The sequence below is a fragment of the Lynx canadensis genome, chromosome B1, assembly GCF_007474595.2.
Source record: "Lynx canadensis isolate LIC74 chromosome B1, mLynCan4.pri.v2, whole genome shotgun sequence".
NCBI lineage: Eukaryota > Metazoa > Chordata > Mammalia > Carnivora > Felidae > Lynx > Lynx canadensis.
In genome coordinates, this window is record NC_044306.2 from 167,082,053 (window position 1) to 167,370,410 (window position 288,358).

Consider the following 288,358-nt stretch of genomic DNA (forward strand, 5'->3'; position numbering starts at 1 on the left):
GTGACCCTCAGGTGCCTCTTAAAGTGGTAGCCCTCACTGAAGGACACCAGGACTTGAGCAGATTTGTTCATAAACCAATGTCTCTTTTTCCTGCGGTGGTGGTGGTGGTGGTCGGGTCTCAAAATTAAATGGAGAAAATAACAAGTGTTAGGACTGAATCATATTGTTCTGCAAATTCATATGCTGAAGTCCTAACCCCCCCGACCCCAGAACACTTCAAGATGTGACTGTGCTTAGAGATAGCAATTAGGTTACATTAAATCACAAGGCGGGGCCCTACTCCAATAAGACGTGTGTCCTTATAAGAGGAAGAGACACAAGGGATGGACACGCACAGAGAAAGGCCATGTGAGGACACAGCAAGAAGGTGCTGTCTGCAAGCCAGGAAGCGATGCTTCAGGAGAAACCAAAGCTCCTGACACCTTGATCTTGGACTTCCAACTCCAGAGTTCTGAAAAAAATAAATTTCTGTTGCTTAAGCCACCCAGTCTGATGGCTGCTATTTTGTTGAAACAGCCGTAGCAAATGAACACAGATTTTGGTATTGAGGAGTGGGATGCTGCTGTAACCAATACCTACAAATGTGGAAGTGGGATGGGAGAGGCAGGAAGAGTTTTAAGGTGAACGTAGAAAAGACTGGATTGCCTTGATGGGACTGTTGGTAGAAGTCTGAACATTTAAAGATGATGCTCATGAGCTCCCAGATGCAAATGAGGAATGTTAATCGGAAGCTGGAGGTAAGGCAATCTATGTTATAAAGTGGCAAAGCACTTGGCTGAATTGCGCTTACTGTTTTGTGGGAAGTGGAACTTGTTTGTGGTGAACTTAGATATTTATCTGAGGAGGTTTCTAAGAAAGAAAAAATGTGGAATCTAAGACACAAAACAAACAAAAAACAAACGAGCTCCTAAATACAGAGAATAAACGGGTGGTTGCCACAGGGGAGGTGGGTGAGAGTATGGGCAAAACAGATAAAGGGGATTAAGAAGCACAAGCTTTCAGTTACAAAATAAATAAGTCACAGAGATTGAAAATACAGCGTAGGGAACATAGTTAATAATAACATTGTATGGTGATAGATTGTGGCTATGCTTATTGTGGTGAGCAATATGTACAGAATTATCAAATCGTTCTATTGTACACCTGAAACTAATATAACATTGTATGTTAATTTCACTTCAATAAAGAGTTTAATGAATTTTTAAATGTTTTAAAAATAAATAAAATTAAATTAAAAGAATAATACTAGTTCCAGGGGTGACTGAGATGTTAAAGGGACATTTTTCAGCATGAGAGTTTGTGTCCACAAACGTGACGTGGAAAGGCTTGATCTTGTGTTTTTTGGAGTGAGTTGAGCAGTAACTTACATTTGCTAGAAAGAGAGGAGGCTCCCCACATCCCATCGTCAATATTTCACAAGGCTTTTAATATACAGGTGCTAAGCATCATTGGAAAATGCTGCAGATCTCTGAAATTAATTGAAAACTGAGAGGAAATTTTTTTTTGTCCATAGTAAGCTCATTGGCAGCTTCTAAGGAAGACATTTATTTCAGTCGGATAATAAGAAAGTTCCAGCTTAATGGAGCTATGCATTAAAAGATGGTGTACTCTTGTCAGATATTCTTTGTTTTTTTTTGAGATTTTCTGTTCTGGATTTTTATGTAAAATTGCCATTTTTAAACATCAGGAAGTAATTAGAATTAGGTATGGCGAAAGCAAAGGACAGTGTCTATGCCTATGTCTATGTCTATGTAATCTCTGGCTTGCAAAAAGTGATGGAAATGAAAAGAATAAGCAAGTCTCATAGACCAGGTAAGGTTGTATAGCATAGCAAAAATGTGTAGTGCAGCCTTTAAGCTTGGCCATAGTTAGCAGTATGGGGTTGGAGCAAAGGAAATGGATGGCTCTACCTAACATAGAGGTTTTGTTATGAGGCACCTGGGTGACTCTGTCGGTTAAGCAGCCGACTCTTGATTTCGGCTCAGGTTAAGATCTCACAGTTCCTGAGTTTGAGCCCTGTGTCAGGCTCTATACTGACAGCGTGAAGCCTGCTTGGGATTCTACCTCTCTCTCTGCCCCTCCCCTGCTCATTTGTGCTCTGTCTCTCTGAAAATAAATAAATAAACTTAAAAAAAATATCTCTTAAGAAGTTCTGGTTTGTGGGTCTGGCAGGTGGTTGAGAGACGGAATGGAATCTGTGTATGAAGGGAGGGGCATTCATGAAGCCCATGGTTGGCAAGCTAAAACAGCCTGGAAATGCACTCTTTTCTCTTTCAAGGATGAACTTATAGAAAGGATAAATAATAGATAAACTTTCAGAGCCACAGAATGAGACACGCGAGGCCCCTAGAATACAAAGTTTAAGGAGGCACTTACTCGCAGGGTCATGAAGGTTGAGGGTCAGGGTTTGCACAAACCTAGGAGTGAATGCCTGCTCACATTGTGTTCCCTGGACGCCATCAGTTGCCTCGCCTTAGACCAGTTCTGGTGCTTACATTATGTTAAAAACATATTTAATAACTCTTTTCTCATATGATACGGCCATGTTTCAGGTTTGGGAATAGCACATCTCAATGCAGAGTAGTAATAAAAGAGTACCAAAAAGGAAAAAAAAAAATCAGGACACTAATGGCCCATTTTGTGATGACAAATTTGCAATGATTTGTCCCGGCAAATCAATGTTTATTTTGTACTTATAGATTTTTAATTATGCCTCCAAACTGTATTATAATTTCACTTTCCTGGTTTATATATTTATTCATTCAAAGGTGTTTATTGAGTGCCTACCTAATATGCCCGTCCTTGTGCCTAGCGGTGATTATGCATTGGTGAATAAAACGGAAAGGTGACCTCCCCTTTGGAGTGGATAAATGAGAGAAAAGGAGGCATTTAACATGTATATAAGTAAAATAACATGTGCTTATCACTGTGGTAAGGACAATAAAAGAAAAAAGATGCAGGAGTATCTACTGTTATTGGTTCATATTACATAAAACTGTTAAGGATCACCTCCAAGACCTAAATAGTGAGGGAGATCAGCCATATACAAAAAGTTTGGGAGTGTGGTGTGGTTGAAGAGAATTCCTGCTGGAAGTCCTGGGACCTTTGAGAAAGTAAACCATATAACATCTTTTCTTTAAATATTAAATTTTTAATGTTTATTTTTGAGAGAGAGAGGCAGAAAGACACAGAGAGAGACAGAGAGAGAGAGACAGAGCATGAGTGGGGAAGGGCAGAGAGAGAGAGGGGGAGGCACAGAATCCCAAGCAGGCTCCAGGCTCTGAGCTGTCAGCACAGACCCTAACAGGGGGCTCTTGAATGCATAAACTGCAAGATCATGACCTGAACTGAAGTCAGACGCTTAACGACTGAGCCACCTGGGCGCCCCCTTTTCTTTAAATATTAAAAATAAAATTGCAATAATTCACACATGCTTTAAAAGATAGGAAGATATTTTTTCAAGTATGTAGAATAAAAACAAAACACATATGGTCATATCAGGAAGATACTACTATTAAAGTTAGTTTTTGTTTCTTTCTCGTTTTGTCCCATGCCACACTTCAGTAAAATTCATATTATTCCTTGAATATTCTTCTGCTCTTCTCTCTTCTTTCACTTCCTTCTCCTATTCTTCCTTTTTATACTTACACATTAAGGACTGATATAATTTTAATTTTAGTTTCTTCTCACTTAAAGCTACTCTTGAACGGGGCGCCTGGGTGGCTCAGTCGGTTAAACATCTGACTCTTGATTTTGGCCCAGGTCATGATCTCACGGTTCATGAGTTGTGGCCCCACATGGGGCTCTGTGCTGACAGCTCAGAGCCTGGAGCCTGCCTAAGATTCTCTCTCCCTCTCTCTCTCTGCCCCTCCCCCACTCATGCTCTTTTGCTCTCTCTCTCTCTCTCAAAATAAATAAAAAACATACAAAATTAAAAAATAAATAAATAAAGCTCCTCTTAAAAATTTAAATTTCATTACTGTTGTGAATGAGGTCTGGTCTCTATATTTTCTTTTCCTAGTTTTCATAATCTACACAGTCTAAATGTTTCACTGTAGAGAAAATTTTAAAATAGAGAAAATTCTAATGCAGAAAGAAAAATCACCCACAGTATGTTATCTGGTTAATGTTTGCAGCATAATCTTCAGGGCGTATGTTTACATTTATAAAATAGAACATCTTTGTCGGTCATGGGTAATGATTATATTTTGTAACTATTATTTACTTATATAAAAGAAAGTATTCAATTTTTCTATATGTTGCTTGCATATGCCATTATCCCATTGTGCCTAATCACTAATCAAGTGCATTATCTTCATCTATTGAAGTAATCATTTTTTTAAATATTTTACCAATCGATGAATAACAGATTAAATTTATAGATTTTTTGGAACAGTAACGACCTTGCATTCCTGGGACAGAATGATCTATCCATCGTATGTTATTTCTATTTACTTTGTGTAAATTTATATAGATTACAAAACTTACTACAATTGCAAATTCCACATGCATTATATATCAAAACTGTTCCTCTTTACTTATAAGAGAATCTTCTAGTAGAACCTAATACTTCCTCCATGTTCACCACTTTTCCTTCAAAGGCTAATATTTCTTTGGCCTTTCCATATCTTACTCTAAAGTCCACTTATCTGACATCAAAAATGTAATTTTATATTTTTAGCCATTTTAATAGTGGAATTGTACAGAATTCATTATTACAAATAGTGGTGTGCTGGAAAATGTTTCTCTTCAGAAAAAAAAGTCATAATTTATAACATTTGTTACCATGGTGTGAATACTCCCACCATGGCTTTTTTTCAAGCTACCAGTGTGACCTCACTGAACACAGATTTGAGACTTTCAGCAACTTGTAGAATCCAGCTCTAGCACACTGCTGAAGCTGATGGTGAAATAATTAGCCATTGAGATGGCTGAATATAAGCGAAATCTTAACAGTCCTAATATCTCTAAATGGAAATGGCCTTATGCAGTAAGATAGGATTGTCCATATTTTATATAAATAATTCAAGAAGCTTTTGAAGGCTTGCTCATTCAACATATTGCAGCAAAAAAAGGAGACAGGAACAGAACACCTAGACATCAGTTTGAACTTAACTACTGACTAGTATTACCTAAGCAAGCAACAAAAATTTTCTAATCTACTTATGAGAGAGAGAAAGAGAGAGAGATTGTGTGTGTGTGAGTATATATATTAAATATATGTAGATATATAAGTATGTATATTAAATCTATTTAACTCCAAGTCTTTGTGAGTGAGACATACTCATATTCATTCTTTCATAAGCTGTACAAATTGACTATTTTCCAGTTATTATAGGAATTACAACTACCGGGTGGCACCTGGGTGGCTCAGTCAGTTGAGTGTCCGACTTCGGCTCAGGTCATGATCTCAACAGTCCGTGGGTTTGAGCCTTGTGTTGGGCTCTGTGTTGACAGCTCAGAGCCTGGAGTCTGTTTGGGATTCTGTGTCTCCTTCTCTCTGCCTCTACCCCACTTGCACTCTGTTGCTCTCTTTCTCTCAAAAATGAATAAGTATTTAAAAAAAGAAAAAGAAAAAAGAAACTACAACTACCTTTCAAGATTATACTCAGGTTCCTAAGTCCTTTATCAAGCCTTTCTTGAATATATAAAATCTTCCTTTTTATTCATTTTGTTCTTTTTAATTCTTACGTTCATTTTCCCTATTACACAATGCAACATGTATATATGTATCATTTACATTATTCACAGCTTCATACATCCTGATCTTTCCATTTCAGATAGATTTAAATCCCTTAATGTTTGGAATCATAAAGCTCCTAATATTTATTATGTTGCAACACATGTAGCAGTTGTCCAATTAATAACTGTAAACTAAACATGAAAATAGAATGTAACCCTACACTTGAAAGAGCAAGAAAATAAAAAATTCTTATGCAAAGAAATTTAGACCTGTGTTAGTTTTTGAACTTGAATTATGGTTGTGTTTTTGTTGATTGCTTAATGTAACAGTGTCTGACAAATTATTATACTTATCATTTACTAAAGGCTTCCTACATTGCCAAGAACCCTACTAGGAGCTTTTATTATCTTCTTCATCCTTACATTAACTCCAATAAGATAGGTTGTTTCATTCCTTATTTTTGAAACAAGGAAATTGTGCCTTAGAGATATTAACATGTTCAAGGTTATAAAGCTTAAGTGATAGATCCAGGAATCAAATCCAGGTGTGTCTGACTACAAAGCCCATGTCTTAAAGTACTGTATCAGAAGAAGTGCCAAAAGTATATATCAGAAGCTGACACTGAAATTAAGAATATATTCAAACTTATGTAAAAGAGAAATAAAATGCTCTGGGTCTAAATAATACTAATGGTTGACCATATAGGAAATCATAAGAGAGCTACTTGAATTTAACCTTACCCTAGAAAGAACTCTAATTCTAGCCAGCAAAATTGAATCAGCCATTAATAATGCAAGGTGACGTGCAGAGAAAGACTCTTAGCCCATAAAAGTGATTCATGCACCCTCTTTCCGGAAACAACATTCCACTGGGGCAAATCAAAGCCATAAGCTGCTACTGAGGACACTATCTACATGAGCCAAAAATCATTGAAGTTCACTTTTATTTTTTGATTGCGATTCTAAAAGGTACTTGGCAAATGTTGCAGGATGTTCTGTACAAGAAGGCAAATGGTAATAATTGGGGAAAATTGGGCATTGCACATGAATGGACTTCTGAAGGATCTCTGGCATTAATTTTCCTTTTATTCTCTTTTATAAGTTTTAATTGAGGGTTATCAATAAAACAATTGTATGGAAAAAAGGTTGTGTTGCTTTAAATTCTAACCAAAAATACCTGGAAGAAAGATAAAATACATATTGTAATAAGATGCATATGCAAAACAAATCTTCAAACTCTAGGATTATATTAATGTTTATTTCCTTTTCATAAACAAAGATTTCTATTACACATAAAATTAGCATTGAGGTTTATTGGTTTCCAATTTTTGATACTTTGGCCTAAAAGAAAAGATGGAGCTAAGTTCACATTTGTAAGTTGCTCAACTTGCCTACACACAGCTATTCAAGAAGTGTTTGTTAAATGAATAAAAAAACCTCTGCCTATGAATACATGCATGTGTGTACATATATACCTATTTCATGCATATGTATGTACATATATACCTGTTTCTAGGTTTTTGCACAGGAAGAGTTATAAACACATATTTATAGTCACATATATTCACATATAACATGTATATTCAGTGTATATATATGTGTGTGTGTGTGTGTGTGTGTGTGTGTGTGTGTGTGTGTTATTGAAATATAAGACCTGAGTAAGAAAAATACTAGATCCCTGGCCATCATGTAGTCTGTGCTATAGGGGAATAATAGATATTAGAGAAACACACTTGGCTTTGAACCCTGATTTGACCATTAACCACCACTCTCTAACCTTGAGCAATCTATGTAATGTTTCTAGGTCCCACTTGTAACTGTCAGTTCACAATAATGCTACTTTTTCAGACTTTTCAGATTTGGGGGATAAGGATTTCAAATAGGAAGTGTAAAAGAATCCAGGTGACCCCAACATTTTAATGTTATGTGGTCTTAAGTTTTCAGATTTGATTGTGAAATATTTCAGAATTTCAGCATAGCCATGTAAGGCTTCAGTTCCCAAGTATGCTGCATCTTTCAAGGATATGACGTTTGTGATTCCTTCTATAATTTTTAATGCAATAGATGTATGATTATGAGAAGAAAAAGGCAAATACTGAAACTGTAGATCAATATAGCTGAAATATTACCTTCACTTCAGATTTTCAAAATAGGTTATTATCTTATGGGTTTGGATGTATACAGTTTGTGTTGAAATACATAAGCTCACCTGCTTGGTTCTTAGGTTAGCATACAACCTAGTAAGTTCAGATACAATTTCCTTTTTTAATATTCATGGACTAATTAAGTTGTTTTCCTGCTAGAGTTTAGGCTACCTTTATTTTATTTTATAATAGAGTGTGATTCCAGACATTCTATCAAATTAAGTAGACTTGGAGAGAAACCAAATGTATAATTCAATGAGAAAACAAATCTTTAAAAAAATCGAATGAGCTCTTAGAATTTTACAAATAAGTAGCAGAAGTTTGAAACCAATAAGCATATACCATGATTCTGCATTTATAGAAAACTGGAAATAATATGATTGAAAACTGACTCACCATATAAGTGGATAATAACTTTAATTTTTAATTAGATAATTTACATTGGGCAGTGCTTTTCTTAATCTTTTAATTTGAATAAAAGTAGCATTGATAAAGCTCTGGTTATCATCACATTTAATGAATCATTTCTAGGTGTATGTGTACTTTTCTTAAGATTTCTAATTCCAAAATAGTACACTACATTCATACTTCATTTCTTCTATATCTGTCAAACTCAGAAACAATAGAACCATTATCAAAAGAAATAAGTACATATCATGCCGGAAAGTAAGAAAGGGAACTATCAATAAACAAGAACTGAAATGAATTCCCCACCAAAATAAGGAAAGTAGAAGGGAACTTGCATCTACAATTCATGACTATCATTAGAAATAGAACTAACACAGGTATTTGAGGTCAGTCACCCCATGAGGCCCATGGCTGTTTTAGAAAGGTGCAGTTAAAAAAATGTGGAAAGTGTTGCAAATATGTGTTACAATAAATTTCATCACCAGGGGCATCTGGGTGGCTCAGTCAGTTTAGCAACCGACTCTTGATTTCAGTTCTGGTCATGATCTCACATTTCCTGAGTTCAAGTCCCGCATAGGGTTCTGTGCTGACATCATGGAGCCTGCTTGGGATTCTCTTTCTCCCTCTCTCTGCCCCTCCCCTGCTCATGTTCTCTCTCTCTTTCTAAATAAATAAATAAATAAATAAATACTTAAACATTAAAAATAAATAAAATAAACTCAATCATCAAATATTTAAGAAAATCCAAGCTTAGAAAAGACTACCAAACTCAACAATTAGGATTTGCACTCAAAGAAATAGTTAAGAGAATAATTAGATGCTGCCTAGCCAGTAAACATATTTAGTGTGTCAGATAAATGAAGCAAGGACTTACACCCTTGGGAATAAAAAATAGGAGATTGTAAAACATAGAGAAGTGACGCTGGTAAAGAAGTCAATTCAATGTATGTGTATAATTGTTGAAATGTATTTTTATTTGTTTTGAAGGTAATATCAGAGAAAATGGTAGTCACTGGGCTTCATTCTTTTCTTCCTTCTTTTCTTTCTCCTTCCTTTCTTTTATAAATTCCAAGATCCTTTTGTTTGTCATTTTTGGTGTAGTTTATTATTATTTTTTTGCCTGAGAATGAAATCCTCTTTATTCATTCATTAGGAGATTCCATGAATTTGCACGTTAACTTTGCCTCTGTGAGTTATATAGATTTTGGCTCTGTTATCTTATATTCTGAGTATATAAATAAACAAAGGCTAAGTATAGCAACTTACATCCAGATGCTTCAGGTTGAACCTTCTTCTACTTCCTATGACTGCAGTACAATCATCTCTTTGATGCCAGCCTCAATTTTAAGTAGGTATTACATTTCCCTATTTCCTCCAACTTGCTCTCTGGTAGACACTGCTTCCTCTGCCATCCCCTTTGGGATGTAATTGACAAAACACAGACTCCAGACTAATTCTCACCTATGAGCTTGTGAAATGCCTTTTTATTTTTCCAGCTCTACAGCGCTCCAGGCTTCCCTCTGAATAGCATTAGCTCATCTTATGAAATCCACATTAGTGAAGACTTCCATTCCTGGTCCACAGACTCCTCCAATCCTGCTGCATCTCACTGAAAGTAACATCTTCTCCAGCATCACTCATCCATCTAATCTCACCCTCTGCAGTCACCCTAACTCCCCCATTTCCATTTGAAACATTCCATCCTCCAACCCCAACATACTACCTTCCAGAATGCTTGTATAATCATTTATTTTCTTTCTTTGGCCTTATTGAGGTTTTCAACTCACTGATATCTCTTTTTTCTCATTACCCATCACTACCACCTTTCTTTACCTCCTTCTCTCTTCAGATTAGATTACATATTCCCTTGTTTCAGTCACTCCTTCAAACCTGAAACTCTTTGCCTCTATTCCAATGAGCCCGCCTGTTCTCTCTATCTCCGCCTGGGCGAGTGATCATTGCTGAAGGCAATCACACAACCAGATTGGAATAAGATCATCCACAATTTTGGTTCACTAGTATAAACACTGCTTAAATTTTAAATGACGTTTCCCTATTTGGCTAATTGTCCTACTTTCCATAATAACAATTTCAGTTCTATCCATTCTATCCAGACTCCCAGCCTCTCCTACTTCACCATACTAAGCAGTTTCAGAAATCTCTTACTTCCTGTAGAAAGTAAAAGCCAGCATTCTGGAACTCCTTCAACCTCCCACCACTAAACATAAATACCTCTCTGAATCCTCAGCCATCCTCCTTTTTCCCATGTTTAAAATAGAGAAAACATTCTTTCTCAGGAGCTGCCTAGAACTTCCATTTTCTTTACATTTCTGCACTCTTTAACCCACTCCAATCCAATTTATTGATTTGAACATGGCGGATCCACTTCAATAAAACTATAGAATCTTAATTTAATGTTACTTAATTTTTCAACAGTATGATCCTTTGTTCCATAATACACTCCTCTTGGTTTTCTTCTCACCATTTCTTTACTATTCAGCCTAGTCTCTTGGCTGTTTTTTTTAAATTTTTTTAATGTTTATTTATTTTTGAGAGAGAGACAGACAGACAGAGCATGAGCAGGGGAAGGGCAGAGAGAGGGAGACACAGAAACCGAAGCAGGCTCCAGGCTCCGAGCCATCAGCACAGAGCCCAACGTGGGGCTCGAACTCACAAATTGTGAGATCATGACCTGAGCCGAAGTTGGACACTCAACTGACTGAGCCACCCGGGCACCCCTATCTCTTGGCTGTTTTTATCTACAAGATCTTTAAATATCATAGTTCCTAAGTATTTTCCTACTTTCTTCTCTTAGCATAACCTCCCCACACACATCCATTTCCAGAACTTCAATCAATATCTATAAACTGAATGTTTTCATATTTATATATTGAGTCAAGACTTTTTTTCTGAGTTATAGATCTATATAACTATTTGCCTCCTTGACATTTACACTTGGATTTTTCAGAAGCATTTCAAATTTTACAATGCTAAAACTGAACTCATGATTCCTTATTTCCCTGAAACTTCTTGCTCTCCATAATCTCCCATACAGGAGGACTCCAAACAAGTCCTCAATAAGAAATATGGAAATCCTTCTTGACATTAATTCACCAAACAATGTTATTATATCTTATCTATTTTATCTACTTTTATCTTATTTATTTCTTATCACTGGAAGTCATCATTTCTCCCCACCTCTACCCTACTCATCTATCTCCTAAACTACTACAATAATCTTCCAAATAGTCTACTTTTATTCAAATATTTGTTCCATCAATGACATAATAATTGAAGGAATGAATGAGTTATTCCAATTATCACTGTTGGAACAGCTTACATCCTACCTAGAAATTAATTAATCCTCTAAGATCTGGGACAAATTTGTTTCTTTGTACTCTTAACAGATAGTGTGGCTTTAGCCCCTCATTTTCTTGATATTATGTAACTCTAGGGACTCCTATTAAATTAATTCATGAAGTTATTCCCTCTTGTCTCTTTGCACACTGTATAGTGTGAGAGATAGACCTGGACATCTATGTGGTACTAGGATGCGGACATTTAGCATTTGCCAAGGTCCATTGCTCTAAGCTTTAGGATAACGTCTTTTTCCATTAGAGAAATCAGAGTTCTAAGACCAAGATTAGTGAAGAAGCCTAGTAGAATTGTGCAGGTAGAACACATAATATCCTTTCACATAAGTTCTGGCTCTGCTCCCATGGTCAGGGTTTCCATGGAGGTATACGGAACTGACAGGTACTTGTCCTTTCTATAGAGATCCTAATATGCTCATCTACAGCAAGATTCAGCAGTTTGATGATTTGGGATTTGGGATTTGGCTATCTCTAGCTTGCTATCTTGAGATAATTCCTGAGATAATGGCTCTGTTTGACCTGGTCCTCACTTCCCCTGAGAAATGGAGATATCTCTGAAACCCATGGTTGGTGCTTGTGTCCTTGATTCCTGCTGATACTTTTGGTACTAAGTTCCAGCTAGGTTGGTTTTATATCCCATGGTACTACCTGGTTTCTCTGCCTTTATTTATTGCTGGAAGCTTTCTCAAAACTTTTTCTGATCTTGGATATGTTAGCTGTACTGATTTCGTCATGAAGGCTATGTTCCAACATGCAGGACCCATGGAATTTTGTGTCTGTTTATTTTGATCTGATTGAGATGATACTTACCCAATATAAAAAATTTGGAAGGTCTAGTAAAGCATTCAGTCACAATCACCCAACACAAATAAACATATATACTCATAGTCACTTAGAGGATTAGTGCTGAATTAATGTCAAAATGTTAAATTCTTGGATTTTAGGAAGATTTTGAAATCACTTGATGCTTTGATAACTGAATATACTGACACAAAATCTGACACAAAACATTATTACTGCTACTTATTGACCAAACGAAATGAATATGGAAGTAATGGAAGTAATTTAATCAGCTGAGGGGAAAAAGACTCACTTGGTGACCCAATTAATATGGGTTTTAAAATTATTAAAAATATTGCTCATATTTTATCCAAATAGTTTTTACAATTATATATGTATTTTTATTTATTTTTATTTTATTCTTTGATTTAAATTCCAGTTATTTAACATAATATTATTTCCAGGTATAGAATTTAGTGATTCAACACTTCCATACAATAAAGTCCTGTGCTCATCACAAGTGCCCTCCTTGTTCCCCATCACCTATTTAACTCATCCCCCTACCCACTCCCTTCTGGTAACCACCAGTTTGTTCTTTAAAATTAACAGTCTATTTTTTGGTTTTCTTTATTTTCTTTTTGATGGAATATAAACAGTCTACACATTAAAAAGATGGGTTCTCTACAATAGAATCTAAAATTTAAAATACATATAACAGGGAATAATAAAATCCAAGCGAAATAACTTAAGCTCATGCATAAAAAACAAATTCAAATAATACAAAAGGATGTGAAAGAATCTAGTCAACAAATTGATAGTTTTGTTATTTAAAGAATGAAAGAATATTTTAATTGAATCTTATAGTGGTATTTTAGGAGGAACTTCAGGTTAAAATGGAATATTTGTTATTTGGAGAACTCCAAAGGCCAAGATTTATTTATTGAAAGAAGGTTGATCCTCCTGTCAAATACTGTCACATTCCTTAATTGACATGGCATAAAACTACAGGGTTTATTTCATGCATTTTCTTAGAGAATAGAAAGTACCTTTTTTTTTTCCCCCACAAGCTTAGATCCTAAGCAGGTATCAGAATCCAAGCAACGAAGTAAGTTGGCTTCTGATGGAATTAGCACATATTTTAGCCATCTTCTTCTATTATATTTTTCTTCCAAGATCTGCTCCTTTAATATATTTTCTGGAACACTTTACTATATATCTGCTTTGCTAAAAAATGACTCACCTATTTCTTGAGGTAAATTATGTTGCCTCTCCTACTTTGCAGCTGAGATGAACTGCACAGTAAGTAAAATATCTGAAATGGAGCTTTCAACTTGAACATTGCTTTGGAATTATGCCAGCTTTTCCTGGGTATTAACCACTCTACTAATGGTTGTCTAATTCTTCAAGAAGCAGTTTGAATTACAGCCATTTAAGACCTACAGATAGAAAAATTCAGATGTTTCACAGGGATTTGGAGAATTAATTTTCCAAGCCAATAAGATTTACTATGTCCTAGAAGAGGAAATAAGTTAAATATTTTGTATAGTTTAATAAGACTTAAAGAAGGGAAATGGGGTCAATATCTATATTTTCATAGAAATATCTTTATAATAGTCTTAAAAATTATAGTTTGATTTCTAATTTTACCAATAGTTTAATTTGCTTTATCTTCCTTCTGCTTACCAAAAAAAAAAAAAACAAAAAAAAGCACTATCTAATCCATTCATTGGACTTTGTCTTTGGGTCCAGTGATAGGGAGAAAAGACTAGCCTTGTCATCTTCCTTGTGATACTCAGTGCAGCTTCATTGGAATTCAGTGATGGTTCCAAGTTCATTTTACTTCTTTAAGGCACAAAGTAGGATATAAAATGGGGCCATGCCTTCCTCTCAATGGAATTTTTAATGAATAGTTTAAATACCACACTAATTTGTGTTTTCTTTCTGCCCTTGGAGCAATGACCTAAGAACAGGGAAGAATCTGTTACTTGATCTCATTAAACCCTGGAGAAGAGGCTCATCATTGATCTCATCTTTCTTTTTTTGTTGTTATTTGTTTGTTTGTTTTTAGCTCTCTGTTGATGCTCTGTGGGATAGAAATAGAGAGGTGCCACACTAAAATATGGTTTTAGACTTCATTTTCACTAATGGCTTAATTTTTCTATTTAAGAAAGTAACTAAGTTGCTAAAAAACAAAACAAAAAGTGCTGACCAAGATTTATAGCATGTTCAGCAAACTTTTAATTGATGTCTGATAGTCTATTAAAGATGCTGAGTACATAACCTTGAATATTTCCTTTTTTGTAACTATAAGATTAAACTTCAGACTGACACAGCATTCTCCTCCAAGAGAACTCAGCATGAACCTCACCCTTTCCTAGTAACTCCATAGGGATAAAGTTGTTCTACCTGTATCTGTCAGGATACGTACTTAAGTAGGGTGACCATGTGATCATTGCTCGCATAAAGACACTTTAGAGAGGAAAACAGGATGCTATTAATAATTAAGTCAGGCATAAATAGATATGTTCCAAGAAAATGAAGACATAAAGTGACAGTAGAAATCAGAATAAAGTAGGTCAAATAAGTCACTGAATTTGAATTCCAACTTGAATTGAAACCCGAGTTTCATGATCACCAACCAGATCTCTCTATAGATCCTACATATATATATATATATATATATATATATATATATATATATATTTCAGAATTACTTAAAGCCCCAGTTTACTAGTCCATACTTCCAACAATGAAAAATATTCTCTAATGTTGTCAATGAACATACTAAGCTTTTGCTTGACTCTCATGGGTTTCTCCTTGCTCTTTTCCAATAAGATTCTCTGTTTTATTGGCTTGTGTTAAATCAAGATCATGGGGGTATACATATAGTAAAATACACTCTTTAGATATACAGTTACAGGACTATTCCCACCACATCATCAAGCTATGGCATATATCTATCACAATACACAGTTTCCTTAGGCTCTTGAACAAGTCACTTTCCTCTGCCCCAAGTCAGAAACTGGCAACTACTTACCTATACCTTTTCTAGAGTGTCATATAAATGAAATTGTATAGTATGCAACTTTTAGAGTCTAGCTTCTTTCACTTTGCATAATGCATTTGAGATTTGCCCATGCTATTGCATGGATCAGTAGTTTGTTACTTTTATTGACCTTTTTGCTAAGTGTCATTCCACTGTATAGTGGCACCACAGTTTACCCATTCACCAGTTGAAGGGCATTTGTGTTTTGGGTAATTGTGATTACAACCACTATAACTCTCGCACACAGATCTTTGAGTGAACGTTGCTTTTATTATTTCAGAGAAATACTTCCGGACAGGATCTTTGAGTTGGATGGTAAATGTATGCTTAATTTTACAAGATATTGCCAATTTGCTTTCCACTGTGACTATTCTGCATTCCCACAAGCAATGTATGGGAATTGCTGGTGTTTTGCACTCTCACCAGCAACTGATATTGCCATTGCATTGTTTTTTTATCCATTCTTATAGATGTGTGCTGGTATCTTATGATAGGTCTAATGGGCATTTCCCTATTGGTAGTAATGTTGAACATCTTTGCGTGTGCTTATGTATCATCCATATATCTTCTTTTGTGAAGCAGCTGTCCAAACCTTTTACCTATTTTACTCATTATCATGAAGTATGATTTACCTGTAGTTTTTGTTGTTGTTGTTTTGGTTTGGTTCAGTTTGGCTTTGATTTTATAGATGCTCATTATCAGTTTGAAAAAGTTTCCTTCTAGTCTTAGCTTGTGAAGATATTTTTGTCATCAATTAATTGTTGAATTGTATCACAGATATTATCTGTTTCTATTGAGGTGGCTATATGTTTTTCTTCTTCAGTTTATTAAATGTAAAATTAAATTGATTCATTTTCATATGTGAAAATGCATTCCTGCATTCTTGACATAATGCCCACTTGTCATGATGTTTTATGCCTTTCTGGATTTAGATTTATAGTATTGTTTGAGGCTTTTTTTGTCTATATTCATGAGGGATGTTGGTATGTATTTTCTTTTCTTGTAATATCTTTATCTGGTTTCTGTATCAGTGTAATAGTGGTCTTGTAAAATGTATTGGGAGTGTTCTTTACCCTCTGTTTTATGGAGGCTTGTATACTGATGTTATCTTCCTTAAATGTTTGATAAAATTCACTACTGACCTATCTGGGCCTTGAATTGTTTTTGTGGCTTGTTTTTGTTTTTGTGGTAGTTGGTGGTGGAAAATTATTAACTTATGATTAAATTTCCTAAATAAATATAGAATTATTCTGGAAATACAGGATTCTAGTAATATATGCATTCTTGAATAATCTTTGGTATTGTGTCATTCAAGAAATTTGTCTATTTTATCTAAAGTTCAGAATTTATTAACATCAAATTGCTTATAATACTCCCTGATTAATCTATTAATATTATGGTGACCTGCTGGTGTGTCCCCTTCTTTATTGCTAATATTATTTATTTTTACATTCTTTTCTCCCTAAGCAATACTGCTAAGGTTTAATGATTATACTGATATTTTTTAATAATCACAATTTGGTTTCATTTATTTTATTGTTTTTTTTATGTTATTGTTTCCACTTTTTTCTTAATTATTATCTTCCTTTTGTGTGACTTGAGTTGCATTTGCTCTTCTCATTCTAGTTTCTTAAGATGAAAGTTAATGACATTGTTTTGAAACTTATTTTCTAATATCAGCATTTGACAGTATTATTTTCCTATTCATTAGCCACATCACACAAATTTTGATATATTATTTTAATTTTCAATAAAATAATAAATCTATTTTCTAATTCTCCTTGTGACTCCTACTTCAACCCATGGGTTATTTAGAAGTGTGCTGTTTAGTTTCAGGTCTACTGAGGAGCCGAGGGCAGATACTCTGGTTCTTTGTTATCAGGTTTTTGTATTTCTTTAATTTTCACTTGATTCCTCTCTATCATTTCTAATGTTCTGAAAAAATCCTCATTTGTTCATTCTTGATATCCATTTCTCTCATGAAAACCTTTAACATATTAATCATCATTATTTTGAATTCTCTACCTGATAGTTCCAACATCTGGCCATCTTTGAGTCCTTTCCTATTGATTGATTTGTCTCTTGACAATGTTTTGTGTTTTTTTTGTGTGTGTGTGTCTTGTAATTTTTTTACATGGAACACAATATCTTTTGTAGAACAGGTGATGATGTGGTAAATATTAACAGCTGGAAAGGACATAACTTTCCTCAAGAAGTTTATATGGATGATGGACTCAATCTAATTATGAACGAAGCTTTATTGTTGTTGTGGTCATCTTCAGAGCACTACAGACTCCAAATTCCTGTGACATGATGATGTCAGCAAAAATGGCATAATAAAGAACTCCAAAAGTTTGTACTAACATAAAAACAATGGGGAAAAAAACTGGCAAAGTCAAATTTTTCAGACTTCTGCAAATTAATCGAAGCCAATAGGACCCTGTGAGATATTTAATCAAAAAAACCCAACTGAATCTCAGTGAAAACAGTGAGCTTTGTGGTTTCTAACACACTCTGGCCCCATCTACTGCTTTCTAATTCATAAGTGGCCCTAAAGAAAACAGCGTATGGGTACAGGAAGAAGTAAAATAAACCTCATGGGCCAAGAAATGTAGTTAGGTTTTTGTTGCTGTTGTTTTTGTTTGTTTGTTTTTACCTCTCTGGTGGCTTCCTGAAGGACCATTGCAAAGGGCTTGCTCACCCTACTCACAATTCCTGTAGTATCAGGCAGCTACTCAGGGGACATATGTTCAAAACTTTTACAGGCAATTATGTTACTGCCTGTTGCCTTGGGAACTAGATAAAAGTTGGAGTAATCAATAGACTAACCTAAAGTTTGGAAGGAAAAGCTGGGTATGGAGATGCTTTGGGTCATAAGGCCATGATAAGCTCTGATACGTTCCTGGCAATCTAAAAGGCTGTGCACCTACCAAGGCAATGCTATTATTCTATGATTGGAGTGACAGTTGTTCACTGGTGGAGGGTTTCTCTCAAAGTTTGTGTTCCACTCTCAGTTTCAGCCATCTTGTATGCCTGTGTTACAGTGGTGTTCTCTCACACCACTCATTTCTCCTCCAAGGTTAGACTCTTGCTTGTACTTGGTGCTTGCTCTTGTGTGACATAGTTCACCTTCAAGTCTTAGATAAGCTCTGTGTGGCCTCAGAAGTAGGTTTCTTTCAATGTTCCTGCTCATCCTTCCCATAGTAGGTAGCCAACCTGTGACTTGTGTCTGTGGTAGGTATTAAGCAGCAGAAAGTTTTGTGCTTTTCCCCAGATGTAGAAAACCTCTATTAGTATTGGTGTAAGATAATGTTCTCAGAGATATTAGCTGAGTCTTCCCCTGGGGTTAAGGGCTTTTTCCCATGCCTGGTAGTGACAGAGTTGGCTGTCCCTTCTTCAGAGATTTAAGTTTTTTGAGAGAAAGTTATGGGGTTTTGTGACTTTCCTAAGGGAAAGTTCCTGCATGCCTTCAATTAAAAAGGAGACCCATTCCACCTGTCCTCAGTCTTTCTTCTGAGTACCCAAAGGCAGTCCATGGATGGATACAGGTCTACCTATGGGTTCAAAGTCCCTTGTTTTCACAGTTCTAGGAGTTCTACATAGTCATATTAATCTATACCAAGCCTTCATACATTTATAAAAAGTTAGCTGATTTCTCCCTACTTGCTTGTGTAGTGACACTACCTGTTCTCATAGTCCATTGGTCTGTGATAAGCCAGTCTTGTTTTTATCTTGGCAGAACCTGTCTCTTCTTGGATTTCAGGCTTCTTGTGTGATTTGGGAATTCAGCTCCCTGATGTGCTAAGGAAAATTTATTTTGTGGTTTATCTATCTGGTTGTTTCTTGTTGCTATCCAGGTAGTGGCAACACTTTCTCCAGAACTCCACATTCTAGGTATAAAGGGAACCTCCAGTGAATTTTTTAATATTAAAAACATATGAAACTATTAAACAAAGGTATGGAGAAACTAACTCCTCTACATTATAGTTGCTGTTTCTCAACTGTGGAAATTTATGGAGAAGGTGTCTTCATGCCTTAATGATATATTTTTCTAGAATATTCCTCATGGACAAGACATCTGTGACACAGTAATTTCTTTCATGTGTCTTAAGTCACTGCTAAATTTATCTAAATTTAGTTACTCTTTACCACAGGGTATTTTTATTTTTATGATTCTATCAAATCATACTTCTTGCCTTAAGAACTGCTCTTAATTTTTTTTTATTTTTTAACATTTATTTATTTTTGAAAGAGAGAGAGAGATAGAGAGCAGGGGAGGAGGAGAGACAGGGAGACACAGAATCCGAAGCAGGCTCCAGGCTACGAGCTGTCAACACAGAGCCCGACATGGGCCTCAAACCCACAAACCATAAGATCATGACCTGAGCCAAAGTCAGATGCTCAACTGACAGAACCACCCAGGTGCCTCTGTTCTTAAAATGTTTGTTATGCTTACAAAAGACATTTGGAGAGTAGAGGGAGGATCTGTGTGTCCGCATGCATTTTTAAATTAATGTAAAAAGCCTGGGTGGCTCAGTTGGTTGAGTATCTGACTCTTGGTTTTCAGCTTAGGTCATGGTTGCAGGGTTGTGGGATTGGACCCCACATCAAGCTCCATGCTTTCACTCTCACCCTCTTCCCCCCCCCCCCCATTTGCGATCTCTGTCTCTAAAAAATAAAATATATATATATTTTTTTAAATACTAAAATTTCAAAATAACAGACTTTCACACATTGAATTGACTTGTTCACATTCTTCTCACTTGATGGTGTTGGACAATTTTCACCTCCAACAAAATAGAAACATTTTTATAGTGAAGCAGCAAGGCTTTTTAAAATTATATGCCAGACTATCTGCACATAAAACTCAGATCATCACCCTCAATTATTTTCCTTATTATTATGTTACCATTTGTTGAATTATTTCTTGATTCATGTCCTTTACTGTATCTAAGCATGTGTTTGAATATTCACCTTTACAGAAGGCTATTCCTGTCTTATACAATCTAAAATAATAGCCATTCTTCTAAATATCATCTATTCTGCTACATAGTCCTCCCATTTTCCTCAGAATATTACAACATGACATTATGTATTTTTCCCCCAAGATATGGAAACTTTATGTTTACATAATTACTGTATGTCAGAAGTATGCAAGTGATCTTTCTTATAAATGGAAATGATTACCAGAAGAAACAATGGCAAAAACAACTGATACTTTATGTGAACCCATAGGAGCTTAAGTTTCAACCCCAGCCAAAAAGTTTGTTATAATGTCTTTCAGTTTTGCCTCTAACGGTTCTGAGATCTTTCCTTTAGTCCTGAAGTTGCCCAGCGAGCTTGGTGTTGGCCGACAGCATGAGCTAAGAGAGCATTCTCAAACATCATTATTTTGCCAGACACCAATTTATCAAGATACCTGTTTACACCAGCACAGATGACAGCCACTTGTTCTTGGCCAGCCATGAGAGAACACTGTGCCTTTTTCAAGAGCTCAGTCACACACACACTATGAATCAAGAATGGTGAGTAGCAGCGTCAAGATCAGAACTGAACTGGGCAAAAGTAGTGACCGCATGATGATGAAGCAATTCGTCATAACTGCTACCTGGTTCCTAACCCTGGCTTGGGCAGCAGACCCAATGCAGAGAATAGACTCACCGACATTAACGGAAGGTGGATACATTTGAAGAACAATTCTGTCTCACAAGAATGAAAGTACAAGAGAGTTGGGATGTGTTGTGAACATTGACATATCTTGATGTTGCAAGAGTGCCTGGTAGACAGGCACATGTTTTGAGCAGATGCTTAAAAAGTATTCATTGGATGAATGAGTGAAATAATGTACAAATTCTTAGCAAAACTCATTTTTGTCTGTGTATCTTGATATGAAAATGGCTGAGAAGCATCACTCATTCTACATTTCCAGCACATTTTTAAGGTGAGTATAAGGCACTGGAGAAGCAAAATCTGGCTACAGAGTACATACTAATAGATAAGAAGAGAAGAGATAGGTTGCAGGCATAACATAATTAGAGCAAGTATATATTTCAGAGATGCAAAGAAGGTAGATGTCAGAGAGCAACAAATATACACAGTGAGCAGAGGTCTGGAATGAAGAGGAAGTGAGAAATCTGGGACAAACATTTATTTAAGGATCTGGTAACAATAATAGTGTTTGGGGCAGGGATATTTTAGCTAACCTGTAACTGACATCAGGATCCCTAATTTCTATGTGCACATTACTATTTTAAGTGTTAAACATATGCATTAACACCTTTTTACACTATTAATTTGCCTTGCAGCATTTCCACCATATATGTATACAATAGAAAACATTGTTATTACATATTTCAGATGATGATGTCACAAATGAAGGAATGAAAGGAAATATTAATTTTTCTAATGAAAAGCTACTCTTTCCATATCAGTTCAGGCCTCCTTATCATACTCTGGCCTCCAGCGATACAGAGAAGACAGTCTCTAGGGAATTTTATAGTATAGTCTTTGTACTATTAACAATTCTTTTTTTCCCTTTTCAGTTTTTTTCTTTAAATTCTAGTTAGTTAACATACAGTGCAATATTGGTTTCCAGAGTAGAATTCAGTGATTCATCACTTACATACATCACTCAGTGCTCATCACAACAAGTGCCCTCCTTAATATCCGTCACCCATCTAGCCCATCTCCTACCCACCTCCCTTCCATCAACCCTCAGTTTGTTCTCTATCTTTAAGAGTCTCTCATGGTTTGTTGTCTTCTCTCTCTCTCTCTCTCTCTCTCTTTTATTCCCCCCCCCATATGTTCATCTGTTTTGTTGCTTAAGTTCCACATATGAATGAAATCATTTGGTATTCATCTTTCTCTGACTGACTTATCTTGCTTTGCATGATACACTCCAGCTGCATCCATGTTGTTACAAATGTCAAGATTTCATTCTTTAAAAAAAAATTTTTTTTAATGTTTTTATTTTTGAGAGACAGAGAGACATAGCATGAGTGGGGGAGGGGCAAAGAGAGAGGGAGACACAGAATCCGAAGCAGGCTCCAGGCTCTGAGCTGTCAGCACAGAGCCCAATGAGGGGCTTGAACCCACAAACTGTGAAATCATGACCTGAGCTGAAGTCAGACCGTTAACCGACTGAGTCACCCATGCGCCCCAAGATTCCATTCTTTTTGATTGCTGAGTAACATTCCAGTGTGTGTGTGTGTGTGTGTGTGTGTGTCCCATCTTCTTTATCCATTCATCAATTGATGCACATTTGGACTCTCTCCATAGTTTGGCTATTGTTGATACATTAACAGTTCTTAATGTCTATCTCACGGCATTGTGTGGGGAAGCAGTTTTCTATGCTACATAAATGGCAAGAAGTATTGTTGGTGGTATTCTTGAAGGGGTCATAAATGGCTCATTGTCCAAAATCATCTCTATCACCAACACAACCAAACATAATTGCTTCTACATTATTCTCTCTTTTCTAACTTCATATAAATGCATTGGGAGACCAAAGAATATAAAAGCACATTTGCTTACTTCACAGCTTTATCTAGGCCTGACTTTAATAATCACAATGAAATGTTCTTTATTCAGAGAGTAAAGGACTCAAAACAGTCGATTATGTGATCTTAGGTAGTCTCATGACACTTTGGGAATAGTAAAAGGCAGAGTATAATTTCCCCAATCTACAAATGGAGCCCTGGATAAAGTTATTAGTTTTCAAAGTCACAATATAGGGTGAGGGCCAGGTAGGTACTAGGACAACTGTCTCCTAGTGTTTTACTGACTGTTCCTAGGACTTTCCTGTACCAGTAATGTCTCCATAACAAAAACATAAACAAAACCCAGGCCTATAAAAGGTACATGAAATCAGGAGAATCATGGTCAAGTGGTCACATCTGCTCATAAAAAACTGAGCACCAACCTATTATAAGTACCCTTGCATCCTTTCTTACATACGTAATTCTTATAAAGTTGTTACTTTTGAAACTCCTTTTGGTGAACCAACTTATCCTTAGGAAGGTTCAGCCTGAAACAAATGGTTTTGTATTTTTACTGTATTTTTTTTCAACATCATCAGCCTTTATTATTTTTTTTATATATATGAAATTTATTGACAAATTGGTTTCCATACAACACCCAGTGCTCATCCCAAAAGGTGCCCTCCTCAATACCCATCACCCACCCTCTCCTCCCTCCCACCCCCCATCAACCCTCAGTTTGTTCTCAGTTTTTAACAGTCTCTTGTGCTTTGGCTCTCTCCCACTCTAACCTCTTTACTGTATTTTTTAATGTTTATTTATTTTTGACAGAGAGAGGGGAGAGGGATAAAGACAGAGGGAGACACAGAATCCGAAGCAGGCTTCAGGCTCTGAGCTGTCAGCACAGAGCCTGAGGCAGGACTCAAACTCCTTAGACGGGAGATCATGGCCTGAGCCGAAGCTGGATGCTTAACCAATTGAGCCACCCAGGCGCCCCTACTGTACTTTTAGTAATTTGTTCTAAAAGCTATTACATGCACAATAATGCATTGGCAACACTGATAAGATTCAGTCTCACTAAATTAAGGGATTACAAGTTGTTTGGAGAGATCATATTAATATATATGAAATAAGATCAGAATGTTTAAAATAAACATACAAAATGTGATAACACTTACTAGTACTCCATGAATTCATAAAAGAAGTAAATCAGTGTGCCCTGGAAAAGACAGTGAACAGTGCACCAGGGAGCTGCTTTGAAGGAGTAGACCCAGGGTCTGATTCAGATCTCAATTCCTCTCCATGGTAGCATGCCTCACAACTTCCCTGTAGCAACTTTTGAACATTGCTGTTGACCAATCCCTGTCATATGCTGCTTCTTTTTTCCTTTCTAAATTTGAATACTTACTAGTATTTTTATGTCCCCCTACTACCATAGGGTATGTTGTGGGCATATTTTAGTTCATAAATATATAAATCAAGAGGAACCATATCTTGACCTGATGTAGATACAGAATATCGTAAGATTAGAGTGTTGATCTTGTGGGTTGAATGTTGAATTACCATTCTTGAAGAGGAAGTAAGTATATTTTGTGGGCAGACAAAAGTAAATATTTGTGACAAAGAGAGTAAACTGTAATAGACTTGATACATTTTCAAAATACTAGCTGCTCCTCTTTATGGAAGTATTATACATCCCAGTTCTGTTGACACCAGGCTTAGCCATGGGATTTTCTGTGCCTCTTCATGTGAAAAGGCATCCTTTTCATGTTGTAATATGCACACATCAAAACTCTTCAGTTGTAGTCCAGATTACTGACATCCTATGGATACCAAGCTTCACCAAATGACTTACTTTGTCCAGAGAAATGTGAACGGATATAAAATGTTACAGTTTGAGCAAAAGCTTTAATAACCCATGTTGCTTTTTGTACCCTCTGCAAGAAGAATGTCATTGTCCCACATGAGACTGCTCTGTCAGGTTGAGACTAGCATAGAGATTATGTAGAGAGAATCTCAGAGCAATTGAGATTAGCACAGCATGCGTGAGAAATAAACTTTTGTTTTTGTAAACCACTAAGAACTAGGAACTGTGTATTACAATAGTATAACTTACACAAGCTGACACTACCACAAGAGTGGTAGAGTTTGCCCTGGTGGAAAGAAAGATACATTCTCATATAACAATAGCTGATATGGTTAAAGAATGCAGCAAAATGTTTTTGAGGAGAAATGAAGAGGTAAGCCTGGGTAGAACAGAAGTGTTACAAAGAAGTGAGGTATGAACACATGTATACAGGTCTTCTTTAGGCAGTGGGGAATCTGAAAACCAGGCACAGGAGTTTAGACTTGAAATAGTAACACTGATGGACATTTAGGCTTTCAGTCAGGGGCTCACAAGATGAAAACCCATGTAATGATAACTAATTTGGCTGTTAATTATAAAAACCGGGTGACAAAGCAACGGAAATTCTGGAAAAGCTAAAGAAAGAGCTGTAATTATCATTTGATTATGAGTAAAATGTGGCCCATAACAGTGGAAATAGGAAGAAGGTGAAGACCAAAATAATTCTCTATCAGTAAAACTATGGATTTCTCTATCTTTACAGAATATAAAGAATAGAGATAAGGAGTGAGTCAAAGATAACTTTATAGTTTCAAATCTAAGGAGCCGGGACAATGAAACGCCAGGAATAGGGACAGGTAGATTGGAAGACAAGGCTAATTTTGAGTGAAAACTTTGTGTTTGGAGTAAATATGTTATTTTTATTTATTATTTGAGATAAACCCTTCAGTGGAAAGTTGAGGAGCCTACTGCCTGGAATGGAGATAGGGTCCCATGATAGAAATATGATATGTGAGTCATCTTCATAGGGATTATCACTAAAGCCAAGAAAATGAATGAGTTACCTTGAATAAAAGAGTACAAAAATAAAAGAAGTTTAAGAGAGAAGTTACAGTTAGGGGGGGTGGAAGGAGGCAGAGAAGTTACAGAAGCATGAAATTAGATACGCATGTATCTGACATACATGTATTAACTAATCACACAGAATTAACTTTTCCCCCAAAGATAGTTTAATTAGAATTATCCAAGCCATGATAGAGAACAATAGAGAGGATAGAAAAAAAATTCATTAGAAGTATCAATTCTCAGAGTCTATTGAAAGAGTCATTTAGTAATGAAGAATTGAGAACCTCATGAGGTTTAAAGATAGCAAGCATACAATAAGCATTGAAAATAAAAGGTTCTCAGAAAAGAGAAAAGGAGAGAAGCATAGGAAGAAGCAGGGTCTTTTTTTTAAATTTTTTTCAACGTTTTTTATTTATTTTTGGGACAGAGAGACAGAGCATGAACGGGGGAGGGACAGAGAGAGAGGGAGACACAGAATCGGAAACAGGCTCCAGGCTCCGAGCCATCAGCCCAGAGCCTGACGCGGGGCTCGAACTCACGGAGCGCGAGATCGTGACCTGGCTGAAGTCGGACGCTTAACCGACTGCGCCATCCAGGCGCCCCATAAGCAGAGTCTTTTAAGAATGAGACATGGATGGGCTGGGGGACACAGGTGGGAGGATCAAGTTGCCTTTAGGTGGGATAAGTGTTTTTACTTTATTTGACTATGTCATCTGGTGTGCAAATAATGAAAATAGCCAACATGTATTGGTCCCAACACGTATGTGTGAAGCGTTGTACTGAGAACTTGACATATATTATGTCATTGAATCCTCTAAATAACCTTATTGGTTAAGTAGTGTTATTACTATCCCCATTTATAGAGAAGAAACGTAAGGCAGTGAAAAGTAAAATGAATTAACATAGGTCACTACTAAGTGGCAGAAGTGAGAGTCCAACTCATGAGTTTGAATTCAGAACCAGTACCCTAAACCACTATATTTAGAATGGAAGTGATAAATGTTGAATTCAAAACAAGGAAAAAGGGAGGTGTGGCCATTATAAGAAGCAAATTGAGGGGTAGCATTTTAAACAAAATGTCACTAAATATATATATATACACACATATATATATGTGTGTGTATATATATATATATATATATATATATATATATATATCTTTTCTAGTTCCTACCATTTCAAATACTGGAACGTCTCACAATAAAATAAATACTTCCAAAAATCCAGTAAGTGATTCAGCATAACTCTTCATCATTTATGATTCATCTATAGTATTTCATATGATTCTTACAGCAAAACTATGTAAAAAGTAATATTGGCTTTTTTTCCCCCCACAAATGAGATAAACTGAAGAGGAGAGGGGGAAGAGTTAATTTTGTCAAAGTTGCAGTAATAGAATGTGGCATAGCCCAAGCTCAAACCAGATCAATTCTTTTACTCCGAACTTGGTGTTCTTTCCACTTTGTTAACTGATTTTCTACCAAGCATCCATTCTTTTGAAAATAACAGCATATATACATTCTCACCATTTTCTAAGTCCTCTAAGTTTCTCTAATTATTCCTGAAGAAAGCATAATGTAAGAATCAGAGAAATCTAACTCTTCAAGAGATAACTTCCACTCTGGACTGACTTCCTGACTTCCCCATTCTCTGCACAAAGTCCACTTACTATATTGAACAGAAGCACTGATCGTTTGTTCACAGGGAATGCTTCAGACTTATTTCTCTATTACTTTTGAGAACCAGTTCCCTGAGACATTAACAAAGCTCCTGTGCAGCCCTTTCTTCACCCGATCCAAAATATAAAGTATCTTGTAGCTTTGAAATTGAGCATCACTAGGGCTGGAAAGGCATAATTTATCCCATGTTCCTATGAGTCACATATTTTAACAAAGCTCGACTTGTAATCTTTTGTCACAATGTTGTAAAAGCTTTTCTCCAGTGTTATTCCTGTTCTTGCTTAAGTTATTAGGAATAATTTAAGCTATAATTAAAAATAACATTTTAGCTTCCATTCTTCCAGTAGGCCTTTGCAAATTATTTTTGTTTACTTCAATCCAGCACTGTGAAATTACCAGCAAATGTTTGGATTTTGGTGAAAACATAATACATTATTTATTAGGTACAAAATAAAGAAACATGAAATTTATTGCCGTTGTTCTTAGTTGTTTTCTTTTCCCCAAGATTGCCTAAATAATTTAGCTTCATAAACTATCACACTTCACTTTGGAAAAGCAGACCTAAAGAGTTTGTTTGTTTAACTGAACCTAGAAATTAGGTTTCCTGATTAACAATACATGAAAGTGAACATACATAAGCAGACGTTGCTTCATATCTTGTGCAGGGGTCTTCTGTGTTGCTGGTCCAGTTCTCCCGACTCTAGCTGACCCCAAAGGAGATGCCAAATGAAACTCCAGCAATTTCCTATTGACACAGCTGATTGGAACCCCAAACACTCCATACATGCATAGCATAACCCCTGGGAGAATAAAATAATCTAGGAAGAGCTGAATTTAAGAAGAGCTTACAAAGCCTGGAATTATCTCAGTATGTTTAGAGCCAGCTTTGATAAGAAAATGTGGTGTGTGTGGTTCTTAGGCTTCTGGATCAATAACTGGGGAGTACGGAGGAAGATGAGCCATTTCATTTCTTCTGCACGGTAGGAGATATCTCTATCCCCAAAATAGCTCCTTTCACTTAAATGGCAAAGTCATACCAACTGAAACTCCTCTTCCAGCTTCATTTGGATCAGTAGGTCATCTTTTAAAATGCAGATATCCTGAACCAATTAAGGAGTTAATACATTAGTGGAAAAATCCTTCAGATCACTTTTTTCTCCCTAACATTGAAAAAAAAAAAAATCCATCCACTCTGAAGGACAGTTAAAAACCAAATTTCTGAGGATCTTGAAAGTCAAGAATCCTTTGTCTGAGTTGTGTTAGGCAATGCTGCACTTTCTTATACTTCTGCAAGAGTGAAGACATACTGTTTAAGCAAAATTAGTCAATAAGATGTTTGGGTATGGGTTAGATAATTACAAAATAATAGACAAGCATAATTTCAGACCCATGAGTCCATGGACTTTCCCTATTCTCTGCTCTGTAACAAACCTACTATGTGATCATCAACAATCCATCTTATGTTTCTTAGTTTCAGTTTTATCACTTCTAAAAAGAGAGTGTTACAAAAAAAAGCAGACACCAACCCATAAATATAGAGAACAAATTGATGGTTGTCAACTGGTAAGGAAGGTGGAGGGATGGGTGAAATGGGTGAAGGGGAGTGGGAGGTACAGGCTTCCAAGTATAGAATGAATTAAGTCATGGGGAGGAAAGACTCAGCATAGGGAATATAGTTAATAGTATCGTAATAGCATTGTACGGTGACAGATGCTGACTATACTTGTGGGGAGCATAGCATCGAGTATAGAATTGTCAAATCACTATGTTGTATGCCCGAAAGTAATGTACCATTGTGTGTCAACTATACTTCAATAAAAAAATAATAATCCTATCGATTCCCTGAAATTACTGATTGAATTGCCTTTCACAAGAAAAAAAATTTTAAATAAAATGAGGGTGTTTTTTATGTTTGTATCTATGCATTGATTATTTTACAGAGATTAACCTTCCTAAGGTCACTTAGCTAGTGAGCAGGGATTCACACTCAGAAAGGCATAACCCTAGAGCTCCAATGGTCAGCCATGGAGCTATATCTACATTGTTAACTAGAGTCACAATAATTATTACCTATAGTCACCATGCTCCCCACAATGAGATACCACCTCATACCTGTTAGAATGGCTATTGTAAAAAAAAAAAAAAAAAAAGACAAGAAATAACTAGTGTTGAAAGGATGCGGAAAAAAGTTAGATTATTTTAAGATTCCTTCTGGCCCAGATTAAAAATGAAAGCGATCATCACAGTAGAATCATAAAGCCATGGGCACTTAAAGTTAGAACATGCCTCAGCAATCTCTTTACCTCCTATACAATTCATTTAGCAGATGGGTGGGAGAGGTCCATGGTTGACAGTTGGTTAACCTCTGTAAGCCTCAATGTTATCATTTATTTAAAAAGATGATATTATTACTATCATTAGTATTACTATTATTGACAAAGACTCTCTCTTTGATTAAATTTTAGTTAGGCTTCTTTGAGCCCTCTTCTCAACTAGGTTTCTTGTCCATCTGTGCTAAGTCCAGTTGCAGCAAGAATTCTGTCAAGTCAGTTTATCGAGAATTCCCGACCCTTGGTAAACGTCACCCTGATAGCTGACGAAATCCCTCATCCCCACCCTTTATATCTAATCCCTCTGGTCCGCCTTCTGTAAGAATCCTATTAAGTAAGTTTAATAAGCATGTCTCCTCTTAGCAGTTTTCCAAATACTGACCCCCTCACTCTTCTTTTTGGTTATAAACCCCCAAGTGTCTTTGTTGTATTTGGAGTTGAGCCTAATCTCTCTCCCCTGTTCAATTCCTGCTTTGCAGTAGTCTTGACAGAAGTCTTCCTTACCATTTTAACAAGTGCCAAGATAATTTTTCTTTAACATTATATCCAATTATCAGAAAGTTCTCCTTCATGTTGAGCTGAGAACTTATCTATTATCACTTCCTCCCCACTGGTCCTAGCACTTTCCTTTCAGAAACATAAATAACATTTCTATTCCTTCTTTCACATGAACATCCTTCAAATACATGAAGGAAGAGATCACATGTAGCAAATCTTCTTTATTTTGGGTTAAATATGTCTACTTTCTTCAGAGTTCCAGATCATTACCATTTTGGTCCTTCTTCTATGAATATGTTTGAATTGTGACAGTCATAATACTTCAAAAGTGAGCATAGAATCTGAGGACACAATGACACCATTATCTTTCTTGGTCTAAGCCCTACAATTCTATGAAGTTGACCTGAGATGTAGCTCAGAGACTCATTAAATGCTGGCAGCTGCGTCACACCTTGGCACACAGAAACTGATATGAATCTGGGTTTTCTCTAACCTTGACTTTTTTTTTAAACTAAGTATTGGATTTAAAAATAGGATGGAATTATTCAGGATAGGCTTCCCAAAAAAGGCATTTCTATTCATCTGATGACACAATGATGGACATGTGTCTTGTGAACTGAGGCTTGAAAAAGATGATGGACAGTAATGATGAAGTGTGAATATTTTCTAATAGTAGGGTACAATACAGAAAGGCATGGAGAAGGAAATTAAAGAAGGTAACATCTCAGTTAAAGCTGATTTATCATGATTCACTGCTTTGCTTTCTTCTTACCCTTCTTAGCCATTGGCTAATTCCTATCTCCATGCCTTTCACCCCTTTCTTCAATAGGGGGGAATTTGTCTCCAAAACACCTTAGACTCTGATTATGCCAGTTTTAAAACTGTGGTTTTTCAATATGTACTACTGTTTTTCTGGAACAAAAAAGCAATTTAGTAGAGAAAATTTGGAAGTATAGAAAAACATCTTTGATATGAATTACAAATATAGCCTTATATATATGTGTGTGTGTGTGTGTGTGTGTGTCACTAAATTACATATAAAGACATACATATATATATATTTATTTTACTATCTCTCTATATATAGAGATGATAGATATAGATATGGAAATAGATATAGATAGATAAGTTATCTATCTATCTATCTATAATATATGCCTTACAGATTCCACTTCTCAGAGATAGCTATTGTGATTTACTTATCTGGGTCCATCCTCCTTTTAAGCTCTTAATTCCTTAAATATGTAAACTGAATTCAAGGTTGTTAAACCCAGGATCAAAGATAAAGTCTTTATGAAGATGAGATATATTAAGTAGTAACTCCTCTTAGGCAAAATTTCAATATGCAATCAGTACTGCATATTACACATTATATGGAAGTAATACATAAGGGAGAGAAGGAGAATTCTCTACCTTATAACACAATTACCAGGTAAGTGAGAATATATTTTTACTTGAAAAAAACTTGGCACAAGCTAAGCATTCTTGATACCATTTCAACTTTGAAAAATTACTCTGGGAAAAGAGCTTAAGTTGCACCCTGGTAGAGGAATTTTGCCTGAAGACACAGTGTTGTTACCCTTTTGTGCATCTCAGCAGCATGCAACCGCACTAAAAATGAGAATTGGATTTAACTATAGCAACAAACATTGTCACATAGGGTAGACAGAACAAAAGTAACCAGGAGAACAAGCGTTAGAGATGATGAAAGCTCAGTATCTTGGCAACCTTTTGTGTTGCGTTATTTTTAAAAAATGGGTAATATTGTGCTCTATTTCTAATTTATTCAGCCACTTGCTGAGTGATAGGAACGTTATAATTACAGAAACTGTATGTCATCTTGACATTATAAGTCTTTCTTAAATACAGTAATGCTTGTTTTATTTGTTCTTGTTTAGTTTTGCTTTGGTGGGAAGAAATCTTTAAAGTAGCACTTAACTTGATTAACTCAATGATGCTGCCTGACAAGTCACTATTTTGTCCAATTTTTTTTTAATTTTGGGAAATATTTCTTAATGTTTCCATTGGAGAAAGATCGGAGAAAATAGAACTTCAGCTTCCTCTTGTTAGCTAGAAATATGTTCCCAGAGTGTTCTGGGATTTAATTTATTAGCCTAGGCATACCCGTGAAAAACGTTTACAAAGTGTATGGTGTAAAAGCATAAGTAAACAGGGTCACTGAAAGACAAACAAGTACTCAAGTTCAACAAATACTAAATGCCATGTCTGTGCAGGGCACTGTGCTGGGAGCTAGCTGTATAGGTACAGATAAATATGAAAAAGCCTGGCCCTTGCGTAGTTCATGGACCAGTAGCAAATAATAATCTCTTATAATTTAGATCTTTCAAAGATCTCTTATATCTACCGTGGGTGAATAGTTTCAAGTTTATTTATGCGTGATTCATACCTAGCTGACCTCTTAGACGTTGTTTGGAAGCAGCGCTAACCATCGTTACATTCATACATTTCTGCTCCTTCTCTTCCATCAAAGCTATGAACTCTGGATGTTCAAAGCAGCTCAAAGGCAAACCAAAAACCTCTGTGAAGCATGCCTCCCTCTCTATTCCCCAAGTGCGAGTTGCAGGTTGAGTCAGACCAACTAAAATATTCTCTCAAATTTGTGAAAATCAGACCAGGGATTTCACACGAGGCTGTCATATATGTAGTGCCCTAAATTTCTTCTTCCTTCCTTTCTTTTTTTTATAAAGGCATGAACACCTTTTCATTTTTTAAAGTAAATTCTACACCCAGCGTGGGGCTCAAAACTCAAGACCCTGAGACCAAAAGTTGCATGCTCTACGGACTGAGGCCACCAGGCGCCCTGTAAATTTCTTGATGAAGATTCTTATCCTCCTAAAATCGGCATCTCATGTATCATGATTTAATTAATGCGAACAAATGTGTGTGTGCTCTTAATCTCCTTTTTGAATGTAATTTCTTTTCTCAGTTATTTCTTTTAACTATTTCACCATGGTTAGCACAGTAAATATTTGTCAAATCTATAAGTGAATGAATGAACGCACGAATGAAGGAATGAATAATAATTTTTTCTTTCTGCTCTTTGCTATTCTCTTTGAATATTGCCCCCATCAACACTGTAGTTGCCATTGAGAGTTTCCACTCCCTCAGCCTCCCCCTGCCCAACCACCCCTGCTTAAAGGAGTGTCTCCAAAAGCCTTCTTATGTTGTTGCATTGTCTCCTCACGTTTCTCATGCTTGGGAGGTGTTTCTGTGTTTTTTGTTTTTGTTTTATGCAAAACATTCCACATCACCATGATTTCCAGGACTACCTAAAAACATTTCTAAACCTCTCAACATTTAATTCTTCAATTTGTTTTATTATTTCAATGCTGTCTTCCCACACAACCCCCCTTTCTGAGTCTTCAGATTTTCAAATTCGACCTCTCTGAAAATCCACTGACATATTTGAGCACTTTGCACATATTACCTCATTTAATGCTCACCGTAACTTCAGGATGCAGACACACTAGAGCGGTGAGTTAAGTGGCCCAGCCCTGCAGCTGAGATCGTAAAACCTGACGTCAAAGGTGCTTTGCGCCTGACAAAGCGGGTGCTTTCCCACTGTGCTGTGCATCATCATCTGGCCCACTTTTTGCCACCTTCTGCCTTCACGTATTTGAAAGACAAAAACACGGACTGATAAAACACTTTGACATTGATCATCTTCTCATGAGACATACAAAACCTCCTGTTAAGTTTTCTTGCCCCTGTTGTGCTATGAGAACCGTAAATGATGGGCACTGAGGAGGGCACCTGTGGGGATGAGCACTGGGTGTTGTATGGAAACCAATTTGACAATAAATTTCATATTTAAAAAATTAAACAAATAAATAAAAATAACTAAAATGACTGTTTAATGAAGGAGCTGCACACAGTGGTGGGAACAGTGATGTGGAAACACGAATTGGCACTTGGCAGTGCTTAATTATATGTATCCGGCTTCCAAATAACGTTCAAATCCCCTGTTTATTTTCATCGTCTGTTCTCTTATTTTCATTGCACTAATGCCAGTTTGCGTCTTTTCCCTCTCCAAAGCAAGTCACGAATTGCCAGTGGCCCAGCCTGCACTCTGAGGTTTTCAGTATCATCTCCCTCTGTCTCATTTGATAGCACTGTGCCTCTTGCCCCAGCTCTCCTGGGCTTTATCGATTTTAAATATTCACGTCTCGGGTTTGTCTGCTATTGTCAAAATGATATTATCTGCATAAGGCACCTAGGCTTATTAACTAACCTCTGATAGCATCTCTTTTTTTAATCATTCCCATTTGTCTTCTCTCAGATTTGTTATTTATTTTCTTTTGAGAGGGTCTGCAAAACACACATGAAAAGAAAGGTCTGTGTGGGTAGACTTGCCTCACTCTCTTTGGCACATTAATTTATTTCTTCCTCCACCCATTGAGCATTAGAATGTGGGTCACTTTGATATATAACATCCTTGCTTATTTTAGCAGCTTATCTGGCAAACACTATTTTGGTTTGGGATTTAAGGGAAGAATTATTATAGTTAATCATCAAAGCCATATTTTTGAATAAGCTAATTAATAACTTTTCCCACCTCCCTATTTTGTCCTGTTTCAGATCTCCTCTGAAATTCACAATGAGCTATTTTTGGATCTCTGTGGCACATCATTTGCCCCGTGTGTCATGCCTTCTGCCGAGCCAACCTTTGCAATGAGATGTCTACATAAGTCTTGTGACCAGTGTTCATTCAGTTATGTTAGTGGTCTCCAGGTTCTAATGTTTCTACCCTCTCTTTCATAAGTATTATTGGTAATTTTCCTGTACTGACCTTTTATTAATATACCTTTAATCCAAAGGTTTTTTAGAACACCTTTTGTTTAAAGAGCTGAAAGACTCAGCAGAGAACCCAAGAGAAACAAATATCAAATATCAAACCCAGGAGAAACACCAAACTCTACCTTAATCATTCTGTGCAATTTTTAAGTTGATATGTTTGCTGTAGAATAATTTTTGACTTCTTGATTAATTCCTTGGCATTGGCACACGTTGCTTTTCTTTCTTAAGGATCATTTCCTTCATTTCTGATCTCTCTTTCTCTTCCATCTTATTGTCCATTTTTTAATATGTTAAAACTAATTCTAACTTTCTCTTCTTTGCCTATTCTGTGTTTTCTGTCTGATATTTTATTCTTGTCTGACATTTTCTTTGTACTTTCTACCTTAATGATATAGACAAATTCTCTGACCTGAATTTAGATTTTTGCTATTTTATGTTGAACTGATTTTCTCTCCTTTTGCTGTTCTGTTATTACTCTCTCCATCAAATGCTTCTGCAGTCTTAGAGAATATTGACTTTCTTCTTGAAAGCCTTTCCTTTACTCAGCTCCTTTTAAAATCATTCCTCATATCACTTTTAACTTTTTCACTCACTCTGACATCTAAAAAGGGCATCCAAACTCCACTCTCTTAATCAATCCTCCTAGAAGTTCTTCCTGTTCTAGCCCCGAATGGTTCTGCTTGGCAGGGTAGTGGCCCATTGAAATATGCATGTGCTTTTTATTACAAGTGGAGCTCTGGAGGGCGAGTCAGACATCACCTCTTTGGACAGACCTGTAAGAGAAGAATTGGGTCTGCAGCTCTAGCATCCTGACTTTGTTTTCTTAAATCTTTGGGCTCATCCTCATCATCTCTCCCCTTCAGGTCCAATCAACTTTACTTCATTTCTCAAACGGACCAGATCTTATTCCCCCTTACCTTGGGGACTTTGTGTTGTTTCTTCTTCCTGGAACATTTTGGCTTCCCATCCTGACATCCAATTATTATACTTCATACATCAGGCTTCAGTTTAGATAGGCTCTTTTCTGTTCTCATTCTTTAGGTTGGATACTTAGTATATGTGTTCTCATAATACTTTAAATATACCCCAACATAGTTTTTGTCATGTTTTATTGTAACTATTTGGTTCCTTGTGCCTGTCTATAAGTTTTCTGAGAGCATATATATGCTCATCAGAGGCATCTTCAACATGGTGGCTAGAGGTATAGACTAGAGTTATGCTACCTATGACATCTACTGGCTTATGGACTTGGGGGAGTTACCTCTCTGTGACTCATTTCTTCACCTATAAATCAGGGATATTATCATACTTGTCTTGACATTTTTTGTTTATGATAATCAAATGCTTAGAAAAATTCCCAACAGGACTCATAGTAAGTGCTCTGTAAAGTTTCTATAAAGTTTACCATAATAATAATTATTATTACATATAATTATATATTGTTATACATTATTGTATATGGTATATATTATATGATGTTATTATTATTATTATTTATCACAGACACATTCTCAGGATATCTAGCACAATATTTGCCATAGAATAGTGATAAATCAATACTTATTGAATAAATAAACTATTGAAAGAATGAAGGATATTAAAAATAATGCATTCAGATAAACAACCTGGCAACACAAGAGAATGTATATAACCTAGAATATGTAAGGGAGCAGACCTTCCAGGGGAAACTTCACCTAAAAATAGCTGGGCATTGATAATTAGTATGTGCTTTAGTGATATCCTTTGTTATCTCAAGAAACTTCCTTTCTGGCCTCTTTCCAAATAACACTTCTGCCAAATTTCTCAGCTTATGGGAAATTTCTGCTCTTCCTATGGCATTGTAAGAAAAGGGAACTTCTTTTATATTTTACAAGCTAAATTCCTTCTTACACACTAATCCTATCAACTCTGTCACATACCCCTTCTTATTGACTTTGTTACAGAGGGTTAGCATTGGCATGAAAATAAACATCCTACAATCCCATGTTCTTTCAAGTTTCTAGATAATTTTTGTATAGACTATTAGTTGTTGCTATTATTGTTTTCATTCCTATTGCCTTTATGAATAAGCAACCAAAATCTTCCCAGTTGGTTGTATGCATAAAAAAGCAGGGTGCTAGGGCACCTGGGTGGCTCAGTTGGTTGAGTGTCCAACTCTTGATTTCGGCTCAGGTCATGATCTCACTGTTCATGAGTTTGAGCCCCATGTTGGGCTCTGTGCAGACAGTGCTGGGCCTGGTTAGAATTCTCTCTTTCCCTTTTTCTCTCTGCCCCTCACACACTCATGCTCCCTCTTAAAGAAATAAACTTTTTAAAAAGCAGGGTGCTTATATATTCCTCATTCTTCCTGTTTTTTTTTTTAAATACATGTACATTCACACGTCCAATCACACATCAAATTTTCCCTGAAATTACTGTGTCCAAATCTCAATTTTCCACAATGCACTTTTCCATTTTGCATTCATTGACTTGATATCTGTTGAAAACTTACCATGTAGTATAAGGAAGGTATAAAAGAAGTGTATTGTCTTTTGTAATGTTAATTTTATGGTGCTTTGCATATATAATAATAAATGATAATAGTAATAAACATTCTAGTAAAAAATAATATTTATTTAGCCTTTTCTTGTGCCAAGCATTGTTCCAAGAATTTTACATACATAAACTCTGTTTTCACAAAAGGCTGTAAGTACTATATTTATTCCACTTTATAAATGAGGAAACTGAGTAGCAGACCCTAACAATTGCTTGTTATTATACATACATTGAATAAAAATATGTAAAAAATAAATATTAAGGGGTACCTGGGTGGCTCAGTTGGTTGAGCATCCAACTTCAACTCAGGTCATGATCTCACGGTCCATGGGTTCAAGCCCCACACCGACCTCCACACTGACAGCTTAGATTCTGGAGCCTAAATACTTAGGAAAAATAGGCATAAAAACAAAATTGTCATAGTACTTTCTTGAACATTTGGGATTTAAGATACTTTTTAGTTTTTAATACTTGCTTCTATTTTCTAAAATTTCCACAATGAATAGATATTATGGCCATGTTTGGGGAAAATTGGAAAAATTAATAAAAATAAAAGTAACTCATATGTACAATTGCTAAGAATATTCTTACATGAGTAGTTGCAAATAGCTGCCTTCTCTCTGGAGGCCTCCAGCCTAGCACAAGAGATGAGAGAATCATCACTAAGATAGGGCCCTGGCTTCCTTTCCAATCTCCTCGCCCAGCCCTCTCCCCCTTGTTCAGGTTTCTAGCCACACTCCCCTTCTCTCCTTGCAAATAAACCAAACTCATTCTGTCATCATGGCCTCTACATTTGCTTCTCCCTAGAGAGCCCCTCCTCCAGATTCTCACACGGCTGACAACTTTGTCATTCAGATCTTAGCACAAATGTCACCTCATGAGAGATCTCTTCTGACTCCTCTGTGTAATGTTGTACACTATCACAGTCAGTCTCTATAACATTTTTCCTGTTTTCTTTTCTCTTTGCACATACCACTATCTGCTTTATTTCATCTATTTATATTCTTATTGTCTGTGAGAACTAAAAATCCATGAATGCAGACTACTTATCAGTCTTCTATCACTGCTCTATCCTGGAACATTAGAATGAATAACAAAGGATATATATAGAATGAAGTGTGTATATATGTGTGTGTGTATATGTGTATGTGTGTGTATATATATATACACACACATACACATACACACACACACACACACACACACACACACTAAATGAATAATAATTGTTTCAATTATAACATCAATGTGTAATGTTATGTCCACATTGACACCTTGAAGAATCCCAATAAAAAACCAATTCCTTCTGGAAAAAGCCTCTTTAGTTAGCAAAATCCCTAACGTTGTGTTATCTACTGACAATTGAATTTTAAATTTAACTGTGCCAGTGATGGAGAAAGTCCATTATATCTGACATATCAATATTGCCTGTGAAAGCAAAATATGCAACTCTAAGCAAATTTAGTGCAAATAATTAAGAAGAATTTCTTTGAAAAATCATAAACAGTGATTTCATTGTTCACTAACAATGTTCTAATTTTCTGACCACATGCTGATGATTGGACAAAATGTACGAATGTGTACCTAAGCAACATCAACAACATACATTTATTAGATATCTGATTTGTGAAAAGATACATGAGAAATGTTGCCATTTTCAAGAACAAAGAAAATGAGGGAGAGAGATCTGTGTAATCAGGTTGTAAAGATGAAATATAAAAACAAAATGCATTGCCAATATAAATGTAATATACTATAATAGCCAAATTTATGTTATGAGAATCATATCCCCAAGTCTTAACTGCTAATGGGAGAAAGCTAAATATTCTTGAAAATCAAAATGAAACTAAGTTTTCGCAACTTAATCTTTTGCCTATGGAATCTGAACTTTGCTGTTAGAGGAGGACAGATAAGTGTCATAGATTCTGGGTCTGGAGTTCTCTCTTGTCCAGCAAGTGAGTGGGATGCAGGACTGAAAATACGAGAGAGGCTAATGTCCAGGAAGAGACAAGAGCCACGAGTAAGGGTCCTTGCTCCTTTTTTATTAGGATCAGAAGGCTTACAAGCATGATGGGTGTGCACAGAGAGACAATGAAACTGTGAACATTAACTCATGGGTGGGGAAAAGTGGGTTTTGGAGATATGTGGTTTTAGCGGTTTGGATCAATACAAAACAAGATTCTGGTGCTGGGTGGAAGGTTGTTTACAGCAAACATGAGGCCCCACCTCTGTTTACCTAAACCGGCCTAAGGGACAAGAAAGATAGAGCAAGCCACCTCATGGTCAACAAGGCATCTTTCTTTTGCTAATTAGCTTTCCTCTGGGCAACTTCGCCCAGCTGAGGCCTGTAGCCCTATTTACCTGTTTACCTAAATTGGTCCTTCCTTCCTGTGAAAGCAGATTTCTGCTGTTGTCCTATACTATACTGGGGGCCTTTGCCCCATTTACCTGATCTTATTTACCTAATCTTTATCCAAACTCGAGTGTGTACATCCTATGGCTTTCTAATTTTTCATGCCTTGTTAACCCATTGGTGCCAGCTCAGGGAATTCCAAAACTTATTCCCCACAGATAAGTTTCCATGGCTTAACCACAAAGAAAGTTTCTTACAATCTATTATTCTTAAGGACTAAGACCTGATTCTCTTCTTCAAGTTATAGTCTTGGGAATGTTTTCTCTGATTCCTCCTTTTTTTTTTTTTTTTTTTTTTGTATAATCGATGTTCATATAATATCATTTAAAATACATAAAACCAGCTATTGTCAAAATTAATTTACTGGATTTAAGGCATTCAAAAAACTAAAAATGTACAGGAAGAAGCAAATTTCATAGATTTAGGGCAGCTATAGAATTTTACCCTTTTTCTAAAAGTCTTTATCTGTTACATGCCCTTCCGTTTCTTTCAACTCTTCACAGATCTTTTTTTTTTTTTTTTTTTTTTTTTTTGCATACATCCACTTAGATTCAATATCAATCTCCTTTTTGAAGGGTCCATTCTTAAGGATTAAAAGTTAGGATTAGTGTTATTTAAATGAAATTCCCATGAAATGAAATGGGTGGAGGAGCAGTGCACTCCATGTCCAGAAGCAGGAAATACCTCATTTGGGGAGAAGTGGCAACTGTGACCTGCCTTCCTTGGAAAATGTTTAGATGCTTAATGCAATGCAAACGACCTCCGTGTGTTATGTAGAAAAAGATAAATCTCACAAACTGTTATCTACCACTCAAAGATATATTAACACCCAACTTTGTGGTCCCAGAAGGTTATTTACAGTCCTATCATTACTACTTAGATGTTTCTGTATATACTTTTGGTAATGTCTCTCAAAAACAGCATTCACAATACAATTTACTGTAAGGATTCTCTTTTAATTTTTAAAATCGTTTTTGTTTTGGAGAGAAAGAGAGAGAGTACACACGGGAAAGGGGGGGGGGAGAGATTGAAAATCTTAAGTAGCTTTCACACTTAGTGAATTTCTAGAAACCAAATGCTACATTTTCTCTTCCAACACTGCCACAAAGTCAGTTATGCCCATTAAAATCTGTTTCTGGGGCACCTGGGTGGCTTAGTTGCTTAAGCGTCCAACTCTTGATTTCGGCTTAGGTCATGATCTCACAGTTGTGAGATCAAACCCCATGCTGGGCTAAGTGTGAAGCCTTCTTGGGATTCTTCTCTCTCTGTCTCTGCTCCTCCCCCGCTCATGCTCTCTCTCTCTCATTCTCTCTCTCTCTCTCAAAATAAAATAAACATTAAAACTTTTTAAAAAATTAAAAAAAAATAAAATCTATTTCCAATCCTTCCTTTGGATAAAATGAACAACGCTACTGTATTCCCTGTCCCCCCTGTAGTCATCTGGAGCTGTGTGACCTATCAATGTCAGGTGAATGAAAATTATGTGTACCTCTTCAAGGCCTGGACCATAAGCACTTTTACCCTTCCGAATGCCAACTGAATGTCGACCCAGGCTGCAGAAGGTTGCTATTTTCAATGCATTGCTCCCAAACTACCCAGTCCGTGCATGAGATGTGAAGCAAAGGAACCCCCAATCCTCCCACTGCCTATAAATTCACCCAACTGTGAATATTAAAGGAATATTACTATTCCTTTAAGCCACCGAAATTTCATGGATTGTGTTTTATCTTTGTGACTAATGATAGTAAATAATACGTAAGTCTACAACAATATGTCTAACAGTATTGATCGCCAGCTTTTCTTCATGGCCATCATTAACTCTCTTACATTCTTTAGCCATTTGCCCAAATGAATTTGGAGCGGTGTAACAGAGAAGAAAGAAGATCCGTTCATCTCTTCAGTAAATACTCATTGGCTATCTCCCTCATGCTAAGCATTGCGTCTCCCGGACACACGAAGATGAACTACATAGTGCTGGTGCCTATTGTAGCCGAGGCTGCGTGGTTCTGGGCCACTAATTGTGATATCAGTTTGCTGACTCCATGGGCAGCACTCGTATGATGTCACAGCAGCAGCAGCAGCAGCAACTTTGGCTTCTATTTCTGTAGCATCTTTGGGAATTGTTCTTACTGAGATATAGTTCTTTTGACCTCCCAGTGACTTTGAACATTTAATAATTCTCTGTACTAAATTGTTTTCTGCTTAAACTAGCTTCAGTGGCTTCTATTCTCTGCAACTGAAACCTGCACCCCAAGTATTCAGCATTCCAAGAACGCATTTTCAGATGCCTCAGTCTCTGAACTCCAGTTTGAGAAGCATTGAAATTAATGTTAAATGCCATTATTTTAGAGTTTCACTTGGTAAAGGACATGTTATTGTAAATCCCAATTCCAAAGCAGGAATGAAAACTTTTCAGCATTCAATTATAAGATGATCATTCAGATAATTCAGAATAAGTTCATGTTTTGTACTAATAACATGAAATAGAAAATTAAAAAAAAAAAAAAAGTAACGTGTAAATTTGCATACACCTGGGGGGCTCCTGATCCAAGATGGAAAAATCCAGGTTGAAAGCATATAGCTCTGTGGTGCTTGGCACATTCAGGAGAAAGCACTCAGTCGGTTGTTCACAATTTTAAACATGATGTTATTGCTAAATACCAAATGCGATAATAATGTAGAAGTACTTTGTAAGGCAGTAAAGTGCTGTACCCATTGTTGAGAGTATCATCTACATAAATGTTTCACATTTCCTTAGTGCCATAGTGACAATCGTCCAGTGTCCCGTTATTGTAACTGAAGGATAATACACTGTATATTTTATCTATTGAAGGCATGGATAGAAATTACATAAAGGACCCTTTGCTCTACAGACAAGATTGAAGTTAAGGAGCATTAGTATAAACAAAAGAGGAATTCAATAACTGAATGACCACAGCGATTCTCTAGGTCAAGATAGAGGCCTACGTGGAGAACAGTTTAAATTACTGCTTCTCATGTTCTACTTTACCTTGGGGATCTCAAGCTGCCATTATCACACCTTTCACCAGACTGAACTTGCAATTGAAAATAAATCAATCTTGAGGTGACTGAAATTACTATTGCCTGACTTGTCTTACTTTGTCATTCCACAGGAAGCCAGTATCGGCAGTGGATAGAGAATGAACTGACATTTTTGTTGCATCACAGGCTTCAGGAAAAATTAATCAAAATGTTATTTTTTCTATGACCACTAATACATGAATTACAAATTTTAGTATATGTTTCCCATCTTTATTTTAAATGTATTTTCCTCAGTAAATGTTCTCTGAACTCAGTATTAAAATCTCCTTTGTGGGGTGCCTGGGTGCTTCATCGATTAAGTGTCCAACTCTTGATTTTAGCTCAGGTCCTGATCTCAAGGTCATTGAACCCACATCGGGCTCTGTGCTCACAGCAAGGAGCGTGCTTGGGATTCTGTCTCTACTTCTTCTCTGTCTCTCATTCTGCACCTTTCTCACTCCCATGCACTCCCTCTCACTCAAAAATAAACAAAATAAACATTTAAAATCTCCTTGAGTTCCAGACTTTACAACTCAGAAACAAAAAAACCTGACATAATATTTATATGTATGTACCAATATATAACATTGATAGCGTAGATTTATATATATGTAAATAGTGCAAATATATAAATATTAATATCACGGGTGACCTAAATTTCATAGATTATTTTCTTGATTAATGTACTAGTTAACTATCTTCCATTTTCTTTGAATTCCTTAATCCTACTTTTATTCTGCATAGAATCTACACATTCACCATAGAACTTCGTTTTTGTCCTCACTGACTTCTTTAAGCCCTTTTCTGCCTTTTTAAAGCTTATATATATATGTACTTATTTTTACAGTTTGTTTATTTATCTTTGAGAGAGAAAGAGAGAGCAGGGGAGGGGTTGACAGTGCAAAGCCGGATGCAGGGCTGGGACCCAGGAACCTGGAGATCATGACTGAGCCAGTCAAGAGTCAGACACTTAACTGCCTGGGCCACCCAGGTGCCCTGAGCTCTTTCTGCTTTTTAAAGACAATAAAGAGAAAAAAGCTAGTTAAGTGGCTTTCACTAACTCATAGCTGTTTTTGTCCCTCCCTTTTGTTTGTTCCTTTATATCCAAGCAACCAATATGTTATTTTCATTTGCTTCATTGTCTCAATGCTTCATTGTCTCTCAGACTGCACCCCTTCTTATTTCCTCTGTGCCATGCAGGTCTCATCCTTGCTACCTGACACCTGCAGGAGGGATTTAGCCACCTTGCCAATTTTCTGACATGATTCTCGCTTCCCCTCTCCACCTCCATAGATTTCTTTCACCAGGTTCCAGCCTTCCCTCCCAAAGATGATGTTTACCAGGTTGCAAAATTGTTCAAGAATCCGTACTCATTCTCACTATCTCTTGCAAATGTTACCAAACCCTAAAATGGTTACTCTTATGAAAAAGAGCTCAGGGACTAAAGTGAACAAATGTAAAGATGTTTTTTTGCTAATCAACGGGCAGAGGAACTAAGATATGCTAATACTTGTTGTAAATTGCCAGGAAGGTATAGAGTAGGTAGCAGTTCCCAAATAGAATATATTATTTTGGAGGGGAAGTGAGATAGCATTAATATCTAACAGAACGCCAATGTGTTTCAAATCACCACGAGGGTAACTGGGTGGCTCGGTCGGTTGAACGTCTGGGTCCTGATTTCAGCTCAGGGCATGATCTCACCGTTAGTGGGATTGAGTCCCACTGTACTGACAGCATGGAGCCTATTTGGAATTTTCTCTCTTCCTTTCTCTCTGGGACCTCCCCCCAACACTCCATCCCTCTCTCTCTCTCTTTCACTCTCTCTCTCAAAATAAATGAACATTTAAAAAAAAAACCCACCATGAAAGGAAAGCTAAACTTTGAAAATCATTTTGAAAAAGCCTACTGTTTAAATCTATCAGCTCCCCCATTTTTAAAATCTCAACAAGTGTCATGAGCCATAGTCTAGGTGGTCCTGTGAGATGGTCTACACAAGGCTTATTCACTTCCATTTCTGCGACTTTGTGCATGAATCGTTTCCAGAAAAGGTCATCTTCCTTTTCCCCTCCCCTAATTATTGCCAGGATTGCTACGATTTAGGTCAAAATCCCCCTGTCCCCAAAGGCCTTTTTTGATGATCTCCATTTTAGGCTATTATGCTTTATTTTAGAGCCGTAGTAGTTATGCAAGTTTTTACTCTTCCGTCTGAGATTTATATCTTTTTATATATCAATATTTCTGTTTGCAATGTATGCTCCTTTTTGAAGGATGAAATTTCTAACTCTTTTTGTCTTAATCCTTACTGTTGATTCATGCTTCTAAAATGAGTGCAGTCATAATTTTTTATGTGATATTTTCCTCTTATATTATTTGTTTGTATCTACCAATGTAAAATATCCTTCTAGCTGCTATACGGAGTAAGCACCCTGTCAATACCGCTGGATGCATTTCAAAGGGATTGACGGTAGCAGCATGGTAAGCTAACAGCTGACAGTGACAGGATGGCAACAGACATTCAGTACTTTCATGTAAGTGAACATTAGTCCTGACAGCTTATGCATGATGCAAGAAAACAACTTGCAATATGCTATAAAAGAAGGGGCTAAATGGTTTTCAACAGGGACTTCATCAATGTTTTATAAGCTAAGGCACAATATATGCACATATCATATGTACAATATATATGTATAGTATGTATGTATCATATGTATAAATTATGTGAATTAAGTGTGAATGGATTAATGCATTTAAGAATGAAATATATTACAATTGTAACATTTGTTCATTCTGAGTGATAGATATATGAAGGAGTATTGTGTTCTTTGTAAGTTTCCATACATTTATATCCATCAAAATGAAAACCATTCTGCACAATTAACAAGTTGTGTGTGTGTGTGTGTGTGTGTGTGTGAAATCAATACCAATGTATAACTTGATGCTATTTTATTTGAATTCTATAGATCATTTTGTTTTGAGACTATTTTTCAGGCAGCTTTCTGATTCTGTCTCCCTTAGTGATCTAAATGTACTTCTTTGCATGAGTTATAGTTTTCCTTTTAATTAACACTTTAGCATTTTGTTACATACAGTTGAACGTGATGATTAAGGGTGCTAACCCTTACTGACCCAGGTGGTTGAAATCTGCATATAACTCTTGACTCCCCCAAAACTTTACTACTAATTGCCTACTGTTGACCAGAAGCCTTACTGATAGCATAAAGAGTTGATTAGCACATATTTTATATGTTATACATATGTATAATATGCTATACTCTTCCAATAAAGTATGGTAAAAATGTTATTAAGAAAATCATAAGAAAGTGAAATACATTTACAGTACTGGACTGTATTGAAAAGAGTCTGCACATGAGTGGACCCACAGAATTCAAACTTGTATTGTTTGTTCAAGGGTCAACTATACATTTCTCTCTGTGCACATGAGTCTGCTCCAGACAGAGAAATCCATTCTTGACGTACTTAAAATTTTTCCAGCTTTGTGAGTCTGTAAGGATGTGAGTCAGACTCTTTAGCAGTGTTTCTCAAAGTTTGGTCAAGGACAACCTACAGCAGAATCAACAGGGCAAGGGTCTGGCTTTTAGGTCTGGTAAGTGGGAGTATTCACGCGTGAATTCCAGGCATCTCTGTCCATATTCTCACTCATGTGTGAAGTAACATTGTCCCTAGACCACTGAGTAAAGGCCCCTTGTAAGTCTTCTTACTGTAAGGATAAGGCTTCTCTTGGTAACACTTCAATCTTAGCAAATTATTTTTTATTGCAACTACATTAAAACTTTCTACTCCATGGACACATTGATGCAAAATTTCCTGTACAACTCTTATTATCAAATATTAAAAATAGAAAACTCTTCTATTAAGAGCAGAATTCTGTAATTATAAATCATTATTTTACACGAAAAACATCATTCTTTATTATTATACTTGTGGTATCATAATTTCTTTATAATTTTTAAGCTTAAGCAAATTACCATATTCACTGTACAAAATTTTTCTATATTAGTATGTCAGCTCACTAAAATTTTACGAAGGCACAGTTAACATTTTTTTTTAAAGGAGACAATAACAGTAATACAATTACCTAAGGATTAAAACATATATAACTTTATTTCAGTGCCTTGGACTTCATGTATTTATTCAGACATTAGTTTAAATTTGACTCTTCCCTGAAAATGCATTGGCACAGTGTAAAATTGTATGATTTAAAAAATATTTTCAAGGCATATCATTCAAGGTATGTTCTGAAAGAACAAAGGTACACTCTGAAAGAGGATATTTAAGATTTCATTTTGACTAACATGTGAGAACCAATTAGCATTGCTCTGTGTTCTAAGTGTCTTGTCTCTTAGAGGCTCCGTGCTAAAAGAGCAGCATAGAAAAAGCTACAATGGAAACTTTTCTCAGGAATAGTCTACTATTGTTCCTGTATATATAGTCCTTTTCTGCTGAAGGGCAAATCTTAAATAATTTTAAGTACAGTAGAAATCTAGAAAGTTTATTTTTATAAAGGTAATAAATGAGGTATGTTTTATCAATATGAGAATGTAGATCATAGATGTTTGGCTTTAAAAATTTCCTCATAAGGGAGCCTGAGTGGCTCAGTCGGTTAAGCATCCAACTCTTGGTTTCAGCTCAGGTCATGGTCTCCTGGTCGTGGGATGGAGCCCCATGTCGAGCTCCATGCGGGGTGTGGAGCCTACTTGGGAATCTCTCTATCCCTCTGCCCCATGCACTCTCACTCTCTTGTTTCTCTCTTTCTCAAAATAAAGAAATACACTTAAAAACATCTCCTCATAAAGATACGCAATACCATCATTATTATATTTTACATAAAATGCATTCTTTTTTTGGTTCAAAATCATTTTAGCTCAGTGTCCACACCACTCTGATGGCCTGATATCTTGCTTTCTCCATGATAAGGAAATTTCACTGAGAATTTTGAGTTAAGTCTTCAAAGGAAAATACTTCCAGTCTTAAAGTCACGTTAGGATTTTAAAATATTTTATGTAAGTATCAATTCTCTTTTGTGATGAAATCTATTACATTTCATTCTGAAGCTTCAAGTCCATCTTTAGAGGACATCATTTTTTTTTTTTCCTCAATAACATTGATGTACATATTTCGAGGAGGCTGAGGTAAGGCTTGCAAGTCTGTCTTTCCCTTTGTGGGGAAAGGGGGAAGGGAAATGTCAAGCCGGAAGCACCCGTGCAAATTAAAGAAGATCATGATGTGAATGTCATGAATCACTCACCCCCAGCCATGGCATGAACCACTAGATAGGGAGCTGGGTGATTAGGTAGCTAACTACTCTGATACCTAGACAGCTAGACAGCTAGCTAGCCAGTTAGTTAGATAAATAGCAGAGAGACTATATAAACACTATAAACACATGGACTTACTATCTTTACTCACATTGGGATATATAACGTTTGTTTATTATTCTTCGCGCCTGCCAACGAAATGAATGCATTGTTGGTTTTTGTTGTTGTTTGTTGCTTTTCCCTTTCCCTCCCCAGTTTCTTAGGAGCAGAGGTTAATTTAATCCTAAGGCCTAGGTGCACTGTTGTTGTAGGTCGGTACAAGGTCCCTCTCCTGTTTGCCACCCCCTCCATCCCAGCTCCTCATCTACGTCCTTCTCTTTCTTTCCAGAGTACCTTCTACAATGCATTTGATATATTTTCCCAAATATATCAGGTGAAGAAAATTTATTTTCATGTTTTAAAGTCTAATTTTATTTTTTTAATCATTCTTTTTTTATTTTTTTTTTTAAAAATTTTTTTTTTTCAACGTTTATTTATTTTTGGCACAGAGAGAGACAGAGCATGAACGGGGGAGGGGCAGAGAGAGAGGGAGACACAGAATCGGAAACAGGCTCCAGGCTCTGAGCCATCAGCCCAGAGCCCGACGCGGGGCTCGAACTCACGGACCGCGAGATCGTGACCTGGCTGAAGTCGGACGCTTAACCGACTGCGCCACCCAGGCGCCCCTAATCATTCTTTTTTTAATGTGTGTGTGTGTGTGACAGAGAGAGAGAGAAAAACATAGTGTGAGTGGGGAAGGGGCAGAGAGAGAGAAATACAGAATCTGAAGCAGGCTCCAGGCTGCCCTGTCTGTCAGCACAGAGCCTGACGCAGGGCTCGAACTCACCAACTGTGAGATCATGCCCTGAGCCGAAGTCAGATACCTAACTGACTGAGCCATCCAGGAGCCCCTAAAGTCTAATTTTATTAAGGACTTAAAGAAGTGAATGGTTACATCTAAACAGATAATTTCTTTGACCAGTTTGATGGAACTAATCAGTTGTTAACATTCGGTTCAGCATTTACCCAGGTCTTAACCCAAGGAAATGCAGGAAGGCCTATGTGCTGAGAATCTTCCAGGCTGTGTTTTAGGCCTCTTCCAGAAATTTTTTCATTTAATTTTCGCCGTAGTTATAATTCACTTTGCTAGGCCACATATTAGACATGAGAAAACTAAAGCTTGGGGTAGCTAAGTGACTTTTTCTAATTTCAAGTAGGAAAAAGCTGTGGTAGTTTCATGGTAATAAATCCTTTTTGAATGAATGAAATAATGCCCGCATGCACAAGTAAGTGAATTAATATGAAACATCCTGCCTGTAATGAGCTTATATTTACCATCTGGGGAATATTTACTATCTGAGGAAAGAAAAGCAATTGGGATACAATTGGGAAATTCAAATCTGACTGATAGTAAAGACCAAATGTATTATTTAGATTAAATGGGTTATATGAAATCGGGGGAGGTGAGATCAATGTGAGGCATTTTGCAAGTCACAAACATATGCACAGTTGTGGATTTGTGAATGAAGCCTTTAAGGCGAGGTTGGGAGAGCACAAAAAGTATTAAGGAAAAGTAATGTTATTTTCTTGTTTGCTTTTTGCTTTGTTCAACGTGCACAAAGCAAATATCTGCTGATTGAAGCTCACTTATGCCTAAGTCAATAAAATGGATGGCAGGACAGCAAGCAAAGCCTTTATGGTTCACGATGCCAATTTCATAATCAATAGCAGCAGCGAAAGCTGCAGTGACTGGTATTGACTATTAAGATGCACAGAAATGACCCATGTGTGTTATTTTCCATACTTAATCTTATTTTCCCTCCCTCACATAAATATGTCCTCATGAAGTGGGTTCATTTACTATGAGTCTGGCTGGGCCTTAACCTTTATTAACCACCCAATTTTCAAAAATTTCTATGAAGTGATTTACAGAGACTAAACTCTGTGCACTCAGTTCTGTTATAGATAAAATTTAGTCCATTTATAAACTTTCCAACAACAAGCTTCCTACACAACTTCTGTACATTACTATGTTTGTATGAGCCTTTGTGTAAAAAATAAAATCATAATATTGGTTTTGCTACATTCGAATTGAGTGAATCATTTGGACAATTTATATACAGTAGGAATATGCAGTGATTAAACTAATATTATATAAATACATGATTGTTTATAGATGAACCTTCACATACATGTTTGAACCACTGTAGACAGGACATGTTTTTATATCATTCCTCTCACCTATATTTTAATTGTTATTAATGACCCTGTTGAGAGGGGAAATTTTTTTCTCTGCCCTTAAAGATTCTTCTGGCTGATATAAGACTCAAATTGACACGAGACAGATTAACAGAAGAAAATCAAATTTAATTACATTATATCTGCACAGGGAATGCATATAAACATGTGAGCTTCTGAAAACAGTCAGGCAAAATGAGGTTATATGTCCTCCTGAACCAAGGAGAAGAGGTAGGGGTCTGAGACTTCAAAGGGAAGGAAAACAACTTATAGGAAGATGAAAAAGAGGAAACACTTGGTAAACATATGTTTGCTGTATCATACAGAAATAATGGGACACAGAGAGGAATTTTAACAAACTAACTGTGCTAAGTTCCTCACTGTCGACCATTCCTGGCTCATATTGTACTATAGCTATCTCTGGTGATAGCTTCTGTCCTGGAGCAGGTGCTCTATCTAAATTCTTTTAGGTAGTTGGGGGAAAGTTCAAAGCATCTTCCTGAGTTTTTCAGACCTTGATTGTTTTCAGCTTGAAAAATCTGTATGCCAAAATGGAACATCTTGGGGTCACTGCTTTTGTATGCCTACAGACCTACAACCTTTGTTAAACTGAAATAATTCTTTCTTAGACATGCTGAATAGTACAATAGGTCAGAGAAGAAATCTGGCATCAGACAAACCTGGAACTGAATCTTGACAATGTTATTTATTAGCTTTGTGCAATACACTATACTATTTTTTTTTCACCTGAAACAAACAAACAAAAAAGAAGAAGATAATAAGAAGTTCATATATGTTTCTTTTAGGTTCAAAAGAGTTAATGCATGTAGTCACTTACCAAAGTACCTGGCATAAGGAAACACTCAAAAGTTATAGCTTTAGAGCTGTCTGTATTATTTTTCTTATTTACTAGAACCTGTCTCATTCACAACTAATAATCAAGTCACAATTTATAAAAAGATGTTTGAAATTGAAACAAACTATCTGGACAATTCAGATTTTACAATTTGGATATGAAATACAATGAAATTGAAGTACTGACAAAAAAAACCAATTACCTATTTAAATTCTGGCTGAGACATGACCTAACTTTGTTAAAATGCAGTCAGACAGACAGACAAAATATGTGCATTTATAGAACTGTTATCACTTTGGTGTTGCATTATTCATTCTCCCTCATTTGTTCTCTAGCACTTGACAAGCTTTTAATGCATTTTTAGTTTGGGCATTTTATTAATTGAAATTTCAATTAATCTAAAGTTATCCAGGAAGATTGGAAGCTGCCAAATTTGTTTTTTTTCTTTGAAAACTTCATTGTGCAGTAATATTCATAGCTACACCCACTCTCCAGCAATTTTGAGTTGTGTGGAATGAGTCATGCAGACATATGCATGTGTATTTTTATCTGGCTAGAAAATGTCATGCCCACCGAATTCTCAGTCTTCCAAATACATGCACTTCTGGGCTTCAATTCTCTTTCTCACATGCATGGAATGCAAGATAGGGAATGCTGTTCTATAATGTATGTAAGTTATTTTTTAAGTCACCCAATGGAAACTATTTGGTGCTTTGAAATGTTCTTTTAATGAGAACTACCATTGTGTTTATAATTTTTTAATAAATATTTTTTTAAAAACTAAGAGAAAACTACATGCAGGTCATTATTTGCGAGGCTGCCTAATAATTAATATAACTTACTATTTTTATTTGATTTCACATACTGCATAAAACAACAGAAAATGTGCAAAGATGGACATTTTACGTTTGGATATTTCTAAGAAAGTTGAATGAAGACATGATCAAATTGATCAAAAGCATTTTTGAATGATAAGAATTTTTAAGTTAAATTTCTACACTGATTAATGAAATATCTGCTATTATTTACTATCATAGTATATATCCTATAACAGGTTGGTTTGGCTATCTTATTTCATCAAAACAACGACTTCTATTTATTACTTTCACCTTTTGAAAGTAATTAAATTTTTTTCCCTAAGTTTTATTTATTTACTTTGAGAAAGAGAAAGCACAAGTGGGGTACAGGCAGAGAGAGAGGGAGAGAGAATTCCAAGCAGTCTCCACACTGTCAGTGCAGAACTCCATGTGGGGCTACAACTCACCAACCATGAGATCACGACCTCATCTGAGATCAAGAGTCAGATGCTCAACCAACTGAGCCACCCAGGTGCCCCCAAAATAATTTTATATTATTAGCTTTGCTTAAAGGTCTTTGACATTTCCCTCACCCTGACACTTCTTAAAATCTTGAGAAAATCAAAAACCTTGGTTCAAGATTATCTTACAGTCCACATTAACCATTTAGTTATTTGAAGCAACCTAATCTCGCTGATTTTACATTCTAATTTCTTTAATCATGCTCATACAAACCAAAAATAAAGATAGCTTGTTTTTTAGACACAAACTATCAAAACATTGCAAAAAATAGAGACTTTTCCCCCCAACACATACAGAGCCCACCTAGGCACCCCCACCTCTACCAAAAGTCAAACTGATTTGACTCCAGGCCAGAAGTTAAACTTACTCTCATGAGACTCAAATTTTTCTGCATTCTGGCCACAATCACCTTTCTAGCTTAGCAGGTAGCCCTCCCCTGTCCTCAAACACTCGACACTTCCCAGCTTCTGTACATGCATAGTCTTCAGAGGAAATGCGACATTGTAAATTGACTGGAGTACTGGTTATATGCCTCGAAATGGGGGGAGATAGCACTGGAGAGGTGAATTGGATCCAAAGTGTGAAAGGTTTAGCTATATATTTTGAGTTGCTTTTATTAAGCAGTGGAAATATTTATGACCTTATAGTAAGAAAGTGCTGGAGAAAGGTAGCTAGACAGCAGTCTACCAAAAGTTTAAAAGGCCCAAAAAAGTGATAAAATCCTGAATGAGGAGAATGCATCTCTATAGAAAGGAGATGGACTACAGCATATTGGTAGGAGCATAAATTCATATTCTTGTTGCACTCCTTACCAGCAGCATTGATTTGTAGAAGTTACTCAGTTGCTCTAGTCTTTACCTCATTTTACAAATGAGAATAATATAGCCACTACATATGGATTTGTATGAGGATGGGGATTGAATGAAAAATACAAAGCGTTTAGCACAGAGTCTAGCTCACAGTAGGTCCTCAAGAAATATTGCCTATTTCATTATTGTTATTGTAAAGTCAAATGAGTTTGATATCATATTGGCTATGAATACCAAGACAAAAGAACGAATAGAAAATCATTCTAAAATTTCTAGCTTGAGTGCCTGGAATAAGAATGACGTCAACAGAATTTGAGAATGCAGGAGGCAAAAGAGCTATAGAAGAGAAGATAATAACCACATTTTTTGTTAGATCTTTTCTTTGAAAGGGTTGGTGGGATGTCCAGATAGGACTTATTCAGTAGGCAGTTAGAACTAATGGCCCTAATAGTTAGGAATGAGCTGCCAACTCACCATGTTGTAAGAAGTTAGGCTATGACAAGATCCAAACAGATAACTATATTTTTAATTGTGCCTTTGATTTTTATCCAGTGAATTAGTTTTTATTAAGCTGATCATCACAATCATGCAGGAATCAAACTCTGTCTGGAATGAAATCTAAGCAAAGAGATAAACTCTTTCACAATCAAGCCTTATAGTCTCATGGATACAGACTTTGAGTCATTTCCTACACTTACATAATCGCATTGTATGTTTTTATTTTCAGAAGAAGAATGCAGGCATAATTTTGGACACTTTCATCTACAAAAAAAATGTTTCTATTACCTCAGGAACAGTAAAGATGACTCAGGGAATCTCCCCATAATCAATTCAGGGAATTTTCTCAATGTTGATGACTCCAAGAATTGAGCTGTGCTGTTTGGCTCTAGCTGGGTTCTCAATGAAAATAACATTATTCATATCTTGATGGTTTGCCAACACATTCACTGTAACAATTATTCTAAAATATCCCTTCCTTCTTTCACCTCTCCATTCCATTCCTTTACCTGTCCCTTTCAGATTATCACATTTCCTTCTTCCTTTGAAAATGAAGTTTGATGTCTCAATATTGTCTATTTTATGTAGAAAAATTGGTATGATCTCTGTCATCTCCAATCTCTACCTCGCTTTAAGATTCTCACGTTATGATTTTTCTCTTCTGACCATTTATAAGGTACATGTTTTGAAAATGTGACCTTTCAGAACAACTCCAAGATCTGGCCCCCTAGTGATTTGTTTCATTTTAGCACCTTCAATCTCACTGCCTCTGCCCTTAAACATATCTGGTCTATAGTTTCTGAATCATTGCTCAATGCATATGTATCTCATAACAGGAACAGCAAAAACCACTTCCCCCAAAGATTGGAATGCCCAGGATAACTTTAATAATGAAGAAGTGCAAATATGAAGTTATTCATATTAACTTTCATCCCCACTCATAGAAAAAAAAAAGTGTTTCTTCTCCCCACTAAGCGTTTTTAGTTCCTTTTGTGCATACCTTGTAAGATGCTGGTCCTACAATGCCTTGTGTTGGACTTATTTCTATGTTGTCTTGCTACATAGCAAGCACCTTGAAACCTGACTAAATTTGCTACATATCCTTGTATAAGTATTGATCATAATATAATGATTGAAGATGATTTATTTGAAGCAGGTTGCATTACCATCCTTATTTTTAAGAGAAAGCTTTTAAAAGCGAAGGTTATATACATAGGGGGTAATAGCTTGTCTTTTATGTGAACAAAGAACACAGTAACTCCTATCATCACGATATTTTCAGGCATGCTGGGGAAGGGAAAAGGAAATAACTATATTGTCTTCATTATTCTTTTTGAGTCCTATCACCTGATTATACTTGCCATCTGATTTAGTCATTTCATAAACACATTAAGATGGGGCTGAGAAGTTGTCCTTCCTTCCTATCTCCTTCATAGACTGACTTTTTGTCATTAAAAATAATTTCTTTCTGAGGGTATAGGAAGATGAGGGGACTGCTGTGAAATGGGTACAGAGCTTCCCCAGATGGAAACATTCTAGAGACTGGTGTATGACACTAGGCTTATACTTAACAATACTGGACTCTGCACTTAAACGTTTGTTAAGAGAGTAGAGTTCCTGTTACATGTTCTTTACCAGAATAAAGAAAAATAATTTCTCTGAAATTATTTAAGGCCTTTCAGTCTTCACCAACTCACGTATAAAATGCAAATGTCTCTAGAAAATCATATATTCCATCTCCAGTGGTCTATAATAGTGCTGCACAAAGTGTGGACCAATTAACTGGTGCTGGTCTGTGAACTAATGTTACTGATATGTAATTAGTACAAAAAATTGAGAGCATGCACTTAGAAATTTGTACACAAGTTTGACATTGCTGCATTTCAAAATTTTATTTTTCGACTGTGTCTCTTTACAACAGACCAGGGAGAAATAGGAGGAGTAAGTCTTTCTTCACAGATAATTTGCTTCTCACTGGGGACTTGTTCCCAAGATCCTATAAAACTAGAACTTATGGGATATAGCTTGATGCTTGAAGGATTTTTAGCACAAGAAAATGGAAATAATTACTTTCTATAATGGACAGTAGCCTTGTGGAATTCAATGCCCAGAATATACCATAAGCTAAAAACCTAAGTAAGTGTAATAGATATGTAAATAAATTTAAAGTTGGTGAAAAATTATGCTATATCCACAGTTGTGGTAAAGGATGGCTCAGAATTATGATTAATTTTTAAAGCAAATTTGGGGCCTCATAGACCCCTTTGAGACTCTGATGAAAAACATTGTTCTTAAGGAAAAATAAAGTTTAGAAGGTACATATGAACAGACATTTGCATATCATTTTGGGATATTTGCAGTTGGGTTGGAACTAGTATAAGTATTATACATATACTAGGAGAGTAGATCTTAAAAGTTCTCATCACAAGGAAAGAAACTGTAACTCTGTATGGTGATAGATGTTAACTAGAATTATTGTGGTGATCATTTCTCAATATTACAACCATTATGTTGTACACCTGAAACTAATAATGTTATATGTCACTTATACCTCAATAATAAAAAAAAGAAATACATAGGAAGACTTTGGGCATTCAGGTGTCTACCCAATGGGAGTTTGGTTTAACTTTGAACAGGAATTGCTTTCTCACCACACAGTGAATATGGCAAATCATGCTTTAGGTGCCACAGCATGGCACAGAAATTGGTGCTTGGGGATTAGGAAACACTAAGATAAGGCAGAGGAAGCAACAGGCTTCAAATTGAGAGAAAATACTGCTGCAGCAAAAATTCATTAGTAACAGATGTCGTTGAAAGAACTGTCTTCCATAAGCTCTGCTCTTAATTTCCCCCATCCTTACCCATGAATTAGACCCTCTCTTTCACCCTCCCCTCCTTACTGCTTCAGTTCTTTGATGACCCTTACTCATGTTCATGACTCGGAATAAGAATGATGGTAATGATACTATAGTAATAACAATGATGATAATTGATAACATTCATTGAGTGGTTTATTAGGTAAAGGTCATTATATACACACACACATCACAGGTATATGAAATTTGCTCTTTATAATAGCCCCATAAAGGAGGTACCATTTTATAGATAAAGAAAGTGATACACAGAGGGAACAATTAATTAATTGTTCAAGATAACATAGCTATTAAGCGACAGAAATAGAATAGAGATATCATTTTTGCTGGGAACATTTCTGAGATAGGCTTATTCCCTTTCCTGTGTGCTGTCAGGTAGCCTGTGTTGATTGCATTATAAACCTTATCACTGTTACAGTTTATGATAGCCTCAAGTTCATGGGATACCTCCCTAACTAGACTATGAATTCCAGAGGGGAAAGAGGGTATCTTGTTTATGTTTTAAGTACCTCCAGTAATGAGCACAGAAAAGCTAGCACAGAAGAGGCAATCAATAAATATTTGTTGAAATAAGTATGAATGAATGGAATAAGTTCTTGGATGAATGAATAAATGCTTGGATGAATAAGTGAACCTAATAATTAAAGACTGTATAATCAGAGACTGAATAAATGAATCTCATAATTAAGGACTGTAAGTAGTAACAAAAATCCTGTTAGGAAGAAGTGACATCTTTGTTTTCCAACTTGGTTAATGAAGGTTATTTCTGTTGTTTATGGAACAATGGAGCTGCATTTCCCTTGACTACTCTGGGCAGATCCTACAACCACAAATTAACAGCAACAATGGAATGAAGGACCAAATGCCATTGATCTGCATTTCTCTTTCTGTATCAACTGGAGACTCCCATACTGAACAAGAAGCTCTGTTACAATAATGGTAATTTTCCAGAGAGAAAAATCAATCAATATATTGCTTATTAATCAACATGATATCAAATACCTTGCACTTGGTTTTCTTCTTTTACTGAATTGTCAATCTCCTTCAAGTCAATTTAGTTCTATTTAGTGACAACCTTGCTTAATGAGGTGAATTATGAGCTTAGCTTTTGCTCAAGAGAACAGATTTTTGCAACAGCTTATTCACTGCACCCTGCTTCCAATTCTTCCCTTCCAATCTTTCACACAGACATCAGATTTTTCTTTCAGGTAGATTGTTTTCAGTATTGTATTTCCCTGTTCAAAATCTCCAATTACTTTTTCACCTATAGGATCAGGGTCAGACTTCTTGCTCTGATGTCCAAGGGTTCCAGAATTAATCTACACTTGTGTGCTTCTCTTATTTCTGACTCCTTTCTTATATCATCCTTGTTTTATGTTCTTGTGAACATACCTGGTACAGTTGCTGATAAACTGGGGAGACCCTGGATCCTGGGATCTCGACACAGCCAGAAGGTGTCACTGAAAGTTTGATCTTGTCACTAGAATTTAAGGACAGAAACACTGCACAGTGGATGAGTAACACAAGTGGGAAGTTTATTGAAGGGAAAAGTACACTCCAGAGATACGAGAGAAGGTGAGCTCAAGAGAGAGAGCTGTGCGCCCTGGGGGTTGGGTTTCTATCCTGTCCTAGTTGTTAACCGGGAGTTGGGAGTATTTACTACTGGGGGCAGAGTTGAGGGTTTTGTACTTTTTTCTTGCTAATTTGGTCAGGGGTTTTCTGTCAAGGCATCTGCCATCTGGGGCTGTCTGGTTTCATCCAGCTGCTTGTGGAGTACGGCCAGGACAGGCCTCTGATCTTCCTGATAGCTGGCCATGCTTTTTCAGTGCTGGCCTCCAGGTAGCCTATTAGAACCTAACTACCTGCCTCCTCTAACAGTTCCATGCAGAGTTAAAGAATAACACTGAAAAATCTTTTCTCTTCCTTTCTGAATCTGCCTATTCTACTTGTCTAATAGGCCTACTATAAACTCCATCATCGCTGAGTGCGCTAGATTATATATTTTTTCTCTTTTCAGTTTGTAGGATATATTTCTGACACCATTTATTTAGCACTTGGTTTTATGCCATCTATGATATTCTTTTCATGTATATATGAAATTTATTTTTTTATGCTTTCTTCTCTTAACTTGATGGTCAGCATCATAAGGGCAGAGATCATGTTTTAGACTTATGCTATATTCTGTATGATTCCTAGTTTCTTTTTTTTAATGTCTTTATTTACTTTTGAGAGAGAGAGAGAGAGAGAGAGAGAGCAAGCAGCGAAGAGGCAGAGCGAGAGGGAGACACGGAATCCAAAGCAGGCACCAGGTTCCAGGCTGTCAGCACAGCCCGATGCGGGGCTCGAACTAACGAACCATGAGATGGTGACCTGAGCTGAAGTCAGACGCCCAACCAAACTGAGCCACCCAGGTGCCCCGATTCCTAGCTTTAAGAATGAGTGTCTAATAAATATCTGCTGAATGCATGTACTTATGCTCCTGGGATAAATGTTTGATGAGTGGTGCTCAGAGCAGCCCATAGTTCCAGACAGGAAACTTGCCAGGCTGAGTCATTCGGTAAGCTGCAAACATGTTTGCAATCTATTTCCTTATCTGGGTATGAGAATTAGGAATAAAGGAACCTCAGTTTGAAGTGTAGTGAATAAACGTGCATTTTGTGGCTTCTTGTAATTTAATTATGCATCTTAAAAATTATTTCTATTTATGATTCTTCCCTTTGATTTTCTATAAAGGAGTTTGGCTGCAAGTAAACAAAATAGCATCAATAATGAGGAAAGAATCACACCCAAAAGAAAAAAAAAAACAAAGAAAAAGTTCAAGATAGAATGGTTTCAGATTTGGTTAATTTTGTAAACCGTGATGTCATCTGGGCAAGGTTTTTTCCATCTTTCTGTTCTCATGCCTCCTACTAGTGTAGTACCCCCGGGCTGAGTCTCTTTTTAATTGCAAAATGGCTGTTACAGATTCATCGCTTTGTTGAAAATGTCACAGTGTTTAGTGGGAGAAACAGAATCATTTCTTCTTTGGTGACTCTATTTAGGCGTGAAGAAGCATGTTCCAGGAGCCCCTAGGAGACTTCCTATGTCTTATTAGTTGAAACTGGATCATGCGCTTGCCTCTACACCAATAGATGGAAGTATGAATACTACTACTATGTTTCTTAGTTCTGGACGAATTCTGGTCACATGGGGTGAGCAGATGGATATTAGGACAAAACCGAAGCTTTTCAGTGTGTTAGAAATGTCTACTAGTAAAGCAGCCAACAGTGGGGCTCAGATTCAAGCATTACTGGCCCTTCTCAAAACCAATGGCCCTTCTCAAAAAGATGAATAGTGTTCTTCCTTCTCAAGTTGGTTTTCAGAGGATTGCGGAGGCCAATGCATATCCTGAGTCAGGGGGATACTATCCAGATGATCAGTGGCTGGAATCCTCTGCCAGAACATTTTAATTGTCTTAATGACCATACATTACATATATTGTTTGCATTAAAATATTGGCTATGACTAAGCTTAAAGTTCTCTAAGTCACCTTTTTAAGTAATAAATTTTAGACTAGATAACTTCCTAAGCCAATTTGTAAATTAGGGAGATCTTACACTCAGTTATCCTCACCTCTCTGTTTCTTTCACTTAACCTTCTTAATCTGTCTTCTATCCTTCCTCCAAAGGCCCAAAGCTATGTCAGAATCTGTTTATTGGAAATTTTCTGTTGCCAGTCAGTTATGCTGGAGGGTGAATTTGAACATGTGTGCCTCCATCTGAATTATGTGATTTAAAATTTTATCTTTATGTGATTTAAAAATTTAATTAATCCTAAAAAGGATGTTTTGTTTTTATGTGCCAAAAATTGTAGATAGTAGCTAAGAGTGGGTACAATAATTTAAGAGAATTTAGGAGTTTTCTGGCACCCCAAGCGACTCATTGTAAGTTAAAACTTGTTGAAAACCTATTTCAATTAACCAGGTAAAATCTGTGTGTTTGCGTGCATGCACACGTGCACGTGTATGTGTGTGTTGGAAATAGAATGGAGGAAACAATGTTGAGATGCATGTTTTATATTGTGATCCTAATTAGTTTCATATATGCTATTTCCATCAGTTTATAGAAATTTTACTTTAAATGCATAGACAAAGTAATTAAGCTGAATATATAGGAAAAAATATATATAGTATAGTATATATAGTATGGTGTTTTTAAGCCACTTGGAAATAATTTTGTTTCTTGTCAACTGCTTCTAGAAAATACTTCTCAAGGAATATAAAAAAGCAATGTCATTAAAATATTTCCCCTCTTCATTTCTTTCTTTTTAAAGTCTGTTTCAACCTATATCATCTGCTTAGTTGAGCTGAATGCTACACATAAAACAGCCAAAGTCACCAAAGTGTTCAGATTTGCCTAGTGAATTTTGTGTAAACATTAAAAAAAGAACAAAAACTGAAACTCTGGTAATGTAAGATATCTGACATGTATTCTGCCTCACTAACTACATTATATTTTTTCTACATTTCCTTTGGATAGACTGATAAGAAAACTACTTGTCTCTAATCTTTCGAGAAGGAATACTAAGTTGAATGAAGTTTCCAACAGAATAAATTATAATTTCTGAGAATAAATTATGATTTCTTTATCAAGCCAATTTATAAGAAGTTAAAAGACATACATTATATACAGAATTTTAGCTAAAAGATTAATTTGGCACATGAATCCTTTGTGAAGTCTTCTGCAACTCAGCTCCATCGAGCATAGTATGAGCCCTTCCCGATTTGGGTTCCACGAAATACATACAGGGTTCATACATCTATTTTACTTACCACAGTGCACTATATTTATTTCAGTGTTTGCCTCCACTTCAAACCTTTGAAACTCAAGGAGTGTTTCTTTTTTTCTTTTTTCTTGCTTTCTTGCTTTCTTAGAGTGAGAGAGAGAGAGCAGGAGAGGAGGCAGAGGGAGAGAGATAATCTTAAGCAGTCTCCACAGGTGACCCAGGGACCATCTCTAAATCATCTCTGAGTGTTTAATACTCAGCCAAGTACCCAGCTTACACTAGGTGCTCAATTCCCATTAAAAATGCATCACTTAGGGCACCTGGGTGGCTCAGTCGGTTAAGTGTCCAACCCTTGGTTTCTGCTGGGGTCATAAATCCAGAGTGGTGGGGTCATAAATCCATACTTGGCATGGAGCCTGTTTGGGATTCTCTCTCTCCCTCTGTTTCTCTCCCCTGCGCATGCTCTCTCAATCTCTCTTTCTAAAAATAAAAATTAAATTAAATTAAATTATTAAATTAAATTAAAAATTTTAAAAAAAGAGATGCCTCACTCATGTTTGGCTCCTTACTTTGTTTTTTTATATATATAATTTATTGTCAAGCTAATATATAGTGTACAGTGTGCTCTTGGCTTGGGGAGTAGATTCCCGTGATACATCACTTACATACAATACCCACTCCTCATCCCAACAAGTGCCTTTCTCATTGCCCATCACACATTTTCCCCACTCCCTTTCCCCTCTACCTCCATCAACCCTCAGTTTGTTCTCTGTATTTAAGAGTCTCTTATGGTTTGCCTCCCTCTCTGTTTTTAGCTACTTTTTTTTTCCCTTCCCTTCCCCCCATGGTCTTCTGTTAAGTTTCTCAAATTCCACATATGAGTGAAAACATATGATATCTGTCTTTCTCTGACTGACTTATTTCATGTAGCAGAATACCTCCAGTTCCATCCACATTGTTGCAAATGGCAGGATTCCATTCTTTCTCATTGCTGAGGAGTATTCCATTGTATACATACACACACACACACACACATACATATATGTATATATATGTATGTATATGTGTATATATATGTATACACATATATATATATACCACATCTTCTTTATCCATTCATCAGTGGGCATTTGGGCTCTTTCCACAATTTGGCTATTGTTGATAGTGCTGCTATAAACATTGGGGTGCCCCTATGAATCAGCACTCCTGTATTCTCTGATAAATTCCTAGTAGTGCTATTGCTGGTTGTAGGGTAACCTATTTTTAATTTTTTGAGGAAGCTCCACACTGTTTTCCAGAGCGGCTGTACCAGGTTGCATTCCCACCAACAGTGCAGGAGGGTTCCCATTTCTCCACATCTTCGCCAACATCTGTTGTTTCCTGAGTTGTTCATTTTAGCCACTCTGACTGGTTTGAGGTGGTATCTCAATGTGGTTTTGATGTGTATTTCCCTTATGATGAGAAATATTGAACATCTTTTCATGTGTCTGTTAGCCATTTTCATGTCTTCTTTGGAAAAGTGTCTATTCATGTCTTCTGCTCATTTCTTCACTGGATTATTTATTTTTTCGGTTTTGAGTTTGGTAAGTTCTTTATAGAGTTGGATAGTAAACCTTTATCTGATATGTCATTTACAAACATATTCTCCCATTCAATCGGTTGCCTTTTAGTCTTGTTGATTGTTTCCTTTCTTATGCAGAAGCTTTTGTCTTGATGAGGTCCCAATGGTTCATTTTTGCTCTTATTTCCCTTGCCTCTGGAGACATGTCAAGTAAGAAGTTGCTGTGGCCAAGGTCAAAGAGGTTACTTCCTGTTTTCTCCTGGAGGATTTTGATGGTTTCCTATCTCACGTTTAGGTCTTTCCTCCATTTTGAGTTTATTTTTGTCTATGTTGTAAGAAAGTGGTCCAGTTTCATTCTTCTGCATGTTGCTGTCCAGTTTTCCCAGCACCATTTGCTGAAGAGACTGCCTTTTTTCCATTGGATACTCTTTCCTGCTTTGTTGAAGATTAGTTGGCCATAAACCATAAAAGACTTTTAAATACAGAGAACAAACTGAGGGTTGCTGGAGGGGAATGGGGGTGGGGATGGTTTAAATGGGTGATGGGCATTTAAGAATGGCACTTTTCAGGATGAGCACTGGGTGTCATACGTAAGAGATGAATCACTGGGTTCTACTCCTAAAGCCAAGACTACACTGTATATTAACTAACTTGAATTTAAATTGAAAAAAAAAATGCACTGACTAATAACAATAGTTGCCAATTGCTCCCACACATAGGCTTCTCTCTACAATGTCTGTGCTCTTCTACTCCCTCTAAGATTAGGATGTTTCTCAAGACTGTCTTTGTTCCCAATCCGTATCTGCCAATTGTACTTATCAAGGCAATACTTAACTTGATGAGATATTCATAAACTGATATTACATGAAAACAATGTAGTGCACTGTTAAGTGTGGATGACTAAGGGTTGCTAAAATAAGTCTGAGGATTTGGTGTTGGAGAGATAACTAAAAACTAGGATGGAATTATAAAGATTAATGAAGGATTATAACCAAGTCCTGAGTTGTAATCAAGTTTGGAATCCAGATTGTTTCACCTGACTTTTCAAGCTCTCATTAAACTGGAAAGAGTGGAGGGAGGAGGTCCAAAAGGAGGAATGGAAGGTTGCAAACAGAAATCTGTGAAGAAAGTGAAAAAAAAAAAAAAGAAAGAAAGAAAAAAACAAAAAAAGAAGCAAATTGGAACTAAAAATGATGTATTTGGGATGTGATTCATGTAAGAGAGACAATGTAAAACTTTAATTAAATCCAGAGAAAACGCCATATTTCTGCATCTCTATATCAAATATTCACCAATAAATGCACATGTATGTTTTCAAAGTTAAAACTAAAATGTTTAAGAATTGTCTGTATCATTTTTATTGGATGCACTGTAAAACTAACTTTTATACCTACCACTGATTTTCTTATTGTATTCGTATTTATGTGTATGTATTTATTTCTGGCTTAGAATGACTGATTAGTGTTTTTTCAGTAGGCTCCACACTCAATGTGGGGCTCAAACTCACAACTCTGAGAATAAGGGTCTCAGGCTTTTTCTACTGAGCCAGCCAGGCACCCTAATAACAGATTAGTTTTATTTTAAAGGGTCCAATGTTGCTGCAAAACAACTCAGGCAAAAATAGTTTATGATGAAAGAATTTAAGAATCAGTTGACCTGCGCCTTAGAACCTTTCATCCTATTCTTTTCATTGCATATGCATTTATTCTTGTCATTATATATTCATGTAAATAAAGTTTAAATTTAAATTTGAAATATGTGAGGTACTCTTTACAAATTTGGCTTTAACAGTATAAAATCATCAAGATTTATCAGTTTCGTATTTGTTAATTTTGAAAAACATTACATAAATAATATAATTGAAAATGCTTATTTGGAAAACATGTAGTAAAACAGCTGAGTCTTCCAAAAAATAAAAGGCGAGAAAATTGATTCAGAAGAAGAAATGGAAGAACTACAAAGAAAACATGCTTCCTGTGTCATTTTCGAATTCTCAGAGTAGAATGCATTTGTGTCTAGTTGGGTAGAGAATTGTGCAGACTTTCATGATTTTTTCTAATTTGCAAATCTGTGTTAACCAACTTTATGTGATTTAGTAAAGAAAGAATAGCCCAGTTCCAAGCTTAGTTTTATTGTGAGTCCCCTTTGAGATAGCTCCCATTTTTGAGTATTTACTTTAAGTCAGGCACTATAAGTAACCCATTTAATCCTTCTAACAATCCTTCCAGATAAATATTGTCATCATTTTCTACATGCACTCTAAGTCAGGCACTATAAGTAACCCATTTAATCCTTCTAACAATCCTTCCAGATAAATATTGTCATCATTTTCTACATGAGAATTAGAGGCTTGGAAAGAGGCAAAACACACAATCAATGGCCGAATAGGGGTGTGAGCTAACCTCTGCCTGATAACAAAGCCTGCCTATTTCGCCATACCCCGAACTGTCTCATTTCATCTGTTCAGGTCTCAATATCATCTTCTATAAATTTGTGGGTAAAATCATCTGCCTTCCCCAGAGTAGGTCAAATGAAATGAAAGATGAAAAAAAAAAATTCTTGGTGTTTTGCAAATGTCAGGTAATGTGTATTATGATTATGATCTCTCAAAGAAAGCTGGAAAACAGTTGGAGAAAACAGAGTGGAGGGGCTTGTCTTAGCGTGTTTAGCTCTCAGTCTTGGCTAGTGCTTCCAATCTGCCCTGGCTTGTCACCCCTATGCTCCCAGCAAGGGCTCTGTTGGGCTGGACCCTGCATTTTTTCTGCTACCTATCAATGGCTCAGGGAGTTGTCAGATTAACTCCCCCAACAACTTCCTTTCATAACAAGGAAGAACTGGAGGTTGTGTAAGTCCCAGTTTCCTTTTTTTTTTTTTAAGTTTATTTATTTATTTTGAGAGAGAGAGAGAGAGAGAGTGCTCAAGCAAGCATGAGTGGGGGAGGGGTGGAGAGAGACAGAAAGAGAATCTCAAGCAGACTCCACATTACCTGCACAGAGTCCAATGTGGGGCTCAATCTCATGAACCACGAGACCATGCTCTGAGCTGAAACCAAGAATCTGATGCTTAAACAACTGAGTCACCCAGGCACCGCCCCCTCCCCAAGTTCCCTTTTTAACAGGAGTCAGTGACCAGCTTTCAGCAAGGGTGGCTGCTCCCGATGAAAAGAAATGATAAAATGAACACTGCAGAGAGTTATTTTACTGTCTGTTGAGTAAAAGTTATGAATACTAATTTTAGAATACATTTGAACACATGCCTAGCTTTATTAAAATGTGCCCTCAATGATGACATCTTTGTAATCTTCCTAAAAACACAAGCAAAAACAAAAATTCCCCCTTGAATTACTTAGGAAACAAAAAATCCTGAGAGATGACAAAAATTTAGTGTATTTTTCAATGTAGTTTAATAAATCAGTTTTTAAAAATTTGTCACTGAAATAAATGGTTCTTGATTATATCAGCAGAAAAAAAAACGTAACAAAGCAAACAAACAAACAAACAAACAAACAAAAACCATCCAGGGATTACAAGTTAAAATGAATGGCCAGATAGAAGTGGCGTGGGGGTAATTATAATTGAGATTTTACTGAACAGGGTTTAAGACGATGTACCCCAGGAGTGAGTTTTAGGGCAGACAGTGTGAACAATATAGTGTTTAGGTGATAGTATTATGTAAAGTATTTTCAGTAGCATGTCCTTTCAGAAACTCTTCATTATTTTTTTGAACATAATGTGTTAGTTTTGACTTGACACCTCAGGAAGCAGAGGGGCTAGAAGGCGGCGAAGGGAGGGTTAAGATATATATTAAATAAATAATAAAAAACAGAAAAGAGAACTGTTCAAATTCCCATCCTTGGGGGCCTGATTTCACGGTATCAACAGATGGTGTCTCTTCTAGTTTCCCACCGTGTCCTAAATGGGAAAGTTTTCAAAATACTTAGCTGAAAAAAAAATCGGAGTTTTCCATCTGAAATTCAAGTCAAATCACCAAAGAAAATAGAAACAATGTTTACAGGTGAACTTTTTTTATGTGCTTGACACATGAGGACTGTGATACGATTGTGAAAGAAAATGCTCTACTTGTCAAATTCTCAAATGGCAATGTTCTGTCAGATTTTAGTGGGAGCACATGTCAGTGATCAGATACGCTTAGGAATTTGTATTTTTGTTTTATTTTGGTGATTCACAGTGCATGAGAAGTTGTGCTGTAAGGAAATCAGTCTAGCTTTGTTAGTACCGCTATTTTCTATTTTATTTCCCTATAGTACACTTTAAAAAAAAAATTCTAAATAAAACACTAAATAACAGCTTCCTGATTACCTACAGATATGGTTGTCATGCATTGGAACTCATTCATCGTATCTCTCCCTGCATTCTTCCCTGTAGATGCTGTATGGCAAGGAATGCCTTCTATCTCCTCATATATGTTTACCACCTAGTACAGTGCCTAGCATATAATAGATGCTCAAGGAATATCTGTTGAATTGACTTGAACAAGGCAGGGTATTCCTTGATTGATATTTAGTCAGGCATGTGGTCCTAATAATGAAATATTCACACTTCACGCACACGCACATGCATACTCACACATGGAGCTCATATTTTAATCACAGGTTGGAGTTTACACAATAGTTTAAGGTGTATTATCAGCTTTTATGTCCATAAACATCTGTGAAAGAATGCAGAGAAGATGGCTAGCTGCCCACGAAATTTCTATTTCTTCATCTGTAACATAAAGTAGTTGCTGAAAAGTGACTATCTACACAGGACCCCCTTCGCTCTCATTTGGCTGGGACTATTTTTCAATAGTTACCCTGACGAAATAAAAACAGCTATTTCTACTCTAGTATGTTATAGAAGGTGAAATGTGGAAAAGTTAAATGACTTAATTAAAGTCAATTCATGAAAAACCCGTTTCCAACCCAGGTCTTTTCAATACAAAGGCTGTGCTCCTTTGAATAGTCTATGCTGCCTCCCAGCTAAACAGCTAACTGGTGTTGGCTAGGCAGGGTTACTGGTAGAGGAGCCCCTTCTTTCTGACGTCTTGAACTTAGTATCTTGCATTCATGAAGTTGATTTGACAACTCAACATGAGAATGGTAATTTTAATAATGATAATAATAAAGGGGCGCCTGGGTGGCTCAGTCAGTTAAGTGTCTGACTTTGGCTCAGGTCATGATCTCACAGTTTGTGGGTCTGAGCCCCGTGTCAGGCTCTGTGCTGACAGCTCAGAGCCTGGAGCCTGCTTGGGATTCTGTGGCTCCCTCTCTCTCTGCCCCTCCCCCACTTGAGCGCGCATGCGTGAGCATGCTCTCTCTCTCTCTCTCTCTCTCTCTCTCTCTCAAAAATAAGTAAATAAACATTAAAAAATAATAATACCATCATGTATTTTTAGTGGTTTATAGTCGATCAGGTGTTTTCTTATATTTAAGCTTCATAATAACTATACATGGTATATAGAAGATTTTTCCTATCTCTGTGTTATATGTAATCAAATGAATCTTAACTAAATATTTTTGTTGCAAATTTTATTATTCAGTTTAGGAGAATGACGACTCCAGCAAGAAGGTCCTTACGAGGGAAAGGAAGAAGTAAAGACAGAGTCTCAGTAGAATACCTGACATCATTGAGTGTTTGAGGCAACATTTGAGGATATAGCCAGCAAAGTGAAAAATAATTAAAACTTTAGGGAAAAAGAAAATACTGTGAAAGAAAGAAAATGGAATAAGAATTACCCTACTTGGCTCTCTAGAGCAAAATATTTACCTAGCCATAATCGTGTATGTACTATTTATTCATTCAACTAGATATAGTGATAAAACCAAATAGGGCCTGTGAGATAGAAAGGTGAGGCTGAGTTGTAAGAAGTCTAAATCTTCCCAGCAGGAACTCTGTGGATAATGTTGGAAATCAAACAATCAGAAAACATCAGTCTGTGCATGTTGCTTGTATGAAGAGAAACAGCTGCCAGAGGAAACCAGTGGGAAGGGTTAAACCTTGTTGCCTCTGACGTGGTGCAACTTATGAGTGGGAAGCAGGGTTTAGATTCTCAGTATACATCTCTGTAATACTGGAAGTTTTAATCACGCATATATATCACTCGAATTAGAAATAACATTTATTTTAAGTGATTTAAGAAATGAGAAATACTTAATACTAGTCAGAATGATACATATTTATAGATCTGGCATCCACTTCTTCTCCCAGGAGGACAGGTGGTACAGTTGGCTTCGATCCCATGGCTGGGGCTAGAAGTGGTGAAAGCACTTCTTATACAGAAATGCAGACATATAGGGACTAGGCTGTAGGGAGGCATGAAGAGATGCTGAGAGAACATTCAGCAGTGACTTTCATAGTCTAAGCAACAGAGCTTAAGCCTCGACTAAACAATAGAATCAGTGAGCATGGGAAGGAGTCTAGTTTCAAAGGCAGAAACAACAGACTTGCAGATGGACTGGATATTGACTCTGAGAAAAAGAGGGGAATCAACAAGGACTTTACAGTTTGGATCTGTACAACATAAATAATTTAATTGCCATTTATGGAGAAGACTGTATGAGGAACATATCTGGGGGATTAAAACCAGCGGTTCTGCATTGGACATGAGAAACGTGCTGGACCTACCAAACATCTCAGCGGAAATGTCAAGTAAGTCTTCAGACATAGGAGTCTGGAATTTGGGAATAGTTCTAAGATAGAGATACAGACTGGAGAGTCAGTGTATAGATGGTATTTAAAGCCATGAATGAATGAGGTCACCTAAGGAGTGAGCATAGAGAGTAAAGATATACTGTCTGAGGGTGGAGTCTTAGTTAGTCTGAAGTTTAGAGGTAGGGATGGTGAAAAGGATCTAGCACAGGAGACAAAGTAATGGCTTAGTGGTACATGGGACATAACAGAAAAAAGGGCCCCAGTTTCTGAGGACTACAGGCAGTTTAGCCCTCCGTGGATAGACAGATTTCAGACTGCCTCCCAAGAAAAAGAGTGCCAATTTATCCTAGTTTCTAATTTTTAAAAAGTGTGCTATACTATATATATATATCTCTTGTAGAAATAAGGACTTGTAATATTTTCTAATAATGTAAAGTAGACAAAGTGTAACTTATATGTGTATCTTTACGCCTTTGTTCTCTGTTATTTTACAAGAATAAAAGGAAAACAAAACAGGTTTCAAGAAACATTAATATATTACGCACACCATTACTTGACTGTCAGGCTACTTTCTTTGAATTTTGTTAACTTATATCTTCTACGTTAGCTCAAGTTTAAATATTCTTTTTGTCACTTAATTATTCGCCACTCAGCACTTTGCAAACGACTTCAGCGTATTTTGTTAGCAATAACTGCCTTTGGCTCCTTTGCCAAGTAGTTGATATCCAGATGCTCGTAAGCACAATGATGTGTTGGCATAAACTAATTATCTGCCATGTGCAACTATTTATATATCCTCACTACATTGGTAAGATATGAAAGCGATTTACAATTCACTTTAAATAGCCACATGCACCTGCAGGCAGTTCAATAATACAGAAATGAATGATAAAGATAGGTTAGGCGTCTTTGTTCTTTATGGCTTTAAGAGTTCAAACGATTATGAACAAAACATTTCCTTTCACTTTGCAGCACTGCAAACACTGTGACAACTTTCTTTGTAAATTCTTGAATTAATTCTGGAGTGTTGTTCTTTGGAAGCAAAGAAACCAGAGTACTACCTCTCATAAAATTCAGGCAGATGAGTTTGTTACACTATTATTATTTTTTAATTTGGGAGAAGTGGGAAAAAATGTGAGATTGGTGATTTGATGGTCAAACTGAGAAAAGTAAGTGGAAGAACATGGCTTCTGAATTCACTTCATAGGACTGAGTTTGAATCCTGTGGCTGTATGGCCAGCATACCTCTGAGGCATTGTAGGCATGGTACTTGGACCCATGCTTTTTTTAATTTTTTTTTTTATTTTTAGTGATTCACAAAATATTTTGATTTTAGTTTCTCTTAAAAATATTTTTAATGTTTATTTATTTTTGAGAGACAGAGAGAGGCAGAGCACAAGCAGGGGAGGGGCAGAGAGAGAGAGGGAGACACAGAATCCGAGGCAGGCTCCAGGCTTCGAGCTGTCAGCACAGAGCCCGATGCAAGGCTCAAACCCACAAATTGTGAGATCATGACCTGAGCCAAAGTCGAATGCTTAACAGACTGAGTCACCCAGGCACCCCGATTTTAGTTTTTCTTAAAAACAGAAATAAAAGCAGACCTAGCCTGGATAATAAGTCTTTATACTTAGGCAATTAACAAAATATTGCTTTTATTTTATATCTATCTATCTATCTATCTATCTATCTATCTATCATTTATTTACAGAGGAAGGGGTCCACAAAGGTAAAACAGCCTGGGGCTTATGAAGTTATAATATGTATCTGAGTGGCTCTATCACCATGAATGAATAGCTTAACCAGGTTGAACCTTATTCTCCTAATCTTTAAGGCAGAGCTAACATCTGAGAGGGCTATTACAAGAAACTGGTGAGATGCTATATATAAAGTTCTTCGTATAGTGTCATTCACAGTGTTGATGCTCAGTTAAGTGTGAAATAGTATTGTTTTAGTAAAAACGGGGCATTTGCCTCCATAGTAAAATGGCTAAAGAGCTCCATTTCTCTGTCTCCATTTCTTCCTTTTAACACTACATTGCTGCTGGATGAAGCTGATTGAGAGGGTAAGTAAACTCAATTAGAAGAGTTCTTTATAAAGATAACTGATGGCATTAAACTGAAATGTCTTGTGCTACACAATCAGGTTCCTTAGCTTATACGAAGCCCATGTACTTTATGAACTGTGTGTCAATTTACATTAATTTTTTATTTTGATGATTGATAAATGAGTGAAAAACTAAATTTTCGACCAAATTCCTAAAAAAGTGACTACAGACAATTTATTTTAATTTGAAAAAGGATTGTGTATAAACCTTACATCTACCATATGAAGTATGCTAGAATTCTTGTGAAAAGGAATTGAAGAAAATAAAATCATAGTATATCTTTCCTTCCCTGGCAGCCAGAGTTTTGGCCAAATAGAAAAAAACTGAAACATTCCTAATTTTATTTGCTGCTTTTTTGATAAAAAGATGATGGAAAGTGAAGGGAAAGAGTGACCTGAACATTAATCTTCTCCAAATAGACTCTGATATAAATGTCAATCTGCACATGGGGACAATGTAGACCTTCTCAAGGTCAGATGGTTTAAGACTCTGTGTAGTTTTCTGTTCCTGCAATTTCTGTTCCTGTTTCTAACCTTCCCAATTCTGGTTACTAACTCATTAATCATGCCCTCCCCCAAGTAGAGAATCTAATACTAATAGTATCAAATGGTTTCTTGGCCAGCAGCTTAGACTTACTAACTTTTCATCGTTTTCTTGAGCTCTGATTTGTGGCTATAAATCTGTTATCTTTCGATTTCAATCCTACTCATGCTAGCATGTGCCATGGTGAGGCTTCTTTGGGGAAAGATACTAAGACTTAAAATATCTTTGGCTCTGACTTACGTACCAACCACCATGTTCAAGAGTTGCTTTCCATATTATCTGCAAGTGTTCTAGAAATAAAACACCTTTTCTGCCCCAAACTCTCCTACTTATGTTGTAAGTTTCTTTCCCCAGGGAAGCCCTGTCCAAATTTAAGAGCCTCGGCTCAGATGTGAGTAAGCCTTCCCTTTCTGTACCCACTCCAGCCAACTTGTGTCACTATTGCTACCTTTAGCCCTATGCCAACTATAAAGCCCTGGCAACATTTTCTTAAACACCAGCTGCTCACTCCTTGTTTTCTCATTTTCAAACTCTACAGTTCCTTTGAACAGTTCCAAATTACTCAAGTGTGCCAAAACCAATTCAGTCCTTCAGTGAATGTCAGGTTTTCTAGGTAAACATCAGTAACCACCTCTGGTTAGAGGCAATCCCCACCCTGCAACCTCTCTGGCAGATGTTAGTCACAGTGAAAACAAATCTTAGGCCAAAATCTGCCTGCCCTATAAAAGACATTCATTAACAAGCAGACATAATCACAGAACTTTTTAAGCTTAATTAAGAAAGGTTTGTTCTTTTGCCCCCTCAGGTTCACAGATGAGCATCGTCCATGAAAAACACTCACTCTGAGTAAGGCACAAGAGGTTCTAATGGCAGGATATGCAGGCTTTGTAACTGGAACCAGTGGCAAAACGTCTCTGGGTAAAACATCCTAAAGACGGAGTGTTGCACTCTGGGTGTTGATTGTTATTGAGCTCAGTTTTCTCATACTTTATTCATGCAAGGATCTTAAACTCCTCTTTACTTTTCATATATACCAAATCCCATTACTATTACCAACAAAAGGTTATTTCCTATAGGTCTCATGTAAATTAATTAACCCAAAGGGGTTGATTGATAGTGAGACATTTCTTAGGCTAATTAACTCTCTCTAGAGTGTTAGTTAAATTTAATTTGTCCATACACATATGTCATACTACTTATACTGAAATATTTAAAGTTAATCACACCCAGAAAATAAAGCGAACAAACTAGCTGGTGAGAGGATTCTTCAGTAATGTCCTCCATGACTTAATAAATAAAGTCAATGGAATTTGAGGTTATTCAGCTTTATAGATCAGACATACTGCTAGATAGAAGAGGTTAGTAGAATAGGTATAGGTTTCTTGCAACACTTAAGTCTATGATTCTCTAAAGTCAGTGTTTTTCTTTATCCATTAGGCTTTGTCAGCCTTTTCTAGGATTGTGCTATTTTATGGGCCAGACCCTTTTTCACTGTTACATAAAACCCTAAGAAAAGGCAAAGGAACAGAATAAACAACAATAAAAAAAATAGGAACAGAGCTAGGGAGACACACAGTTCAAGACTGTGATTTGAGCTCCCAGAGGACAAAAAAGAACAAAATGGTAACTGATTCTTTAAAGAGAGGGGATATTAAAGAAGGATCCAAAGCCAGAGTCAGGTGTGAAGTAATAAAGTGGGATCCTGCTTACCAGAACCAAGTATTAGTTGGGAATTAATCTCAACCGAAGAACTCTATTACTTACTACAACTATAAGGACAGATCAGAATGGAACCCCAAGTAGGTTGACTTGAGGTCTGGTCATCAAATTCTAGTTCCAGGATATTCTACATTATTTTCCTCTAGTTATTTTCTGAGCCTAGGGTGGGATCCATCCTTGGGAGCAGTTAAATGACCTACAAAAATTTTACAGGAACAAAATAGCACCTCCTTGCTTTCCCCCCAAAGTTCTGTCTATTCTTAACTTTGTCTACGTTAAGAATAGTTAGGTCATTACATTAATATTTTCATGTAGTCATTCAATGTTCCTACTGTATATTTGAAGGAAATCTCTCTCTCTATTGCTGCCTCCATGTTTTATTTAGATATCCATAACTTCCACCAAATAATGGTAGAAAAGTCAAAGCTCAAGACTTCATATTCATCTGTAGAGAGACCAGCATACTAGAATTTGATTTTGAAAAGAATCAGTTGTTTGACAATTGGCAGGAAATGATACCTGAATAAAGAATTCAATCTGCTCTTGTTTAATTCAATTTAGTTTTATCTCTGCTTTCAGGTACTTTGGTAAAACTTCAGTCCATGTGAATGATGGTTGTTGTTCTGTTGACTGCATTTGGTAAGTTAAATAGTAGAAATGTTTTAGGACAATTCTGTGACAAAAGAAAAACTGTGCTAAAACACCAGGAAATTGCTACATTGAGTGTAGGTAACAATGCACAGGTGACATCAACACAAGTATTTATAGAATTATCAGGTAGGAAGATGTTTATCTGTACAAAACATATTTTTCCACCTCTTCAGGCCAACTTGTTTCAGGATATGACTGACGGCTGGTATAATCATACAGAATATCAATGTTCATTTGACCTAGTCATCCATCCATATACCCATTTATCCATTTTTTCAACAAATTTTTATTGAGAACTCATTACTATGCTGTACAGAAGGGGACACAGAATTAAATCATTCCACTTGGGGAGATGGGTGAACATGTTTTGCCAATGTAGTGTGATGATTTGAGCAGAGGGTGGTATGGACACAAAGGGAAGGGCATGCACCAATATGGAGGATGTATACAGACCTTTTATTTTAGTTTTTTGGTACAAAACACACATTCTTTCATCAAACTGTTTGTTGAAGAGGTGGTGACTGTTTTTTTTCTGTTTTTAATTTAAAATAAGGCCTACCATAGTGCTTTACATTTTGTAAATTATACACAAAAATATTTTTCAATTCTTCTTTTGAAAAACAAAAAGATAACTACTTAATTATCCAAATCATTTTTTTGATACTGATTGAACAATATTTCCATAGGAGCTAGCTAGAAGAAGCCTTTTAAATAGTAATTGTCAAAGGAAGATATAAAAGAACCATCTTGTTATGCAGTTCAATGTACAACTCTTTCACTTAGTTCACTTAGTTCAGAGGCTGGAAAATTTTTTGTCTTAAAGGATCAGATAGAAATGTTTTAGGCTTTGTGGGCACATGGATTCTATTGCAACTACTGGGTTCTGCCATTATAGCACAAAGGAGCTATTAGATAATACATAAATAAATGCGCATGGCTATGACCCAGTAAACTTTCATACACAAAAGCAGGTGGCAGAACATATTTGTGCAACAGCTATTTACTGGCTCCTGTCTTAACTAACTAGTACTATGGTAATTACTATAGTACTTATCATGCTATAAATGTGTGCATATACAGATATATAAATATTCCTTTAGTTATATATTTAAGTAGAAAACATTTCTCTGAACATACACTTGGATTTATAGGGATAAAGAACAGATGAACAGTTCATTTGACTCAAGACCTTAAGATATAGCAAGAAGTGATTCGAAAGGATAATTATCATTTGTAATAAAATTCCTAAGAAAATTAGTCTCTTAGCAGATAAGGAGAATTTTTATAAAATAAGAATATGTAAGTGATAAAAGGCATCTTATAGTTCATGCACTGCAACTCCTTCATGACAAAGATCTTATAGAATAATTGTTGATTTTGCATCCACATGGTTCAGCTATAGGGCAGCTAATTAGTCCTATATCCCAGCTAAATAAGAATGCATCATCCCATTCTAGGCAGAGAATACTAAGGCAAGGTTTATTGGAATTCTCTATTCTTGAACACTGGAAAATACATGTATATGGTCTTATCCTTTGAAGTTGAGAATCCATTGACCTCTATAATTACCAAACACCACTGGATAAGCAGAAACAGCCTTCTGTGTTGTGAATCAATACATTGTTAACTTTCTTATCATTTTCTTTTGCTGGTCTACCTAGATCAAACTACTTTCCAGCACCTTGCTATCAATAACATGTACTTTCTTCTCATTTCTCATGACATGTCTTCAGCCATTAATTCTCCATAGGCTCTATGAATGTGGCAACAATCCAAGTGACTGAACTGCAGTATTTATTTTCAGGGATATGAAAATTTTTTAAATGTTTTTATTTATTTTTGAAGGAGAAAGAGAGAGAGAGAGAGAGAGAGAGAGAGAGAGAGAGAGACAGCATGAGCGGGGGAGGAGCAGAGAGAGAGGGAGACACAGGATTCGAAGCAGGCTCCAGGCTCTGAGCTGTCAGCACAGAGCCTCATGCAGGGCTCGAACTACTGAACTGTGAGATCATGACCTGAGCCGAAGTCGGACGCTTAACCGACTGAACCACCCAGGCACCCCTGAAATGTTTTAAAAGTAACATTACACATTTAAGCCTATGTGTGCTATACATTCATTTATTCCTTCATTTTTTTTTCACAACAGCTATTTATTGAGTGCTTACTCTAAGTCAGGCAGCGCACTAATTGCAGGGGATACAATGTTAAGTAAAAATAAGCATGGTCTCTGAACTCCTGTAACATATAGCATAGTTGGTTAACAGATGTTAATAATCACACACAATGATAAACAGAGACATGAAAGACAGAGACAAATCCCCAACAGAAAGTACATATAATAAAAGAATCTAATGGGGACTGGTGGGTAGAGGATATGTCAGGGAGACTTCTTGAGTAAGTGCTTCCTAATTTTTTATATGAAGGATGAACAGGTGTGTAGATGGGCCAGGAGCTTTCCAGCAGAGAGAACTTGTGCTACAATGCCTTATGGCAGGAGAATAAATGACAGTAGGAAGCCAAGTACATTCCAGGAACTGAAAGGCTGGTGTTTATGGAGCAAAGAAAACAACGGTTCAAGGCCAGTCAGGAGTCAAGGCATCCAGGACAAAGGCCATGATAAGGATCTTCATCTTGACCTTACAAGAAATAGGAAATACCTGAAGGATTTTAAGTTTTGCAGTGATATGAACAGGTCTGTATTTTGGAAAGATCACTCAGACCACTGCATGGAGGCCAGCCTGGAACATCAACATGAATAAGGGGAGAACAGGAGCTACAGTGAACATTTATGAACTCTTTGACACATACTTGCAGTAATTTATTAATTTATTCAATTATTTATCCATTCATTTATTCTTCTATTAACACTTACTGAACCCCTACAATATGAGAAGCGTGGTAAGGGATAGAAAAAAAAAAAGAGACAAATCATAGTCCCATCTCTAGTCCCTCAAGAGCTTATTAAAAACTTATATAGTTTTCTTCTCACAATGTGAATGTTAAATTGTTATAGTGGTTTGTATTTGAATGATGTTGATGGACTATCTAAAAGCAGTTTGAACCTAGAAATTTTTGGTCCAGTGAGTTGTGTAATGACAATAGCATAATTCGTATTAAAATCCATGACTAACTAGCCTTTCCTACCTTGTTGAAAAAATCTTTGAAAATGGCTTTGAAATTTGTGCACTCTATATTTAGGTCAGAGTCAATTTCTTTTGTTTTTCGTTATGAAATAGAGATAGGGAAATATATTCCTAACATGAATTTCTGTTCAGAACCAGTCTTCTTACCCATCTCTCTTCAACTTGAACATCTAGCACTTGCTGGGCCAGTTAGATGTCTTTTTTCACCCCTTCTCTTTTTATCATTTTCCATTCCATTTATAGGACCTGTTGGATGTTTGGCAATGTGAGTTCCTGTTGGAATTTAATGAATACTACCACCCCTTTCTCCTGCCACCACCCCTCTCCCCACAAAGTCCCATTGCCACCACTTTCAATGTCTGGCCACCATGGGGATAATGAACTATTTTGAACTATTTGTCAAAAATAACCTCAGACTTTGTCTCAATCCCTCTGAGTGCTTAGATACAGAAAGACAGCAAAGGACCATTAAGAGACGGAAACAAATCACAGATATTACCAAAGATCAATCGGTTCAGACTTAAGCAAGTGACCATTTATATGCTGTGATTTCAAGATCTTTAAGAAAGTCTCCTCTGCCTGAAAATATTTTATGTGCCACTCCATCATTCCATAGTTGGTATTTTAAAAAGATACATAGGGGCACCTAAGTTGCTCAGTTCGTTAAGCATCCAACTCATGGTTTAGAATCAGGTCATGATCTCATGGTTTGTGGGATCAAGCCCCACATCAGGCTCTGCACTGACAGCATGAAGTCTGCTTGGGATTCTCTCTCTCTCTCTCTCTCTCTCTCTCTCTCTCTGCTCTTCCTCTGCTTGCTCTCTCTCTCTCTCAAAATAAATAAATGGACAATTCAAAAAGAAGAAGTAAAAAGACACACAACGAAATTTCCTTTTCATCTTTCAAAAGCCAGACCAAGTTATTGTGTGATTATATATCACCCCAAATTTTAGAGACTTAAAACAAATGTTTATTTGTAGTTCACGCTATAATCCAATGCAGGTCAGCTAGGCCTCTGATCTTTGTTGTCCTCACTCAAGGTCCCACTGAGTGACCGACATACAGAGTTCTCACTGGCCACAAGCAGACAGTAGGGCAAGAGGCAGCACGGTGAATCTGACACTGGCTCATTCAGCCTCCATCTAGAAATGCCCCATGTCTCTTGCTTTTCATTGATTAGAGAAGCAAGTTCCATTGCCACCTGTAATTTCAAGGAGAGTGAAGTAATTCAATCTGTTCATACACCTAGGCTGCAAAATGGCACTGTTTGCTAGGTGGCACTAATGTCTGTCGTAAGTCTCTTTGAAAATATCTCTCTTCAAAAGGAAATCATTTTAAGTATTAATTTGTTATCTCCTAACTCATAATGCCGAGTTCCTTTATTTCTTGCTTCCAAATGAGTAGCATAAGGATACAGACACCGAGAAGTTACACATACACAAAAAGGAAGAGCAGCTTGTAACCATATTTTAATCGAGGGTATGACTAGGACGATAGCAGGAAGCTTCTATGTTGATTACTGACTATGGCTCTCTGCATATTACAGATATGGATCTCTTTTAAACTGAAGATTCAACATATAGCAATTTCTTTGTTGCAGGCAAACCAGGAGCCAATTCAAAAGAGAAAGTCACCTGACTTTTCTATTCAATTCATACAGCAAATCAATAAAATACACTTGAGCAGATTTGATACATGACTTACACAGAGACCTACACACCAAAACACAGACAGGGATGCCCATGCCTTGGCAGGGCCGGCATTCACATTTCTATGCCTAAAGAGACACCTCCTTATCCATATCTATTCTTCTAACACACCTTCTTCCATATGCCAAAAGACAAGTGTACACGCAAATGCAGACGTATGCTGTGCATGAATCTTACTGAGAAACGGAGAGGAAAGGGAACGATAGAGAACTAATAAAAGAGGGACGTGCAGGCCAAGCTGGAATGAAAAGGAGGGCATGGTATACTAAAAAGAGGATGAGGAAAAAAGCGCAGGGAAAAAAAAGAGAGAGAGAGAATGAGGGAAATAATGCATTCATGAGAAAATAAAAGACACCATAAGAGAATGTGGGGAGATGAGGGTTTTGACTGACTGCTCTGCAAAGGTGGGCACGTGAATGTCACTGGGAAAGAGCGGACGGGAACAGATGGAAAAAGATGAGTCAGAAGATTCAATAAATTTAATAGCATCTCATCTCATCTACTACATGTCGAGGCAGTGAACTAACAGCTTTCAAATACTTCAGTAACATCAGCAAACACTGTGTAGTATTGTCTATGATCCAGATGCTGTCCTGTGCACAAATATTAACTTGCAGAGTATTCACAAAGATCATGTGAGGTGGACTCACAATTACTCTTACTCTACAGGTAAGAAAACTAAGGCGCAGCAAAGTGAAGGAATTCATCCAAGGTTGCATGGTGGGTAAGTAGTAGAACTAGGATGTGAACTAGGATGTGAACCTCACACCAGAATCAGAATTCTTAACGATAACTGCTTTTTGTAGTGCATCTCATTTCCTTGGAAGAAAGGACCATGGTTCTCATGTCCATATGAAGGCACCGATGCTCACGTAGGCACTTATTTATTCATTCGGTTGTTCACTCATTCATTGATTCCTCAAGAATCTCTTGAGAGATGATATATGCCCAGTTCTGTGCTAGACACTTGGTAGGTAAAGATAATTGAGATGAGTTCATTGCTTTAAAAGGGCTTACAGGCTAATAGGGTAAGATAGAAAAGTTAGTAAATAAGTTCAGTGGGGTGGTCTTTAGGTTTCATGTTAAATGCCTGTACAAAGTCCAGCAGGAGTACAAAGGCTGGGATGGGCAATTTTATCTGGAAGGGTAAGAAGGAGTTTGTAGGGCTGAGGCCTGAAGTGTCACCATGCAGACAGTGGCATATTCCAGTTGAAAGGGGGAATGGGAACCAAGAGCATAGAGGCATGAAATATTTAGTTGTTGAGAGAAACATAGACATTTTCCTTTGCAGGGAGCAAAGAGGACAGAGTGATGTTGAAAAATTAATGCTGGGGTGCCTGGGGGGCTCCGTCGAGTTCCTGGCTTCAGCTCAGGTCACGATCTCGCAGTTTGTGAGTTCGAGTCCCGCATCGGGCTCTGTGTTAACAGCTCAGAGCCTGGAGCCTGCTTGGGATTCCGTGTCTCCCTCTCTCTCTCTCTGTCCCTCCCCTGCTTGCACTCTGTCTTTCTCTCTCAAAAATAATAAGCATTAAAAATTAAAAAAAAAAAAGAAAAAATAATGGTGATTATGGAGGGTGTATGTGTATACACACGTGCACATGTCTGACAAGATGTGTGCAGAAAGAGCAGACTTGAGGCTGGAGATATAAACAGTACACTGGTGATATGCAAAGGAGCTCACACCTTATACTTTTATCAAGAAAGGATTTTAGATGATCAGATGACACTATCAAATTGGTTTAGGAAGACTCATGTTGGCCCTATAGAAAGCCAATTAGAGAAAGCAGAGATTGGAGGAGAGAAACTAGTTAGCAAGCTACTGCTTACTTGTAATGCAGTAGTTCAAGCAAGGAAGGGGCTAAGGCTATGGAATTGGTAATAAAGGGAATGGATCAGAGACAATGGATAGATAGGAGGCATTTTCTCAGCAACAGCAAATGAGTGGTGGTGGTGGTGGCTCTGTGTGTGTGTGTGTGTGTGTGTGTGTGTGTGTGTGTCTGTCGACAAAAAAGAGTCTAGAATGACTCTCAGTTTTCAGGATTTTGGTGGCAGGATGGTGCTAAGATAGAGAACACCAGTGGAGATTCTTTTTGAGAAAAAAAATGTCTATTGGTGATGCATAGTGAGCTTTTAGAGATAGACACCTTTGAGACTTTTCAGTAGATATTATAGCCGAGGCTACCCAAGGTCATGCCTCTGGTACCAAGACTCCCAATTTGTATTCTAAAGTGCTTAACTCTACAAAGAAATCAGCAATTATTTATTGTGCATCTATGAGCAAGTCCCTTTGGCAAATACAAAGAGGTTTGTAGCAAGGAGAAATGATCTCCATATTATTATTTAAAATCACTTGATATCCATAATTAATTTGCCACGGCATTATTCACTTTTTCTTAGAAGTAACTGGTTTCTATTTTCTCTTTCATGTCTTTTTAACTGACCACTAAATTCTCATAGCCTGATTATATTTTTAATTTATTTCTTTGCAATTCATATACTCTCTCTTCCTCTCAAGATGGAATACTTTTGATGCTAAAAATAATGATATTGAAATAATCCTTCATTTGGGACCAATCTTAGCCCACTTGAAATGTATGTAAATGGGCTCAAATAGGGTCCTGGATTCCTTCTATCCTCTGATTTTGTTGTTTTTGTTATTAGCTTCTTCTGCATAATTTTGGCTGATGAGGTATTATTCAGAAAATATCCATATCATACAGGGGCCCTTGGTTGGCTCAGTCAGTTGAGCTTCTGACTTTGGCTCAGGTCATGAACTTGTGGTTTGTCACTTTGAGACCAGTTCTATGCTGACAGCTCTGAGCCTGGAGCCTACTTTGGGTTCTGTGTCTCCCTCTCTCTCTGTTCTTCCCCCTCTCACACTCTGTCTCTCTCTCTCAAAAATAAAGATTAAAAAACTAAAAGAAAAGAAAAGAAAAGAAAAGAAAAGAAAAGAAAAGAAAAGAAAAGATCCATATAAAACGGGAATTGTTTTCATTCTGGACATGAACTTTCCCAGTCCTGGGAGTTCTTAAGTGTCCTAGAAAATGCTTACTTATGTTCTTAGTAATCATCCATTTATTAATTATTATATGGGAACAACTAAATTTGTAAATCATTAATTAAATATAAAGCTTCCAGTCTCGCATTCTTTTTCTTAAGCTGCATGTTACTCCTTAGTGAAGACAGTGTGAGTTTTTAGAGTATATGTAGAAGCCTTGGTCTTATGTTACTTCATGCTTTTCAATTTGCTGTAAGCTCTCTGAGGGTAGAGACCATGCCTTAATCATTATTATATCCAGAGTGGTACAGAATAGAGTGTCTGGTAAATTGCAGATACTCAGCAAGAATTGTTGAATGAATATGTGGCTATTATTCACAGACTTACACTGTCTTCATAACACCACCATGTTAACAGTTAAATATCTTGCCCAAAGCTTCAATGGTATGGTAGTTAAGCATGGAGACTATGGAGCCCTATTACTGGACTCTACCAGGAGGAGACTTTCAGCCAGATTAAGCTTTCTGTGCCTCAATTTTTCATCAGTGAAATGGGAATAATAAAAACCTAATCCTTACTTGTTAAGATTAAATAAGTAAATACACGCAAAATATTTGGAATGGGATCTATTTATTATACAAGTGAAGATATTTTAAGTTTATTTTTATTATTCATTACTGTAATTTTATAAAACATGCCTCAGAGGGAAAAGCTGCCAATCACATAGCTTCATGAAAGGCACAGTAAATTTTTGTTTTGCATTACTGGAATGTTATCTTTGTTTTAGGAAGTAGTTGAATAACTTGAGAATAAATTTTATCTATAATTTCACAAAATGAAGGTAAAAGGATTTCCTTACAAATTACTCTTTATAAGTGTTTGATGTAAATAGTTTTCAAAGTCTCAGAAACCACCAGGATGTCCTGAATGCATTATAGACTTGATTTGCAACTTAGGTAAGGATCTGCAAACTTACTTTATTAACAGAGTTACTCTGTTTGAAGAAGGTGATATGCATACTATATCCAAGCTAGTATACATGATATATTTAGTTCGAATGAAATGTGATCTAAATGCATTGGTGTAAGAGAGTAGTTTTGGAATTATTTGTTTATAAGGCTGGTTACTCCCCCTTTCCAGCTGTTTCTTCTTTCAGAAGCTTGGAGTCTAGTGCACACATTAGAACCGTTCATCTAAATTCAACTTACAGGGAAAAAATGGAGCTTGACCAAACCACAGTTTTGACCTAAGAATTACCAAATTGGTATTCGCTCTAGCTTTTGTTTGTTTGTCTGCTTGTTTTGTTTTTAATGATAATGTGGCCAATATATGAGAACAGACTAGTACTCCAAGCAAACTTTGAAATTAGTAAAGCATTCTGGGGAAAAGTACAGGATAGTATTTAATTCTGTGAAAACAGGAAAATTTATGCTTTAGTTCTTAATTTTTCACAAATTTATATTCTCATTCAAATGGATGACACAGATGGGAAGGTGTAGTTAAAGTGTACATAAATTTATTAGAATACATGCTTAGAATAGAATAAATTTATTGTGGAATACATGCTTATATTTTAAAATTTGTAAACATAGTGAGAGGCTATTCTTGCTGAATTCTGGTACTTCTTTTCAAAGTATGTAAAAATCACCCTGATTAAGTTATGTTAGTGAGACTAAATGCATTTTGTAGAAATGCATTATATAAATGCTATTCTCATTAAAATGCTTATGCCTATTTTTATGAGTTTAGATACCTATCTTCCTACAGATAAATATCTGTATATCTGTATGCATGTATTTGTGTATATTACATATATGTGTGTGTGCATTATATATAATATACACATATTACCTTATGGAACTTAAAGATTTATGAGGTCGCCTAGGGTATAGAGAGTGGTAGTTCCCTGGAACAGTAGTGCAAAGTCTATATAGCTGGGCCCTAAAAGGGAAAACTCTACAAAATGTCTGTTCAAGAGCACAAACGGTTTTATAATGAATTTTAAAACTGTACAATATCGTAAGATATCAGGAAAGAAAAATCAAACAAAACCAAGATCTCGCTAATTCCTTGCCTTTCTTTTATTCTTGTTCCTCATGTGGAAATCCTCTTTCAGATTTGGGAGTTAAAGATGAGGAATATCTAAGAAGTGACCCATACCTCCCAATCTAATCTGTAGGAGGGTAATTCAAACAAATTCAAACAGGAGGTTTTGCACTGCCCTAGCCTGGGCAGGAACAAATTTAGATTTACTGGCAACCAATTAGTTGTCAATTCTTCTACAGGATTGGTTGCCTTAAGACATGCTCCAGAAGGAGTGGGTAGGAAGAGCTTAGTCACGACCTACCCAGGCTGGCTCTCAAATCACAGTTCACTGTGCTCCATCACAGAGAGGAGAAAAAAATCAGACTGGATTTATTAGATATTTGTGGGACAATCCTAGAAGATACTCAGTTGGACTAGCAACACAGTGAAATACCAGTAAAGATACAGCAGTAAAAGTAGAGGTCCACTGCCTACAATCAGCTTTTCTGATTTTCATGTCCTTTAAGGTGCTTTGAAGTTTAAATCACAGCTACCCAACTTCAGTAAAACTGCAAAGCACTTTGTGGGGAAGAACTAAAAATTATGGTTTATTTTGTATTTTAATTTTTAAAATATTTATTTACTTTTGAAAGAGAGAGAGAGAGAGAGAGAGAGAGAGAGAGAGAGAGAGGGCCAGAGGGGTAGGGGCAGACAGAGAGGGAGACACAGAATCCCAAGCAGGCTCCAGGCTCTGAGCTGTCAGCACAGAGCCTGGGCTGGAACCCATGAACCACGAGATCACAACCTGGGCCGAAGTCAGATGCTTAACCGACTGAGCCACCTAGGCGTCCCTAAAAATTACGGTTTATAATGAAATTTTGGAATTAGTTTTTACTGAGTCTGTCTCAAGTAAGTGCATACTCAAATCTATAGCCAGTTCTAACATACAGTTAAAAAAGTAAACAAATGGTGAAAATCATCCCAAATAGCACGAACTTTGTCAAGTTCCATGTAAATGGGTCATATGGCAATGAGATTACAAATTTATTAAGGGCGCTAAAGGGAAAGCCTAATTTTTTAGGACAAATCATTCAAATAGATACAGATTTTGAGACAAAACAAACCTAAGTACTGTAACTCAGCATTATAATCCGGGGGTTGGGGGGGAATACTACAGTGGTAAATATGAAAATAATCTACGAAGATGTTTATAAAAATTGTGACATTGATAAAAGAGAAGTTTTGTTGGAGCATAGCAATTAAGGTCAGGAAGAAACCACAAGCTGTTCAACTTCCATTATCAAAATATAAACAATTTAGTAGTAATGTAAATGGCAGAGTGATAGAGATCTTAATGAAGACTGACTTATAGAAATGGAAAATGGGAAAATACAGCAGGAAGTAAAGTGTTCACACCAAGTAGATGTTTAGATTCCCTAGTTGCAAGGTTTTAAATGGCAAGCTTTTTATCTTTGTGAATTTCAATTAGATTCTGCAACGGGCAAGTCAGGAAGGGAATATTAATGATGGAGGAAAAAGCTGGGTGGTGTTCCATTCTTCACAGAGCCAGCTACATAAGAGAGCAAATGTTTGTTTAGGCAGTAGCATATTCAATGCTCATTCAGAAAGTGGTGATTAATAGGTTAAAGAGAACAGCTTGAAATATTTACAAGGTAAAGGTTTTACTCTCCTCACATATCTTCAAGGCAAAGCTAAAATTGACTGTAGATTAGCAGTGCCCGTTGTTATGAAAACTGCACCATCTAGGAAAAACGTCTGAATTTCTGGTTCATAACTAACGAAATTGAAGTGTTTGGCACATATTGACTCCAAATGTAATATGAGAAAAACGTATCAGCATACTTCTCTTTTCTCCCCTTTTAAAGTGTCTAACGTTTATAACAACTTCTTGAAGAGATAAACACCCGCTCTGTTTTGCCTTAGTATGATACAAGCATAACATTGTTATGTGCAGTACAAAAAGGAAAATGTCTTTCTCTCTCTCTCTTTTTTTTCTTTTTTTTTTTTTTTTTTTTTGGTTTTTGGTTCAAGTTGCACGTTTGGATTTTATCGCCTCAGATAAAACAGAAGAGAAAGGAGACAGATCAAACACAACGCTCAAAGTGCACTGTAGGACTGGAATTACAACAGGTCCCTCCACCACCAAAAAGCCCTACAGGGGGAAAAACTCAAACCCCACTACACTACATCTCCTTCCCGCCCCCTTACCCCTCCCCCCCCCCAAAGAATTGCAGACGTAGGAGAAGCACAACAGGTACCTTTTTGCTTGGGGTGGTGGTGGTGCGGGGTTGCAGAATGTAAACTTTTTTAGAGCTGTGGATTGAATTTGATCACCACGAAGGGAGGACGCCTGTGAATAGACGTTGGGGAAAAGAATGGTTGAGAGTGAGCGGGAGGTTTCCCCAGGTGCATAATCTGCAGACGGACTTTCCCGACCGGCTGGAGGGAGGTCTCCAGCCCTCAGGGCTTTGTAGGGAAACTGGTCCTGACTGCAGAAGTGTGAAGGAATGAGTGGTGTATCAAGACGGCTCAGGAAATCAAAGAAACTTCCTGCTGTCTGATTCCACGCAACATGCGTTGAACTTGCTCCTGCGTGGATGCGCTGATGACTAAGTACAGGCTGATTAGAGTCCCCTCGCCCTCCAGCGGGAGTGGTATCTCTTTACCTCTCCTCAGCAGCCACGTCGCTCCAGAGCCAGGGGATGTTGGGGGGCGGGCGGCAGGGCGAGGCCCCGGGGATCTAGGGCCGCGCAGACACATTGCGTTCCCGACTCTGCACCAACACCCACCGGCAGCCCCCCCCCAGGAACCCCGGGGCCTCGGGGGGAGCCCCAGCGGGCTGCCGCCGGGAGCAGTCCCGGGTGGAGCGTGGGCTCCGTTCCTCCGGCGCGGCGTGGGCGCGGGCAGCAGCGCTCGGGGCGCACCGGGGAGCTCGCCGCCGCCCCGGGTTGTGCCGCTGCAGGTGCCCGGCGGGCGACGGGGCGGTTACCTTGGACTGTGGCGGGGGTGTGGGGGGGGGGGGGGTCCCTGCGTTCCCGGGAACCTCGCTAGCCCTCCTCCCGGGCCTGGCTCCTCCTCCTCCAGGCGTGGGGCTCGTGCCCGCCACTGCCGGCGCGCACCGCGCCTGGGCTCGCGTCCCCCCCCCCCCCCGCCCGCTCCTGCCAACGCTTCCCCTCCTCCTCTTCCTCCTCCTCCGCCCATCACCGCCACTACGGACGCCTTCGCCTCCATCTACTCCCCGCGCCGCGGCCGTCGCTCTCCGCGCTCGCTCCAGCTTCCACCAGCCCATCGCTGCCCGCTCGCTCGGCTGCTGCAGTTGCTCTCTCTTCTCTCTCTCTCACTCGCGCTCTCTGTCGCTCTCCCTCAAGTTTCCCGTCTCCTCAGATCAGGGCAAAGGGAGGAAAACACCCGATTCTGCCTGCTGTCTCAGGTAAGGTCGCGCACGTTGGCCCCAGCAGGGACCCCTTGGCGCCTGCCTTTGCCTCGCGTGCCTGCCTCGTCTCCCCCACCCCACTCTCCGATGCTCCCTGCAACCCGAGGCGGTTCAGCTCGCCTCCTCCTCCCCAACACGTTTAAAACATAATTTCGATACTCATCACCAGAAGCGCATCTGCAACTACAATAAGATCCTAGACGCCGGCCCGCCCGCCCGGCAGGCAGAGCGTTAGCCTGGCTCTTTTATAGTCTGCAACTTTGCACACTGTGATTGCCGCTGCCTGCCTGCCGGTGCTGGATCCGGGAGCCTCACGCTCCTGCTCCGATTGTGGTCTCGGCTCCGGAACAGCTGTCCAACGCGTCGTTTCGCAGCAGTTGAGCCGAACCCGGCTGCCTCCGAGACGTGGTCTCGGGCAACTGTGCACGGGCGGGGAGGGAGCTTCTTTTATTTTATTTTCTATTATTTTAGAGGGAGCGAAGAAGTGAAGACGCGAGGGCTGCAGTTCCCTGTAACGAAAAGAATAATAATCGAAAAAAGTGGGCTGCCTGCCCCTTGCTTTTCCCGTTGGGTTTGCGGGGGTGGTCTTGGCTGAGGGGGCTGTGGCACGGGGGACCCATCTCTCCTCCCCCTTTTCACTCCCCACCCCCCTCCGGACCCGTTCTCTTCTCTAGCTCCTATGTCAGTCAGTTCAGGGTCCCGTGTGTTGTTGTTACGTGTGTCTGTGTGTGTGTGTGTGTGTGTGTGTGTGCACAAAACAGTGTTTGCTGACGATGGGGCTGGGGGAAGTTCCTGGCAGAGCAGTCTGATTATTTGGTCATCTTACTGCCAAGATAAAAAAAAAAAAAAGAAAGAAAGAAAGAAAGAAAAGAGTCTCCCCCCACCCCCCTAACCCATTCATCACACCCCACACTGCTCCAGTGGAATAATTCAATAGCTTTAACTCCAGTTCTCACACCAATTGACATTCTTTTGGGCTTTCTGGGACTGAATGTAATTTTAAGTGTATTTTTTTTTCCATGGCTTTCCAAAGAGCGACAATGAAGACGAAATTAAACACCTACAACATGCATTTGCTTCTTCTTGTTTTCTTGCTGTGGGACCCAGCCAGGTGAGACATTTATTTATTGTATTTGACTTTTTAGATTCAGGGTAAAGGTGTGTTTCTTGAATGTCATCAATGCAGGGCTGGCCTTTGAGAAGCCGAAGTATTTTGAAGAATCAATTCTAATGAAGGGGAGAAAAAAAAAAAAAGCTTGTATGAAGAAATTGAACTATGAAGTGGGAGAGACTAGCAAAAGTTCACTGCTTCTGGGTTTTAGTGATAAAATATGCAAGTGATCAGGAACATTTTCTTACAAAAAGAAAAGAAAATCACCAAAGAAAAGAGTATCTTTTGGATGGCATATTCTTGCAAGTTTTGAAGTGGTTAAGTTGTATGCGTTTATAATGACACCAACATTCAGTAAAGAAGCCAGCAGTGTTTCTTTAAGCCAAACAGAAGAGCAGAAACTAAAATGGTTTGGTTGTTAAGTTGATTTTTTTTTCCTTCCTTCCTTCCTTCCTTCCTTCCTTCCTTCCTTCCTTCCTTCTTTCCTTCCTTCCTTTTTTTCTTTTCTTTCTTCCTTCTTCTTCTTTTTTTTTTTTTTTTAGTGGTCTATGCTCTTTAGTCAACATAGAAAACCCAAAGGATGTGTGAGTCTTTAACCTCTAGGTAGAGGTAGTATACAACTTCACAATTACAAACAATAAAACAAAGCTTGATTTATTCATCAACTTTTCATATTACTGATTTAGAGATCTTTTGTTGCTAAAGTGGTCACTGTCATAAACAGTACTTATTTTAAACATGTAACTAATTTTGCTTTGCCTGTGTTCTACAAACATAAAATTAATTCTTATTGCTTTCCATAACATCATCTTAGTTGTAGTCTTTTCTGATTTTGTATTATCAATGGGCATTTTTTATTTTGTCTAAACTTAGGATATGATTTTCAAAATATTAGAGGGCTTGAAATGTAAATGATAAGAATGTTCATCTAATCATTCCTTTTAAAAAATAATATCTTTATTATATCTTTATTTGCCTTTTAATTTTTCATTTTCCTGTCAAGTAATTGTCAAAGAATGAAAATATTTTGTGGAATTGAGAAGAAATCTCTTCATAAAGGCTTATTTTTAGTTTGAAAGTAGCTCCTCATTTAACATCTTAATACTGAATTTAGAAAAAGAATTTGACATATGATTAAATACCACTTTTCAGTGAAAACCTCTGTGTGGAACTTTACAATTATTGTAGTGATTGGTTTTAGAATTAGCTTAAGGTAACATAGAAACTTTTGATGCTGGAGTTTTGATAAACTCGTTTGCTGACATAATTTTTAAATGTTTACCTGTATATCAGTGTTTCAGTATTTTCTGTGCTCTCAAGACAATATTTGTTTGAAGTTGGTTACCAATTTCTTAATGTGTTATGACTGTTTCTAGCTGTGTAATCATTTAAATGCAGATTGACTCTGTCAATGATACTTTACACGGTACACCTTGATCAGACAGCTCTCACATATAGTCTTTGATTTTAAAGGAGTGAACCTACCATGGTCGATTAGTAATCACTGAAGGTCCTCAGTGCTTAACCATTATTTCCCTCTACTAGTTTTCTGTTCTATATTTGACCAGTAATGCTCATGCCAGTATTTTATTCTATTATATAAATGATTCTTTTTTGGGGCCAGTAATTTAAATCTCTGAATCATTCTAGGGGAAAAAAAATGGCAGTGAAAAGGGACATTCTGTTTTATGCGCCAAATTGCTGGATGTCACAAAATCAGGTCTCTGGCTTTCTGATGGAGAAATAATGGAGAAAATCACTGTTTCTAACCCTTTTCTGGTGATATTTTAAGACCATTTGTTTTCTCTGCAAATTTATCACACACACACACACACACGCACACACACAAGTAGCAAGATTTTTAATCTTTAGGTAACCCTTAGCGCTCTCCTCAGAGACCAGTCAAGAGGGGTATGCCTCCAGGGTTGTCTGTACCCCTGTATGTGCCCCTGCTCCTTTCAGAGCCCACTTCCACCACCTGGCTACAGTGGAGCCTGGAACACAGCCAGTGGAGTTTCCCTGATGTCTATATTGCACTTGGCCATTGGGTGGCGGTATACCCAAAGTAAGGAAATAATCTCTGAAAGAGAAAAACCGACATAAAGAAAAAAGGAAAGGCACTTATGAGGAAGATAGAGAAATTTTCTGCCTCCAAGGAGGCAATTTATTCTCCAATTAATATTCAAATCGCTGCAGTAGTATTTCAGGAGTCGTTTTGTTATTGTACCTTTCTTAATGCAGAGTCACATTACTAACAGTGTCAGCATGTGGCCATCTACAATCATAATATATTCTAGGGGACGGATTCTAGAAAATGAATATTCCACACTGGGTGCTAAGTGGCAGAAACCTGAAATAAGTTTGACGTCAATCTTTCTGCTAATCTAGTATTTAGTATCCATTTTCAACAACATATTTATCTTCTCCATAGACATGTTGGTATTTATAGAAGTGACCAAAGAAGGAAAATGGGTGGCCCTAATAGCTTAGAGAGACTTAAAATTCAAATCAAGGAAGTAGAGCATGTTGGTACTGGTACAACACACATACGTATATATATGTATATATATATGTACATATATATATATATCAGCTTCTAAAATTATCTGTTTAGGTTGGTGCTGGCTAACATCCAAGAAGATGAAGCTAAAAATAACATTACCATCTTTACAAGAATTCTAGACAGACTTCTGGATGGTTACGATAATCGGCTTAGACCAGGACTGGGAGGTAAAAGTAGTTTTACTTTTTTTAAACTCTTACAAAATAATGCTTCTAAAAGTTAAGAGTAATATACATATTTTAATACACTCTATATATGAATGCATGTATTAAATAACTGAATAATAGAAAGTAAGGTATATGAAATAAACATTATTTGTGTTTCCTTTTCTACACACACAATGTGTTGAACATATTTTTGTAGAATGCCTGAAGTCATATAGAGCCCAGACTTTCTGCATGAGGTTTTTAAATTAGTTTATATATAATGGCTAAGTTTTTAAAACTTAAAGTATATTAAAATGAAACATTGTCGGGCAGACATGCTCGTGTAGTATCTTCACATTTTACAGACGTTTATTTTCACAGCAGTACAGATATGAAGAAATGAGGCACATAATAAAAAGTATGTTAGGGTTATATTTTAACTAATACACAACTTAGGATTCTATGATGATATTTCTTTATCCATGCTTATGGTATTTCTAAAGTACAGCACAGGTTTGGCGTTCTTGAAACTCTCAAAGACGTTTCAGGTATACTTTGGCTGTAGGCCTAAATTTATTGGACTGGCATAGTTTGATTTCAGATTTAAACATTAACTTTCAATTCAGAAAAACAAATCTGTTTTAATCCATAAAGATAAAGGAAATTAGGCTTGGCTAATATATTAATTTTTTTAAATATGTTAAATTTTAATTAACTTCTATTTATCCTTAGGTGATACTAAGGAAATTAGGTAAAAGTAAAGTAGGTGTGTATTTCTAAAGGATTCTGACTCAAAATATTGTTACTCTTCAATTATACATACACACATTTCACACGTGTATGTTATACTTATTTGGATGTTCAGGTTAACCGTTAATTAAAAATAAAGGAAAATTAGTTAGACAATTGGTACTAATCAAAGATTTATATAGTCCTATAGTTAGCTAGTTTATTATGAGGCTGACAACTTTGTAATATTAAATTGCTTGTAAAGACGCATATTGATTAATGCCTAGGTGTTTATGTAAATACTTTCTTTGAAAAATCTAGGTTGTTGTTAATTCTATATATATTTGCCAGTGTATGGTTTGGATTGTCCAGGGGTCAGAAAAAGTCAGGAAAGACCCAACTTGTTGTTAAATAGTATACTATTTAATGCAGTTAATTTTTCTTGGAATCCCTGAGAGGTACCTCTCATTTTAGGAGAAGTACAGGGAGGAATATTGTTCAGAAATAAGGCCTATTGTATTTTTCAGAGCAAACTCAGTTGTTTATTATACACTTGGTTTTCTAAAAGGAAAAAAAAAACTAAAAGGAAAATAATGCTTCTTTAGTAATTAATATCTCTAATGAGCATGAATATAAGGAATCAGTCTCCATGTTAGCATATGGAAATGAACTATTGCCAAGCGTAAGGGTATCCTAATTCAGGATGGTGGTTTATGAGGAAGATTACACTAAGGCAGACGTTTGTCCTAAATCATAGATTTTATTTTTTAAAATAAATTATGTGCTGTCAAAAATCTCAATATTTGAGCAAGACCTTGAGTTTTGTCTCTGTGAGTTCTTAGGGGAAATATCTACCTTGTGGGTGTGTGGTTGGGGAGTAGAAACTACCTGTTTCAGGACGTGGCTATTGCCGCTTAGCTCTTCATATTTTTTTCTGTAATATCTCTTACATTCTTTTTTACTTCCATTGTCACCACTGAAGCATAGATCCTTGTCACTGTATTATTTGCATTAATGCAATAGACTAAGCGGCTCTTCTTGTCTAGGGTCTTCCTCAATCCTTCTCTGATATTGGGCATATGCTAATATCTCCCATTCAGATAGTTTTCTTTTATTCTTACAATGCTTTCCACATATCCCTCTCTTTTCTTGATCATCTTTTCTTGATCCCCCATGTTTTCTGCACCAGATCAACTGTTTTTCATCTAAAAGGGCCATGACACAGCTACCTTTCTGCCTTACAGGATTGTTGAGAGAATTCTATAAACAAAAAGTACATACAAAGCCGGTGCCCCATAGTAGGAATTCAACAAAGATCTAGTTCGTCCCTCCTCCCTTAGATTCCTAGTTTGCCAAGTAAGGTTTTCTACATTCTACTTCCTGGCTTCGTTTGTATTTTGCCTCCCTTTCATCCTGCACTTCAGATGCATTTGTTCATCTTCTCTTGGTAATCCATTCACATCTGTTCCCTTGGCCTTTGGTCGTATTATTTCCTCTCACTGGAAGTGTTTTTCTCATCATCTTTGATGATCGAAACCCTTTTTCTATAAAGACCACCTCAACACTGGTCCTCTAGTAAAGATCTTTCTTAAGTGAATTGAAACACCCAGATTCAATTTTCTCTCTGTTGAATTTCTTTAGCAGTTGTTGGCTCTATATCTCATCTGGAACTTATTATGTGCTATCTTGGATTATTTATTACCTTTCTGTGTGCCTCTTGTTACCTTAACAAGATTGTAAGCTCGTTGAGGCAAGACATTGTATCATAAATCCTCTATGCTCTCAGCAACTAAATATTGATTTGCATATTGTGGCCATCAAATAAATGTTGATTGCTTGACTAACCTTTCTACGACCAGTTCATCATCTGTAAAATGGGCTTATCCACATTTGGCCGACCTTTTGGTTAGGAATGTTGAGTAATATGTTGGGCAGCATGCTACAGGAAGGTAACGAGGCTTAGTAAAGACCTAGCTTTAGATTTTGGAGATTTAGGTGAAATCCCAGCTCTGGTCCTGAGCGGTCCAATGACCTTTCAATACTTTGCCTCTTTAGGTCCACATCTGTCATCTATAGAGTGTGATTGCTCATACTGTTCTTAGAGCATTTGATGAATATTAAGTACGATGATATATGCTAAGAAGTTAGCACAGTGCCTGGCATATGGTAGAGAATTAATAAATAACAGTACCTAAAAGACTTTCAGAAACTTTCTAAATGTACTGTTGTAAATTTACATCATTATTGTGATTACTTCTGCATCCAAAATTCTTCTCCTGCTTGTCCATATGTCATTTCACATAGAAAGTCCAAGGAAATTACTTGTGTCATTATGTCCCAGAAATTAATAAGAAGGAAAATATGGGTTTGAATCAATTTTAATATATCAAACAGAACATCTCTATTGATGAAAAATTGGATAATTAATTTCAATTATCATTTCTTTCCTTTGTAACTAATACAAATCGCTATATAGGAAAGCACACTCAGTTTTGGACTGCGAGTTAAAAAAAAAATTGTTCCTTTCACTTGGCTCGACCACTTACTAGATTTTACCCTGGCCAAGTTCCTTAGACATTCTGAGCCTTGGGATTTCCCTTGGGAAAATGGAAATAATGGTTTTTTATGCTGAAAGGAGGAAGGTAAATTGAGATTCATATATATGATGAAGATCATACAATCCATTGAGTGAATGAAAGAGGCACCTGGGTGCTTCAGTCGGTTAAGCGTCTGGCTCTTGATTTCGGCTCAGGTCATGCATGATCTGGTGGTTCATGAGATCGAGCCCCACATGGGGCTCTGCACTGACAGAGTGGTGCCTGCTTGGGATTCTCTCTCTGTCTCTCTCCCTCTCTCTCTGTCTCTTCCCTGCTTGTGCTGTCTCTCTCTCTCTCTCTCAAAATAAATAAACATGAAAAAAATTAAAAATACATTGAGTGATAAAATTTTAAGATATTTTATGATTAATAATGGAGTTTCTTTAAAATTTAAGTTGTATCATGCCATTCAACTGCTCAAAATTCTGCAATCGTTTCTACTTCATTCAGAATAAAAATTGGGTTTCTTGTGGTGGTCTCCAAGGCCGTGCATGATGATCTGTCTCCTTATTCTTTCTTTGACCTCACAACAACTCACCTTCTTGCTCATCCTGCTGCAGTCACATTGGCTTCCTTTCTGTTCTTTGAACACACCAGGATACTCTTTGGAGCTTTTCCTCTGACTATTCTCTCTTCCCTGGGTATCCTTTGATCTCTCCTCCTCAATGACGCCTACCCTGACCAAACAAATAAATACTATAACCTGGCTACCTCTTAATAATTCTAATCTCCCTTAACCAGCTTATTTTTCCCCCTTATTTTAATATATAGAATAATTTATTTCTTTATTGCTTTAGTGGCAATTGCTTATTTTTGTCTCTTTTACTAGAATGTAGGCTCATTGAGGTCAGGGATTCTTGTCTATTTTGTTGCTTTATTCACTGGTGCATCATCTGTTCCCAGCATCTAGAATAGGACCTGGCATATAGTAAGCACTGAAATATTTCTTGAAGGATTTTAATTTTATTCATGTATTTTATTATCATTATTATTATCATCATCATCATTATTATTATTATTTACTGTGCTGCCATGAAAAGAATCAACTATAGAACTTACCTTATCCTTAAAATTGGTGGAGCAGTTATCATTTAATTCACACACTGACCTTCCACTATTAGCATCAGCATATTTTGGGATGACATCTTGGTGAATTAGAGCTATTATAACCCCAGTTACTCAAATCCTGACTTATGTTATTTGTGATTCTGCCTTTGAACTGTGTGATTTGGGGTGATTCATTTATCCCATATGTGACTTAATTTACTCATCTATGAAATGGCAAGAGAGGATCCACTTATTCTGTTTATATCTCACAGAAATATGATGTGGTTCAAGTAAATTAAAATTCTTAAGAGAGCGTAATGTGACATACAATTGATAAGTGTTAGTGTTGCTAGGAGTACGAGGAGAACTCTTCAAGAAAAACATCTTAGGAGGTAGTGTTCTTTGAAAACGTGCCAAGGAAATATTGGTAGTTCTTGTACATTTGGTAGGCTTACTTCTTTGTGAGCCTGGAAACCTGAGATGGGTTTGCCTTGATATCTTATCTGTTGAGACCATGCATTTAGAGTAGCTAGAACTAATAACTGAATCAGTTTTTCCTCTTCATTTTAATCATTAGAGCTAACAACTTGGAGTATAACACATATATTTTTATATTCCATAAGAAGCTTTCAAATTGTTAACTAAATAAAAAGCAGCATTTGTGTTTTGGACCAATTTTATGGGGTCATTGGAAAAATGAATGTGTAGACAGGCCTTGGACATTTATGACAGCTGGCATCCACAATGCTCAACAGTGACAACTATTAGAAATGACAAGGCTTGGTATCTAAATTATAGATCCAATCTGGAAAATCTAGATTGAGTACCATGCTTAACTGCATTTTGAAAAGCTCTTTTGAAGAGGTCGTCTAGATAGATTTTTTCTTTCCAGGTTCTTGTTTTATACTCTGAAACTTTGAAGAAACTTTATGCTTAAAGCTATGAAAAATATGATGTCAGATCGTAGGCTTAGGGTCTGAGGGTCGGTTTCCAGCTTTGCTCATGGATATATACTTCAGGCTGTAGACGGATGGATGACAACATGTTTCTATGGATTTTACTACTCTCCAATTTATAAAAAATAAAATATAGGCTATTCAGTGGGAGAAATTAATAAATAAAAATCTGATCTGTCCCAGAACCTAAGAGGGATTCTGTCCTCAAAACAGCATGGTATTACTTTATAAAGTAATGCTTAAGATCAATGCCTCTAGAGACTAACACCTTTGGATTCTGTTGCCACTGTAAAATAACTACAAAACTTTCAGGATGCTACTCAATCTCTCCTTGCTTTGGTTTCTTTATTTGTAAAATAGGAGTAAAAATATGTGACTTTTCGTTTTGTTAGAGACTTTTTTTTTTAACATTTAAATCCTTTGGACAGTATATGGCAAGCAGAGAGCAACTCAATACTTGTAAGTGTTATTGCTGCTGTTGTTATAATAGAATGCGATACAGGGCATCACTCTGTTTCACTTGATCTATAAAAGCTATGGCTTCATAAAAAAATGATAAGTTTGTGGCACACATAACCTAGTTTTAAAGACAGAGGTTGTGGGGCGCCTGGGTGGCGCAGTCGGTTAAGCGTCCGACTTCAGCCAGGTCACGATCTCGCGGTCCGTGAGTTCGAGCCCCGCGTCAGGCTCTGGGCTGATGGCTCAGAGCCTGGAGCCTGTTTCCGATTCTGTGTCTCCCTCTCTCTCTGCCCCTCCCCCGTTCATGCTCTGTCTCTCGCTGTCCCAAAAATAAATAAACGTTGAAAAAAAAAAAAAAAATTTAAAGACAGAGGTTGTATATTTCTTATGTGATTAGTTTCATTTTTGTAGACACACCCTTTGTATATGTACAGAATCTCTGAAAACAAAACCACTCACAGAAGAGGTATGACATATGTATTGCTCTTTATAATTTATTATCATGACATGTAATAATTTGGCATCATCAATTCATGGTGATGAATTTGCCTGTAGGAGAAAAAGATATATTTTACAGAGTAAAACTTTGCTATATAACATTAATGATGATTTTAGGGGCATAAAACTGAAAGCATGTCCATCAATCTAACCTGGGATGTGCTAGGTACTTGGATGGCAATTGCTCTGGAGTGGGTCTTGCAGCCACAGAGTATATGTCTGATGCTTGACACTGTCTTAGGAAGTGACGGGCAGTGGAACCACTGGGACTGAAAGAACGCACGAAGAATAGTCTGAAATCTCTAGGTAGAATTGGAAGTGGGGGAGGGGGAAAGTGGATTGTGAGATGAGCAGGAAAAGAGAGATTGCCTGTTAGGAAGTTCTTGTCTCAGATGGAGACAGAGTAAACGCCATTACTGGGGTCTCTGCTCTCTGTAAAGCTGTGATGTTTGGCATTCTCCTCATTCAGCGGCTGTGGTTGGGACCATCGTTCCCAAAGAGGCCTGAGGCAGCCGGGAATCTTATCTCTCTTCCCTTCTAACTCAGGCTCCTGGGGTTCCCTGCAGTGCTGGAGTAGGATATCCTTCAGAATAAGCTGTAGGCAAAGGAAGATTTCAGTCTTTCAGTGCTCTCGGCTACTGTCTTCTCCACTCACTTAAGTTTGCCTGAAGGTCACAGGGAACAGTGCATTTGATTATTTCATGAATGAGAAAATAGAAATAAGTTGGGGAGATTTCACACAAGTGTGGAAAAGAATTTTTGCTAAAAGTGCAGAGGGCCATTATCAATTGTCATTTCCTGTGTAAAGTTATCGGAGGCACGAAACACAAAAAAGCAGAAAGGTACTCGGCTGCCTGAAGTGGGGTGCTATTGGGAGGCTGGAAACTCTGGGTCTGACTTCCAAAATCAGTTCCTTCAATTTTGTCTGGGGTCTGTTTGTAGTGTTCTCCTTCTGGTGTGGACATAGTATGGGCTTTGCCACAATGCATGCTACCTTAAACTGGAAGCATGGTAATGTTATGTACAGGTTTCTGTATTCTTCTCAGTATTTCGAGGCAAGACCGAGGAACATCTTAGCATTTCTGCACACCCTCCCTAACGCTGTGCTGCTTGTCCACTCCCTGGCAGAGAATGCTACCAAGACAGGCTTCTTCAGAAATGGTTAGATTGAGGTAGTTTTGCAGAACTCTTTCTTGGTCCGTTATTTGAACTAGGTACACAGCTTGTGATTTATTTGATAGGAAAGGCAAACTGGATACACGGCAGCAGAGGTATGCGTTGGATTAGATGGTGGCATTTTCTTCCCAAACAGCATCTCTCCAGCAAAACTCATGGTGACATCACTGAAGTGCATGACCAAGAGAATACTGCTCATGTTTTCGTAAACTAAGGCTTTGTTTTCAACTTAAAACGTACTTGGTTAATAGCAGTTTTTTCTCTCAACCATCACTGCTGGAAAAGCATTGCTCTCAGTCATAATTTTGAGGGACTGTTATTTTTGCTTTTTCAGGCACAAGCATGCCTCTCACTAGCATTTAAGCTCAGGTGCAGTCAGTGTTTCTCTTTGTACTTCCTTAACACAGTGGATAAATTGGACCATAAGCATGACCGATCCATTTGTTTTGGTGTTATTTTTTGATTGCTACAGTTCAATCATATTGTAGAAATCTATATTGGTAGTGGAGGTGGCCAAGTGAACAGCTTGGCCAGTCAGCAAATCATTACTTTTCAGTGTGTTAACATGGAAAGAGTCAAATTAAATTATTCTAGTATTCTGTTTCTTAATCCATGTCTATTGAAGGCTGATGATGTGTCAGACATTCTGCAGAATATAAAGATGTACAGGGTGAGGTATTGGTCTCCGGTGGTTGAAGTCCCTTGGAGGACAGATAAGGTAGATATACTATGATTCTTGAAATAGCTTGAAATAGTACAACATATGTTTCATTATAAGAACATGCTATTGAAATTTAGAGATGTAAGAAATCACTTTTCTTGTACTATAACTGGAGTTGGCCAAGTTCTATGTCTATAACATGATTCATGCATTCAACTATTTCTTGCTAACGGCCAAGTATTTTCTGGGTTTTATTTGAAATGCTGGAAATATTTTGATGAATAAGACCTAGACTTTGCGGAAATTCATTTCACACCATATTTGGGGGCTTTCTGCCTTTCAAGTGTTGTAGACATTGGTTTCTTCTTTCCCTGCCTAATTAAAAATACCGTATAACTACTCTGTGTTTTCTTTATTGGACATTATTGTCTTTTCTCATAGTGGCAAGAGTGATTTGGGGTATATTTACTGTCAGACTGAGAATTTTATCTGTAGAAGAGTATAACATCCAGAGAGCATGTCTTTCTGCGTATGTCGCAGAGGTGTTGAGGGTATCTATGTTAAGAAAAGCTTTCTCAGAGGTAGTAAGATAAGTGTTAATTCCAGCTGAAATTTCTGGACAATTCTCAGTTCTCTCTTTTTTTTTTTTTATTTTTTAATGTCTATTTATTTTTGAGAGAGAGAGAAACAGTACAAGTGGGGGAGAGGCAGAAAGAGAGGGAGACACAGGATCCAAAGCAGTCTCCAGGCTCTGAGCTGTCAGCACAGAGCCTGATGTGGGGTTCGAACCCACGAACTATGAGATAATGAGCTGAGCCGAAGTCGGACGCTTTTAACCAACTGAGCCACCCAGGGGTCCCTTCTCAGTTCTCTTTGTAAAGAAAACTTTTCTTTCTGCCTTATTTTAATTTCTTTTGAGCTAGAGATGAGTTAAATAATAACTAGACATTTCCTGTGAAATAAAAAAATAAATTACATGATGTGTAATGTGATGAGTATTCAGTTTATTTCTTTTGAATTTTTAATGGTCCCGACCCAACACAGAATTCTGAAAACTTGTTTTTAACTTGAAATACCCTCATCCCTTGAGGTACAGAACTTATCATTTAAAAGTAATGTATAAGAATACAATTAATGTTTAAATCTAAAAGTATTTCATATAGAAGCTCGTAAAATTAAGGATATCACTTACCATAAAATGTAGATCTCCCAAATTTCCACTAGTTTATTGCATTTTTAGTAACTTCGATTAAGTAGTAATTTGATATCTTTGTATGTTTTCATTTTACCTTTTTTTTTTTTTTTAATGTTTATTTATTTTGGGGACAGAGAGAGACAGAGCATGAACGGGGGAGGGGCAGAGAGAGAGGGAGACACAGAATCGGAAACAGGCTCCAGGCTCTGAGCCATCAGCCCAGAGCCTGACGCGGGGCTCGAACTCACGGACCGCGAGATCGTGACCTGGCTGAAGTCGGACGCCCAACCGACTGCGCCACCCAGGCGCCCCGTCATTTTACCTTTTTAATAAACTGAAAAACTAGCATGTAGAAAAATATGAGTTCATATGAGGTCTTAACTTGGCCTAAGTTGTGATGTTGGTTTTTATTTTATCCTTTTATGTTCCTTCTTGTTTATTTCAATATTTAAAGTATGTCAAAACAAAAAAAAAAGTTTTCACATAAAATTAAAAAAATAGTGCTCTTATAAAAGCATCATTTTCAAAAGTATCTTTATTAACATTTGGGATCTTAGTTCTTTTTTAGGGGAATGAATGCAAAATGTAGTACAAAGATTGTTCCAGGAACATGTGTGGTGACATTCTTTCTGCATAAAAGTATTTCAGCATTCTTCAAGGATATGTTCAGTTAGGGCATTGTTAATTTGATTTAAAACACAATAAAAGAAAAAGTATGGTTCTTCTTTTGATATAGTAGCCATAGGAAAAATATATGTCAAAAAGAAGATAACTGCTATTTCAACTATTTTGTGGAGGTGGTTAGTAAATTGTAATCGATTTGGGGGATATTTCATGATTATGATATAATGAGTAGTACAATTGAATTTTGTGTCTGAATAGAAGAGTAGAGTTATGTCACAAGGTTAAGGAAGGTTGAAGAAAGGATAAAAATTATAAACGTTGGGGCGCCAGGGTGGCTCAGTCAGTTGAGCATCTGACTCTTGATTTTGGCCTAGGTCATGATCTCAAGGCCATGTTGGGCTCTGCACTGAGTGTAGAGCCTGCTTAAGGTTCTCTGTCTGTCTCCCTCTGTCCCTCTCCTGGCGCATGCTCTCTCACTCTCTCTCTCATAAAATAGTAAATTAAAAAAATATATAAATTTATATATATATACACATATACAGTATCTTTTAATAGCATCCCCAAGCCCATGTTTAGATTATGTTTTTTGGGATGCCTATGGTATTTTAGCAAGTATTTGGGAACCATTTGATTTTCATTAAGAAGGTAAAAGGATCAGGTGGTTTTAGAATGGTATATGTTAAAAAGTTTTCTGGGACCTAAAAGATCTCCAGACTTGAACTGGAGGAGTGGTTTGAAGAGGAAGAGGGTGTGTGTCACTGGGGGGCTTTTAGAAAAAGATGAAAAGTCCATTTTACCTCTAAATCCTCATAAGAAGATTTCAGCATTTGAAGCAAGATGCTGACTTCCTACTCATATATTTGGGTTGGAGAGTCCGAATATATTCAATTATATGAATTCTTTAGAAGCCTTTACAGTGGAAATTAAGCAAATCAGCCATAGTCAGAAAATTAGGGTACATAGAAAAAATTCATTTTTGTTACCAAGATTACATAAACTCTCCAATTTCTCAAGACAGGACAGAGTGGGCTAAAATGCCAACTAGGTTTACAAGGAAGATTAAAGTTTGGATACCAAGAGAGAGGAAGTCTTAATTAAAAGAAAATGGAATCACATGGCTGGTGTTCAGGTCGGGTAGAGGGGAATATGGGAGGGTAGATTTAATTAGTTATCTAGGGCAAGTGAGAAGATAATCATTGAAGCAAAAAATGTGAGGCTGATGATCGTGCTTTGTAGAACAGCAAAAGAATCCGTCCAGCAGATATCAGAAGAAGAGAAACTTTACACTCTTAGGAGAGTAAGTGGGCTGGTTTTAGGTGGTGAAAATGTTATAAAAGAATGGGGGTGAATGTAGACCCATTTAAAAAGAAGTCATCATTAGGGCATTGCTGGGAGAACAGCAAGTCCCTCGATACTAAGAATTAAAACTAAGCTATCCTTTCATCATTTTGAGTAGCTTTTGCCTTAATAAGGATAACAGAATTGTAGGATCAAAGATAACTAACAAGAAAGCTATATTTAGAACCATATGATTAGCAGTGCTTATATTAGAGTATGTCACCCTTTAAAATAGTTTAAATATAAAAAAAAATGGACTCATTATCCTTGAAACAGATAAATTCGAGTAACAGTGTCTGAATTCTTAAAGGAGGGGACCAGGCAGATAAAGGAGTGAGGGGACTGTGGGTGAAGCCGACTTCTTTTCAACTTTCCTTGTTTCAAGGTTCCCAGATAATCTGAAGGGCTCTTGGAGGTATTTTTGGCTGCCACCAAGCTGATGGAATGACTCATAACTCTAGCAGGCAGGGTGGGTCATTTAAGATTTACATTACTCTCCGTGAAATACGGGGGTGATGGCAAGTCCCCTGGGACCCAGCTGCTGACTCAGAAATGCATACATTTCGATGCAGTTCTGTGTGTTACACTGCTGTTGCCCGCCTTTGTCACTCCTCTTTGACTGCTGCTACACCCAATCTAGACCTTGTCATTTTTGGTGACAGCTTCTAATATGGGCATCTTCCTCTCAGACATCTGATTGCCAGCAGGTGCAGAGGGCAGCTGCAATTTCTGCTGCTGTTGCTGTTGCCTTGGACCAGCTGGAAGGTTAAGCAAAGTGGGCAGGTGCGTGTTTAAGTGAGTGGATATGAAAGTTAGTGGAGTGGAAAGCACATGTCTCTTCATCACATCCCTTCCTTCCTTCCTTTTAGGGAACTGTTTTATGGCCTGTCGTTTCTATCATTTCCCCCACCCGGTCAGAGAGGATGGATGACACTTTACGTGCTTCTGCTTGAAGACGTTAGAGGAGGATATAGTAATTCCGAGTGGCTTTTTAGGGTGCAGATTTAATGCCAGTTGGAAATAAAGGAAACCTTGCTTCCTAGTGTTGGAATAAAACAATAAAATATAGGTGAAACAATATTATTATGGCCTTTATCAGTTAGGGATGTGTTTGCCGGAAACTAACAGAAAACTCTATCTATGGTGATTTCAGTGGCAGTTTTTCCTCACAAAGGTCTGTAAGTAGGTGGCTCCAAATGAAGACTGAGTTCTTAAGTGATGGCATCAAGAGCCTCAAGAACCCAGATTGTTTTTATTTTACCACTTCCTCTTCCTTAGGGTTGGCTTCTGTCCTTATGCTGTCACCTCGTGATCCCAAGGTGGCTGCTGCAGCTCCAGCTATCATATCCATGGTAAAGGCTGGAATAAAAGGAGGGGATGGCACTATCTCTGTTAGTTCCTTTCATTAGAAAAGGAAAGCTTCCCAGGTCTTGCAGCTGATTTCCACATTTATCTCATTGCTATTTCAAGCTAGGAGAGCGTCTGGGAAAATTGGAGATTTATTAGAAAGATGTGTTGGATATTCAGTATGTATCTAGCAATGGCTGTCACATCTACTGATGCTAATAGAAAAATTAATCTCTTTGTGCCTCAATTTCCTGCTCTGTAAAATGGAAAACATGAGTTCCAATGAGTTGATTTTCCTGAAGTATTTAAAAACTTTAATTTGCATATGAATAACTTGGATAGTGATTGTTAAACATGCAGCTTTTGATTCCATATGTCCCTGTGGAGCTCAAGATGCTGCATTTCTAACAAGCTCCTAAATGATACCAATCAATGCTGCTGGTCCCTGGGCTGCACTTTGAGTAGCCAGGAGGTACTCATTTATGGCTACCGTGTTGTACAACATTAGGGGCATTCATAAAGAATATAATGCAAGGTGGAGATTCTTTAAGTGCTCATTAAATGTTGTTTTGTTGTTGTTATTATTATTATTACTACTATTACTATTTTCATGCTTCACTCTGACAATTAGAAATTCATAATTTCTGTTTCTAAAGGTTGTGGTGATAAACCTTATTTTTATCAAAAGTATAATCATAGACCGATTTATTCCTTATCATATGCTTTCATAAGATTCCTAGTAAATTATTAGATTGACCACTGATTTCTGTGAATATGCTGCATAATATTAAGTGAAGTTTCTTTATCAGCTATGAGTATACCTTAATTCTACCATAGTCTATAAGTAAGAACGTATCCTTATATTTATTGAAAAATTAACACTAATCTCTGGTAATGCCATGATGATATTTGAACTCTGCTTCATTAAAATGTGTTGGATATTGCCGCACTCACTAGTTGTGGAAAAAATATTATTAACATGAAGGTTGTAAACTAAGGTAGTATAAATAATTGATTATAAAAGAACTAATTTAATCCTTAATATAGAATTGTGGTAAATAAAATTTTACTACGTGTGTAATCTCCAGGGTAAAAATATAATAGAACCCTCTCCTTGTTGTACGTTCTATTTAAGATGCTTCAAAATTTTCTCTTTGGACAGATAAAAAGTGAGATTTCCTTTAAAAAATATTATACATGGTTTGTATTCTAGTGCCTGACAGAGACAAGGTTATAAACCTGGAAGATCCTAAATTCTTAAATAACTGTTTATATTTTAATTTTAAAGACACTGAGAGGGAAAGGGCCTCTGCCTTGATCAGAAGAGGCTGTGATGGCAAAGCAGTGTATAAAAGCATAAAAACCACTATTTGTATACGAAAAGCCCCGTTTTCTAAAATAAAAGCTCTATGACCTTGAGCAAGCCAGTCATCATCTCTGTGTCTCAGTTTCCCCAACATGAAGAGGGAGAGACTGTAGCTGAGAACGGCACTGGCCCCACCATCTGAAATTTCTCTCATCTTTTGTGGCTTGTTTCAAGGCAAATAGAGTAGAAAATAAGGTTCTTGGAACAGAAGTCTAAAACCAATTGTTTTCTTTATTGTAGAGAAATAGAGTACGAGCCCGCATACAAGCTAGCCCAATGAGGCTGCTAAACGGCTCCAGTCTGGCCTGCCAAGGAAAGTACAAAGGCTGTTGGGTTTTCCCACTGCCAGCAATTAGGAGTTTGCACAAAACTAGGTAGTTCCATTGCATGAAAATTTCAATCAAGAGCTTCTCTTAAAGCTGGGTACGGTTTGATGAGGAGGTGACTGCCACAGTGAGGTAGCGATAAGTGTACAAAATTATATTTACCGATACTGGTGTTTACGTTCCTACACATTGCTCTGCACGCTTTGTGTCAGTGATACGAACCGCGGCTCCTTTTCAGAGCTCACCCTCTGTGACTTCTGTGCTCTGCTTGATATCATAGATCTGCCCTCTCTTGAAACTCTTTCCTCTTGGTCTCTTTACCCTTCTGGATCTGTCTCATTCTTTGGTTTCTCTTTATTCTCTTCTTAAATGTGCTCCCCGAGGTTCTTTACTTTCAACACCTACTGATTAGCACTTTAATGATTTTCTCAGAACATTCTCATTAAATTCCATATCCTCAAATATTGACCCATATGTAGATTTTTCTCTGGTTCTGACGCTGTTTTCTGACGTGGATTTGCTTGTCATTGTCCAGATGGACTCCCATCTGTGTCCACCCACCACTTTCAGGAGCAAGTCTAGAGCACGTAGGGTAGTCAGTCCCTCCAGACTCTGGCCTCTGATCACCTTTCTGTCCTCATTTCTCACTACTAATCACTACCTTTCACAAAGTGGTTTAGATTCACTCTCCTTGTTTCAGTTTTTATGTTTTAATACATTTGGCTTTCCTGAGTCTGTGGACCTTTACACAGGCTGTTACTTCTCTTGGGACATACATTTTCCTTTCTTAGGCTCTAACGTAGATGTCACTACTTACATGACTCACCCTGTCATACAACACATATCTATGGGACAAGTCATCCATTACTATATTTGGCACAACATGAATGTACTGTTTTGTAACTCGGTGCCCCACCTATTAGAATCTAAGATCTCTACAGGCAAAGATTTGTGACCCCTTGCCTCTTGTTCTAGCCCCAGTACCACATGTAAAGCTTCGAGGAGGGAGATAGTAATCATAGTACCTGTTGCATAGATGATGAACTAATGAGGAACTGATAAACTGTGTCCTTTTGTATGAATTTCTTAAACTTCCAGAAACGAAATGTGAAATTTTGTCACCTAAAACTGGTTTTCATCCTGTAGTTCTTAATGGAGTCCATATTTGTCAATCTACAAGGGCTAAAAATCCATTGAGAACAATTTTTCAAATTCTCTTGACTTCTTCCCAGTCTCCCGGCTCCAATTCTGCTGTCCCCTAATACATAGATATAAACCCAATTGATTGGCTTATTTTTTTTTGTTTAAAATAAATAATCAACTTAAAGCATTTAGAAATCAGGACATTTCCCATAAAAATGTGGATTTCTGTCTTCTCTTTTAATAATCGCAGAGCTGGTGAGCCCAGGCTGAAATTCCTGATGACAGAAACTGAAATAGAAATTGAATTGATGATAGCAATTGAAACTAAGTAACAGCTTTCCAAATGGAGGAGGTATGTCCTTCACGTTTAGCCAGAGATCTCATTTAGTCCATGTCACTGAGTCAGGTCACCTGCCTGGCCAGTAAATCATGTGCTGTCCCCCCAACCCCAAACACTTGAGTATGTAAACCTAGCCCTAGTCTATCTTCTATATTTCCAGCTTTTTATTTTTTAGTTAAATTTGATTATGGAATTCTTTTGCTCAACATTCTTCAGTGATTTTCCTTTTTCTCATTTTCCAGAATACAATTTCCAATCTATAAACACAGCAGTCAGAAATCAGAATAAAGGGACCAAACTCCATTATTCCCTTGGGCAGGTCAAATAAAAGAATGAGTTGACATTATGAGCCGAGAACTGAGAGAACTGAGGCACGAGCATGTCTTATGCAAAGGTGGCTGAGTTTTACATAAGTGTTTTAGATAAGAGCTGCCGGATATTCTAATTAGTTTTCAAAAGCTGGAAATACCAGTTTTTTGAGAAGTTTCTTAATACTTAAAGGCCAACCAGTTCTAATTCAAATCAAAACAAATAAAATCTTGGTGCATCGCAAACAAAACGCACCTGAGCATTATTAGTTTACAGCCTCTGGCCACACACCAGGATTTTTTATAAAGGTTATGAAGGAATCAGTTGGGGAATTTGTTAAATACCAATTTAGCAAATCCTCAAAGATTTAATCAGCTTTGGCTTGGGTCCAGGAATCTGCATTTCATGAAATGTTCTTGATTCTGACGCAAGTGGTCTGTGTGGACTCACTGGACTGAATCATGCGTCTTCAAGTGTCTGTTTAAAAATGATGGTATCTCTTTCTTTTCTCTCATAGTACTTTTTTGTGCCCTCTTAGTGAAAAGTGAGAAGTCAACGTGTATAGGAGGATCAGTCTGTTACCAGCATTTTCCTCAATAACTTTCAAGAGGGGCTTTTTTGCACGACTGTTCTGAGCCAGCTCTGTTTTATAGGGTCAGAGACGTCCTTTTGTTTCCTAAGTGTATGAGTCTGAATTAACTGGCTTAGGCGTCATTAACAACGCTTAGCTTAAAACATCAGGTGTTATTCCTCTCCCATTTACCTTGCTCAGGACCTACCGCTGTTCACTGAGGGTGGATGGGTCTGTAGGGCCTGAGCCGTCCCAGACATCAGCCTCTTTTTTTTTTTTTTAAGTTTTTTTTTTCAACGTTTTTTATTTATTTTTGGGACAGAGAGAGACAGAGCATGAACGGGGGAGGGGCAGAGAGAGAGGGAGACACAGAATCGGAAACAGGCTCCAGGCTCTGAGCCATCAGCCCAGAGCCTGACGCGGGGCTCGAACTCACGGATCGCGAGATCGTGACCTGGCTGAAGTCGGACGCTTAACCGACTGCGCCACCCAGGCGCCCCAGACATCAGCCTCTTTAAGGTCTCAGGCTGCTGGACTTACGCCACCTAAAATATTGCTGGACGCTGTGTCAGGGAAAGGACGTGTGGTCCATATTGTTACTTAGAGGTTGTGCCCAGATGTGACACTGTGTCACCTCTGCTCAGATCCTTTGCTCAAAGGCAGGCATATAGACATGCTTAACTTCAAGGAGCAGGGGAAGTACAACTCAGAAGTAGAATCGAAGATCCTTGGCAGCTTCATATTTACCATAACTTGCAAGAAATACCCATTTTCTCAGGGCGCAGCTATCTTCAGTCGTGACACACAATACACCATTTGGTGGCACAGGTCATATCTTCTTTCAAGATGTATAATTTATGAACTGTGTTTTGTGTATAACATACACAGTATGTTTATTAGTTAATTGTTAATACTTTTTTGACGTATTGACTTGATATGCCTTCAGGGCCTCTGCCAGATCCCAGGAATAGAGAGTTTTGCCACTTGGGCTGTAAAACCATAACCTGAATTGCAGGTGTTTAAGAGGAGCTAGTCATTGAAGTGTTAGCCTGAATTCTCAAACCTCTGTGACAGTAATTGCCAGGGAGAGTGCAATTAAATGGGCAAGGAGCAGAGGCCATGTCATTCCAGTTCATTACTAGGTCCTCAGGGGCTGGCATAGTACCTAGAATTCATTATTTGCCAATGATTATGTATGGGAATCCAACACTCATATATATAAAAATACATAGACACATCCTTAGGACAGTTACTTATTTTGGGTTCCCATATACATTGTAGGCATTTAACAGTCAGTTTTATCTTTAAATTTTAGTGACTTAGACTTCTGACATCCCTTACAATGAGTCATCTTTCTCAGAAACAATATTGATTGATAAATGGGTTTGGTGGCTATGCCGAACTTTGAATTCAGTAGCACATGAAGTTAGAACCATTAGGATGAGCTTGTACTTAATACGGTAAAGTAGACTAATGTAGTGGCCCTTGCTGTTACTGAATTGGGGACCATATGAGCGATGGTCATGGACAGAAGACGGCGTGGGTTCTGTTTTCTGTAGTGCTTGGGGCGCTGCATTCTAAGTCTGAAACCAGAGCTCTGGAAGAGCCACTAGTTCCATAAGAAAGAAACAGAAACAAAACTGCAGAAATGTATTTCAAAAACCTGGGTAGCCTAAGTCTAAAATGTTTTTTTGTGTTAAGATTATGCAACAACCATTATTAACATTATGCAGTCTATTCAGATTTCTCAATTGTCTTGTGGAGGTTAATTAAATATTATAAAATATTGCTAATCATAATAAGTTACTACTAATATCTAACATGTTTTGGGTAATAGGTAATATGCTAAGCACTTTACCTGTGATTTAATGCTCGTTATTAGTCCCACGAGGTAGGTAATTTGGTGACCCTCACCTTTCTAGTAAGAAAAAGAGAACCAGAGGCCAAGTGTTTGCCCTTTGTCACATAATTATGTTGAGATAGTGTGGACATTCCAATGGATACATCTTTCTCCACAGCCTTTGATAAATCAGAAATCAAGCACTCCCAAATCCTGGGGCGCCTGGGTGGCTCAGTCCGTTAAGCATCCAACTTTGGCCCAGGTCATGATCTCACAGTTTGTGAGTTCAAGCCCTGTGTCGGGCTCTGTGCTGACAGCTCGGAGCCTGGAGCCTACTTCAGATTCTGTGCCTCCCTCTCTCTCTGCTCATCTCCCACTCATGCTCTGTTGCTCTGTCTCTCAAAAATAAATAAATGTTTAAAAAAAAATTAAAAAAAAAGAACTCCCTAATCCAACAAAGGTGCTGAATAGCAATGAGAATATCTCTGCTCTGGAAGTCGGGAGGTCATTGTTTATTACAATCATGTAACCATTAGCTTCTGGATAAGTACCTCTGGAAAGAGAAGGATGGTTTGCAACACTACTCATCTATTTGCTTGGGGGTTCTTATTATCACATTTCTTAGTCGGCCTTGACATTGACATACATCCTGGACTTGGATTTGGCTTTAGATACGAAGAGACAGAAAGAACATTTATTAGTAGAAAATCTCTTAGGGCATTGGTGAATTAAAGCCAGAATCTTTGATTTTCACTCTGCTGCTTTTACCCCTTACTTGATGTGAGTCAGAATTTTTCCTGTTTCTGTGCTCAAGAGTAGCTAATGATGACACGAGAAAAACATGTGGTTTAGGTAGATAATTCAAACGTTATCTGATACATAGTATAGTGGTACTTAGATTATTTGTGCAATTAGTGCAATCATTCATACAAATTTCCACTTTTATTGGCTTATTGTAAGTTAAATTTAAAGAATATGACATGTGAAGAAGGTGTAAGTCTATGAAAGCCAAAGGAATGAAGGATTATTACATGCAAGAAGCCTTTTTCTTAGATGCATTTTCTTTTGCCACTATTTGACTCATGTTAATCTTATGAGGCAGTGCAGCGTACTTTGGAAAGAGATCAGGCTTTGGAGTCTGATAAACCTAGATTTCTATTCTGGCTTTAGAATGTTCTATTTATGTGGTTTTTGTACACATTAGTTACCTTCTCCGAGCCCCAGTTTCTTCATGGGTAAAATAGGTATTAAAATAGGTGCCCTACCATTGGGTGGCTTAGTGATTCAGTCAGTTAAACGTCTGATCTTGAGATCAACTAAGGTCATGATTTCAGTTCATGAGATGGAGCCCCAGGTCCGGCTCTTGCGCTGATCGCGTGGACCGGACACAATCTGCTTGGTATTCTCTCTCTGCCCCTCTCCCACTCGTGCTCTCCCTCTATCTCTCTCTCAAAATAAATCAATTACCTTAAAAAAAAAAAAAAACTACCATTCACAGCAATGTTAAAAGGATTAAATGAAATTATGTATGTAATGTTCCCATAAGAGTGTCTGGTGTGAGGTAGGTAGGTGTTCCTTGGTGGCCAACTTCCCAGTTGCCCTTTGGTTTTTGCTAATATGTCATCCCATGGAGATTTGTTCACAGTTTAGGAAATAACAAATTTAAATGAGAGATCCTTTAAAAATAGGGCATGAGTAGCTATTTTTTAAAGAGAATTCATGGGGCGCCTGGGTGGCGCAGTCGGTTAAGCGTCCGACTTCAGCCAGGTCACGATCTCACGGTCTGTGAGTTCGAGCCCCGCGTCGGGCTCTGGGCTGATGATGGCCCAGAGCCTGGAGCCTGCTTCCGATTCTGTGTCTCCCTCTCTCTCTGACCCTCCCCCGTTCATGCTCTGCCTCCCTCTGTCTCAAAAATAAATAAACGTTAAAAAAAAAAAAATAAAGAGAATTCATGAAGTTGGATGATCTTTAACTAGTTACCCTAGGGTTACTTGTGATTAAACTTTTCCTTTATGGTATACCTTTCCAGTAAAAGTTTGTTACAGAATTAAACTTCAGAAGGTTGTCAGAATCTGTGAATCACATGGTATTTCTTGCCACACATTGGAACCAAATGAGAAGGAATTTCTGGCTTTCAAGATTATGTCTATGGAAGTGTAGAACAAAACAGGCGAAGAAGGTGTTTCTGGGAAAACATGAGCTGGCAGGTAAAAGGTAGTTTCTTCTGGATTTTCTTTAGAAATTCAAACTCCCATAAATATGTTGTATCTCCTGTGTATAAATATACATAAACATTAAATTGGTATGACAACATAAGGGGCTTTATTAGGCTTCTCATCGTAATTACCTGTTTCTTCGAAACTTAAAGAAAGGTAACTTTTTAAAAAGATTGAAAGTGTTATCCAATAGACAGTTATTAGGACTGTTACCACAACTATGGTGGTAGATAGAATTCTAAGGTGTCCCTCATTATTCCTGTAGCATGTTTTACAAGTCCTTTAAAATCCCTGGGACTGTGAACTTATCAGTCTCATGAGTAGACTTTGTTATATGGCACTTTACCTTTAAGAAAAGACAGATTATTCGGGTGGACTTGACCTAATTTTATAAGCCCTTTAAATCAGGTTCTGGAGGCCAGAGGTGGAGAAGTCAGGGAGAATTCAAACTGGATAGGGAGTTAATGTGAAGGAGATCCTCCACTGATGGAGTGGAGCACACAGCAAGGAGCATGGACAGCCACTAGGGGATGAGACATGGCAGCCGGCGAGGATATGGGGACCTTAATTTTACAACTGCAAGGAACTGAATTTGGTGAACAATTTCAATGAGCTTGTAAGCTGATCTGTCTGTCCCCCAACTCCAGAAAGGAACACAGCCCAGCTTGATTTCCGCTCCATACACTGAGCAGGGAACACAATTGCACCAAGCTGGGCTACTGACCTACAGAGCTAAGAAATGTGTGTTGTTTCAAGCTGGAATAATTTGTTATGCAATATAAAATTAATACAATTCCTATTGCTAATTAAAATATACCATTTTTAAGAATTGTTTAAACTGTGCTAGACGGTATACTTTACAAACACCACTTCAGTTAATTCTTATAAAAACACGGTGAGGTTAGCATTCTAAAACCTATCTGTAAGAAAATTGTTAACACGTACAATTTAAGTAATGTGCACAGGTCTACAAAATTATTAGTATATAACTCTGATTTGAACTTAGATTTCTCTGAGTTTTGGGATACTATATGTCCACTTATTGTGTAGGAATGGACATTTCATGGAGGTGGTAACATGCCATGGATAGGATGAGATATGACATTGATGTGATACATGATCTTCAAAATATCTTCTTTATGAAGTCTTGGCAAGAGATAAAGAAATTCCATTTTATTTTTTTATGTGACAAGATTACCAACTGTAGGTGTTGTAGTTTTAAGCCATTATATGTAATGCATTTTTCTCTTAAAATTGTTCTGGAAAAGTTGAATTAGGTTTAATAATGTTTTTTAGATGTCTGTTGTTGCTCAGAATTGACATTCATCTGAATAAAATGACATCTTCTGAAATGACTGAGTTTTAAAGTGCATTATTGATAATTCATAGTAATTATTTTTATTTTTATCACCCTTGCCTATATTGAATAAATGTCTTTGGAAACCATTTTAAGATTGTTAATGGTTTTGCATCTTTATTAAATATTTTATGAAATCTCAGAATATTAATTTTACAGTTGAAAGGCTAAACTAATGCACATTAGAAATTCTATATAATAAAGTGCATTTTTTCTTTAAGCATTCCATTGCTAAATTGATCTTTAAATTAGTTAAAAGTCATTATATATTCTCCAGTAGGCCATTATCTTGTCGTGTTATTATTCGTGCATTTCTTCCTCTTTTCTCTCTGATGACCACTTACTTCTCTTTCTCCTTCCATGCATGTAGATATTTCTTGCTCTCATTTTCATTCTTGATGGTGGTCTCGTCTATTCCCAGGGACTTAGCTGCTCTTGTGTGTTCATGTTTCTAAAGTCTTTTCTTAACTTGGAGGCTTCATGCCTTCTGCACCTCTGCAGGTGTAAACATCTCCTAGCTCTGCCCATTAATGCTTACCTATTAGTTATCTCCACTAATTTTTAACACTCTCCTTGCCACCTGTCTCCTTTCTGGCCTTTCGAAATACTTTATTCTTTAATTCCTTATATTCATTATCCATGCTTTATCACTTATCGTATCAATTGCTGCTTCACCCATTTTCAAAAACACCTGATTATGGATGTGTCTTGCGGTTAGTGCATATATAACTTGTTAGACTAGACGAGCCAAGGATGGCTCAAAGGATTTTGACTTAGGCAAATTTGGTGGAAAAAAACTGCTGACTTTTACTTAAATAGGGAAGATCTGAATTATTGTTATTTTTGTACATGCCTTAGCTTCCTGAGAAGATTATGAATTTCTTGACTGTAGGAGCTAAGTCTTCTTGATTGTTTCATCCTTACAGCACTGAGCACAACACCCTGCACAGAGTGTCACTCAGTAAATGTTTAATAATTGAATAAGCCGGTTTAACTTCATCATCTTTGTCCGTTGGCAAACCATAGCTTTGCTGCATGTGAGTCTGCTAAGACTTGAATTTCTCTCTTCTTAATAATGACCAGCAAGCATATGGTAGATGCTTATAACCAGTCATTAAAACTTTAGAAAGAATCCCAGATCATTTGCTTAGTAGCTTTTTATGGTTTTGTTGTGATGATACCATCTAAAGATTTTTGAATCTAGTTCTGTTTCTAAACTGTGTTTTCTTGTTGGATGGAATATAAGTTAACCTTTACCATACGAAACCTTTTTTATTTTTTAATGAAGTTTCTTTTTTCGAGCTTCAAGGAATGCCATCTTTATTATTTTTGGATTTCCTGAATGTATGACATTCCCAAAGAGCTCTGAGGCACTGTATCTAGTTTCATTGCTCCAGTTTCATTCATTCACAACTGGTAGGACAGGAGAGGGGACTCTTGTTTTCCCCAGTTTTTCTTCTTTCCACCCCTATCTTTTCAGGGATGTGAATGGAGATCCTACTGCCCTTGAGGTCACTTATCGTTGCATTGTAACGTAAAAATAAAAGTCACTATGTGAGGAGTCCTTTCATGCTGAAAGTAATTGCTTAAAAAAAAAAAAAAAAAGAATTCCCAACAGCAGAAAGCTCATCAAATGTTTTCCAAATATTTCTTGGTTTATTAAAAATATATTAGAAACAGGCAACTGTAGATACGTTGTTTAACATATAGAACACATAACCAAGTAGAGGATAGGACACTTATCGGTTATATGTGACAGGACTGCTACTGCCTTTGAGTAGAGGATAGGACACTTATCGGTTATATGTGACAGGACTGCTACTGCCTTTGTTTGGGTCCTACAGAGTTAAGAATAATGAATATCATGAGTGGCCACTATAAAAAGTGGGCTCTAAAGTGTCAGAAATGTTAAGTCCCATTAAGTGGTAGTTTAAGAATATCTCCTTAAATTTGAAGTATAAGTGGAGACAATGTATAAAAGAATGTTAGGTATCATAAGGAATTTGTTCCACAATGTCTTCTTAAATTTTCAGTGAATTATTTTCATTAGATTTTAAAACATGAATGGCCAGCTTTTGACAAAATTCTTCAGACCAGTGTCTGTACTTTGATAGACTTTGGGTCAGGAGGAACATATTTTAGTGAATGTGTCAGCTACTTATTATCTTTATGACCCCATGTACTCTACAATATTCAAGTTCTCCAAGTTTTGATTTCCTGTTTCAAAATGAAGACAAAATTGCAGATCACAACATTTGGAAATAACAACACGAGTCTTGGTGGTTGAACGGATGGATGAAGAAATGAGCTGTGTTTGATAGTTAATCCATTACCTGTGAAAACAATTCATCAGTCCTTCTGTATAGAACATTAGTGTGGCTGATAAATAGATCTGTCACAGATGGTTAAACAGGAATCCAAATGGACGAATTCTAACAAGTAACCAAGCTACTACATAAGATCCTCATAACTGTCATGGCGTGTAGATAAAAGGATTCTGAGAGAAAAGTATGCAGAGAGTTCCATCTGAGACAAATCTAGACCAGTTGCATGGGAGAACATGGCTGTACGTGGACCTAAGGTCAGGAGTGTGTTAGTGTAGCCATTTCTATACCAGAACCAACCCAGCATATATGTAAGTCTGGAATCCCTCACCGGCCAATGTGTGTAACTGAGATAATAATTAGAATACTCTTAAAGAAATGCCAGTTCTGTGTGCAAAAGTGCTGGGCGGGATGGCGGGAGGCCGAGGGGCTGCTGAGCTCTGTGATTGGGATGAAGCTGTGAGAAGGAAGAGGAGAAAATCCATTGAAGCCTAATGACCTGTCTCTGCAATGGCAAAAACAACTTGAATGAGCCAGTAATTGTACAAAGGCCTCTGAGATCTTCACCACCCCCCACCCACCAAACATCTTCCTTCCTTCTCTCTCTCCTTTCCCTTCCCTTCCTCTCCCCTCCTTCTTTCTCTGCACTTCTGCCTGGTTCCTTCGACAGTTAAATAAAATCCTAGATCATGAGTTTAAAAAAAAGAAATGCCAGCTCTGTTTGTCAACATCCGCGTTGACTGCATGGTTGTGTGTTTATTTAGCAGTGCCCTACTGTCCTAAGGAGACTATGAGAGAATAATTTTTTCAATATTGCCACCACAATCCAATTAAAAGTATGATATACAGAGGATGTTTTACTTCAATGTTGCAAAACAAAACACACGCCAAATGAAAGTCCTGTATTTTCAAAGTCAGAAAAATATTTCCCCTGACCCAGCATGCTATATTAATCAACAGTGTCCTCTAAGGAGCCAAGCATAGGGTTTGCAAGTGTAGTTGAGAAATCAGGAGTTAGAAGATATTTTCACCTGAGAAGCATCATTACATCCTGGGGCTCTGAAACTCAGAGATAATCACAGAGAAAGAAGAATGCATTAGTAGCAGGAATTGCTCAGTTAGGGTTGGCATTGCTTCCCTAACTGGAGGAAAGAATATCATCATCATCAAAAAGAATCCCAAGCAGGCTCCACGGGGTCAGTGCAGAGACCAATATGGGGCTCGATCTCACCAGCCATGAGATCATGACCTGAGCCAAAATCCAGAGTCAGAAGCATGACTGACTGAGCCACCCAGGTGCCCCTGTAGGTGCATCTTATATACTAACCCAGTTAATCTTCATACCGACCATAAGTCATACAGCTCTTTCCATTTTACAGAATGAAAGCTCTGTGAATGCAGACATTTTAGTCTGGTTGTTCATTGTTTGTGCTCAGACCCTAAAACCGTGCCTGGCACTTGTTATGTGTTCATTAAATATTAGTTGAATGCACAATTGAGGAAACTGAGGCACTAATTAAGTGAAGTTTCACATTTGGGGTGAAAAGTACGTGTAATTGCTCCTTGCCAGCTGTTGAGGGTTTGTAAGGCCAGTATGAAGACTCTTTTTTTCCCCATCCTAAATCCCAACTCAAAACCGAGACATAAAGAGCACAGAATATCAGTTTTGTTACCGGCAAGTCTAGATTGGAGAATATCGCTTAGGTGTTGGTCATCCTCAGTCTCCCTAATACTCCACCCTAAGGAGTATTTGGGCCTGAGGAGGCACACACATACCCCGGTCACCGTTCCAGGTGTGTAGAACCACCGAAAGTAGAACCGGAAGGGGACACTGTCAGCTGTATCTCTAGATGACAGGCTTATGCCTGATGTATGCTTGTCATGGGAAGAAAAAAAGAACACAGGATGTGGCTGTCCCGGGGCAGGTAGATGGTAAACCAGAGACGGTGGCAGAGCTGATATCTTCAGTTCTTGCTCCCAACCTCACTTGCCATAAAAGTTACTTGTCTCTCAGGGAGGTATGAACACGTAGTGAATGGGGCTGGAAATGTTATTTCCTTCCCCGCCCAGTATGCTTCTTTGGATATCGTCATCATCATCATATTTGAGTATAGTTGACACCCATGTTATATTAGTTTCAGGTATAGAGCATAGTGATTCAGCATCTCTACCCTGCTATCCTCACCAGAAGTGGAGCTAAAAGTGGTTTTTCAATATTACTCCCACTTGGGAGGGGAACGTCCATGAAAATGTGAGGCATGAGAGATAGGGGTTCCGTCTAACACTAGATCAAACCACCGCAGGGCAGCAGTTTTGTCTTGATCCTCCTGCCTCCCTAGGAAATTAGAATATGCTAATTCAGAAACCATTAGATTTGTCCCTGATTGTCCTGTGACAATCTCTGCAGACCCAGGGTTCACGTAAATCTTGGTGATTTGGATATGCAGATTCCAGATCCCTCAAAGGCATACTTACTCTGATACAGCTGCCACCAGCCCCTGTGACTGCCTGATAAACATCAAGGAGAGGAGCTGGTCGATCTCATAAATTTGGGAAGCTGGAAAGCAGTGGCCACTTTCTGCTCAGTGGGTTTGGTCGTATCCCCCAGGTAACTGTGAGGATGCTTTGTACCTGGGCAAGCATGTAAAGAATCTGTAGCAAACAGATTCTTGAATGGGAGATTTCAAGAAAGACACAAAATTGACTAGCTGCCTGGCTTTGGCAGATTCATAGAGAAGGACTGGACAAGATAAAATCAGAAATCAGAGGTCTTGGGAAAAGCGATTACAACTGAGCAAAGGAAAGCAGATTTTGATTTTTAGAGAACTCCAGAATTGTTAACGTTTTGCGAGAAGCATAGTAGAACAGTGGTCGAGGAAATCGATTTTAGGAGCTTAAAAGGTGAATTTGGAAGTAAGTGGTATACTTTCATGAGGATTAATGTGGTCTGGAGCACTGGGAGGTGTGGTCCAGCCAGCAGCGAACAGGGACATGACGTTGGAGATTTACAGGAAGCAAGAGATGTTACATTCGAGCAGTTTCAATGAAGCTGGAGAGAAGTGCTCATGACTCTTGGAATAGACAATGCATCGGTGCCATTATGAGAATAATGGAAGAGCGACGTAAACAAAAGTGTAACCACATTTAGTTCCAAGTGGTCTAATAAGCTGATGAAGCATATATTTAGAAAGAGCCGTAATGAGTCTTACTGTTGAACTGCCATTCTTGATTGACCTAGTTATATTTTAAAGTGATGCAGAAAATTATAAAGAAATGAAAACAAGGCAGAAAACTTGTAGCATATTAGACTGTGATGTAGTTTCTTCCAGTGGTGTTCTGGTAGTGCTGTGCCGAACATAGTCCTGATTGTTGGAGGGCTCTTATGCTCAAGGGGGCATGTTTGGCAGTGGGAAAATCAGGAATCCTGCATATTTAAATGAGCCACCCTGCAGGAAGTGCTGTCGTGAATGCTTTGTACATGTAGCAATTCATCTCTTATTTTCTTTAATTTAATAATAACTTTGATTTAAAAAGAAATTTGAGAATCCATTTAAGAAAAGTTATTTGCAATTAAAGGGTCTACTGGGGAGAAAATGGAGCATAGCCTGACCCCAAAGGATGTATTATCTCTTCACTGAGCTTGCGAAGGAAGGGACAACTGCTGTTTAAGGCACCATTTAGAAAGACAATCTGTTGAAGTATTTTTAAAGCATGATGGATGTTTAATCCTAAAAAAAATATTGTTTAGCGCATTGAAAATAGTAGGAGTCTATTGACTGCCATACATTCCTCCCTGTTTCTACTGTAGGAAGTGAATAATTGCAGTTATAAGGACTATTCAAGTAAAGGAAATACTGGCAAAAAAAAGAAAGCAAGAAATTGGGATTGAAGCATTTAATATAAATTGCCAGCACTGATATGACTCACCAGGCAAATGAGAAAGAAAGTGAAGTGTTGGTGTGGGTGGAGGGTGCCTCTGAAGGGAGTAGACCAGGATATTTTTATCAGAATGCACATATTAAGAATCTGCTCCGTTGATGGCTGCCTGTAAGGGATGTATCAAGTGAGTTAGTGTGCATAATTATAGTTAGGCCTCTCCTCCTCCAAGGAATTTTGGGATCTAAGACACAAGTGGTGCCAGGTCTGGCATGGATGGGGCGAAACTGGATGGCAGATTCAAATCTGAAATGAGATCGTGTGCACAAGAAGAGGGAAGGTATAGATATGGGATTCACTGAAGGTCAAGAGCAGAGGTCAAGCATTAGAGAAAGTTAGGAATAATTCCCAGGAGAAAACTGAGAATCAAGATATAAGGAAATGAATTAAAAGGATAACAAATTAAAAATAATTCATGTTCCCAGTGTTTTTCTTGCCTTTTTCTATGAAACATTGTGAGCCAGTATCTTGTTTTGAAAATTGTTGTAAATTAGGATTAGACTCTGGGAATAACCTATCTCTTGATAATTACTTTCCGCTTCCCAGTCTACAAAGCTTAAATCCTTTCCTAATCTAACAGAGTTTATGATTATGCAGAGCTGAGTAGTGAATCAAGTTGCTATTTTCAGCATGTCACAGTGCTAACATCCAAAGTCTCAGAGTTGGGCATGAGTTTCAATCCCGGCTCTACCGCTTACCTGCTGTGTAACCTTGGACAAGTAACAAACCTTTTTTTTTTTTTTTAATTTTTAAAAAAATGTTTAAAGTTTACTTATTTTTGAGGGAGAGAGAGAGAGTGGGGAGGGGCAGAGAGAGAAGGAGACACAGAATCCGAAGCAAGCTCCGGGCTCTGAGCTGACAGCACAGAGCCTGATGCGGGGCTCAAACCCACAGACCACGAGATCATGACCTGAGGCAAAGTTGGATGCCCAACCAACTGAGCCACCCAGGTGCCCCAAGTAACAGACTTTTCTACATGTCAGTTTCTGCATTTGCCAAGAGGAGGAATAGTACCTACCTCACGGGGTTTTATGAGAGGAGGCAAGATAATGTATGCAAAATACTAAGCAGAGCACTGGCATAGAGTATGCGTTCAGTAAAAGCTATTTTTATTCATTCTTTCATAAATTTAGTCATTCATTTAATAAGTATTTATTGGGTGCCTAGTATTTATTAGCAGCAGTTGTTTTAATCCATTGGCATACATCAGTGGCAAAACAGATTCCTGCGCCTGCTTACATCTTTGTGAATTGAGCAGAAATAAACAAACATAGAAAATAAGTACAATATATAGTCTGGCTATAAGGGATGAATACTATGGAGAAAATTAAAAACGAATACAAAGTAGAGCAGGGACATGAATAGTGAGAAAACTGGGAGTAAGAGAGCGTTTTCCAGTTTATACAGAGTCAATATGGGCCAGATTGAGATACTGACATTTCCATGAGGATATCAAGAAGGTCAAAGAAGTCATCTATGTGTACAGCTGGGAAAAGAGCAACTTTAGGATGGGGAAGGGTGCAGTCAGTTCAAAGCCTGTAAGGTGAAAGTGTGCCTAGAGCAAGGAGGCCAAGGTGATAAAGGGGGAAATTACTAGGAGACAAAGTTAGATATGTAATGGGGAGGATGGCTCACATCACTTAGGGCTTTGTTGGCCATCATATGAGCCTTGGCATTTACTCGAAGTGAAATGGGTAATAAATCTCAGAGTTCCAGGAGAAACATGGCAACATTCCATTTTCTTATGTTTTATAAGATCTACTCAGTGTGATGTGATGAAAGGAGACTCTATGAGGGCAAAGATAGAAGCTGGAGGACCGGTTAAGAGGGCATTATCGTTATCAAGGTGAGAGACAATGATGGGGTGGATCACAGGTGGACAGGTGGTAGGATTTGGGATATATTTTGATGACGGAGCCAACAGATTTCCTCATGGCTGGATGTGGGTATGGAAAATGAAAGTCAAGGATAATTACAAGGTCTTGGCCTAAGCATCTGGAATGGTTACAATAAATACAATGATTATTATTATCTTAAAATTTGTAGCTTCTCGTTTTACACACTTAAAAAACAAACAGTGAACTCACCTGTGCTTCTTTGCATCTTCTTTGCTGCATTTCACAGCACCATGAAAATGATATGCACAAAGTTGGTGCTGAATAATTGTTGAACCCTTGAGATGTATGGGGGCAGCTCTGTTACTCAGAGAAAGCAGTATGCATGAAAAAATAACAAGGCCTTTTGGAGAAAATTTCTTTATAGCTTGATCTAGGTCCAGCCCTGCCTATTCATCCCCCATCAAGTTGTCTGATCCAGGCACTTGCTACAGACATTCTCCAAAATCAATATGGATGCCCACAGCCTTCTTGATTGCAGAAAATAGTCTCCCTTGTTAAGAGCCTTGGTAGTGATCTGGCCTCATTTTTTTATGGCCACACAGAGGCAAGTACTATGCAGTCAATGGAAATGGACAATGGATGAAATTACCTGACTAAATAAATCCTAAAAAAGTCTATCTAAATTTCCTCCTACATGGGCAAAAGGGGACCTTAGCTCTTCTCTTTATGTGGTGATACATCCTTAGGAACTAAAGAGAACTGCCACAATATTTTCTGGAAATGATGTATTTTCTCTCTGCATTGGATTTATATTCTTGTGAATACTTACAGATGGGATACATAAAAACTTTCACACTGAGAGGAGAAGCAAACATTATTTCTGGGAGGACCAAAGGAAAAATAAATTCTGTAGCTCACTTACTATTTCTGTTTTTTCATCGTAATCAGTGAGTCACAAATATAAGCAGAATGTTGAAGCTTAACAGTTGTAAATAGAGTTCAGAGATGTAGTGTCCGTTCCGACCAGGAGAGCTGTGGGTGAAGAAGCATATCAGGGCACAAATGAAATACCTTGATTTAGCTGTAACTGTCCCTGTGAAAATAAACCGGCTGTGTTTTTATTGCATGAGGTGCAAAGGCTCATTTGTCAGTGATTCTCTGCCCTTCCAGCAAAGGGCTGAGAGTCCCACATTCTGAGCTCAGTGAAGGCAAACATGGGGTGAATATCTTTGATCTGTTAGCTGGGGTTGTACCACAGCTGCCTTTTAAAACTGTCTGGAGAGTTGAAACAGCAGTTTAAAAGACTACCAGGAACGACTGGAATAAGTGAGGGGGAACAGGGAGAATGATTTTCTGGGAAAACCCCAAATGTACCAACTGACAAATTTATATAACAAATACTTTTAGTGCTGGAGTCTGACTTTAGGGTGGGGTGGGGATCTCCTGTTGATAACATTGTATCAGAGCACAGAAGGAAAAAGGATAAAATTTAAGTGCAAATACAAAAGGTATAAAGCAACTGGAATATTTACATTGAAATATTTTATGTGAGACATATGATCAGAGCTGAGAAACTAAAAGTATGCTGTAGACTAATAAATCACTATTTTAAAATGTCAGTTTTTCATACATAAGTCTTACGTGTTATTACATATGTATATCTTCCCAAGTATTCTGACTTTAAAAAATTTTGTTTGTAAAAAAAATTCTGGCATCTCCACATTGCAGTTGTCTAAAATAAAAATATTTTGCTTGTTCTGAAAAATACGCAGATGTAATTAGTATTCAGGGATAGATCTAGGACAGATCAAAGTAAAATAGTGTTGCGAGTCACAAAGAATGATGAATTTGGGAGCTTGAATTAAATGAAAAATGAGCATTCCTGACCACATCTAGGTGCAGCATCCAAAACAGTTATAAAGACCACCAGAAAGTTCTAGATCACTTTAATTTCATAGTTAATTTTTAAAAATCCTCCCATTTCTCTCTTGCATCTAGTGAATCATTTGAGCTTCTTCTACTACAGGTTTTTGCACTCATTTTTGAGGCACAAATTCTATAATTCCATAATCTACTTGCCTAATATTTTCTTCCTCGGGAAAAATCCAGGTCTCCTAAAATTTCACCCAAGGGGCCTATCACAAGTATAAATATTTTAGTAAAGGTAATAGGTACCCCTCCCCTTTCTTCTTAGCTTGCAGCTGTGAAGCCCTGTAATCAAATGAGGTGAAGTGATAGAGGAAAAGGCTCTGAGACCAAAAGAAAAAAAAAAATGAGTAAAAAGAAGCATGCTTTGTAGATAGAAGGATGGCTGGGGCGCCTGGGTGGCTCAGTCGGTTAAGCATCGACTTCAGCTCAGATCATGATCTCACTATTCAAAGTTCGAGCCCTTTATCGGGCTCTGTGACAGCTCAGAGCCTGGAGCCTGCTTCCAATTCTGTGTCTCCCTCTCCCTCTGCCCCTCCCCAGCCCCCCCCTCTCAAAAATAAGCATTAAAAAAATTAAAAGATGAAAAAGGATAGCTTAAGAAGCCTCCTCTGACTCCCCAGCTCTGACTGCACTGCGTCCTGTCTCCTCACCATCACGTTTCCCACATCCTCACGCCGCACCTTAGCATGTTTGACCATCTTTACCGTTTGTGCACACTTCATGGACAATAATCTGTTTATTTGATTCTTTTCCCTCCAAGGTCACAGTGGCCACATACTATGTTCTTTGTCTTTTATCTAAGAGAATTACATAGTGTAACAGGCACTCAATTATGTTTTATTTTGAAGGAATAAAAATAGGAAGAAAGAAACAAGGCAAGAAAGAAAATTCATGTATCCATTTCTCTGTGGCTTTCTACATATAGCTGTCTTCAGAAGTTCCAGATTTAAGCTAGAATGATATGTGTTTTGATTTCAATATGGGGGCAGTTCAGCACCAAAAGTTATATATTGGTATGTGTACACACAAAGGTACATATAACACATGTTAATATATATATATGCATATAATTATATATACACCAACATGTATATGTTATATATACCATTATATAACACACGCATATAGCATGTATTGTGTATATACATGATAAGATACATATATGATACATACGATAAGATGAAAAACTTATGTGTGTGTCCCATGCATATCCATATAAACTTTTCATATTGAACTTTAAATGACATTATGTTTTGCATAAAACTAGCACTGATTACTGAACTGGACGGCAGGTTTCTTTACTGTTATTTCTATATTATTGTATCTTTCTATATATGTATTACCCTGAGGCTCATGTTTGACAGATGTGTAGTAAATGTATATGGTTTGATTATACTGGCACTACTCATGATACCAAACAGTCTGAAACTAAAGGAAAAATCTTTGAATTTTTGAATGACATTTTACTATTGAGTAGTTATGAGCATAAGATTTAAGCTAGAGAAAAATGTTTTAGTGCAGCTCTGTGTCTTATTAGCTATTGAATTTAGATGAAGAATAAATTGAATATAATTATGTATAGTTCATAGGGTGATCCTGAAAATAAATTTTAATCAACTATATATAAAAATTTAACCTAGTCCAGGCATACAGTAAATGCTTAATAGACAGTAAGTTCCTTTTATTATCACACAATGAGAATTCAACAGATAGGACAAGTATTTAAGAGTTGCTATGTAAGTTTCTAAAAGTTTCTAATTATAGGTTAAATGTAGAGTAATCATAATATTTTTCAATGCACATGCCATCAGGAAATAGCATCCAGTAATGGGTGATAAAGTTAATTACTTCAAAAGATTTCTTTTTCCTTCCATTCTACTTTAAGCCAAATTTAGTTTTAAGAAGAAAAGTGATACTATCATCAAATTAGAATATCAATAAGCTCTATGTTATAAGTACAGTTTCTTTTGAGGCTGATCCAGGAGATTCAGGGAAAGATAGCAAGGATTTGTAATATTGCCAACAAGGCTCCCCATGCATTTAACTCTGGAATGTTGTAGATGGAAAATGTTGGATTTTTGAATGTGAGAACTGCATTCTACTTGAAAAGAAAAGAAGAAAATGAACTGTTTTTAGCATCTAAATCCAAAAGTTTGCCTTAAAATTTTTTCCAAATATGATTAATGTAATTCAGCAATTTTAGCATCATCATAATACTCCTTCCTATGTGTAATTTATTTCAGAAAAAAGTTATCTAAGTTATAAGATATTACTTGATTTATTTCATATTTAAGTGTGTCAGGATTGGTATTGGCCTTATCCTTGATCATAATCTGCTATCCACTTAGAGTTGAACAGGAAGATCAAAATGAATTTCCTACTTAAGCTGTATCTCTAAAGAAAACGTAAATTGCATGATAGAAAACAGTGAATGATAAATGACTTAAATGACTGTTGTTAGGATGTTGCTTTATATCATTCTATGATTATCTATGACACTCTATGGTACTCCTATAAAACAAAGTTCTGGGAGTTGTAGAGTGGTGAATTAGAGTATGTAACACAGGACGATCTGATAACTTCTCATGCATTAAAGTTGCAAGGTGATTTGATTACTTCATTTGAAGGAGTAAAAACTCCTGGAACCAAGAGAAAGACTAATTAAATACCCCAGGGATGGTAAGGGCAGCTTCACTTGAACTGTTATCTGAGCTCAATTTTTAAGAACAAGCATTAATTGAGAGGACATTTTATATAGAGGAAATTGCAAGTGTAAAAAAAAAAAACAAAGAAAAGAAATGAAGGAGAATGACATGGAGTGTTGTATGGTTAAGGTACTCATTATAGAACAGCAATGGGTGAGAATGGAAATGTGGACAAAGACAGATCATGAATGGTTTTTTGTGCCATGCTATAATCTTCAAACTTGACCCTTAGGTAAAGGAGAGTCATTGAGAAAAAGATTGATCAGATGGTCAGAGAAGAAACATCACAATTTCTACTTGGGTGAGAATACTCTACCAGTATCATGGAGGGTTAATAGGAGTTGGCAAAATGCCCAAGAGGCCATTCCAGAGGTCATTGCCAGTGAGATGTGGATGAAAGGAAAATTCAAGAAATCTGTAAGAAATGTAACTGACAGAGGCTGGCGAATGATGAAGATGTAGAATATGTGTAAGAAGATCAGACTGAGTCTAAGAGAGTGACGATTGACATGGTACCTTTCACCAAGACTGGAAATAGAGGAGGCAGAATTTTGAATATTTGAAAGCCATGTTCAATATAAGCTTTTGAAATTGTTTGGATTGTATTTTTCAACAGTTATACTTGTATTACATTTAAATGCTTCCCTTTGGGGCGCCTGGGTGGCGCAGTCGGTTGGGCGTCCGACTTCAGCCAGGTCGCGATCTCGCAGTCTGTGAGTTCGAGCCCCGCGTCGGGCTCTGGGCTGATGGCTCAGAGCCTGGAGCCTGTTTCCGATTCTGTGTCTCCCTCTCTCTCTGCCCTTCCCCGTTCATGCTCTGTCTCTCTCTGTCCCAAAAATAAATAAACGTTAAATGCTTCCCTTTTACAAAATAGTGAAGAAAGAACAGAAAAGTTGTTTTTCAAGGTGAATGTTATTTTGCTGTTGACAGCAGTATTCTACGGGGATGGTGAAAAGATCATAAAAAAACCCTGTCAGCATGCTTTAACTTATGTACCATTTTATAATAAAGAAAATGAATATAGTAAGATTTTTTCAATTCCATGATGTTAGTAATATATATGAATTATATTTCTTAGTGCATTAAGAATTTTCAATTCATTTTGGCTTATAAAATAATTCACTCTTAAAAAGATAAAAGTTTATCCTTATTGTATATTGGATATGAGAATCCTTATTAATGTGTATTTGGGGAGCAAAGTATAAATTTATATGAGCACAGTTTTTATTTTTAAATTCTCACAGCTTAGTTGTTAATCTCGTTTCTATCAGTACTTAGAAAACAACTAAAAAGCTCCAGGTTACTAACTCAGGAATACTAGATTTGTAACATCCTGTGCCCAGACTCTTTATTTTATGGACTCTTTATTTTATTTCATTTTTTTATTTTACAGAGAGCTGGGAGAGAGAGGGGCAGAAGGAGAGAGAGAAAGAGAGAGAGAGGGGGAGAGAGAGAGAGAGAGAGAGAGAGAGAGAGAGAGAGAGAGAGAGAATGAACCCAAGCAGACTCTGTGGTCAGCAGGGAGCCTGGAATGGGGTTCAATCCCACAACCCTGAGATCATGAGCTGAGCCAAAATCAAGAGTCTGATGCTTAACCGACTGAGCCACCCAGGTGCCCCTGGAATATGGACATCCCATGTGCTGTGTATGTCATCTTTTACAATCTGAAAGAATGGGGGTCACTAGATTTTTTTCACAAGGGAATAAGTGGGAGTAGTAGCAGTGATATTTTGGAGCACATCTTCTGTCTTTTGCTTGTCAGGGTCCCAGCCTGAGAATGAAGCAATTGCTTGATGAAACATTACCTTGAGGAATGTAAATTGCTTCTGGTGCCATATACAACTTCCCTTTGGAAACATTCTCTCCTTGTCTGTCAGGCTGTGGATGTCTCTGAACTGTAGTTAGTAAACCCTTAGTAGCTGTTTGTTAGTTGGACCAAATGGCATCACTAAACTGATGGGAATCAGGTGTCTTCAGTGTCTCCTTCCCTTTCCTATGTGATTTCTTTTAGTAGTACTTTGGGGAGAGAGGTGTGGCTTCAGCTTCCTCACCAGAGTAAGCGGGATCATTAAGTATTAAAGAAAAGACATTTCAAAGAGGGAGAAGGCACTACAAATGTTCTACCTGGCCAGAAGAGTCCCAAACTCTGTTGGGGACAGACCGTACCTACAGGGATCTTAATTCAGGTTCATTTGTAACCCATAATCAGTGACTGTCATGATTGGATGTATTTAGTTTATTTCTTAAGGACTTTTTGTGTCCTCTTCATAAGCATATAGTCATCTTGCTTCTTGTTCAGGACTCTTAAATAGGTAATTTAGAAATTACCTATTAAACTAATGCATTTTCATTAGTAGGAAAAGATCACAGTAAACAAAAGTATAAAAACAAACAGAATATATAAAGAAGCAACAGTTAAAAAGCACCAGAGATCTTAACACTGAGAGGAAATTTTATATATTTAACATATGTTGATAATTTAAAATTTCCAAATCCTCACAAAGAATCAAAGACCAAAATGTAAAGCTATAGTGAAAAATGATTGTATTGAAACAGTACATACTGGTTTTATTATTGTTCTTAATCTTCCTGCTTTTAAAGGCATTTTTGCTGACCATTTAAATGCAGCACTGTACTGGTCATCATTCCTTTTTTAAAAATTTTTTGTTAATTTTGTTAATGTTTATTCATTTCTGAGAGAGAGAGAGAGATAGAGCATGAATGGGGAAGGGGCAGAGAGAGAGGGAAACACGGAATCCAAAGCAGGCCCCAGGCTCTGAGCTGTCAGCACAGAGCCCGACATGGGGCTCAAACTCATGAGCTATGAGATCATGACCTGAGTTGAAGTCAGATACTTAACCAACTGAGCCACCTAGGTGCCCCACTTTTTTTTAATGTTTATTTCTTTATTTTGAGAGAGAGAACAAGCGAGCAGGGGAGGTACAGAGAGAGGGAGAGAGAGAGAGAGAGAGAGAGAGAGAGAGAGAGAGAATCCCAAACAGGTTCCTTGTTTTCAGTGTAGAGCCTGATGCAGGGCTTGAACCCAAAAAACCATGAGATCATGACCTGAGCCAAAACCAAGAGTTGGAGGCTTAACCGAGTGAACCACCCAGGCACCGCATGTACGGGTCATCATTCCTTTTTAAAAAACATGTATTGAGGGGCGCCTGGGTGGCGCAGTCGGTTAAGCGTCCAACTTCAGCCAGGTCACGATCTCATGGTCCGTGAGTTCGAGCCCCGTGTCAGGCTCTGGGCTGATGGCTCAGAGCCTGGAGCCTGTTTCCGATTCTGTGTCTCCCTCTCTCTCTGCCCCTCCCCCGTTCATGCTCTGTCTCTCTCTGTCCCAAAAATAAATAAAAAACGTTGAAAAAAAAATTAAAAAAAAAAAACACATGTATTGAGTGTCTACTGGGAGGAAGATGTTGGACAAGGTGCAAAAGTTCCTTTGTGGTAGAATGGCAACATATTGTATTATCAAAGTTTACAGCTTTTAATAGAGAACACTAAATGCCTTATACCCAAGTCACTTAGTATTTGTTGACTTTAAGCAAATTGAATGATGACAAATGGCACATGTAGGTGTGATGGGAATCATCCCAGGAAGCAAAGTGTCTTTGTTGTTGCTGAGAGAGTTAAAGTAAAACACAGCAGTGGCTAACTTGTTTTAAAATATATGCGTGACATTCTATTTATGATGCATGGTAAGCAAAATTATTAGTATGATCTAATTTCATCCACAGTTTGATTTTTCTGCCAGTATTGTAAGTTCGTGTCCTTATTAATATCACTGTTAATATCCAAACTACAGACGTAAAGACAGTATAGCTTATTGTTTGGATGGTTAGCTCCAATGAATACAATTAATATCTTTCCCATGTCTTTCATTATTATCATTTTTTTCTTCTTAGAATAACTGAATAATTTTGCATTTAGCTTTGGTTTCTCTCAGAAGCAGACTCTCAGATAAGCATTAACTTTGGAATTAGTATCAGGAGGTACTAGAAGAGGAGACAGCTAAGCAACACAGGGAAGAGAAAGGACCCCAAACAGGGTATGCTACTGAGCAGGTTACTGCTGAGGGCAACTGGGGTTTAATTCCCTCTCGCCTGCTGAGTTTTCTAGGAAATGGTGTGGGACAGGACTGAGAGTTGTCTCCAGTGAGGAGGAGTGAAAGCTGCGTTCTATGTCCTCCCACTCCTGTCAATCAGTGATTGATGGTTGTTCCCAACTTCCCTGCAATTCCAGTCTGGCCTGCACAGCCAGGGAGAGCCGTGAGGCAGAGAATCAAAGGTGCCTGCGTCAGAATACCTTAGCTCTTAGGAGAATTGTCATTGTCAAGGGAGTATGGACAAAGAACTGGCAGCAGACATCACTGTGGTCTTCAATGCATAGGTACTGTTTTAAATGTTGTTACTATAATTGCTGAAATATCAAACTTTTTGCTGGAATCTTTATCTATTATACTGAGAATGAGGTACAGATATTTTGCACATAACATTTCTCTTTTCTCCAGTAACTTACTTTACCCTCCTGCCACCAGACCTAAAAACCTACTTCCATTTATTTCCACACTCTGTTCACTCCCAATGTAATCAAGGATATTCCCTCCTCCTCCTTCTTTCTGTGTATGCGTTGTCAGTCTCTTTTAATGCATGCACTGCCTGCTTACTCAGAAATGTTCCTCTATCACTGATCTTTTCTCTCTACCTCAGTCCCTCCATCTGTATTGCCATCTGCTCAAACATCTTCCACCTTAAACAAGCAAACAAGGAACTGTCTCTTCCCCCTGCACCTTTCTCTGTTGCTAGAGTTCTCTTCCCCTTTACAGTCAAACGTCGTAAGAGTTGTTTAAAATCACTCCAGCTTTTTCTTCTTCTCTCCCATTTCTCCTACTCCATGTTGGCCTCTGTGCATATTCTTTCCTCCATGAATGGCCCCCATGTCTCCAAATGCAGTGAAAATTCTAGACCTCAGATTGCTTCGTCTTTCACCAACAGTGACTGTCTATCACTCCCTTCTTCATAGGAGTGTAAATTGCCTAACACTCCTATCTCTAATCTTTCAGACACCATATTCTTCTCTACTTTTGATTCCATTGCTTCTCTGGATTCTCCTTCCTGGCTAATCATTTTCTTTTAGGAGGAGTGTTTTGTTCTTGTTGTTGTGGGATTTTTTTTTTTTTGGTGCCTCTTAATCTCCTTTTTCTATATTGCTTATCCTTCCACCCACCGTTCCCCCAGAAAACTACCAGTTTGTTCTCTGTATTTGAAAGTCTGTTTGTTTTCTCCGTTTGTTCATTTTGTTTTTAGATTCCACATATAAATGAAATCATACGGAATTTGTTTTTTTCCTCTCTGACCTATTTCACTTAGCGTAATACCCTCTAGGTCCATCCATGTTGTTGCAAATGGCAAGATCTTTCTTTTTTATGGATGAGTAATATTCCATTCTTTATATACACCACATCTTCTTTCTCCATTCATCAGTCATTGGGCACTTGGGTTGCTTTCATATCTTGGCTGTTGTAAATAATGCTTCAATGATCTTACAAAAATACTCTAGGGGAATATATTTGTATTGCATTTATAGGACATGAAATTAAATAACCTAGATGAATTGGACAAATTCCTAGAAAGATTCACACTACCAACACTCACTCAAAAAAATTGAAAATCTGAATAGACCTAAATAAAGAAAGAGATAGAATTAATAATAATAATAATAATAATATACAGCTTCTGTCTTAGCAAATTACAGGTTTATATGGCTTCACTGATGAATCTTGCTAAACATTTATAGGAACATTAACACCAATATTTCATAAATTCTCCTTTAAAAATAAGAGAATACTTATCAGCTCATTCTTTTACTCCATTATTACTCTGATACTAAAATAAGACAAAGGCATTACATGAAAAGAAAACTACAGACCAGTATCCATTATGAACATAGACATTGAAATGCTCAACAAAATAGTAGCAAATTAAATCCAGCAACATATAAAAAATTATGCACCCAAACCAAGTGAAACTTATTCCAGGAATGTAGATTTGCTTTAATACATGAGAATAAATTGGTGTAATATGCCATATTAATGGAATAAAAAGGGCAAATAATTTATCTGCATATTCCATAAAAAGTATTTGGCAAAATCCAACACCGTTTCTTCAGTTAAAAAAAAAAAAAAACAACAAAACCTTTCTATGAACTAGGAATAGGAATAGAAGGGATTCTGTTCATATGATATGTCCAGAATAGGCAAATCCATAGAAACTGAAACTGAATTATTAGTTTTGAGAGCCTGGAGGAAGTAGGATAGGGGATGTGTGCAAGGCTTCTTTATGATGATAAAAATGTTCTAAGGTTAAGCATGATCAAAAGATCATGGATTTTCAGACACCAGGTGAATTGGGTATTTCCAGGAGTCTTATATGCTCTTATAGCATATTATCATGTCAATAATTGTATATTTATTTGATTTTGCATAGTATCTCTCCTCAATAGGCTATTGCATTATGATAACAGATGCAATGTCTGCTTTAAATGACTCTGAACTAAGAATGATAATTCATGTATTAATTTATTTGAGAAAAATTTATTAAGAAAATGCACTATGCCAGGGGTTGTTCTGTGCTAGGGCTTTACTTTTCTAAACAAGCAGAAGTCCCTGTCTTCATGGAGTTTAGCTTCTAGTGGGAGGATGTAAACCAGTATTATCTGATAGAACTTCCTGCAACAATAGAAATGTTCATCTAAGCTGTGCAATGTGGTAGCAATAGTTATTAATGGATATAGACAGTAAACAGTGAACATAAGTCGATGAACATGTAAAGCCAGGGAGAAACATTGTGGAGCACTTGCACTTTAAAATAGGATGGTAAGAGGGACCTCATTGAGGATGTAATGATTTCCAGTCCTCTCTCGTTTGTTTTATGCCCTACAATTCTATGGCAACTGCTCATTTTCAGGTTCTACAGGTCCTTTGTACCAAACAAAAGGTCCTATTTCAGCATCTTTTAACAATACTACTGGGGCACCTGGGTGGCTTAGTCGGTGAGCATGTGACTTCTGCTCAGGTCGTGGTCTTGCGGTTCTTGAGTTCTAGCCCCACATCAGGCACAATGCTGTCAGCACAGAGCCTGCTTCAGATCCTCTGTCCCCCTCTCTCTGCCCCTCCCCTGATTGCACTCTCTCAAAAATAAAGATTAAAAAACAACAACAAAAAAAAACAGTACTACTTTACAAAACCCAAACTTTATTCTCTTGATTTCTTCTACACTTTCCTTTTCTCAATGTCATGTTTTGTTTTGCTTTGTTTTGTTTTTTCTTTCTTTAGCTACTGCAACATCTCCCAAACTGGATACATTGTCTTCAATCTCCATTGATTCAGGAGAACCACATTAAAAATGTAACATAACATTTCCAGTATAATAGCCTTGCAACTAACATTCTCCCAGAGTCCTTCAGTGAATTCCCTGCTTCCATATATGTAGAGAGAATATTCTCATCTTTGTGGCACGTTGTATCTCTTTTGATACAACATCTGTCTTTCTTTACAACTGATACCCCACATTCCTACACATGTTAACTGTCTTCAGGAACCAAACTTAGCTATTTGCAAAGGATTTTTAAGAAGTGAGTTTGGTTTTTATTGTATGCTGCATTACTCAATGAAGAACAATTTTATCAATGAATTTAAGCCCTTCTTAAAACTATTGATATGTTCATTTTGGATAGCCTTCAGGGCCATTTTTGCTATTTTTTATGAAGTATTTCAAACATTCAGTAGAGTATAGAGAATAGTATCATTTATTTCATGTCAAGCTTCATCAAATCTTAGAATTTGCCAAAATTAAGATGAATTTTAAAAGAAAGAAAACAACAGAATATATTAGAAACCCCCTCTGTAACCTTGTGCAGATTATCCCCTTCTCTCTCCCCAGTGATAGGTGCCTTTCAAATCCTGAATTTGATGATTGTTCCTAAGGATCACACCTTTGTTAACGTTTACTGCGTGCATTCTTTATTTCTCCTCAAGTACTTAATATTAACCTCGTGTTGTTTTGCCTTTGGAAAAATCTATATAGAAGATCCTCTTTGGCATATTATGCTGTTGGCATTTCTAAAGCCAAGAATTTAGCTTATAAATAATTATTTTGAGGTAACTCATGGTATACATTTCTGTTAAAAGTTGCTTACTGATCAGCAGTTAAGTCTTTGTTTCCACTAAAATAGTGCTTTCTCTAGGTCTATTCTTCCCTTTTCCTAGATTTAAATTTTCTTCACTGGGATGCAATTTCATATGCTTTCAACCTCCCTCTGTCAGTGGATAGTTCGGGCTCTGTCTTCACTAATGACAGTGCCCATTTAGCTATTCATGGCCATTTGTAATGTTGATGAGATATTTGGGAGAAAGGTGTATAATCTACATGAACTATAATTAGAAATTATTTGTTAATTCAAACATAAAGCACCTAATATGTGGCAGGCATTGTGCTAAGCACTGGTGATAGAACAGTGGACAGAAATGACATAGTCCTTGTCTTTTTGTGAATCTGAATTGGGTTGGGGAGATCAACCAACCAACCAAACAAACAAACAAAAACCCTAAAAAAATGAATACAAAAATTAAGGAATAAAAATAATGACAAATTCTAAAATATCTTATGAAAAAATGAAGTGTAAGAGGGAAAAAATGAGGGAAGTAGACTTACCTTATACAGGGGGCAGAGTGGACCTCTCTCGGAGGAGAGAACATTTAAATAGAGACTTAGAGGCAGATAAGCAATCAACTAAGAAGGGAAGAGAAAGAGATAATAGTCAATGTGAAAGCAGTGAGTCAGGAGAGTCAAGGTGGGTCCACTCAATTTGATCAGGACTTGAGAAGGTCTTCATAGTCCTTAAACTGAAGAGACAGGGCTTGCCACCAGATTTTCAGTTCATTTCTTTCCTCTAGTAGACATCTGTCCACGTGAATCAGAATATTATAGCAGGTATTAACCACACAATTCAACCCTGTTCTAAGTCCATATGGGGAAACAAAAATTAACCAGAAGATAGTATGGACCTTGACATATTAGTGTCACAAGATACCAAACTAACTTATACTCACAAAATCTCATTTCTTCGCTCCTCCTCTCCCCTCCCCTTCCTTCCTTTCCCTTCTCTTCTCTTATGGAAAGGCAAATTATAATCAACAACAGCATTTTGAATGTAGAACCTTAGAAAGCTGTGTTAGATGTATTAGATATCTGTAGTCATCACAGCAAAATGTTTTACTGTTTCACGTTTGTTGTTTACAACTCTTTTCCCACAACCAAGAATCACATTCTCGATCTCAGACAGCTCTTGGGTATTCATGGTCCGTGTTTGCCTTGCTGATATTCCTTCTTTTGAAATTCCCTAGCAGGAGAATATTCCCTGCAATGCATACATTCTTTAACTCTGCTTATGAAGTTAATAAACCATGAAATCATTTATTTAAGGTAATTTTGCATATCTGTGTCTTTAGGTGTTGCTCTTACTGCTTAGAGCTTTGAGGGTAATCTTATTTTTCTCTCTTTGGATTCTTAGCTGGCACTTTCCTGCAGCCTCGAGGTACTGATAACACTCTTCTGTACTCTTTCCTTGCCATTTGGCATATAGGGGATATTCCTCATATCCTTAGCATGAATATATTCACACATTTTGTCATCTCTCTTCTCTAACTTTACTACTCCAAACTAAGGAGAGTAATTTCATTTGCCTCTATTTGGCTGAAGACTACCTCAGCATTTACGTTTTTCTTCTCTGGAACATTTTAAATCGATATCTATAGTGACTAAAGTTGTATTCATTTGCTTATTGAATAAATGTGACAGTATTGATTTGGTATGAATAAGAGGAAAAAGCAAAGAAACCTGAGTCTCATTTCCGTAAGTTCTTTCTAATAGCACATATAATTCACGTCTAGGACCAGCTACGTAATTTGTGAGGCCTAGTCCAAGATGAAAATGAAGGGCCCTTTATCCAAAAGATGAGTAAGAAATTTCAGGAGAGCAAAAACAGGACATTAAACCCAAGTGGGTTTTTCTGAGCACAGGGCTGTATGACACTGTAGGAGCTGCATGCCCGTGAACTTGACCCTGTTCAGGTCTTTGGGGTATCTGGCGGCTGAGAATTAACTTTATAAATATATTTGTGTCTCATGTGAGTTTTATGGTAAAATTTCATGAAAACAGTTTTGGGAATCAACTAGGATAGAAAAATAATAAAGCTGAATAAATGCCTTTATTTAGAACACTACATGTTTTTGGTGCAGAGTATTACAACGAACAGAAAGCTAATGAGAAAACATTTTTAGTTTCAAATGTATTATTGACTGTGGTTAGTGCTTTGGTTTATTTACCCTGACGGCTTAGGAGCCTGATTGCTTGGGTTATAAAACCTGGCTGTTTTCCCTCTATCATGTGTGGTCACTGGGCACATTTCCTTACCTTTATGTATGCACATCAGAGTACATGTATAGTGAGATGACAACAGAGATACTACCCCGTAGGTCTGTCATGCAGGTTATTATCTTTCAAGCCTTTTGAAGCATAAACATTCAAAGCCTCCTCTGTTACTTGAAAATCCTTTTTACTATTAATTTTTGCCTCAGTAGAAACAATACCCCAAACTTTGTTTACTCTCTCTTTCATGGTGGTGACTTAGTGTCCAGCATAATATTAAAAATAGTCTGTGATATTGTTTGCGTGGAATTACAGATTTGACAGGAGAGGAGACACTCAATTCATGATAATAAAAATTAGGGATTTATTGTTTTGTTTTTTTTTTTAACATAAGTACCTTGGAAGAATTTTTCTTTTGAAATCTTTTCTTTCAGCCTTTCCCCCATCACCATTTGGCTTATTTAAAACCAAAGATCTAAATCACCTGGTTAAAAGAGCAATCTAGTTAATTGTGTTATAGTTAATAAGTTGCATAACTTTTGAATCTAATTCAATTCAATCTTAGCATTTCATACATTCCTAAGGACATGTAAAGGCAAGTTTGTATGGAAGTAATCCATTGTGATTAATGTGTTATTTGCTTTTATTTTTAAGGCACTGAATAATTATGCTTTTTATATTAATTTGAACTACTTCTAATGATTAATAATCCATTTTTATGCTTTATTGAGAAGATCTACTAGTTTACAATCTACAAACTAAACCTGTACCATCATGAAATACCATCTGAAATATTTACTTTAAAAATAAAATTTAGGACTATATCAAACAGTAACCATACAAACCATGCTTTATTTTTAGCACTGGTAGTAAATTTATTGTAAACTAGTTCATCGAAGATAGATTCTAAGACATTACTAATTCTCAGAACTATGTTCAAAATGAAATGCTCTAAATCCAGTGTAGTTTCCAAGTAAGAATGTCATAATACTTCTAGGCGTTTAGCATTTATGATTGTGAGAACCTATAAAATAATTGAGCAATGTAGAAATGTTTGTTGTTTGTGAAGGTTGAAAAGAAAGTAAAGACCAATATTCCTAAGTATCACACAGCCTTCTAATCATTCCATGTACTTGACCCCTTCTCTTTCCGTGGCTCTCATTATGTATTATCTATGTTTAATCTCTTTTTCTCATGCCAGACAGTATTACTGAAGTCTTCACTAACATCTACGTGACCAGTTTTGGCCCTGTCTCAGATACAGATATGGTGAGTTTTTCATTAAATAGTATTTTTACTTCATAGAAATAGTATTTCTATGTATTTTTATGTACTAGAAATAGTATTTTTACTTCATAGAATGTTCCCGTTATACGGGGGGAAGTTAAAATAAACAGGCAATTTTAGTGTTGTAGAATTATGTGTGTGCCTATTTAGTCTATCCCAATACTTGGAGAATTAAAGATACTTGTTTATATCAATACACTACTCCTGCTTGAGTGTTTATATTAACACTTTGTATTTCATATTCTTTTCATAGCTTGTACCTAGCTACAGTGTGGTAAACAATTAGTTAAATAAAAATAATTATATTACTGAGGACCATTTTCTAGGATTCAAGGACCTGCTTGGAGTTTGATAAGTAAAATCTGGACAGTTTTGTGGACCACTGTCTATTTATTTATTTTTAATGAGATGAGTGTAAGAGGGAAATTGTTAAGTTGGGTTACAAACTGGTGGGCTAGACACATCATAGATAATTATTGATTAAGCATAAATATTTTAGTATTAACTCTTCCATTTCTACTGCTAACTATAGTGCTCAGTTACAGAAATTTTTGTTGAAATACTTTTCATCCACCTTCCTTATGGCCCAGGAAGTGAGAATTAGAGGAAATGCCCTTATCCCTTCTTTGTCTGGTTACCCTCCACCATGTCACCCTTCCCTGACTTCTTTCTCTGATAACCCATGGGGAGGGATGCCAAATGTGGAGGTTTTTCATTGGAATAAACACAAAAACAAAGTTTTCCTTTAATGCGGACAATTATAAACGTTAGCCAATTCGTTGGGACCTCTCTACCTTTCCTTCAGGAAGCAGATACGCTACTTCTGTCCTTTAAGAAATTTGCTTTGTCTTCCACCAGAATCACTTGTTTGACCTCACAGTACTTTTTAAAATTTTTAATGTTTATTTATTTTTGAGAGAGAAAGAGCACGCACTCTCACCCACATGCACTTGGGGGAGGGGCATAGAGAAGATCCAAAGTGGGCTCTACCCTGACAGCAGAGAGCCCTGGGGCTGGAACTCAGGAACTGTGAGATCAAGATCATAACCTGAGCTGAAGTGAGACGCTTAGCCAACTGAGCCACCCAGGTACCCCTCATGGGCCTTTTCATAAGTTGACTTGGACACCTGAAAATGAAAGGTGGCAGAGGGGTAATGATCCCCAGCTTTGGGGTTGGGGTTGATACCGAACACTGGCAAGTCTTTGAAGTTCTTTCATATTATAATGTGCAGATTTAAGTGCTTTTTTCCCTCTTAACTCCAGGCCTTAGCCACAATTGTACAGCAACAGAAAAAAATACTACTCTTCAACATAATCCTCCTCCCTCCCTTGCAGTATCTCTATTGTGATCTGAAATATTAATCTGCCTCTTTCTACAGGTCAATTTTAAGTGTACAAGAACTTGAAAAGATGACAGAGACCTATTTAGCCTGAATACATCTTCCAAACATTACTGGTTGGCTACAAAGACAATATATCTGTACACTTGGTCTCGGTAGATGCTCTCAAATATTAGAAAGAGAGAGAATGAGCACCTGACCTCTATGTGGAATCAGAGTCAGAATTTCGTCAAGCACTACACTGAAAAACTAGCAGGATAGTATATAAATGGAGGTTCTTTTAATGTTACTTTTGATGTCTTATTACCAGCCAAATCAGAAAGGCAAATAAGATAGGACCCCAAATATCAAATTTTTCAATGTTGTGGATTTTTTGTTGTGAATATTGGTGCTGACAGTTACTTTTGATGTTTTTGCTTTTTTGTGTTTTTATTTTTGCAAAGTTTATTATTCTAACTAAAAAAATCAAAAATAGAAAAATATATACTTCTTTTAGACAGATGAAATGTTTATTTTCTGGAGGTTTTATAAATTTTTTTTAATGTTTACTTACTCTTGAGACAGAGACAGAGCGTGAACAGGGGAGGGGCAGAGAGAGAGGGAAGACACAGAATCTGAAACAGGCTCCAGGCTCTGAGCTGTCAGCACAGAGCTCGAAGCGGGGCTTGAACCCACGAACTGTGAGATCATGACCTGAGCCGAAGTCAGACACTTAACCGACTGAGCCACCCCAAGCGCCCCTATTTCCTGGAGGTTTTAGACACACTCACTCATATATTTTTGGCAAAATGTTTAAGTTGACTTTTTTCCAGTGGTGACAATGGATTAGACTAATCCTCCTTCTTTTTCTTCTGACCATACTGTGGGATACATTTAGAAAGCAGGGAGCTTCAACTCAAAATGGATTAAAGACTTGAACAGAACACCTGAAACCATAATGCCCCTAGAAGAAAACATGGGAGAGAAGCCTTTGACATCAGTCTTGGTAATGTTTTTTTGGATCTAACAACAAAAGCAAAACTTAGCAAGTGGGACTACATCAAACTACAAAGTTTCTGCATAGCAAAAGAAGCTGTCGACAGAATGGAAAGGCAGCCTACACAATGGGAGAAAATACCCGCAAATCATATATCTGATAAGGTGTTAATAGCCAAAATAAAGAACTGACACAACTCAATAGAAGACAAACAGTCCAGTTTATACAGGAAGACCGAATAGACATTTTTACAAAGAAGACATACAAATGACCAACTGGTACATGACAAGTGCCCGACATCACTGAGCATCAGGAAAATGCAAATCAATACCACCGTGAGGTATCACCTCACACCTGTTAGTATGGCTGTCATTAAAAAGACAAGAGATAAGGGGTGTTTATGATGTGGAGGAAAGGGAACCCTTGTGCACCGTTGGTGGAAATGTATATCGGTGCAGCCACTGTGGAAAACTGTAAGAGGGTTTCTCAAAATTTGAAAAGAGAACTATTGTATGATTCAGCAATTCCCCCTCTGGGTATATATGCAAAGGTCATGGAAACAGGATTTCAAAGAGATTTCTGCACTCCCATGTTCATTGCAACATTATTCACAAGAGCCAAGATAGGGAAACGTTATATATATTATACACACATATGTAATTCATATAGATTTGTATATGAATAATATTTGGCCATGGGGGAAAAAACAAAAATCTGGATTTGTGGCAACAATCTGGACCTTGAGGGTATTATGCTAAGTGAACTAAGCCAGACAGAAGAAGACCAATACCGCATGCTATCTCTTGTATGTGGAATACATTTAAAAAAAATCTCAGGGGCGCCTGGGTGGCTCAGTCGGTTGAGCGTCCGACTTCGGCTCAGGTCATGATCTCGTGGTTTGCGGGTTCAAGCCCCGCGTCAGGCTCTGTGCTGACAGCTCAGAACCTGGAGTCTGCTTCAAATTCTGTGTCTCCTCTCTCTCTCTGTCCCTCCCCGACTTGTGCTCTGTCTTTCTCTGTCTCTCAAAAGTAAATAAATGTAAAAAAAAATTAAATAAATAAAAATATTTCAACCTCAGAAACAGAGGATAGATAAGTAGTTGCTAGGGGCTAAGGGTGGAGGAAATAGGGAGAGGTTGGCGAAAGAGTACAAATTTTCAGCTACAAGATGAATAAGGTCTGAAGATCCAATGTAAAACATGGTGACTGTAGTTAATAACACTATATTTTATAATTGAAATTAGCTAAGAGAGTAGTGCTTGAATGTTTTCACACACACACACACACACACACACACACAAAGAGAAATAGAAGTTGATAGATGTGTTAATTAACCAAATGGGGGAAGCCTTTCACAATGTATATGTATATCAGTCATTACTTTGTACCCTTAATTATCTTATAATTTTATTGTCAATTATACCTTAGTTAAGCTGAAATTTAGAGGAAAAAAAGAAAAAAGGAAAAGAAACTGTGATCATTTGGTGTTTCACGCAGGAATTCCTTGCAGGCATTTGTTGGGAAATTTATGTTTTTTCTTTTTGTTTTTTTTGTTTTTAATTTTTTTTTAATTTTTTTTAACGTTTATTTATTTTTGAGACAGAGAGAGACAGAGCATGAACGGGGGAGGGTCAGAGAGAGAGGGAGACACAGAATCCGAAACAGGCTCCAGGCTCCGAGCTGTCAGCACAGAGCCCGATGCGGGGCTTGAACTCACGGACCGTGAGATCGTGACCCGAGCCGAAGTCGGCCGCTCAACCGACTAAGCCACCCAGGCGCCCCTGTTTTTAATTTTTAAATGTTTATTCATTTTTGAGAGAGAGAGGGAAGGAGAGAGAGGGAGAGAGGCAGAGCATGCATGAGGGAGGGGCAGAGAGAAGGAGACACAGAATCGGAAGCAGGCTCCAGGCTCTGAGCTGTCAACACAGACCCTGACGCAGAGCTCGAACCCACAAACCGCAGGATCATGACCTGAGCCAAAGCTGGACACTCAACCGACTGAGCCACCCAGGTGCCCTGGGAAATTTATATATATTTTTTTACAAATCCTAAATTCTGGTTCAAGTCAAGTAAGAAAAAAAAATGGAGAAAGCATTACGATTCTCCTGCAAGAATTAAAGCTTAGCATTTGACATAAGGAATCCACGGATGTCAAGTTGAAACCAAGAGCAGGGAGTGCTGACATGTGAAGTTGAAGACTGAAAGGTTAAGGTCAACATGCCCCAGAACTGGGCAGGACCATGTGTGAGTAAAGCAGTCATTATCTGGGAATCATAATCCTAGCAGTTACATGCCTTTGGTTCTGTTTGCTGCGGTCATTCTTAAAAATAAGGTACATATTAACAAGCTGATGCACAAAAGTTAAAAGTAAAAAGCTGGCAGCTGTTGTTAGGTGTGCAGTCATTAGCAACAGAACAAATTTAAGCTCCTTCATCTGAGTTGAATTAAAAATTTTGCCCTCTTCAGTGAATCTAGCTCAGGAACTTTAAAACAATTCTAGCCGGCTCCAAATACGCTTCATGTATGGGGGGCCCTGCCACACTTTGTATTAAACATTAAAATGCACTCAGGATCCATATGATATAGGTTAAATTGAGTTGAGTGGAATTGAAGTTGGCAACATTTAAACAAAATTACTTATTTTGATTTTTTTACTTTCCCTTTTCTATTTTGGAGTGTGTGTACATGTGCACTTTTATATGGAGATATTCCCTAAACTGAAGTACATATTTAACATCTTAGTAGGCTCTTGAGACACTTGAAGGCCCTAGACCTTTTTCCTAATGATACATTTTCTTTGAATTACCTAGCCTATTACGGTCTATAGAATTATTTGGGTTATGTCAGATTTTCTACATTATTTCCATCTTTATTCAGCTTGCTTACTTAATCTTACCAATAGTTGGCTTGGAAGAAGTCTGATGAATTGCAAGACCACTGAGTGGGTACATCCTTATTCTGTCATCAGACCAGTTCAGTCAAACCAAAGGAGCTATAACAGAACTTGAACACACAAAATCTAATAAAATGAATTATTAGCTAGAACAGGTGCTTTAATAATAGAACAGGGTAGGGGTGCCTGGGTGGCTCAGTCGATTGAGCATCCGACTCTTGGTTTTGGCTCAGGTCATGATCTCATGGTTGTGGGATCGAGCTGTGTGTTGGGCTCTGCACTGGGTGTAGATCCTGCTTAAGATTCCCTCTCTCTCTGTCTCAAGAAAAAAAAAATATATATGTGTATATATATATATATATATATATATATATATATATATAATAAAACAGGGTAAAAGAAGACTCTAAGCAACACAGAACTAGTAAATTCAGAAAGCAGCATCTACTTCTAGGGGTGAAGCATCATGAACAGGCAAGGAACACCCCCCCCACACACACACACACGTGCACAGATACACACATACTCTCTCACAAAAAAGGGGAGCCTGGATGGGAGCTGAGAGTTGATACACTGATAATTGGTGTACATAATAATGTGTGATATGGGAAGGATTCTGAGTGAGAGTCAAGAGGTATTTTTGTCAGTCATCAGGTGCTGTTTGATATTAGTTCAAATCTAAAGAAAGAAGGTGGGAAAAATTACAGTTGAGTGACCTCTGTATACATATAACACATGCATGTGCGCGCGCACACACACACACACACACACACACACACACATGCATATTGTAAACCTATTAGGAAAGACAGAATTCAAAAACATATACACATTTTATGAAAAGGAATTATTTGGTCTTCATGATAACCAAATGGAATTATTTTCAGTACTGATATTACTTTTCCTGAGAAGCAATATATAATGAGGAAAAATCTGAATTTGTGTTAGTATAGATCGCCAAGAAATGAAACTTACATGTGACACTCTAAAGAGGAAGACATTTATTATATATGGAAGATGCACTTATATTACTATTACTCATATATACAGGTAGATATGAAGATATTTAACTCATATCTTATAGGAGCAATTTGGTAATGAGAAAAAAAAGTAAAGAATAAGTCTAATTTCACTTATAGTAGCTTAGCTGATACACTCATTTATTTCTGTGCAGTGTGCATAGACCCAAACCCTTAACGTCCTGTTCAGGTCAGTGATGCAGATTTGTTGTGACATTAGCCTGAGAGGAAAAAGCAGCATAGCAAAAAGAATTAAGAACCAAAAGAACAAACACACATGCGCACACACACATACACACATACACACTGCTACTTCAGAATCATTAACTAGTGTAATTGTCCAAAGAAAGTTGCATATCTAAATTATAATTAAAGATTCTAATTACAGTGTCTGCAATTAAGTTTAAAAATCTTTTATTTCAACATTTAAAAAATTCATGAGTAAGAAGGTAATTAAAGTTGGGAATGTACTAGTAGCTGACAGTTGACAAAGTTTGTAGTAGGCATGTGCATTTTAGCAATTTGTAACTCACTCCTCTGTTGTTTTGTTTTTTCTTCTCTTCTTGGTTTCTATATAGGTCTTTTTTCATATTAGTAAACATTTTCGCTATATGTGCATATTCTTCAGGTTGAGCTACCAATTACTGCACTAAAAGCTAGACTAGAACCTCAGCCCAAACGATAATCTCTTGCAGTGCTAAGTGTTAGGGTTAGAAATCGAACAGTACAAACTTTGAAGTCACCTCCAGGTTTCTGAGCCAAAGTTTCCCATTAGGCTGTTAAGCAGCAAGCAGTCAGGTAAGCTTTGACCTTGATTTGTTGATCATTTCAGTCCCTTGGTTGATACTTTTCTGTCTCTATGAAAACAGACTGCATTATCTCTTAGACTCCCCAGAAGCTAGTGAGATATAAAGTATTCTGGTAGTTAACATCATAGGGAGGTTGAGAGTTATTAGATCTTGACATTTGGTCAAAAATTGACACCAGACTTAGGTGATAACCCTTATCAACTTGTTATTTGTCAATGTAGCTAGATAAGGAGACCTGTTATAAACGCGGTGAATTCTGTATACCGTATCACAAGTAAAGTAATCATCTTTACTCACTTCAAAGCTGGCGTGTAGAATTTGGTTACTGGAAGGGTATTGATATTTGGAAGGATAGAAATTAGACTTTGAGAGCATTCATTCAGTCAGTCAATATTTTTCAGTATCGTCTTAAAGGTTTATTTGTGTGATGTTTGTTTTAGAGAGAGAGAGAGTGTGTGTGTGTGTGTGTGTGTGTGTGTGTGTGTGTGACAGAGAGAGCAGGGGAAAGGGGCAGAGGGAGAGGGGCAGCGAGAGAGAGAAAGAGAGAATCTCAAACAGGCTCCAGGCCCAGCACAGAGCCAGACGAAGGGGCTCAATCCCACAACCTTGGGATCATGACCTGAGTCAAAATAGTCAAACGCTCAACCGACTGAGCCACCCAGGTGCCCCTCCTCTTAGAGTTTTTAATAATGTTCCTTAAAATGTTATTCAATAGGCACTTGGATTGGATTGTTTCCTGGGCTCCTTCTACAATCTGTGCGATCATAATTGCTAGTTGTGTGGGATGCCAGTCTGCATTTTAACAGTTTAAGGTATTTCATTTTATGCTGAAGGCAGCAAAAAGCCATTTTTAGGTTGGGGGGGGGTTGGGGTAATACAGAAGGCATGTGATGGAGTCAGATTTTCTTCAGTCCAGTAATTTGTATTAGAGGATAGGGAAAGGAAATGATAGTTTGAAAGCTGTTTTATTCCACTCAAGAATGACTCTGGACTGGGCCAGAATTGTGGTCCCAAAGATGGAAAACCTGAAAAGATTTATCAGATCTCCACATGATAGGATCTGTAAGACTGGGTGATCTGTTGGATGTAGGAGTTGAAGGAAAAGCACAGGATGAAGGCCTGGGGCATTGGGTTGATGGTACCACTCACTGGGATATGACAAACAGCAGGATAAATTTTAGTTTGCTTTTGTTTTGGTGTTTGGGGAATGAGAACTTATGCCTTGGGTCACCGAGTTAGGGTCTCTGTGAGAAATGTAATTGGAGATGTCTAAGTGCAGGCATATATCAAGAGCTCAGAAGAAGGGCTGGAGTGCAGATAGTTTGGGAAGCCATTTGATGGTAATTGAAACCATGGGCGTGCATAACATTGGGCAAGGAAAGAGATTTCAAGTGAAATGGTCATCATGCTTTCACAGAAACTCTAGAATACAAGAATATAAGATTTTTGAGGGGGGGGCAGAGGGAGATGGAGAGAGAGACTCTTAAGCAGATCCCACTTCCGGTGTGGAGTTCGACATGGGAGTCAATCGCACGACGGTGAATCATGATCTGAGCCAAAATCAGGAGGTGGATGCTTAACTGACTGAGCCACCCTGGCACCCCAGAGAATAAAAAAAAAATTAAAGGAGACTGAGAAGCAGCCATGGATATCTGTCAACATGAAGGGGGATTCTCTTCTCTGAAACAGACTATGTTTTGATCCTTAACAGCAGAAGTTAGAAACTACTGCCTTTTATTCCTCCTCAGATGCAGTGATGTGCAATAGTCATATATTTGTATCACTTACAGGCTTCTGTCAAGGTAGGATTCTGTATACTGAAGGTGGTATTGTTTGTTCCGTAATGAGAAGAACCCAAGGGTGTTGCTCAGAGTAAAACCTCGGGGGTGTGGCAAAAGTTTCAGAAAAGAGGGCAAATAAAGACGGTGTGACTAGTTTGACTCCATCCTACCTTCTTGCAAGAGAGGGAGGTTTCAGGAACCAAATACATCAAGTCGCAGGTGTCTTGGCTTCCTAAGTAGAGGGGTATTGCTTAATATTTGCCCATTCCTTTTATAAACCAAATAATAAACAGCTATGATTGCTGAAAATGAGTGATTTTTTTCAATTAAAATCGCTGAGGTCGCGTATTCTTTCGTCAGGTTTCAAGAGTGGAATCTGTCTTTTGGGGAGAGCCACGTAGAACTTGTTTGCCTTGGTCAAGAATAATGGATATTATCTATTGGGGCTACTCCCATACATTTTCCCGGGGTTACCGTTGCATGTAGATTGTTGGCAGACACAGAAGGTCTCGGATCCCATGGTGAAGATTTTCCCAATGGTTTCCCACAACACCAGGAGAAAATAGTTTAATACCAAATGCAAAGGATCAGGGCAAAAGTAGGGAGAGAACAACAGTGTCATGTGTTGTGGTAAAGCCAAGAAAAGGATTCAAATGTGTCATTAGATTAGGAACAAGGAGGTATTTGCTGATCGTGGTAAAAGCAACCAGATTGCAGTGGGTTGAGCGTGTGGGAGGTGAGGAAATGCAGAAATTGTGGAGGCAACATTTTTAAGCAACATGGTTGAGGAGAGGAGGCGAGACAGAGGGCAGTAGCTGTAAGGCATTATAACTATCGGTGAGGATTTTATTTTTAAAGACTACATTGAACTTCTCACTGTTTTCTGAACATGCCATTATCTTTAACAACTCCGTGGAGATGTTTTTCACTTTTCTTGTTAGGCTTCCCTTCTCCTTTGCCAACTGGAGATCTTTCATTTACTCAAGGCCAAGCTCAAATTTCATCTTCTCTGGTGTCTCTGTTGGCTACTCCAAGTAGGGTCAGTCCTTTTTGTCCTTGTGTTCTATCACAGGGTGTTCACACATTTTTATGTCTTTATATACTGGAATATAAAAATCTTTACATGTCTTTCTTCTTTACCACCATCAGAGCGACTACAAGGCATGAGTTGTGTTTGTTCATTTCAGCAAGATTTACTAAGTACATGCTCTGTGTCTGTCACAGTGTGGGAGCTGAAATACCTAAGTATAACCAGTGCTTATCCTCAAGTTGTTCACAGTGATGTGGGGAAACAGCTAAGAAAAGTTATCAACTCTAGAACAGTGGGATCACGCTTTTATTGAAGTACTTATGGATTAATATAGAGCAGAGGGGATGTGGGTATAGGATATCTCTATCTGAGAAGGTTTCCAGGAAAAGAACATAACCAAAGAGGACAAATGAGGGGAGAGTTTTAGCATAAATTGGAAGAGCCGATTGAATTTAGTAAAATGCAAAAATTCAGTGTGACTAGAGCTTGGAATGCTTCAAGGGATTTGGGGTGAGATGAGGCTAGAAAAGAACTCAGAGCCAGATCACGAAGGCCTTATAGCCAATTGCCCAAAAAAGAAAGCTGCAAAACCATCCACAAACGAAACTTTAAAACATAGTAGATCGCTTTTCCCAGAGCATTTGTTATGGCATGGCTTTTTTGAGATGTGCCAACATAACTAAATGTAACTATTGTACACAATAAAGGACTACTGTGGTTATTTTAATATAGTTACACAGACACACACATGTAAACATGCACACTTCACACTTGTGAAATTAAGGATTGGGGTATCGCATGCAGGTAACTGGTTGCTGCAAGATACCTGAAAGCTTTTCTACCATCTGTCTGCTGATGACTTTCTCTTTATAGATTTAGAGTTGTTTTTGCCCAGAATCCTTGTTGCTACGTTTAATTTCTTTTTATTCTTATTTTTATTTTTTACTTATTTACTTATTTTGAGTGAAAGAGAGAGATACAGACAGACAGACTGTCCCAAGCAGGCTCTGCGCTCCAACCCATGAACCCTGAGGTCATGACCTGAGCCAAAATTAAGAGTTGGACATTTCACTGACTGAGCCACCCAGGTGCCTCAACTACATATCATTTCTAATGATGTCTCTCATTCACTCATTCATGGACGAATTGTTGTTTATTTCCTATGTTCCAGGCAGTTTGTTAGATGCTGGTGATACAGCATTGAAGAATGTGTTCATAGTCCTTGTTCTCAGTGTGGAGTAAAAGTTGGCCAAATGTAGGGACTGGCAGGGAAAAGCCGCTGCAGCAGACATCAGTGAGTTTGGGTAGTAAGGTGGAACATGGCACATCAGAGGCAGTATCCAGCATTGCTACAGGCGGAGTGCAGTTGGAGGAGCGACTGCTTAACACCAGGCTAGAGAGGAGAGGGAGGGAGAAATCATGCTGGGACTTGGATGCTGTGAAGAAAGTATCTGGACATCCCCCCCAAGGGCTTTAGAGATTCAACCGACCAAACTCACCAACACTTCATTTTTGGATCTCCTTTTTCCCACATCATGACAATATCTTGAGCGTACCCTGTAGCTCTCCATTCACTCAAATATCAAAGGGTCCAAGACAGTCCGATTTAAACATCAGTCTTTTATGCTAGTTAGATCATCTCCCCTTTTCTCAGCCATGTTCACAGCTAAGGCATGTGCCCTGGACAAAAGGCTCTTCCTCTCTTCTTTCTGAGTCTTCCAGAGTTGGGGCAAGGGAAAGAGAGATTATACAAAGGAGGAAAATATGTTTCACTTATAGCTTACTCTGTTGGTTGTTATCTCTTGGCAATTAGTGCCATTTGTGTGGGTGACATATGCAGGTTCTCTCTTGGGACACAGTTGTGATTTCTTTGCAGTTACTTCTTTATTGCCCCCCACACCAAAACACAGGTAGCTTATTCTTTAATGGGCTTTTTGTGACCTTTTGTGGCTCAGCCTGTGCTCCTGGCACTTTACTTCATGATTTTTTGTTGCTGAGTGTCTCTTACTTGTCCCGCTACCCTTTTGTTGAGTCTGGGAATGGGGGGAGAAATAGATTTTGAAGGTGATTCATATCAGGCTACCCCTCCTGATGTCCAAACTGTTTCTAAGAACTTCACACATATTATTTAACTTGATCCTTGTAAGAAGTAGGTTTTATTATTATCACCATTTTATAGATAAGTCAACTGAAATAGTAAGATTAAATAAACTGGTCAAGGTCAAGAACCCTAATCAATCTGACTTCAGAGCCCATGCTCTTAACATCTATTTTATATTACCTAACTTATTATTTTTGTTGTCTTTTTATCTAATGTTTAAGTCAGTTTTGAATGTGGAAAGAAGACTTTGGCAGAGATTCTAAAGCTTCATTTTCAGCTCTGCAACTAAATTCTCCCTATAATCTCCCATAATCCGTGACTCTCATCTGTTTATTGGTCTAAAAAGATGGAAATTTCACTCTGACGTCCTGCCTCCAGTGATTATTTTTATATATGGTGTAACAAAAAGACCGTGGTATTAGAAAGCATAATTGAGTGCAAAGATTGGCATTCCCTCTTTTTTAATGAGTATGGCTTCTGAAGTATTTTCCACTGTGAAATGGGGATATTTAGCATATTTAATAAGGTTATTGTGAAGTTTAAATAAACCATTATATTAAAGTGAATTGCAATTAACTATTATAACTATTAATCATTTTGAATATTTCAGTTAGATAGATTTTAACAATCCGCTATCAGATTCTGAATCTTCAGTATCAGTTTTTATTTTTTTCATGAAACTTACCCGACCTCTGGTTCCAAGTAGAAATCCCAGACATCTATCTTACTTGCACAGTGGTCAGAAGATGAGGTAGCTGTGGTATTCTGCAATCTCTGTTTGTGTGAGCTTGCATAGTAGAGTTTTATGGTCTTGTATTAATGGGGTTGATTGGCACTCTGCTGCTCTGTTCTTAAGCTTCTCTGTTTTTTTTTTTGTGTTTTTGTTTGTTTGTTTGTTTTGTTTTGCTTTTGCATTTTTTGCAATGCTAATACTGGGCTACATGTGTTGTTCACACCCTTTTGAGTACCAGCTTGAAGTGTTTGAGCTTAACCATTCCATATATTCCAAGGGTATTGTTTCTTTAATAGCTCTATACCTGCTTCATAAACCACATTTTTCTTTGTTATAGAAGAAATACACTGGTTGGGTTTACTCAGAAGAGACTAGTCTTTATTAGCAAAAAGGGTAAAACAAAATAAATTTTGCTACTTTAAAATACGTTCACTAAATCAAAGTAAATGAGAAATCACCCCAAGAGCAGCCTTGCAATTTGGTTATATTTCAGTGAGTAGATATAATTCTTCAGAAATTGGCTACATGCATTGACTTATAATTAATGTAGTCAGGCACTAAAAAATATGCTGCCTCCGCTGACTTAACGTGGTCTTGAAATCATGTTTATACAATGAACTGCAATAAAGAGTGACTTCCTTGTTTGCAATACAAATTATGGAAGCCATACTTATTGGTAGTTAAAATATTGGACTGGAAATTATATCCTTGTCTACATTCTGCCCCTACCAAGCTTGGAAACAGGAAATTGACTCAATTTATCTATAACTGCATCTCTAAGAAAAAGAATTGGGATTAAGTTTCTTGTAAAGAATTTTTCAATACTTGAAGTGTGTGGATTCTTCAACTCCTCAGTCTCACCTCACAGTCAGACTCACGTCTCCTGAGCATAGACCATGGGACAGCTGCATGCTGCTACATCTTTGTGAATTGTTTGTTTTTTTCTAAATTTGCTTCTCAGTTATTTGTTTATTACTTGAGGGATTTTGTAGTTGATCTTGTTATTGTTTATTTCTTTTAGAATCTCAATTCATGGGTCTGAGTCTTAGGATGTATGAAGAAATTGCATTGTTCTGTATTTCTGGTAATATTTTTGTACACACAAATCAAGCAATTATTTACTCTGTTAGCACATACTCATGGCAAACCTGAAGTTTATTTTAAGGAATCTTTCAAGAATATTTTTTTCATATATTGAGAATGTGCATTTTATATGCATATTCAAATGCAAATAATTTGGAAATCCTTTTTTTCTTAGTGGATATGCAATAGATATTATTTGATTGAAATATTTCCTGGGGTGCCTGGGTGGCTTAGTTAGTTAAACATCCGACTCTGGCTTAGGTCATGATCTCAAGGTTCGTGGATTTGAGCCCCATGTCAGTTCTGTGCTGACAGCTCAGAGCCTGGAGCCTACTTCAGATTCTGTGTCTCCCTCTCTCTCTGCCCCTCCCCAGCTCTCTCTCTCTCTCTCTCAAAGACAAATAAACATTAAGAAAATTAAAAAAAAAAAAAGAAATATCTCCTTACTCTGCCTTTTTAATTTAGAAAACAAAACCACAAAAACTAGTGAATCAACTGTTTTTATTTATATATTTATATATCTTTATGCTTTTATATTAACATATGAAATATTGTGAGATAAGCACTAAAGTAGAAATTGGAATAATATAAAGTTAAAATATATATTATTTCAGAAATAGTTATATTTATTAATAAAATAGATTTATTTTTTCTCTCATTTAAGATTGCTGTTTATAATATTTTAGCAAGCTGTTTAAATGGGCTTTATTATTTTTAAGTATCTTTCGTAAGTACTTTAAAATAATAGCAATCAAAGTCTGATTCTAAATTCATATTTTAATATATATTTTGATAACTCATGAATGAAAAAGATACATAAATTCAAACTTAAGAAGTACATCATTAGCTATTAGTTACTGAACCATTATGCCAATTTTTAAAAACTCATCCAGAAATTCTAGATGCTTGTCCTTATGTTCTGGATGTTTAGTTTTTAAAACAACTTGCTGTTTGCAACCTTATGGCACAGTAACCAGTATTTCAGGGTACAGCATGTGCTTAAGATGAATGTTAGCATTAAAAATAGTGGGTATACCATAAGAAACTCTTAAAAACTGAGAACAATCTGAGGGTTGATGGGGGGTGGGGGGGTGGGTGATGGGTATTGAGGAAGGCACCTGTTGGGATGAGCACTGGGTGTTGTATGGAAACCAGTTTGACAATAAACTTCATATTGACAAAAATAGTAGCTATAAACTCATAGTTTAAATAGCCTCATTGATAATTATAAATTTGCTTTTGCAGATTTCTTCTTAGAATTGATTTGTTCATCAGTCTTTATGTGGCTACTAAAGAGCTCAGGTTAAGCATAGAACTGACCTCCCTGATTTTGTTGTTGTCACTTATACTCGTGTGGTTATTTGTCTTTTCTTCAATCCATGGCATCCTGTAGCAATACTTTTTGAAGCCACTTGTCTATTTTTATTACAGTTAGTTTAATCAAAACTAGATATTGTAACTTGCAAATCCACCCAATTCCAAATCACAGTGCACTACAAGCAAATGAATGAGACATCACTTGACCATTTTCTGTGCCTTCTTTTCCCATAGAATGGCTTATGGGTGCACTGAGAGTGCCAATATCATTCCTTATATTATCTATTAGCTATTATCTATGTGAACTATTAACAAAGTTTCATTTACTTCTTAGATTTCGATAAGAATTTTATACAAAAAAAGGATTCTCTATTTTCTTACACGTAAAAGAATGCACATATGCCACTTTGTAAACCACTGCTCTAAGCTGAATATCCTATTTCTGCTCACAGTCTCTCTCTTCATTTATTACAATACAGCTGATTGTATTATATTTACTGACTTAAAACCAAACTGCCTCCCTGATATTAGGCCCATGTAACTTTCTTTAGAGTCCCTAATTAAGTAAAGTCTCAGATTTTCTCAAATTCTTCATTCATTCATAAAAACCTTTAATTTTCTCTCACATGGGCTGGTGTGATAGGTTGCAGTCATAGCCCCCACTCTTTACTCCTTTTTATATACACATCTTTTTCCATTTAACTGTATAATGCCTTTCCACCGAGAGTGGACCTACTATAACAGGGTGACCTGCTATAACACTTGTCACTGAATTCAACCATGTGACTTGCTTTGGCCAATGGGATGTTAACAGACATTACTTACATAAGTGAAGACTTGAAATGGCATTGGGTTTTGCCTTTTTGTACTTCTGCCACTGTCATGAGAAAGATGAGCCCAAGGTAGCCCAAGGTAGCCCTCCCTACAGGAGGATTAGAGGCACATGGACCAGAGCTGTGTTGCCCCTGTGGCCCTACACAGTGGCAGCCTAGATCAGCCAATGGCCGCTACCACAGGAGCAGAAACAGCTGAGATCAGCAGAGCCCAGGTGACATCAACTGATTCCTGGTCTCATGTCTTCTGAGGTAATAATACATAGGTGCTGTTATAAACTACTGCATTTTAGGTGTTTCTTACACAGCAGTAGCCAATTGCTCTTAAGTAGTTTCTAGATTTTATGGTTAAACTGATTTCCCTTAATGGCATTTACAAACTCAGGTGTAGGGAGAGTACTTTAAGCTTCCCCCATTTGTATCTTCTGTTCATTTCTCAACCCATTGCATTCTGGCTTCTGAACTCTTTTCTAAACTAAGCTCAAGATCTTTCAGCACTATTAGACACTGTTGATCTTAAGTTATATATGTCACATGAAATAAAGTGGTTCTTTAAGTTCTTAAAGAACCATATGGTTCTTAAGTTTTCTCTTAGTTTGGTATTTTCTTTTCTTCTACGTGTGTGTGTGTGTGTGTGTGTGTGTGTGTGTGTGTGTGTATGTATTCTTTTATGGTTAATTTTCTAGAGTTTTTTTTCCTTATTTTCATCAATCATGAAAAATATCTACATTAGGGGTGCCATCATAATTATCATTTTGTCACTGCTCAAAACAGTATAGCTTGGGGACATGTCTGATATATTAATAATCACATGATATGTAAATGAGCTCAATTACCATTAAAAGACGGAGATGGTCAGATTCAATAATAAAAGATCTCCCAAGATGTTGTTAATAAATTGGAAATGGTGTCTTCAGAACATAGTTTCCTGTTACAAATGCAGTAAAATTAAACATCAGTGACAAAAAATATAAATAAAAGAAACCAACACATTTGGAAACATAAAAACACTTCACATTATCTCCTACATATAGAAAAAGGAAACACATAATGGAAATTATAAAATGTCTTTGAATAATAATGAAAATACTATTAATTATGCTTACTAAATAGCTATAGCAATCATGGCTTTGGAATTGGTGCTTGGATAGACAAACAATAGAAAAGAAGAGAAATCTCAGAAACATTTTCATACCTATATGCACACTATATACATGAGAGAAATGCCATTGCAGATCTATGGGGAAAGATGGACCAGTCACTAAATGAACTAGAAAGTTGTTTTCTATTTGAAAACAAACAAAGTAGAATCTTTGTTTCATGTGACACATAATAATTCCAGGACCTAAATTTTAAAAAGCAGAACTTTTATCTTTAGAGGAAATGTACAGGGATATATTTGTGATACTTGTATATCTTTATAATCTTAGTATAATTCTTACTGAGTAGTATATTTAATAAAATATATAATATATATATAATGTAAATAATTTCTATAACTCAATAAGAAAAAGATAACCTAAAAGGAAATTGAGTAAATGAAATGAACACTTCATAAAAGAGAAAACCAGAGTACTTAATAAACATACGAAAATGTGGTAAATTTCATTATTAATAGAGAATGGTAGCACTATGAACCATTCACACGAATCTTAACGGCTAAAATGAAACGTTCTGTTTATACCAGGTTGTACAGAAACAAGACTTCTAGGATTTCAACTTAAAAATATCTTGTTGAGGATGCACATATAGTGCATTCTAGTAATACTACTTGTAGATTTATTCTAGAATAGTGGTGGCGTACCATGGTCCATCGGTCAAATTCTGTCAGTTACTTATTTTTATATATAAAGACTTACTGGAATATAGCCACACTGACTCATTTAAGTACTATTTGTGAGGACTTTCACACTACAATAGCAAAGTTGGGTGGTTGTGATACCATATATAAAGCCTATAATGTTTACTTACTGGCCCCTTATGGAAAAGTTTGCTAACCTCTGGCTTAGAGTAAGTCTGGGGCCTTTGTTCTAAAAGCGTTGTATAATAAGGCTCTTTGCAGTATTGCTTTTCAATAGTTACAGTTTGGAAATAGAAAAAAAAAAGAATATAGAAACAGGATGAATATTGTGAAGTATTCTTAAAAAGTCATGCTATGTAGCAATGAAAATGAGTCCAAGTACAAGATACATTGCCATGAATGGATTTCAGTAATATGACTAAAAAGTCAGTGTCAGAAATGTATGCACTGTATAATACCATTTACATAAGTGTTAAAAATGTGATACAGAAACATATACTTATGTAATAAAATTTTAAGCACGTGTAGGAGAATGATAAACACCAAATCCAAGATAATTATTTCCTCAGAGAGTAGGGGAATGTGATTGAGGAGGAATAAACAAGAAAGAAGGCTTCAATAATATTTGTGATGGCATTTCTGCTGGTGGTGGTTCCAAGATGTTTATGATATTCTTTATACTCTTGCATATGTCTGAAGACAAGCTAAGATAATACACAAAAGAAAGCCATGGTGCCTTTTGTGAAGATTTGCAAGCTTGTTGGGAGGAACAAACATACAGTTGCAGTATGGGATCTGGAAGTAATGGAAAGCTTTAGGAGTAATGAAGATACACAGATAGCTGACTGGGTATTTTCCAGGTGTTCAAGGGACTGGGAATGTGGTTGTGAGTAGTTCCCCACTCAGGCAGGTAGGAAACTTGCTTTAGGTGAGGCCTGGTAGTGTGGATTATTAAAATTGCCTACAATATCACATGAACGCCTGGTTAGGGTGGGGCGGGGGAGAAAGAGTCAGAGATTACTCTCTGTAAGAGGTTGGCAGGCATACCTGGGACACCATGAATGCTCAGGAACAAACAGTATTCCCAAAAGCAGTTTTTAAAAAGAACTCACCTGAAACTTACTGTGTATAAAGCTTACATATCTCCTATGTGTTAGATCTGCAGAAAATGATTGCCATAGAAATAGCTTCTGAAACAGATAAAACCTATCCTAGTTTTACAGAAATGGAAAATCTGAATTTGATGTTTTATAAAAAGTTACAAAATGCATTCAGTTTGCCTGGACAAGTAAATATCCTATGTATTCACGTTAGGCTTGGATTTGATGGAACCGTGGTTGGAAAGAAACATGCATAAAAACTTAAGATAACAGACTCATCTCTTAATCTAGATCTTTCTTTAAAAAATTGAGTTACACCTATATGGAATTAAACATTTTTAAGAAAGGACTCACTGAGAGCATCAATTCAACCGTGAAATTTTCTCCTAAGGATCAGGGACACAGCCCAGAGCCTCTCCTTATTTTCTGTTCGTATGTCATGACCTATGGCTGATACTTACTGTCTTCATCCATTCAGTTTTTGAGAGCTCACTGAGAATCATTTGTTTGATTAAGGTTTGTGCAAATGATTTGATATTTTCATAAGTAGATGGCCTTTTTCATCTATCCTTTTTTACACGCATAATTGTAGTTGAGTGAAACTGCCAATTGCTAAGGTGTTAATTTCAAATGTGATGACTGTGGCTTTGGGCTCAAAAGACAGTTTCTGATTTTCCAATCTCGGCTGTGTAATTGAACATTTTGGTGATCTATCATGTGAGTTTGCACTAACATATATTGACAAAAGTTTTAATATCTAAAGATTGTCAGTATTAATCACAATTGTGAATTGTACCTCTTGTCTAAAATGCATACATTCTCTTCTGAGAGAGAGAGAGAGAGAGGAAGTCAGGGAGTGGAGGAATGAGAGAGAGGGCAAGAAAGAGATTGATTAAGCTAACTTAAAGTGTTAGAGAATCATAATATAGGAATTGATCACTAGCTGTCTGTATGAATATTTAAAAGTATGTTTTAACCTGAGGGAGTTTATCTGCAAAATATTTGTATTTTAAGTATTCCAATAACTTGTCAAGTATGTTTTTTATGACTAATATTATAAAATAAATTCTGTTGAAATAATCATCCCCTAATACTTCTTGCTAGCAATACTGTATCTCACCATTTTTTAAGATTAAAAAAGAAATATGATATTTTATAGTTCCTTTGGCAACAGCAGATGATGACTCATACAGATTTGACAGTGTGTTTAATAGTTGTTTCTTTTTTCCTTCTTTTTTTGGGGGGCGGGGGAGCTACTAAGAAGGCCACCTGCTTTTTCTTGAGATAAATACTTAGAATAATCACCCAGACCCTGGCCAAACATGCCCCCTTTCCTATACTTGGAAACTATAGGATGCAGTAACGCCGTTTAAAACCTTGTTCAGTTTAAAGAAGCCAGATAGATTTATTCTTTTCTTTTAATAGTAATATGTAGCTAATTGTATAAACACAATACTTATCCCATTGTTAAGTGTCAACATTTATTGATAAAGAAATAACCTTTCAAAACTTCTGTCAGTATAGTGTTCCCTCTTTATAAACTATTGATATTATTTTTGGTGGAATTTTACAGTGTCCTTGTATCTGAAACATTTATTATTTTCAAAAGAATTATATTTTATATTTCAGGAATATACAATTGATGTTTTCTTTCGACAAAAATGGAAAGATGAACGGTTAAAATTTAAAGGCCCAATGAACATTCTTCGACTCAACAATTTAATGGCTAGCAAAATCTGGACTCCTGATACCTTCTTTCATAATGGGAAAAAATCGGTAGCTCATAATATGACAATGCCAAATAAGCTTCTTCGAATCCAGGATGATGGGACTCTGCTGTACACAATGAGGTATGTTTTTAAGTTTGATATGTTGCATTTAGGGGCACCTGGGTGGCTCAATCGGTTGAGCCTCTGACTTCGGCTCAGGTCATGATCTCGCAGTTGGTGGGTTCAAACCCCGCATCAGGCTCTGGGCTCACAGCTCAGAGCCTGGAGCCTGCTTCGGATTCTGTGTCTCCTTCTCTCTCTGTTCCTCCCCAACTCATGCTCTCTCTCTCTCTCTCTCTCAAAAATAAATGAGCATCAAAAAAAATTTTAAATACTAAGAAATCCATGTATTAACAACCAACCAACCTAGTCATCAAGTATTAACACAAGTTGAACATTTTTATAACAGATTATGGAAGTACTCACAGTATGCTTTGTAAATCTCTGGATATTAAAATAAGGTAAAATAGTATTTATGAGATTGATTCTCATCTTAGTGTTAAAGCTTAAACATTACCTTAATTATTAAGAATTGATTATTTTTGGGGTGCCTGGGTGGCTCAGTCAGTTAAGTGTCAGACTTGGTTTCAGCTCAGGTCACGATCTCATGGTTATGAGATCGAGCCCTGGGTCAGGCTCCTCACTAGACATGGAGCCTGCTTGAGACTCTCTTTCTCCCTCTCCTGCGCCTCTCCAGCATGCACCAAAATTAATTAATTAATTAATTAATTATAAAAATAAAAATAAAAAAGAAGACGACGAATTGATTAATTTAGGCTATTTCTTTTTGACACTACACTTTAATTAAGTGGAGTTTAAATATCGTGATTTAAAATTTCCTTTATACCAACCTGTAATTTTATTTTTAATATTTCATCAGATATGCCATCAAAATTTTAAGTGATTTTTTTAAGCTAACTTTTACTTAATATTTTGGTCCTCCTTATAGAAGTTACTCTAAAGAAAAAAATATTTTTTAAAGAGGTAGTTTTTATTCAATAAGCCTTACAGGTACCATAATCACATACATTAAGTAATCTGAATTGCCATTTTGTAAATCAAATAATATCGTGTAGTGTCAATTTTATGTGATTCAACCTTTCAAAAATCATATAAAGAAATATATAGCTGTTGACTTTAGCAAGTATTCCATTAAACTCTTCTCATGAATTAATCTTTTAAAATAAGTTACTTATATAACAAAACAATCACAAATCTAATTAAGTAGTGTATAATCTAAAGCATTGGTAACTATCAGCATTAAATACAGATTCGTCATGGGTGCCTGGGTGGCTCAGTCAGTCAAGCATCTGACTCTTGACTTTGGCTCAGGTCACGATCTCATAATTCGTGAGTTCGAGCCCCGTGTCAGGCTCTGTGTTCACCGTGCAGAGCCTGCTTAGGATTCTGTCTTTCTCCCTCTCTCTTTGCCCCTCCCCAACTTGCACTCTTTCTCAAAATAAATAAACTTAACTAAGTAAATATAGATTAATCATATATTTGAGACATTTGATGTAATATTATTTCATATGAAATGTTAAGTGGTGGATTTCGGTTGTGTAAATTATTTAAGAAGGGGCAATCATAGAGTCCTCATCTTTAAAGAAGAAACTCTTAAGGACTCACTAAATGACCATTGCCTAACACAGAGATGCTAGCTATTCTCTGCCTCTCTCTCTGAATCCTGCAATACAGATGCATTACCCCTGTTGAACGTATACTTTGATCATTCCTGTGGATTAATCCAATGACTGGAAATTTTGGCTTTAAACAAATAATTGGCAGAGAACACACAGTTTTGGAAAATATTGCATGGAATTCTACTTAAATACTCTCTTAGAAGTATATAAGCTATAATTAAATTGTTGGCCACATTTTTTTATTGTGATGAGAAGTTCAATTTAATACCTTTTCTATACACTTTACCTATGTGAGACATGGAATAATTGATAGTTTTCTTTATAGCAAGTTTGCTGTGATTACTCTTTAATGTGATCATGTAGATGCAGAAAAAATATTTAACAATATGTGTCCATAATTTAGCAAATAGTCTAATTTCAACAAGATATTTCTAGGAGGCACAGTTATATATGTATCTCTTTCTACTTCTACATTTAAATTCATGTACCTAAATGTAGTATGTGATACTCATTTTACATATTTTTGAAGGGAGCTCCTGTGAGCCGATATTGAATTCTTGTATCAGTTTTGCTCTGTGGTTGCTGAGGAGCTGATGGGTGAAAGTCGTGTTCTTTTTATAATACAGATTCTTTTCTTTTTTTTCTCTAGGATTTCAAATGTTAATAGTGAATGTTATTGTGCAAATAGTCCTTCAAATATATATATATATATATATATATATATATATATATATATATATATATATCTTCTTCTTAACAAATCACAGAGTACAAATTGGTTAAGAATATTTGTAAATAAATATTGTTATTTGAGCTCAGATTTTGTATATGCTAATGTCTTCTGAAGGATCACCTAAAAGTGAAAGAACAAAAACGTTTCAATGTGAATTAGCCTAATACAATGCTGTAATGAAGATCCCACCTCATCACTGATGCTGTTCCCAACAGTAGGGAGTGATTTGTCGTCACTTGCCAATTTACTTAAACAAAGAGTGAAATTTTCACTTTTAGGCTTACAGTTCAAGCTGAATGTCCAATGCACTTGGAGGATTTTCCTATGGATGCTCATTCGTGTCCTCTGAAATTTGGCAGCTGTAAGTATGGGGATGGAGGTACATATTTTGGGTCTGTATAATCAAGGAGAGCTTGCTGCAATGCTCAACTATAGAGTTTTCTTCTAGTATTGTGAAATGCTTAATATTTACCCAAAAAGAGATAGAAGTAAAAGACTTGCTGATTTCCCTCAAGGAACTGATTTGCTAGCCCTATTGTACTCTCAAATATCATTATATTTTAATCATGGTGTTTAAATTATCCCTTGTTTTACTGCTGATAAAGAACATCATGTGTTTTTATACATGGGAAAAGGTAGTCTAGTAGCTCCTTGTCAAGGTCCAGACCATGTCATTTACCTTCTTTTCCAAGTTCTAGCACACTAAAAATGCAAAAATAATTTTTTTTGATAACTAGGAATGAATTGTAAGGATTAGATTCTGTTGTTTATTAAAGCAATAATCAGCATGTTGCAAGTGGCAGGCACAGAAGCTGGATCTGTGCAATTATCTTCCTACTTTTCAACTAAATGGAAGTGATTTTGTTTTTAATTTCCTAAAATAAATTTGAAGGAGATGATGCAGTTGGATTGCTGCATGCAGGCACCTTCTGTGTACATGAAATATTTCAGAAAAGGCTCTGTGTATTTGGCTATTCTCTGGGTCACTGAGGTTATATCTTGTATGTCAAGCAGAAGCATCCACTCTGCTGGAATAATTGAAAAGAGGGAAGGTCAAATCATCTCCCAAGGCCCACAAAGCATTTAGGGCAGGTTTGGGATAAATTCATGGAGAGGACTGTCACAGCTTCTCTCTTGTGTTAGCCTGTCCCATTACCTAAGCTTTTCAGAAACCTACCTTGCTCTTTCAGGTATCCCCATCTTTGTCCATTCAGGGCACCTTTTGATTTTTCATTCCCTTGAACAGAAATGAAGTGCTCTCACCTGGTTAAAAAGATGCATGATTGAATAAGTGCCTTTACCCTACAGACTGTATCAAGTGAAAGAAAAGGGAAGAAAGATAGCTAATATGAATGCAAACTCCTCTAATTATTTTGATGACCACAGTCTTGTGGACTGAGAAGTTCAATCTCGTTTGTTCTGTTCATTCTGACAAAAGGTGTCAGCTCTCAATTTTCTTTGAGACTCTCTTCTTTAAGTACAAAGCCTTCTTTTATTGTCATGGAAACCATCACTTCAATACTGGCATTTTTTCCAAAATTATTTAAGATAGTCAATCATGTTATACAACATAAACATGATGCTGAAAAAACTACAGCAGATGCAGCAGAGAAAACCTCATTTGCATTACATAAGTGGCATTAAAGAGAAAATTGAAAAGGCTTGATACCAAGGAAAGGATTTATTCAAAATGCAGCAACGGCTCAAGAAGGGAAGGAATTTTTCACTGGGCAAGTCAGTACCATTAAGGCACCAAATATAAATGATTTGATGTCTCCATTTTGAATATGCAATAAATATGCTTAAAAATATGTTAAATGAAATTTAAAAATCCCCTGTAGTGTGTCCACAGAGTAGTGAAATATTGCATGCTTGAGAACATGGCTTTCTCCATCTCAAAGTGATACTGACAACACGCAAAGTTTATTGTTAGGCATTCTCTAAGTAATTGCTTTTGGATTTCATTTTCTTCATGTTTGTTTTCTGACACTTTGAATGAACAATTTGTATATTCTTTTACTGATCCTTGACGATAGTAGGTGCCTGATCCATAAGTGTTAAAAGTATGGACATTGAGCATGGTATAACAAACCAACCCAAACCTTAAAATGTTGGCACAACAGATTTTGGCAGAAACAGCCATTTGTTTATTCCTCTTCTGCTTACAAGCCCCCTTTTCTCCCCTAAAGTGATAGAATTTATGGAAACTTATCATTGTCCTCAAATTAAAGAAGCATCTTTTGTATAAATGTACAATTTTGAATTCATTTTTGTTTTGCTTTATTTCTGTTGCCTTACCTCTTTATATATTTTCTTGCTATTTAAAAGTTCCTGAATGGGAGTCTGGATATATTCTGTCCATTAGTCCAAAGGAGATTGTAAATCATCTTCTGGGATAAAAGTTAATAATTAAAAATAATTTGGGGATTTTTTTCTGGTTATCAAATATTCAGAATCAAGTCAAGGTGCATTTGATGTTTAATGCAGATTAGGACTCAAAAATGGGCTAGTTACCAGAATTAAATGTAATTATTTAATGAAAATCCAATTTAGAGATAGAGTTTATAGTAAAATGTGTAAAACAAGCTATCTTTCTCTCCTTTTTTACACTTTACTGATAAACACTGCAATGGTCTCCTGGTTTATATGTGTGTTTGTGGGCCAGGAATGCCTTTCTGGTCTTTCATAACTTTCTGCTTTGTCTTCTCTCACCAGTCTCTAAAAACCATATTCCTGTCTGACTAATGAAATGCTATCATTGCTTTTTCATGAAACACATGGGAAGTATCAGTCACTTTCTTTAACAGATTCTTGGGCTCCTATGCAGATTTCCATCTTCTGTAAAATTAAATAACATAAGAAAATATTACGAGTTTATTGATCAATCTAGCAAGAATGAACCAAGAACTTTTTCTGGGTGACAGCCTCTGTGCCAGGTGCAAGCAGTGTAGACATGAGCAATATAGAGTCCCTGCCCTTCAGTGTCTCACTAGTTCCTCAAAAGTGTCACTGCACTTGTAGGGTGTTATTTTCTCTTATTGATGTTTAAATGTTAAACATCACAATTCAAAAGTAGAATGATTACACGTAAGAAAACTTCATAATTTATTAATATTCACAACTATTGATGTATATTCATGGGGAAAACAAAACAAGCCACTTGATGATCTGCAAATGGATTGCTAGTTATCCACATTACCAATGTTACTTATTTAATCATAATAGCAGAATCATCAGTGATTAACTAATTGAAATTAATACAGACTTAGACTTTAGAGTAACTAGAATTCATATGCCAACTATAGGAATATAACTGCTATAAATGTGTATACACACACATACAAAGATATACAGATATATATAGATATATATATAGATATATATATATATATCTATTTAGAATCCTATTTCAAATATTGGTTCATATAATATAATTATGGATATAGGTGAATATGGAAACAGTGAAAAGAGTATTTCACTGATATTAACATTTAGTAGTAACACTCAGAAACCAGGCAACATTGTAGTATGCTATTAAAGACCACACAGAAAATAAGATGCAAACTCATAAACATTCACTTTATTGTTACTGATGCTTAAGTGTGAATTTATTTGTGATCTCAGACCTTAGATCAACATAGGCAGCAGGGTCATCCCAGAACAATGTTATCAAACTAGAAACCTTGTCGATGGAATGTAAATGAATTTTCCGGAATCCCAGAGAGCTAGGGGCAGGGATATTGCTAGAGACAGCTAATCCTTTCTCTCTTCTAATTGACAACGTAACTCTAATGCTGAGGTTTGCTCAAAAACCAGGAGTAACTAATGCTTCTCTAAAACATTCCCATGAGCAAAAGTACATAGAAGTTCTTCAACAGGTCAATAGTATAACAAGAATTATCTGTTAATTCAACTGCTGGAGAGACTATCTTCATGGAGAGGTCATAACAGCTACAGGGGAAATGCCGGGGCCAGAGAAAGGCTAAGACAAGATATGCTGCCTGCCCTCCAGCACTAGAATCATCTAACTTCTGCTAAGTTCTGTATCTTTGGCCAAATAAATCAGAAGGTTATACCGGGTCTGTATATGTTTTGTCTATTGCCAGTCCATAAATTAACTGGGATGCTATGAAAGTATAGTCCAGTGAGATCTATGTGCATTGATTTTAAAATGAACATCTTTTAAGGAGTACATATATCTTGATGAGATTATGGCATTCTGATTTATTTTACATGTTCTGCAATAACTAGTTCTCATTCTTCTAATGAAATGCATTGAATCATGAGAGCCAAGTCATTTAGTTCTTAACCAGGGAAAGGTTTTGAAGAAAAACTTACAAAACTAACTACAAAAACAGTCCTTAAACTAAATACAATGCAATTCATCAGTATTCTCGTATGGTAATAAGGTACCTTTATGTCCAGAGAGTGCTATCATTTTGAATTATAAACGTTATTTCGTAAGAGATTGCTATTGCTATTTCGAAGCGAGCCATTTAAATGGACTTTGGGTATTTAAAAGCTATTTATTACAATGTCTTCATCTACTACCTTGGAATTATGGAAGATATTTTAACCATCTCAGGGCTCAGTGATTTTTGTAAGCTCTGAAGAGATATTTGCTGTTCACTTCTCAAAGTGATTGCAATGAAAATACTCTGCGGTCATGATTTTCTCTCTTGATCTGCTTCAACATTCTTCATATTGAAAGTTGTAAATTTCAGACTTTTTTTTTACTCTATAATCTATAAATATCAAGTTTTATAATAAATAGTGTTTCTATGTAATATATAACTTTTGATGTTGCACTTTGTTGATGGTTCTTAACTAAAGTGCTTAATTTTTTTTTTTTTCTACAGATGCATATACCACTTCAGAGGTCACTTATATTTGGACTTACAATGCATCTGATTCAGTGCAAGTTGCTCCTGATGGTTCCAGGTTAAATCAATATGATCTGCTGGGCCAATCAATTGGGAAGGAGACAATTAAATCCAGTACAGGTTAGTAAAATAAGCCTAAAAAGGAGCAACTTTTTTTTTTTAATGTTTATTTATTTTTGAGACAGAGAGAGACAGAGCATGAGTGGGGGAGGGGCAAAGAGAGAGGGAGACACAGAATCCAAAGCAGGCTCCAGGCTCTGAGCTGTCAGCACAGAGCCCAACACAGGGCTGGAACTCACACAAATTGTGAGATCATGACCTGAGCCGAAGTTGGACGCTTAACCAACTGAGCCACCCAGGTGCCCCCTGCAAAAAAGCACGTTTATAATAAAATTGATGGGTTGAAGTCATTGGAAATACGTTAGTTTGCTTAACAACTTTTGCTCCTGGTCTCAAGAACTAGCAGCACAGATTGCAGGAGCTTGTTAGATATTTACAGTCTCAGACCTGACTTCCTACTAAGTCTGGATCTGCATTTTAACAAGATTCCAAGGAGATTCCAAGGAGGTGTGCATAAAGTTTAGAAACAGTGGTCTAAAATATACTGCCAATTCAAAGAGTGCATGTCTTTTCAGACAAGACAATTTTACCCTCAAACAGTGTTACAATTTCCCTAGTTTTCTAATTATTTTCCTCCTATTTTGGATAATTTATGACTATTCAACTCTTGATTTCTGGATAATTACTACTGGCCTGCATGGGAAAGCTGATGCCTTTTCTATCTTAGAAAAAAAAATTTTTTTTTTTTTTACCGTTTATTCAGTTTTGAGAGAGAGAGAGACAGAGTGTGAGCAGAGTAGGGTTAGAGAGAGAGGGAGACACGGAATCTGAAGCAGTCTCCAGGCTCTGAGCTGTCAGCACAGAGCCTGATGCGGGGCTTGAACTCACAAACCATGAGATCATGACGTGAGCCGAAGTCAGACATTTAACTGACTGAGCCACCCAGGTGCACCAAGCTGATGCCTTTTCTAAGGGCCGCACTCATCTAAGAAAAAGCAGTCACATTGAACTAATGATTGTATATGTGTCAGGTGTAACCTCAGAGACCAGAAAGGAAGATAGCTCTCAGGACTGGATAGAAATAATGGCAGTGAATTAGAGTACACATACAACATTGAGACAGTCAGAATGGGTGACAGGGTCAAAAGTGGAGAATTTGGGCTAGAAGACTGGGTCAGTTTTGGAGATGTGACCAGAGACTGGCACTTTAAAAAGCCGAGAGTTAGAACAATCAGAGCAGAGACTGGAAGTTGGTATCAGTGGGGATAAGAGACCTGAGCAAGTAAGATAATTCATGATCAGAGAGCATTTGTGCATCCTGTATCCCCTTGGTCAACAAGCATGACCTGGAGAGAAAGAGAAATGCCGTACCTCAGGCATGTAGTGCAAGTTTCTTGGTAATATTAAAATTCACTTTTAAAAATCCTTGCTATGCTAAAGAGGCATTTAAAGGTTTATACTTTTCATGGCGTATATGTGATAAATTCTTTTTTTTTTTTTAAATCAGGGACTGTTCTTTCTCAAATCCGTTCCATTTCCAAAATGTTCAAACTATTGACTATTACAGTTCCTTAAGCTTCTTAAATTTTTCTTCTAGGTGAATATACCGTAATGACAGCTCATTTCCACTTGAAAAGAAAAATTGGGTATTTTGTGATTCAGACTTATCTGCCTTGCATCATGACTGTCATTCTCTCCCAAGTGTCATTCTGGCTTAACAGAGAATCTGTTCCTGCAAGAACTGTGTTCGGTGAGTGAATAACTACACACTTTCTTGTACAGCACATTATGTTTTTTAGCAAACTTTCAAAGGCATTATCTCTCTTGATATTCACACCAGTAATTTGTGGTGTGTGGGGCTGGGCATGTCGGCTCCTTTTAGAGGTGAGGAAGCTGAGGCTCAGAGAGTTAAATACAGAGTCAGTGCCACCCTGTTAATAAGAGATATAAACACTACTCAGATTTTCTGGAAATATATTCAGTCTTCTTTCTGTTTTGCTCTTCTTTTATTGTCAAATTGGTTTCCATACAACACCCGGTGCTCATCCCAACAGGTGCCCTCCTCAATGCCCATCACCCACTTTCCCCTCTCCCCCACCCCCCCATCAACCCTCAGTTTGTTCTCAGTATTTAAGAGTCTCTTATTGTTTGCTTCCTTCCCTCTCTGTTTGCTCTTCTTTTCATTTTGCTTTTCATCATTTGTTTCCATGTTAGCATAAAGAGAATATTCTTAGAGGCTTTGACTTGGAGTGTAACAGTACCGTATTTCTGGGTTTTCTATGTTTATTTCTGCTTTGTTCTCTTTTTAGATGGACAAAGATGATTTTTGTATTTCAGGTTAGACAGAGAAAGGGAAGAAGAGAAAGAGAAAGAGACCTCTCATTCACTACGACTAGTGTGTTTAATAAAGTAATTTTCTTGATTTTAACGATGCAGGGGAATTACTGCTTTTTGGATGAATCGAAGTAGGCTGAACACATCTTGCACAAAGTAGATTACCTTTGTGTGTTTGTTCCCCTTGTTCATTTAACGTTTTATTGAGGATACACTCTGTTGGATATTGTACCAGGCCTTAGAGCTCAAATACATATAAAATATAGTCCCTGCATTCAACTAGTTCAGTAATAGCGGAGGGCAACAGAATAAGCAGAAGAGATAATGGTGATACAAGATTAAGGCATTATAAAAGAGGTATATAAAAGTTATTACAAGAAAGCAACAAGGATCCTCTCTAAAAGAACTGGTTAAGTAGTTTAGTTAACACTTGAGCTAAGTCTTGAAGGATGATGGGAGTTTCTCAGACAGATGGAATTAAGCAGGAATCCTACCAGAAAGGTAGACTGTGCCATAACATCAAGGGATGGAAGCACATAGTGTGTTCAGTTGCCGTGAACTTCTTCAGTGTTAGTGTAGATACATACAGATAGAAGTATTGTTTGAGGCCTAGATGACAAGAGCCTTGTAACCCAGGCTAGCACAAGGTATCTCTATCTTAACAGGCTACAGCAACTCATTTTAGTATTTTGAAGGCATGTAAAATGTTTAGAACAATGACTGACATTTAATACGTGCTATATGATATTAGCTATTCTTATTATCAATGCACAAAAATTGGTTTGATTTTCAACACCAGCAATTAATCATTCAAAAGGAAATTAAGACAATGATTCTATTTACAATGCATTGAAAAAGAATAAAATACCTAGGGATAAATTTAACCAAGTAGGTGAAGGACTTGTCCACTGAAAAACTAAAAAAACTTTGCTGAGAGAAATTAAAGAATACCTAATTAAATGGAAAGACATGTACATGGATTAGACATGTACATGGAAAGACATGATCATGGATTAGAAGACAGTACTGTTAAAATGGGAATAATCCCCAAAATGGTCTATAGATTCAATTCAATACCTGTCAAAAGTCCAATGGCCTTTTACAGAAATGGCAAAAGGCAATCCTCAAATTCATAGGGAATTATAAGAGGCTCCAAATAATCAATATAATATGGAAAAAGAAAAACAAAGTTGGCTACTACACATTTCCCAGTTTCAAAACAGTACAAAGAAAGCTACATTAATCAAAACAGTGTGGTAGTGGCATAAGGATAGACATATAGATCAATAGAATAAAATCAAGAGAGAAACAAACATTCACGGTGAATTGAGTGTATTAACACCACTCTAGGGACTTTTGGCAAGGGTACCTGCAGCTAGAAGACCACCACATACAAAGAAATTAAGTTGGACTCCTCCCTTACTCCAGATACAGCAGTGAACTCAAATGGATATAAAACTTTAATGTAAAATCTAAAACCATAAAGCTATTGAAAGAAAGCATATGATAAATCTTTACGATCTTAGGCCTAGCAATGGATTCTTAGATTTGACAACAAAGGCATGAGTGACAAAGAAAAAATAAATAAATTGGATTCGTGAAATTTGAAAACTTTTGTGCCTCAAGGAACATTATCAAGAATGTGAAAAGACAACTTACATGTGGGAGAAAATACTTTCAAATTGTATATCTGATAAAGATTTAATGTCCTGAATTAATAAAGAACTCTAAGACTCCAAAAAAAAAAAAAAACCCTAAAACCAGACTTAAAAAATGGACAAAGAACTTGAATAGACTTTTTTTCTACAGAAAGTATACAAATGGCAAACAAGAACATGAAATGCTGTGAAACAACATTGGACATTAAAGAAATACAAATCAAAACCACAATAAAATACATTTCACACACATTGGGATGGTAATAATAATAATATCAAAACAAAACAAAACAAAACCACAAGAAATAAGTGTTGGTGATGTTGTGGAGAAATAGAAACCCTTATGTATTGCTGGTGGGAATGTAAAATGATGTAACCTCAGTGGGCAGTAGTTTGGCACTTCCTTAAAAAGTTCAATATAGAATTTTTTCCCATATGACCTATGGTTCCACCTTGAGGTATATACCTAAGATTAGTGAAAACATATGTTCCCATGGAAACTTGTATGCAAATGTTTATAGCAGCATCGTTTGTAATAATCAAAAGGTAGAAACAACACAGATTTCCTCCAGCAGGTGAATGGATAGCCAAAATGTGCTTTACACTTACAATGGGACATTATTCACCGATAAAAGTGACTAAACACTGATAGAATGCTACCACATGGGTGAACTTGAAAAACGTGCTAAGTGAAAGAACGTGGCCACAAAACGTCTTTGTATGATTCCTTTCATAAGAATTATCCAAATAGGTAAATCCATAGAGATGGACGGCATTTAGTGGTTGCCAGTAAATGGAGGCAGGGAAAATGGGGGGTTGGTTGTTCCTTAATAGGAACAGGATGTTCCTCTAGCGTAATGAAAGGGTTTGAAACTAGAGAGAGGTGGTGGTTTGCAGAACACTGTGAATGCATATATGCCGCTGAATTGTATACTTTAAAATGGTTAATTATATATATATATATATATATATACATATATATATAAAAAGTATTTTACTAAGGTGAAATTCATATATATATATATATATATATATATATATATATATGAATTTCACCTTAGTAAAATACTTTTTAAAAGTCACGGATTAAAAAAAAAAACCAGCAAGGAATGATCACATCAAAGATTTCCCAGGATTTAGACTCAGAAGTATCTTCTCAGATACCTATTTCAAAAATTGCAAATTTTTGAGGCAAAAGCAGAAAAAAAAATGATGTGGCAAAAAATAAGAGAAAACTTCCATTCAGATAGTTTAAACAATAAAGGTGCATGATTTTCAGAGCATAAGTAATACAGAAAAAAATTTAGGATAAAATTACATAATTGTTACTGAATTAATATTCCAGAAGGATCTAAATTTATATGTAAATATGTGTCAGATAAAATAGAATGATGAAGTATTTGTTTAATAGAGGTTGTGAAGAAAATAAATTGAGGCAAATAAAGACAGATTTCATAGTATAAATGACATAGATGTATACATTAAAAGAGGCCAACAGGACTCTAATTAAATATACAGGAGAGATACATACATGAATAAATATTTAACTTTGAATCAATGGAATGTGTTAGAGTCAATGCTGCTAGGTTGGAGTATAACAAATGTACCAAAGCTTTTAAAGATTGGTTGTAAAAGTTAACATGTATAAAATTAAGAATCCAGGCTATATTTGAATGCGTACACTTTATGTGAATTATTTACACTAAAGATGTAGGGATCCATCCAAAAGTCAGATGTTCGTATCAATTAAAACCATTAGGTGGTAAGAACATTTTTAGTATTATCTCTACAAATTATTCTGTGTAAAGTTTTGTAATAAATGTAATCCTGTGTGAGTGTATGTGTTATGTGCGTGTGCACAAGTAGAAGATAAACAAAAATCTGGTGTCTTGCCTCAGTGAAACTTGAAAGCTGCGTAGCCATCCTATTCCACCTTCATTCCACCATTGCCTGTTTTCTGCCTCTATCTGTATCTGAACATCATCATCTGACTGATACAGAGCAGATACCTAAGCCAAACTCTAACCTCTTCAGATCTCTGTCTCTGAATTCATAGTCGGGTTTACAAGCTAGTGAGAGATCATTAAATCATCTGCCCTCCTCATGCTTGTAAGGCCTTCTGTGATGGATAACCCACTCAGGCTAAAAACCATCACAGTTTGGGGCGCCTGGGTGGCGCAGTCAGTTAAGCGTCCGACTTCAGCCAGGTCACGATCTCGCGGTCCGTGAGTTCGAGCCCCGCGTCAGGCTCTGGGCTGATGGCTCAGAGCCTGGAGCTAGTTTCCGATTCTGTGTCTCCCTCTCTCTCTGCCCCTCCCCCGTTCATGCTCTGTCTCTCTCTGTCCCAAAAATAAATAAATGTTGGAAAAAAAATTAAAAAAAAAAAAACCATCACAGTTAAGAAATTAATATGCCCTGAGAGACAGAAGTCAAATTTTTCAACCTTTGAGATCTGGCTTCATGCTATGAATAGAATAAGAACAGAGTCTGGAGCCTGATTCAGATCTGTGTCTCCCTCTGTGCCACCCCCCCCCCCCCCCCGCCAAATAAATAAACATTAAAACAAAAAAGAAAAGAAAAAAAAAGAAAATAGAGCAAACAAGATAGTAGGCATAGGAATAGAAATTACAATATGGGGGCGCCTGGGTGGCTCAGTCAGTAAAGCATCTTCTGACTTCTGCTCAGGTCATGATCTCACAGCGAGTTCGAGTCCCGCGTTGGGCTCTGTGCTGACGGCTCAGAGCCTGGATCCCACCTCAGATTCTGTGTCTCCCCCTCTCTCTGTGCCCCCCCCATGCTCATGCTCTGCCTGTCTCTGTCTTTCAATAATAAATAAATGTTAAAAAAAAAAGAAAGTATAATATGTATCCCTTGGTATTAGAGACTTTGTTCCATTATATTGGTCTTTATCTGTTCAGGTTTTTGTCTATTGCATTCATTTTGTGACTGTAGAGCCAGCTTGATATTTTTCAAAGATCTTTTTTCAAAGGAACTGCCCGTGTATCTTGTGATGACAAAAGCCTTCTTTGATATTTCTCTGAGTGTTCATGCCCAATTCATTCAACACCAGCGAAATACTTACTGAGCATCTATTTATCAGCACTGTTCTAGATCTTTGGGGGATGTACCTTAATAAAAATCAAACACAGCTCCCTTCCTGATGAGGTAACTGCCCCCTGTTGCCAATAGAATAAGAAAGCACTTGGGTGACTTTAACCTTATATCTCAGGCTTTGTGCTTTCAAAGCTCCTGTGAGTAGACAGTACATTTGCAACATACCAACCTCGTTTTGTGTTTGTATAAACATATCTAAACATTTCTTTATTTTGTGAAATTGTGGCCCTGGTCCTTTCAGTTGCTTAACATCCTTCAGAACTTTATATAAATGAGAAATAATCATAACAGATTGGTCAATTATTACCTTTATATTTGAATTCAAATCACTTTTCAGATTTATTGATAAGTTTATGCCTATATGACTAAGTTTATATAAAAGTTTATATATGAACATATGAATATATGAATAAGATTATATATAAGAAAAATATATTGGTATTTTTGTCTTAATATTATATTCAGCATGGAAAAGAGGGCTTTCTCTATTAAAAACTAAAATCCAATAACAAACATCTGTTAGGGTGTTTGTCGGGTAAAAAAGTACAGGGAGGTCAAATGCTTTATATTTCATGCTTCATTCATAGCATATACAAGGGCCTTAGCTGCTTGTCTTATATGATGAATTAGGAAATAATTAAAATTCCAAACAAGATATATTTGGATTGCTCATTTTTCTTCTTAGTTCTACAGATTTCTATGATTCAGTTTGACTGTATATACCAGGGAATCCAAAATATAGTGACTGAATATATGAGGGTCTTTTTTTTTCCCATATAAAAGTCTACAAGTAGATGGTCCAAGGCAAGTGTGGCCATACTATGGGCATCAGGGACTCAGTTTCTTTCTGTCATTCTTCTTTGATATCCTTAGCATGGAGTTTTGCTTCATGGGCCAAAAAGGCTGTTGGTGCTACAGCCATCACATTCATATCCAGGAAACAGGAAGAAATAACCAAAAAGGGCAAAAGACCTCTTCATAAGGTTTCCCAGTAGTCCCACCCAATAATCTCTATTTATATATCATTAGCCCAACTAGGTCTCATAACTGAGAATCTGAGAAATTGCCATGTGGAATAAATTCAGTGTTCAAATATTATACTCTGACTAAATATTGGATTGGTAGCTAGTAGTTTCTGCTACCATAAGAAAAATATAGTAGTTTGCTATAAAGGCCGTAAAATTATTAAGAGCACATATTCTGGAACCATGGTTTCTTGGTTCAAAATCTGGTTCTGTTACTATCAATTTAGGTCACTTCTGGCCAGTTTATTTTTTTTCAATTTCTTTGCACCTTAGTTTCACCCCTCTGTAAAATTAGGATTATGAAAACTCCATCATGACATAGTTTAAGGAATAAACACACACATACACATATTTGTACACACATGGAACACTTAGAACAATTCTGTCACATAATAAGTGCTATGCAATTATTTGCATTATTGTTACTATTTATCATCTATGACTTAATTCTCTCCTTCTTGTCAGGATATACATAAAGGATGGTCAGATCTTGCTTTAGTTTTAGTAGCAGTAATCACTTCCCAGGTGGCATATTTCGAGAGTTATGAACTCCGTAAACCTCTGGGGAAGACAGATCTGGGCAGGAATCCAACTTCTTTGACATCATATCATCAGTGTTTTGTTTGTCTGAAGGGAATTTCAGAATCTTTCATATATGCTAGTGTATATTCAATTTTAGTCAAGGCTCTTTTAATTACAGTGACGTGAAACACAAGTCAAGCTGGCTTATACCCCTTAGTTAACTTCATTTGTAATTAACCATGAGCTTGTGTAAGTGTAGACAAAAAACACATCTTAGATGTGCATTCCATCTCAAAATTCCATAACTGAGTCTCATTGGGTTAACACAGTTCACATTCTTGTCCTAATGCATAATCGTGGGCAGGTACACAATTATTAGCGGGACTTGGGTTACAAGCCACCCTTTGAACCAGTGGGTATTGTCACATCCACTGTGCAAATGGAGAAGGACTAGTTCCTACAGGAAAGAAGAATTGTGGGTTCCTATTAGAAAAAGTAATTCCTCACACATCCTCACACTGCTGTTTGTATCACATTTATATCTCACTTAGCTCTGTGATGATGACCTTGATTTCTACTTCACTGAGAAAACTGAAGCAGTTGGAAAGAACCTCCCTAGAATCCCAAAGCCTCATCTATTCAAGCGCCTACACTCACAAACTCTGCTTGACTATGTTTCTATACAATGCTGACCCTTTCACCTGTGCACTATAACTCATCCCTTCTCAGCTGCTTCAAGGACATTATTCCAACAATACCTGCCCATTCTCTCTAACATCAGCAGTGTCTGTGATCCTTTATAATCTCAACAGAAATACAAATAATATGTTATTTACCTCATCCTCAAACCAAATTCCCATGACTCTACTAACCCTCTCTCTCCCACCTCATTTCATTTCTCTTCTTTTCAGTAGTTTTACTTGGAAGTTTATTTAATTAAATATTAAATGTTTATTTTAAACATTTAATTAAATATTAAATGTTTATTTTAAACATTTAATTAAATATTAAATATTAAATGTTTATTTTAAACATTTAATTAAATATTAAATGTTTATTTTAAACATTTAATTAAATATTAAATGTTTATTTAATATCTTCCATTTTTCTTCTCCCATGATCTCTCAGACCCACTCAACTCAAGCTTGTCTCTACTGTTTCACCAAACCTATTCCTGTCGAAATCCTCATCATTGCTAAATCCAGTGGCCAATTCTCAGATCAATTTACTTGATCTAATAGCAGCCTTTGAAAGGGTACTTTCTTCCCACTAAATGAGAAGACATTTGTTGGAAAGAATTTCTTCATTTGGCTTCCAAGATAGGCATATGGTCTTGAGCTGTCCCTTACTTTTCATGCTTTCTGAGTCTCCTGTGCTCCATACTCTTTTCCAGACCACTTAGATATCAGAGGGCTCGAGGGATCAATATTTAGGCATTCTCTTCTCTATATTTTCTACTTTAGGAAGGGTAACTTCATCCTTTATCATGGTATGCTACAATTTTGATGGGATAATTACCAAATTTATATCTCTGTCCAGACCTCCTCCCTCCAACTGTCTTCCTTACATCTCCCTTTGGATTTTCAGTATACATCTCAAACTCACTATGCACAAAATTGAACTTTCATTCCTCCTCTCCTTAAAACCTATAACCTTGCTTATACCCTAGACTGAACCACCATCATATCTCTCCTTGATCACTGAATGTCTTAGTCTGCTTGGGATGCCACAACATAATGCCACAGACTGGGAGGCTTGAACAACAGAAATTTATTTTGTCACAATCCTGGAGGCTAAATATCCATCATCAAGGCCCAGCAAGGTTGGCTTCTGGTGAGAGTTTTCTTTCTGGCTTACAGATGGCTACCTTCTCATATGTCCTCACCTGGCCTTCACATGGGGTTGAGGGGGGACAAGGGAAAGACAGGGAGGACATTAATCCTATTGAGTCCTATTGAATCAGAACCCCATCCGTATGACCTCAATTAATATCAGTTACTTCCTTAGAGACTCCATCCCTAAATACAGCCACACTAAGCATTGAGGCTTCAACATATGAATTTTGGAAGAATGTAAACATTCAATCCATAACACTCTACTAGACTTTTTTGCTGTTTCTTGTTTCCACTCTTGTGGGACTTTGTTCCCAACATGGTAGCCAGAGGGATACTTTCAAAATGTAAGTCAGATCATGTCACGCCTGTTCTCTAAACCCACTGGCTCACCAATATAGTCAGAGTAAAAATGAAAGGCCCTTCAGAAGTCAGTAAGTCTTAGTTCAGTATGAACTCGCCCCACCTCCAAGCTCTACTTCTGCTACCCTTCCTATCTCTTACGCTTAGCCTAACATCCAGACTGGCCTCCTCCTTATTCCACGAACATGCCACTCATTCACTTATGAGCTTTGTCTCTTCTTACTGCCCAGACCTCTCTTACTGCAGATACCTATGTGGCTCATTCCTTCCATTTCCTTAGGGCTTTTCTAAACTGTCTTTTTCTCAAAGAGAACCACCTTACAGTCTACCTGAACTTTGTAAACAACTTCCCAATCCTATTTCTGTTCCTCCAGCCTACTCTACTTTTTTTCTCCATTGCATATATCATCTTTTGGTATGTTACAGAAAAATATTTTTTATGTAATTTTTCTCCCCCTCTGGAATTTAAATTTAAGGAGTGCAGTTATTTTTGTTTCTTTCTAAATGGATAGGAAATAAGTTGAATTAAGACAATAAGTAAATGAAAACTGATTTTAAATAGGTAGATGGTAGATATAGGTAGACAGACAAGCATATACATTTGTGAATTCAAAAAGAGGTAGACTGGCAAAACTAAAATCATATAAACTAAAAGGTAGTTTCTTAATTCTTTAAATTTTGAAGTCAGAGGGCTACTTCCAAAAGAAGATTGAATGGCTATTGGGAAAGCAATTAATAAAAATTATCCATTGCAATTGATCAGCTAATTATGTTTAGAAGGAACACAGTGCAGAGGGCTGCAATCACTCTGACACTAACTGTAAGGTCAAGGGGTTCCCAAGACTAGCCTCAAGTTTGATAACCCGCTAGAACTTATAAAATACACTGAACGCTGTTATACTCACGGTTATGGTTTATTACAGGGAAAAGGTACAGATTAAAATCAGCCAGGGGAAGAAACGCATAGAGTCTGGGCAAAGTTCAGATGCAAAGCTTTGTCCTTTCCACATGGAGCCATGGGCAGCATTGCTTTCCTGGCATTGATATGTGACCATACATACAGAACGTTGCCCACCAGGAAGGCTCACCTACACCTGAATGTCCAGAGTCTTTGTTGGGGCTCTGTCACATGGGTGTGGTTGACTGGTCTTGTGGCTGATCTCAGTTTCCATTGCCTAGAAGGACAAGCTAATGTGGCATAGTAAAAACAAACAAACAAACAAACAACAAGAACAAAATGCCACCCTGGGGCGCCTGGGTGGCTCATTTGTTTAAACATCTGACTCTCGATTTTGGCTCAGATCATGATCTCATGGTTCATGAGTTCAAGCCCCATGTCAGGCTCTGTGCTGACAGCATGGAGCCTGCTTTGGATTCTCTCTCTCTCTCTCTCTCTCTCTCTCTCTCTCTCTCTCTCTCCCTCTCTCTCCCAAGTAAATAAGTGAACATTAAAAAAACATAAAAAACAACCTGCCACCTTAAATCCAGTTGTTACTGGCTGACTGGCCCATAGCCCTCAGGCAAACAAAGCCACTCCTCTCAGGTGTGTTATTCCAAAGCCTAGAGTTTTCCTCCCAGAAGCTGAAGGCAAAGGCCAAACCTCTATTTGGGTAAGGTTAAAATTCTTTACTCAACATACACTATACATTATGAAACCAAATGTTAAATATCTAATTATTAGATTTTCATTTTGAGTTATCAATATACCTGCTTTCTTCATACTTTTATCAATGTTGTCTCTAGTCTTCTTCCTCCCTTCCCCATTCTTACCTTCCCTTTATCCTGTTTCCCTCATCATTGTCTGATTCTCTCAACATTTAGTCCTACTCTGGGGCATTCCTTTCCCCTCAGCAGCATGTCCAGCAAGTTATTTAATATTAGAAACATATTGTTTACAGTGGAATTGGTTAGTGAAAAACCTGTTTCTTCCTTTAGTTCTAAAAAGCTATACACGAAATGGGCTCTGTGCACCTGGTATGTGAACATATGAGCTACATACTGTAGGTGGTCATAAAATTGGTACATAAGAAGAACATTCCACTAAAACTTTGGGGAGAACATTCATCTGTCTGGCAGAAAGTTCCTTAATTATGAGGTGTCTGGTGTTCAGTAAATAGAGAATTGTGATCTGAAATAATGAATATAGATCTTTTTCTTTAATTATAAAGCAGCTAATACTATTGAGTGCTTACTACATGTTTGAAAAAATACTACACCAGGAGCAAAGAGAGCTTAGCTTCTGTCTCCTGTCAGGTCCTGTCTCCACTTCTAGATTAAACAAGTGTGTAACCTCTCTAAACACGATTTTCTCCACTGTAAATGGATGTAAAATGTGTGTCATCTACCTCATAGAGGTGCTGAGAGGATCCATGAAACAGTATGTGCACAGGGTTTCTTAAGTCTTAGAGTAAACATATACTTTTATTGCTTTATATATTTAACAAAGAGCAACTTTGATTATTTCCTGAGAACCAAGGATATTGTAGAATGTTCTGTGAATCCAAGTGGGGTGTGTGTGTGTGTGTGTGTGTGTGTGTGTGTGTGTGTGTGTGTTTCTTTCTTGAATTCAAGTTCCTTTAGCTAGAGTTTATAATCTCCGGTTCTGCAGTTTCAACTACTTCCCATATTCATATACAAGACTATTTCTTTCACTTTATCTGAACCGGCTGCTGAATACCATAGAGTTACATAGGATAGAAAAGATAGTAGATAGATGGTAAATAGATAGACAGATTTTACATATAATATATCTTTTATTATCTTAATATATGCGTATCTAATTATGGGAACATATGTATATGTGTAGATGCTAGTCGTTTCCATTGTTTAAAAAAGGGTGATTGTAAAAAATCCGAAAATTTGGTAAAACAGGGACTCGTATTCTTGCATGGCAACACTGAACGGGAACTGAGTAGCAACAACCCCTTTGGACATGCAGTCTCTGGTCTGCCACAGCCCCTACTACTCCTCACTGTTGCCCACCTTACCTATGTATTTTCCCTGCCTAGTTCCTATGGACATAGGAATTTGCAGCCTATGATTAAGCCACGAAGAGATAGGAAAAAGCATTCTGTAAGAACTGGACAAAAAAATCAAAAGCAAAGAGAGAGACAGTTGAACTCACAGAAAGAGTGGAGTGGTGCCTGGCAAGGGCTGGAGGGTGAGGAAAATAGGAAACGTCTGGTAAAATGGCACAAACTTTCAGTTATAAGAAGAATGAGGTTTGAAGATCTAATGTATAGCATGGTAACTGTGGTTGATAATACTGTATTGTATCGAAACTTTCTAAGGGACTAGAACTCAAATGTTTTTGCCAAAAGAAGGGGGGAAAGGTAAATATGTGAGGTGATGGGTCTATTAATTAACTATGGTGGGGATTTGACAATGTATAGCAATTCATCACATGGTACACTTTAAATATGTTACGATTTTATCTGTCAATTTATACCTCAATAAAGGTGAAAAAAATTTTAATTAAAAGCAAAAAAGAGAAACTCAGAAAGTCACTTGGAGCAGCCTTAGAAGGAGACGTACATGGTTTTAAATGGAAAGCAGCAAGAAGCTGGCCAAGGGAGTAGAATGCCTGGGTGGTAACAGGAATTGAAACCAACAAAAGGAAAGCCCGCGCAGGGCAGAAGCAGTCTCTGCAACACGCATTCCAGATCCCCGTCTTCCACAAGGCTTGGGCTGCAGCGTGCTAACAGGAGGCACACCTGGCATCCCAGAATTGACTTTGGCACAAGGCAGCACATGCTAATCAGCAAGCTGCCAGCCCACCAGCCGCCCTCCTTCCCGCTGTCGGCGACGCATCCCAGTCAGCCACTGCCAATTAGGAAAGTGACTGAGGCAAAATACATTAATAAACCATGGCAAGGAAAATTAGAAAGCCTTGCTAGTTCTAGTCTGGAGGCAGATTTAGAAGCTGTTTCGGGAATATAGGTGGCCTGGTTAAGCTTGATTGATGAGAATGACTTATTAGTAAGGCACGGGAAAAGAGTTAAAAGTGTATCCTATGATTTTGTCGAGGATGTACAAGTATCACTTCAATAGAGTTATAACCGTTCAAATCATGAGGGCAGGTTATCCTATCCCATTGTCTATACCGAAATCTGTGTAATCATAATGATAATGATATATCATTATGATATATATGACATATATGATATCATTATGATAATCATAATGATAATGAGGAAAAAAATACAATAGCATTTATTGTGCACCTTCTGGTCCTCATATACTCTCTTAGACACTTCAGATTTACTCATGATTTAATTCTGAAAAGAAAACAAAAACCAGAACTCCAGTTAGGAAAGTAATTATCCCCCTTTTCAGGCAAGAACATTGAAACCTGGAGATATAAGCAACTATTTCATTATCAGACAGCAGGTCAGTAACAAAGAATTTGACCTTACAGCTCTTTGATTCCAATGCTTTCACATTTTCTATGGCACTGTTATGCTGTGAAACTACTTTTTCCTTTTTTTCCCTTTTTCTTTTAGAGCCTGAAGTCAGAAATATCCTGGGTGATTTCTTCATACAGGGCTAATTTCTGTTTGAGAGTCAGGCTTACTAAACATAGATCAGAACTTGAGGTGAACCTTCAGATTTGAGTTTGCTAGTTAACTGTTAGTATCAGTAGTTACTTATTAAGGTATTTCAGATTCCTTGCTTGCCCTATTCCTTGCCCCAAAGTTGATGCAATCTGATTATGGTTCAGCATCTAATATATTAAATGGCTTTTCAAAGTTCAGTCCTTCCAGGTGTCATATTCTGCGTTTTTAAGCAAAATTAACTGGGTTAACCCAGGTCTTTAAAAGTATAGCTCCATGAAATAACATCACTGTAGTCATTAGAAACTTCTGTTTAGTCCTAGGTGAAGAATTTGATTACTGCTTTTGACTGCAGTCTGTAAAGTCATTTCTCTATAATTTACTTTGTTTTGGAACTCATCCGTGAAAGCTGATACCCTTATAGCATATATGAGGGAGAATTCAGGTGTTTCAAAAGGAGGGCGTTTTGCTTCAGTTTTTTTGTAAATATAATTTTTGTTTTCTTCATTTTAAGCTTTGCAATAACAAAATGGAAAATAATGTCTTTTATAGTCTGAGTATTTCACTGTTCATACAGGTTTAGGTCATTAAATATTTAGTTTCACTAGAGCAAAATTTTGACTGCATACTTATCCTTAGTTTTTAAACTGCCCTTGGGGCGCCTGGGTGGTGCAGTCGGTTAAGCGTCCGACTTCAGCCAGGTCACGATCTTGCGGTCTGTGAGTTCGAGCCCCACGTCAGGCTCTGGGCTGATGGCTCAGAGCCTGGAGCCTGTTTCCGATTCTGTGTCTCCCTCTCTCTCTGCCCCTCCCCCGTTCATGCTCTGTCTCTCTCTGTCCCAAAAATAAATAAACGTTGAAAAAAAAAAATTAAACTGCCCAAAAAAAAGCTTTTATTTATTTTCAAAAATCCTGGTCTTTCAAGGAAATGATTTCCACTTGGGCGACTTTTTTGTGATAAAAATTTTTTTTTAATAATGTATTATTCATCACAAATAACATACTATCTCCCAGCTAAATCACCTCAGGGAGCTATAAGAAGTCACCAAAACTATTAACATTTGAACAGTCACTCTGCATTTTATGGCAATGCAATTACAAAGCTGAAATAGTAAAAGGATTTGAAAACAATGGAGAGTTTATACAGATGGTGTTTTATGCAGTCTCCTGTTCTTTCATTGTCTTATTGCCATCATACTGGATATATTATTTTTTTAAACTCATGAAATCTGAATATTACTGTTTTAATTCAGGCTGCTTCAATGAAGTACATAGACTGCGTGGCTTGTAGACAAGAGAAATTTATCTCACACGGTTTGGGAGACTGGAAGTCTGGGATCCGGATGCTAGCATGATGGGGCTCTGGTGAGGGCCTCTCCTCAGGTGTGGACTGTTGATCTCTCATTATGTCCTCACATGGCTGACAGAGAGTTTGCTTTCTGGCCTCTTCTTAGAAGGGCAGTAGTCCCATTCATGAGGGCTCCACCTATATGACCCAATCACCTCCCAAAGGCTCCCCCTCCCTAACACTGGGGATTAGATTTCAACATATGAATTTGGGGGAACATAGACATATGAATTGTGCTGTCCAAAACAATTACTGTGACAGTTATAGTAACACCAGACTAGATTCTTATTTCTTAAGTAATGAAATAGAGGTTCAGGGGGGATCTCACAGTGCTCCTCCTGACCGGCTGTATTCAACCATTTTTACATCCAGCCTTACTTTCATCGAGAACGTCTACCTCTTTCCTGGTATTATTTGAGCTTAGATGTGAACCATGCTAGGTTTCTTGTAAGTCACCTCTCAAATATAATAAATTATGGTTGATGGGCAATTCTTACAAGACATTGGTCTTAAGTCATCATGACACTTCTAAACCCATGTGACAGCAAAAGGCTATCAAAATATGCCTAATCAAAGAGCTGAATCATAACCTTTTAGAAATCTAGGAAGAAAGTAGTTCAGTCATGAAGATGATAGGTTAACCAGACCAGAAATTTGTGGATCCACTCTGAAAAGACCTGAGGGCTTTCTTGGAACAATGGAAGAATGGAGGGTAATCTCGAAGCTTTCCTTTCTCTTCACTTGTAAGCCCCATGGTTTCTCAAGATAGGAAATGAATAACTAAAGTAAAATAGCCCAAGGCTTTCTAGGGATCCATTTAAGCAGTGTAATCCTGTGTCTTTTGATTTTACTTAAACCACCACTAGATGGGACTCTTGCATCCTTGGTTTAGATTCTTAGCTGCTTTATCCAAACTTTGGGGGCCTTAATAAACTCAGAAATAACAGAGAAGCTAGTACCCTTTGTCTTACGGGTTCTAAAAGGGACATTTGCTTATATCATTTAATGTTCAGGCATATAAAATATATAATTCCCATTTTAGAGATAAAGTCACTGAGGCTGAGAGAGAGAGCAAAAAGGGAGAATCTAATATTTGTTGAGCAATTCTGTGTACCAGGCATATATGATGCTTCTACAATCCTCCCAAATCCATTAAAAATACCATTTCCATTTTGCAGATGGGGGAGGGACTGAAGCTTAGGAAAGTCACCTAACTGCTCTGGCAGAAGCAGAATCCAAACTCTTGCCTGAGTTTAGTGCACATTTCTCTGTGCATAGCCACTGCTCAAGCAATGTAAACACTTTAATGCATGATATAACTTTGAAATTTCTTAAGATATTAGGGGCTTTAGCAGTAAAATGCAAGGGTTAGAATTCATGATCTTGAAAAATACATGATATGGTCATACAACTGACTTTGAAAGAGGATTCTATTTATAGATTAGGCAGGGTAATGTAGTAGTGTGGGTTTTTGAGATTGACTGCTAGTTTTGTATCCCGCTTCCCCTACTTGGTAACAGTATGAACTTCAGTAAGGTAGTCAACTCACTTAGCCTCAGTTTCCTCAACAGCAAATGAGTATGATGATAGTACTTACAGTAGGTGCTTCTAAGTGACACATTTTATTGTCGTATCTGGAGTAATATAAGAATATGAGACTTGTGTGCAACAGATTTATACTATCTTTACATCACATTTCTATTACAATGTTCTGATTAAACTTACTTTATTTGAAAGCTTACTAAATTCTTAACTTGTATTTTCCTTCATATAGAATTACAAATATGGTCCACCGCTGCTACTGTTCAGTTTTTAAAATTAGTTCTTTCAATCAGTGAACCAACAGATAATGAGTATTCACTGTTGCCAGAATCTGAGTTAGGTGGCAGCATTTTCAAAAGACACAATGAGCCACATGCCCACAAGCCGCTCAGAGTGTGGAGGAGTGAGACAGAAGTAAAGAATTATGGGTGCCAAGAGAGAAGTATATTAAAATAAGGTAAGAGCAAAAAGAAGAAACAATTATATCTGAAGAAGAAGACTTCAGAGAATCCCAAAGGGAAGAAGAATCAAGTCAAGCCTTGCAAATTAGTATGCTGGAAAAGGACATATTCTAAGCAGAGGGTACATAGTTATCAAAAGCAACATGAAGCTTATAGAGAACAACCAATTATTGATGGGTGTGCCTTAGGCGTGGGATTCATTTATTTGTAACGATAGTTAGACAGATGGAGGCCAGTTCCTCTACAGCCTTACATGCTAAAGCCATGGAAACTGCTCGAAGCGTGTTTTAGCAAAGGAGTAAGATCAATATATTTGAGCTTGGCGAAAAGTCTTATACAGAATATCAGATAAAAAGACTGAAATGGCATGAATGATAACAGGGTGATTATTAAGAGGTAATTGACATCAGCTGGGTGAGAAATAATAAAAGCGTAAAATAGGACAATGGATATTGGTGGAGAGGGAGTTACAGACTTGAGATGTCGACACTAGGGAGGGAGAATATGCAGAACCTGGTGAGTCTGAAGGGTTTGAGAAATGCAGGCATTGCAGAATACCCCTAGATTTCCAACTGAGTGACTAGATAAATGTACTGTTCTCCCCTACAATAGAGAATTATGGAAGACATCGTAGGTTTTGGTTCAGTTGTGACAGTTTAAAATTTGAGATTTCTGCGGGACTCCTTTGTGTCGGATTACTATAAAAGTCTTCTCTGCTCTCCCTGTCCCTAATCTTACCTTCCTCTGTTCCATTCTACACAGTACAGCAAAAGTGATCTTTCTGAAGCTCAAATTTAGTTACATAACCCTCTCCTGCATGAGCCCTTTCTGTGGCTTTACAATGCAACCACTGACTGAAACTTTTACCATGACTACATCTTTGTGAGGCCTCCCTAGCCTAACCCACTCTATTAGCCCCCTTTTGCTATGTTGACCTGCATCAGACCTAGTACCATGTTTTTCCTTCAATAAACATATTTCCCAGACTTTACAAATCTCCTTTTATGTCTTGCTTCTTCCTGGAAACCTCCTCTTACTCCAAAATGTGAATAGATATCCATAGGGAGTCTTAAAGGACCCTATACTTTTCCATCATTTGCTATACTATCTGTGTAACATGTCTACAATTATCTGCATCTTCTGGTAGATTATATTCTCCTTGAGCATTTCATTCATGTTTTTATATAGGCATGTCTAACAAAGTGACAGGTATGTAGGAGACTGAATACATCTTTAATGAGGAAATGAATGTCGTATAGGAGATTCAATAAATTTTGTGGAGATATTCAGGAGATGTTCAGATATTTGGGACTGGAGCTCATGAGATATATCCTTGAAGATCTTCATGATATGGAAGGAGGTTAGGAAATGGGAATAAATGATACTGTCAAGAAAGAGCAGTAACATAAGAAGACTAGAAAAGCAGCGTGTTGCTTTGTGGAATGTGAACGATTAAGTGATCAGTGGTGAAGGACAGCCCACAAAGAGAATGGAAGAAGAGTAGTTAAAAGACAGAATGTGCATCCAATACTGGTAGCTGTGAAGTCTCTACTTAATGGGACTGCACTGTTTAGAAGTGGGCCTTGGGGCTGTCTTAAGCTGCATTTGCACAGCCATTATATTGGCATGAGTAGCCGGAGGCCAGTGTGTGTCTGTTCAGTTTAGATGTATTTATCAGGTAGTTGGGCACGTTAGAGGGTCAATACAAAACATTCCTTTCTTCCTTTCCTAAATTTTCATAGGAAAATTTCTGGATAGTCCCAAGTGTACATTTGTTAGATGATTAATTGTCTTTTAATAACTTACAGAATACTAGAAATCTTGAGTCTACCAGTGGACTCCCAATCAGGACTACCTTTCTTTGCCTCTCTTATTGCTCGATGTAGTCGTATGACTAGGTCTCAAAGACATAGGAACAAAAATTAAGTATAATTTTCCATTTGTAGCCTTAGGCTCAGAAACTTGCCCTTAAAGTGAGTGGATGTGGCTCTCCTCCTTTCCCCTTTTGTTTGCTGAAATGCAGATCAGGTGTTGGCAAGCCCTCTTGAACCTCCAGAATATGGGCAACACCTTAAAAATGGAAAAGAAATAAGAAAGAGGAAGCCTAGGTCTTTGGTACCAAGGCCATCATGTCCTTGGATGTCTTACACCAAAATTGTCAAAGGAAAGTTGGGAGGTGGAGGCTTTCAGTGTATTTTGTCCACTTTCCTACCTGTTCCAGTCAATAGTCTTTACCCGGTGCTTAGCTTAATAACTTTCTAAAGCTTAACTAACTGTAACATTATATATGTGTAATATGTATATATACATATATATCTCCACATTATGTACTAAATATTCTCTATGTTCCGTATACACACTATTATATATACAATATTTTGAATGAGGTTATTGAACACATAAAATGTTTCTATAAAAACTCTGTTGCAATGATCATACATAGTCTCTAATCTTAAATATTACAAGGCATCCATTTCCTTGGAAATTGAATTCTGGAAAAAATAGCTGGCATTAAGCTATTTTTAAAAAATTTTTTTTAACATTTATTTATTTTTGAGACAGAGAGAGACAGAGCATGAATGGGGGAGGGTCAGAGAGAGAGGGAGACACAGAATCCAAAACAGGCTCCAGGCTCCGAGCTGTCAGCACAGAGCCCGACGCGGGGCTCGAGCTCACGGACCGCGAGATCATGACCTGAGCTGAAGTCGGACGCTTAACCGACTGAGCCACCCAGGCGCCCCTGCATTAGGCTATTTTTATGTATTTATGTATTTAACTCCAAACACACACAAATATAGGCACTCATTTCTGTTTCTGTACCTCAACAAATAGGTGTACTTGCTTCATAAACTATATTTATTCATTCATTTAATGCAAAAATATGTTCCAGGCACTATGCTACACCTTTCAGATACAAGGTAAACAAGAAAGATATAATTCCTACTCTTCGCAGAGGTTACAGTCTGTCTGAGGAGATAGGAGGGTAAACAATATATATAACATATATTATGATATATTGTGTTCTGGGAATATGCAGGGTGCTCTCTGGTAACATGAAAGGAGCACTTAACCCAGATTTGGAATAGTAACTGATCCTCATAGCTTGAGGCTGTGTTACTGATTCTCTAGAGTCTCTGAATATTCATATACATTTTCATGTATGTACTTTCACATTCATCATGATTGCAAATAAATTTTAGTCTGTAGCCATGAACTTTTAACATAGTGCTAATTTAACAGTGTATATAGATGTTAAATTAGGGTTAGTAACATTACTGTATGAAGTTCTTACTTTCAATCTTAAAATATAATTTTGATTTTGCTTATGGGGAAAGAATTAAATAATTGGCCAGATTTCATACATAACATTTTTTGCCAAAAATACAATCAAGGCAGTTAATGCGTGTGTTTGGTGGGGGGTTGGGGGAGTAGAATATTAGGTAAGCTAATTGAATAAATTAAGTGCATAGGATTAAAAACTTGTTTTTTCTTGAATTTTCCTATTTTCCACAAGTTATTTTAAAATGATGTAAATACAGCAATATTATAGCAAACTCTCATAATTCATTTTGATTCATGTTTATATGCTTTCAAAGTCCCCCTTTTAACATTCAGTTAGCAGGAACACAGTGAACTGTCAGAGCATCTATGTTTCAAATTTAATTATGCTGGCCGAATTCAGAGATTTCCGAATTTGCCTTATGACTATCAGTCATCTGCTGACATCAGTTCCAGAAGGTTGCCTATATTGTATTGATTGCTAAATGTTCCCCAGTGTTTCTGATTATCTGTCAAGCTCAACTACCCAGGGCACAACCAGAAATTCAAAAGTAGAAAAAATAGACATCTGACTAATAACATGGGAAGTTATACAAAATAATGCATTAAAATCAAGGCACTGGGCTTCAGGCTTCAGCACCGACATGTGAAGAGCTTGCAAGTTGTCACTCTTATCCTTGCCACAAGAAAAAGCTGAGCAAACTGAAAATTAAAGACTTTTGTTGCATTTGTAAGAGAATCGAGGTGACAGGCAAAGTGCCATCCCAAACTGTGAAGAGGCAGACACATTGAGAGAGATGCAGCTAAGTTTTTTTTTTTTTTTTAACCTGAAAGGGATGCTACTAAAGCATCATGCACTGCAATGATACACTGAGAGCCTTATCTATAACTGAAGCCATGTCCAGGAGAAGGGACCGGGCAGAACCTCATCCCAACCAACAGGAGGGCCATCCTCCCACTCCAGCCCCTCTGGCCTCGCTCCCTCATCTAAGGGGTGTGAACTCATGAAAACTCAACAGAGATCAGAACTTCAAGGAAATGGATTGGGCATGCGGCAGCCAGGGAAGGGAGTAAGAAGAATGGGGCATAAAACGTACCAGAGGAGACACAGTTGTGAAGATTACAGCCTAAGACACAGGCCCACCGGAAGACTGAGGTTCAATCAGAAGATTATAGAACAGCCCCCCTCCCTTACACCTTCCTGCCACACCAGCAAATCTCCAGGAGTGACCTAGCAATAGCTTTTAGCAGAAAGATCTGAAGTCTGGGAGGAAGAGTGCTTTGGGAAGTCCAAAGTCAAGAGGGTAAAACCGCAAAAAGAAAATGAAAGGAACTTGGATCCTGTGGCACCTATAGTGATAGCAAACACTAAACCTATAGCCAACACTAAACACTAGTGTTTAGCAAACACTAAACACAGCCACCCTATAGCCAGACTGACATAAATCCTGCACTAAACGTCTGTTTATCTCAGTTTCCATTACCCAAATGAACATGGTCAAAGTTCAACGAGACAGTATCGGGGATGTGTGTCAATTATATCTCAATAAAACTTGGGGGTGGGAGGGCAGATGAAGAAAAATTAGAAGGCATGCCGAAAGGAAAAAATACAAATCAAACCAGTTGGAAGAGGAAAAGCAGACCGCAGAACCAGACTCAGTTATGACAGAGATGTTGGAATGATTACCCAAGGAATTAAAAATAACTAAGATGAATCTGTTAAGTCTGTTAAAGTCCCTAATGGAAAAAATAAACAACACGCAAGAAGAGATCAGTCATGTAAGTAAAGAATTGGAAGCTCTAAGAATCAAAAGGAGTGATCTTACATAAGAAGTGATCATGCCATTACCCTGCTTAAAATGAACAGTATAATGGTTTCCCATTGCTCTTGATGAGAAGTTAGATTACCTTAACACCATCCAACAGGTTCTGAATGATCTGGCTCCTACCTCCCGCTCTGGCCTCATCTTCCATGAAACTCTAATCTGTCTTCCTGCCTTCCAGGCTTCTTTTCATTTCTCTTAAATGCTTTCCTTATGTCCCCGGCTTCCTATGCATGCTATTTCCCCAGTCTAGCATTATCTTCCCTTGCCTGGTGACCGCTTTAACTTTCCCCCTTATTTCCTTAGCGAAGCCTAACTCAAATTCCCAGTCTAGGTAGATCACTTGATTACAGTCCATCATAGACCTTGCCCAGTTGTGATGTTAGGTTACTTTGTGCTCTTTTAAAAAATATATATATTTTAACTTTTATCTTTTTGTGGCTTTGCTCACATTCCATTCATAGCTCTACCATATGTAGCACAAAATGAGGACTAAATGTTTATGTGCATTATAAAAGAAGGAATAGATTTCTTGCAGGTATCCTAATGAAGTTAACGCTTATCAGTTGCAGATCATTGGAGACGTAGTTTCAGTAAATATGTATTAATTCATTTAGAAACTATTTGGTAGCCTCCTACTCTCTGCTGAGCACCCTTTTACCTTTGGGGGAGAAGACAACGAACAAGGCTCTACTCCATGTAGTTCCCTGGAAGGATACAGTCATGTAAACCAACAGAAAATTCAAGGACACAGGTCACAGGTGCCTTTAGGGGTGAAATCCTGCAGAATGCATCAGCAGAGTGTGCACTCTGAAGTGCAGGAATCTTTGCACTCGTGTTCGTTGCTGTGTTCCCAGTGCCTGCAAAAATAACTGGCGTTGAGTAGGCACTCAGTAATGTACTTAGGGAAGGAATGATAATTAGGTATTCTTAAAAAAGAGGGGGAAGGATCCTAGGTAGAGGAAATAATATGTTGCCTAGACTGACAAATTGCTCAAACTGAGAAAACATTCATGTCACTGCAGCTTCAACCTCAAATATGAAAATGGCTTCCTTTAGGTCATAGGGGCCTTTCTCCGAGAAAAATGGCTTCAGGAAGAAAAGGATTGGGTAGAGAGATGTGAGTTTTAAATGTATTAAGTCCAGGATACATTCAGGTAAGCAAAAAAAAAAAAAAAAAAGTTATAATCTTTCACAATATTGTGCACACTAAAAGTGTCCTTTCAGACATCTTCTTCTAGATTATAGTTGATGGTTTCTAAATTCTCACAAATTTTAATTTAGTGGAGTTTGAGTTCATTAGGCTTTATGGCAAGATATGTTATCTAAGTTCTCAGTTCTGCACCTAACACAAAATTTCAGTGTTTTTATCCTTCAGATGTAGGACAGTAACGAGTTAAAATTGCAACCTTAAAAATAAAATAAGTGCATTTATTACTCTATTTGTAAGTGCTAAAAAAAAAACAAATCTAGCACTTTTGTTTTCAGAATGTCTGGTTGTTTTTTCTGCCATTTCTGCCAGTAACCAGCAGGTGGTGTCACACAATTTTACATTTGTGTCCTATTGCGGTTGTGCCGTTTGGTTTCCAAGACTTCCACCCCACACCCCAACCACAAACACTCACACACAACATCTGATGGGAATGAAGGTCTAAAGGAGGACTGTATCGTATCGTATCGTATCGTATCGTATCGTATCGTATCGTATCGATTTTGTTTCATTTCATCTTGTTTCATTTCATTTCATTTCACTTCATTTCATTTCATTTCATTTCATTTCATTTCATTTCATTTCATTTCACTTCATTTCATTTCATTTCATTTCATTTCATTTCATTTCATTTCATTTCTCTGATTTAAATCTGTCTTGACTTTGCTTTCAGGGTAATATTTTTCTGCACATGCACTGAGGCACCTTTTTATAATAGAGACATCGGTTCACATGCAGTAACTCTTTGGTCACTGTATCAACATTATGGGAAAACACTATTCATAATCTTCACTTCACAAATGAGGATACTGTGGAACAAAGGGGCTGGGGAATGTCCCCCAAGGTCACAAGATAAAGATTTAGGCATCTGGCTGTGGAGCTCACAGTGTCAGTCTCTGTGCTGAAATCATCCCCCCCCCCGACCCCCCGATTTGATTTTATACTCTCAGCACATATTTGCAGCCAACACTTGGTGTTCCTTTACTTTGATGCTATTTGTTCAGCTCCTGAGTTCAGGTCTCGGCACTTATACCTTACATAAGAAATGTTAACATAGAATGAAACCAGAATATCGAAGAACTGTATGTCAGATATTGTCTGTGTGTGGGGAATGATGACACATTTCACATATATGCATCGAATTTTAGTGCTAAAACACTGTAAGTTATTTGCCTTTTGTTTTGCTGAGAAAGAAACTTAGGCCTCCCAAGGACGCATTGAGTTATGGTAGTCACACAGAGGAAATAAAGAAAGAGACAGTCTGGTAAAGAAATGTGGGAACATTCATTTTTGGAGGCCCTAGTAGGTATAGAAAAATGCCCATTGTTGGCAGACAGGCATGTGGAAGGTCTGAGCTTACCAAGTAAGTGCAGCTCTTTTTTTAATGCCCAGATCTTCTATTTATAGTGTCATGGGAACAGGCGAGGCTGAACTAGCAGGCAGGAGAGCTAGCATACGAGAACCACACCCTTCCAGTGAAAAGAAAAAAAGGGGAAGGGGGGAAAGGTAGAAACTCATAGTCAGTGTTACCAATTTTATTGTCAAGTTTACACAGTCAGATGGAAGAAAAAAATTAGATATAGGGAAGATTTGAATATGGTGAAAAATAACCTCATAGTAGACTCATTGAACTGCTAGAATGTTTTAGTAGTTTGAATGACTAGACCCAGATCTAATTTTAAACTAGCAGTGTAGAATTAGAATCGTAGTTAAATTTGTGGTTTGCCATAATTTGAACTTTGCATTTTTTGATTAATCTACTTTAAATTAGTCAACAGTCATGTAATGATCAATCATTCCCAGAAACTCACACTTGAATTATAAATAATAAATGTCATCAGATATCCCTTCTTTAAATTAAAAATCTTGTATTTTTTTTGTCTTATCGCAAAAACAAAGCAAGTTCACTGCAAGAAAAAAGGAAAAAATAAAAAAATGAATTGCCTCCAATGTTAATTCCCCAAGTAACTAATATTACCGTCTTAGATTATATCCTTACAGATTGTATTCTTTCATGCTTGTCTAGTAAAATACCAAAGAAATGAAACAACAAAAAATCAGTCACAAGTCCATTTTCTATTTTATCCATCCAGACCACATAACACTTTCTTCCCCAAAGTGGTAACTGAAGTGTCCTTTTTCATTTTATGTTGTATTTACTAAGCTCATACAGGTATATCTATATTGATACACAAATCCAAGTGCAGATATTTTCATGAAAATTGAATCATGAACTATTTTTAAGCAAAATGTACGGTAGATACATTTGCAATGAATTAACAGCCCTGCTTTACTCTTTGTAATATTGTTGTGCTATTACTAGTGTAGGTAATCAACAATTTATTAAACTACTTCCCAATCAATGAATATGCCAATGGTTGCCACCTTTTTACTTTTACAAGGTGTGTTCATGTGAAGAGCCTTGTGTATCATTTATCGCTTTATATTTTCCTGCTGTCATTTCAGTAAGAGACATTTCTAATAGCAGTAGTGATAACAAAAAAGAATTAAAGTAGCTGACATTTCCTGCACACTTATGATGTGCCAGATTTTATGCCACATTCATACTAAACCGTCACAGCGTACCTCTAAAGAAGGTAGAGTTTATAATTCTATTTTGTATTTGAAGAAAGTAATAGTTGAGGAACTTGCTGTAAGTCACAGAAAAACAGCGAGTATTGGAGCCAGGATTCAAACCCAGGCCATGTGACTGGGAGGCCATCAGAGGACATAACAGTACAGTTCACCGGTATTTTATACTGCCCTGCCCCATCTAGAAGAATTGCTGGGGATCAGGGTAGATACCAGCAAAAATGGTGGAGTACGAAATTCCAAATAAAAGCCTCCTGGTATTAGGGTGAGGAAATGGGGCTCATTCAGAAAGTATTATCAGCACTTTATGGTGCCTCCCTGGAAGACATTTGCAAAAAGCTTGTCTTTGTATGTTACCTGACTCAGAATTCTCCTGGTGCAAAAGTTGCTACCAGGGAGATGTCACTGAAAGTATTTATAGGCAGATGTTTTAGTTGCTTCTGCCTGAGGTGATGGATAACATTTGGGACAAACAATGGTCTAACCAAAGAGTTTGAGAGGAAGGGCTAAGGAAGAATTGTACAAAAGTAGTTTCAAAAGCACTGACATGTATTTTGGAATCTAAAAGTCCACGTGTATACACAGAGCTTTGTGAACACTCAATAAAGACCCGAGACAGTCAGTTAAGCGTCCGACTTCGGCTAAGGTCATGATCTCACGGTCCATGCGTTCGAGCCCTGCGTCGGGCTCTGTGCTGACAGCTCAGAGCCTGGAGCCCGCTTCCGATTCTGTGTCTCCCTCTCTCTCTGACCCCCCCCCCACCCCGTTCATGCTCTGTCTCTCTCTGTCTCAAAAATAAATAAACATTAAAAAAATTAAAAAAAAAAAAGACCCGAGAAAGCCCTAAACTTTCACCTCTTGAGGCCCTACAGAAGCAGAAGGTGTATGTATGCTAAAGCAGGGTTGTAAACTACCTGGCTGAAAGTTGAAGACATATCCCAACCTGCACACAGAGCCACTTGGCAAAGACTGAGGAAATTTTTTGTTCCAGGTATTTAAGGAAAACTGTCTAATCATCAGATAGCCACTACGCTAAAACAAACAAACAAAATCCCAAAGAACTCAGTGGCCCCAAACAAAAAGAATCAGACTTTACAGAATAAGTTAAGAAAAGTCACTAGGGATGCCTGAGTGGCTCAGTCGGTTGAGCGTACAACTCTTTATTTCGGCTCAGGTCATGATCTTGCGATTCACAAGTTGAAGTCCTGCATCTGGCTCTGCCCTGACAGCTCAGAGCCTAGAGCCTGCTTCGGATTCTGTGTCTCCCTCTCTCTCTGTCCCTCCCCTGCTCATGCTCTGTCTCTGTCTCTCTCTCAAAAATAAATAAAACGTTAAAAAATTAAAATAGTAAAACTAAAATACCTATAAATACATTTCAATAAAAAAAAATTTAATGTTTATTTTTGAGAGAGGGAGAGACAGAGCGTGAGTGGGGGAGGGGCAGAGAGAGGGAGACACAGAATCCAAAGCAGGCTCCAGGCTCTGAGCTGTCAGCACAGAGCCCAACGCAGGGATTGAACCCATGAACCACAAGATCATGACCTGAGATGAAGTCGGACGCTCAACCGACTGAGCCACCCAGGCGTCCCTAAATCTTTATGACCTTGAATTAGGTAACAATTTCTTAGGTATGACACCAATTTGTAATCCCTATTCAGAAAGGATGCCCATTGCCGACATTCTCTTCAACACTAGCGTAGTATAAATCTTTTGAAGTTTGCTAATATTTTGGTGACTATATTGTTTTAAAAAGGCATCTTGAGGCGCCTGGGTGGCTCAGTCAGTTAAGCATCCAACTTCGGCTCAGGTCATGATCTCACAGTTTGTGGGTTCGAGCCCCGCGTCGGGCTCTGTGCTGATCACTTGCTCAGAGCCTGGAGCCTGCTTCAGATTCTGTGTCTCCTTCTCTTTCTGCCCCTCCCCCGCTCATGCTTTGTCTCACTCTGTTTCTCAAAAATAAATAAATGTAAAAAAAAAGAAAATTAAAAAAACACATCTTATTATCACTTTGTTTATATTTCCTTAACTGCTAAGGAAGTTAAATATATTTTCCTATATTGATTTGTCATTTGCATTGCTATATTTTGCATGTGTGTGTGTACATGTGTGCGCATGCATGCGTTTGTGCAAGCACATGGGTTGGGGAAGATGTGGTTTTGGTTGTGGATATGTGTGGTTATATCTGTCTTGTTTTCTGTTTAAGTATTCTCCTGTACCCAGTTCTCAAAAGAATACATCTTCACAGTCGTCTAAAACCTTGCACTTTGAGACATGAAAGGGCAGTGCGTTTCTGTAAATGTGTTTTTTAATATTGACTTAGTAGCAGGTGAAGTGAATTTACTTTTCTACCTTTTATTCCTACTACTACCATCATATTCCTAGATGCATTCACTCATGATGAAAGACTCACTGCTATTTTGAATTCCTAACTCTATTGCAGATGAGAAGAAAAAGCTGCTTTATTTATCCTCAGGGAAAGCAAAAAATACAATAGTATACAACTTTAACATATGAATGAACATTTCTTTAACATTTTAACTCTTTTAATTTAATGTGTCCTCTATGTACGAAATTAAACTTCTATTGGATCTCTGATAAAACAGGTAATTGCAGACATTTGACTGCTGATGTTACAGCTTACCTCCTGAGTTATTGCTTTCTTTTTACTTAATCATTATGACTTCCCTGACTACTGGCAGAAAAGCTCTGCAGTGAAAGGAACTAAATTATTTTTTAAATGAACAGAGTATAAAATATTCCTTAAAATGTAGTGATTTGCATTTTATAAGATTTAGGGTTTAGTTGCTTGTTTTATTTTCTATAGATTCTAAGCTTCGTTATGAAAGAAATTATGTCCTCATGACGCTAAGCGATCCAGAATTAATTTCATATTTAGGTAGCCATACTTAGAATGAAGAACTTCTTAATCATAGTTCCATTGTGATCACTGGTGTGGATGATTGGTCCATTGCTTAGCGTGTTTTAAATAAACGATGAATTAATGCATGTGAGGCTTTGTGTGGGATTTTTTAAAAATAAGGTTAATGCACGATGGATCAATTTAAAGTACCTACTTTCCTCATAGGAAATTCTACTTCAGTTATCACCACCTTTGTACCCTTAACAGTATTAAAAAGAGAAAAAGGAGATTCATAGCAACAAAAATGAAAACTTAAAGCATTTCAGAGTTATTACTTCAAGAATTATAACAGCCATTTGTGATAATTAACTTTGTTCTTCCAGTTTTTTTTTTTAAGTGGATACAGTGGCAGTGAAAGTAACTTTGAAAAAAGAATATTTCCAATGCTGTCTTGTATCTGTTGATGTTTTTGGTTCCTGTCTTTCTGCAGGAGTCACAACTGTTCTAACAATGACAACTCTAAGCATCAGTGCTCGGAACTCCCTCCCCAAAGTGGCTTATGCAACTGCCATGGACTGGTTTATTGCTGTTTGTTATGCATTTGTGTTCTCTGCCCTAATTGAATTTGCAACTGTTAACTACTTCACCAAAAGAGGATGGGCTTGGGATGGGAAGAGTGTAGTCAATGACAAGGTAAGTGAGAATCCCCTAACAGATTTAGTTTATAACAGACATGTTCCTAAAAATTGACATTAAAAACATTCAAATATAAATTTTATGTGTGTGTGTGTGTGTGTGTGTGTGTGTGTGTGTGAATCATATTTCTTTTAAAGTATGCTTTTGCCTGAAATCCTTTAGGAATGCTTGTAAGAGTATGACTTCTGTTGAAACCACTCCCTAGCATCTGCTGAGCTCTGACTGTGTGTCAGGCACTGTGCTAAGTTGTTTACACATGTTCTATCACGTAATCTTTACAACTTTATGACTAATGTCTCTTTTTAATTCTCATTTTTCTGATGAAGGAGCTAAGGCTTAGTGAAGTCATTTACTTGCCCAAGCTCACACAACAAGTTAGTAGCTATAATTGATGGCAGATCTGACCATGAAGTTCATGCTTTTAAATACCACACTGCTTTATAATAAAGAGATTTGAAAAGAAAGTGGACTTTAATTTACCTGTTGTAGAATCTCAGGCTCTATCAGCAGTTAAGTTACTCTTCACCTACCCTCATTGCTGTTGCTTGGATAGAAAGGTTCAAGCGACATTGTTATCTCTTCCATGTTGTGTGGAATAAGTACTTAGGTGCTGGAATGCTCAGAAAGTTTAAGTTGCTCATGTAGTCTATGAGACTCATTTGTTTTTAAGATTAATTTCTTTGGGAATTGTTGGTGTCCATTTTTAGGTTTCAAGTACTGAAGCTAGTGGAAGTTTTGAGCATTAATATAACATCTGTTCCCTTTCTTATTTAATGGATTATTATTCATCTGCATTAAGAGGAAGCTTTGGCTGTATCACAGTGAGATATAAAGTATTCTTAATAGTTAAGTTCTACTTGGAAGGCTCCTTTTTAACAATATATCTATTAAAATGTTTCTTCCATTAAATTTGGAATAACATACTTGGTGATTTTACTTCTTTGTCAGTTATTTAAATATAATTTTTTCTCATTTCTAGAACCATATTGCAGTTTAAGCATACAAATTATTGATGTTATAATTTAAAAGTCTTGCTCTTTTTCCTAATTTTGTAAACTGTAAGTTTTAATAAGTGCTGGTTTATTTCATTTTATAAGCAACGTTTTGCATACTAACAGCTACTGAGTAAATATTAAAGGGAATCCAATTAGCTTTCTATGCTTAACTTCTAGGTTATTTCAGCATTTCCATTACATTTTATTATTGATTTATGTTTTCATTTTTCATATAATGTACTGCTTTTTCATTGCTATCTATGCAATTACTTCTTTTTAGTTATATTAGTTACACATGCGCTTTCATACTAACTTTTTTTGAAGGTGAAATGCCAGATGTATTTATAAATGCCAGACATGTTTATAAATATGTCACAAAAGATAAATAGTGGTTTGTGGTAAATTCTCCATATAGATATTCATTGATATATCACTTTTTAATGCTATGAGGGTGCCAATCAAATTGACATTGTGATTTGGCATATCAAATTGACATTGTGATTTGGCATATCAAACAAAATACCTTCTCCCTGTACTTGGAAAATAGAAGTACCTATAAATGCAAAAAACCCATTCATGATGATGCATTCTAAAAACAATTACCTAGTACTGAGGAATGCTGGAATTAAGTCAAACCACATATCAAATCACACAGAGCAAAGATAAATCCAGGACAAAATCATTGATGTTTGAGTCTCATCTGCAAGAAAACAGCTAACAAATGTTGTATTATTTCAGTCCTAAGTGGTTGGAATTCAGTGGTTAATTTAAAGGGAACATTGTATCAGGCACGTTGCTTGTTCTTACTTTTCCATAGCTAGGCCTTTGAGAATTTTTTGTTGAATAAAGAATCGAAGAGTTTCTTTTATGAAGTCTGCACATGTAACACCAAGGAAAAACTTCATTGCCTTCACGGAAAGAATGTTCAGTCTTGGAAAGAATGTTCAGTCTTTACAATGGTGAATTTATCAGTGGGTACTCAACCCAATTTCATGATTCAAATGAATTTTGGGAGGTGCTTCCTAAACTTAGCTTGGAAATAACCACATTCTTAGGACTGAAAGGAAATCGAGTGCCCCAAACTAGCACATCTGCCTGAAAAAATATTTCAGTGCAGTCTACTTTCAGGCTTCTCTGCTTTAGTTTTCCTTAGGAAGAAATTTTTTTAAGTGGAAAATGATAATTTATTTGAATTATAGAATTTTTGTCCACTGCCCATATTGGTGTCCTTCCAGTTTTATCAGACTGGAAAAAATCCTCAGCTTTCGAAGTTGGTATCATAAGTCAATGCAGTTCAATCATCTGTCAATAGAAAGAGCATATGAAAAGTTCTTAAACATTTGTAAACTGGCAAGTATTAATTTGCATCATAAGAATAATAATGACTCAAAGATGCATACCACTAGCATATGTTTGAAAAAGGAAATACACATTTAACATACAATTTATATGTAGATTGCACTCTGTTGATCTTGAAAGTTAGTTTTTGCAAATACATAAATCCACTCCATTCATATTCAAGCTACATTTGAGCCCTCTGTTAGAAGACAGAGCCTACCTACTGTGCTCTGTGATCTTGGACAAGATGTTTTACTACTTTTAGCCTCAGGTGTGACACTAGATTACAAAACCTTATCACTCTAAAAGTGTAGTGCTGGATCAAATGTTCCATCTCCAGTTGTCATTCCTTTCCATATACAGAAAGTATCTTATTATGAAATTCCCCAAGTTCTTCTGGAAGCTTCCCTCACAACCAACATTCTTCCACTTGCCCAAGACTAATTCTTCCACTGCAGCTCTCGATCTCTTTCTCTCTTGTTCTTTTCTCAGCCTTGAAGCATCAGTTATTGTTTTCTTCTCATTTCATCAAGGCCATCTTCTCCTTTCCAGCTGCCTCCTTCCTTTCAGTAAGGAGTATGCTTACTCTGTTTCATTAACAGGAGGCAAGAACTCTCTCTAGATCCTATGTCACCCATTCCCCCATCTTCAGATTCTACCATCTTCTTCTCCAATTCAAGCTTTTTGAAAACCGTGCTACAATGTCTGTGTTCTCACTTTCAATTTAATTCTCAGCCCACTGTAATCTGATTTCCTTTTCATGTATTGTCCTGTAACTGACGAACACCAATAACCTCCACGTTTTCAGATCAGATAATAATTTTTCATTTTTCTCAAGGGATCCCCATTCAACCCATTGAATATTGTTGGGCTTCAGAACTCCATTCAGGTGCAAGTCAGCAGCATTTCTTTACAAGAAGCCTTCGAATAGCAACTTCCTGCCCTCAAATCCTGGCCTGGCAGCTGCCTTTATTCATTCTATTCTGAGAGTCCCTGCCCAAGTTCACAGTAGATCCTGTCTTCCTAACATCTGCTCTTGTTTACCCCCAAAGACAGCCATTTGGCTTTATTTTATTGTTTTTGGTTTTACTATTCACTATGTGATTCTCACTTTAAGGGTTTTATAGATAGTATTTGTGGGAATGTCTACAACACTAAACAGTGTCCACCCATTTACTGTCCCCAAATAGATAATCCTACTCGTCCTGAGAACAAATGTCAATCTTCAGGAAATTTCTGAATCCTGCACCCCCTAAATGATTCAGTCCCATTTAAGTGTGTCTAGCACCCTGATTTTTTACATTAAATCCTTTATTACAGTTTGTAATTGTATATAATGCCTCATCTCCTTCACTGATCATTATAACATGTCCATGTTTATTTCAGTAAATCATTCACTGTTGGCCTTTTGCACTGGGTCTTGTAGTTGCTCAGTAAATATGGTCTGAATGAATAAAGTACAGCCCAATCAAATCTACAGCTCATGCTTTTATAGTATCTATAACTGTACCCCATACCTTTCTTTTAAGTTCTGGGATCACATATCCATCCTATTCCCTAGGCATTTCTATATGACTCTACTATCTCAATCTTTACATATCTTTTTTTTAAATAAAAATACAACAAACAAAGATAAAACCTTCTAAACTGATTTTGTATATTTCCCCTGCCCACATTTCCTTTTTTAAATCTCTGGCAAAACCTAATCTCACATACCAACAATTTGGAAATACCCCTTAACATCTAACCTGTCATCACATGGTGCCTATTTTCTTGTCCTTGTCATGGACTATGCCCTTGCTCAGTGTTCTCTGAGAACACTGTCTCTAATCATGTCTCCCTCCAGTCCATCCTCTACATTAGTGCTAGGGTCATTTTTCAGCTCTTCAGTGAATTGTTGAAATCTTAATGCTAATTATTGAACTCTTTAATGAATTCTTCAAGTTGGTCAGCTGATATCCTCCAAGTACATAACTTTCTCATAAGTTTGTTTCACATGTTGAGTTACTTGTTGTTTTACAGATGTCTATATTTTAGCAAGAGCATTTGCTCAAGTTATTACTATTATTATTCATTGTGCATTACCCCCATGTGCCTAGGAATATCTCTGTGTTAGAAATGAGAAACTGCAGGGACATGTGGGTGGCTGAGTTGGTTAAGCATCCAACTCTTGGTTTTGGCTTCAGTCATTATCTCACTGATTCCTGAATTTCAGCCCCACGTCGACTCTGTGCTGATGGAGCAGAGCCTGCTTGGGATTCTCCTTACCTCTGTTTCTGTCCCTCCCCCACTCATGCTCTATCCCTCTCTCAAATAAACAAACAAATAAATAAATAAAAACCTTAAGAAAAAAAAAAAAGAAATGAGAAACCATAGATTTGTTCCCATAAAGTTACTTACTCAGGATCACATCTAATAAGTGGTACATCCAAGATTGAACACAGATCTGAAGTCCATGCTTGTGTTCTTCCTCTAGCCATTAAACCATCCCCCAATATCCATGCTGCTACACATCTCCATGACATTAGATTCCTCTTACCAAAATGCCCCCTCCTTCCTTCTGTAACTGATGAATTCCTACTTCTTTCTTAATATCCATCTGATTTTACTTAACACTGAAACTTTCTAAGTGAATCCAATTACTGCCCTCTATTATCTTTCTGCAGTACCTGACACAAATTCATTTTATGTGACCTTAGTAAATTATACTTTGATCATAAATTTGTGTTTCTAACAGTAGGTTACATGGTCTAAGAAGATAGTAGTATTGTCACACTCATCATTTTCTCTGCTATAACCTGGAATAATAGTTAGCACATAATTTATTTGAATTAAATTTAAAAAATAAATAACTCTAATCTCTTGAGACTGATTCCATTTCTAAATCTGAGTCAGTGGTTCTACACTGGCCAAGAAAAGCATATTCTCTGGAAACACATCATATATTAAATTACTTAAAACACAGACTTAGTTGGGGCACCTGGGTGGCTCAGTCGGTTAAGTGACCGACTTTAGCTCAGGTCATGATCTCACAGTGCATGGATTCGAGCCCCGCGTCGGGCTCTGTGCTGACAGTTCAGAGCCTGGAGCCTGCTTCTGATTCTATGTTTCCTTCTATGTCTGCCCTTTACCAGATCCAATTCTGTCTCTCTTTCTCTCTCAAAAATAAATAAACACTAAAAAATTAAAAAAAAAAAAAGATTTAGCAACATAGTATGCAAACTAACATGAAATGTGCCATTGTTTTGTGATTCACTCCATGCAATCCATAGAAAACATCACATTTCAAGTGTTTTCTTCATTTATTTGCATTTTTCAACATCCTGCCTTGTTCCAAAAGCATTTCAGGCAGTTTACCAAAAGAATGCATGCACTTAACTATTATAAAATAAAATATAAATAGAAGTAAGATATCAGGATGAAGGAAAATACAATGCAAATGTGTCCACCGTTTGGGCCAGAACATTAGCTATAGTCCATAGCTAGAGGAGTTGAGCTTTAAATTCTGAGCTTCTTGGCTGCCAAAGTAAACCATGGGGTGGGGGGCGGGAGTTATTCTTATTTGTAATCAAAAAATGGAAGCATAGATTTTCTTAGAGAAAATATTTTCCTACATTGAATTCTTTAAAACAATATCATATGGGTTTTATATTAGGGAAAGCTGGGTACTATTGAAAGTAATGTCAACATTTTCCCAATAAACTCAGTAATGAATTTCATATTGATGTCTCTTGTAGTCCCCTTCAATAAAAGCTGAAGGCATTACATTAACATACAACTCAGTGAAGGCAATTCTTCAAGGAGCTAAGCTAATATGGTCCAAGTATATAGCTTTCTCATGGCCCAATTTAATCCAAGGAAAGACTTTAGAGTACTTAGAGAAGTGGATGGACTGTATAACCTTCAAACAATCTTCTGTAAGTATCACTTTTCTCAGTCAGGATGGTTAGCAGACAGTTAACAATAGCATTATCTGACCCAGGAGCATGTTGTTGCTTTACAAGAAATGGGCTGGCTAGTAGCCACAATGACTGTAAAAAAAACAACATGGTATATAGAAAGAGCATAGATTTGCCACTCTGGCATCCTTGGGTTTTTTCCAAAGTCTGTCTTATCTAGTGTTACATTTATGAGCGCTCCCTTTCCTTATTCTAAGGACAATATCTGCGATTCTTTCCAATTCTGCAACCATGTGATTATTATTTTTATTCATATCCCAGGTCACTATGCTAACAGATGTCTATATTTTAGCAAGAGCATTTGCTCAAGTTATTAACACATTATTTTATCTACTACTCTAAGGAAGCTGAAACTGGTTTGCCCCATGGTGTAAGACATTTTGATTTCTACAATCAAGAATTTTCCAGACTTGAAATTTTACATGTGTTCAGACATTCTAATGAAGTAATAAACTCAGAATATTCTGAATCCTATAAAACATTGTTTAAAAAACAGAAAATGTAATTAGTATGTGCTGTATTTACTTTTCATTCCACTTCAGCTACAGCATCAACAAATTCTATAGTAGCGTATTTTCCTCTTTTTTCCCCAATTAATGTGTAAAAATACATAATCTATTGATTTTGTGATTAGCCATATTTTCCCCTTCCCACTTAATATGAGTCTCAATTACAAGCAAAACAACTTCCACAAACATGTGGAATGGTAAAATTGTGGACTTTCAGGATAATTACATAATAGAATTATAGAACAGACTATGGGAATCTCAATTTTATGACTCTCATAAATACTATACTCTACAAAATAACTTTATATGTTTGTATATATCATATACTTTCTAAATATATATTTTTTGTCACAGTGATCATTCTAGTACATGTCATTCATGATAAAGCAAACATTTTTTGAGCCTCTTCTGTGCCAGGAACTATGCTAGCAGCTCTGCATTGCACAGTCTGTGCTCTCAAGGAGCTTACAGTCAAGTGGAAGAAAAAAAATAAGTGAGAGAAGTATACATGCCACTATAGAGACAGACACTAGGGTGTCGTGGAAGCCCATGGAAAGAGTAATTATTGCAGTAAGAAGTAATGTTTCAATACATGTGATTTTGAGCTGAGTTTGTATAAAATGGATCTAACTAGGGGAACAGCATGGGTTGGTAATCAGTTCCTGGCTCAATTGTGGTATCATGCACAGGTTAGGGAATAAAGGAGAGTGTAGAATTAGGTTGGGAGTGAAAGTAACCTGTAATCATTTCTGGATATTTTGCGTTTTGATTACCTATGGAATATGTAGATAGAGAAGTCTAATGAAACATAATGGGTGATAATTCTGGTGAGAGGTATTATGTCAGTCATCTGCATATTGGTAACAGAGCCATTCAAGAGTCACTTAAAATTAATAGAAAATAGCAGTGGATAGAAGTTAGCAGTGAATACGGCAAGGTGATATCTTCTGTAATGGCCTAGCAACTAATACTTTTTAGTACTGTCTATGAATTACAAAGAATAGTAATAGAATATATTATGGGGACTTAATCTGTATACTCTGCTTTAGCAGATCTAAGAACCGTAAGTCAGCTATCAATTCAATAGTATTTTTTTCTCTAGATACATGATTTTGATTTTAAATAGATAGGAGCAATTTGCTTTAGTGTATATTTGTGATAATTACTTTCAAATGGACTGAGGAGAGTTATTTTATAACTTTGTAAGACTTTGTAAGATCTACGCCAGAAAGGCTTTACTGGGCTATGGATAAGAATTGAGAAGTTTTAGTACCATGGGAGTGCCCTGCGCTTCATTCAGTGAATTGGTAAGAAATTACAAGTGCCAACCACTGGGTTTTGACTAAACATAGTACTCGGGACTCTTGCACTTTCGCTTGCTATTGGTTCTGAAAATAATCAAGTTTCCAAGTTCCTAGAGAGCATTCTGAAGCCAAGCCATCATCTTGTCAGGTACTAAGCTTGCCTCCAAAGTTCATACTTACATTCAGAAATTGAAGCCATTCTTTGAACAATGAAGAAAAAATAAGATGAAATTTTATTCTTAGTAGTTAAGTCAATAAAAGTTACAAATACACATTAAAATTATTTTTAACACTGCTTATGATAATATCCACAGTATTGGGATGGAAAAAAAAAACCAGCAACATACAAAAATATTCGAGGGTGATATTTGGCTGGTACATTCTGGCACAGCCCTTCTGGGTATTTACAGCCAATGTTTGTTCAGGTTGACCAGAGTATCTGTTTTGTTTTGTTAGGGCCCCTGCTTCAGAGTTTGTTAAATAATTTAGCATCACCTGTGGGTTTGTATACAGTTGAAGGGTGTTAAGTCAGGCAGGAAGGGTGCTGGTGAGAGTACAAAGTCTATCTGTAAACGCTTCTTACAACAAAGGACATTTACATTTATGTTTCTTTGTCAAAATGTCTAAACCTTGCACCATAAATCCTGACCTAACTTAAATGTCCCTCTTCCCAGATACCTTTTTTGGGTTCCTCCATGCAATGTTATGTCTTCTTTCAAAGATATAAAATGGATCTTGTAAGCCAGTAATCAAGATTTTGTAACTGAGTTATACCCATTCCTACTCTCCGCTAAGAGACTGTGCTTTTCAATGTGGTTTGGGTATTCATTTGCGCACTAAATTCTCACAGTGGTTCATTATGGCTTTGGTATAATTATCTCCCTGTTTTCAAACTAGAAGCTGAAGCAGGTAGAGGTTAAAGAATATTCTCATGGTCAGTCCAAATTCTCTATAAGTGCCATTTGAGATTACTTTAAATGATATCTAGGTATATTCTAAATAATGATAATATAAACCCTGTATGTTACATACTTTATGGTTTAAAGGGTCTTTTTAGAAGATTGACCTAGTGATATAAACTAGGAATTTAGGAAAGAGTGTACTCCCAAGTTTCAAACACCTTCTCCAAAGAGTAATATCACATAGTATGGTATTTAAAGCAGAGGTTTAAAGTCACACACATGGGAGTTTTTGTGCTTTTTCAGCCACTTAACAGACAGGAGACCTGGTTATATCACGAAACCTCTTTAGCCTCTAGTTTGAAATTTGTTAAGTATCGAACTTACCTCCTACCCAGTAGTGATGTTTTTTTTACAAATAATACTGTCAGTCTTAACCCTCCACCTGACACATCCTAGTGTTCAGCACGTTACCATCTCGCTGTCAGTTACATACTTGGAAATTCCCCTGCATTTGTAACATGGGAACTTTGTGTGCCATTGCAGAAGAAAAGCTGTTTTATAGCTTTCATAGTGGTAGACCCTCAACCCCTTTCCTTTTATACTCCAGCCACATCTGGAAGAATGCCTCATCAGCTAGGGAAATTGAGGAGGGAGAAACCTGATGTCAGTAAAGGACAGGAAAACCAGGCCTGTTTTTGGATCTTCTGGGCTCCCTGAGGACCTTTCTTATCTCATTTTACCTGAACATTTTGAGAATTCTTTAAAAAAAAATTTTTAATGTTTATTTATGAGAGAGAGAGAGAGAGAGAGAGAACATGAGTAGGGAGGGGCAGAGAGAGAGGGAGACACAGAATCTGAAGCAGGCTCCAGGCTCCAACCTATCAACACAGAACCTCATGCGGGGCTCAAACCCATGAACTGCAAGACCATGACCTGAGCCGAAGTCAGACACTTAACTGACTGAGCCACCCAGGCGCCCCGAACATTTTGAGAATTCTTAATTGAAAATAATTGATATTTGAAATTCTGTTCTAGGCCAATTCGTCCTCTACATCTGTTGATTTACACTCTTCACTATTTTGGATAATTCATAGCTGGCTCAATTTTGTTTGCATTTAGATAACTAAGAAGACATTTATGTTAGATAGAAATGCAGATAAATGTTATTTATGTTTCCAGGTTCATTAATTCAGCTGCATATTATGTGCCTACCAGGTAGAAGGCACCATGCTAAGTGTAAGTTTATAATGGTAAACAAGACAGACGTAGCACCAGCCTTTATTGAACTTAGATTCTAATGAGAAAAGAAAACGTCAATCAAATAATCACACTAGAAAGAATTTATACATTTTGAAAAATGCCACGATGGAAGTAAACTGAGTGCTGTGAAGCATGCATATGGGCAAAAAGACTGTGCTGCATAGAGTGGCTGGGAAGGTCTTTTTGAGGACAAAGACTAAACCAAGACCAAAGTATGAGAGGGGATTGATAACAGGAAATGCAGGATGGAGAGAGGCAATTCAAGTAAGGAAGTGGCATGGCCAAAGGTACCAAACAAGGGAATATTCTGAAAACTGAGGTTATTTCCTGGGACTGGTATATAACAAAGAAAAGAAGCCATGGTAAGAGGTATTGATTTTATTCTCAGGACCTTGAGAGTGTATTTAAGGGATTTAAGCTGAGGAGTGACATGATCCCATTTGTGTCTTGAAAAAAATCCCTGTGACTACAGTGTGTCTAATGATTGGACAAGGTCAAGCCAAGCTGGGAGAGCACAAAGCATTTAATTTGGTCCAGGCAGGAGATAATTGTGAGCCAGATTAGAGCGGGTGGGAACTGAACTGGGGATTATGAGGAGAAACAGCTTGTGGTTGAGCTAGGCAAAAAGCAGAATTTGTATTTTATCTTTGTCCTATGTTTTTAGTATTTATTTCACTGCCACCCGTATATGGTTAGTTTATCACCATATGAATAAAGCATTTGACACCAGAGAGAGAAATACTGTTATCTAGTTCAAGAAGATAAATTTCTTTGTTCAGAAATTGAGGTCATATGTTGTAGATGATCATTTCTCTTGTTAAGATATCTCTACATTCCATTTATTCATTCACTCATTCATTCAACAAATATTTGAATAACTACTTGTAAGAGTCAAAGTGTTGCATCGTTTATTACATTTATGGTTTTGATTGTTTTCCATGTAAACAACAAAAAAACGTGGTTCTTCAGGTAAATGGTGTCATTGATTTTTACACTGGGGATTTCCTCATGGTTTTAGGACTCCTTTTATTTATTTTCCTAAATTTCATCTTTCTAATTGATGATGATGTTTTTATCAAGATGCTTTTCTGCAGAATTTGAACTGGAGTTTGGAAAATGTTAAGTGGCAGGCTCAACCCATATTCTGTTAATTCTTGTATTTTTCAATAGAAAAAAGAAAAAGCCTCTGTCATGATACAGAACAATGCTTACGCCGTGGCTGTTGCCAATTACGCCCCGAATCTTTCAAAAGACCCAGTTCTCTCCACCATCTCCAAGAGTGCAACCACACCAGAACCCAACAAGAAGCCGGAAAACAAGCCAGCAGAAGCCAAGAAAACCTTCAACAGTGTTAGCAAAATTGACAGAATGTCTAGAATAGTTTTCCCAGTTTTGTTTGGTACATTTAATTTAGTTTACTGGGCTACGTATTTAAACAGAGAACCTGTATTAGGGGTCAGTCCTTGAATCTAGACACAGGTGATCTTTGGGATGTATAGGAACATACAACTTTGTTTGTTTTGCTATGTACAGTCTGACTAATAACTGCTAATCTGTGAACCAACATGTACAGTATGTATATAGCTATATAGCTTACCAGTAGACCTCTAATGGAGACACGCATTTGCTAACTTGCGGAACCGCAGGCAGAAAGCACCCCGTGCCCAAAGAGCCATTGCCTTTTTTAAAGATTTACCCTAGGAACTCGTTCAAAGTGGATTTCACGTGACCTGATTCATTTCCTACTGTCCTAATTGTGATGAAAATGGGGATCCTATACCACACTTTATGAACTCTTTTGATTTAAGTCTTAAATAGAACTATTTTGTACTGTTGCCTAACGATAACGTAAGATAACGTTTTCATTCCAAGGGGAATTCTAAATCATAGAACTCGTTGTATCTGCCACATCAGTGCCCTTCATGAGTGCTCAGAATCCCTGCTAGTGTAATTGGAAGCTTAGCACACATCAGAAGAAAAACTAGAGATCTGAAATCAGCTTTTAATTACTCTGTATAGCATCTATAGCACATATTACAGCATGACAAGCTCAAATAGTTAAGAGTCACTCCTGACAGAATGTTAATTATGCCTAGAATTTAATAATCAGAATGTCATGGCCATTACATTTTAGCATCAGAGTTTATTTGAAAGTAAAATTCAAATCCTACAGAGTATTATAATCATTGGAAACTACCTTAAATTAAAACAATAAAAATAAAAAAAAAGACAAATGTGTCTTACTCTTTCCAGGTATGTGTTGTATTGAAATTGATCAGCTAAATTTTCTTGGTGCTGGAGACTGGAAAAAGCATCCAGTTTGGCTGCTGTGGAACAACATTCACATTGGATTAGAAAATTGTGCCAAAAACTCCCACTGATGAGAATTCATAGGTGTCACAGTATCTAGATGAGCACTTATACGATTCTCTTCTTTCCTGTTTACTGCAAATTCTGCCTTAAGGCTTCTTTTCATCAGGACTCAGAAGCCACTAATTACAAAGGAAAGGGCAGTGAATTGGCACATTTTTCTGTCTTGAAGTAGTGCTTTCAGATAAGAATTATGTAAATCTGCTTTTGTAAATTGCAACTTTAAATTTCATTGACTCAAATTTACAACAGCTTTGTATACCAGAAGAGGTTTTGGTAAGAGTTGAACATTTTTAAACAGAAACTTTAAAGCATCACCAACAGATTGTGGATTAGTTCACATGCACAAATATAAACATGCACACACGTATACACACACACACACACACACACACACACACACACTAACTAAATTAGAGTGCACACACATAGCTAAATTAGAAACCACAATTTTCAATTTTATATAATTACTAAATATTAATGGGTAAAATTCATTTTTCTTTTAATATTTAAAATATACTCTCTATGCCCCTGAAATATGTTAATAGAAGTTAACAATTGTGTCTCATGCCTAGATTTAAGATTTTTGGCAAACCCAAAATCCTTTTGACTCACATCTACATTAGCAGTTATTAGTTGACTTTTACTAATAGATACACCTTTATGATGGTGTTTTTGTAGAAACATAAGTAGTCAAATAGTGGCATTTCTTGCAGTTTTGTACAGTATTTCAGTATAGTGCATAAATAAGTATGTTCATAAAATCAATAAAAGAAGTATCTTACGGAAATAAGCAAAATCACAACAAAAATTGCTATTCCTTTGCCTCGTTTAAATTTATTTTTTTCATTTTCTTTGTTTTAGTGTGATTCTATTATGTGCTTTGCATGACTGTATTAATACCAAGGTCACAAATGCATCTTATTAACAGAATTTGCCGTGAAGACAGGCTTGACATTAAAAGTTCCCTCACGAAAGATAATCCATAATCCTTAATAAAATAAAATTGTTAACATGAGCTAATAAATGTATTTCTTTAATTCCCTTCCAATTACAGCTTATTTGTCATCTAAATAGTTTTAACACATACACTTTATTTATACGTTGACATGGAAGATACCCTATTTTCCTACACACTTAAATATAACATAGATCTGTAGAGTTTAGGGAACTGTGTAAGAGTCTGAGAACATGCACCTTGCTTGAAGGCAAGCAATAAAAATGCTTTGTACGGTATACATTACTTTACACTTTAAAAACATTGTGCTTGTAAGTTCTACATTTCCCCCTTAATATCTGACTCTAAATTATAAATTTATAAATATGTACATATGTAAAAATAGTTGTAAATAGCAGTTTCTGTAAGACAACAGAAGAGACTCCTCTTTACCTTTGACAAAGGGCTGCGCCTACATCGTTGACACCAGTTTCATTAAAATTTAAGGTAGAGTGGCCAGAAAAGTTATTCTTGTTATTCTTATTTTTAGTTTGAATTGCCAAAATCTTATTTGAACCTAAGAACATCCTGACAGTTCAGATTTTCTGATGATGTGGATTGGGATTTTTGATTATTTCTCTCATGTTGGTGTATTTTTTTACACATTTCTCCAACTTTTAAAATTTATACATCAAAGGGAACTTTTGGTGTTTCTGGAGAGAGGGAGGATGCTGCATAGAAAATTATTTTAAATCATAGAACCGTAGTGTTTAAAATTATTCTGCTTTCCATAAACCATTGTAAAGATGCAGAAGAAAAGTGACACAAATTTATTAAAATAAGACCAAATTTTCAAGAATTACATTTTTAATACACTATCAGAGGTCTCTTTGGCCCACATTATGCCTATTTTATGCAGTTGCACATTGACATAAAGAGTTATGGTATGTACAAAATGTAGATAAGTACATGTACATATATTAGAGATAAAGTCTCATTTTTGTATAGCTGCTGCTCTGATTCAGCTAATATTTATTCAACAAATATTTTTTTTTACCTCGTACTGTGTGTCACATCATGATGGTGTTAATAACACTCATATTGCACCCTCAGAATTTAGATGAAAATTAAAGTGCATCTCCTTCTTCTAAAGACTGAAAATCAAAGACGAAATGGAACACGTGAATTAATTTAGCACTGAGAGTTGTTTTAATAAGTTATAAGATCATGAGTGTGCTAAGATAGTGTCTGTGTTGTTTTTTCCTCCTATTCGTGTTCCTATGTTTTAAATACAAAAACGGAACAAATATAACCGGTTAGTAATTATTTTAAACTTCAGTGATTTTTAAAATGCCAGTGTTACTGCTTAGCAATCTTCAGGGATCTCTCTCTTTCGAATTTATCTCAGGTTTGAATAAGTGATCCCCTTGAGCGAGATTTCCAATTTTTTTCTTAAATATTTCATAGTTTATCTTATAAAGGACATAGATGCTATTATTTCACTCATATATTTCTTTGGTGTGTGTGTGTACATATATATATATAGGTACATATATATGTACACACATATGTGTACATGTATATATACACACATATGTATATATATGTATACATACGTACGTGTGTGTGTGTGTGTGTGTATATCCCATGTGTTTATGATGTGGTTCTTTTTATAGTCCTGGCTGAGGCTAAGGGAACTGAACTCTGCCATGATATCGTAGATTGTAGAGGGACACCAAAGCTCTATGGAATCTGTTTCTACTGTATTTGTCTCTACTATATTTGGCATAGCCTATCATTTCAGTGGGAGGACAAGGGAAGTAAATCAAGTCACGTTCTGCAAAATCATGTTTCTTCAGCATCAAGACTTTTTTCAAATGCTTCCTTCTTGATGCCTTAGACAATACCTATGAAGCACTGAAATGTTTATTATTTAATTTGCGATCCAAGACCATATCAATAGGTTGATTAGTATTAATAACTTTACCAAACACCAAATATTAATAACTTTACCAAACATCAAACTGTATAGGTTGATCCTGTTCTTCGTCTTGTAACAGTCTTATAACCATCTGCATATTTTTGAAACAACTTCCAGGATTTTTTTTTTTCATATAAAAAGGTTTGGAATTTTAAGGGAATCAAGCTAACTCATTGTTACCCTGTAGTGCATTTTTCCGTGTAATTGAGGTCTCATGGGAACCGTGGGTTTCCCTCTTATTAATCCAGAGTATACAGAAGCAAAACATTTAAACTGGGAAGGGCTGTGGTTATTTTTAATATCCATGCTTGGAAGCCAGAGACACTTTATAAAAATCACTCATAACAGTGTGGACAAGACAAATTATAATCTTTTTCTTTATTGAATTCATGCTTAAAAGATGAAATTCAGTATTTAATGAAATTTTAATATCCATCTTTCATAATCAACATTTGTATAAAAGATAATAATGTTTTCCATTAGTGTAAGCACTCATATTTTCATCAAGTTCAGAACAAATTCAGGACCTCAAAAATAGTGAAAGAAATATCAAAGAGAAAAACTTCCTGGAAAAAATGAGTCTGTTACTAATTAAACCCAGTGAAGCATTTTCCCTTTTAACGCCCAAGAAAAGGGAGAAATTAAATATGCATAAATATATACAGAAACATTTAACAGTTATGATTCTATCATGGTAAGCACCATGATTAAAATGCTAAAGTAGATGGAGTTCTTGTGAAGGCATGTGGGAATGGTAATCAAAAAATTATTCAAAATCTATCTGTTTCTTATCAGAATTTTGTATCCTCATGTTTTTCTTGAAAATTCTTAATCATCCAACATATTTGGACCACCGTTTTCAACTTTATTTAGTTGAAGTATTCTGTATTTGTCTGTATATGTAAAGAACATTTTCTTATATACATACTAATATACCCCACTTCAAATCACTGTCTCTATGTTGCAGTTTATACATAACATCACTTAATATGTTGCCTGATGGGAAGAACCACTGATAGATGTTTCAGTTTATAGTAGTTTTCCCCAAGAACCCTTAATAAGTTCTTAGCTTTGATTAGAAGAGTGTGTGTATGTGAGTGTGTGTGTGTGTGTGTGTATTTGCAGGTATGAAAGAACATTTTGAGGAATTCAAACAAATTTATACAATTTATTTTATTAATGGGCCCAATCCCAAATGTAGCTCTTATTACTAGAAATTAACTTAGTCAATAGAATAGTTTTTTCAGTAGATCCATAACAAACATACTAATTGGAATTTAGTCTTGAGCCATACATATGGTTACATATATCCTTCCTATAAAAGTTGTTAACATTTTTCTGATGTACTTCTAGTTGGCCCAGATGATTTCACAATTCTGCTTGTAAGGCAGGAAAGAAAATCTTTGAATTCCAAGTTTCTCAATGGAGGTTTGTAAAAGCTTTCATTAAATTATATATCTGGTTGATCGTATGCAGATGCCAAGTCCTCTCTATATGCATTACTGGTTAGTTTCATACCTTTTTGAATTGAAATGGTTCTGAGTTCATTCTAAGCCCTTCACATAGATTACCTCATTCAGTCCTCACAACAACCGTAAATCACTGTGTGATTCTTGAAGTTCTGGACACCAACATGCCAACCCAACACATATTTTAGACGAAGTAAAAAAAAAAGCTGTATTTTTCTTTGCTTTAATTCAAATTTATATTCATACATTTTGGGGAGCACCAATCCAATAAAAAGACCACTATCTGGTTTTCTATATGACAAAACCAAGCAAACAGCAAACACTAAACTGTACAGCAACCAAGAATCCATTTTTGTGAAACTAGTTATTCATTAATATCAGTCACAATTTAGTTTCTAGGAATATGTTGCATTTTTGTTTTTTGATCCATAGGTAATGATAATATATAAAAATGCTTAAAGTTGATTAAGAACACTATTTTGTTTTCTTCTTTATTTTCTTCTCTCTCTCTCTCTCTCTTTTTTTTTTTTTTGCCAGTTTTGTTGGGGTCAGAGAGGTTTTGTTTTTGTTTACCATATCGTTGGTTTCATGACATTTAAACTCATTGGACTGCAAGGATTATGTATTGACTTCATCAGTTTGTTGCAAGTTACTATTTATAGAAAGAAGTCTACAGTGGCCACAAATAAATGCCAGAATTGGGATTGTCAGTGTTGAATTAGCTCAGTTTGTGTGAAAATTTCAGTTCTTCATGCTTTGTTTTAGAAGACTTACTTTACCTATAGCATACTGTCAAATTCCCGCCTATGTTATTGAATAAATATGAGTGTCTCCAACAAAGTTTATTTGTGAGAACAAATCATATTAGGAAAGCAAAACAAAGAAGTTAGGTGTAGAATTAGTTTAGACATAATGGGTGATAGATTTGTTCCCATTTATTTATTTATTTTAAAAAATCTTCCACATAGTAATTGAAGCATTTGACTGTTTTAAACTCTACATAATGTGTGAAATTTGATATATGATTAGAATGGTCTAAATGAAACTGAACTTTGAGCCCCAGTTTTTACAAATTAAACTTTATCATCCATGGATAAATCCTCGATTACTTATTGATCTTAGGTGTCTGCTCCATAATTGATTTCACGTTTATTGGGATCCAAATTTTTTTCAAGATTCTTCTGAGCATATACAAATTCAGGTTTTGGTGGGCTCTAAAATGAGGAATGTGACCTTTCGTGAAATATTCCCTTTGGAGTTGACATGCATGAAAACTTATGAAACCTTCATATTTGTGGCTAAATTTGAAAAAAAAAAACAGAAATGAAATGTTTTTCCCTTGCTACACATTAATAATAAAATTACATGCATAGGGAATGCATGATAAAGCTCCAACACTAAACTTTAATTATTCACATTAGGTGAAATTTGAAATTTTCTGGGTGACAATACACTTGTATGGTAGTTTTTCTCATTTGAGAAAATCATTTGAGAGCTAATAATATTTGTAATTTGTGACCTTGTTGTAATTGGGAAAAGTCACTATTTTTCACATGTGTAAGATAACTTGACCTTTATTGAATGTCATTCAATATGCTGTGTCATTATGCTTGCTGTTTAAAAAAAGATGCTAATCAGTCCCATGCAAATTAATGCTAAACATTATCTTTTTGTACTTATTAAAATTAATTTAAATATATTTGATCTGAAAATTGTGTTTTTTGTACTCTGGTCATTCACTACATGTTTGCTTACAAGAATTGAACTTATTGTAAATGTGACCTTTTTTACATTGGGATATAACACTGATATTTTGTAATAGTCATTTTAAATGTTGTTAGTTTCTTAAATTTCTTTTTAAAATAAAAAATTACAGGGTGACAAATTTTAGGAGGGGTTCATAAATTGCAAATGTCAATTCCTTTAACAGGAAAGTGGTGCTATGGAAAACCTAAGTTCACCCAGAAAATTGACTGCCTTCTATCATAAAAAGTTCACATTTACATAAAAGTATTCAACAAAATAAATAAGATTTTCTTTTTGTTAGATAGACTCAAGTTCATCATTCTGTTTGTAAATGGGAAATATTACAGCTTTCTTATTCTTTCAATAATGTAATATTATTTAAATGAGCTCTTTTTATTATTATTGCAAGTAGCACTGATATGATATACTTTTAAAAGTCAAAAAGATATAAGAGCAAAGCAATTTTTATCAACATGGTAAGTTCTCATGCAATATTTCTCAACTCTACCCACATTTTAAAATCACTTGAAGTTAAAAAAAAAAATTGGTCCTACACTGCTTGTCTATAGCTTTTAGTTTAGTCACTATTAGTAAAGAAAAAAAAAAGAACCATAAAATGAAATGAATGTTACGAGTTAATTTTTCACATCATATAGTGACCTTAAGTGACAGTTTCAAACCTTATATAACAAAGTATGCATTCTGGAAATTTAATAATTAATTAAAATCACTCTTACTCTTAATTTAAATATTTTAAAAAAGTCATTTAGACTAACATGTTTTTGCTACTATTTTCCTGAGGGGAAAGTGTGCTAAATTTAAATACCGAGGTAAGTATTTACATCCTCAAATTCACATCTCCGTAAAATTATAGCCAGCAAAATGCTACATTCTTCAACAGCATTCAGCTCATTTCCCCAGTATCAATAGATAGTCTCAGCGCTGTCAAATTCTTGTAGATGAAAGCATGCTATAAATGGAAGCATTTCTGTCACGTTTGCTCTGAAGAATTCAGGAAAGGAGCAACTGAAGTTTTGTAGGGCTTTCTATGGAGTTAGAAGTTTTGTCCCCCCCTTTAAAATGTAAATCCAAAGAAACTGCTGAGAAAGCAGTAAGACTCAAATAATAGTCATACCTGAAGATTGTTAAACTACAACACGGAAAAAGGTTTATATTCTCAGGTCGGTAGTCCATACTAACTCTTGAAGGTTTTCCAGTGCAGATAGGAAACTAGAAAAGTGGAACAACCAGAAGCAAAGAGTAAAAATAGCACTGAATCCCTCAATTGCCCCTTGAGAAAACGTTGAATGATATCCAGTGTCTTTGGTTTAAGAAATCAAGGAAATGAATATTTTTAAAAATTTCAACCTTTCGTTAGTGCACATTAAGGAGTTTAATTACTTGGTGTCCATTTACCAAACTCACTCCTGTGGAACACTTTATTCCATTAATGGTTTAAGATTTTATACCTTTCTTCCATGAATCAATAGTCTTATAGAGAACTTCTAAATTATGTCTTAATATGTGGAATAATAAAAACATCTGAACTAATAACTGACGGGTGCCTGGGTGGCTCAGTCGGTTAAGTGACCAGCTGTTGATCTCGGCTCAGGTCGTGAACTCACGGTTCTTGAGACTGAGCCCCAGGTCAGTGCAGAGCCTGCTTGGGATTCTCTCTCTCTCCCGCTCTATTTCTGCCCCTTCCCCGCTCATGTGCATGCTCCTCTCATCTATCTCTCTCCCTCAAAATAAATCAAATAAACTTAAAAAAAAATAAAGTAACTGAAACATACCAGTTTTGAGTTGCTTTTATACTTACTGTTTAAAAGCTAACTTTAATTCCAATCTAAAATGCACATGAAAGGTCAGATAAATGTAAAAATGAAAGCCAACCACTATGAGCACAAAAGGAACCCAGCAAAAGGATATATGACATCTCAGAGTAAGCATTAAAGCCCCTGAAGTCAGGGAAGGTAGAACTGGGTTTTTATGGACTTTATTGACGTGTTAGAGTAACAACTCAGTGCTTGTGTAGCTTGATTCAAATTTTTGAGTAAAATAATCTCAATCAGCTGCATCATCTAAAGTAAAGAAGATAAACACAGCCACTCTTCCCCTCTCCTCGCCTACAGAGAGAGAGGCAGTGCCCATTGAAGAGGGGTGACGCTCAGCCTACACCTCAAACATTGGCCGTTACACTCAAAGACGATTATTTTTCCTTTGGAAAACTCCAAAAAGGAAAACACAATTCAAAAATATGTAAAAAAGGGAGACAAATAAAAATACTATTGTTCTCAATGCTCATATACATATCTTTGTATACAAATCAAACTACTTAAGGATGATACAAATCAACTACTTAAGGATGATATAGTTTATATTTGAGTTGTTAATATGTGTATGTCTGCATAATGTATGTAACGTAGAAATACAACTAATTAACGTGTAGGAGAGCAGACAACACATGCAAATCATAGATTTTGTCACATACGTCTCCATTACCAAAGTCACCCATGCTTAGTCTACACTGGGATGACAAGCCGTCTACTGTATGATACTGACAACTGCCCATCTCAACACGGTCCCTCAAGAAGTATAGAGGTGAGTGGTGACTCAGGTAAGTGGGTTGTGATTTAGATGTCAGGTCCCCCTAGAGTACACATTTTTTTCATCACCAAAGAAATTTACTAGAAATTACATTCTGATAGAAAAAAATTGCTGTTGTTGGAAGAGTGAAAAAGAATTATGTTTTCATCACAAAAATGTAGGAGAGAAATATTCCATAAGTGTTCTTTCCAGTTTTTTTGATTGTGGTAAATATATATAACATTACATGTACTACCTTAATCATTTTAAGTGTACAGTCAGTGGTGTTAAGTATACTTACATTGTTGTGCCATCACCACCATCCACCTCCACAACTCTTTTCATCTTGCAAAACCGGAACTCTGTATCCATTAAACAATTATTCCCCATGACCCTCTTTCCTTTAGCCCCTGGCAACTACCACCCTACCTTTCCCCCCTCCTTTCCACCACATCCCTGCCTCTGATAACTCCCATTCTACTGTTACTATGAATTCAGGTTTTGGTTTTTTACCTCTCTTAAAATTCTTTTTTTATTTTTTTATTTTTTATTTTTGTAAGTTTACATCCAAATTAGGCAGCATATAGTGCAACAATGATTTCAGGAGTAGAATCCTTAGTGCCCCTTACCCATTTAGCCCATCCCCCCTCCCACAACCCCTCCCATAACCCTCAGTTTGTTCTCCATATTTATGAGTCTCTTCTCTTTTGTCCCCCTCCCTGTTTTTATATGATTTTTGTTTCCCTTCCCTTATGTTCATCTGTTTTGTCTCATACGAGTGAAGTCATATGATTTTGTCTTTCTCTGACTAATTTCACTCAGCATAATACCCTCCAGTTCCATTCACGTGGTTGCAAATGGCAAGATTTCATTCTTTTTGATTGCCGAGTATTACTCCATTGTATATATATACCACATCTTCTTTATCCATTCATCCATCGATGGACATTTGGGCTCTTTCCATACTTTGGCTATTGTTGATAGTGGTGCTATAAACATGGGGGTGCATGTGTCCCTTCAAAACAGCACACCTGTATCCCTTGGATAAATGCCTAGCAGTGCAATTGCTGGGTTGTAGGGTAGTTCTAGTTTTAGTTTTTTGAGGAACCTCCATACTGTGTTCTAGAGTGGCTGCACCAGCTTGCATACCCATGAATTCAGGTTTTTTAATTAAATTAATTTTTGGAGCACCTGGGTGGCTCAGTCAAACGACCAACTCCAGCTCAGGTCATGATCTCATGGTTTGTGAGTTCAAGCCTCACATCAGGCTCTGGGTGGACAACTCAGAGCCTGGAGTCTGCTTTGCATTCTGTGTCTCCCTCTCTCTCTGCCCCTCCCACACTCACACTCTGTCTCTCTCTCTCTCAAAAATAAATAAACATTGTTTAAAATTTTTAATTAAATTAACTTTTTAGATTCCATATATAAAAAGGACAACATCTTTATTTTGCTCAGTAGTTTTCAGAAAGGGAGGAACTGAGGTATCAAAGTGTTTTCTATGGAGTTAGAAGTTTGGCCTTCTGTTTCCTTTCCTAAAATTTCCAGAACTAAATAGAGACTAAAGCTGAATGTCAAATGGAAATTATTCCGGCAAGAAATATTATAGAACAATTACAAACAACACATTTCAATTGCAGGAACAATGCCAAAACTAGAGGGCTAAGAGATGAGCGGAATGGAATTGGAACATGTGTTGTAAGTGGAGTCCGTATTGATGACCAAGAATGAGCTAGAAAACCTTGTTTTCATCACCCCAGAATGCATGCTGGGTAACACTAATATTACATAAAATAGGTCAGATGAGGGGCGCCTGGGTGGCGCAGTCGGTTAAGCGTCCGACTTCAGCCAGGTCACGATCTCGCGGTCCGTGGGTTCGAGCCCCGCGTCAGGCTCTGGGCTGATGGCTCGGAGCCTGGAGCCTGTTTCACATTCTGTGTCTCCCTCTCTCTCTGCCCCTCCCCCGTTCATGCTCTGTCTCTCTCTGTCCCAAAAATAAATAAACGTTGAAAAAAAAATTAAAAATAAAAAAAATAAAATAGGTCAGATGAAATAAAAGTTTTAAGAAGAGAATACAATGTTATTTCAATTAGTGGCAGAAACAGAGACTAAATAGTCTTAGAATTTGAGTAAAGGGAAGTAGCCATCAAGATTTGAAGACTTTGTCTTCTCTGTTTCCACACACTCAAATTTGCCATTTACCGTTACTTAAATATTAAATTTTACAGTTAAAATATGCATGGAGTACATTGCTGCTTCTTTATTCAAACATAATTACTTAGGGCACTTTTTATACCACTTGAGAAATTTTGATACAGATCTAACAGTTGCATCTAAAATTTAATATGTACTTAACTTATTTGATTAGCATATTTCAAGGTAGTACAGTACTAATTTCTGAAGGCACGATTTTACCATTTCAATTTCTACTCAGAAAAATGAAGTTTTGTTTATACAAGGTGTCACTATCAATGACTTGTTAAGCATATATCATTATTAAGCTTAGGTCTTTATAATTTCTATAATACTGAATCCCAGTTAGTACTTTAAATTTGATGGAGCTATACCTGATATTTTAATAGCAATAGAACTGAAACACTAGATAACAATTTATAATTTTTTGGATTTGAGCACACCATCAGCAAACCTTTATAACACTTCTTAAGCTTACATTAAGTAAAATTAGGCTCCACATCATTTTTTTTGTTTGCATTTCTCAGCAATTTCACAAATAGGCATTGCATTGGAGTGGGGGAGTTCTGTTTATGTATGAAGCTCCTACTATTTCCACGCCCTTCCCACTGACCTGGACTGTGCATGAAGCATAAGTCACCTTTGTGGAAAACTTATGCTTGCATGGCCCATGGCCCAGTGCTTATCAGTGGGCTCTTATGTTGCCCACATTTACTAATATATGTTTTCCCTATTAATCTATAATGTTCGTTTTTTTCTAATTTTTTTTAACATTTTTTTATTTTTAGGACAGGGAGAGATAGAGCATGAACAGGGGAGGGTCAGAGAGAATGAGACACAGAATCTGAAACAGGCTCCAGGTTCTGAGCTGTCAGCACAGAGCCTGACGCGGGGCTCGAACTCACGGACTGCGAGATCATGACCTGAGCCGAAGTCGGCCGCTTAACCGACTGAGCCACCCAGGCGCCCCATATAATGTTCGTTTTTTAATATAATTTATTGTCATATTAGCTAACATACAGTGTGTACAGTGTGCTCCTGGCCCCTGGAGCAGATTCCCATGATTCATCACTTACATATTACACCCAGGGCTCATCCCAACAAGTGGTTCCTCAACACCCATCACCCATTTTCTCTACCCCCCTTCCCCTCCACTCCCATCAACCCTCAGTTTTTTCTCTGTATTTAAGAGTCATGGTTTGCCTCCCTCTCTGGTTGTAACTACTTTTTTTTTTTCCTTCCCTTCCCCCATGGTCTTCTGTTAAGTTTCTCAAATTCCACATATGAGTGAAAACATATATCAGTATTTCTCTGACTGATTTATTTCCCTTAGCATCATACCCTTCAGTTCCACCCACATTGTTGCAAATGGCAAGGTTTCATTCTTTTCCACTGCCAAGCAGTATTCCAGTACTCGTAATAGTATTATTTATCCATTCATCAGTTGATGGTCATTTGGGCTCTTTCTATAATTTGGCTATTGTGAACACTGGGCTACATATGCCCCTATGAATCAGCACTCTTGTATCCTTTGTGTAAATTCCTAATAGTGCTATTGCTGGGTTGTAGAATAGTTCTATTTTTAATTTTTTGAGGAAGCTCCACACTGTTTTCTAGAGTGGCTGCACCAGTTTGCATTCTCACCAACAGTGCAAGAGGGTTCCTGTTTCTCCACATCCTCTCCAACATCTGTTGTTTCCTAAGTTGTTAATTTTAGCCATTCTGACATGTGTGAAGTGGTATCTCAGTGTACATTTGATTTGTTTTTCCCTGATGATGAGCAATGTTGAGCATCTTTTCATGTGTCTGTTAACCATTTGGATATCTTCTTTGGAAAAATGTCTATTCGTGTCTTCTGCCCATTTCTTCACTGGATTGTTTTTCAGGTGTTGAGTTTGGTGAGTTCTTTATAGAGTTTGGATAATAACCCTTTATCCAATATGTCAATTGCAAATATTTTCTCCCATTCCATCGGTTGCCTTTCAGTCTTTGGTTGTTTCCTTTGCTGTGCAGATGGTTTTTATCTTGATGAAGTCCTAATAGTTCATTTTTGCTTTTAATTCCCTTGCTTTCAGAGACATAAGTAAGAAGTTGCTGCATCTGAGGACGAAGAAGTTGTTGCCTGTCTTCTCTTCTAGAACTTGAATGGGTTCCTGTCTCACATTTAGGTATTTCATCCATTTTGAGACTATTTTTGTGTATGGTGTAAGAAAGTAGTCTAGTTTCATTCTTCTGCATATTGCTATCCAGTTTTCACAGCACCATTTGCTAAAGAGACTGTCTTTTTTCCATTGGATACTCTTTCCTGTTTTGTCGAAGATTAGTTGGCCACACATTTGTGGGTCCAGCTCTGGGTTCCCTATTCTATTCCTTTGGTCTATTTGTCTGTTTTTGCACCAATACCATACTGTTTTGATGATTACAGCTTTGTAGTCCAGGTGAAAGTCTGGTATTGTGATGTCTTCAGCTTTAGTTTTCTTTTCCAACATTATTTGGCTATCCAGGGTCTTTTGTGGTTCCATTCAAATTTTGGGATCATTTGTTCTAGCTCTGAGAAGAATTCTGGTACTATTTTGATTGGGATTGCATTGAATGTGTAGATTGCTTTGGGTAGTATCAACATTTTAACAATATTTGTTCTTTCAATCAATGAGCATGGAATGTTTCTCCATTTCTTTGTGTCTTCCTCAATTTCCTTCATAAGCTTTCTATAGTTTTCAGCATACAGATCTTTTTACCTCTTTGGTTAGGTTTATTCCTCGGCATTTTATGGTTATGGTGCAGTTTTAAATGGGGTCGATTACTTGATATCTCTTTCTGTTGCTTCATTATTGGTGTGTAGAAATACAACCAATTTCTGTATACTGACTTTCTATGTCCTCTTTCTATATCCTGCGACTTGGCTGGATTCATTTATCAGTTCTGGCAGTTTTTTTGGTGGTGGCTTTCAGGTATTCCATGTAGAGTGTCATGTCCTTCTTTGCCAGTTTGGATCCTTTTGTTTCATTCTGTTGTCTGATTGCTGAGTCTAGGACTTCCAGCACTATGTTCAACAACAGTGGTGAGAGTGGACATCCCTGTCATATAATATTCTTAATGGCAAGCAGTAAGGCCATCTGACATCAAAGTGTTTGATTGAAATTCAGTGAGAGTCTTTGAACCTGTGGGTTGTTTCTTTTATCAGTTCTGGAAAATTGTCATCCATTGTATCTTTAATAATCCTTCTTTCTCCTTTCTCCCAACCCTTTCTGGAATGTTCATTATGTTAACTCTTATAGTTGTATCCCCCATGTTCCTTAAACTTTCTGCTTTTGTTTTCCATGTCTTTAATTCTATGTGCTGCATTCTGGATAGTTTGTTTTGAGCTAAGGTTAAATGACTTGCCTAAAACCACACTTTTAATATTTTGAATTTCCAATTCCCTGGTCTTGCCATTAAATCACGCAGTCATTCCGTAAGTCTCTTGGCTTGAAAGGAATTAATATGAATATAAACACCTTACATATTTAATAGTATTTCACAAAAATCATATTAGCCCATGAGGAACCTCCAGGCTGAAACTCTGTGATCCGTGGCAGAGTACTAGGAAAGGTATTCAAGGAAACCAGCTCAGTTGGTTGCCCTCAGATCCTAGCCCTGAGAGTTTTGTTTGTTTCTCTTTCTGCATGTAGTTTCAGGCATGGGTAACTAAATGTCATCATTTCAAAATGATGCTTTGTCTATTGTTTTTCCTATGCTCTATTGCAGACTTCAGTTCTTTGTATATACTAAATATTCAATAAACGTGAACAGATTTCCTGACTGAGTAATTCTCTAAAAAGAAATTCTGGTGATTGACTTAGCCAGATTTTACTTGAAATCTCAAAGGGAAGTGACTTTATCTTAATGATGCGGAAACATTCGATCTTTCATCATTGTCTGTGATAGCTGTGCCTTCTATTATTCAATTGAATAACAAAGTAGGCTCATGTTATTAAAGAGATAAATGTCTAGAAAACATCTTCAGATTGCATACATCAGGATGCAGCTGGGGCCATCGTGTTAGTATTTGCTGTTAAAAAAGCCACTTCATTTGTAATTAACAGCTCATAGAAAAACTGCAAGTATCTCCATAAACACTGAAATATGAAATTACTTAAAAATTCAGTGCTTGGAGGGGACAATTACTCAAAGCAGTAAAATCGAATTGAATTGATTTTGATTTTAGGTTTGAAGGAGTCAGAACTATTGGATATAATTTTAGAAAAAAAAAACTATAGGAACATGAAGTATATTCTTATAAGAGCTCTGTCATAGTTTGTAGGGCATTAAAGATATATACCTCATTAAAAAATAAATACTTTTATAGAGTAAACCTATGGCACTATATTAATCATACCTCACTTGCCAAAAATAGTCTACCGAGGTATTTTAAGCAGGAACTAACTTATTACAGAGTTTTAAAAATAGCCCATGGGATTGTTAGGAAGGCTAATAAAACAGAACTTGGGATGAATTTTCAGAAAAATTTATAATATCTACACTGGAGGACTGGGCCAAGAAGGCTGTTATCTGTTCTATGATTAAGAAATCACTGATCCGAATCCATATACACTACAGCCACAGTCAAGAAAACCCCTAATCAGAAAGCTAGTATGATATTGCTTGGTCCAGACCCACCTTGTGCTTCCAGTTTTTAGCAACTAAATTCTTACTCTGTGTTCTGCCTCTTAACATCTATCATGTTAGTGAAAAGAGACGCACAGTCTTCATCTTGCATAAGTCTCCCAAATCTCAGAGAATTGCTTCTGATTGGTCATACATACATCATCCAGAACTTGGGTTATATAATATTTAATAGCTGTCAAACTCCCAAAATGTACGAAGTCACTCTACCATCAGTTTGCTATGTTAACCACAGTTTGCCCATTTGGCTATTCTATTTTGACTAGTGCCCTTCCCATACTTAAATTTAGAAAATAAAATAAAATAAAATAAAAATAACAATAAGCTTACCTGAAACATAATGAAACCATCACCGAACAGCAAAAAATATATTCAACAATGCTCCAAAAGGAAAAAAAAAATATTCTAGAAGCCTTTGAATTTTTCTTTGGAAGCTGTTTAATTTCAATCCTTCATTTGTACAGTCATAATTCTGTGTTGATATTCATAATTATATAAAACTATCTCCACAACTATAGGCTATGTGAAATATGGACCAAAGTGGGAGAGAAACAAAAAGAAAGCTATAAGAGTAGGGCAAGAGAAATTACGAATAAATACTTCTGTTCGTTGTTTTTTTTTTTCCAACTGATGATGAAATATGCTTCATAATTGTAACTACCCTCCTCTTCTGGCCATTTCATGTTTATTTTGTCCTCAGCCACATTGGAAACACTGTCATCCTGTGCTTCTCTCAACTTACATAGGTCCCAGCTGGAGATCTCTGACAATTGCAAATAACACTTTTTTCCCCAAGGGTATCCCGTGTGCTCCAGGAGTACATTTTTGCATGGAAACTAGGCACAAACTTTCTTTTCTCCTTAAAACATGGTAAATTGTACTTTAGAGACCTTCAAGTATTTAAGGAAACATTGCCTGCCAGTAGATCATTTAGACTTCAGACTGCGGAACTCTTTCCAAAATGAGGTTATCCTTGATTATTTATTTTTTTTTTAATGTTTATTTATTTTTGAGACAGAGAGAGACAGAGCATGAACGGGGGAGGGTCAGAGAGAGAGGGAGACACAGAATCGGAAACAGGCTCCAGGCTCTGAGCAGGCAGCACAGAGCCCGACGCGGGGCTCGAACTCACAGACCGCGAGATCGTGACCTGGCTGAAGTCGGACGCTTAACCGACTGCGCCACCCAGGCGCCCCTATCCTTGATTATTCAAAGGGGCTTCCTGGAGAGATAACTGACTCATTATTTATATGCATCCTGAGGGCAGTTTATCCCTATAATTAGAGTCATCCAATTAGAAAAGGTAGTAGGACATTGGTTTCCTGACTTTATCTGAAGTGATCAATGACACCACCTTGACCCATAAAGACATTCAGCTCACCCTCAACTCACTGGCTGGGGTTATTAGGGATGATAGAATAGTCCTAAGACTTCCTTCTTGAGGGCCAGGGCAGAGTCTGTGATTGTTAATGCATTCTTTTCTACATGGATTAATGTGTCAGGACAAGTGGAAAGGTTTATATGAAAGCTTATAGAGAAGATTTCCTGGCTTCCTAAAATAAGCCCTGATGATTTATGGGATTTTCTCAGCTGGTTGGGTTTGAGAACCTGGGGGACCACTGTTGTGGTCAATACTGCAGGTTTGCTTCATCCTGTTTCTTAAAGTTGCCTTGATAATAGGCTTAGTTAAATGCTATATGAGATAAAGTGAACAGATATAATCCAAGCCTCTATCAGTCTGACTTATCAGAGGAATCACTAAGGTGGCATATACCCGTGGAAAAATTCACCGGAAGCCAAGGCAGTATACAAGTAAGAGGGAGATCTTTTTGAAACAATTCTCTATGAGTCTTTAATGTTTCTGCACATATGTAAAGGCACTGGCTGCCTTTGTTTCAAATGACCTTTTCAAACATGTTTGTATAGTAAACAGCCCTAGAAGATAAAGACAATAGCAAAATCAAGTTGTTTTCGGTGCAGTATGATAAAGGTAATGTCTCTCTCTGGGGCACAAGTCAGGCTTATTTTCCATACAATAAAACCCACAAAAACGTAGTTTCCCTGAACTGGAAGATCTTCTCTTATAATATAACCCATTGTGTGTGTGCAGGTGCCTCCTGAATTTCTTCTTGTTGCTCTGTAAGAAATGGACTCAGGAAATGGATGCAAACTTAACGTTATGCTGGCTATTGTTATTGCTTTGAGTATAGAACTGATTTTTGTCTCTGACCCAGGAATCTCATATCTTCTGCCAGTATTCAGAAAATTGTGGCTAGTTCACTTGTGAACAAGACTTCACAGTTCTTGACAAAAACAACCACCACAGCAATAATAGTAACAACGATGACAACAATACTTAAAAAAATAATAACAAAACCACTCCTGCCAGACATCTTTTTAGGCACTTTAAATATATGATTTTATTTATCTTTCTAACAAAGCCACCAGTTTGTACTATTATACAGATGAGGAAATTGAGGCAGGTAATTTAAATTAAATAACTTGGCAAAGATCACACTACAACTCAGAATTTGAGCAACTTCTTTACCAAAGACTACCTGTGGCCTATCTCATGTTGGTAGCTACACTGCCTTTTTAAAACTGAACCAGATCCCTTGATCAACTCCAAATTCTCATTTCTTTAAGAATCTATTATTTTCAAACGCTTTTGCCACCAGCTGTTTTACCAATTGTTGTGAAGGTGTAGACCCCCCCCCCCCAAAAAAAAAGAATGGATTTCGTATAGGATATAAATTGTAGAGAGACTCTTTGGAAGACTATGGAAAGAAGGTCTAGGTTAGGAAAGTCTCTCAAAGATGTGCTACAGAACAGCTACCAAGAAAACTAGTACCTCCTCTATAATCAGGAAGCCACAGGTTCCAGAACTAACCCCACTGCCACAATCAAACATCATAACCAAGGAAGCGCTGTTATGTAACTGCTGTTATGTCCAGATGCAGAAGAGTGCTGTTCTCCACAATCCAAGTTAGGAGAAGGTCTGTGCCCTGCTTCCAAGTCCTGTGAAGTTAGAAGAGCTATTTGCTATGGCTAATATTGATGGAGAAACTTCCAAATCTTCTAGACCATGCTTTACTAGAATAAACAGAAGCAGGAGATGCCCTTCATTCTTCTGGCTTTCACTTTTCAGGTCTTGTGTAAGTTTACCTGTTTGGCTGAATCTAGATCAAATCTGGACCTCTTGCCACACAGGAGTCTGAAAAATGAAGATGCCAGCCTGGCTTCTCAGAGTGTGATGTCATGGATATTAAGAACTATTCCTTCAAACTATTCACAAAACATTGATTTCTAATGTGTTAGAAATAAACTCTGCTCCAAGTCAACCACAGCATTTACAAAAAAATCACAATGATATGCAAATAGGTTTTGGTTTTGCTTTTTTTTTTTTTTTTTGAAAATTACAACCTAGTAAACAGCAGAGAAAGGATTGCATGTAGCTCTCATTTTCTGATGCCTTCCTGCTACTCCTAATGTAGGTAGATGGATTTAGAGCTACCCTTTGATCTCATTAACGTAAACTAGTATGAAAAACAAAGGGATCTGAGCTGATTAATGCCCTTTCTTTAAGGCAGAACTTTCATCTGCCACATTGCAGAAAGACGAGGAAAAGAGGAATAATTGTGGGAAGTGGAATCTATATGGTGAGAAAGAAAATTATGTATCAGACACTAAAATATGATAATGTCAGAAGCCAATAGTTTTTCAAATTGGTTTGTTCATCAGTAGTTATATAGGCCTAGAATAAGGCAACTGAGAAGTCTGGGTCAGAATTTTTTTTTTTAATGTTTTTATTTATTTTTCAGACAGAGAGAGACAGAGCATGAGCAGGGGAGGGGCAGAGAGAGAGGGAGACACAGAATCCAAAGCAGGCTCCAGGTTCTGAGCTGTCAGCACTGAGCCTGACACGGGGCTCGAACTCACGGACTGTGAGATCATGACCTGAGCTAAAGTCGGACACTTAACCTACTGAGCCACCCAGGCACCCCTGGGTCAGAATTTTTTTTAATGTAATTTGTATACAGACCACAATTGAATCTCTATAAGACTCTTGAAATTGTAGAAATGTTTAGAGAACAAAATGATGAAATGCTTTAGAAATGTACACTAGGCAAATGTGGCAGGAAAATACCCTAAAATTACAGCATTCCTCAAGCTAAAATGACATCAGCGATGAAGTGCTGTACTGGATAAATTTCCGGTGCTGTTATGTGATAATTTTGTGGGTAGTGAAGGGAGAAATTAAGAGCATGGTACAATCTGTCCCTCAGAAGATGCGCTGTGAAGTGCTCTCAGGAGAATGAAAAGGGAATGACTGAATGCATGAAAAGAGAGCAGTTTGTGAACCAAAATACCGATGAATAACGACGGGGCAACTCTTGGGAAAGAAACAAAGCCAGGGAAGACAAGTGGATTTTAAACTTCCAGTTCAGTTTCTTCCTGAATTATCGGAGAGTATGAATGTGAGGCAACTCCAAAATTATAATTAGAGGGAAATCTATAACAATCACTCTCGCAAACACTTCTAAAAGTGACAGTGGGAAAGATTTTTAAACAAATAATTTTCAGGCCAATTGAAAAGATAATGAAGTGTGTCGTTCTCTCTTGGCACACACACCAGCTCGCTCTGTCCAGAAAATTATAGGGCAAGCAATACAGGACACTTGGGCTTCATTAAGAAGAGCAGAGTGCTCTGGAGACAGGGAAACAAGGAGCTACTGGCACAGAAAGCCAGGAAAGGCATCCACATCGTGCCTATTTGCCACTTCATTGTTGTAAATGTTTTAAATTATTCTCTCATCTCATTCTCTGCAGAAGAGAAAGAAAGTTCTGTTTCCGTAATGAATCCAGCTGTTCACGCAGGTTAAGAATAATGGGATGAGTGGGTATGCATATTTAAAGCTAATGTACAAAGAAAGGGAAGTTATTTATGGTATAACAATTGCAGACTGAAAGTCAGGGAGAATGGGATTTGTCTTGCAGAGGTTCTGAGCAAGCAGATCACGACGGCATGTGTTCTCACTTTTTATGTGGTTCCAATTATTATTCTTAGGCTATTCTAAGAATTACATAGTAAACTCGCATATGGCACGCTGAACATTTCGGTAGGGAGAAATTTGGCTAATCAGAAAATTGACTTAAAATTTGAGAATCAGAATTTTTTTACATAATTCAAAATTTAAGGGCTCAATTAGGTATGCACCCCAACAACTCAAAATGCAGGAAATCAAAGAATTAAATTTGGTCTCGGAGCGTTGAACACAAAAGTCAAAAAAGAAGTTTCAAATTCTCATTTAAGTGACAAAATATCTTCCAGGTTTTACGGACTGGAATATAACCTGATTCCAAGTTTCAACATTTCAAAATAGAAAATTTAAATCGCCAAGTGTTGTTAGTCAGCTGCAGAAGCCTAACAAAGATCCTTGGAAGCAAATGTCTGCAGTGCCCATCTAAGCTCTACCAGAGGAGGAAGAGACTTAGCAAACACATTATTAGAACATCCTGGTCCTTGAATATGGGCAAAATCATCCTTATTGGCAGATGGTTGCATCAGGCAAAGTAAGCCTAATTTAAACTAATATTCAATTTATCATATTTCTTTGTTCTGATTACTTACACACTGAGCTAACTCTTCACCAGTATCTGATTTCTCATTTAGATCTGCCTACAGTGAGATAATGTGTTAAGACATATGGAGTATGTCCTTGCTTCTTTTTTTTTTTTTTAAATGATTTTTTAATGGTTTTGGTTTTGGGTTTTTGTTGGTTTTTTTTTGTATATTTGTTTGTTTTTGAGAGAGAGAGACAGAGACAGAGCATGAGCAGAGGAGGGGCAGAGACAGAGGGAGACACAGACTCCGAAGCAGGCTCCAGGCCCTAACCTGTCAGCACTAGAGCCCGGTGTGGGACTTGAACTCACGAACTGTGAGATCATGACCTGAGTCAAAGTTGGACACTTAACTGACTGAGCCACCTAGGAACGCCGGAATGTTCTTGCTTCTTTAATAGTTTTTTGTTATTATTATAGATTAGCATCATAATTGTTCCGATTTTATACATTACCTTCACATTTTTATTATTATGGGTCTGTCACCAAGAGAAGAACTGTCAGTAGTCTGTTGACAGTGTCTTATTTCTGAATCAAATATTAGATATTAGGAACAGGTAATTAGGTAAAATTACCAATGTCACAGGTGGACTCCTGAGAGTCTTTTTGAAGGGAAGCCTGTGTTCCCCATCTCTCTAGCACTGTGCTAGGAAGAAAAAAGTCACACATTTATAGTTCCCCAGGTCATAGCTTATTGCTATAGTTAACCATAACACAATCACTTCCTTATTATATTTCCTCCATATATTTAATGCTGTTTATATTCATTATCAGATACTACCTGAATTGGATAACATACCGTGCCCAGTACAAGTGGATTGTTCCGTAAATATTAGAAATCATTGGCATTCTTCTAGTCATTATTATTATTCTAAATCCAATCACCAGAAGACACTGTTGCCACAGATCTTTATCTCTTCATCTGAGGACTTAAGTTTTGGGAATTAAGCTTTTCATGGTACAATGTTCAAGCGTCATTTCCAATTCCCAGGTCCCAATCAACTAGATCAAGAGTTGTTATTAAGAATGAATAGCATTGGGGCGCCTGGGTGGCGCAGTCGGTTAAGCGTCCGACTTCAGCCAGGTCACGATCTCGCGGTCCTTGAGTTCGAGCCTGGCGTCAGGCTCTGGGCTGATGGCTCAGAGCCTGGAGCCTGTTTCAGATTCTGTGTCTCCCTCTCTCTGCCCCTCCCCCGTTCATGCTCTGTCTCTCTCTGTCCCAAAAATAAAAAAATAAATAAACGTTGAAAAAAAAATTAAAAAAAAAAAGAATGAATAGCATTAATATATACTATTAGTATTAATTAGTGGGTCTGGTATATAGTATTATAGGACTTTCTATTTCAGAGGATATATAGATGGTAGAAAAAAGAATTGTCCTGCTCAACTTTCAGGTGGCAGATATGAATAAATGATCCATGTTTTGTTTTAAATAAAGTTTCCATCATCCTTGTAATTAGCAAAAAAATGTCTTATGGGAACTAGCCGTAGGTTAACTGTTAGAACTTTTGATTGTAATAGTTTGAACTTTAAAATTTTTACGTGTGTGTATGTATAGATGTTTAAATTAAAAAGGGAGAAGTGTGTTGGACCTCACAAATCAGAACCCTGTGTAGCAGAGATAATATGTCTACTGCTGACCTTACTCACAGGGAAATCTCTATCTGCTCATCTCCAGTCCTACCTTGATCATAGGGTGAAACTGACCCAATGTTCCATGATCCCCCATGCAGTCGCCATGTCCACATGTTCAGAGGTATTTGGGATTATCTTCCATCGTCAGCTGGTTTCCAGACTCTATCTTGGGAATGAATTCTTCAAGCAACTCGGCCTTGAACCTGCTTCCAGGTTCCCTTGCTGGAGAGGTCCTCATTCTTATCAGCCTCACCGTAGAGCCTACCAGGATCCAGATTTATTTACTTCTTTATTTGCCTTTTAAGTTGTCTCATTTTCTCTTCCTTTCTGCACAGTTCAATTCTTACCAATAATAATTAACATTTAGGGGCGCCTGGGTGGCTTAGTCTGTTGAGCACCTGACTTCGGCTCGGGTCATGATCTCCGGTCTGAGTTCAAGCCCCATGTCGGGCTCTGTGCTGACAGCTCAGAGCCTGAAGCCTGCTTCGGATTCTGTGTTTCCTTCTCTGTCTTTCCCCACCCCTCCACTCTCTGTCTCTGTCTCTGTCTCTCTTTCTCTAAAAAATAAATAAAAACATTAAAAATTTTTAAAGAAAATAATAACTAACATTTATTGAGCTAGGTTTCCTTTGGTAGGCACTACACACATAATTTTTCATAAATCCACTTATTTAAGGATCATAGAAAATACAAGGCAAGTACTAATACTATGGCAATTTTACCAGTGGGAAGCCTGAGGCAGGGTGGAGTTAAGTCACTTGCCTAGTGTCACACAACCAGGAAGAGGTGGAAGAAGGGACATAAGCACCAGCTTTATTATTATGCAGCACCGGTGACTTATTATTTTCTGAGGGTGGAAAATCTTGCTTATATACATGTATGATAACATTTCTGTCTATTTATAGTCTTTGTGATTGCTCATGAAGTGAATATCTGAAACCTAGTGAATTATAAATGGAACAAGGGGAAAATGCCCAGGAGGAAGGATATACGAAAATCACGTAGATGAATACTTCAGGTTACCTTTAGCCACAACTTATGCTACTAGATTCTTAAAACCACAAATTGTACTGGATTCTTTGTTGCATAGTTTTGATATATAAATTAAAATACCCTGAATTTTATTGATTTGTCCAAGTCCTGAGTAAGATCTAATCTTTGCATCACGTTTCTTTTTACCAAAATCTCGACAAATTGCTCATGTTCAATGGAGTTAACTCATTTAGCCGTGTTTTGGAAGCTGTCTTAAAATACAGTGATACTCTTAAAATGCTTTTCCTTGGAAATAGTTTTTTTTAGGAGATGCTCGAGATTTAATTGCATAGATGTATGGTAGTCAAGGAAACCTGGGAACAAATGCAAATATGATCATTTAATTTTTGGTTTATATTCACTAATATCATTTACAGTGTAAAGGGAAAAACGTTTTTAGTACACAATAAACATAATTGTTAAGTGCAGAGACACAACTGCTTACAAAGAAGTGACAAATAAGGGCATTTGTGGTTGCCGTGAGGTACATGATTCATCCATTTAACATCTCCTTCTCAAGGGATATTTGCATAACCTTGTAGCACCATCATTTTGGTAATTTCCAGAGTTCCTGTGATGAATGAAGGGCATAACATAAAATGAATTAATCTCTGTTTTTGTGAGGATGGTGGTAATAATGGGTCTGTCACCCTTATTTCAGACTGATAAACTTTGATTTGGATTTCATGAGGCTTTTTATTTACGAATCAATCCCCAAAGGCCCATCTCCAAGCAGCCACTAGTAAAGGCGTGTTGATAATGCAGGACTCACCAAGGAGAACTATTTCAGAGAGGTGATGTTCCTTCATAAAGCTTTGTACCTTGGTAGTCTCTGAAAGATGTGGTCTGTGTAACTTGTGTGACCAATCTGCAACACTTCATATATAGGTGAATGCTTTAGTAATATTTTTTTTGTGGATAAATAATAGTGGTGGCACTTAGGGAAAATGTATATTAAAGGTATCTATATTTATTCTCGTCAACGCGTCATTTTAACAAAGTGGATTTGCCTGAGCAACATACAGTTGACTGCCAGGGTTCTTTAGTGAATGTGGAGTGACGTTCACCTTTTTTTCTCAATTAGTTACACGGGTTTTTGTTTGTTTTGTTTCATCTTGTTTTCTGTGAAGAAGCAATTTCAAAGAGAATGGTATCTGAAAGCCTTTGTGGAAACATATTATTAAGACTTTCATGTGTATGTATGAAAATTCTCGCAACCACCACCCTGTGAATATCTGAGTGGTGGAACCATCCACTCAGAAAGGTCATCCTAGTACTGACCATGTTGGCGACCATTTGTTTCAAAAAAGAATGCTTATCATCACTGTTGTCTCTGGTTTTTGTTTCCACTCTCATGTTCAATCCCTCATCAGTTCTTGTGTCCAGTTTAAAAAAAGAAATTGTTGCTTCTTTCCCTGAAACATCTCTTTTATTTCTCTCCTTTTCTTGATCGCAATGCTTCTGCCTTCACTCAACCTCTGTTTCTCTCCTTTGGCTTCTTGAATGACTTCCTCACCTTGTCTCTCTCCATTCCTGTTCATCTTCCATCTCTCTAGTAGAGTTTCCGGCTAAAATCCAGATCTCATCATGTCAGGGTACTATTTCATAGCTAATCATTAGACAAGGATAAAATTCAAACTAAATAGAGATAGTTCTTCATAATATAACTGACCATATCCTAAATTATAGAGCCTAGTTGTCTTTGTCTTTTCCTTCGAGTACTTTATCCACTATCCTCAGTGGAGGATTTCCTGACCTGCAAATGGGTTGTATGTATTTATTCCTTCTTTGTGACTTTGTGTTTCCCTTTTCCTGGGTGTATACCTTATCTTCTCTCCATTTCTGCTTGTTGAAAATTCTTCGAGACACAGCTTTACCTGGGAATTATTCTTATTCTTCTCTTTCTATGAATCACTTTTGTATTTCCCAGAGTTAGTTTTTATACTTAAGCCTCATTAGAACTTTAAATTAAAGACATTATTATGTTTCAAGAGTAAGAATAATGCCTATTGAAGCAAAGTATATTCATTTTGTGTCTGACAGTCTCTTTTTTAGGCTCTGTTCAATGTGTCTGAGGCTAATAGCCTATGGAAGCCTGTGAGTTCCACAGATCATTTTAAATCATGCCTTTCATAAATTCTCAAAGTCCATAATTCTTCACCATCTATACGTTATATTGATACGGAATTTTTTTCTATTTCTCTCTTTAATGGAAATAACAAGGAGGTTAAAGCTTATGTCTGTTTCAAGAATCCTCGTTCCCCTAGGAATGAAATTGACTCCCACAATCATATATTACAATTTATGATCTTTCTTTGTCTGCAGACTTCCAAGCATCCGAAATTATGCTCATAACCTATCCAATTTAAATCACTTGGCGATGCTAATGAACTATACTATTATGCTATTTCCCCCACCTGGGAAACACAAAAGAGATGTGAATACCCATTAGCGGCAGCAATCTCAGCCAAGCCTGACCACCTCTGTACATTGAACACCACTCTTTGAAAATAGCTTCAGACATACGCAGCTGTTTGAAATCTTATAAGCCATTTAGCATGAAAAAGTTTCAGAAACATAGATTTTTTTAAATGTATTTTTTTATGTTTTTGTCAAGATTGTCTTTTAAAACATAGCCAAATGAAAAACCTAAGTAAAATGGTTTAAAAACGTCTGAGGAAGCAGAAAACTTTTAAGACTGAAGCCAGCAGGATATCATTGAAGCGTCAGATTTATTAAGTGGAGATGTGAAGAAAAATGTGAAGAGCAGCATTAAAATATTTTACTAAGGTTTATTAATAATATAGTACAAAAATTTGAAGTTGAAAATTTATTTAGTTTGAAGATATGAAGAAAATTGTAACATATATACCTAAATGTATTCTCTTGCTGCAAAAAATATATTTGATTCCCTGTTTCAAATATCAAAGAGAGTTCAGATCTAAGAATTTAGATATAGGGAAGGACAGAGTTTTCTCCACAAGAATCTATGAAACAATATGATTCTATTAGGTTTGTCAGTTCACATGAGTTCGAATGGTGAGGGATGCCTATATTTTTATTAGCATTGTACGTTTACCCTAGTTGCTAAAATAATCCTTTGGGCAATAGTAGTTCTACACTTCAAGAAAACCTTCTGTGTAGCCCTTGGGATCGTGTCTCTCTGAAGATCATTTTCTTTCTTTTTTTGAAATGTTTAAAATTTTTTCATTAAGAACTTTAATTTTATTTGCAATACAGAAGACAACTTGTCCCAATTTTTTGTTCGGTCCTGTTTTCAGCAGGACAGGGGGAAAAAATTATTAGGAAGAGAAGATAGAAACTCCTGAACTCAATTTCAATAATCATACTTTCTCAGACAACAATCTTCGAATTGTCCACATCTCTTCCCACGTATCTACAAAGTTCTTGAACTCCATTAAGACCTACAACCTACCGACCTCATCATTTCCTCACTTCTTTTCCTTTGAACTGGTCTCAGTCTTGTGCACCATTTACGATAATAAGTACCTGGCAAACACTCTCAACTTTTTGGCATACTTTCTCTCCTTAATACTTTCCCAGTAAAACCTGTCTCTGGTTGTTTCCAACTATCTGCCTTCTCTATACTTCAACCCAAACAACTAAACCAGGCTGGAGAAAAGTTATACCACTTGGCAAATTGGTGCAATTTTAAATCGCTGTCACGATTGTCAGGGGCCCCTGAGAACTCCCTGTTAATACTAGCTTGTTCCCTAATGTATTTACTTTCTGAAATGATTGTGATTGTTTTATTTTTTTTAATATGAAATTTATTGTAAAATTGGTTTCCATACAACACCCAGTGCTCATCCCAACAGGTGCCCTCCTGAATACCCATCACTCACTTTCCCCTCCTTCCCACGCCCCACCAATCCTCAGTTGGTTCTCTTTTTGAGTCTCTTATGTTTTGGCTCCCTCCCTCTCTAACCTTTTTTTTTTTTCTTCCCCTCCCCCACGGTCTTCTGTTAAGTTTCTCAGGATCCACATAAGAGTGAAAACATATGGTATCTGTCTTTCTCTGTATGACTTATTTCACTTAGCATAACACTTTCCAGTTCCATCCATGTTGCTACAAAAGGCCATATTTCATTCTTTCTCATTGCCACATAGTATTCAAGATTGTGATTATTTTATATCTTGTCTCTCTTTAAAGCTTCATCTCTTCCTCACTCCCCAATTAATTCTCAATTTATGAGTCACCTTTTATTTTTTAATTGAAAAAAATAGAAGCTATCTCTTGTTGTTTTTTTTTTTTTATGTTTTTTTAATTTATTTTTGAAGGAGAGAGTGAGACAGAGCATGAGCGGGGGAGGAGCAGAGAGAGAGGGAGACACAGAATCTGAAACAGGCTCCAGGCTCTGACCTGTCAGCACAGAGCCCGATGCGGGGCTCGAACTCACAAACTGCGAGATCATGACCTGAGCTGAAGCCGGACGCTCAACCGACTGAGCCACCCAGGCGCCCCTCTTTTTTGTTGATTTCTAATAAGTTCAGGAAAGAGGTTCTGTTTGATACAGATTTTTTTTTTAATTTCTTGACATTAGCTTACTGTGTGAGGAGAATGTTTATTCTTCAAATGCTGGGTTGAGAGTTCTAAATATAACTTTCAAACAAAATTGTTACTTGTATTATTTAAAAATATTTTCCACTTCTTCCTTTTTATTTTATCTTATTTTGGTTTTGACTGAGATATAATTAACATAGTAGTTTCTAAGTGCACAACATAATGATTCAACAATTCTATACATTATTCAGTAATAAGTGTAGTTGCCTTTTCTCACCAAACAACATTATTGCAATCTTCTTGACTATATATTTCCCATGATGTAGTTTTCATTTCCATGACTTATTTATTTTTTAACTGGAAGTTTGTCCCTCCTAATCTCTATTGTCTATTTCATTCATCCCCCCCATGCACCTACCCTCTAGCAACCACCAGTTTGTTTTCTGTATTTGAGAGTCTGTTTTTTTGTTTGTCTCTCTTTCCCTTTTTTTTTAGTTTTTTCATTTGTTTTGTTTTTTAAATTTCACATATGAGTGAAAGCGTAAGGTATTTGTTTTTCTCTCTCTGATTTATTTTACTTAGCATTATACCCTCTAAGTCCATCCATGTTGTCACAAATGGCATATCACATTTTTTTTTTATGGCTGATATTTCATTGTGTGTATATACACCACATCTTATCCATCCATTCATCTATTGATGAGCACTTAGGTTGCTTCCATATCTTGGCTATTGTAAATAATGATGCAATAAACATAGCGGTGCATATATCTTTTTGAATTACTGTTCTCACTTTCTTTGGGTAAATACCCAGTAGTATAATTACTGGATAATATGGCATTTCTGTTTTCAATTTTTTTGAGGAATCCCTGTACTGTTTTCTACCCTGGTTTCAATTCACATTCCTATCTACAGCACAGGAGGGTTCCCTTTTCCCCACATCCTCACCAAAAAAGTATTTTGTCATCTCTTATCTTTTTGATTCTAGCTATTTTGACTCATGGAGGTGAAATCTCATTGTGGTTTTGATTTTTAGTTCTCTGATGATTAGTGGTGGTTGAACATCTTTTCATGTATCTGTCGGTCATCTGTGTGTCTCTTTTTGGAAAAGAAATGCCTATTTAGATCCTCTGTCGTTTTTTAATAAAATTATTTGGGTTTTTTTGGTGTCAAGTTGTGGAAGTTCTTTATACATTCTGGATATTAACCACTTATTGAATATGTCATTCACAAATATCTTCTCCCATTCAGTAGGTTGCCTTTTCATTTTGTTGATGGTTTCCTTCACTATGCAAAAGTTTTTAAATTATTTTTTATTCAAAATTTAGAAATATTTATAAAAATTTTCTGTCTTATCAATCAATAACTGAGAAAATTATGAGTGTCACTTTATCATGTTTTCCTGTAGTTTTTATCAATTTTCACTTTCTATGGTTGAGACAATTTTATTAGGAGCATATGGATTTAGAATTATTGTATCTTCTTGGTGAAATAAATATCTTATAATTTTGTAGTGATCCTACTTACTTTTAATAAATCTTTTCATCTTAAAAATATGTTATCTAAATTTAATGTAATTTTCACTTGTGTGAACATTTTTCCTGATTTAACATTTTCTCATCTTTTTGCTTCACACCTTTAACTATTCATATACTTTAAATAAGTTGCATTTTAAAAGCAATGTTTTAAATGTTTTTTTAAATTTATTTTGAGAGAGAGAGTGTGTGTGAGTTAGGGGTGGGCAGAAAGAGAGGAAGAGAGAGAGAATCCCACGCTGACAGTGTGGAGCCTGATGCAGGGCTCGATCTCATAAACACTGAGATCATAACCTCAGCCAAAATCAAAGGTCACATGCTTAACTGACTGAGCCACCCAAGGTGCCCCATGAGTTGCTTTTAAGTAGCATATAGCTGGATATTTTCAACCTGCATTGTCAATTTATCCTTAAATATTAAGTTTAATGTATTTTTATCGAGAGTTTTTAAAACTATGTTTGGATTAATTTCTACTTTCATATTTTCTTGATTCCTATTTGTCCTTTCCTTTTTGTGCTTTCTATTTTCTCTTCTACCTTCTTTTTTTTTTTTTTGCAATACTTGACATTTTCTTCTTTCATACTCTACTTTTTCCTTTTTGTATGTTTAGAGGTTATACCTTTAGTTTTCTTATGCATTCTATTTTTGTTTTTTAGTTGGTACCTGTCCTGTTTGTAATCTCGCATCTTCTCCAAATTCATTTTCTCATTTCCCCTTTTTCTACATTTTGTAGGAAGCACCTTCATATAATTCTACACACAGTCACTCTTCCAAAAATATACTATCAATCTTACTCTACTAGTACATGTTTTTCTTAAAAAAAATCCTCAAACTTTTTATAATAATCCCTGTGTTCTCTGGCTTAGACTGTTTCTGTTAAGAGGTCTGATTTCAATATTATTGATTTCTTTTAGGGTCAACCCTTTGTGTTCAAATGTTTTCAATTTATATAGATTGTTTTTTCATCCTGCTTAGTATAGCCCGTGATTTTATGTCTGTGGATTTGTGTCCTTCACCATTGTAGGGTTTACTCAGTGATTTTTTTTTCCAATATCAGATTTCTCCCATTTTCTCTACACTCCTTTATAATAGTTCGCTTAAATATTAGAATATCATCTTCTATCCTTTACATTGATTCATCTTTGTCCTTCATAATTTCTTCTCTTTGTCTCTCTGAACTGCATTCTGGGTAATTTCCTCAAGTCCTTCAGTTCACTAGAGATTTCTTCAACTGTATCCAACCTGTTATTCATCCATTGATGTGTTTATATCAATATTATGTATATGTTTCTAAAATTATCTTGCTTCATTTTTATATCTATGGGAATTTTTTATATTCACTGATTTCCTACTCATTTTTTATGATTTTGTCTTTTATTTTATAAATGATTTCTCAATAATTATTTTTATTTTCTATTTTCTCTTCTATGATCTAAATGTTTTAGGGGATTTAAGTTAATTAGGAATGTTTCATCAATATGTTTGTTTCTCTGACCCTAATAGTTCCATATTCTCTTATATGCTCAATGATTTTTGCTTATGAATTCAACATTTTTCATTTTAATATGTGGGAATCTAGAGAATCCATGTTGGATATCTTTTAGTCCAGATAAAATTTGTATTTGTTCTTACATGGCTCCAAGGGTACTATTTTTCTGAGATGCCTTGTCCCTTATAAATACAAGGTACACAGGTTTAGTGTTATCACTTTAACCCAGATTCAAGATTGAGTCTCTGAGTTATTATTAGTATTTCCTTCAGGCTTCCACACTTTTTAGCTTACTGTTATTTGTTTGTTTGTGTTTGCTTTTTTGAGAAGAGGAAATGTTCCACAGAGATTTTTCTTCCTTCTTTGAATTTCAGATATTAATAATAATGTTTTATGTAGGATCTAGTTATATTAAGATTCTTTTCAGATTTCCTGGTTTATTATATCCCCAGACAATGTTGTCCCATAGTATTTTGTTGTCTTTTGTTTGTGAATGATTTCTTTTTTCAAGTTCCTTATTACTACTTGGACAAAGTTTATAGTTTTAGCTTCTAAAAACACTCAACAATAACTTAAAATATATTATCACTTATAGCATAGTCTGCAGTATATATAATATATATATGTATATATATATAATGAATAACCTCTAATGTGCAAAATATTGAATAGTTTTTGCTTATTTATTAAATTGTAAATGGCAGTTTCAAGCTAAAATACATGTGTTCTTTAGTGCTCATTGACAGAATGACACGTGAATCCTCATATTAGGAAGAATGTTTTTCTAATTGGGGAAATTATTTTTGAAACAAATCTTTAATTGAGAAGATACACTGTCAGTTTGCTATAATTCATAGTATATTTCATTTAATCTTTTTTAAATGTTTATTTATGTATGGTGGGTGTGTGTTTGTGTGTGTGTGTGTGAGAGAGAGAGAAAGGAAAGAGAAAGAGAGAGAGAGAGAATGAGTGGGACAGGAGCAGAGAGAGAAAGAGAGAATCCCAAGCAGACTCCATGCTGTCAGCCCAGACCCTGATGTGGAGCTTAAATTCATGAACCATAAGATCATGACCTAAGCTGAAATCAAGAGTCAGACAACCAACTGAACTACCCAGGCACCCCAGTTAATCTTATATATTACAATAAAGCTGTTGAAATATTTAGTAATGCAGAATGATTATATCATAAGTGTGCATATATAAAGCTCTGCAAAATTAGTTTCCACAGCAAATTTGTAGATAGAATTAATATTGTGATTTTATAGATGAGGATACTTATACTCAGAAAATTTAAGTAACTTTCCAAGCTCAAACACATGCTGAATCCAAACTAACTTATTTTTCTGTTCCAAGTTGAGTGTACAAATCACTGAATCAGAAAAACTATTTTTTTGTCTATAAAACATTAATTTGTCTCAACACCAATCAAAATAGATTATTAACTTTCATTTTCCTGCATTATCTGTATTGCCTATACCATTTTTTTCCTGATTTTTCAGAAAGGTTTACATAAAAAAAAGAAAATTATGTGAAGTCTTTTTCAATTTTTTCTGAGCCAGTAATCTGTCAAGTGAAGTAAGACATGCGAATATTATTGCTGATTGAAAATTAATCATCTTTTTCATATTTGTCCATATTTGTGTCAACTGGGATTTCACGAAATAATTTAAATTGAGCATGCTTTTGGTAAATTACTCAAGTGCATTCAGTATTAGATATCCAGATTAAGTGACAAGAATCATTTCTTGATGAAAGTTAATTTTAATTAACTCAAAAACTGTTTCTATATGTCAGATTGCAAGTGACAATATATTTTCTTTCTGTCTCTAAGGAGCAAGTGTAATTGGTCTATCTACTGAAGATAAGAAAATGTAATAGTTTTTATTTCCCATTTATTTTAGCTTATTCAAATGAATGTAAACTTTCTTCATAGTTTAGCAAAATGTAAATTACATAAATATTTTAAGAGTAACTGTGAAAATGAAGCTCTATGAAGTAGTTAAAAGAAGAAAAAATGCACAACACACTAATTGTACTAAGAAGTACATATATGTGTTATGTAGCTATATTTGAAAATATCATTTCTTATTTTCTTTCCTCCTTTAAAAATCCACAGGACAACTTTTGCAGCTGTTCAAATTGGAGCAACAGGGATGTGATTTGCTGTTACATCTGAAAGTTCCAAAAAAAATCAGGCAAAATAGATAAAGCAACATTTTTTTTTAAACATTAGATATCAGGCGATGAAAGACAGTGATCCCTGAGAGACAGGAAACAGATGAAGTGAGGCCCACAGCTTTGAGAGAGTTTAGAATCCACAGCATGGGTGGGGCAACTAAAGCTGAGCCTGGAGGATTTCATAAATTGAGATGAAGCTAACAAACCAATCCAGTTATAGTTCATTGGACAGACTGCTAGAAATGAGAGAGCTTCACAAAAGGAGAGAACTCTGGAAATCTGCAGAGGGTACCATAAGCATTCTGAAAAATTACTCATTAGAACAAATGTATGAGGAATCAGTGTTAGAGGAATAACCATCCAAAGAGACAGAGAGACTCACACAACACTCACACAGGCTGATATCAATGCCTCATCTCATGAGCTGGATTAGAGAAATTCACAATTCACAAGGCATTGAATAGAGAACTCGGGGTGATCTGGCCTCAATACTCGGGGGTAATTAGCCATAGACTGAGCCCTGCTCAGGACCTACCTACCAAATCAGAAGTAAGACTTGAAAGGATCAAATCATTTGGAACTAAATTTACTACATCCCAGAACAAAGGTTAAGAAGATTTATAAGAGTGCAAAAATATCCAGCACCCAAGAAGGTAAAACTCATAATGTCTGATATTCAATCAGCTATTACTCAAGGTAGTAAAACACAGCCCACCATGGAGAGAATAATCAATCAATAAAAACTGAGCTGTATTTTAGAATCAGCAGAAAAGGATATTGTAACTGTATTACATTTGGTCAAATAGTTACATAGAAACACAAAAGATATAAATAAGACACAAATCAAGCATCTAGCAATAAAAACTACAAGAACTGAGATGAAAAATACACTGGGTGGGATTAATGATATTAATGGGTAAAAATGGGTAATTAGGCATGACAAAAGAAAAGTTTAGTGAAATTGAAGACATTGGAATTGAAACTATCCAAAATAAAGAGAGGAATAAAAATTAACTGAAAGAGCAGGAATGAGTTGTAGACAACTTCAAACAGAGGGGTGAGACAAAATTTTGAAGGTGTATGGCTTTAAACTTTCCAAACTTGATGGAAATTATAAATTCACAGGTCGAAATTTTAGGATGTATTTCAGAGGTGCAGCCAACTGGACTACCTGATAAGTTGGATGTGGTGTTTGGGAGAAATGGAGTCAAGTACCATATGATCCTGCAATATTACTTCTTTCTATGTATTTATCCAAAGAATTTGAAATCAAGATCTTGAAGAAACATGAACATTTCCACAATCTTTGCAGCACTATTCACAATATCTAAGATGTGGAAACAACCTAAATATCCATTGACAGCTGAATGGATAAAGAAAAAGTGGTAGATATATACAATGCAATATTATCTGGTCCTTAAAAGGAAGGAAATTCTGCAATATGTGACAACATGAATGAACCTTGAGGATATTATGCTAAGTGAAATAAACTAGTGAAATAACTAAATACTGCATAATTCCAGTTAGATGAGGTATTAAGAATAGTTGAATTCACAGAATCAAAGAGTGGAATGATGGTTTCCAGGGGATGAGAGAAGGAAATGGCTAATCTCTAGACATCTGCTGCACAACATTGTACCTATAGTCAACAATAACATATACACTGAAAAAAATTTGTTGAGAGTAGGTCTATTGGTAAGTGTTCTTACGATCATAAGGTAAATAAAAGAATAATTTTTTAAAAGAATGACTTAAGTATGATTTTTTTTAAATCTGAGCTAATGAAAGAATTTCTCTTATCTGACATGGGAATTAAGGAGGATAAAAGAGGAGGGGTTTTGTTGTTGTTTTGTTTTGTTTTTAGTTGTAGATACCTTGAGTTTGAAAAGGTATCAGATGTCTAGGTAGAGATATCAGGTATGAAGTTATGAAGTTATATATGATCTAATGTCCAGGGCAGAGGTCTAGGATGGAAGTATTAAGCTGAGTATTAAACCGAGTAAGTCAGTGTATAGATGATGAGACTAGGTGGATATCCAAGGGACAGAATCTGGATAGAAAAGATAAACGTTCCAAACTGAATCCTGGGGTATTAACTTATTAAGCAATTGATGAGGAGAACATACAACAACAACAAAAATAATTAGAAGAAATAATGTTGGGGGAAATAGAAAAATCAAGAGTGTGGTGTATCCTGAAAACCAAGTGTATATAGAAAATGTATAGAGGGGCGCCTGGGTGGTTCAGTATGTTAAGCGACTGGCTTTGGCTGAGGTCATGATCTTGGGGTTTGTGAGTTCAAGCCCTGCATCGAGCTCTGCGCTGGTGGTGCAGAGCCTGCTTAGAATTCTCTCTCTCTCTGCCCCTTCCCCACTTTCTCTCTCTCTCTGTCTCTCTGTTTCTCTCTCTCAAAAATAAACTAAAAAAAAAAAAAAAAAGAAAACGAATGTATGGGGAAAAATAAGCAGTTGTCTCTATTAAATGCTACAGTTTGCTATAACATGGTGACAACTTGAAGTTTACCCCTGATTTTAGCCAAGTGAAGGTCATTGACAATCTGGACAAGAGTAGTTTTTGAAAAGCAGAAAAGTCAAAGCCAGATGAATGAATTTAAGAGAGAAACATTAAGGAAGAAATTGGATAGAAGGAGTATAAACACTGTGCAGAATTTCATTCAAAAGAAGTGTCGATAAATGGGACAGGAACTAGTAGGAAAAGAAAAGGCAAGTTTTTTAATGATGGGGGAGATTTCACCATGTTGTACACTGTTAGGAATTATGTGTTGAGCTGCACAGAGTCAGAAGTAGAGTAGGTGGCGTTTAACTAGGCTGTGAATTTTCAAGGAGGTGTGATAAAGGAATAAGGAACAAGAGGACCATTCTTTAATTGTGAAATTGTATTTTCTTCCTTCGTATGCTTCCCTATTATGGAATTGTCATCTACCAGAGTTGTTAGCAACTTAAACCTTTTTTTTGTTCCCCCAGATAGTTCTTGGTTTGAATCTATATCCTATTTCTGAAGTGTCTAATGTTGAACAAATTAATTATCTCTGTTCCTCAGATTCCTCTTTGACAAAATAGAGTTAATAGTAGTATCTATCTTCACAGGATTATTGGAAGACTTAAATGAGACAATGTGTAAAGTATAATGCACAGTGTCTCAAATACAGCGCATGGCAAAAACCCAATTATTGCTGGCTATTTAATATATTAAATATATTTCTGGTTGTTTATTTATTCATTTCTGATGTAATTATATTGTTCTTGCTAATCTGAATGACACATTTATGACTTAAAAATTGACCTTTCACCTTCCACTTGTGTTGTAAATATTTTTTCTTTTTATTTGTTTCAAATTTTTGTTTTACATTACTCTGTATCTACTAAGTTTTAAGTTGTATGTAGTTTAACCTACTGATCTTAATTTTATGTCTTCTTTCTGCTTTTAAGTTTAGAAACAATTGTCTTATTGAAGAATTAAATAATATTTACAAATATATATTTTTTGTTATCTTACCATTTAATCCTTCCTTCTCTATCTTACCATTTAATCAGTTCGGGTGTTCTTTCATAATGAAAAACATCTGTGATGTCTTTAACAGCATGGAAAAGACCATCTATTTTTGGCTATCACCAACCGTGCCTCCTTTTCTTGTATTCAGAAGAAATCACATTAGCTTATGTGTGAATTTGTTCACTGACAGGTTTTTATTGAGCACATGCTAGATATTAGGTAACATTCCAGATGCTGGAGATAAAGCAGTGAATGACTCAAAGGCTGAATCATACTTTCCTTTGTGGAGTTTAACTTCCATACAGAAAGAAAAACTCTAACAGAAAATGTCAAAATTGCAATTGAAATGGCATGAATGAAACAAAAGGTAGAGAATAGGAAAATATGGGAATAATAGGAGGAGGGAACTGCTTCCTAAAATTTGGTCAAAATCATATTCTATAGGGTGATGTTGAAAAGAGAGCAGGAAGGATGAGAAGAAATTTTGCAGCAGTAAGGGCACTGCTCACAGAACAGTCACCAGGTACAAACTGGGGGAGGGGTTGAGGTTATTAAAGAAAAGGGAAGAAAACATTATGGTTAAAACAGGGAAAGATGGCAGAAGATGAAGTCATAGTCAGGGGTCAGATCCTTCACAGTATGGTAAGAAAACATCATAATTACAGCTCATAATAAATACTTAATAAATAGATGAACAGTTAGAATGTGCAATTAAGCTTTTGGGATTTGTATCACATAACTGAACAGATTTTATGAAATATTATTGAAGCTTTAGCTGGCATGTTAAAAATCACTTTTATATTAAATAAGAATGACCTTTTGATTTTGTAACCATTCCACTTAAAGCTAATGTTTCTCAAATGTACTGATATTATTGTTATGGTGAAAAAAAGTGTCTTTCAAATCTAATACCATAATTTTGTACAATAAAAAAAAGATTTTGGAGACAATAAATGATTCAATTCAAAATACAAGTTGAATGAAATTCTCAAATACTTTATTTCTTGTAGCAAGAAATAAAAACTACTTAAAAATGAGGAATAGAGACCACTTAACAATGAGAATTAGCCTCATTTGTAATATTGAAGGGCCTTTTCTGAAAGGGATGGCTTATACGATTGTTCATTTTTGGCTCAAGACAACATTTGTCCAGAGATAATGAATTTTCTTCATTTATAAAAACATTGAATGTTCTAAAATGCACTTATTTACAGGTATTTACTCATCTTAAAAACTACTGACAATACTATTACTACTATTAACATTTATTCGATCAACACTATGTACCAGGCACTGTTATAAGAACTATTTTGTGTGTTTTAACTTATTTAATTATTTAAACATTTTTTTAATGTTCATTTTTGAGAGAGAGAGAGAGAGAGCACACAAGCAGAGAAGGGGCAGAGAGAGAGGGAGACAGAATCTGAAGCAGGCTCCAGGCTCTGAGCTGTAAGCACACAGCCCAACTCGGGGCTCAAACTCATAAGCTGTGAGATCATGACCTGAGCTGAAGTCAGATTCTCTACTGACTGAGCCACCCAGGTGCCTCTTATTTAATTATTATAACAACATAACAACTCTATGAGATGAAATTTTTATCACTTGTTTTCAAGCAAAGACACTGAAATTCAAACTAATTAAGTTACATCCCACATTTGTAGAGCTAGTAAATGTTAAAGTGGGGATCTAAACCTAAGCAATTTGGCAATAACAGAGCGTAACCTCTCTGCTAAAATGTTTATATGTGTTTTTCATTTTTCCTCCTCAATTTGGCCTTGTTGATATTAGATTCATTTTAAATAATCATACAACAGTACTGTTATCTGGTGTAGTGAAAACAAATGGTGACTCCTATCTGTTAAAATCATCCTTAATGATAAAGCATAATTTAAGTTGCAGAAAGATTTTTCTTCTCTTCAGTCATATTAAATTAACAGTAAATTTAGGCAGCCGTTTTATCACTTTTTCACCACAGAAGTCTTGTAATGAACATAGTGTGTTAAGACTTTCTCGCTCTGCCCTCATACACTGATTTTGGGGTCAACAGTGGTGAACAGTGTTCAGGGAGGGGCTTCTAGAGGCAGGGATTGCTAAAGTAAGAGTTGAATGATGAGTAGGAAAGTAACAAGAGGATGCTTCAGAATGATAGTATGTAAAGCATGTGAATTTAAAGAAAAAAAGAGAGAACCATGTAGCTGGAATTATAAACTGATAAAGTAATGGGATTTTATGTTCAACAAATAAGGAAAAGCAAGTCGTAAAGAGTCTTATAAGCTAAGGAGAAGTTTGGATTTAATTCTATGTACTTTGAGGTGATATTGAAGGTTTATGTATGGTAATAAGAGGCCAATATTTTTTTCAAATTTTTTAATGTTTATTTTTGAAGGAGAGAGAGTGTGAGCAGGGGAGGGGAAAAGAGAGAGGGGGACACAGAATCTGAAGCAGGCTTTAAGCTGTCAGCACAGAGCCCAATGTGGGGCTCGAACTCATGAGTTGTGAGATCATGATCTCAGTCAAAGTCAGACGCTTAACCGACTGAGCCACCCAGGTGTTGCAATAGGTCAATATTTTCATTCTAGAAGCACTCTGGCTATAGTGAAGACAATGGAAAAAGGAGATGGAGGAAGACTGAATGCGGGGATATCACTTAAAAGATTTTTGTAGTGATCTTAATAGAGGATGGTGTTTCTTCAAGTAGATGCAGGAAATGTGGGCATATATATATAGATTTAAGATCCAATTAGGAGGTTGAAGAGATCTCAGCAACTGATTAGATATAGGTTGTAAAGGGAGAAACAAGATCTAAGATTAATTGTGTTTCTGGCTTCCAAAACTGGATGAATAGTAAGAATGGCACCACTTACTAAAATGAAGAGAGCATTGGAGGACACACATTTGGTTGGAGTGGGGAGTAAGTTGGGAAAGGAAGATAATGAGTTTGGTTTTTTTGAGTTCGCAGTCCTTGAGGATCTGAAGGAACTTACAGCAAACTGAACCAGAGCTAGAGATTTGGAAGTAATAGCAAAGTTAGTATTTCCTGAAGCAATGGCTGTGGATGACATCAGGAAAAAATGTGTCTGAAACAGAGAACTGAATTTTTAAGGCCTAACATGATGGAGGAACATTGTCATTTACAAAAGAAACATAAATATAAAAGCCTCCAGATAATACCGAAAAAAAAAAAAAGACTGAGAGGGTCACTATGTCTTTTACAAATGTACTTTTCAATAGAAAAATTTTGAGATATTAAAGTTATTCCACTTCACCAACATTCTTGAGTTGACCTTCCCCCTTAGGTAGATGGACTTGGTCTAGAGTAATACCATACAAATATGCTAACTTGGTAGTCTCAGGAAGACAGACAGAAAATGGAATTTTCTGTTCTTTGGGTTCAGCCCCAAAGAATCCAGATCTAGAACAAGTTTAGGAACAAGAGTCCCATTTGTCTGAAATCACAGATCAGATTGGATCCCTGTTACATTAGACACTCAAATTCCTGTATTTTGATATCCGTGGTGTTTCAATCACAAGATACCTAAAGAACAATTATGTTTGGTACTAAACACATCAAGGAAATGATATATTGTGGTATAGACGTAAAGATTCCTCATTAGTCAGAAACTTTAGAAACCTGAGACTCCAAAAGCTATTCTTGCTCTTTTTTTCCTCCTCTTTCAGCAATACACTAGCTACAGTTTTAGAAAATAAAAAAGAAAAATTGTGTTCTGTTTCTGGTTGAAAAAAGTGAATATTTAGAAGAGGTTTTTCGATATAATTTAATATCATTAACTGTCTTTTCCCTTACAATAAGTAATCAACAAATAATTTTATATATGAAATTTCCAGCAATGTATTATAAAAAAATTTTAAATATTTATTCCTGAGACAGAGAGAGACACAGACAGAACATAAGCAGGGGAGGGACAGAAAGAGAGGGAGACACAGAATCAGAAGGAGACTCCAGGTTCTGAGCTGTCAGCACAAAGCCTGACGTGGGGCTCAAACTCACAGACCATGAGATCATGACCTGAGATGAAGTTGGACGCCCAACCGATTGAGCCACCTAGGCACCCCTCCAACAATGTATTTTTAAAAGTCAACAGCTTTATTGTAGAACAAGTAAGTACCATGCTTCTTGGAATTTTGATCATTTTTTTGGCTCTGTCCAAATCATATGTTTTACAATGGTTACAACTATCAGCAAACAAAATAATGGAAGATGAAATGATATTTTCAATCGTGTTTTTCTGAAATGGAAAAAATTTAATCTTTGTGATTACAAGGTATTGTTTGAATTTTATTTTAGTCCAGTCTCATAATGTTTATAAATCTTACCCACCTGAGTTACATCCTTCTCTTCGGTTGAGTGTAACAATAATTCTTGCTGTGATGGAGAAACTGTCAGGTACAGAACGTGTCATGTTTTATTTGTGCAGTAGACTTCATTCGTGTTAAGATTCCACACTGTATGCTTTTCTGTTGGTTTGTTGGGCAGGAGTGTAGAATAAAATGTGACATGTTTTGGTGTGATGAGTCATTTTGTCTCTCTACCTCTAATCTAACACCTTGAACAATGGTTATTTTACCCTTGTCAAGCGACTGTAGGCTATTAAAAAAAACGTCCCGCTGAAGTATCAAAAAAAAAATGGAATAAGTAAAGGAGGTTCATATTTATTGGAAGTTTTGTATATACCTCCTGGAGCATGCCACTGATCGTATCACTGAATCCCTGGAACAATACTTCAAGGTAGGATTAACTGCGCCCATTTTACAGATAAGGAAATTGAAGCCCAGGTGGCTTAGGTAATAACTTGAAGCTCCATAGCTGTTAAAGAGTGGAGGTAGAAGTCAAAAACCTTCCCGTTTCCAAGAACACATTACTTTGATTTTCTTTTAGTTTGGAATTTCACAGATAATAGTTATATATTATATTTTAGAAGCATTTGATAATAATTATAATATTAATAATCAGTGCATATATGGTTCTAATTATGTGCCAGGCACTGCCTTTCATAAATTATCTCACAACAACCCTATGGAATATATCCCATTATTCTTTCCATTTCATAAGTAAGGAAGAGAGCATAATCAGTCAAATGTCATCCAGCAAATAAATGGTAAAATTGTGATTCAGTCCCCATAGGTTATTTCGGGATCATGAGTATCTTTAATAATACATTTGCTGCAATATTTTGAAAAACGTTCCAGGAGTTTCTTGATTCTTGGAGTCTACCAAGAACTAAACACTCACAGGAGTCCATCGATCCCGGCATTGGGAGGTAGGTCTTAAAGTAACTTTAAAAAACAATGAATATATTTATGATAGAACTTAAACCGTGTTATGTAGTTTTTAAACATAAAGAATGACAACGAAGTAATGCAATAAAGGAAGCAAAAAATAAAAATGATAATTTAAAACTACCACTGATGGGATCAGCTTGCACCACTAGTGGAGAGTGTTATTTCCTTTTAAGTCAAATGTACTTTTGTTTAAGCAAAATACTTTCATGGGCTCAGTTTGGCCTAAAAGAAGAGACACGTGGGGCCAGAGGTGATGAGAAGAAAAATAGTTTCTCTGACTCAGCCTGCACCAAGCAGCCAGGCATCTGAAGATACAAGAAGGGTCTTAGATGTCCAACTGAGTGGATGAAGAGATATTCATTTTATTTGAATTATAAAGGAAAAGTAATCTCAGCAGGCTGGAACACTTGGGCCATTTCAACGTACATTTGCGCTTTTATCGAGAGCAATAATATGGACCTTCTAATTCAGAGGCAGTGCATCTGGTCGGAAGTCCCCATCTGATTGAACATCACTGGCAGGCGGCCAAAGAATAGGCTGGATAACATGGAGGGGTTGCCTTATTCCTTGTCACATGTATTTAAGGATTTAACTGTTCAATTTCTCTTTAATCATGATGCATGATCTTGGATTCTTTACAATCCCTCAGGGAAAAGGAAACTAATTCTGCACATATCATGAATAATATAGCATCTCTGAATAAGATGTCAGAATAAGCCCTTTAATGGTCAAGCAATTTCTAAGTTGAATATGTTGAAGAAATTTTACATTTGTTGAAAGTTTGAAATAGAAGATTGTACAATAGAACACTGACTCCCACATGTCAGAATATTGATATGCCAAGACTCATTCCACTATTTGCAATAGATTGTTTGCACCGCATAGTTTTTCAACTGTACATGAGGTTTTTCATAGTGTCTTTTAAAGTACTCAAAAATATGTTTTAAACATTTAAAAAATATTTTAAAAACTCATAACTATTGGGAATAATTAGCTAGTGGTCCAACATGCTCACTACTCAAATATGCATCCAGAGTAGATTGGATAAAATAATTATATAGTATTATAATATATTTTTTGTATATATATACATGTATATATATTTTGTATATATATGTAGTACACATATAAAATACATATATAGTCATTTACAGATTGGGAATAATAATGTACAGTAGTGTATGGACTGAGAATAAAAAAATTGCATCCAATATTATGGCTGAATATGTGTGATTTCATTAGTTAAAAAACTGATTAAACTAATCCGTTACGTTAAAAGTACTTAATACTCGTGAAGTTGTAAATTGGAAGGTGGTAGGAGGGAGTCTTCTTGGATTCAGATCATATTGTTTTTGACTTGGCTACTGGTTACATATGCATGTTTAATTTGTGAAAATTTATTGATTTGCACACTTGTGATTTATGCGTTTCTGTATGTGTATTCTACTTCATAAAAAGTTTATATTAAAGAAATATACACACATGTATTCATTACATATAAATTCAACATCCTGAATATATTGATCTTATTTGAAAAATAGGTAAAACTAATTATTTTGATGTGTTTTGAGAAACATGCTTGCAAATAAGTCATTCTCATCCAAGCTAAAATCACTGGTAGGCTATTTTGTTTTTTATACATATTATAACACTAAGCACTTTATAAACTTGATCACTTTTATTAGTTGTTCCAGAAATGAGAAAGTGTACATGGCTTCACTTTTAGTTGAAGAGACATTTAGAATTTGTAACAATAGATATCTCTGAAATATTTCATGTGTGAATATTAACAATATTTTAAGATGTAGTCAAAGTCTATCACTTTAGATTATTTTTCCAAAGACTATTTTTTAAGTTTATTTATTTATTTTGAGAGAGAGAGAAGGATAGAGAGAGAGAGAGAGAGAGGGGGAGGAACAGAGAGAGAATCCCAAGCAGGGTCCACGCTGTTACCACAGTGCCCAACGCAGGGCTCAGTCTCATGCACCAGGAGATCATGACCTGAGCCGAAATCAAGAGTTGGATGCGTAACCTACTGAGCCAACCAGGCACCATGCCAAAGACTATTTTTTTAAAATGTTATTACACACCAGTATAGGATAAATAAATCACAGATTAAAAAAGGCACAGCATAAGGAAACAGTCAATAATATTGTGATACTGTGGGAATGGGGCCAGATGGTAGTTACACTTGCCGTGAACATAGCATAATGTATAAACTTGTCAAATCACTATGTTGTACACCTGAAACTAATGTAACATTGTGTGCCAACTATACTCAAATAAAAAATTTTGATGTTATTACATAATATGTATCTTAAGAGTCACATCAATTATTTGTGGCATAAAATGGGGTAAAAATAAACAGAGATATGGAGTTCTGAAACTACATAGCAACAGGTCGGAAATTTGCCTCAGTTTGTTTCTGAGGTCCTTAAGGAATGGAAAGTTTCCTCACTTTGGAATCACCTACTGTATCTAGCAATATACTCTATGCTTGATAGCTGTCAATAAATAATCGACAGTGAGTTAACACTCTTGATCCTTCAGTTTGTCTGTAGATGCATACCATGATATAAATCAAGGTTCCATAATTATTGTGATATTCGTGTTCTACAGTGATTAGATGGAAGGGATTGAGTGAAGATACAAAGGAAATATAGAGCAGAAAGAGTGCCTGATCTGAAAAAGCATACTCACTAATTGGTGCTGAATGAACAACACGATTACCCAGATGGTAGAACTTTATAATTATACAGATAGTGAAAGTTTAAAATTACTTTCACTTTTTTCAACATCCTTGGATTACCTCAAGAAAGTTGTCAGGAGCTTTTATTCCTAATATGATTAATTCCTAATTTCATATCATCAGGTAGAAATGAGCCCAATTTTGGTTTTGTTTCTAGTCCATTCTGTTAGAGAAACTTTATAGGCTTGGAGAATGCAAGTGAAAAAAAACAAAACAAAACTATATATCCAGATAATCCAAGACAATATGAAATAAAAGTATTTATACACTAATAGTTTATAGTTTTCCAGTATATTTTTAGCCTAAAAAATCACCTAAAAATTATAATCATCTTATTCACTATCCTGACAGGTACTTGATTGTAGTACTTTAAAATATGTAAATTAAGAAAAAATCTACTTTCATATGTTATTATAACGCTGTTAAGAGTTGAATTGTGTCCTTCAAAAAGATAGGCTGAAGTCCTAATCCTCAGTTCCTCAGCAAGTGACCTTATTTGGAAAAAGAGTCCTTGCAGATGTAATTAGTTAAATTGAGGTCACATCGGACTAGGATGGGCCCTTAGCCCAATGAACTATTTTCTTTATAAGAAGAGGAGAGAGAAACATGCAAGGAGAATACCATATGAAGAAGCAGGCAAAGAGGTAAGTCAGCCATGTAAAGACGAAGGCAGCTTGAAGTTATGCAGCCACAGGTAGCAAATGCCTGGGTCTACCCGTAGCTAGAAAGAGGCAAGAAATGATCCTCCCCTACAGCTTTCAGAGGGAGTGTGGCACCACCAACATCTTTATTTCAGACTTCTATACTCCAGAGCCTTGAGAGAATAAATTTATGTTGCTTTAAGCCATCTTGTTGGTGATACTTTGTTCTGGCAACCCCAAGAAACTAATATAAAGAATATGTTAAAAATCATAATAAACAATCTGACCAAAACAAGTACTGGTAAGACATATCCTGAATATAACAATGCTTACTTCTGGTCAGGGGGTTTATGGGTGGGCAGTGAGATTTCTGGGTAGTGGAATCATGGAGGACCCTTGTGTAGTATGACACTTAAAAGTTCACACTTGGCTCTTTCCATAATTTGGCTATTGTTGAGAGTGCTGCTATAAACATTGGGGTACAAGTGCCCCTATGCATCAGTACTCCTGTATCCCTTGGGTAAATTCCTAGCAGTGCTATTGCTGGGTCATAGGGTAGGTCTATTTTTAATTTTCTGAGGAACCTCCACACTGTTTTCCAGAGTGGCTGCACCAGTTTGCCTTCCCACCAACAGTGCATCAACTGATGAATGGACAAAGAAATTGTGGTTTATATACACAATGGAGTACTACATGGCAATGAGAAAGAACGAAATATGGCCCTTTGTAGCAACGTGGATGAAACTGGAGAGTATGATGCTAAGTGAAATAAGCCATACAGAGAAAGACAGATACCATATGGTTTCACTCTTATGTGGATCCTGAGAAACTTAATAGAAACCCATGGAGGAGGGGAAGGAAAAGAAAAAAAAAAAGAGGTTAGAGTGGGAGAGAGCCAAAGCATAAGAGACTCTTAAAAACTGAGAAAAAACTGAGGGTTGATGGGGGGTGGGAGGGAGGGGAGGGTGGGGGATGGGTATTGAGGAGGGCACCTTTTGGGATGAGCACTGGGTGTTGTATGGAAACCAATTTGACAATAAATTTCATATACTGAAAAAAAAAAGTTCACACTTGGAAATCATTTTAATTTATCTTAACTCTGGTCCTGTGATCTTGATTAGTTTACTTCATCTTTTCTGAGCCTAAGTTTTCTCTTTGATAGAAAACTGGATTGCTTTTAAAGGTTACAGGAGTTAAACGTAGAAAATTCTTTAAAAGGAGTCTAGCAACTTGAAAATGTTCAACAAGGATTCGTTCGTATCATTTTATTGTGTTTCTATGTATTCCCTATTTTGTATGAAGTTTTGCATGTTACTTCATAATTAGGGGGGAAAAGAATAATGAAGGTTATTAGAAAAGATGTTTAACATTTATTGGAAGCTGGTCATGTGCCAAACACTGTGTTAAATATCATGAACATATCATATTATTTAAATCTCACGTGTATTGTATGTATTATTTCTAGTCACATTACATATGAAGCTAGCAAAGTTCAAAGATGTGAAATAAAATGGCCAAGGACTCACAGTTGGCAAAGGACAGAATAAATCTAGACCATTCAAACTTCAAAACTTTGTTGATTACTATGCTGTACAACCTTTTGGGTCCGTCATCAATCTCTCCCCACCACCAAATAATACAATCTTGTGTGAACTGATTATGCTCTGTGTGGTGTAAATAATGTTGATGTAGTGAAATTACTTTTCAACTTACTTTACTGTTCTTTTAAATTGTGACATGCAAGTTAGAAAAGAGTAACCATATCACTTCTGTATGTTACCAGAAAGCCTAATTGTGTGCATTTGCAACCTCAGGAGTTTTCTGGGTGAAAACTGAAACTGGTCCTTGCACACACAGGTGAAGAGAGAGCACAGGAGGTGGGACATTGCAGATTGGTAAGTGGCGGGTTTAATAAGCAAGGGAACCTACATAAGAGGCTTGTCTTTGGCAGTCACAAGTAGAGCAGATCTCTAGCCCCATCCACTAGCGTCTTAAAAGTTTACATAGAGGTCTTACCTGGGTTCAGTCACATGTTCAGTCCAGATGGTCTCAACAACACCTTACTCTTTCAAGGCCACATCTTTGAAACAGCTGCTAGTATGGGAGGTACATTCCAAGGCCAGGGGAGAGGGTAAGGAGCCTCTGATTACCCAGGTCTAGCTCACCAGCCAATCAGTAGTCACATCCTCTCAATGACCAATTCCAACACTAATCTAGAGCCTATTGTTTTAGCCTCCCCTGTAACCCTTATTCTCTTTATTGACTTCTCATACCATTTCATAGCTTTTATTGAAGTTGCCACCTTTTAGATAGGACTGTATATGGGCTATATTGGGACTAAATGTCAATCTAAAGACCAAATAAGAGGAGCATGTAATGCCCCCAACCGAACCATAAATACCCCTTGCAAAACCTAACTGTAATACTGCATGCAGATCTTTTATTGAATATAAGCAGAAATGGACACGACAATCTTCTCGTATTATCCCAACACGTGACATGAGTGTCCCAAGAGTGTAGAAGTAGGGTAAAAGTAAAACATAATTTTCTTAGTTATGTGAACATATTTCTTACTCCAACAAATGTTATTAATAATGTGTTCTCCTTTCTATTTTCCGATAATCCAATTTTATCTGTCCTTGTTAAATCTCTCTGGCAGTCAACGGTCTGATAATTATAAGAGGGCTGTGTAGCTAGTGCGAAAGATTTATTTTTCCTAAAGGAAGACTTTCCTTGAAGGGCTGTGTGTCTGAACACTCAGATGTTTCAGATCCTCTTAGAAATACTTTATGACTTTGTTAACATCACTTTGTTTGGTATTTCAGGAAAGAACCAGCTTTTCCAAATTTTCTTTTTCTGAATTAAAATATAACACTTATTTTATCCTCAAGACAATAATTGTTAAAATAAATGCATCAAAAAATGGCTTACATACATGAAAATTGGATTTCTTACATAAAGTGCCAAATGGGCATTCCTGATGAATGTGGCTTTCCACCGAACGATTGGGGATTGAGGTTTCTTCACCTGTGTCTCCGCCATCTTCTGTACCTTGCTTTTAGGTTTGCAGTGTTTGTCTTCATCAATCTGATGGGTGAGGCAATAATGTGATCATTTGCACCTGGGCATACTTAGGGTTCAGAAAATGATAAGAGTCCTCTTTTGCATATCTTATGTTGACTAGCAATAGATAAATCACTAAATCTGTCTGCAGTGTTAGACAGGAAATGTAGCCTCACAATACGCATGGAAAAAGGAGTAAAAGTTTGCTTAATAGATTTGCCAGTCACTCTCACACTCTTGAACTCCCATTACGGTGTAAATGGTCAAGGGCAAAGAATTAGAAGAGGATTAACTCATGCTCTCCTACTCTCACCAGAGAAAGAAAACTTATCCATGTATAGCCAGCCAATGAACGGGGAGATTAGCAACCGTCAAAACATGGTCCAAATGAGTCACACCCACAGAAACTGTGCCAGTTAAAGCCATTATGGGGGAAATGCTCTTTTCTCGAGAGGCTTTTGCCTTGGGAGATTGGGAGATTGGGAGAATTGTGGGGAGGGAAAGAATCAATCTGCTATTTCCTTGTTTTTCCTCAACATTTAAGTGAATGGTCCCTTGCTTTAGTGCTGTGATACTCAGTGCTTACTTTGAAACTCACATATGAGTGAATCAGGAAAGAGAGAATGAAGGAATGGCATCTTATTTCTATATTCCTCCAGTTATTCCTAGGGCAATCCAGAAAGATCAATTGTTCCTTAAAGAGTTAAACAGAATATTTAGGACTTGTTAAAGAAATATTTTAATCCCTAATATGGGAGAGAATAGTGTAATACACTATTTTTAATATCATTTTTATTGTATAATCATGTGGTACTTAAAGGGAACAAAATAAACTTTCTTCCTTTTAGCCTCTTAAAAGAAACTATTCATCCACAAAATTAGTTTAAGATGATTAATACTTAGTTATTGGATTTTGAGACAATGGGCTTTGCTTAGAACAAAGTGTAAGCAAAGCAAAATACCTGACATCTTTAAGCCAGTTGTCGCAGCAGTCAAGAAACAAAGTCTTCGATTCAAGTGGGTGCATGTGATCACAGTTGATTTGAGGAAGTCTCATCCCTACAGCACTCCTGGATCACAGCCAACATGGGGTTCCCCAGATACTGTTAACCCCATTAACAGGAAGTAACAAACTGTTCACATAGCTGTTCCGAAACTAAGGAGAGTTAACCTTCAGGCTTAACCAGATATACAAGACAATAAAGGATCTGGCCATTGTTTACCACTACAATCTCACCTTACTCCATTCTCAATCTCATAAATGATGGTCATGGTATCTCTTTCTGCTTGCAATTTCCATTCCTCTGGTCTCTTCATGCATCTTTCCTTTTTGTCATGCAAATCTCATTTCCAATCCAGTAACATTAGAGAGGTCTTCCTCGACTATCCTGTGTAATATTTTGCCTTTTTTCCCTGTTCCTGAGTCACTCTATCAAATCACTGTTTTGTTTTCTTCATGATGCTTAACCTACCCAAAATGACTTTACCTATATATTTATTTCTTATTTTTCTCTTTGTATTCTAAGCTTGACCAGAAAAGTAAATTTGTCTATCTTGTTCATTATTGATGTGTTTCTAGACCTGAGAACAGTGATTGACCTATAGTAAGGATACAGTCAATATTTGTTGAATGAAAAAGACAGTCGGTTAGAGAAGTTGATATTTGTCCTTCTTAGTATGTAGGGGGGTTCTGAGACTGACCAATGAATTGCACATTTTCCCTGAAATATTATTTGGGCAAAAGATTCTTTTCATCAAAGCTAAGTGAATATGCAAGGCATTCACCATCATTTTATGGTTGCTTACCAAGAGAACTGCCCTCTAATATTTTTACTAATTGATCTTGGTAGAATTATGTTTGTATGTCAGACATCTCTAAATTATTTTGTTAATGTTGGTTCATAAAATTACCTAGTCAGGGTAATAATGCACAAAATAATTCCTTATGAAGATCAATATGTCACATAGGATAATTAGGCCTTGTAATTCTCAAAGATAGCAGTAATAATTAATAATTTACAATTCTCAATAATCTAATTAATAATGAATAGCAATCATTATTAGTTTGACAAACTTCGTGGGTATTTTTTAAGTTTATTTATTTTATTTATTTATTATTATTTTTTTTAATTTTTTTTTCAACGTTTATTTATTTTTGGGACAGAGAGAGACAGAGCATGAATGGGGGAGGGGCAGAGAGAGAGGGAGACACAGAATCGGAAACAGGCTCCAGGCTCTGAGCCATCAGCCCAGAACCTGACGCGGGGCTCGAACTCCCGGACCGCGAGATCGTGACCTGGCTGAAGTCAGACGCTTAACCGACTGCGCCACCCAGGCGCCCCGATTTATTTTATTTTTGAGAGAGAGAGAGAGAGGCAGAGAGGGAAAGAGAGAGACATCTCAAGTAGGCTCTGATCTGTCAGCACAGAGTCTAATGTGGGGCTCGAATTCATGAACCATGAGATCATGACCTGAGCCAAAATCAAGAGTCAGATGCTCAACCAACTAAGCCACCCAGATGCCACCGACAGACTTTGTAAACAAAGTTTTATATTTCTTTTACACATGAAAATGCTGAGGGTTGGAGAGGTTCAGTAGTCTGTAGATGGTCATAAATGCAATGATAATGAGGCCACTTTTCCAACGCAAGTTGTATTCATGCTAAAGTTTGCACGCCTTAACCATTTCGCCTAATTGTCATTGCCAGCAAATGTCTTATTACGTCATACAGAGTTTGGATATGAACCCAAATAGTTTGATTTCAGAGCCGTGTTTGTAACCAGTATTCTAAGCTATTCCTATCTTGTTTTAAATGTTACCTCTGGAGGGCACCTTTTGGGATGAGCACTGGGTGTTGTATGGAAACCAATTCGTCAATAAATTTAATATATATAAAATAAATAAATAAATAAATAAATAAATAAATAAATAAATGTTTCCTCTGGTCTTTAATAGAAATGTTTTGTTCTTTTAAAAAGTTATTTCATGTTACATGATATATTTTTAAGGGCTATCTGGCCAGGAAGTTTCAAAATGAACTAAAATAAAGTTTGAAAACTTATAACAGTTATAGATTGGGGATTATAAATCCCATGCATGCTTATTGCAGAAAAATGAAAAAAGAAACGAGGAAAAGTCGTCTATAATCCTCTCCTTACAGAAATAACTACTGTCAAGAAATCGTTAGATCAGAAAACAAAATTGCACTTAGTAGTAAAAGAGACGAAATTTTAGAGAATATAAAACACTTTAAACTCTCCAAACAGTCAAAAAGTGTTCTGATCCTTAGACAACCCATTAAAACTTTCAGTTTTCACATGGTGTTATAGATAGAAACCACCAAAATATGCACACATATTGTCATGTAACATGGTCACTTAACCTTTTTACACTCAGGTACTCCTTTGAAATACAAAAATAGTGAGCCCTAGCTTATCTGTCTTGTGGATGTTAAGGATAAAATTAGATTGTAAATGTGGCAGTTCTTTGAAATATCTTCTCTTGCTGAGCACTTCCCCATAACTGTGTTCTATTACTCTGCCCTCTGACCTTCATTCTCACTTGAGAATCGCTGTGTCTAAGTCGGGGCTCTCTTTGCTTCCTTTAACACAGCATGGAGAATCACTGGACTACATACTTTCTAGGCTAATTTCTGATTCAGTGCTATGATTCTGGGGAAGATTTAAGTGACAAAGTTGCTAGGGCGGGGGGGAGGGGGAAGACACATAGAAAAATGTTGGAAAATAGTTTTAAGATGTGCCCAAAGTCCAATCCATCCAGGTGTGTGAATCTTCCCTGAGTAGTAAGCTGATTGCCAAATGGGGCACCTGAGTGCCTCAGTCAGTTAAGCAACCTAATCTTCATTTTGGCTCAGGTCATGATCTCAAGATCGTAAGATCAAGCCCCGAGTCAGTCTCTGCACCCTGAAGAGGCCTGCTTCAGATTTTTTTTCTCTCTCTCTCACTGCCCGCTCCCACACTCTTTCCCTTTCTCTCTCTCTTAAAAAAAAAAAGGTGGGGGGACTCCTGAAGGCTCCGTCGGTTAAGCATCTGACCTCAGCTCAGGTCCAACTTGGGCTCAGTTCATGGTCTCGAGGTTCGTGGGTTTAAGTCCCACCTCAGGCTCTGTACTGACAGCTCAGAGCCTGAAGCCTGCTTCGGATTCTGTGTATCCCTCTCTCTCCCTGCCCCTCTCCCACTCATGCTCTCTCTCTCAAAAATGAATAAATGTTAACAACAACAACAAAAGACTGGTTGCCAAGTGATGAAGCATTGAGTTATTTTCATAACCACTACTTTATTTCTTCATTCTTGGGACTCTCATTCTACCATTTGCCATTCTGTTTTATTTTCAAACTCTCTTTATTCCTGTGTCTTTTCTACCAGCATTTAAATATCTAATTTCTGTGTCATTGTGCCTTGTCTAATATCTTATTTTTATGGGTAGTCTCTCCACACTTGTTGGTTTGCACTGATCTACTTACTTCCCTCCTCAAGTATACTTTCTTAAAATCAGTTATGAAAGTAATAGATGCAATAATAAACATTTCAAGTAAAAGAATGTATAATTACAATCCAGAGTCTCTCAGTCTCATTTCCCAAAGTAATATGTTCAAAGTCCATCTCAGGTCCTAGAGGCCACCCATTGTCCCCCACCTCATGGCCCTTTCACAGTCCCTCTTATATAAGAGGGCTGGAATCTTCAAGATGGGGAGGAAAAATTCTGGTGCTTTGTCTGTTCTTTCAAAGAAGGTCTGTATCTTTTTTAAAAATGGCTCAGCCCTTAGATCAGGACAGACTCAAAACCCTTTTCGGTTAACTCAAAGTTGACCATCTGGACCTTAATGAAATTTGTAAAATCCATTCACCTTTGCCATATTCTATCAGTTAGAAGCAAGTCACAAATTCCTCCTACATTTAAGACAAAAGAATTTACACTCCTATGATTTTCAGAGGCTAGAAATCTTGTGGGCCATATTAAAATTCTGCCTACCATAGATTCCTCAGTGCAATGTTTGCTTTTATGATACATATAACCATTTATGATGGTTTTTCTATAAATGTGTTAAAATTTTATGTAAACTCTATTTTTATCAGTCTTTTTCTTTCTATCTTTTGGGTTTATGCCTTATTAGTAAATCTTTCCCATCCTGATATTATGAAATGGCATATATGATTTTTTTCAAGTGTTTTTAAAGCTTTATTTCTTTATGTTTTTGTGTTGCATTTTTTGTATTAATTCTTTGACATATCCAGATGTTTCCTTTTCTTCCTTTCTTCCTCCCTTCCTTCCTCCCTCCCTCCTTCCCTCCCTCCATCCCTCTTTCTTTCTTTCCTTCTATTGTTTTTTTTGTTTGTTTTTAATGCTGTTGCTTAAAGATCTTTCCAGTTGCCTCAGTGCTATTTATGGATTAATGCATTTTTTTTTACTTGCTGCCTTTAAATGCTACCTTTATCATAATAAATGTTGTGAGCAGTTCATTCTCTTGCTAAAGTCTCAATTCTATTTCATGAGTCTATTTTTTTCTGTCCCTAAACCAAATACTTTTTATTTCTGTGGCGTTACACATGTATCTACTCTCTTGGAGAAATACTATCCACTGTTTCCTTTTCTTTTACTCAGAATTTTCTTGGATATTTCCACATGTTTATTTTTCCAAGTATATTGCAGAAACAGTTTCCCTAAATAATATTGGGTAAAATAGTATTGGTAATTTTGATAGGGTCATGATATGCCGTATTAATTTAGGAATAATTTATACTATAACAATATTGCATGTTATAGTGATGAAAAATGGATTTGGTTTAGTTAATTTTTTTACGTCCTTTAACAGTTTTACTTTCAGATATCTTTATGATTTGGTCCTGCACTCTACTTTCATGTTTGATTTTATAAATGGAATATTTTTTCTTACATAACTTTTTTTTTAAAAGACTTTGGAGGCTTTATTTTTTTTTTTAATTTTTTTCAACATTTATTTATTTTTTAAGACAGAGAGAGACAGAGCATGAACGGGGGGAAGGCCAGAGAGAGAGGGAGACACAGCATCCAAAGCAGGCTCCAGGCTCTGAGCTGTCAGCACAGAGCCTGATGCGGGTCTCGAACTCACTGACTGTGAGATCGTGACCTGAGCGAAGTCGGACGCTCAACCGACTGAGCCACCCAGGCGCCCCTTTCTTACACTTTTAACAAAAGTTGCTTATTTCCACTGATTCTTATAAAATGACTGGTGTAAAGAATCATTTTTAAATATTTTATTTTTAATAGTTTTTCACTATTTTGATTTTTCCAATTATATAATCAAATAAATTGAAGGTGTTGATATTTTGCCTCTTTGTTTTCAAATATAGTCCTCTATTTTTCCCCCTCTATAAATAACGTTGGAAAATGCAGCCCCCCAAATATTAAATAATGATAATCATAGTGAGTTTTCTCAACTTTTTTTTTTAACCATGTTACTTGTTAAAAATTAAGCATTATGGGGGCAACTAGGTGGCTCAATTGGTTAAATTCTGACTCCTGATTTCAGCTCATGTCATGATCTCACAGTTCATGGGTTCAAGCCCCCTGCTGGGCTCTGTGCTGACAGTGCAGAGTCTGCTTGGGATCCTCTCTCTCCCTCTGCCTCTGCCCCTCCCCTACTTATGTTCTCTCTCTCTCAAAATAAATATATAAACTTAAAAAAATTAAGCATTATGCTAGAATTTTGATCTCTCTCTCTATATGTATGCATGTGTGTGTGTGTGTATATATCTATATACACACACATATATATACACATACATATTATAAAACCCAAATAAATAATTATCTTATTTAAAAAATTTTTTTCAATGTTTTTATTTTTTTATTTTTGAATATCAGATTGCAAGTGGAGGAGAGACAGAGACAGAGGGGAACAGAAGATCTGAAGCGGCTCTACGCAGCAGCAAGCCTGATGCGGGGGCTCAAACACACAAACTGTGAGATCATGATCTGAGCTGGTGTTGGACGCTCAACCGACTGAGCCACCCAGGGACACCAATCATTTGGCTTATTTTAATGAGCACTTTCTTTTTTCCTTTTTGTAGTTCATCATTTTTCTTATTTTATTTTATTTTTAAATTTTTATTATTGGATTACAGTTCTATACATTACAGAATGCTCACCAGGTAAGTGTAGTTACCATCTGTCACCATACAGTGTTATTATAATATTATTGACTATGTTCCCTATGTTGTACTTTTCATCTCCATGACTTATTTATTTTATAACTGTAAGTTTGTACCTCTTAATCCCCTTCACCTATTTCACCAACTTGCCTACCGCCTTCTCCTCCACCAGTTTGTTCTCTGTATTTATGAGTATTTTTATTTTGTTTTGCTTTTAGTAAGTTTTTTTGTTTTTTAGATTCTACATATGAGTGAAATCATATGACATTTATCTTTCTCTGTCTGACTTATGTCACTTAGCACAGTATCCTCTAGGGCTATCCATTGTCACAAATGGCAAGATTACATACTATTTTATTTATGGCTGAGAAACATTCATTCATGGACTGATGGACACTTCCACATATGGCTGTTGTAAATATGCTGTAATAAATATAGGGGTACATATGTCTTTTCAAATTAGTGTTTTTGTTTTCTTCGGGTAAATATCTAGTAGTGGAATCACAGGATCATATGGCAATTCTATTTTTAGGTTTTTGAGCAATCTCTTTATTATTTTCAACCCGGATTGTACCAATTTACATTCCCACCACTGTGGAACCCTTTTGTCCACATCCTCACCGACACTTGTTATTTCTTGTCTTTTTGATTCTAGTCATTTTGCCTGGTGTGAGGTGATATCTTAATGTGGTTTTTTTTTTTTTTTTTGCATTTCTCTGATGATTAGTGATGCTGAGCATCTTTTCCTGTGTCCCTTGGTCATTTGTTTGTCTTCTTCAGAAAAATGGCTGTTTGTCATTTGTTTATCATTTCAGAAAAATGGCTATTCAAGTCCTCTGTCCATTTTTTAATCATATTGGGTTTTTTTTTTGATGTTGAGTTGTATAATATCTTTATACTTTTTAGCTGTTAATGTTTTATTATTTTAACTCTTTGTTGATGTTGCATATATCTTCTCCCATTCAGTAGGTTGCTTTTTGTTTTGTTAGTGGCTACTTTTGCCGCAGAAAATATTTTTATTTTGGGGTAGCCCCAATAGTTTATTTTGCTTTTGTTTCCCTTTCCTGAGGAGGCATATTCTTATATAAACCTGTTACTAAGGCTAATATCCAAGAGATTCCTGCCTGTCTTCTTCCAGAAATTTAATGTTTCCAAGACTCATATTTAGGTCTTTAATGAATTTTGAGTTTATTGTTGTGTAAAGTATAAGAAGTGGTTCAGCATCATTCTTTTGCATGCAGCCGTCCAGGTTTCCAACACCAATACCATCTTCCCCTATATATATACTTGCCTCTTTGTTGTAGATTTATTGGCCATATAAGCATGGCTTATTTCTAGGTTTTCAATCTTATTCCATTGATATATGTGCCAGTACAACACATTTTGATTACTATAGCTTTGTAGTATATCTTGAAATGTGGGATGGTGATAGCTCCAGTTCTGTACTTCTTTCTCAAGATGGCTTTGGCTATTCGAGATCTTTTGTGCTTCACAAATTTTAGAATTCTTTGTTGTAGTTCTGTGAACAAGACTATTGGTCTTTTGATAGGGATTGCATTGAATGTATCCATTGCTTTGGGTAGTAACATTTTAATAATATTATTTCTTCTAAATCATGAGCATGGTACATCTTCTTATTTGTGTTGTCTTCAATGTCTTATGTTTTCAGAGTATAGGTCTTCTACCTCTTCAGTTAAATTTATTCCTAGGTATTTTATGCTTTTTGATGCAATTGTAAATGGGATTGTTCTCTTAATTTCCCTTTCTGCTGCTTGTCGTAAGTGTATAGAAATGCAACAGATTTATATATATTAATTTTGTGTCCTGCAACTTCACTGAATTTATTTATAAGTTCCAATAGTTCTTTGGTGCAGTCTTTAGGGTTTTCCATATATATTATTATGTCACCTGCTAATAGTAATGATTTTATTTCTTTACCAATTTAGACGCCTTTCATTTTTTCTTGTCTGATTGCTGAGGCTAGGATTTCCAGTACTATGTTGTGGGGAGATTGGACATCCTTGTCTTGTTGCCAATTTTAAATGTAAAGCTTTCAGTTTTTCACCATAATAAGCATTTTCTTTTCTTTTTTAAAGTTTATTTTTTTAAGTTTATTTATTTATTTAAATTTATTTATTTTGAGAGAGAGAGAGAGAGACAGAGAGAGAGAGAGAGAGAGAGACAGTGCTTGAGTGGGGGAGGGACAGAGACAGAGGGAGAGAGAGAATCCCAAGGAGGCTGTGTACTGTCAGCATGGAGCGCAATGTGGGGCTTGATCTCACCAACTGTAAAATCATGACCTGAGCCAAAATCAAGAGTTGGACATGTAACCGAGTGAATCACCCCGAAACCCCAATAAACATTTTCTTAAAGATTAATTTGATATTGTGCTTTAGAAATTCCATTTTAAAAGTCTATCAAGTTGATCATATGTTTATTTTAACATATTAGTAGAGTGAATATTTTATAATATCATTAAACTTCTGTGCTTCACAGTGTAATATTTTTAAAGTGCTACTGCTTTATAATAATATATTGAAGTTTTACATTAGGATATATAAGAAAGATTAGGCCTTTTTTTTGTTTAAATACATAATTCTTTCTCAGTTTGGCCCTTATTAGTGAAATTTTATAGTGTACAATACATAGAGACTTTTTTAAATGTTTATTTATTTTTGAGAGACAGAGCACAAGTGGGAGAGAGGCAGAGAGAGAGAGACAGACAGAGAATCTGAAGCAGGCTCTGTGCTGTCAGAGTAAAGCCCTATGTGGAGCTCGAATCCACAAACCGTGAGATCATGACCTGAGCTGAAGTCAGACGCTTAACCAACTGAGCCACGCAGGAGCCCCTGAAATTAGGCTATTTCTTATTATCCTTCCTATTTTCATATGAAAGTTATGCTGCTTTTAAAAATAGTTTTCCATAGAATTCCATAACTTAGAAGCTTTCATTATCTCCTTATGCTCTAAAATACTTAAATGACACTAGAATGATCTTCTCCTGGAATGTTTGATACAACTCACTTCTGAAGTATTTTCACCTCTAGAACAATATATACTGAACTTCATAGTGAATACGAGTTACTGAAGATTTTGTTAATATACAGACTGAGTTAGTAAGTGTAAAGAATCTGAGGCCAAGATTATGAATTTTTTTTAATGTGTATTTATTTTCAAGAGAAAGAGAGAGTGCAAGCAGGGTGGGGACAGAGAGAGAGGAAGACACAGAATCCGAAGCAGCTTCCAGTATCTGAACTGTCAGCACAGAGCCCGATGCGGGGTTCAAACCCACAAACTGTAAGATCATGACCTGAGCCGAAGTCAAACGCTGAGCCACCAAATGTCCCAAGGTTTTGAATTTCTAACAAGCTCCCAGGTGATGCTGATGAAGCTTGTCTTCAGAACACATCTGAAGTGTCAATATCTAGAGTTTGTTCATGTTGAGTTTTCTCTGTTATTTTCATGACAATTCAGTGCAGTTGCAGGTTTTCCTTTTTTAATTTTTAAGGTTAAACTTAGAAATTGTATTTTCTAAAAAGTTTTCCTTCCATACCAGATTTTCTTATCTATAAGAAAAATACTGGGCAAATTCTTGAAATTCTAAAAAATATTTTGCATCGCTGTGGATTTACTGACTCCTTTCTATAATTTTGTGACTTTGAGCTTTCTCTTTTATATTCATCTACTTTATTTTTTAAAAATGAAATGTCTCTAAGATTACTTGTGTTGGCTGGTTTTATTCATCTAATTGATTAATTTATGCTTTTATATTTATCATTTTCCAGTTGAGTGTGCTTTATTTTTTTTGTTTTTATTTATTTATTTAATTTTGCTATTTTCTAATTTCTGGAGTTAGACTTTTAACTCAAAGAGTATTAATTCATAATAATCATGTTATTATCTTATCACAACATTACTCTTTTACAATTTTATTGAAGTATATTTTACATACACAATTCACACATTTCAAGTGTAATATTTTCAACAGTTATCGATTTTACCACATTGTGCTTCCATTACCATAGATCAGTTTTAGCATATTTCACAATCACAATATAATACTACTTTTTGATAAAAAATAGGAGTGTTTGGCTGCCAATTTTCCACTGTACCCTTTAACATTATCACACAATTTTTTTCTTAATATTTTGTTAGGACTTTCCACTTATTTTATAATTTTAATCTTTATTTTTCATTGACCAATTTTTTTTAATTAAGAAAGAAGATATACTTAATACCTCCATATTACATACTTGGAATTTTGTTTCATATTCATTAAATTAACTTCTATTTTCATTGTATTTATTGTATTTCCCAGGCTTCTAGAACATCACAGTCTTCTGGTATTGTCTACCTCTCTGTGCTATTTCTGGGTTCCTCTAGTATTCTCCTTCCTCTGATCTTCTTTTACATAGTTTGTTTCTTGATGAATTTATTCTTTTCCTTACAATCTTTCTCTCTTTCAAAACATTTTGCCTGGATATCATTCATCCACATGGCTTAAGTACTATTCTTTTGCTAATAACCTCATGGCAACATATTCACCTTACGCCCTTTACCAAGCCACACATTTGTGCAACTGTACAGGAACATCTCCTTTGGAATAACACACAGACACTTAACATAAAATGTTCCGAATAGAGTTTACCGAGTTCTACCTCTTATACCCTAAGTTTTGCCCATTTGGTGCCAAATAAATCATAAGATACTAACTCTGTTACCGGCTTTGGAATAAGGCTTTTTGTTCTGTACTTTGGGTATACTGGTTTAGAATGTTTAGAACGTACTCTACTCCCCTTCCTTCTTCGTTCATTTCCCTTTTCCTGCTATCCTGCTGTCAACTGTCTTTATTTACATAGCTTACAGAAAGACATTTCAGTGTGTGGTTAAAGACATGGCCTTGAGCACCAGACTGCCTTCTTTTAAATCTGATTCAGTCACTCAGCTATGTGATTTTAAGTCTCTTAGTGAACTTAATCTCTCTCTGCCTCATAAAATAGTACATCCGTTACAGGGCTGTAATAATGATTTAATCAGAAGCATATAAAGTAACCTTGCCCAACAAACTTTAAGAACCCAGTAAATGTTTGCTCTTATTTTAGGTTCAAGATCATCTGTTTCCTATTTCAAAACCCAAAAAGCTCTAGAAACAAGAAGAGTTTTGGAATTTATTTGGCAAGAAACTTGGACCTAACCTGACCTGTGCTTATTTGGAAACAGATCTGACTTGAACTAATGTGATGTTATTATTTACTAATTAAAGTGAACATTTCCATTTCTCTGCTGAAATAGAAATATCTTAATACTGGAGTGCTACCATTCCCCATTAGAGGTATTACATGACCTACTATATAATCACCATATTTACTTTACTAAAATGTAAAAAATTCTGAAGTTGGAAACACATCCGGCTCCAGGATTTCCGAAAAGGAAGGGATCATGGAATATATCACACTTTGGACCTTAGGTTCAGTATCACCTTCTTGTCAAAGCCTTCCCTGAATTCCAAAACTGATTCAGAAATACCTCTTACTTGTGACTTAAGCTTACCTCCTCATAGCAATTTTGAACTATCTAATTTGTTTGTAAAGTGTGTAGTCTTTTATCCAAAATAGCACCTGGTACCTGGTGGGTATTCTGTAATTATTTATTAGAGATTATCTGAATAAATGTGTTGGTGTATCCCTACACCAAAACAGTCATGTTAACATTTATTTCATGCCTGTTGGGGATTAAATTTGATGCTAGGATTGTAGCAATGAACGAGACACAGAATCTTCCTTTGAGTAAGTTGTAACATAGTGGTTGAAACAAGAATTTTGACATATGATTCTCTATAAACATATTTATGCTTTGATGATGGGTGCTTTAACCCACAGATGCTTTGGGAACTTTGAGGAAGCATCTTTGGGATCGTGGCAATATTTCCTAGGGAAAAAAAAGCACATTTGAGCTCAGGGTGAAGGAAGAAAAGTTGTTAGCTCTACAAAGAGAGAGAACTGAGCAGTGAGAGCTAATGAGAAAAACTCGAAAGCCTGACACTGCTGGATGAGCTTGAGGAATCAGAAGCAATATGATTTCCTGGAGACAAGGAAGGGTAGGAGAGGAAATTAATAAGAGTCAGCATCAATTGATATATATCCTGAAGACTAATTAGTAATAATTTGTAAACAGGAAAGCCCAAGGACAACTGAAACTCTGCCTGAGAAGAATAAACTGTGAATCTGTACTAATTGACTGACTCTTCCAGTGAGGGTCTCAGAACCTGAGATTTTCTTCAAATTTAACTTTTAACTAACTATGATTATTTGATGATCAGGTTCTATAAACTTTGGTTTTCTTACCTGGACATTTTATGACTCAATTTCTGCCTCTCACGAGAATGACATGAGAAGAAGTGCAAAATGATTTCTGTCTAAATATGTGACTCTGAAAAATCTAGGGTCCAATAAATATCAAAATCGTTATCAAGACTACTAAAGATTAGAACATCGTCCATTGAGGGGTGCCTGGGTGGCACAGTCTGTTAAACGACTGACTCTTGGCTTTGGCTTAGGTCATGATCTCACAGTTTGGGAGATCTAGCCCCACTTTGGGCTCTGTGCTGACAGCATAGAGTCTGCTTGGGATTCTCTCTCCCTTTCTCTGCCCCTCCCCCACTCAATCTCTGCCCTTCCCTCTTTCTCACCATAAATAAATAAACTTTAAAAAAATAGTAAAAAAAGAACATCATCCGTTGCAATAATTTTGCTAGCAATATTCTGATATGATATTCAAAAGTTCAAATTACTGTTCTGAGGAAGGTTAAGATTAAGACTTACTAGATAGCTTTAATATGAACAGCTGGAGTAGCAACTTGTTGCAATAAGAAAGGAAATATGATCAGATTTAGAGTTATAGAGTAACCCTCTATGTTGTTGGCTTTTGTAACCCCTGTATATAGTGTTCAACCTTATCCTATGAGAAATAGTTATTTTAACAATATTGGCAATGGGGTATTCGAGTTAAAGTAGAAAAAAGGAATGACAAATACAGAGGCTAGCCATTGGCCCCCATTATAACTTCTGGCCTCAAACTTCTATTCTAGAATTGTAGGCCTTTGGCTCATTAATTCAAAATTCAGTAGTGAAAACACGGTTTTTTTTCCTGGAATATTTGGAAACTTAATTTCTTTTTGTAAAGACAACAGTGAATTGTGTTTTGCTATTTGATTCCTAGGCATAATGGTAGCTTTTAGGATTTCTTTTTCTTTCTTTCCTTCTTTCTTTCTTTCTTTCTTTCTTTCTTTCTTTCTTTCTTTCTTTCTTTTTCTTTCTTTCTTCCTCTCTTTCCTTTTGAGAGAGAAAGAGAGTACAAGCAGGCAAGGGGCAGAAAGCCAGGGAAACAGGGAGTCCCAAGCAGGCTCTGCACTGTCAGCATGAAACTCTATGCGGACCTTGAACTCATGAACTGAAAGCTCATAATCTGAGCCATAATCAAGAGTCAGATGCTTAACCGACAGAGCCACCCAGGTGCCCCAACTTTTAGGATTTAAAAAGAACCACAGTCAGAGGCTATGTCTAGGGGATATCAAAGATAACCAATGGAAAAATGGCTGTATTGAACAATAAGAGAACAAAACTGTGGACAAATGTAGGAACTTCCCTTTTCTGTATTTTTTTTTACAATATCTTTTTTGGATGCTTGGGCACTACTCAATATTAAAATATTAAAATGAGGTTATAAGTATAAGATTTTGAAAGGCAGAAGGTAAATAGGGTAATTATTTCATTGAAACAGCAAAGGAAGGGTCATTTAGTTAGACATTACCTTCAAAGAATTAGTCACCAAAAGTGTGGGGTAAAAATCAGGAAATCAAAAGTTTCATAAATGATTTTTTTTCTTTTTAAGTGTACAGAGTTAATAAAATATGAGTTCCACAAGGGCAGCTACTTTGAATGTGTTTTATTACACAAAGAATCCCCAGTGTCTGCATGGTACTTAGAAACTGACATGTGTTAAAAAATAAAATAAGATGCTGAATGAATGAATAAAAAATGACCATAAAACGGGACATTTAATAGATGCAGGAGGAGAGTATTTGCATGTTGACAATTACCTTACTTAATCCTCATAGTAAGTCAGTGAGGTAGATGTTAGTGCCCTCATTTTACAAATAAGAAAATTCAAGCACAGGTGTAATGTACAGCACCCAAGTTTGTATATATGAATTTATATACATATTATATTATGTATATTACACAGGTGTGTGTGTATATATGCAGCACCTGTCTATCAGCTATCTTACCTCTTCCCTACCTGTCCATATGCCTACCATCATGTCTAAAAGACAGTAGGTGCTCAATGGATGTAAATCTGCTTTTCCATTTATTTTATTAAGGCTCTATATTTAATATGCAGATTAAATAAAATCTTACAATGAGTTAATATTTAGCTCTGTATGATACTATAAGTTCACAAGATGATTCAAACCGCAAAACTTTCTCTCTCTCCTTCTCCTTCTCATATATATAATAATTTGATTTGTCTAGCTTTCTTTCCCAATGACTTAGAAAAAGATTTTTGTGTCTCAAAAATTATAGCCACCTTACTTGTTCAGAACTTTTATTCGTTTCCATGAAAACTTTGACATTTTTCTATATTTCACACAAATTACAACGTAATATACTTTTCACATTATTTGAATTTGTGTCTAGGGATGTCAAAAGGCCAAGAGCTTAAAAGATAGATACAGTGAATCAGGGAGCTAAAGGGATATACAATTTAAAGTAATATATTCATTTTGATTGTGCTAACCTTTCCCCACAGACTTGAAGTAAAATACTTCTGGAAAGGAAGTAGTGTTCACAGGCTTTAAGTTATTGAGAAAATGAGGTCAGTACATAAACAGTGGTTAAATGCATCCATAAAAACGACAACTTGAAATTCTGGTACACTTGAAGGAAGTATTTATCAAGTCATACAGAAGATTTTCTTATAAAACTCAGGCAACTTAACATTGCTCATTTGGGGATTATTTAGAAAGGCATATTTAAATATCTCAGTGTATGATTTTCAGAACTTATTCTTTATAAATAATCCAACTACCTCACTGTGATTTGTAGTCATTTGGAAGAGATTTTGGGTCTTTTTGCCAAATATTGGGCCAAAGGTAGAATCTGATTCATCTTTATTTTTCCAATAAAAAATATTACAGATTTTTAAGAAGAGAAACAGATTCATTAGCTAAAGTGTGTTGCTCAGACTGATCACAAACTGTTTACTATTACACCACTAGCCAGAAAATATAGAAATTTTATTTTTTTATACAATACAATGTTTTCAAATATTTTTATAATATTAAATTTAAGTTACTGCAAATTATTTTTAGCCACTCCCACACACAAACATTTTTAGGTCAAGTTGAAGAATTATCTTACATATCTTGGGGCGCCTGAGTGGCTCAGTCGGTTGAATGTCCAACTTTGGCTCAGGTCATGATCTCACGGTTCATGGGTTTGAGCCCCATGTCAGGCTCTGTGCTGACAGCTAAGAGCCTGGAGCCTGCTTCAGGTTCTGTGTCTTCCTCTCTCTTTGCCCCTCCTCTACTCGTGCTCTGTCTCTCTCTCTATCAACAATAAATAAGCATAAAAAAAAGACTTTTTGAATAAAAAAAAAGAAAAATTCTCTTACACATCTTTGTTGTGTTCCTTAGGGTTCTTCAGATACAGTTTTCCTTCCAAGTTTGATGTGGCTGTGTGACTTGCTTTGGCTACAGTAATGTGTCTTTTTTCTGAACGAAAGCCTTCAAATCCAGTGGTTAATTGTATGTTATTCCTTCCACTGCAGTAAACTTGAGAACATGTCAAGGCAGAGTCATCAGCCCAGGTCTCTGACTTAATGACCAGAGCTCCTTTGCGGGCTTTTGTTGCATATGGAACATACATGAGACATGTATATTTGTCCAGTTCTGTGATTGTTTGTTTCTGCAGTAGCATTTTATCACTGAAACACCATTTGGGAAAAATATTTTTTATGTATATAAATGGCATTTGTGTGCATTTAAAAGCATAAAGTTACACATTAAAATGATTGTTAGTAGTTTTATCTAAAAAAAACCCTAGATACAATGGTGCCTTGTGCTATAGTAGCTAGGAGTAAATGATTAATCATTGTGAATTATGACTATGTTAATTAAAATCTAGTCTTCGAGGTTGTTGAGAGAATTTAATCTGAAAATAATTGTACGGCTGGTACAGCATGGGGGCATAGTGGGTACACTTATAAAGAACCCCCTTCTTTCTTTAGCATTTAAATGGTAAGGCTGTAACGAGTTTATTTGAAATAAGAATTTTGAACTTGACTAAGATCAACGTGAGCCATGCAAAACTTGAATTATTGAATTCTCAGATTATCGCATTAATAGAAATTCAGCCTTTGCTCCCAAAAGGCTATAGTTTTTTTTCTTTTTTCTTTATTTTCTTTATGTTTTATTTGATTTGATTTCCAGTATAGTTTACATGTGGTATTATATTAGTTTCAGGTGTACAATAGAGTGATTCAACACTTCCACCCATCAATAGGCTATAGTCTATCATTAAAGCATAAAGCTCTAAATTACCAGTGACCTACTTCTTCTAAAATAAAATCATCATACTAGGTGGATTTGTATGTATTGATCCCTCAAAATTAATATAAATCCTAAATCAAATGTGTATATGTGTCATATATGGTTGGTATGTCAGTGTTGGTATATGATATGTGCCATGTCATGTCGTATCCACATGCTTACACATATGATGTTTAATACATATTCACCAAGTGCCTAATAAACTACCACATACTATGATCAGATATAATTGTTTCTTTTCCAGAAATGTTCATTTTGTCCCAAACATTCTGATTTTCTCTATTCAAAAAAGAGACTTCGTTCACAATTTTATATATTTTCATATTCAAAATAGTGTCTGCTACATAGAAAGGGCAGAAAGAAGAAACTAAACCTGATTGGGATTTTACTTATTTCCACATTTACATTTTCCTTTGATGAAAGTGGCCATTTATATCCAAGAAATACCCAAAGTCTGACAAATTTTGACCACATTTCCACCTGCCACCACTTTAATTTTGACCTTTATCGTTTCACAGAAATTACCGCAGTAACTTTTAACTGGTTTACTGCAGTCAGTCCCCCTCTTCTTATTAATTCTGCATTCAGTCACTAGAGTAAATCTCCTGTCTCTACTCTGTACAAATAAAACAAGGACAGCAATACCAGGAGACAGCACTCCTAAGATGACCCTCAAATTTCTCCCATACTTCTATATCCAAGTAGTATGAGCCAAACATCACTTTTTCACCAGAGTGGTCAGTTGCTGACCAGTAGTGTCATAGTAAGTTTTTGTCTTTCCACATGCAGGTTAAGTTCCCCTATTAAGAAAATTTGTTCCCTTAAATAACTTTTAACCCATAAAATTCATTTGGTATTTATTATTTACTGCCTAGTATTATGAATTCCTCTGTATTGTATCCACACATTGTTTCTGTAACTAAATTTTAAACTCAGAGAGACAGAGTTTGTTTTGTATCCTCCCTAAATATCTATGACGCTTAATGGATATTATCAATTTGATTCTAAAAATTGTTATACTTTAATTTTTGAAAAGAACATTGAAAATTATCACATTATCAAGAATTTACATGTGAATTGCCCTAAAAATGATAAACATAAATAAATATGTTCTGAGACTTAAGAAAAATCAGAGATTTTATATTCCCTAATATTCAGAAACTTTTACTAGTGTCAAGATCTCTTTCTGGGAAAACTAGTTAAATGAGAGAATTGGTCTTTCCTCTCCAACGTCCAGCCTTCATCTTTTGGCATTTATAAATAATAATCCAAGCAAGGTGACTTCCATTTTAGTGTGATACTATCTCAAAATAGAGAAAATAAAAAATCTCCAAATATTGTTTAAAAGAGAAATATGATTAACAATAAAAAAAACAAAGAAACGAAGAGAAAGAGAAAAAAGAAAGAAAGAAAGAAAGAAAGAAAGAAAGAAAGGAAGTTTGCTGTTGTCAGAGCAAACAAGAGATAAAGTGGTGAGAAGACTGAATTCGTTAGTGAACAAATGGAGTGTTTGTGTTGTGAATTTATGTACAAAAATAAAGATTGAAAAAGATGAGAAGAATTCATAAAATGTAAAGAATGTAAACAGAATTTCAAGCCTAATTTTTACCAGGGTGTGGTGAGTTAAAATTGCACCTTGGAAAAGACCTTGCCTTTCCCACTCTTTTGCACAAAGCTGGGAGCAGGAAGCAGCAGAGTATAAATTATAAAGTGTGAGGTGTTTTATGAGCAGAAAGTCAGTCTATTCTCTTCTCTAAGAGCCTGGGAAAGAAGGAAAATTGTCTCAGTTTTCAAAGGCTACAAGTTTACAAAGGCTAAAGTTAAGGATAGCTATCCAATTGCTTAAATACTAGATATTGAAAAGTAAGTCCTACAAATGATCACATAGCTTCTTTCTGTTTTCCAGATCACATTAAGAAATAATAATTTCAGGTTAATATTTATAAAATATTTGGCAGCATGAAGATGGAACTGGTTTTGAGACTTTTAGAGAGACGACTTGAACAAATTAAAAAAAAAAAAAAAGCTAACTAAATCTAAAACAACAATAAATGCTTCCAGAGAGGAATTATAAAGGCAACTCTACCGTTTCCCTTTCTCCTGGTATTAACCAAGGACAAGGACAGGATTCAGCTCTGGTGAATCTTGGGGTTTATCGGCTGAAGACCCAGATTTCCCGTTGTCTAGTACACACAGAGAACAAATATCATTCATCTTAGAGATGGTGTTCAATCACGAGGATGGTACGCTTTCAGAGTTTGTATACAGGATTCCTGCTCTTCCTAGTATTTGGAAGCCTAACTGTTGCCTTTGCTTTACCTCATCACGCCAGATTAAATTTCTGTACCGTGCAGCATTTTCTCTGTCCCTCTCCCCGCCCACCAGCCATCCAGTCTACAACACTCCTAAATTTAGATTGCGTTGTCTCGTTCAACCATAAGTGTTCCTTCATGCCGTGCCCCTATTCTAGAGATGACGGCTTACGTGTCAAACAACACAGGTCTCTAGTCAAGTATTAAGTCTTGTCACGGACGATTAACAGCCAGCAAGTGGACTGCTCAAATAACAGTGTTCACTGTGCTTGATAACAGCACTATTTTTTTGCTTTCTTTTAGATGGAAAGAATAATGTATTACTATAAAGGATCTCCACATTTCCTTATTGTCACAGCTCATCTTCAATAAAAAATATTAACTATAATAGTAGTGTCAGCAGTAAGGTTAATGTTTATGCAAATAATGTGCCAAAATTCCTAAGTAAATGTGACTTTAAATATTTCCACTTGCCCTAAAGAAAATGGAGATAATCCAATCCATTAAGAATGCTGGTCATTAGAGCTGTGCGAATAGTACCTGGGCAAAGTTCATTGGAGTTCCCATACGTAAAAATGGGAGATCGACACTCAATAGTGTGTATTAAATGCCCGATGACGTGGAGAATGCGGTCAGTGCCCTGATCCACCTAGTTATTGCTTTGTGACATAAGTACTTGTATTTGGATCTTATTCTTTCAAGTTCTCATTCACGCTCTTCTTTCTTCCTCTCTCCCTTTCTTTGTCTTTTTTATAAACAGATTCTTGGGAAAACTTTCTTTTTTTTTTTTTTTTTTTTACAACAGAGTATGTTTTCAGTTGTGTATGTGTGAATGTGTGTGAGTGTATGCTATGTATCTATTTTTTATAATATAAAAACATTAGCATTTTATATGTTTTCAAAATGTTTGTTATTTCTCAGCCTAAACATCCATAATTTCTATTAATTATCTTTCATTAATCTACCCTAGGCATTGGTCTCACGTTAGTGATTCCTAATCTCTATATGGCCATTATCATGTTATCTCTCTTTGGGCTTCATACTTGCTCATCCTTAGCCTGAGATTCTCCCCTTCAGGTTTAGGTCAATTTTTACTTCTGTTATGCCATGTTGATAATATCCAGAAAAGGAAGGCTATTTTTCCCTGTGTTCTGATGGCATATTATCATTTTTTATTTAAACCATATTAATTATACATAATACTTCTTTGGAATGTGCAAGGGATTTTCTATTTAGGAAAAAAATGAATTTTGTTCACTGTACCCTTTTTTCTTTTTTTTCTATTGTGTTCAGTTTTTAGTTTTGTCCGTTTTCACTTTTCTAGGCATATATGGTCCTTCCTCCACCACATTTCCACCTCTACCCAGCTATCCTTCTGGTCCATGCATGCTGTTTGCCATTGTTTTTCTCAGTTTTTTTTTTTTTTTTTTTTTAATGTTCTTCTTACCTTTAATGCATGACATCTGACATATTTACCTGTTGGTTCCATGCTGGAACTTTCTTACCAAAATTTCACTTGCAAAGCATCTTAATATAACAAAGTTTCAAATAATTGTTGCCCATCTAAATTGTGAAACATTATATCCACTGTCATTTTAATTTACATTTGCTTACTTTTATTACTACCTTTCCATTTGACAGTACTATAAAACCTTGGTTTGCAAGCATAATTCATTCCAGAAACATGCTTGGAATTCAAAGCACTTGTATATCAAAGCAAATTTCAAGAACCATTGGCTCAGTTGTGATCATGTGATGTTCGGCAACACGTACTGATTGTATTGTAAAACATTGCTCATTTATCAAGTTAAAATGTATTACAGATGTTTGCTTGTCTTGCAGAATATTTGCAGAACAAGTTACTCACAGTCAAGGTTTTATTGTATTTCTGAATACTTATAAGTTATTTATTGGTGAACTATCCATGTCTGTTAATGTGTTTTTGAAAATTCTTTAACTCTTTATATATTCTGCTACTAATGCATTTTGCATATTTCAAGTATTTTCTTAAAGTCTGTCATTTGTCTTTTTATTTTGTTTAAAGTTTAACATTGATTTTAGTAGTATTCACATCTTTATGTTTACAAAGATTTCCTATTCCAGAATATAAAATATTCTAATTAATGGTCAAGTTGTCTTATAGGTCCTTAACGAAAGTGTCAGCATTATCTTTACATGGGCCCTACACTCTTATTTAATTTAATTTTTTTTTCTTATTTGAGAGAGAGAGTACGTGCATGTGAGTGAGTGGGGAAGGGGCAGAGGGAGAGGGAGAGGGAGAGAGAGAATCCCAAGCAGGCTGCATGCTCAGCATGGAGCCCAGCTCAGGGCCCAGTCTCACGACCTGGGATCATTTACCTAAGCCAAAATCCACAGTTAGACTCTCAATTGACTGAGCCACCCAGGACCCCCTGGACCCTACACATTTATGTTCTATTCCTAGATTTTTCATAAGTTTGTTGTTATTTTTTCATTTTAATTTCTTCTATGTTGCTTAGAAAAGCTATCAACATTTACACATCATTATTTTGTATGGTCACTTTAACACTTATGCATTAAGTACTGCTATATGCAATGCAATTTCTAGCCTCTGAGGACAGAATAGTCCTTGTTCTTATGGAGTTTACACATCAACTTACATGATGTATTTAATGACAATTACAAATCTTCCTTTTCAATAGATACAATGTATGTGTCTTTTATCAAAATACTTCCAAGTTCCCCTCAATTTTTCTGTGAACCTTAAGCTGCTCTAAAAATATAAAGCCAATTAAAATAATTCTTCTAGGATGATACTGAATAATAACATCATTCTTATCTAGTCTGACTATAATTTAAATGTATCTAATTTTTCACCATTACATTTGAAGTTTTTGATAGATTTCTGATAGATATTTTCTATTAAATAAAAAATTTATTTTCATATCCAAATTTGTTACTATTTCTTTGTAATCATAAGTGCATGTTAGATTTTCTTGAATACTTTTTCAGTGTGTATAAAGGTTATAATGGGATTTTTCCATTGTATTCAGGAAGGATAATGAAACTAACCCTCTTTTCATTCCTGAAATTAATCATATTTTCATAATATATGATTATTTTAATCAGTTCTAGATTTTATGTCATAATAATCAACTATTTTAAAATATGAACTGTGATTGATAGCTTAATGTCTTTCATTATGCTTTAGAAGTAATTTAGATTTGGAACACTGGCTCAACCATTTTAAATTGTAGCTAATGTTTATTGTATTCTACATCTATCTCTTTATTTAAATTGCCTTGTAAAAAATTCTGCCTTATATTCTCATAGAATTCTTTAAAAATGCTTTAAATGATAAACTGATGAACTAACAATGATTATTTGAAGAGTAGTTTTTGACTGAAAAAATACATTTCACCTTCCAAAGTTAAAGTATTACTGAGAATACAGCTTTGAGTTGAAGATAAATTTCATTCAGAAATTTAAAGACATGCTTCTATTCCTAATATTTAGCATCAAAAAAGAGGAATTTGATGCAAACTTTAATCTTTTTTTTTTGTTAGATTTTATTTATTTCTTTTGACAGAGACAGAGCACATGTAGTGGAGGGGTAGAGAGAGAGAGAGACAGAGAATCCAAAGCGGGTTCTGTGCTGACAGCAGTGAGCCTGATGTGGGGCTGGAACCCACGAACCATGAGATCATGATCTGAGCCAAAGTTGGACGTTTAACCAACTGAGCCACCCAGGCGCCTCCAAATTTTATTCTTACTCCTTTACAGTTGATGGTTTATTTCCCTCTGAAAGTTTTTAAAGTCTTTCATCTTAAGATTTCCAGAATTTTGCCACTTTATTAATAGGTCTGCGTTAAAGGAAAGAATGAAATAATGGTTTCTCAGCATCTGATAGACTCTTTCTTTTTGAAAAAAATTTTTTTCAAATGTTTTTATTTTTGAAAGACAGAGAGACAGAGCACCAGCAGGGGAGGGGCAGAGAGAGAGGGAGACACAGAATCCCAAGCAGGCTCCAGGTTCTGAGCTGTCAGCACAGAGCCTGACGTGGGGCTCGAACTCACCAACTCTGCGAGATCATGACCTGAGCCAAAGTCAGACGCTCAACCAGCTGAGCTACCCAGGCGCCCCTGATAGACTCTTTCAATCTGAGGATAGTTCTAGGGAAATTAACCCCTAAAAAAGTAAAACAAGGTCAACAACAAACAACAGCAACAACAAAAGCAGCATATCTTTCTCTTCTTCCATTTTCTTTGTTCTCTTCTTAAGGAAAACACATTAGATAGGCCTCTAAATATCTCCTTTAGAATGATGCTCTAGGTTCTGAAAGACTTTGCTGATTTTTCCTTTCAGGTAATAAATTTTATTTTTAGCCAAATCCACACTTACTTAGTTTATATTTTTAAATTGTAAGTGTATCATATTATTTAATACTTTCTCCTTTATCCAAGCAGAATTTTTTCCCCCTGGATTAATTTCCCCCCAAAACTGCTCTGAGAATTTCTAGTACTCAGGATTTTCTTTGAGTCATTTTGTTGCTTCTGGGTTCAGTTATTCTGATCACTCATTTTTTTTTCCTTTTCTTTAGGTTTATTATCTTCAAAATTCTAGGAAATTTATTACATTAAGGAAAGAAAATGCAGATTTATTTATATAGGTACTTAATGTAGGTTTCCATTCAAGTGTTATAGGTTGATTTCCCAAACAAGTCTCACCCCAGAAATGGGGCATGGGGAGGGAGGCTGTTGGCCATCTTCATATTTTGTATAAGAAAGTGAAGTCTTGGGGCGCCTGGGTGGCTCAGTCAGTTGAGCGTCTAACTTCGGCTCATGTCATGATCTCGCAGTTTGTGATTTTGAGCCCCATGTCGGGGCTCTGTGCTGACAGCTCAGAGCCTGGAGCCTGCTTCGGATTCTGTGTCTCCCTCTCTCTCTGCCCCTCCCCTGCTCATGCTCTGTCTCTCTCTCTCTCTGTGTCAAAAATAAATAAAAATTAATTTTTTTTTTTTTAAAGAAAGTGAAGTCTTACCTGGCAGGCTGCACTTGACACTATATGGGTGAAACACAGAAAGTCTGGTTATGTGCCTTCCTAATTGCCAAAATAAAGAGTCTTTTATTCTTGGGATATTGATTTTTTTAAGGAGTTCCAAATTTCTAGTTGCCCCCTTTTAGTAGCCCCCACCTCCAAAACACAACACTACTAAACTCTTTAGACAACTGTGCTGTTATAACAAATTTAACTTCAAGGAGAGGTGTATTATTAACTAACTAACTAACTAAATTAATTAATCAATTAATTAAAAACTCTGAGAATTGACAAGGAGTCCCCCTTGATCACTTGTTTCTTGATGTTAGTTTGGGAATTTCGTGGAATTACAATAATCTTTGCAGTGGCTTGGTTTGTATTTTATCATCATTTTGATCCTAAGATCCTCTATCTCCTTAAAGTTTTAAAAAATACATGTCCTACTAATGGTGCACTTTTGTTTTCCAGGGCTATTAGGGGTTTTCCCTGAACAAAAATAGTATTTATGCCAATTCCTGATATAGGCCTGGAGGAAATATACAGGTTTTCTTGATCCTCTGCCTTGATTCAACTTTTCAAACAACCAATCTCAATTTGTAAAATAATGCACAACCTTAACACACAAAAATAGTACTTGGGGTGAATTGGCCCACTTAAAACACTTTTTAAACCTCCGTCAAGTGTGCCGAAACTGTCTTTCCCAGTTTCCTAGATTTGGGACCTGGGATCCGATTTCAGCTTCGCCAAACAGATGAATTAGAGATTTGAATTTGGAAATGAGCTAAGTGGTATGAGAGGTGTCCCAAGGACTTTTTATTTTATTTTATTTTTTTTGCTAGGAGATAGTGAAATGGCTCTGAATCCAACATTCTAGATGGCAATTCCTAAATCCTGGTTATAACTGCAAACGAGTTGCTCTTGGAGCTAATAATTGCAGTGATGGCTTTCTGACCCTTCAATTTCCCAGTGCTGACAGAGGGTTAGGGAATCATTTCAAGGGGCTTAGTTTTGAGTCTGCTACTAAATTCCTTTCTGTTTAACATTTTCAAAAATATTAGAACAGTGCCAGGCACAAACTGAGCACTCAAAAAACTTTGAGTATTATTATTAAATGGATTTTTGCTTTTTGCTCACTATATAGCTTCCACAAAATCAAGGACTGTGTTTAGCTGAATCTTCTACACTAATGTTCCCTTGCTAAATATGTAAGTACAAAAGGAACATAAAACTTATTCGAAACATTATTTTAAATTCACAAATGTATAAAATCTATATTTGGTTTAAATTCTGCATTTGAAACATACAAAGGAGATTTTATTCTATTTCCTTGGCAGTGAATAACTTCAAACGAATGCTTATCTTCCATTTTCATAAAAGGTAAACAATATTTTAAAGTGTATACATCACGGGGCGCCTGGGTGGCTCAGTGGTTTCAGCATCTGACTTTGGCTCAGGTCATGATCTTGCAGTTGATGAGTTCGAGCCCCGCGTCGGGCTCTGTGCTGACCGCTTAGAGTCTGGAGCTTGCTTCTGATTCTGTGCCTCCCTCTCTCTCTGCCTCTCCCCTGATCATGCTCTGTCTCTCTCTGTCTCAAAAATAATAAGATAAACATTAAAAAGAAAACTAAAAGAAAAAATAAAGTGCATACATCAGGGCACACTATTAATAAAAAGGGTAATAATAGGCAGGAACTCAATATGTATGATCATATTTAGGTCAAGATTACAAAGTAATTATCAAGTAAAACACAACCTACACCACTTTTAAATAATGACAAACCTGTAATAGCAATTTAAAAATTATTTTCCATTAATATTTTCAAGTTATTTTTAGAGAAAATATTTACTATATAACTGTGCACTTATTAAATTCATGAGTAAGGGAATAATTTGATTAGATTAAGAAAACAGTCTTTACAAAGTAGCTGAAGAGTAAACTGTGGAATTCAAAATGAACCACACATGAGAAAGAATCTTTAATATTGAATTGCTTTCTTATTTTGTATACTTCTAGTACTACAACTGGGTTAGACATTATAAAGCAGGCGTATAGGGATGCCTGGGTGGCTCAGTTGGTTAAGCATCCAACTCTTGATTTCGACTTGGGTCATGATCTCATAATTTGTGAAATTGAGCCCCGCGTCGGGCTCTGTGCTGAGCCCCATGTGGGACGTGGTGCCTGCTTGGGATTCTTTTTCTCCCCCTCTCGCTGGCCCTCCCCCATACACACATGTGCGCTCTCTCTCTCTCAAAATAAATAAACATTAAAAATGTATTTAAAAAAATAAGGTATATTAAAAGGGGTCATACAATTATAAAAATGAGAACAAATATGTTTAAAAATAAGTAGAGAAATATTTCATTCCTAACAACTTATTGATCATTATAATAGTTTATAGGAAAGCCCGACGATTGCTCAATCATATAGCAAGATGCACCAAGAATGGGGTATGGAGATGGTATGTTACTTTAATTATAAAAACTCTTTTATTATAATTTCTTCGTGTATTTATGTTTAATATATGTCATATCTTTTAATATATTATATACTTGTCTATATTGTTATTTACACATGCATTCTATAAATATGTCATTTCTTATATCTACTCATTGCTTAAAGATCATGTAGTAGAATGATGGTTTTCAACTATACTCTTTACAATTCTCATTTAGGAGATTGATTAAGGATTGTTGTTGTTGAATGATACGTGATAAGAACAAATAGGAATGGAAGAAGCAGACAGGGCTCCATTACCTATGTTCCCGATGTATCCAGTACGACTCGATCTTTACCCTTTTTGTATATTGGGATTTGTGGTGAGTTTTCTTCTGAGAACACACACACAAAAATAAACAAATATTTAAAAACAACTGATCTAGTTGAGACTCAATGTCGGATGAAGGAATTTAAGCCTTAAAACATGCTTAGATTAATGCCAAAATCACCATCCAAGACCAATTGTTAATCCATGCTCCAGTCATCTTTATGCAACAACACATTGTTTCTCTTTATGTTAGTCTTTATTCCTTCCACCTTATTGCTTATTTCAGTGAACTTATGATGCCCCTCCTGTATTCCACGCATACATTAAGCACTAGAGAGACACGAAGATGAATAATACACGATTTCCTCCCCTCCAAAATCTCAGTTTATTTAGAAGACAAGCTGTGAATACAGATTTTTCAGAATACACAAGTAAATGGTACTGAGGCACATCATACTCAAATAGAATTAAGGCTTGTTACAGCAGAAATATTTGAGAAAGTTCTTTTATTCCTGATTTTGTACATTCTGGGAACCAAAATGTTAATTCTAACTTTCAGAAAATATCCACATGGTTCATATATGTGTATGAAACAGGATTTAGATATTTTCTTTTTTGTTTTACTCAGGAATGTTTGAAGTTGACAAAAAGATTTATTAGGCATAACTAAGTCTACACTCATTTATGAAAACTACATGTAATTTACTGTACCATTATTATACACAGTGAATTCTAAGGGAGTGGCTTTTGTTATTGATTTCTAGTTTCTCTGCATTAAGTAACAGGTAAATAACATTTACCCTTTTTTATAAAAGAGAGGCTGTCATTGAATCTGTGGTGTTTTTTTGCTTGTTCTTCTGGGTGTTCACCCTGTCCTTTTCCACATCTTCCAATCAATCCAGGAATGTTCATATTTTACTTCTTGTTGCTAAAGGCTTTTCTCCCTGTCACTGTAATGACTGATCTCTATCTCTGATCTGAATAATTGTGTCTCTTGAGTCTCCGCTGAATCCATGAGTTCCCAAATGTATCAGTGTTCTGTCTGGTAGCTAGAGATGGGTTGTACTTTAAATCCCTTTGGCTACAAGACTTCCTCTGTTCAACATAAAACAGGGCTTGCATTTGCACAGATGACATTCCCAACAAATCATCATCAGGATGATAGCTCAGGA

At 36.6% G+C, this 288,358-nt stretch overlaps 1 protein-coding gene across 2 annotated transcripts; it reads left to right on the forward strand.

The window, feature by feature from the left end:
* The first annotated feature begins 88,132 nt into the window (after positions 1-88,132).
* Positions 88,133-211,477, forward strand: GABRA2 (gamma-aminobutyric acid type A receptor subunit alpha2). 2 transcript variants are annotated; one of them, XM_030313934.1, is made up of 11 exons: positions 88,144-88,361; positions 89,398-89,475; positions 92,090-92,205; positions 138,643-138,710; positions 159,173-159,393; positions 161,964-162,046; positions 166,545-166,688; positions 168,226-168,378; positions 197,634-197,836; positions 203,910-204,089; positions 209,277-211,477. In XM_030313934.1, exons 2-11 carry the CDS (start codon positions 89,405-89,407, stop codon positions 209,571-209,573), a joined length of 1,536 nt encoding a protein of 511 aa, XP_030169794.1. In that variant the 5' UTR covers positions 88,144-88,361; positions 89,398-89,404; the 3' UTR covers positions 209,574-211,477. The 2 variants fall into 2 exon arrangements, with proteins under 2 accessions (XP_030169797.1, XP_030169794.1); XM_030313937.2 differs by lacking the exon at positions 203,910-204,089 and having other exon boundaries at positions 88,133-88,361.
* The last annotated feature ends 76,881 nt before the right edge of the window (positions 211,478-288,358 follow it).

What these genes read in the sequence shown, in the direction of transcription:
- GABRA2 (XM_030313934.1), top strand. Translation starts at nt 89,405, where the DNA reads ATGAAGACGAAATTAAACACCTACAACATGCATTTGCTTCTTCTTGTT. An exon ending in TTGCTGTGGGACCCAGCCAG is followed by an intron (nt 89,476 to 92,089) that starts GTGAGACATTTA and finishes TTATCTGTTTAG; the next exon opens with GTTGGTGCTGGCTAACATCC. An exon ending in ACTCTGCTGTACACAATGAG is followed by an intron (nt 159,394 to 161,963) that starts GTATGTTTTTAA and finishes TTTCACTTTTAG; the next exon opens with GCTTACAGTTCAAGCTGAAT.